At 42.6% G+C, this 274,226-nt stretch overlaps 4 protein-coding genes across 8 annotated transcripts; all 4 read left to right on the forward strand.

The window, feature by feature from the left end:
- Window positions 1-2,425: 2,425 nt before the first annotated feature.
- On the forward strand, window positions 2,426-29,620 carry LOC311594924 (uncharacterized protein). The gene is made up of 4 exons (XM_084777150.1): window positions 2,426-2,455; window positions 2,993-3,039; window positions 3,621-3,718; window positions 29,056-29,620. The coding sequence occupies exons 3-4, from the start codon at window positions 3,637-3,639 to the stop codon at window positions 29,295-29,297; spliced, it is 324 nt and encodes a 107-aa protein (XP_084633276.1). The 5' UTR covers window positions 2,426-2,455; window positions 2,993-3,039; window positions 3,621-3,636; the 3' UTR covers window positions 29,298-29,620.
- A 2,183-nt stretch (window positions 29,621-31,803) lies between these two features.
- HSD17B12 (hydroxysteroid 17-beta dehydrogenase 12) lies at window positions 31,804-157,027 on the forward strand. The gene is made up of 11 exons (XM_084777156.1): window positions 31,804-32,099; window positions 79,415-79,461; window positions 82,003-82,078; window positions 105,006-105,113; window positions 121,417-121,481; window positions 122,299-122,343; window positions 137,020-137,054; window positions 143,792-143,873; window positions 145,301-145,366; window positions 155,421-155,570; window positions 156,067-157,027. The coding sequence occupies exons 1-11, from the start codon at window positions 31,937-31,939 to the stop codon at window positions 156,169-156,171; spliced, it is 942 nt and encodes a 313-aa protein (XP_084633282.1). The 5' UTR covers window positions 31,804-31,936; the 3' UTR covers window positions 156,172-157,027.
- Window positions 157,028-176,053: 19,026 nt separating this feature from the next.
- Window positions 176,054-206,799, forward strand: ALKBH3 (alkB homolog 3, alpha-ketoglutarate dependent dioxygenase). 5 transcript variants are annotated; one of them, XR_014778400.1, is made up of 10 exons: window positions 176,054-176,205; window positions 178,719-178,868; window positions 179,164-179,267; window positions 180,536-180,570; window positions 183,512-183,559; window positions 184,492-184,595; window positions 186,137-186,225; window positions 191,875-192,084; window positions 192,276-192,372; window positions 205,655-205,753. XR_014778400.1 is itself a non-coding variant. In XM_084777906.1 (10 exons), the coding sequence occupies exons 2-10, from the start codon at window positions 178,790-178,792 to the stop codon at window positions 206,435-206,437; spliced, it is 861 nt and encodes a 286-aa protein (XP_084634032.1). In that variant the 5' UTR covers window positions 176,054-176,205; window positions 178,719-178,789; the 3' UTR covers window positions 206,438-206,799. The 5 variants fall into 5 exon arrangements, 4 of the variants coding, with proteins under 4 accessions (XP_084634032.1, XP_084634034.1, XP_084634035.1 ...); XM_084777906.1 differs by lacking the exon at window positions 192,276-192,372 and adding an exon at window positions 206,345-206,799; XM_084777908.1 differs by lacking the exon at window positions 192,276-192,372 and adding an exon at window positions 206,345-206,799 and having other exon boundaries at window positions 183,515-183,559.
- Window positions 206,800-226,290: 19,491 nt separating this feature from the next.
- LOC311594850 (uncharacterized protein C11orf96 homolog) lies at window positions 226,291-227,596 on the forward strand. The gene has a single exon (XM_084776944.1). The coding sequence runs from the start codon at window positions 226,632-226,634 to the stop codon at window positions 227,001-227,003; it is 372 nt and encodes a 123-aa protein (XP_084633070.1). The 5' UTR covers window positions 226,291-226,631; the 3' UTR covers window positions 227,004-227,596.
- Window positions 227,597-274,226: the final 46,630 nt, after the last annotated feature.

Consider the following 274,226-nt stretch of genomic DNA (forward strand, 5'->3'; position numbering starts at 1 on the left):
TTAAAGGTGTATGCCACCATGCCAGCCTATGCCTCTGTTTTCTACAAAAGGGTAAGAGAAATCTTTTATTCAAGTAGCTATACTGATCACTACTTAAACCTTATAGCTCTAATCCTACGTAACTTCTACCCAACTTTGAAATAACCTAATTATTTTATCACCGTGGAGTATAAGAATACCACTTTTTACGAATTAGCTAAATGAGTGAAGGTAATGTGAATTTAAAACAAACCTGAGATTCAATGAATTTGACTCTGTATACCATCCTTATGTGTTCTGTAATTTGATCACATAGACCATTACTGACGTGTTAGGGAAACAGCCCCATGTAAAGCCATGGGACTCTACTTAAGTTCTGTGGTCCTTTTTTCTGCTCTCTTTGCTCCTTGGTGAACACTGGTTATCGAAGGAGACGATCTACCTGAGATAGCAGTTTCTTTTGTTGATTTCTTGTCCGTGTTTGGCTTGAGGGCAGCAGACGTAAGTGCATGACAGGCTGATGTGAGGGGTGGCAGGGCACATACTCAGAGCACAGCCTTGGGGGTGCTGACAGCTAGCGGACTGAACTAGCGCCTACCGTAGAGCTGGTTTCTGGGTACTTCGCTGACAACAGAATGGATGCTGACGAACTGTGTTGAGGAACCCGGGTTCTGAGAGGAGACACTGGAGCATGGCCCAGGGATTAGAGAAGTATTGTTAATTGAGTAGGTATAATGATGGAATTGTGGTTATGTAGGAAAAGATCCTTATTTTTTTACCATATGCAAAATATAATTTGAGAGGAAAATGTGATGTCTGTAATTTCCTTCAGAGTATTTTAGTTTAAAAAAAAAAACCCAATGGGGCAAATATTCACAAGTGGTAATTACTAACTAGAGGTGATGTATGCCTGGGTGCTGATTATCCCATTCCTACTTCATTTGAAAATGTCTGTAATAAACAGTGAGAAATACTAAAAACCTTGGGAAAATACTACATGTACCTATAAAATCTCATTAGGATGAGATGTTATGTGCATTTATATAGATTTAAAGTTTCTCTGGACTCATGAGCAGGGCTTTAGTTCTTAGGAGACTAGTAACTTATAAGTGGGTATATAATGGAAATCCTGTATAAAAAGACTATTCGTTTTATTTTTATTGCATTTAAAAATTATTGATAGATTTAAATATTGGGGAAAAGCATGATAACCCAAAATGAAAAAGAAACAAACCAAAAACAGAAAAATAAGAATCATTTATCTTTACTGAGTTAAATGCTGAAAGACTTTGGAGTTCTGATACCACGCTATGTGAGGATGGTAGATTCACAGATGAGGACTTTAGAGGGAAACGAGAATAGCCAGCCGTGTACGGTGGCATTCCTGAAATCATAGCACCCTGGAGGCTGAGACAGCAGGATCATCGTGCGTTTGAAGGCCGTCTGGGCTAGAGTGAGACCCTGCCTCAAAAGAAAGAAAGAAGGACATAAAAAAAAAGGGAAGGAGGGAGGGAGAAAAGAAGGGAGAGAGGGAAGGAAAATAGCCAATGTCATGGAACAAATTCGATGACAGTCTAAAGTGGTCACATAGCTATGAAAAGAGAGAGTCTATGATGACTTGGCTTCTAACATTGTTTGAATTACCAGAGCAATGTGTTTTAAAAAGTGCTTCTCCTGTGTTTTGAATAGTTACTTTTATGGCAGCTGTGTTCTAAGTCACAGAGTTGTATTGTGTGTGTGTGTGTGTGTGTGTGTGTGTGTGTGTGTGTATTGTGTATAAGTGTGTGTGTGTATGTGTGTGCGTGTGCGTGTGTGACTGCCATGAAGACACAGAAAGAAAAACACTTCCAGAAGGGACAAGTTATTTGGGGTGATATTCAGGTGCACAGTCCTGATCCAGTGGTGCTGATTTCCTTGCTGTATCACGATGCTACCAGTATTTACAAAATTAAAAGTATGAGAAGCGAGTACGTAGCTCAATTGTACAGTCACTAGGAGGTAAGGGGTTACCTGCATAAACCCCAAGGCAGGTGGGGATCCATCCAAGCTTTGCTTCTGTTTACCCAGGGAAGAAGGTGTGTTTTCCTGGACATCTGTTTACTTTTCAGCTAATAAATATAAAATGAACTTACTCTGAAGTAGCTTGTCACAAACTCAGCACCAGTTTTGAAAAGACTTTAAACTTGCCCTCAACATGGGGTGCTAGAAAAGCGAATGATAGAACCGCATCGTTGATTTCTTGAAAATTGCCTTTCAACAAGAGAAGTGTAGTTTTGTGGCTAAAAGCCCTGGACTAAGAAACAGAAGATAGGGGATGTGTTTGTTTGTTTGTTTGTTTGTTTTTTCAAGACGGGGCTTCTTGTAGCCCTGGCTGTTCTGGACTCACTACACAGACCAGGCGGGCCTAGAGCTCATGGAGATCTGCCTGCCTCTGCGGGGATTACAGGCGTGTGCCATCCCCGCCCAGATTGATAGGGTATGTTTAAAAGTTTTAAATCCAAGCCCATCTCAGAACTGCAGCGGAGTTAATAAATGAAAAAGTTTTTCATAGAAGAAGAACCTGTGTTACTTCCAGGTTCCAGGGTAAGGTTTGTCTCTAATTACTGACGTCAGAGTCTTCACAGGCCGATTGATTGATTCCTGTTAACTAACACGTGCTGCCACGTCATCAAACACTTTGGTCTCCAAGAAAAGAGTGAGGCTATCTTCATGGCGATGCCGGCTCATTTCTTGGAGAAAGAAATGAATTAGATTGAAGGGATGAGAGCAAAGCAGGGCTCAGTGCGGAGAAAAGTAGATATTAAATTATGACCCAGCCACATTTTCTCAGAAGCACAATGTTCGTCAACGGTGTGTCTTTTAACATTGTGAAAGTTAGATAACGTGTAAGGGAAGAATTATTATATAAATAGCATCATGGACGGGGCACGGGGTTGTATCTAAAAGGTGAATTTTGGTTGTTAAAAAGTAATTCGGAAAACTGACTCAATGTGCTCTCTCTGTACACTTACAGGATCTGTGGTGGAGCTGCCAGAGCTCTGGGCTCTGTAGACTTCGAAAGTAAATTTTCAGGGAAGCCTTTTGCTAAACCATCACTGTTTGGGAGGGGGAGGAAAGGCTGAATGAAGAGAGACAGCAGGAACACATATAGAACTAAGTCCAAATGTGGGTGCTTACGTGGGAATACTCCAGTTTCTCTGGATCTTCAGGGCCACTTATAGAATGTTAGAGCTAAATGGGACCATGGAGCTGGTCCGGTGCAGCCCCCTCATTTTACATTTTACATTTCTGTGAGGAGAGAAGCTTTGTGAAAATTGGCCAGGATTATTGCAGTACAGTGGAACCAGGGAAGCTGGTGGTGTGCTAACAGAGAGTTTTATAAGAGAAGTGGGAAAGGTGTGTGTGTGTGTGTGTGTGTAGTGACGGATTGAACCCTTCCTTTTCAGAGTGATGTTCAGCTAGGATGCAGAACAGAGAAGGCAGGCAATTTTGCCAAATTAATTAAAAGAAATGGAATTAAAAGAGGGATTTGCGGCAGGCGGCGGGGGGCGGGGGGTTATCCACTTTTATGCTTCAAAATCTTAGGTTGGATTTGTAGTTTATGTTTAAAAGTTAATGAGGGAAACTCTGATTATTTCTAGGAACTTGGTTTCTTACATGGAAAGGAAGTTTGGGAGAGAATTTGGCAGTTCTGGGGATCAAGCCAAGGAAGAATCACTGGCAGCTAGTGCTGGACCCGGTAAGTAATCTGTGCTAATCTCTTGCTGTTTAGGGCGGTACAGCTTGGCTTCTTAAGCAATTGCTTTTAACTAAGTGTATGCTCAGTACTTTGTTTTAAATCTCAGACTGTCTCGATAGAAACTAATGAGTCAGATTGATGTGCCTTGGAGTCTGGAGCAGAGAACGGGACAGGAATCTGTTCCGAAGATTGGGAAAGCTTTGTTGAGTTTCTTTTTACAATCACGCTGGCCAGGGCTGGATTGGAAAGCGGCTTTCTGCAGGTTGAAAGGCTCCCCACTGTGCCTGTCTTTCTCCTCCCACCCCCCACCATTACGATGGCTTTGGGTTCCTGAATGGGGGACCAATGTGCTAGTTTGCCTGCCTAGTTTCCCCTTTTTCCTGGAGAAGAAACTGGTGATGCTGAGCGTGAAGCGAAGAGGTCTTCGTGGCTCTGCACCCACTTATGTCTCTTTCTTTGTAAAAAGTATGTACCTACTTTGTCTGTAAACAAAGTTAAGAGGATTTTACTTTGGCATTTTTAAAATTAAAAATAGCATTATTGCACCAGTGTCTTAATAGTTGATGATTGGCAATTTGTAAAAGTTTGGGAAGACCGGAAGCTCTTCCTGTTGTATCCCTTAGCCTCCACTGCGGGAGGAATGGCTGGGGAAAATGGACAGAGTTGAGGCATAAATGCCACCTTAGCTTAGTCGTTGTCTTGTCTTTGGATTGGCATCCCTGGCTGCTCTTATTTTAGAGTCTGCTTGCTGTGCTGGGTGATGGAATCAAGTTAGAAATGGATAAATGGAGACACAGTGTGGTTAAATGTTTACCTTCAGCCTCTCATGAGCATGTGGCCAGGCAACAGAAGCATCAGTACTTAAATGTGTGTGTTGAGTGGAGAGACTTGGTGGTTCACATGGCTCCTGCCAGAGGGCTGGGTCGGGCCTGAGAGTGATCAACTCACTTACCCCTGAAAGAGACCTTGTCTGTGCATGTGCACAATTATTTCATAAAGATCACATCCTTTAGGGCAGTTAGCTGGGATAATCAAAGGTTGCAAAGAGTGACATATAGGAGCAACATTTCCCCCCATGTCTATCTATCTAGAACTTACATGTTTTAGCTTGCCCTTGAAGCATCCAGGTTAGTGCTAGCAAGATGCCTTCAGTATTGGGCAGTCAAGGCTGTGGCTGGCATTCTACCCACCTGTGCTGTCCAACTTCACGTATTCATCTGTATGAGAACCCTCACATTATCCCTGCCATGCCATGGCTGACAAGGTGAAAGAGAAATTGCCAGGGACTGAAAATTGATTATGTTCAGAGTAAGGAGAAAGGATCTTAGCTGGGCTGTATTTTACGTCCAAACTCCAAAAGAACGTAAGGAAATGCCATCAAGTTTTGGGGGAGAGACTTGTTAGGCAAATTTTGTTGTTGTAATTTTAAAAAGAAAACAGAAAGACCTGAGTGGTGTGTGGTGCAGTCGTACTGAGGGAAGAATGAGAAAACAAGTCTTGGAAACATTATTTGGAGAAAAACAATAACAGAATGATGATTGCTTCCCCTCTCTAGAATCTGAAACAACGGGGGCACTCCAGAAATGAAAGAGACATGCAAGGAATTCCCAAGTTTTCTCAACAGAAAGTTTTTTTTTCTTTCATAGAAGGCAGGTGACATAGTGACTGATCTGGATCAGGGAGAAAATTATGGTCTGAGAGAGGCAGGAGAAACAGTACACGTGTTTGTTAAGATCCAGACTAAGTCATAATATAAGAATATTTAGTTTATCCACCATAGAGTGTACTGTGTTCTGAAGATTTCATTTTGAAGAAATTGATATAGAGCTAGAAAGACCTTTAAAGTTTGACATTTTAGGCTTTGGGGTTTTTAAATTTCATTTTTTATTTGAGGTTATAAATAGTATGTCTTAAACAGACATTATTATATATTAGAAAATGTGTGAAGACAGATAGTGATAGTTAAGGATAGAATATCGTAAGAGGATACCATATGAAGGATAAGAGATTTAAACTGTGGAGTCATAAATAAGACCCTTTTACCCCCCAAACATGTTAACAGCAAGATAAAATATAGAACAACTGTGGCTAGAAGGAACTGAAAAGTTATGATAGCTTTTTTTACAAAATTTAAAACAAGATTTTTAAACCAAGTTTTCAGCATTAATTAAATCATTTGCAGCATTTGATATTTAACACTAAAACACAGAAATTCAAATATCCTTCACCCCATTATGATTTTTCATAGGGCAGGAGTGGCCATAATTATTTACTTAGGTTTATTTTTATTTTTGTTGTTTTGTTTCTATAAGAAAATATCACACATTTTATCTCCTAGAAAACTGTGGACATTTCTTTTCTTCCTTTTTCTTCTTTTCTTTTCTTTCATTCTTTGCCTTTTTTGGAGATTTTTTTTAAAGTTAAAAGTTTTCTTTTTCTTTTCTTTTTTTTTTTTAGGTAAGAAAGTATTTTCTGTCCTTTGTTTATTAGTTGATAAGGGGACATTTTAGTTAGAGCGTAACAAGTAATGAATACTTCCACTCTGCTTTTCCTAATAGAGAGCTCGGAAATGACAGAAAGGATGAGTATTAAGTTAAATAAGAGTAGTTAACTACATGTTTTTATTTAAGAAGTTTAGTTTGTTTGTTAAAGAGAGAGAAAGCATTTTGCTTGCTCTTTGTCATAGACTACCAGTATAGGTCTCTCATGAGGAATCTTGGAAAAGTAGTTAAAACATGACAAAATTAAAGCGAAGGTTATATTTATGATGCAAAGTCAGAAACAAAGGGATTCTTTTAGATAAACTACCTTAAACATAAACGTTGACCAATCCAATAATAAAAAATACTATTTGGGTGATTTTGAAAGACTTGTCTTTGCTTGAAAAGCAGCCCAAGAAATTAAAATTGATTAAGTTTGAGAAATAACAGGAGAGATGCTTAAATGCATAGTAGAAACTACTTGTTTTGAAGGGTCAGAATATAAATATAAACAATTTGTTTAATCTGCCAAAAACCCTGCACTTCATGTGTGGCCTCTTTTTAGGTTTTGTTAATTATGTTACAGCAGTAATGTAAGATAAGAATAGATAGACTACTTTTTGAGCGTATTGTTATATTAGCAACACATTCTACTTTTAATAATACTTTTATCAGCATGGTTTATTTGCATGGATGATAAAACTTCCATGACCAAAAGCAGATGTTTAAAAGCAAATAGCCTAAAAATGCAGTTACAATATTTAAGCATACAGTTTAAAATTCTGTTAAATATTATTTTAAATTAAAACAACAAGGAAGTGGTTACAGAAATTAGATATAGACTGTCTTATAACTGTACAAGGCTGCATGTTTTGGACGCATCACCAGCTGTACATTTGAGAAAAGAAATAGGCTCTCATGTTTATCTTTAGTTGACAGCTATATATTCTCAAAGCACACAGAAGATCTGGTAATTTCAAATATATTAATACAGTTAGATGTAAACAGGCTTAAAATTTTTAGTAGAGAATTTAGGTTTCAAAAAAACACACGTTAAAAATTCATGTAATAAAATAGAATTTAAGAACATTGCTAGAAAATAGTTTGTTTCTTCGTATGAAGTTAAAACTTTCATTTCTACAATAAGATTATTCTCTTCCTATAAAGATACTTTTATTACTATCAAATGTGAGGCTTAAGGCTTACTTTAATCACTTAGACAAGATATGTTCAGATAAAGACTATGTTAAGCAGAAAAAATTAGAAAGGTTCTTCTATTGTAATTCTTATGTAAAGTTCTTTAATACAATAACTTTAAATTTTATTGTAACAGTTAAAATAAAAGAAAATATGATTGACCTAATAGAAAATATAGTTTCATAACCCTGAGAGGAAAGTTAGAAGCATGGATAAATATTTGAGATAAGTTTCATTTTTTTCCTTGTTTCTGATCCTTTCTTATAAATCAAATACTTAACAGCAAGAGAATAATATATAAAATATGCATTAATTGTTTATATTTTGATAGTTATTTAAAAATGTGGGGAAATGAAACTTTTTTTGGCTAGATGTTAACTAAAGTGCTAAGTGAAAATTAGAAAAATCTAAAATGTAGAATAGTATAACAAACTAAAAATTCAAAGACACACATATTTAAATTTCTTATATTTACTATGTAGTGTAGCATTTGTCATAATTGTTTATGAAAGTACAAATTGAAATAAGTTTAAAGTAAAAGATAGATAAGAATTTTTCTCATTGTACTTTATCAGATGTAAAATATATTAATAAACTAACTGTAACGTTAAGTAGAGAATCATTTAAAATACAACTTGAGGAATTTTACTGTTAATATATAAATGTATCTATACAGCACGACTTTCGTGAGTTGTGTGTGTGTGTTAGGATATCTGCATTATGAGATCTGCAATTCCTGATATGTTTTTAATTCCCTTTCAAATTGCAAAATACTTCTGTGGGGGAAAAACAAATATCATGTACATTTGAATTTGTATTTGGGAATAGGAAAAACAATAGATAGTTTAGAAGAATTCTAGTTGTTATTTTAGTACATGCATCAAACCCCAAACAGTTGTTTTGTCTCTCAGTCAGTTACTTATCTGGGCCTGTTAGTTTGTGTATGTACATCATGGACTTTTAAAGTTATATTGATGATAAAATAACCTCTAAAAATTAGTTGTTAATCTTTACTGAAATTATGGCCAAAATATTTGAAAGAAATGCATGTAAAGCTCTTATTTTTAGCTAAATTGAAACAGACTTTGAAAGAGTTCATTCATGAATAAAATATGCAATTGTGTAGTTTCCCAAAAGAATGAATTCTAAGTATATTTTTAAAAATCTTATGAGAATGTTTATTTGTTGTTTTTTTGACATTCTAAAGCCAGGGAAAAATTGGCATTATATGTTGTTGGTGGTAGTAGTCTTTCTGTGGCGAAAGGGAAATGTTGTTAGCACATAAGGGTTTCTTCCTAAAGTCTTAGCTTTAAATTGAAAATGTATACTGTTCACAATTAATTTTTCTTATTAAGACTCACTTGAAGTTTCATGAGGTTTTAAAGTCAATGTATTTGAAGAAAATTTTTTTATTAAATGGAGAGATGCAGGGCATAGTAGCAGTTACAGGATGGTCTTTCTCTTGATTCCCAGCATTTTAGAAAATGCATTTTAAATTAACAGTGTTGAGTACAAGATTCTTTGAGCTATAATAATTTAGGAAAATGCCGAGAAAATTAAAAAGGTTAAAGGGAAAATTAACTGAGTCTAAATGTATCCTTGCAAAGGTGACTATTTGACAGTGTGACATCTCTGGAGATTAACAAAAAGTACTCAGCCAGGGATAATATTTTGAGAAGCTGAGCTTATTTTTCTGATAAGGGAAAGTGTCGAGATAACATAACTTTAGTTGTTTGTCAAAAATTCTGAAGTTTGTTTCGGATTGTGATGGTTGAAAGTAGGTGCAACAGTTTGGTTTCAGGACGAGGCAGAGTGCAGGGCTCGCCAGCCCTGGAGCCAGGACAGGGTTAACATCAGGGCCGCCCGCTGCACTCTGGGAGTTGTAGTCCACGAGCATTGTGGGAGTTGTCGTAAAAAATCCGCTCTTTTTTGCTGTCATGGCCGCCTCCGAGAGGGCGATAAGAGGTTGTCCGCTTTCCGAGGGTCTTGGGGGACTGTCTGGCCCTTTAGAAGGCCACCAGCAGTTCCTGGGGTGGCCGAGGGCCTGACACTCTTGTCCCGGGTGTGGACAAGCGGCCTGAGAGGGTCCATGCTGGGCTTACATTATTTCCATGAACCAGGAAGCCTCTGGGATCTGTGTACTTGCTTGAGGGGTCACAGGCGGGCACACGCTGGTGGTCTGGCCTTTCTGCCTTTGAACTGTCTGTGTGGCCTGTGCTTGGGTGTCTGACGGTGTGCTTTCTGCTCTTAGGGTTTGTGTTCTGCTCTGTCCTCTTGCCCTACACTTAGCACGCTCTGTAATCGTGGTCGCTCAGGACCTTGGTTTTCCTGGACTTTATTCCTCGGGGGGGGGGGGGGGGAGTGGGCTTATGAGAGGGCCAAAATTTTGGCAAGTGTGTTTTTGTGGATGGTGTCTGTCTGTTTTGGGGTGTAAGAATTTGCATGCGTTATCAGCATGAGTGTGGACCTGTATTTGGCTTTCTCTTGCTTGTGCTGAACTTTGCCCTTGTTGGCAAAATGTGCTTGTCAAGCAGTTCCAGCTTGTGAAATTCTCTTCTGTTAACTTGGGTGTGTTCTTAAACCTGTACACAGGTCCCCAGGAGTGTTTTTTAGTTGTTTGTGGAAAAGTATGTGTACAAAAGTGACGTGAAAGTAGATGCCAGGATCACAAATGCTTTTATGTTTAGGGAGCAAACCTCTTTGGCTTTCCTGGCACTGAGAAGTTGTTTGGATTTTTCAGGGGAACCCAGGTTTGCTACTACCTGTGTTGCCACTGGTTCACGGTGTTCCTTTGCACGATGAGTATCTTTGAGACCGGGTCCTACGAACACTTGAGGCAAAATAGACCACTGTACTTTGCCATGAAGTGGCATGGTTTCTTACATACCTTCTATTTCCATAATCTGGAATCGCCTGCTGAGTGAGGTATGACTGGTCATGAAAACCCATTTCTCAGAAGCATTAGGAAGTTTCTTCACTCACATTTGACGAAGGGATTTGTAATGAGGTTTTGGAAACCTGGTATCAATTTTTTGTTTTAAAGGCAGCCGTGTGACAAGACTTACAGAGAAAGTGGGGAAAATATCTTGCATTGTGGTTGATGTTTTATAACATGTAAAACTGTTCCTTTGTTTTTGTGCTAAACCACATTTGTATATTGTTTAAGAACGTCTTGATGTGTGTGGCGAGTGGGATTTTCCTAATTCCTTTCAACTTTGCATTGTCCTTGTACTTGAGCACTTGAAAGTCTTGGGAGAAAACAAAAAAGAAGTGGCTGGAATTCTATATGTGATTCTGTTTAAAATGATTTCAGTTTCATATCCACACACATGGCTGTTCCCCTGCTGGTCAGCAGGAACGGCCTCCCCTTTGTCCTCACTCTGTGCTTATTTAACTTGCCAGTTGAATAAAGCTTGAGAAATGTCTTTTCAAATGATCTACACTGCCCAGTTTGCTTGCCTTGTGGTGGTGTGGCAGGACACACTGGCTTTGTGTCTGGGAAGGCCACATGTCTAGAGTAGGTGGGTTTGTAGAGCCATTCCAGACCAGCACAGGCACAGTGCTAATTTGCTTTGAAAGAAGTTACAGTTCCCTCTGATGTGTTAAATGGTACATTAGGAAGTGCTCCAGAGTGTTCTGGGAAGGGCAAGGTGCTGACTTCGTCAGGGCTAGGGATGAACTTAATTTTCTGTGAGCACAGAGCTTGTCTGGATACTTACATAAATAGATAACATTTCCCCCCTGAAACGGTGAGGTTTGTACATCCTAGAATCCTGGCGTTTAATCCTTAAGGCCTCTGTTTGGTACTGTACTTTCCACTGTTTGTGTTCCAGTTCTGTAACTGCTGTGAAATGTTTTCTGTGTTATATAGTAGTGCCAGAAGTTGTTTCAGAAAAGAAAATATTGTAAGACCCACTTATATTTTCTGTTTATTTATATTAAGGCTGCACACACATGCTTGATAAATGTCCTGCAAACTGTCGCTCGGAACTTAAGTTTTACATGGCTTTATTGACATTCCTTTAAGTGTGGAATAACACCAAAGGCTAATTTATTTATTTATTTATTTATTTATTTATTTATTTATTTATGGTGTGTGTGTGTGTGTGTGTGTGTGTGTGTGTGTGTGTGTGTGTACATACAACTTGTAGATGTTAGTTTTCTCCCCCTATCCTGTGGGTCCCAGAGTTCAAACTCAGGTTATCAGGCTTGGTAGCAAACATCTTCACCCAGGGAATTATCAATACCCACAAAGGATGCTTTTCTTAACCAGTAGCTTATAAATGTAAGCTTTAGGAAATTCCAGTGTTTTTCAAAACAGAGACACAGGATCTGAAGAGATAACTTAGCAGCTAAGAACACTCGCTGCTCTTCCAGAAGACCTGAGTATTTGAGTTTGGCTCCGAGTACCCATGAGTACCTACAGTGGACAGTTTGTCACTTCAGCGCCAAGAGATCTGATGCTTTTGGCCTCTCTGGGCACCATTGCTCATGTGACACTGGCATGTATGCATACACACACATACATTTTTATGCTTTTTAAAAAGTAAAACCTTAAAAACAAATTCAAACTTTTGAAGATGAGAGAAACTTGGTTTTTCTTTTTTTTTTTTTTTTTTTTTTTACTGTAATCAAAATATAAGGAGAGTAGGAGGGATTTGGGTAGAGATATCTGGGGCCTTGAGTCATTTATAATGTCATGTTTTCCTGTGTGCAGTGGTTAGTAGTGTATCTCTGGATCTGTGAACGTGTGTGTACATGGGTGTACTTGTGTAAGGAGGCCAGAAGTTAATGTAAGGTGTCTTACTTTATTGCTTTCTACCTTATGTATTGAGATAGGAGCTCTCCTATGAACCCCAAAACTCCCTGATTTGCATAGTCTGGTTAGTCTGCTTCCCTCAATCCCTCTGCTTTGTCCCTAGAGCACTGGATTTACAGGTAGATTTCCTCATGGGTTCTGAGGAGTCTAAACTTTGGATTTCAACTTGCATAACAAGTACTGAACCATCTCCCCAGCTCATCTGTGACTGATAAGTATCAAAACTCTGTAACAAGATCACACATCATCCATGTAGGATCAAGATCTTTAGTTTTCATTTATATTATTTGGATCAAGATCTTTAGTTTTCATTTATATTATTTGAAAAATAACTGGTTATTGACATTTGTATAGTTAAATGTGGCTGGCTTGCTTGCTTGCTTTTTTTTTTTTTTTTTTTTTGAGACAGGGTTTCTCCATGTAGTCTTGGCTGTCCTAGACTCTTTGTAGATCAGGCTGGCCTTGAACTCATAGCAATCCACCTGTCTCTGCCTCTGAGTGCTGGGATTAAAGGTGAGCGCTACCACTGCCCAGCATACATACAGATTTCTTAAGTTTAGCATATTTGACTTAAAACCTCAGTACTCTTGTGTGTGTGTGTGTGTCTGTCTGTCTGTGTGTGTGTGTGTGTGTGTGTGTGTGTGTGTGAGAGAGAGAGAGAGAGAGAGAGAGAGAGAGAGAGAGAGAGAGAGAGAGAGAGAGAGAGAAGCTGTGGGGACTATTGTCTGGAGTTCTTTCCTTTCACCTTTATGTGGCTTCCACAGACTGAGCTCAGGAACCAGGCTTGTACAGCAGGCATTTTACCCAGTGAGCCATTTTGCTGGCCCCAGATTGCAGTAGTCTGAAAATTGTCTGTATCATCAACCCCCACCCTCTGGGGGATAATAAGGATACTAAGCCAAAGAGATACAAAATTGTCCCTTGTGGCCTGTGAGCTGCAGCTGTGTGCAGCCTTGGATAGCTGTGAACTGGCACAGCAAAAACTGTAATCTTAAAACATTATGAGGTTTTTTGTTTTTTTTTTTAATACAGGTTTTTCTTTTCTTTTTTGTTGACTGAATTGTACAGTTCTTGAGTGTGAACTTTGTAGATGATAGCACTGAATCACGTTAGCATCAAAAGTTTGGTCAAGCCTGAGGTATTTAAATGTTTCCAAGCCTTCTCTGATGCGTTTTATTTGTTAGTTCTCCAATATGCGTTTCCAGGACAAACTTCATTAGTCTTGGTTTGCTGAGCACAGTTGTTGTTGTTACTATTACTATTGGTTTTTCAAGACAGGGTTTTTTTGTGTATAACCCTGGCTGCCCTAGAACTTGCTTTGTAGACCAGGCTGGCCCCAAACTCAGAGCTCTTCCTGCCTCTGCCTGCTAGTGCTGGGATTAAAGGTGCACACTGCCATTCCCAGCTAAGGTTTATTATAATTAAAGGGTAGAGTATTACATAATTTTAGTGGGCAGGATAGAGCAAACCAACAGTTACCATCAAAATACTGAATGTAGAAAAAAAGATACTGATTTGTTCGCATAGGTAAGAAAGGGTGTACATATTTACTACCACTTAAAGGCTTTATCTCTTATAGCTTCAAAAGTCATAAAAGATCATTTTTTGTTTGTTTCTGCCTAATTGATTTTTTTTCCATTTAACTTTCTACCTCAGTGCAGTTGTGTGGTTCCAGAATTTAATGGAGAATTGAATATGGTATCCCACACTTGTGATTCCAACTCTCTAGAGGCTGAGGCATGAGGATTAACATAAGTTTAGGGTCAGCCTGGGTTACAGAGTGCACAATAACCGCATTTAAGTGATATTTAAGTTATAAATATATTTATTATGATTTTATTAAATGGAATTTCCCCCAAAACTTAAGTTCTTTGACGGCTTGAAAACATTCATCATAGGAATGTGACATTAATAAGGAATTCGTGTCCTTTTATATTTTTATACTTAAAAGGCTTAAAGTGTTTTATTCTAGGAAAAAAATGAGTCAGTGACTTTGTTAAGTTTTATCAGAATTTGGTCTATAAAAAGAAAAAAAAAAGAAAAGAAAAGAAAACTCAGTATAGAAAGCTGTAGTTTCCTTTCTGCAATGCAGACATTGTACTGTGAAGACAGATGGATGATTTGCCTTTTTTTCAAAGGAGGTCTGCAGTGGTAGGGTGAGGGGCGTGCTGCCCAGGCAGGACCCACTTATAAAGTTGGTCCAGGCTGCTCCCAGGGCTTCCTTACCAAACAGTCTGTCTCTGCACACATGGGCTCTCACGGGCAGGTGCATCAACACGCAGGTGCACACACATGCCACACACAAAGAATCTGAAAAGACTTCTTGCCTTACACTCATGAAGTAAGTACATTGTAGGAATTTATTAGGATGACATAAGAAATCGTGACTTTAGTCATCGAGGTGGCTCAGTGTATGTAAGGGCACTCTGCCACCAAACCTGATGATCTGATCTTAGTTTCTGGAACCTACATTGTGAAAGGATAGAACTGACTCACAGTATCTGTGCTAAGGTGCGCTTGGACACATGCCAATAAAAGTTTTTAAAGAAAAATTAACCCTGTGAATGGGAATGGAGCCACAGCTTAGTGGTTAGGAGGAGGAACTGCTTTTGTGCAGGACTAGAGCTCGGCTCCTAGTGCCCACATTGGCACCCTCCGAGCCACCTGGAATTCCTTTGGCCTCCTTGGGCACCTGTATTTCCATACACAGAATTTAAAATAAAATTAAAATCCTGAATTCACGGCAGGATAAAGTGGCTCTGTATGCTTGTTAACTGTATTCATAGTTTAGAAGAAACCCATCGGTCCATATTCTCAATTTGATAGTTTCCAGGAAGAGTTTGGTAGAGTTTTTGGTTTACTTTCAATGAGGAAGCCATTTTTTTTTTCAATGAAATTATGTTAACAGTGGCTAGTTTTTTTTTCTGTGTGTTTCATTACTACCCAAAGGTACAGAGTATGTGCAATATATAAGGGAAAAGGGCCCATTAACTAAAGGACTAAAATGAAGACACTGATTTTAAACTATTCAGTACCATTTGTTAGAGTTATTTTCTGGTGTCTGGAGAGATGGCTCACGTTTCTTCAGGAACTGGAGTCTGGTTCCCAGCACTCACGTTGGGCAGTTCACAAGCACAGCTCCAGCAAATCAAATGTCCCACTGTGGCCTCTGCAGACACACAAACACACAGATAATACAACTTTTTAAAAAAAATTCTGGGGGTTGGAGAGATGGATCAGTGGTTAAGAGCACTGTCTGCTCTTCCAGAGGTCCTGAGTTCAATTCCCAGCAACCACATGGTAGCTCACAACCATCTATAATGTGATCTAATGTCCTCTTTTGGCATGCAGGCATACACACAGACAAAACACTGTATACATAATAAATCTTTAAAAAAGAATTTCTGATAAATTTCCTATTTTAATATCCTATAGTGCAGTTAATTTTGAAATATGTAGTGACCTATTCCTAGGTAAGATCCTATATAACTCATATTAATCTTATTTCATTGTGATTTAAACTTTTTATTGTTGTATGTGGCATGTGAGTGAGTGCAGGTACATGTGTGTCATGGTGCACATGTGGAAGTCAGTTTCCAAGAATCAGTTCTTTTTCCAGTATGTTGAGGAAAGAGCTCCTTGTCTCTGCTGTGCTGCGTACTGTGCTGTGTGCTCCAGGAGAGCTGTGCCCTGTGCTCCAGGAGAGTTGTGCCGTGTGCTCCAGGAGAGCTGTGCCCGTGTGCTCCAGGACAGCTGTGCCATGTGCTCCAGGACAGCTGTGCCGTGTGCTCCAGGACAGCTGTGCCGTGTGCTCCAGGACAGCTGTGCCGTGTGCTCCAGGATAGCTGACCTGCAGGCTTCCAACCCTGCAGATTCTCTTGGCCCTACCTCCCCTCTTAGGAATGTTGGGAATTTTTGGTTAATGACACAACTGGCTTTTTTAAAAAATGTGGGTTCTGGTGATTGACTGCAAGTCAATGCTTAGAAAGCAAGTGCTTTTATCCTCCATCTTGCTGACTCCATACTAATTTTTGAGGCATATGTTTGTTTGTTTTTTTTTGGAGGAGGGTATTTGGTTTTTTTGGTTGTTGTTGGTTTTTTTTTTTTTTTTTTTTTGTAATCCTAATATAACACTTTAAAAAGAAAGTAAATCAACATGAATTTAACCTCTGTAATCTATTGAAAGTTCAGGAGCTGGAGAGACAGGTCAGTGGTTAAGAGCACCAGCTACTCTTCCACAGGACCTGGGTTCTAAACACAATACCTACATGCAGCTAACAACTGTCCAGTGCCCTCTTCTGACCTTCTCGGGCCCCACATAAAACATATATGCAGGCAAAACACCTATACACAGAAAATAAAAAAATAAAACAAGCTTGGAAGTTCAGTGTGGTGACTCATTTGGGAGGCCTAGGTAGCTCTCAGGGCCAGCCTGCTCTGCACACTGTGTTCTAGGCCTACCTAGACTACAGAGACTGTCTTAATTTTTAGAGTGTAATACAGCTGGGTGTAGAGGTGCAAGCCTTTAATTCCAGTCCTTGGAGGCAGAGGCAGGTGGATCACTGAGTTTGAGATCAATCTTGTCTAAATAGCGAGCTCTAAGACAGTTGGGGCTACACTGAAAGACCTTGCCTCAAAACACACACACACACACACACACACACACACACACACACACACAAAATAATTTTAAAAACACAGTTTTATACAAAAGGCCTGGCCTGAGGTAATTAATAGTTTTCATAAATCAGTAGGAAAGAATGGAAAGGGACAGCTGTGGTTTGACCATAGTGGAAATAAAATATTTGAGTGACAATGTGGCAGATTTGTGTTTTCTGAAGAGCAGCTACACTGTCTCCCTGCTCAGCTGCCATTCAGCAATATGACATTGACATTTTATCAGGAAAACGCTGGGTGTACTCATTGGTACAGCATGTACTTAACATGTTTGATTACCCAGGATTCAATTTTCCCAGCACTTTAAAAAAAAACAAACAAACAGTCTTTCTGCTTTTTTTAGTCTGGGTGGGCTCTTTAACTGACAGCTGCTTCTTGCTGTTGGAAAGCTAACCACTGTGTAAAAAAATGTCACCCTGAGATCACTGTGTTGAAAAATTAAAGTTGTGTGAAGATGCCTAGGGAAGACCCCAGAGGATGTCATTAAGTAGAGAGGCGAAGGATCACCACAGAAGCAGACAGGAAGCCATTGGATGGCTCTTGGCACCAGCTGCCCTGTGCAGCCATGTGAGTCTGATGAACCACCTGGTGGAGCCCTTCCTAGTTCTGGCCTGTGAAAATCATCAACAAAATTAAAATAGTTGATTGTAACTTTGTATGGTGTAGTGTGGTTTGCTTACAACAGTGGGTAACAGGAACAAATTCTGGGGAAAAGATATTTTATAATAGATAATGATATGAGAGAATATATTTTACCTCTAAATTTGACAAATAGCTAAGTATTTGCAAGAAATAAAAATAGCAAAATAAAGGTCCCTAAAGGACAGTTGTCCAAGATGACAAACAGGCAGTTTTTAGAAGAGTAAGTCTAATGAGCTAATAACATAAAAATACGTGCTCACACTCATGAGTAGTCAAAGGAACCCAAATTAAAATGACAATATTCTTTATACCCAGTAGACTAAAAAAGTTAGAAAGATGAATGAGGGAAAGTCTTGGGGATTGTGTAACGTGGCAAAGTCATTCTCAAGGCATCTTGGCAGAATAGATTCACATTGCTTCTAGGAGTAAATGCATAAAGAAACAAATACAGTGGTGGTGTCTTAAATCCCAGCACTCAGGAGGCAGATGCAAGTGGATCTCTTGAGTTTGAGGCTAGCCTGGTCTACAGAGTGAGTGCCAGGGCTACAGAAGGAAACCCTGCCTAGGGGCAGGCAGGGGGTGGGTGGGTTGGGAGGGGTGGAGGGACAAATTCAATGATAATCAGAGGCTTAGATCAAACATGTCATTCATCACTGGGGTTTTATAGATAGAGTGGATTTGTACATATTTTGCATCTGGTAGAAGCAAAAGAGGACCACATATATCCACAATATGTGGCCATTTAGACATTCTGGGGCTAGAGCCACGGTTCAGTGGTTAAAAGCACTGGCTACTCTCCCAGAGAACCTTGGTTTGGTTCCCAGCACCCACAGCTGCCTATTGCCTGTAACTATGAAGGCCAAACACCACCTGGCCTTTGCAGATTCCTGCACACATGATATACATACATATACTCAGGCACACACTTATAAATAAGGTAAATATGTATTTAAAAATAGTGTTTAGCTGAAATAATAAGAGAACCTAGTTTAACACTATCAGTGTAAATACTGCCAAAAAGTGTTTGGCAAGAGAATGTTCCAGTAGTTATATCAGACATGTTGGAAGAGCTACATAAAGGCCTATAGACAGCCAACGAAGGAAAAGCATAGTCAAAGGTGTTCATTCTGTTGGATGTGAAAATTGCTACAACCTTTACTGAAGGTTGTATCAAGTCCTCTAAAAATGCTCATGTTCTCACAAGAAGCCGAAAACCACTAAAATGGCACCAACGACAATATAACATTCCTCAGATTAAATACAAGAAATTATACCCGTGACTTGTACAGTAAAAGTGCCAACTTCTAATGAGAATGCCTACATAATGAGAGACACAGCCCTGTGAAGACTTCAGCTTTATTCACATGAATCACTAAAAGCCCATAAACAGTCCCAATCAAAATGCCGCAGGAGCTACATATTTTTATGAAGTAAAATATCTGATTCTATAATATGTGTAGACGAGGGGGGCAAGTTGCAGGATTTCACATTACGTGGTTTTAGGACTTCCTTTGAAATTTAGTTTCTGCAGTAGTTAAGACACCTTGACTTTTAAAGGATGGTGGCTGTATAAATCAGTGGGTCATTATAAAATGGAGATAAACACATAATGCCAAGGGATTTTCAACACGAAAATATGAAGGCAAGTTAGTAGGGGAGGGGGATAATCTTATTCAACAAATGCTGCTAGAAAAGCTTGGTCCACATGAAGGGCAACGTCCCTGTCCTGTGCCTCATAATGTATTCATAGATGAATGTGAAATGCTCAACACCTACATTGTTAAGAACTAAAAAGTGTTAGAAATCTGTGAACTTAAATAATGCAAAGTTCTCTTCAATAAAACATAGGAAGCAGGAATTACAGCAAAAATAAATTGGACTCCATCAAAGTCAAAAACAATCAAAATTATGTTTTGAACGGCAAACCACACATTGGAAAATGATATGTTAAAGAGTGTTATCCAAAGCTGGGTGGTGGTGAACACCTTTAATCCCAGTACTTGGGAGGCAGAAGCAGACAGATCTTTGTGAGTCTGAGGCCAGCCTGGTCTACAGAATGAGTTCAAAAACAGCCAGGATTACACAGAGGAACCTTGTCTTGAAAAACAACAACAACAACAACAAATGCTGTCCAGATTATAAGAACCAGAGGTGATTGATGATGCCAAGAAAACCATTTTTGAGACACCACAGGGTAGTTGCAATAGGAGCTCACGGAGATTGTGACAGCGTGGAGAAGACTGGCAGAAGCTGAAGCCAGACAAAAACCCCAGCACAGAGAGGGAGGTGGGCAGGATAGCCCATCACGGCTGAGGAGCTGTTGGTATTTGATAGCTGCTGGATAGGGACAGTCAGAGTCCTTCTCTCTCTCTCTCTCTCTCTCTCTCTCTCTCTCTCTCTCTCTCTCTCTCTCTCTCTCCTCCCTCCCTCCCCCTCCCCCTCCCTTTCCCTCTCCCTTATTTAGTCTGGTTGTCCTAGAATTTGCTCTGTAGACCAGGCTAGCCTCAAACTCACAGGGAACCACTTGCCCAGACTACTAAACAGCAACTAGCTACCAAGACTAAGAGCACCAAGGTGTGTGTGTGTGTGTGTGTGTGTGTGTGTGTGTGTGTGTGTGTGTGTGTAGTGACTAACAAAAGGACATCAATGCTTGGGGGACACTTTGTAGTTTCTTATAAAACTAAACACTATATAACCTGCTTTCCTTCCCCCCTCCCCCCTCCCCCCTCCCTCCTCCCTCCACTCTTTTGTGTTTCTTACCCAAGGGAATTAACCGTTTTTGTTTACCCTTTGAAATAGACTGGCTGGTCAATGAGCTTCAGGGACCTGCCTGTCTGTTCCAGCAGCCTAGGGTACAGATTACAGGTGTGCAGCACCAGGGGCTTTTTCTGTGTCTTCTGGGGTCTGAATTTAGGCTGTCATGCTTGTCAAATGGGCACATCACTAAGCCTTCTTCTCAGACCTAGTTTTTGCTTTTCTATTTATTTTCAAACTGGCAGAGACTAATAAACAATTTATTCTCTCATTAATAAATAAGGATTAAGTGGGATTTTGTGATAATATATAAATATTTAAAGATACAGTACATCAATATATAATTTTCTCCCTGTGGGAAATGGATGAGATTAAAATTTTAGACCCAAATTCTTTAGCAATAAGATCACTTATTTCCTTTATTATAAAACCCACTCTAATGTATTAAAAAGAAAACACTATAGCTGGTACATGCCTTTAATCCCAGCACTCACAAGGCAGAGGCAGGGGTATCTCTGTGAACTCAAGACCAGCCTGGTCTATGTAGTGAGTTTCAGGCCAGTCAGGGCTACTTATACTTAGTAAGACCACCTCAAAAATTTTTTCTCCCCCTATTAGATTAAGACTTGGTTTATATCTTAAAGCAGAGGTGATTTGAACAAGGGCAGAGTTGTGATTAAACATGGAGCCACAGTAGATTTGCTGGGAATATAATGGACAAAGTCAGTGTGCAGGTAAATGTTCCCTTCTGCTGGCTGACCTGCTCCTGAGCAGGCACTAAGGAGGCAAGCAAAGTGTGCATAGGGCTTGGCCATTCATTCCACGGACAACAAAAACCTAGGAAGTTCTTGGATTTGTCTGTACCTTAGTGTCAAGAGATTATGGTCTCAGAATTAACAAAGGATGATGGTGCCTCTCTAACACTGACAGGCCCTAGAACAGCAAGGTGGAATCTAAGTAGCATAGGAAACGTTAAAACAATTGGATATATTTTTGAGTATCAGCTAAATTTTTAAAACTAAATAAGGATTGCTAGTAGATTTCAGATATTTTATTATTTACATTTGTGTTTGTGTGTGTGTGTGTGTGTGTGTGTGTGTGTGTGTGTGTGTGTATGCTTTTTCACATGGTTGCTAGGGATCTGAACTCATTCCTCATGCTTGTGCAGCAGGCATATGTACCCACTGAGCTATGTTTTTTATGCACTTGCAAACTTGTACAAAATTGTGATCTGTCCACTATCTTTGTTTTTTCCACCTCTATAAATTTGCAGTGAATTAGATTTTCATAACATTGCCTTTTCATATGTTAAGACCAGCTTATCTCACCTCTTCTATGAATAAGAAATAGTCTTTGGAAAGCAAGCTCCTTTTTTTTTTTTTTAAACATTACCATTTAAATGATTAAAATATCTCACTCATGAAATGATAAATAAGTAGCTTATTCAGAAGGACTTGGTGAAAACATTGACATTGGGCCTTTTGCTCTTCCTGTAAATCAGACCAAAAATAGATCCATGTTGTGGAACTTTCCCAAAGAGTGTTGTTCATCCACGGCCTTAATAAACACACATGATCTCCGGGGATAAAGAGGTATTGAATTAGTCACCAATAAGATGATCCCAAGCACTATCTGAGACAGGATATAGGTTGGAAATAGAAAACAGTACTCCAGAGTTACTGAAGTATTGATAGAAAGCAGTTTCTCTAGAGGCCAGGAAAATGATGGTGTGTGTGTGTGTGTGTGTGTGTGTGTGGTGTGGGAGGGCTGGGGGGGATGGGGGAGATGGCTCAGCAGTAAAGCATTTGTGCACAAGTAAGTATGAGGACCTGAGTTTGGATCCCCAGCATCCACACAAATACTTAGTGGCTGTGGAGTAAGGCCAGCCTTAAATCCCAGCGTGCAGGGGTGGGGTGGGCAGAGGTCCTCTGGGGCAAGAGGACTGGCTAGACAGGCCAAATCAGGAAGCTCTGGCTTCAAATGAGAGACAGTGTCTTGACATATAGGGTGGAGAGGGGTCAAGAGAGACATGTGCTGTAGACCTCTGGCCTCCACACACCCACACACAAGTATGTGCATATACTAAACACACATAAACATGAGGAAAAGCAAGTTTCTCCATGACTGAAGCTGTGGTTACGAGGCATTATTTCCAGGTGTCTAACAGCTATGTGCTCCTGTGTTTTCTTTGCTTCTGAATTTGGATAACATGGGTGTGCCAAAGCCATGGGTAGGGTTCCCATTGGGGTCAATGCGAAGTCAAGACCCGGCACCAGGCAGTGCCTCACTATTATATGTAAGTCCGGTTCCAGAGGATCCAATGCCTTCTTTTGATCTCCAAGGCACCAGGCACAGGCATGGCTCACATTCTTATGTGTAGGCAAAACACTCACACATAAAAATTGTGTGTGTGTGTGTGTGTGTGTGTGTGTGTGTGTGTGTGTTTAACAAAAAGAAACCTTGTCATAGAATTCAATGTGGGGACCTCTTAGAGAGGGCTCTATTATTTGAATACACACAAACACACATGACATTCAACTTTACTGTTGTTACAGATGGTCATAGACGAGTGTCTTAAACTAAGACAATATCTGCTTATTACAGGTCTAGAGACTGGAAACCCAGAATGGATCTTGCTAGCCTGAAATCAAGGAGTCTGGGCTTCATTTCTTCTGGCAGGTTCTAGGGGAGTTCATTTTTTCCCTCTTAAATCTGGAGGGTTCTCTTATTTGTTGACTCACGGGCTTCTTCTGTATCTTCAAAACCAGCAATAGCGCACCTCTCTGAACATTCTGCCATCACATCTTTTCTGTATCAAACTAGCAGAGGGTCTCTAATCTGAGGACTTGTGGGATTAGATTAGGTTTACCTGGATAATCATGAAAATAAGATCATTGTATGGTCTTAGTTTTATTATCTAAGTACAGTAAGTTGCCTTACATACAGGGGCTAGAGGTTAGGACATGGATATTTGGAGGGCAATTATTCTGCCTGACAAGGAAAACAACTAATAATATAATAAAAATTAAAATAATATAGGAAAATTCTTTGAATTTTAAAAATAAAGCAATATAAACAAAATATCAGTGCATCCTTAATCACACACAGCCGTTTTAAAGAGAATAAAGGTTTTAAAAATATGTGTATTGATAATATATTTCTGGTGAGGTATTTCCCCAGATAATGAGAAAATTAGAGAGGCATAATTATTTTAGTCCATTTTGGTCTCTATCACAAAGTAATTGAGATTGGGTGCTTTATAGAGAAAAGAGGTTTACTTGGCTCACAGTCTGAATGCTAGGTGGGGTAACCAGGTATGATGGGGACCTCAGTCTTCATTTTCATTATGTTAGTGCAAACACACTAGAAGACTGTCACACATAGTGAGAGATGGAGGGAACATAAGCCTGGGCAAAGCAAAGAGATCTTGAATTTTATAACCCACTGTCATGGTAACACTCCTCTCTCTCTCTCTCTCTCTCTCTCTCTCTCTCTCTCTCTCTCTCTCTCCCCTCTCTCTCTCTCTCCCTCTTCCTCTCCCCCTCCCTCCCTCCCTCTCTCTCTCTCTCTCTCTCTCTCTCTCTCTCTCTCTCTCTCTCTCCCTCCCTCTCTCTCTCACACACACATTCTCTTTTTCATTCTCTCTCTCCCTCCCTCCTTTCTTTCTCCCCCCCATTTTTGAGAGAGAGAGAGAGAGAGAGAGAGAGAGAGAGAGAGAGAGAGAGAGAGAGAGATTTTCTCTGTGTATCCCTGGCTGCCCTGGATCTTGCTCTGTAGACCAGGGTAGCCTTCAACTCAGGGATCTGCCTGACTCTGCCTCCCAAGTTGTGAGACTAAAAGTGTGAACCACCAGGCAAGCCTGGGCCAGTCCAGTCTTTTGAGAATTAATCTACTCTCTAGACATGAGCATTGATTTATTCTAAGGGTAGTGACCTCAAATCAATTTCGCCAGCTCTCAGCATCACTACATGTAGATGAAGCTGTCTGCATAGAACACTTTGGGACAAACTATATCCAAACATTGGCAGTAGCTATAGTCAACAACATAATTCTCAGAAGCATCAGGTTAAGTGAAAATACAAGGCTTTGGGGCTGAGTGGATCGCTCACTAGTAAAGTGTTTGCCTAGCATGCTTGAAGGTTTGGACTCAATTTCCAGGACTTCTTTGTTCCCAAAGATGCAGAGGACTACCTAAGTCTGTGTCTAAATCCATGTGTGCGTCCCGGAGGGCTGCTGTAATAAATTGCTAGAAACTAGGTGGCTTTTTGTGGGGCACATGAACTGTAGGACCAGAGAAACTGGCCTGGAGCTAGAGTGAGGTTGAGATGTATCCAAACCCCAAAACCTCAATCTTGAGACCTGCATGACTAGGGATCGCTCCCTCTCTGTCCTGTGCCTGCATGCCCTGATGCATGTAGTCTTACGACCCCCACCTCCACCATTCTTGAAGTATTAATCATGTAGCTTGGTGACCAGGACATATCTAGCCAGTACCTAGAATCCCTCTCTGTGCAAACGAAGCATTCCCAGTACCTTAGCCCCAGCCAATGATGTCCACTTACTTGAAAACCCCTACTCACTTCCCCAAGGCTTATATAGCCCTTATTCCCCTAAATAAAGAGATATGTGCCATTGGAAGTGTTGTGTCACTGAAAGGGCTGCATTGGAGACCCAGGCACTCACTGCAGAATCACGATCCTGGTGACCCACCTGTCCCAGTAAACTTCATTTCTTTGAGCTCAGCACCCATACACATTGGTGCTTGGATGCTCTGAAGGGAAGAAGTGGACCCCAGGTCCCACCAGAATGGCATCTTTTTGTTCTGTGGCTTTTTGGAGGAACTGGAAAAGCCAGCTTCTTTGTACCCCAGATCTGGACTGCAAAGGCAGACTATAAGAAGATTCCAACCAGTCCAGCTTGGAGGAATACACGAGGTTGCTAGGATTACTTTTAGAAACCTGAGTGGCCAGTAGGTAGCTACACCACTGAGAGGTTCTCATCTCTATTTCACCAAGCTACTGTTTCACATGGCTCTAAGTCTGCAGAGAATTAATGAAAACTTGGGTTCAGAGCTTTATTGTTAAAGTAGTAGAAGTGACTACAAGGTCAGACACTGTAAGATGGATGATATCCGGCGCTGGGAGTGTTATCCCTGTGTGTTATGTTATGTGCCCCTTCCTTGTCCCTGTCAGAGATTCTTCCAATCTCTGTGACTTCTCCAACTGTAGGAAGAATTGTTTGCATGCTAGAGCTGGGTACAAGGAACAGCTAAAAATGATGGCTTGCTACAAGATGGAGTTCCTCTGGCTAGGCTTTGAAGGATCAGTCCCACTATATTACCAGAGTGTTCATATTGGAACACCTGGGTCCTGGCATCCACAACAAAGCAAGGATCAGCAACCCATGGTAAATACTTCAATTAAAGAGACAAGTAATCATGAAAAGTAGAGAAGAGATTGATTTGAAGTGGTCTCATTTGGAAGAGGAACAAATGGTCCAGTTGACCCTCCAAGTCCATCTTCAGGGTCTGGAAGGCTAGGTTTAAATAGAAGGCAAAAAGTATGAGTAATTAAGCAGTTCAAGTCAAGGTGTGGTGCTATCAATTGAGACCTATCATTGTCTCTGCTCCAGTCTCTCCTGCAAGGTTATCTGGCAAGTTGTCCCAGGAGACAAATTCCCTTCTGATTGGCATCACACTTCAGCCTGCTCTTTCTAGCTGATATGCCAAGGGTGACCCCTACTTCTTGACGGCCATTGTTTCAATAGTCAATAGTTCCAAAAGACCATCACTTAATAGTCTGTTAGGCAAGAGAGGGGCACATGTGTCTCATTAAAGTATCTTCATTCCTGTCAAGACAGATACAGTCTTAAGAAGTAGACATTTCTCAGGCCAGGGAGATGAGTCAGTTGGTGAACTGCTTGCTGTAGAAGCATGAGAACTCAGTTCCGATTCCTAGTACCCTGGCTGCTGTGGCCAAGCCTGTAACTGCAGCACTGGGGAGTGCAGTCATGCAGAGCTCAGGAGTTTACTAGCTAGCCAATGTATTCAGACTTGTGAGCCCTGGGTTCCATGAGAGACTTCTCAAAAACAAAGCTGAAGAACAACACACACACACACACACACACACACACACACACACACACACACACACAGAGAGAGAGAGAGAGAGAGAGAGAGAGAGAGAGAGAGAGAGAGAGAGAGAGAGAGAGAGCGAGAGAGAGAGCGCTTTGCTTCTTTCTGGCTTTTGCAATTGCCAGCAATCTTTAGCACTGGTTGGCTTGAGGCTGCACCACTATACTCAGCCCTTATCATCACTTGGCAGCTCCCTGTATTGCTCCATATCTGACTTTCACTATGAGGGCTGATGGGATTTAAAGCCATTCTAATCTAGTACGTAACTTGTTTCTATTCACAAGTTCCCTATTGCCAAATAGGAATGTCTACTACTTACTGAGGGTGCCCAGGTCTTCTGATGAGACGCACTGCCACCTATAACAGGTTTTTCAGGAATAGCCTCTGAGTTGAGATTTGCCTGCCGGGGAACTATTATGAAGTACTCTGGACACAGCATGTGTAAGATTAGAGCGAGGGAAGAAGGGTTAAGCTGAAGAAGTTGAACTGAGACCGTTTACAGTAGAGGCTGCAGGCAATCTCACAGGGAACGTTGACAGTGGGAAGGTTCTTCAGAAATGTCCACAAAGTAAGTGGTCCAGGCTTTTGTATGTTTGCACCTACTAGCCTTGGAGTGCAAACTCCCATTGTAGAGGAAGTGAAGTAGCTCCCCTGGCTGAGGATAATGCTTGCAGAGGGACAGAGTTGTGAGCCTTGAGCAACCAGCACTCTGGCTAATGGAAGAATAAATGTCTTAGTTCTATAAGGGAGATTTGGACCAATGCCCCAGCATCCACTATATGATGCGTATGAAGCAGAACTTAAAAATAAGACAAATTAAACAGTATTATGTATCTGTATATCTAGATATTTAAATATATGCATATATTTATATATGTGTATACATACATATATGTGTATAAATATATATGATTTTGTGATAAAAGTGTGTTTAGTACAGTTCTTGGCTGGTTACTTTGCCATTTTTCTATTACAAACAATGGGTCTTTTGTTTTTTGTTTGTTTTTTTTTGTTTTGTTTTGTTTTGGTCTGAGACAGAGTTACACTATTTTTCTCAAGCTCTCCTGGAACTCTGGGTCCTTCTGTCTCAACCTCTTATGTGCTGTGCAAACACTACCATGTACATTTATAACTAATTTGTATTTTTGTAGTCTTTTTGTATGCATCAAATATATTTACCAAGAAAAGAAAGAAAGAAAGGAAAAGAAACTAGGAAAAATCAATAGAAATCAAATTAACAAGATTCTTTGGGAGGAAAAAAGATCAGGAGCAAAAATAGCAAATGCTGAGTCCATTGCAAACATGTGCGCATCCAGGTGAAAAAAAACATATGAAGACATTCCTCTGTGTTCCTTCCTTTGCTTTTGCTTGTTTAACTGTCATAATATTTTCAGGCTTTTGTCTGGCAGCAAGACATGGATAAAACATCACAGTTTGCTTCTTTCCCCTTCACCTACTTGGGGGTAACTTAACCATGGCTCTGTTTTTGCTGTGGTGGTTTCTTTTTGTTTTGTTTTGTTTTTCTGGAGTGATTCCTAAATCTGGTGATACAATAAAGGAAAGCAGATACTGGGACAGGACTGATGTGTCAACATATATCTGTTAGCTACTGACTCGGAAGGATAGTAAATGGCTTGGACACAGGGCTCTGTGAGCCTGTAAATTGAGAAAATAAGGAAGCTTTTTAAGCTGTATTTTTATTACACTTATTTATTTGGTGTGTGTGTATGTGGGGAGAGAGAGGTGGCATGTTTGTGTAGGTCAGAGGACAGCCTGAGGGAATTGGTTCTCTCCCCCGTGTGGATCAAGGGATGTAATCCAGGTCACAGGCTTGGTGCCAAGCACCTTCACCCACTGAGCTATCTCACTTTTCTTTGAGATGTATATTTCAGCTCCTTGTTTCAAATAGTCTGATCTCAGTTTTACTTGAAAACTATGTTTATAGACATGGCCATGAATGTGAGCTCAAGTCAAAAAGAGCCCTGGAGTTTTCAGGTACAGAATGTCTTGTTGGATGGAAGAGTGATCTGGCTGGGACAAGCCACCCAGGGAGTGCAGGGTAGCGTCAGCTGACCTAGCCAGCCAGGACAATGCCCTCTTTTCCTTCCCTCCAGGAGCCGTGGGCTTGGTGGAAGAGGACAAGTTTCTCTGATGCAGGAGATCTAGTTTTTTATTTCTTTTCCTCTCAGAAGTTACATCCCAACTGCACTTTTCTCTCACCCAGACCCTCCCCTGCCACCTTCGCTCTCCTCCAGATATACTCCATTTCTGTTTCCCTTCTGAAAAGGGCAGTCCAAGGAGGGCCGACTTTAATCAGAGATGTGTGAACAGCTGCCCATCCCTGGTCGGCCTTCAAAGGAGCTCCTAAGATGGAGTGTTTCTAGAGCCAGACCACAGCACTTAGGGGGTCTTGCAGAAGGGGGGTTTCCTAAAGAGCTGGTTTCTTTGTGGGAAGAGTAGGGCTGTTGTATTTGAATACAGTGATGCACAGGAAAACACTAGACATGAAAACATTCTTATGGTAGTCATTGCTTAAGAAGTCAAATAGTAACCTCTACTTAAATTCTAATGCTAAAGATTTTTATTTACTTTGAATTAGTTTGTTCATCCCAGAACTTTTTCTTTTTAAACTCAGGACTCCACAAATGGCTGCATCTAGTTGAAGCTGAATGTGTCCAGCTGTTTGGCCGAGTACTTCCCGGTACAGAGGAAACTGGCTCTAATGGTACACACCTGGGACTCAAGCGCTCAGGCGCTGGAGGTGCGAGCACCAGAAGGTCGGGCCATATGAGACCTGCCGAAAACCAAAAAAAAAAAAAAAGCAAGCCTCACGTGTTGACTTATATTCAGCTGGAGAACAGGTGGCACAGCCGATGACAGCGCTGTTAAGACGAGGTAATGCAGGAGTTGCCTCTTATCTCAGTAGTTGAGCTATGATGGTGTTTTCTAAAATCTCCCAACTTCTGTAAAACTCCCCAATTATAAAAAAAAATTCTTTTGTACAATAAACTACTCCTGATTTTCTTGTGAAAAGTAGCTGTGGAATTTGTACTAATTTGTGCCAAAATTTAGAAAACCTGCCAATGAACCTCAGTGGAAATCTTTGTGTAATACTGTATATAATGCCATTAATTCACGTATTTTACATTAAAGATTATTCTCTACTTTAAATCTTTTAAATAAATTATTCTGAAATTTCATGTGTTTGTGTCTGATTTGCTACACGTCTTCTCTTTTCTTTCTCTCTCTCTTCCTTCCTTCCTTTTCTTTTTTCTCAAAGTATGACTATATAGCCTTGTCTGTCCCGGAGCTCAGTAGCTCTGTAGACAAAGCTGGCCTGGAATTCACAGAGACCCACACGATGGGATTAAGGACACTAGCCACTATGTTCAACTTCTTATATATTGTTTAAAAGAAATTCTGCCACAACAATATTTGTTTGCCAAGACAGCTTTCAGAGAGACTAACTTGCACCTGTCATCCAGCACTGGGGAGGCAGAGACAGCACAGTTAAATAGGTAAGTACCAGGTTCTATAAGAGTCCCTGGCTCAAAAAAATTAGGTGGTGCCAGTTGTTGGTGGTGGTGGCGGCCCGGCGGCGGCAGCAGCGATGGCAGCGCACACCTTTGATCCCAACTTTTGGTGGGCAGAGGCAGTCAGATCTCTGAGTTTCAGGCCAGCCTGGTCTACAGAATGAGGTTCAGGGTAGCCAGCGCTACACAGAAAAAAACCCTTCCTTGAAAAAAACAAAACAAAAACAAACAAACAAAAAATAGGGTGGAGATGGATGAAGACACTCCATGTTGGGTAGGCATTGTGGCACTCACCTTTTGTTGTTTTTGATTTTTGGAGACTGGACTTCTCTGTGTGTTCATGGCTGTCCTGAACTCTCTTTGTAGAGCAGGCTGGCCTGGAACTCACAGAGATCTGCCTTCCTCTGCCTCCCGAGCGCTGATTAAAGGCGTGTGAATATCAGCATTTAGGAGGCATGGGCAGGTGAATTTCTGATTTGGAGATGAGCCTGGTCCATTTAGCTAGCTCCGGGACAACTAGGGCTGTCTAGAGAGCCTGTCTCAAACCCAAAACCAACGAAAAATGACACACTATGTCAACCTCGGGCCTCCATGTTTGGCTTTGCACCCTCATATACAAAGGCATATACCACCTGTCAGCAGACTTAGTGCCACAGCTTGTGCATTAACAAGCGAGTTTCTGCCACCTGTCCTTTATAAGCTAATTAAAATATTCAAATTAATAGCGAAGAACAGAAAAAAATATTTATTCAATGTGGCCACATTGGGAAGAGGTATAAAGAGAACCTCCCACCCACCAAAGCAATATTTCAGGTTCTGAACTGCGGTTATGGTTTAAGAAGAGGACCAGAGTAACACATATCTGTATCTAAGCAATTCCAGTAAAAGTGTGGTCCAGGACTCCACCAACCCCTCACTGCCTCTCCTGTAAGGTGTTTGGGGAGAAGAATTTGTGCAGGATTTAGGCTTTCTTTTTACCTTCTGGCCAGCATGATAAATAGGTTCTTGTTTTGAGTCCATTGTTTTAATAGTTTGATAGTCAAATGGCTCTTTAGAATTAGTCCTAAGCCAGCCAGCCAGCCTGCGCCTCTCTCTCTCTCTCTCTCTCTCTCTCTCTCTCTCTCTCTCTCTCTCTCTCTCTCTCTCACACACACACACACACACACACACAAGTAAAGTGATTCTGGTTTTTCAAGGTTCAGTTACAAACTAAGCGTTTTACAGGAGAACTGCCCCATAAACTGTGCTCTTGTAGAATACTTTTCATTCATCTTATAACTGTTAACGCTATCAGGTAGTAGAGTTGCCTGGAATTCCGAATTATTGGGACCGAGCTTAAATTTAAAGCTTATCGTAGAAGCTAAGGCAGGCATTTAAAAAGTGGAGCGGAAGCGTGCAGCGCTGTCACGGGGGACCGCAATCCTTCATCCGAGAAGCTCTTGGAATTAACACCGGTCTGAAAGTGTTTATTACAAAGGCGTAATCCTAAACGCCGCTCCAAGCCGACTTCTACTACAATCTTCCCTTTCCGGTTCTATACCTTCTGAAATCTGAGTGAGGTCCCACTGGCCAATCAGCACGCAATCTTCCGTAGTCGTGAGGGCCGTTTCAGCCAATTAGAGAGCCTTGCACTTCGGTGGTGCGATGTCAGCTTGTGGGCGGAGCCAAATATTGAGTGGCGTGTGAGCAATCCACTGTCTTAATACGAAAATGCGGAGGCGAGCGGCGTGTGGGCGTGGCTACGAACGGAGGCTAGCCAATGGGAGACGCAGTTTACTCATAGGAAAAGGAAGTCACCAATAGCCACATGGATATGACTTTGTGGGCGGGTGTTCGGCCTAACGCGCTCAAAGAGTGGTGTCTGTCAGTGGCGTCTTTGCCGTCACGGCAGGCACCGCCTCCTCGCTCCATTCATTCGTTTTTTTGGTTTTTTTTTTTTTCCCTTCCCCATTCACGGTTGGTAGTGGGGCCTAGTCGTGAGCTATGGAGGATCACGCTCTCCCGGCGGCCGGCTTCCTATACTGGGTGGGCGCGAGCACCGTGGCCTACCTGGCCCTACGCGCCTCGTACTCGCTCTTCAGGGCCTTCCAGGTGTGGTGCGTGGGCAACGAGGCCTGGGTCGGCCCGCGGCGCGGAGAATGGGCAGGTGAGTGGAACGCCGCCGCCACCCCGGCGTGTGGCCCTCGCACCCCGGCCGGCTCCTGCCGCGGGGAAACTTCCATAGATGCTGGGAACATTGGCGGGCTCGGGGCGGGGGCGGGGGTCTGTGACCTGCAGCTTGGTGGGCACCGAGACATCCGTTCTTAACTCTGGGGCTTGTCCTGTTGAAGCCATTCTGTGTCGGCGGCCGGCGCCTTGTTCGCTCTGCCCCCTGGAGTGTTTTATTTTTTTGTGTTTTTAATAAAGTTTTTCCCTTGGCCTGAAAACTGGCCCCGTGCTGTGTTTGAGAAGAACAGGTGAGGATAGTAGGAAGTGTGGCGAGGACAACGAATTTCAGAACTTCTGATCTTGGAAAAACTTGACTTTCCAGTTACTTGGATTGGGCTTGTTTCTTGTTTTACCAAATGCTTTTGGGCGGGTTGGGGCGGTGTCGGGTGAATCCTTGCTATTCTGGAGTTCCAATGAATAAGAAGCGCTGTTCTTGGAAAACGGCAAGTCTCCATATCGTAATCAGCAGTACCTTTCGAAAAAATTCCTTGAGAAAAAGTGTTTTCACAAAAAGTGAGCAAAAACACATGAACCTTGTCCCTTTTAGTTGGCCGATTTTAAAAATGAGAACAAAGGTCGCACCAGAGAAGTTGAGAAAGTCGTCATTCAGCCCCTCTCCCTTTTGTTTCTTTAATTCTTTTTGGCTCCTTAAACAAACAAACAAACAAGCCCAGGTAATTATGGTGTATATTTAGTTTTCTGGTGTTTTGTAACTCACTGTTCACAAACATTTTATACAATTTTGGGGTGTAGTTGCCTATAGACAAAACATAAATCATGTTACTTTTCAGATTTTTTTGTTTTGTTTATTAAAGAACATTTAAACAACTTAGCAGGAAAAACATGACAGTTCATCTTTTGGGACAGCAACTAGTATTTCGAGAAAATATTTAAATGAGGAAGGAGTTTGTATGCTCTTCCCTTGTTGTGGAGCAAATAGTGTTTTTTTTTTTTTAAATAGAACTTTTCAAAGTCACTTGTTATCTTTCTCATAGGCCCTGAGGGAAACGTGCCCAGTGTGATTAAGCACCAAGTTATATAATTTCACAATTGACTTGCTTAGAGCCTTTGTTGTCAGCTTGGAAAAACTTGTTTTGGGTTGTTCATTTTAGTTTTTTAAAAGTCAATATGACAGTAATGCCATAGGGAATCAGTTATCAAATAAAATATAACTTGCAAAGAAAGCCTAGTGTTGCTTTGGTTTTATTATTTTAAGTTGTTTATACAGGCTAAAACTTAGTGAAAGTCAAGTGATTTAAAAAAAAAAGGAAGTCAAGTGATATGACTTTGTCATTTCAAAAGAAACATTTGCATTTAGGTTTGGCTCCAGATGAAGGGAAATTGGTAAATTAGGGAAGAGTTTATATGTAAGATTTAGAAAAGAAATTTGAACTGGACCGTTGGGACAGGAGAGAGAGCCAAGGTGACGTAATGGAAGTAAAATGCTGCTGTGGTCAGTTCACTCCAGTTTTGCATGGATTTATTTACCTAGTTATTTTACCACATTTTAAATGCTTAAGCAAAAGAAATGATCGGGAGTCAGTAAGGTGGCTCAGCTTCCATAAACTTGACAACCTGATATCCACGCTCAAGACTACCGACAGAGAGGAAAGACTGACTCAGGGAAGTTGTCCTCTGACCTCTCTCCATATGAACACTTCTACACAGATGCCACCTTCCCCAAATAAGACAGCGACCCCTTCAAAAAAAAAAAGAAAGTTTTTAAAAATTGGTCAGTTGTTACTTGTAAATAATATTTGCATGTAGCTTAGGTCTTTAAACATTTCTTTACCCTTCAAATTCAGGGATACTTTGAAAACCAGAGTCCACAAGAGCAGTTGGATGAGTGAAATATACTATTTAGTAAACAGACTAACAGGGGCAGCACTTAAGTTACTAGGGATAAGTTGTGATTAGACATCGATTTGGGGAGAGTTGTGATATTTAGGGTTAATTTTAATATGTAGGTATTAGTATGTCTCCATTACAGAATTGCTGTCCTAATCTTGAGTGTTTATTCCTGTGCAATCTTGAAATAAATGCTAGTGGGAGGCATTCTTAGGAGGCTTTGTCTAATTTCTGTTAGTGATATTAATTTATTTTCCTCTCTATAGATAGTTAAATGTTTTATTTGGTAGTAATTAGTGCTGGTTTGGTTTTTGTTAACTTGACCTAAGCTTGGATCATCTGGCAAGAGGGAACCTATGTTGAGAAAATGCATTGATCAGATTGGCCTGTAGAAAAGTCTGTGGGACATTCTGCCCATTAATGATTGATGTAGGAGGCAGCACCACCTCTGGGTAGGTGGCTCTGGATTGTATAAAAAGTAAGGTAGTCAAGAGGAGCAAGCGAGTAAGTAGCATTCCTCTATGGCCTCTGCTTCAGTTTCTGCCTTCAGGGTCCTGTCTTGAGCCCTACCCTGACTTTCCTCCACTATTAACTGTGATGTAGAGTTGAAAGTGAAATAAATCCTTTCCTCCCTATGTTGTTTTTTTGGTCATGGTCTTTATTATAGCAGTTAAAAACAAACTAGGACATAATTGTTGTTGAATTAATAGTATAATAAAATTAGTAAGTTTAGACTATGTAAGTTAAATGAACTTGTATAGATCAGCCCCAGTGCCACTAGATGCTATTTGTAGATATGTATACATTTGGAAAGTTAATATTTTATTTTACTTCTCTTCTTGTTCTTATTATGGTAGAATGGTATAACAGTATTGGGCAGGGCCATGGATCTTATACTAGTAATGTGAATTTTTAGGGCAAAAAGCCTGTGCTCTGGAAGCCTCTGTAGGCTGGGCTCAGCTATCTGTCTCCAAGTAATGGTGAAAATGGAGGAAAGTTATTCCAGTTGGCCACACTGGATAAGGAACAGATAAGGTCTGGTTACCCCAAGTGTGCCTTCAGCCAAAACTTTAGATTAAATAGAGGAAGAATTGGGCAATGGACAAGTTGTATGCATAGTTATGGTGTGCCCTTGACTATTCATCGACCTGTCTGTATCTTAGCTTTGGTTTTATTAGCTAGTCTGAGAAGTCTGTCTGGCCATGTCTGTCATCCTCTCCTAGCTGTCATTCTCTGAAGAGACCATTCTGGTTCCTACTGGGTGATCACTTGTGTTCCACGAAGTATCTCTGCCCTTGTCGATAGTAGGTAACACGTGGGGTGGAGGGGTTGCTTCACTGCTCTTCCTGGAATTGCAGAATGCACATTTGCATGATTGCAGCAGCCAGAGAACGAGAAGGACAGATACAAAGTGAAGGTGAGATGCCTGGCTTTCCTCCTGTATTTAGTTACCTTGTGGGCTCAAGTGGGGAGCTAGCGTTGCTTAGTGAAAGCGGTTTCTAAGTGTAAGGGCCAGTGAGATGGCAAATGGGAATCCAGTGAGTAGATTATGGTGGGAAAGCAGGGTGCTTAGTCCTGAGGGAGCTGTCTCTGGAAGTGATTCCCAAGCTGAGCTCTTAAGGATCTGTGTGAGTCAGCTTGGTGAAAAGTAGCAGAAAGCAGAGAGAAGACAATCTTGCAGACACCGTTTTTCTCTGGGGGAAGGAAGAATCAACCACTGTGGTGTGAGAATTCTGTTAGCAGGATCTGAGTGATAAGGTGGTTGAATGGCCCAGCACTGGGCTTCTATTTTCTCAAGCTGTAATACCATAGTGTGAATTGAAAAGCCTGTCAAAAGGACAGCTTCGTTTTATTTTCTGATTTTTTTTTCCCCTTAGCAAAACAAAACAAGGCAAATTTTGCCTTCTCTCCAACCGGGAATTTGAGACTCTACTTTCTAAAAAGTTATCTGTTCCGCCATTAAGTGATATTTTTATTTCAATAACATAGTCATAGGAGGGATAGATGAAAGACTAGACAGTGTAAGAACTGTAACAACACGGCCTCTCAAGGATGTCACATTGTAGTGTAGGTAACAGACTGGCTTTGGCATCAGCTGGGCAAGGGCAAGTTTTTTGGCTCACTAAATGACCTTGAGCAAAGATAACTAACATCTAAGTATAACTTCATCTTTTAAGTGAGGTAAATGAGTTTCTAGTTTAGTCTGGTGTAGTTCATTTTCGTGGGAAATAAGTAATACTTAACATATTTTGTCCATACAAAGCACATATATTTGATTGGTAGGGATTGTTGGAATGAAGAAAGAATTGTAGTCCCCATAGCCAACTTCATGCTGACAATCTGAAGTTACAGAAAGATGGTTAGGAGGTAATGAGTCTGGCCACAGGAGAATTCTGTACTTGGTAAAAATTTACCAGGCAGTTCTTTGTGTCAGGCTTTCTTTAGTAAGTTGAAGCTAGGATAGACAGACAAATCCAGTTATGTGCAGTTTTTCAAGTACATTTGAAAATCTTTGGAGTCATCTTTGTATAATCTGTTAGGAAATTTCCTTACTCTAATTTCAAAATACTCAGATACTATCATTTCTAAGCCTTAATAATCAGCCTTCTGTGTGCTTTCCCAATGGCTCCCCTACAGAAGTGTGGAAAACTTGTGTCATATTGTCATCACCAGCACATTTCTGGTTCTTTTGTTTTGTTAGATGGAAAGCATAAGTAAGCAAAGTACAACTTCCTTAGTTCCAACTCCAGAGCCTAGGGTGCTGGAACCCTGGGCAGCTCCCAGCCCTTCAGTGTTACTGACTTAGTTCTCAGCAGCTGGTGTAGCCCCTGGTTATGGTGCCAGGACACTCAGTTCTTCATGTGACAGGTCTGGGCTTCAGAGGATTGGGCCTGTCAGCTGCCAGTGTTAATGCTCCTCAACCCCAGAGCAATAGAGCTAGTGATTCTCAATGGTGTCTAGAGCCTGCAGCAACCATAGTGTTGGCTCTTCACAGCTCTTGCTTTCCCACAGCCTCAGCGCTCTGCAGTCTCTGGGTTCTTCAGCTGCCTTCTAACTGCCTCTACTACTGGGTGTGCCTAGGGCTGAGAGCACAGAAGGTGACTGTTTTTGTGTTACTGCTCAGACACATGACAAAGATCTAGAGCCTCTGAGAATGCAGCTCATCCAAGTCTCACCAATCTCATGAATGTACTAGCTGTTATGGGTGTGCCTCCCCAGCCAAAGGACAGTAAGGAGATCAGGGTGGCCATGGGTGGACCAATCATCTAAGGGTCATCTGAAGACTTCTAGAGCAATAGCCACGACAATGAGGGGTTCCGCCAACTGGCTGGATGGCTCTCTGTGGGTCAGTGGCTTGAATTTTCTCTGGATGTCAAAGGCTGGATTAGATTTCCGCTAGGCAGGTGGAAGATTTAATATAGCCAGAGTAGTCATGATGGCAGTTTGTGAATCCCAGAGGGAGTGACTGCTTGATTGACAGCTCTGGGGGTTCCCTGAAATACCTGAAGCTATAGCTGTTACTGGTTCCATGGGCCTTCAGCATATTACCATGCCCTGCAGAGCAGATGTGGCCTGTTGGGTTTGCTCATCATTTACTATCACCCTTCAGCAATGCTCTTCACCAGAAGCTTACCTAAATATCTCTGTGGAAAGTTTACTTTTTAAGGTTCTTGAAAAACTCTCACATTTTTCTGTGGACCAGTAGACAAAATTCAACAAGTGGCTAGTTTGCTTCCTTATCTTCAATTGATAGAATCACACTGTTGCAGCATCTGCACCGGAGATTGCCAGCTCTTACTGAACCTACCATTGCAGTGTGTTGTCATCTGTTGCCTGAGTGCCTCTTCCTTACAGAACACTTGGTACAACTCTTTTGTTGCATAAAACCCCACAGTCCAATTGCTTCTTACACTTGCACAGAATTTAATTTCATGATAACATCAAGTTCTTGGCACATTTTAAACTGCTTTCACCTATATTTCTGATATCTCTTCATGCATTGAGGGTTGGAGAGATGCCTAAGCAAATAAGAACATTGGATGCTTCTCTAGAGGACCTAGGTTCAATGACCTCACCTACATGGTGGCTTACAACCATCACTAACTCCAGTCCCAAGCATCTGATGCCCTCTTCTGGCCTTCTTGGGCACCAGGCACATACATGGTACACAGACACACATACAGACAAAGCACCTATACACATAACACACACATACACACACACACACACACACATGAAATCTAACCTTTATCCTCTAGCAGAGCAGCTGATGCTCTTAACCACTGAGACCACTGAGCTACCTTTCTAGCCCCTATGCATTCTTTCTTGACTGTATCTCTGCATGACTTACTGTGTTCCAAACTTGCTTATGTTTTCTGTCTTCTTCCTCTTTGATGATATTGTTTGTGAAGTGACACCTTTTAGCTTAAGCAGGTGTTGAATATTGTTTTCATTGTCTATGGTGGTCTTTCTTCTGTTTCACATTCATCTTCACACTTGCTGCTTGTAAGTTCTATCCATTGTTTAGAGCATACAATATGATTCTCGCCCCCACCCCACCCCAGACTGCACATACAGAAGTCAGTGCACATTTTGGAGCTGTGACAAAGCTCTGTGTGTGTGTCTGTGTGTGTGTGTGTGTGTGTGTGTGTGTTTGTACATTGGCCACCTTTTTGTGTGTGTACCTGATTGTATATGTAACATGTGTATACCCAGGTGAATGAGTTACTTTATTTGTTTTAAACTGGAAGCTGTTCAAGAATTCATTAGAATTTTATTTCATAAATGTTGTATTTTGTTTGGAAGTGGATGGTTACCTTTATTTTTGCATTTTGTAAGATAATTTGTACACCCCCCTTTTGCTTTAAAACTCCCAAGTATCACATGCTTCTAAAAAGCTAGATTGAAATTAACCAAGGGTGTTCAGACAAAGACTGGTCACAAAGTTATGACAGCAGAAATCTATGGGCATTTTCTTAATTTGTTATTGGAATGGGAGGGCTCAGCTCACCCAGGGTAGGTGGTTTTGGGTTCTTTAAGTAGACTGAGCAAGCCATTGGGAGCAAACCAGTAAGCAGCATTTGTCCATGGCCTCTGTTTTAGTTCCTGCCTTGAGTTCCTATCTTGGTTTCCTCTCATAATGAACTGTGACCTGAAAGCCAAATAAACCCTTTCCCTTCCAACTTGCTTTTGGTCTTGGTGTTTTATCATAGTTGCTACCATTTAGAAGCCTCCCTTTCTCCGAGAAGGAGAGGATAGAAGGGGACAAGAGTGGGATGAGGGCAGGACTGGGATGAGGGGAGGGAGGGGGTTGGGATCAGGTTGTAAAGTGAGTAAATAAAATTAAGAAAGAAAGAAAAAGAAAGAAAGAAAGCAAACAAACTAAGATATGGCTGCCCACTGTAGCATTGACAGTCATCCTGAGGAAAACTGACCCCCTCTTTTCAGCAATCATCAAGTCCCAGTAGTTTCTCAGCCTGTTCTGGGAGTTCATGAGCTAGAATTTTGGCTGGCTTGATTTTGTATAGGTATTATGAGTGCCATTATAACTGCCATGACTTCCTGTGTTCTGTGGCCCTGTTGTGCACCTCTGCCTCTAATAGTTTTGAAAGTGAAATACAGCCAGTCCTTGAGTGGCATGATGACAAGCTAACCTTTCTTCATCTATGATTTAGGAGATGTACACTGCTACATTTAGTAAATATTTAAATATTAATAGCATCTTGGTAACACCTTTACTCATGCTTATATCTTGTAAAAATGTTTGGAATAACTTTTTTCCTAGAACATTTCCCCCTCTTCCAATTAAAGTGAATAAAACCTTTCTAGTTGGTAGAGCTAAGATAAATTCTTAGAAATCGAAATTATAGCATATTTGGCCAAAATCATTTCTTTAAACTTTTGAATTTTTGGTGAAATAAATCCAAGCCTTCTAGAACCTTCAGCTCTTTTTAAAAGAAGTTCCTTTTGTTTGGATCTCATGTAGCCCAGGCTGACTTTGAACTCACTATGTAGCCAAGGATATCCTTGTACTTTGGATCTTTCTGCCTCCACTTCCCAAGTGTTAAGGTTGCAGGTTTGTGTCACCACACCTGGTGTAACATTGGGGCCTTTATTTTAAAATACTGGAAACAGCTCCAAATTTCTTAGAAAACTTCTTTAGTAGTGAAGACAAGACATGTATATATAATAAAGATGGTGTACACAGAAACAGTAACTTCAAGAAAGCTAAACTCTGCTTCGAGTATCAGTTCCCAGGCTAAGTTGGTTCTTATCAGGCCACAAGTTTACAGTCAAGATTATGCATGCATTTAGCAAGCAAGATAGGTAGTTCAGTGTTGAAAGGAAAAGGCAGGCAGTTGGCTAAAGCTGTGGTAGATTGAATAAAGCAGCAACTGGATACTGAGAGCAGGCTCTGATGGCTGAGCAGTGACAAGAGTTCTTGGGGTGAGCTAGAAGAAAAGGTCAGACGTGATTTGTGGAGCCTAGCAAGCATCCTTAAACTGACATATCCCCCAAATTCAATGTCCCTGAGCATGTGGTGACCCCAGAGTTTCAGATTTGGGAGCTTAGGATTTTTAATTTGTGGTTTAGTGCTCAGCTGATAAAGTCTATGCAAATGTTCCAAAATTAAAACCAACAACAGCAAAACCCAAAAGTCCAACAGGTCCTTAAACACTTGGTCCTGTCCATTTTGGGTAGCCAATCTGTAACATCAAGAATGGTGGCAAAACACATTTTATCATACATCCTGCAACTTGTATGAGTTGCAGAAGAAACCATATGGTACCTCTAGCCCTGGAGGGCACCATTGTGCCACTCACTTTGTAGACCCTCTCTATATATTAATAGTACTGGATGCAGGATGGGCTTGTTCATTTTGTGTGGTGTTGCAAACTAAGTTGGTGGATCCAAGATCGCTAGTTTCAGCTGTGCTTATAACCCAGTTTACTGGTATGTTGATGACAATGAATTGCCAAAGAAATATTGCATAGACTTAGTGTATGCTCCTAAAGGAAGCCAGGAAAGGGGACAGTTTCTTTTAATCACCTTTAAAGGTCCCTTAGCATTTATAGCATGTAGAAAACTCATTCTCTAGATTCGTTTTTCTCTAATGACTGGCATTAACTGCTCATAGCTAAGCTAGCTTCCAGTAGAAATACTGCCAGCCAAGCTCTAATGACAGCCGAGACTCCAGTCCTGTCACATAAACAGTGCTGTTGCAGTAAACGAGCTCCCTACTCCTGCACATGCAATCCTAGAAGTTTGCATGGTGCAGGAGCTTATATATATGTTCCATGACCTATTGCTACCTGTCATGTGAAAGGAGGCAGTGATTCCCATAGATAATGTGAAGAGACAGAAGAAAAGCAACAGCTCCACATCAGGCCAGACAGCAACATTCTCACATTCTAGATTAGAGGACACTGACTTTATGAGATGTTATTGTAACAATGACATCTTTATTTGCAGAGTCCATTTTGAGTATTTCCACATAATATACCAGTACTGGGAGCAATAACAGCTGTGGGTTTAAGGGTTATACAGCTAGCAAATGTCAGAAAGAATTGAATCTTAGTGGGGTTTTTTTTGTTGTTGTTATTGTTGTTTTGTTTTTACCTCAAATTTCATGCTCTTTCCAGTTTACTCTCAAAGTTTCTGAGTAAGGGTGATTTTAAGGCAATCTGGAATACATGCACAAGAGCCCACAAGTTGAAGCATTCCTCAAATGTTGCTTAAATGTGAAAGGTCCTTATATGTTATGGCTATATCTAAACTTGTAGGATTTAAGAGAAACAGCTGGACTTGTTCAAAATAGATTCTAGGCCTACTTAGTCCAAAGCTCCAAGAAAAGAATGTGAAGTGTGTGTGTGTGTGTGTGTGTGTGTGTGTAATTCTTTCCTTCTCCACATTATCCTTGTGTAGCCCAGACTGACTTGAAATTCACTAGGTGACTCAGGTGGACCTCAAACTCATGTCTCAGCCTCCTGTTGGGACACTTAGATTACAAATGTGTCACCACACCTGTCCTGAAAATTTTTAACCGATAAAAATTTCTTTTAAAAAGATTGTACATTTATTTATTTGGGCCCATGGTACACACGTGACACAGTGTGCCTTGTGGAAATTAGGGATTTGAGGGAGCCAGTCCTCTTCTTCCACTATGGGAGTCCTGGCTTGTCAAGCTTGACAACAGTTGCATTTACCTGCTTAGATATCTTGTCTACAGCTACAACTTAAGGAATAGAGAGAGGTTACTATCCAAGAGCACTTGCTCTGTAATCAGGAGGACCAGAGTTGAGATCCCAGCACCCATGTAACAAGCTGGATGTTCCTACAGATACCTGCAACCCCAACTCTCGGGGGTAGGGTTGGTGGAGACAAGATTGTACCCAGTGCCCTCTTTCTGGCCTCTACATGTGCACAGGAGTAAGCATCCACACATAGTCATATGCATAGACTCAACACACACACACACACACACACACACACACACACACACACACACACACACAGTTCTTAAGATGCCACTATTTTAGGAAACACTATTATGGCCAGTCTTGTGAATCCATGCAGGCTTTTAAGCCAAGTATCCATTCTTGAGACCAGGGCTTGATTTATAATGGTGTTAAAACTTAAAGTGTTTCTGTATTTAATATGTGCCCATAACTTTGACAGTTACATAGAGATTGTTTTATTGGCCAATTCTGTGTTTGTGTGTTTGAAATAGATGAAAGACAAAGGAAAACATTTGATTCTCGTTATGTTGCTCTGTGCTCAGCTTCAGGAGCACCTCCAGGGTGTCCCAGTTGTCCCTAGTTGGAAGATGGGACTAAGGAGAGAAAGGAGTCAGTAAGACTGATTTGGGGCAAATAGAAGTAGTTAATTTTGTGTTTTAGGCAGATCCATAGAAACATAGCTGAAAGCTTTGAAATTTTAACTGTTAAGAGCTGAGAAAATGTGCTTATTTTTTTTCTATTGGAGATTGTTTTTACTGGCTCAATAATCTTAGCTTATTTTTATTATACTTGGAGAAAAGAAAATTTTACTGTTTTCTTTTCTTATAGGTAAGTTTTATAAAATCACCTTTATTGCAGGGACTAGAAAGATGGTTTAGTGGCTAAGAGTGCTTTCTGCTCTTCCAGAAGGCCTGAGTTTGGTTCCCATGGAGAAGATCATAATTACTTAACAACTGCAGCTTCAGGAGACCCAATTCTTCCAGACTCTGTGGGTACTGCACTTGTGTATACCTCTAACATATAATTAAAAATATAAATTCTTTAAAAGAGTATTTTCATTGTGCAATTAAATTAATATGAGTTACTTCTTGTGAAGATTCTTTTTTTTTTTCTTTATTTTTCTTTCTATTTATTTTTCAAGACAGGGTTTCTGTGTGTAGCCCTGGCTCTCCTGGAACTCACTATGTAGAACTGGCTGGCCTCAAACTCATAGACCCACCTGCCTCTGCTTCTTGAATGCTGGGGTTAATGGTATGCACCACCACCACCTGGTTTATTTTACTTTTTAAAGACATTGTCACTGTTGCCCAAGCTGGCCTTTGAATTTGTGATCTTTCTGCTTCAGCCTTCTGGGTGTGGGGACTCCATGCTGATTCTTCTGTGTTGATTCTCCTATGTGTGCAAGCATGTGAACATGTGTGATTTTGAGATACGGTCACTCATTGGCTGCGACTCACCAAGTGAAATAGGGTGGCTGGCTAGGGAGTAGTAGGTATTTCCTCCTCTGCTTCCCCTGCACTGGGATTACATACAATGCTTATCACCCTGACTGGCTTTTTAACTGTGGGTTTTGTTGATTAAATTCAGGTCCTCATGCTTTCAAGGCCGTCACTCTGCCAACTGAATGAACTATCTCCCCAGATTGTCATAGTGAATCTTTAAAAAAATGTTTTTAGATTTATTTTGTGTGTAGGAGTGTTTGAATAGGAATGTGTACCATGTGCATTCTTGTGCCCCTAGACACCAAAAGAAGGCACCAGATCCCCTGGAACTGGAGTTAAGGAGACCATCTGGGAGGTGCCGGTAACCAAATATGGGTCCTCTGTAAGAGCAGCAATGCTAAACTGCCATTTCTACCCCCTTAAGAATCAGTATGGAACGTAGAAACAGAAGCATCAGTTCAAGGTCATCCTTGTCTACATAATGAATTTAATGCCAGTCTGGGCTGCATGAGACCCTAAATAAAATAATAACAATAACTTTAAAAAGGCTGTAGATTGAATAGGATATCATTGTTGGTGGCATTTAAAAATATTTTTTTCTCTTAGACTTTTGTTTTTAAAAATTTTTATGGGGTTAAGGGTGAAACCCAGGGGACTGTTGGTGGTGGACTAGGCAATGGCAGTTGGTGGTGTGGACTAAAGAAAGAGGGCGGGGACTGAAAAAGGTCAGATGAGGTCCTTTTTTTTTTTTTTTTTTTCCTTCAAGTAAATATGGAGGTAAGGGAGATAGCAAAGTTCAGAGAACTGTGGAGTGTTGGGCTCTGTGCACTGACAAAATGCAAAAAGAAGGTTCATGCTTTGAGAAAATAGCATTGTTCTGCCAGGTTCTGAGTAATGTCTGTGGGCCATAAGTCAACACTAGGCTGAGCCCAGTGTTACAAGTTTTGTGCTTAGATCCTTGGTTCAACATTTGGTGTCCACAACTTGTATGCTGTAGTTTATAGCTGAGAAAAGTTTGGAAGCTCGGCATATAAAATTTTAGGAAAGGGAGAACATTGTTTTTTTTGTTTGTTTTTTGGAGAACATTGTTTTTGATCAGTCTGAGTATATCTCCCAAAGCACTTTGTACTGGAGGCTGATAAATCAGTTTATTGTTTCTCCTGAACAGGAAGTATAGTGGGAAATGCAAGAGCTGAATCAGTATCCCACTGTTATCAGCTGCGGAGATTTTAGTTAACTGTTCAGTTGTGCCATCCCCATCCCCCACCCCACCCCCAGGTTGTCTTAAAACTCTCACCTTGCCCATCTTCAGAGATGCTATGACTCTTTGGCAGCACTGTACAAGTGTAAAGCATTGTGCAGCCTCTGGACTTTGGGCCTTTTCCCCACTTCCATTTTCAATTAGATACCTTGAAATAGAATTGTCCCATGATTCAATCAAACACTTTGAGGTTCAGATCGCTTCAAGGTTTATTTTGGGTTCTGCTGCAGCTTTGTCATGATCAACACCTGATTCTCTTTTTGATGTGATTATCTAATATATGTCAATTTTAGAAGATAACTAAAATAGATTTCCTCTCTACAGTTTTGTTAATGTAAGCTCTATTTCTGAATTAAAAGTTCAGTTAGTTTAATCACAGTGTTAAAGACTTACCTTAAGCTTCGATCTTAATAGGCATAAAAAGTATGGAAATAATTAAGGATAGTGAAATTATTACTGGTGCAGTGACATTTCAACTGCCATATAATTAGAAGATTTTTGTAGCTTGACATGACTCCCATTATTTTATTATAGGCATTAGTGTAAGAGATGGTTGGAAGCTCACGTCATTTCTCCTTCAGTGTCCCACTGTTTCCATCTCAGGCTAAAAGAAAATTTAGTTTGTTTTTTTTCCCGTAAGATTTTTATTCTTGCCAGGTGGTGGTGGCGCACACCTTTAATCCCAGCACCTGGGAGGCAGAGGCAGGTGGAACCCTGTGAGTTCAAGGCCAGCCTGGTCTATAATGCGAGTCCAGGACAGCCAAGGCTACACAGAGAAACAATGAAAAAAAAAAGATCTTTATTCTTATTTTAAAATTAGATTCTTAGAATTATGTTATTGTGACATAACAGCACATATTTATAGCAAAAGTAAACTCTTTGTACCAGAGATTTAACTCAGTGGTAGACTAACATGTACAAGGTCCTTGGTTCAAATCTCAGAACTACAAAAAAGAAAAGAAAAAAAAAAAAAGAAAAAAGTAACATCTTTGAAATATTTTTCAAAATTTGCTTTGAATCTTTTTTTAAAAATCATAAGATTAAGATTGTATATGAAGAATTGTCAAGTCTAGAAATACTTGCTTCACAATATATTTGTTGGAGATTGTGAATTCTTTTTTAAATATTATTGTTAATTTGACTGTGAGTGGAAATATTTTTTTACTTTTTGTGTTCTGGTTCCTCCTAGAAGCAATTTTTGAGACAACTAGTTGACTTGCATGCTAATCCTAGGAAGCACTAGTAGGGTACAAGAGAAGGGAATTTAGCCAATTTAGAGGGCTTTGTTAGATAGCCAGATGAACCTTAATGCCACTGCAGTGTTGACACCAGTGCAAAGCTCACAGTTCTTTTAATCCAAGGGTGAGTCGCCAGTTGAAGCTCTCAGTGGGGAAGAACATCCATTCAGTAGAACTATTGTGCACTTGGGTGGTAGTTTCAGCCACAGACGGAGTCCATGGGTGGAGAAATGCCAACAGAATGTACTGCCCAGTGGTATGGTCAGAGAGCAGGACACCCTCAGCTTAGCTGTAATAACTATCACAGTATTTGCATTTAGTCCTATTTTCTTTAAATAAAGCAATGTGTGAGGATGGGAAAGTTGTTCTTGTAGATAATAAAAAAAAATACAGCTGAATAAAGCATAAATTGATGATGTGTATTACAGGCTTGTGTTGGATGGCACTTACCATATCATGATGGTTGGTGAATTGCCCTTTATTATTAATATTTTCTCTAAATATAAGTGGCCATTAACCAAATAGTCATTGATCTCATAAGTTTGTATTAAACATATGAGCTAACCTTCTTTTCATAATCAATGCTAATTTACAATATGGAAAATGATTTTGACTGGTCCTACATGACAGTTACAACTGTTAGGTAAGTTGTAGCACATAGAGTTGGTTGCTTGTTGATAGAATCTGAAATTTTTATAGGAAGTGAATACCAGAGGCAATTGGCTCTATCCTCTGTCACAGGGGTTAAATTTCAGTTATTTCCACGCTTGCTTTGTTTATCTTGGCCTTGGATCTTGGTTAGAAATGAACAGTGAGATGTTGGAAGAAGGACTTCTGAGACACTTTCCTGAGCCTAGAAGAGAGTCATTAGAAAGAGTGTAATGGGGCCAGGGAGATGACTCAGAGGTTAAGAGCACTCGCTGCTCTTCTAAAGGTCCTGAGTTCGATTCCCAGCAACTACATGGTGGCTTACAACCATATATAATGAGATGTGGAGCCCTCTATTGAAGGGCAGGTGTATATGCACACAAAGCACTATATGTATAATAAATAAATCTTTAAAGGAAAGAGTGTAGTTATTTGAGAATGTGATGTCAGCAGGTATCCATGGGACTAGAGGAAACATTGGGGAAAGACTAGATTGTAGAGTGGAAAGATGGAAAGCACTGGGATCTGAGCCTGGGACCGTGCTGCTGACTTCACTCATGCTGGTGGGTCCTTCCCTCTGTTCTGAAAAGAACTTCTATTGCTTGCCACTGGATACCTCCTAAGATACAGACTGAAGAGAAATGGAAGGAATTTTTTGTTTTGTTTTGTTTTGAGTTGCAGTTTCATGGTTGATCAAAGTCCATATCTAGATAGAAAAATCAGTGACTTTTCTGAATCAGGCATGGTGGTCTATGCCTGCAATCCCAGCTTTTGGGAGTTGGAGAAAGGAAAAAAAGACTCTGGCCAAAGCAATCTTTAGTAGAAAGACCAGTGCTGGAGAAATAAATCACAGTACTTGATCTCAAACTATACTATTGAGCCATAATAACAAAAACTGCATAGTATTGGCAGAATTTTTTTAAAAAAGCAAAAGAACCCCCCAAAACCTCAAACAACAAAAACAAACAAACAAACAAAAAACAGGCACGAAGAACCAACAGTATAGCGTAGAGGATCCAGAAATAAGCCTACACAGCTATAGCCACCTTATTTTTGACAAAGGTGTAAACAACATACATTGGAGAAGATGTTGCTGGGAAAACTGGGTTTCCATGTGTAGAAGAATGAAATTGGATCTATATCTTAAAATGAACTCAAAATGAATAAAAAACCTTAATAAGACCTGAAACTTGGAAACTGCTAGAGAAATTACTAGGCAAAGCAACTGAAAGTTGGGAAGGACTTGAAAAAGTGCTCAAATGCCATAGGAAATAATCCCAAGAATTAACAGAGAAGATTGATGAAATTAAAAAGCTTCTGCACAGTGAAAGAAACAACCACCTTGCTTGGCATGGTAGTGCACTCCTTTAATGCACTGCTTCAGGAAGCAGAAGCAAATGGATCTCTGAGCTTGAGGCCAGCCTTCATAAGTGAGTTCCAAGCACGCCAGAATTGGGTGGTGAGACTCAAAATAAGTAAAATAAGAAACAAAGAACTATCAGAGGAGACAACCTACAAGAGATTAATACCTACGTAGAATAATAACCAAATGCAAAATTCATACAAAAAATAAGTTGATAAGTGTGCTAATGGATTGATTAGACAGTTCTCAAAAGAAATAGGTGGCCAACAAATACTTGAAATTGTTCACCATTCATAGTCAGCAAGGAAATACAAAGTGAAACTGCTTTGAGTTTCCACCCTAATCCATCCAGAATGCTTACCATTAGGAAAGCAAATAACACTGGCTAATATGTGTAGAAAAGAGAGCTCTTATTTACTGCTGGTAGGTAAGTAAATGCATCCAGCCACTACAGAAATCAGTACAAAAGTCTCTCAGAAAAACTAAAGATAGAACTATCATATAACCCTCCAATAAGTCAGTACCACAGAGATACTCCAGCCGGCGTTTGACATTGTGTTACTCACAACAGCTAGGTAGCTAGGAAATGGAACCAGCCTGGATTATGGCCATGCTCATTTATTTATTTACTTATTTTTAAAGTGCTGTTGAATGAATTACATTAGTGATCTTGATCTCTATTCCTGATGTCCATTCTTGTGCTTGCATAAGCAATGTCAGTTGGTGATATTTTCTTTAACGTTTAAAAATTTTTTACATATACATTTCTATTATTACACATATATACAATAAACTACCTATAGCAAGAAGAACCATGATTCAATCAGGAATTATATAAATGTTACATTCTTAGTGTTTTGGCTATTTGTATTTGACAGCCTTAAAGAAAACACCTTTCCTATCTTGGTGTGTCTAAAATTCTGAATGTAAATCAATCTCCATCACATCTTGTCATCATCAACTTAAAACATCTATCTAGACCTAAAAACATCTTAACCCCTAAACATCTAAGCTTCATTGTAAAACTAAGCTATCTGGTCTTCAACTCCATCAGAGACTTGAGAAGGAATAAACTTGATTACCTGAGTATGCCAGGAGTGCAGGTTAGTAGCTTTCCAAATGAGAAGATGACGGAGAGTTTCTACCTGAATAGTCACCCAGAATCCTTTATTATGTTGGAGCATCTTCTTCAGCCTTCTGGCCCAATATATCTGACAGACATATTTGTGAGGCAGGAACTGTTAAGGACTTGCTTACCCTGTCTTGGCAGAGTTTGGCTGTCAACTCTGCCTGCACCCAAGCTTGCCCTTTTTTAGGCAGAATTCTGTCTGTAGTAGAAACTAGGACATTTTGTCCAGTGGCTTATTTGCCACATTTGAAGCCATCTCCATAAGGTTTTTTGATGCTCATCATCCTTATTGAGTTAGGCTGGGTGTTGCCAGGAGTTAACCTGTCTCATTGTCAGTGAATCTTTAAAATAATAAAAACATTTTTAAATGCTAAATTCTGCATGTCTCTGAGGTTTTTATCTAAGTATCCTACCTTATCTTTCTATAGAATCATATCTATCTGCCATACCTAAGATGTATTCTTGTGATAGAAGTAGACCAACAATTGACATGACCATGATTTGATCAGCTAAAAATCAACTTGTATAACTTATTTATCCTAAACAGCCTGCACTAGCACTTTCAAAGTATTGGAAGTAAACCTTGTATTACAGTTGAGTTATGTGGGTATAATACTTTATATTAGAGTAGAAATACATATAATGTGTGTGAAGAATAAACTTACATTTGGATTCTTTACCACTGTATCTAGAATTAAGCTTATTTTGTATCTATATACAAAATTCTATATCAGTGAATTAAAAATAACCTTGTGAAGCATTAAGTTGAGGAGTAGATTCACTAATCTACTTTTGTTCTATCTTCCCTATATATTTCTATGTTCCTCCTTCTTTCTTTTCAACCCCTATCTCCAAACCTAAGACTGTAAGATAAGGGAAAAGAGAGACATCACTGTTTTCTTTCTAAATAAGACCAATAATAACTTGTAACCAACTCCCATTGATAATAACCCTCTATAGCCCAAGAAAGCAACCAAACACCTACCCGATCCCCACTTAAAGCAAATTGGGCATCGTTCTCTTAAGGTTTCTTCCAGCTTATTTGGGATGAATACCACATAGTAGGAACCCAAATAGAATTGGGGAAATGGTTAAACAAGCTAGGGAATATTTTCTACTGTGGCAGTATTTTTATTTGATTCATTGAGTTCTTAATTTCTAATGTATCTAGGTATGTTTTTTTTTTAAAATTTGATTTCCTTGCTGTTTCTCATGTTGTTGACTCATCAGTTTTGCTGATTGTTTTCATGCATTTGATTCATATCCTTGTTTGTATACTCTTAAAGATTTTTTAAATTATGCGTACAAGTGTGTCTGAATGTGGGTTTGTACATGTACATCTGTCCAGTGCCCAGGAGGGCCAAGAGGGTGTTGGATACCCTGAAGCTAGAGTTAGAGGTGGCTGTGAGCCATTTAGTGCGTGTGCGGGGCACTGAACTGTGATCCTCTGGAAGAACAGTGCATATGCTTAACCACTGAGGCATCTCTAGCATTCTATTTCTGTATTTCTTCAGGTTATTGGTCATATTTACCAGATAACTTTTGAGATATTCATCTGGCATTTTACCTATTTTAGTATCTTTGAATTCAATAGCTGAATTCAGAATATGTTTTAAGAGTCCCATTGTCTTTCCTCTTCATGTTTCTTGGGGATCTATGTTGTGGTTTATGTATCCATAGCCTTGACTGTCTCTTCTGGCTTAATTTGAGCAGCTTATTCTTTTTAAAAATTACTATATTTTTTATCTATATGAATGTTTTGCCTGCATGTTTGTCTGAGTACCATATGTGTGACTGGTGCCTAAGGAGGCCAGAAGAGAACATCAGATCCCCTGGGGCTGAAGTTACAGATAGTCATGAGCTTCCATGTGAGTGCTGGGAACTGCACTCAAGTCTTCAGGAAGAGCAGCCAGTTCTCTTCATTGCCCACCCATCTCTCTAGCTCTGAACAGGCTGTTCATGAGGACGTGGTTTCCACTGCCACTCTCCAAGAGAAAGCAAACTGCTTTGGAATTCCGCCAGATCTAGCCTCAGTGCATTGCTCTCTTTTTGTACTTTTCAGGTGCCTTTTCACCTGCTATGTGACTCCTAAAGCTTCTCTTCTTTGCCTTTGGAATAGACCTATTGTGTTTCTTCTTATTCTCACTTTCTCTTTCAGCTGACACGGATGCCACTTCTAGCCCACCAATTCACTTGGGAGCCCTAAACTTTTGTTACAATTTCTTTTCTTTTCTTTCTTTCTTTCTTTTTTGTAAATAGATTCTTTTCTCACATAATATATTCTTATTATGGTTTCCCCTCCCTCTACACTCCCCAGTTCCTTTCCACTTCCCATCCCTTCCAGATCCTCTCCCTTTCTATCTCTCGTTAGAAAAGAACAGGCTTCTAAGAGATAATAATAAAATAAAGGTAAAATATAAATAAATAAAACAAAAACTATCTCATTAGTATTGGACAGGAGAAACAAACAGAAGAACCAAAGAGAAGTCACAAGAATCAGGGATGCACTCGTTCACAGACTCAAGAATCCCATAAAAACACTGAACTGGAAGCCATAATATATACTAGTATTTGATTGCTTTTGGTGTGTCATAGTTTGCAGTTGTTGTGAGTATAACATTGAACAAAATGGACAAAGTATTTGTTCTCATAGAGTTTACATATCAATAGAAAAAGACAGACAATAAGCAAACACTTGGCAAGTCTCGTGAGATACTAAGAAGAAACAGTCGTCAAGGTAGAGATAAGGTAATGAGGAAGGTGGGAAGAAAGTTTGTATCTGTGTCATTTTACATAGTGTGAATGAGGCAGGTGTCACCAAGTGACACCTAAACTGAGATCTAAAGGAGGTTTTGTCATCCCTTTCCATCCATACAGGCCTCATTATTTATTGTTCCTTGTGAATTTGTAGTACAAATGAACTTTTATGCTTGCTTATTCCTTTGCTTGGAATATTCTTAATAGTTAGCCATGGTTTAAATGTGTGTGTGTGTGTGTGTGTGTGTGTGTGTGTGTGTGTGTGTGTGTGTGTGTGTGTAGGACTGTAGTCAGCTGTTATCAGGCAAATGGAATTCTAGAAGTGCATAGGATGAACCTGACTGCTGCTTAATTACGTAGATAACTCTAACCAAGACTTTATGTTTCTTTGATAAATCATTTTCGAGTAATGCATCTAAATTGAGGCCCATCATATGCATACATATGATAATTGGGTCTCTTTGAAGAAATTATGTTGTTTGAGTTGCTTCTTCAGAAAATTAATATGATTAACTATAACAAAAGAACTAAATTGTCTTCTTCAGCTTGGGTTATATTAACAGAACACTTACCCTGGGTGTTTTGACCAGCAGATCTTTGTGTCACAGTTCTGAAGACTTGAAAGCCCAAGATCAAGGCAGATGATGTCGGATGAGGGCTTCCCAGTGTGCAAATGGCCATCTGTTCTCATGTCCTTGCACACTGCATCTCCTGTAAGGACACTAGACCCATCGGGGGCTACTCCCTAATAATCTCACCAACTCCTGTCCCCAGAGGTCATTACATTGCTGATTTAGGTTTCATTATAATATGAACTCTGTGGCTGGGCATGGTGGCGACACATGCCTTTAATCCCAGCAGTCGGGAGGCAAAGGTAGGCGAGTCTCTCCTGATCTACAAATGAGTCCAGTGAAGTGTCCTATCACATTACCTGTATCATAAAGAAAAGTTTGGAGAATTTTGTGGTTAAGTAGAAGTCTAGAAACAGTTTTATTCTACAGCAACTTTTTTTGAGACCGAGTCACTGTGTACTGGGCTGATCTGGAAGTTGCTATGTAGATCAGGCTGGCCTTGAACTCACAGAGATTCACCAGCCTCTAAAGCCCACCCTCTAAAGCAATTTTTAAGAATAATAGAGGGGTATATTATTTCCTAAGCTTCTTTGATAGTTGCATGTTTATTGCATATATATGAGTATAGTATTTATGTGTGTGCTCAGCTGCTGATCTTTTCCTAAGCTATGGAAAATATTTTTACACTGTACGTTTCTTTATAAACTGAATTTATTAGTAGTTCTGAAGTGCTGAGTAGCAAATTGCTATTGTAACTCTAAAATGATTATACAAAAAATAAAAGTAAATTTTATTTTTGCTGAGCACACTACTTGTCTTCATGAGAAAAAGGAGTGTTTCGGGACCTAGTCTGGGCATGTCTTCCTGGCATAGCTGCAGCTGGTGGACCAAGCAGAATTGCTACTGCAGACTTGGTGTTCTTGATGCCTACAGTGGGTCATTTCTACCAGGATGTGTATCTTTCTTTGCTTTCCCCTCATCCTTTATTTATGTTTTGTAGATAATGTGGCTTGGAATGTAATTGGTCTAGCCAGGTCATGTTTTCAAGAACAAAACAAGTCAAATTCTTAAATAACACAGAGACATCTTTCCCAACAACGGCTCTAACCCTTTTTTTTTTTACCCATCCTCTTTCCTGAAATAACAGAACAGAACAGATTAGCTTTGCCAAGTTTTCTTTTAGCTCACTGTGCCCTCCAGTGGAGAAAACACAGGACAGTGAAACAGTTCAGGTAACAAATGATGGGAAGAAAAGGACATAATATATTCCCCATACCAGCCAAGCAGGCAGCTGTTTTCTGCTTCCCAGAATGTGATGGTAGGCCATCTTCTGTTGGTTTGTTAACTCGCAGAGAGGGCCTGATAATCAGTGCTTTGACTTGACACCTTTTACACAGTGCATTGTGGCCTTTTGTCCTGTGTTATGACAGTTTATAAATGTTAGTTAACTCTAATAGGAGAAAGTAGGTTTTTCTCCCTTCTGTAATGAACTCAAATGGTAACTTTAACAACCAAAAACAATACTACTTTATTTAGTAGCTATAAATAAGAAACATTTGCATTTTGCTGCACTTCTGTGTTTTTTCAAAGCACTCAGAATATGGAAAGTTGGCTACTACTCTTTCCTGTTCTAAAGAGAAAGGGCTGTGTTATGTGCAATAATGTGATTGTGCGTGGTCTCTTGGTGACATCAGAGTCAGTGATGGGAGTGGTGACTGCAGGTGATTGAATCCCTGACAGAATCAGGTCTAACACACATACAGCTGTGGTCCAGGGATGCTGAATTCTACAGTTTGGTGGTGTGCACCATTGTGTCCAAGGGTACTACCAGTTTCTCTACCCTTCTAGAAGGGAGGGAGCACCAGCTCACTAAAGGGGCTCAATGTGACTGATTTCAGTTACAAAAAGTTCTTTACTTGTATTTTTATTTACATGATGAATTTTATTTTTTAAGATTGGATGAACTATAATATGCTCTAGAGAATGCTATTGAGCATGGAAGCCTGTTAGAAATTATACTGACAATGACTTCTATTCAGATAAAGCATCTTTTGGATTTTAGCTATTATTTAGAAATAAACACTTTATTTTGCCCTCCCAAAAGGCTCTGAAAAATTCCTTTTTTTATTTTTCATTGAGTAAGTTACTGCTGTTTTAAAATTTTTAAGGCTTCTTTTGGATTTATAGAATTTCCACAAATCATCTTTTTTCCTGGCTAGTTTTATGTCAACTCGACACCAGCTAGAGTCATCTGAAAGGAAGGAACCTCAACTGAGATGCCTCTATAAGACACAGCTGTATGGCATTTTCTTAATTAGTATTGATGAGGGGAGGGCCCAGGCAGTTGTGGGTGGTGCCATCTATCCGTAAGAGCTGTAAAAAAGCAGACTGAGCCAGCATATATGCAAGCCAGTAAGTAGCATCCCTCCATGGCCTTGGCCTCAGCTCCTCGCTCCAGGTTCCCACCCTGTTTGAGTTCCTGTCCCGACTTCCTTCAGTGATAGACTAAAATATGGAAGTGTAAACCAAACAAACCCTTTCCTCTCCAACTTGCCTTTGGTCATGGTGTTTCATTGTAGCAATAGAAACCCTAACATCCTTGAATCTTTCATTTGAAAGCATCTAATATTTCAAAGCAATTTTCTGGTTTTAAAATATAACTCTTAGTAATAGAGTAATATATCTTTTAAATTTAGTTTTGTGGAGATTTTTGTCTTTATAAATAAGCCATTAAAGTTTGTGTTGCAGTTAGATGTTATGAAATTAGAATCTAGCTCTTAGAGTCCAAAGTAATGTATATGTGATATATTTAGCAGGCTAAATACTTTAAAACTAAGGTGTGGTGTATTAATTTGAAGAAAATACTCAGGCTTTTAAAGAAGCGTAAAAAAAAATTGCTCCCTTAACTCAGACTGCTAAAGCTGCCCACAGAGCTCTTAGGCCCAGGTCATGGCTTATATAGAGCATTTCAACCTAGGACAGGAAGCCAAGGTTTCCAGCTGTAGCACTGAGGTGAGTGGGATGAGAAAAGAAAGAAAGAAAGAAAGAAAGAAAGAAAGAAAGAAAGAAAGAAAGAAAGCCAGCCACAAAAAACCTGTTACAGTGGGAAATACAATGAATTGTCTTTAATTGGAGTATTAGTCATTTCAATGAATTTTAATAGAAGCCACATTCAATCAATTTATGAAAAATGATGTATTTCCAGACTATTTATTTCTTGTGAAATATCAGTTTTCCTTATTGCAGACAGAAAGCCATTTTAGAATTCTCTCAGTATTTGATATGAAGACATTCATTGAAGGCACTGTTGGCCAATAGGACTTTTAGTGCTGATGAAAATACTGTCTCTATGTTGTACAGTTTGGTAGTCAGGAGCCAGTGAGCACTTGGAGTGTGGGTAGTGTGATTTTTAAAAATATTTCTAATTTTGATTGAAAATTAAGTTGATAGCCACATATGTTTTATGGCTACCATATTGGACAGTGTAGAGTTTAAGTCTTTCTGTTAAGGTGCTCTGAACATGAGGGATTAGATTAAGACTGATAATGTGTGTGCATATCCCTTCCACCCTCTGTGCATTTATGGTCCTATTTCTAAATAATGAGAGCCATATCCTGGAAACTAAGTTGATAAGTCTGCTTAGCTGTAGAATCCTAAGACTTTAAAAAAAGTCCTAGAAATTATGTTTGCTCTTTGATAACCTAGAACCCAGGAGGTTTGCTTTTGTCGTTTTGAATTAAAATATAGATAGATTATGACAAATGACAGGAGCCAGAATGACCAATGAAAATATAACGAAAACATTAAGGAAACAGTATTTACATGTAGCAAGTAGATCTTCATACCCTGAGAGTAACTTGACTATCAGCATCAACAGGGAACAGTTTGTGCTAATGTCTGGTAAATAGTGGTAAAATAGTGCTTTATGCTTTCTGAGGAAGTTGTAATTCTGTTTTCTTGGGTTACCAGCTCCATTTTGTTGATGAGAGACTCACGCTGTAGTCAAGGTTTTAAGGTTCCTCTAGACAACAAAACATCTGTTGATCACTTAAAATTATATGCAGATTTTTATGTTCTGTTGGAAGAATAGTTCCTTTCCTGGTGGAACTAATAATTAGTGGGGACAACTAAACACTAGAATGCGAAACCAGAATATGGTGTACTCATGATGTGCCGTGTGTCCGTGCTGGTGAACAGGGAGACCTGGTATGACAGCGAGTTCTGAGGGATCAGAAGTTCCCTGTTAGAGAAGGCAGGGTAAGCACACTACATGTCTTAAGACGGGCTGTGGGAAGAGAGGTGAGAAAGTGTTCATGTTCCAGGTAAGCAGAGGCATTACTTAGTACATAGACAATGCCTCAAGATTCAGGTGCACCAAATTTATTAGTGGCCTTATATCATCCTGACCTTGTTTTTCTTCTTGCTCAGTCTGAAGAAAAAGCTGAGCTAAAAATAGCTCCTGGCACAGTGATGAAGCATCCAAGTGACAATTTCAAGGAGAAAGTTAAAACCAGATTTAGTTGCTTAGCAAACACTAACTCTTAGAATAGAATTCAGACATTTCTAGTCTTTAGATAGGTTTTCCTCTCAGTATCTCGGTTTCCTATTGGGGCATAACAAATGATCCCAAAATACAGTGTTCAAAAAAACTTGTAGGATTACTCAGAATTTTATAGATGATGAATTTGAGGCTTAGGAGAAGACAGTTTTTCTCTAGTCTCTTGGCTAGGATAGCCCCACTGGAGCTAGCAAACTCATGATAGCATCATCCCTGTGTACAGGTATTGCAACTAGTTTATCTGGAACTTTCCATTCTTTGCTCATTTACTGCACCAGATAGTGTCCTTTTGTGGTATTGAGATTATTTGGAGAAAGTAAAAACAAAGTTGTAAAGGATCTTAAGGCTTTAGTTTTGGAAGCTGTAGTGTGCCAGTTCTACTACATTCTTTTTTAATTAACTAAAGTTGTTCTTTAACAATCTCACATATGTATTTAATGCATATTGACTACTTGTATCCAACATCCTCCTCTATCTCCCTACTACCCATCCACCCTCGTGCCTCTACAAATATCTTTCTTATATTCATTTCTATTTGTTTTGTTTTGTTGCCCATTAAGCTTAATCAGTGTCATCTGTCTGTTGGAGTCTGGTGAGCTCAGCACTTGAAATACATCTGAAGACAAGACTTCCCCTCTTTGAAGAATGGATTATGTCAATGGCCAAAAGCTCAGTAAGGGTAGGGTTCTGTAAATTCTTCCCTGGCCATGACTGATTAGTGATAGAGCCGTTTTTATGCTGGCTCAGCACAGGTAACCATAGTTGTTTAGAGGTTTTTTTTGTTTTTGTTTTTTTCTTTCCCCAAGATAGGGCTTTTCTGTGTAGCCTTGGCTGTCCTGGACTCACTCTGTAGACCAAGCTGGCCTTATTGAGAATTCGTGATTGCAGTGGTTGTGTTGAATATAGAGGATGATATTTCACAGCCATTCAATATAGCATTTGGTTCTTACATACTTGCTGCCTCCTGCTTGCTTCCACCACACTCTGAACCTTAGAGGGAGTGGTATAAATGTCTTGTTCAGGACTGAGCCCTCAACCATCACTTATTCTCAGCATTTTGAGCAGCCATGAGTCTCTAAATTCGTTGCCATTCAGTGGTACAAATACAGGGTGGAAGCCAGTTCTGCTATGCTATATTCTGTTGGATGGAAACAGAATCAATACAGATTTAAGTGGCTAGAGAAATACCACCTTTTGATGGAACTGATGGGACAATGGCAAAGGTTCATAGCAAAGTGGGGAAAGATGAGTGTTAGTGTTACAGCTACCTTTGGAAATGGTTTTCTACAGTCTGCTCGTGTCGCTTCTATATGTAGAATATACTTCTACTCCCCTAGAAGTCCTAGTACACTGTGATATCCACTTGGAGTCTAGTATGTTAATCATCTAACTAAAATCCAGGTGCACATGAGGTTTCTTAGGTAGTTACATAATACACCTTTTAAGAAGTCATAACTACCTATTAGCAGATGATATGATAGTGTACATAAGTGACCCCCAAAATTCCACCAGAGAACTACTACAGCTGACAAACACCTTCAGCAAATTGGCTGGATACAAAATTAACTCAAAAAAGTCAGTAGCCTTCCTATATACAAATGACAATCATGCAGAGGAAGAAATTAGGAAAACTACACCCTTTATGTTAGCCACAAGCAATATAAAATATTTAGAAGTTACTCTAACCAAGCAAGTGAAGGACTTGTTTGAAAAAAAAAATTTAAAAATCTGAAGAAAGAGATTGAAGATGACATGAGAAGATGGAATGATCTTCCTTGCTCATGATCGGGAGAATTAACATAGTAAAAATGGCTGTCTTACCAAAAGCAATTTGCAGATTCAATGAAATCCCTGTCAAAATACCTACACAATTTTTAAAAGACGTTGAAAGTTCAATTCTCAACTTCATATGGAAAAACAAAAAACCCAGAATAGCTAAAACAATCTTGTACAATAAAAGATCCTCCGGAGGAATCTCCATACCTGATCTCAAGCTGTACTATAAAGCAACAGTAATTAAAACAACATGGTACTGGCACAGCAGTAGGCTGGTTGATCAGTGAAATCGAATCGAAAACTCAGATATGAATCCACAGACATATGGTCACTTGATTTTTGACAAACCAAAGGAAAAAGGATAGCATCTTCACCAAATGGTGCTGGTCTAACGGATGACTGTATGTAGAAAAATCCAATTGGACCCATACTTGTTACCTTCACAAAACTCAAATCCAATTGGATCAAAGACCTCAACATAAAACCAGACACCTTAAATCAGTTAGAAGAAAAAGTGGGGAAGAGCCTAGAACACATTGGCACAGGAGACAACTTCCTGAACAGAATACCAACAGTCCAGGCCTTAAGGTCAACAATTAATAAATGGGACCTCATGAGGCTGAGAAACTTCTGTAAGGCAGGAGACACTGTCAAGAGAACAAAGCGACAGCCTACAGACTGGAAAAAGATCTTCACCAACCCTACATCTGACAAAGGTCTAATATCTAAAATATATAAAGTGCTCAAGAAATTAAACACCACCAAACCAAATAACCCAATTGAGAAATGGGGCTTGGAACTAAACAGAGAATTCTCAACAGGAATATTGAATGGCTGAGAAACACTTAAAGAAATGCTCAACCTCCTTAGTCATCAGGGAAATACAAATCAAAACAACTCTGAGATTCTATCTTACACCTATCACAATGGCTAAGATTAAAAATTCAAGCGACACCACATGCTGGCGAGGATGTGGAGAGAAAGGAACACTCCTTCATTGCTGGTGGGGATGTAAACTGGCACAACCACTTTTGAAATCTATCTGATGCTATCTCAGAAAACTGGGAATAGGTCTTCCTCAAGACCCAGCTATTCCACTCCTTGGAATATACCCAGAAGATGCTCCAGCACACAACAAGAACATTTGCTCAACCATGTTCATAGCAGCCTTATTCATAATAGCCAGAACCTGGAAACAGCCTAAGTGTCCCTCAATAGAAGAATGGATAAAGAAACTGTGGTACATTTACACTATGGAATACTACTCAGCTATTAAAAACAAGGAATTCCCAAAATTTGTGGACAAATGGATTGACTAGAAATGATCATAATGAGTGAGTTAACCCAGAAGCAGAAAGACTCAAATGGTATATTCTCACTTATATCATCAGGACATTAGCCCAAGGGGCATGTCCCATGAAAGTCTTCACTTCCCAGGAAAGTGGGACTGAGGGGAGGTTATCCTATTGGGACTCTAGGTGAGAGAAGCATGGGAGAATGGGGAAATAGAAGGATCCAGAGGGTCCTAGAAACCTACAAGAAGAACATTACGACAGGCAGATCTGGGCCCAGGGGTCCTGCTCAAACTATGGCACTAGCCAAGGACAATACGTGCAGTAAACTTCGAACCCCTACCCATATCTAGCCAATGGACAGGACATTCTCCACAGTTGAGTGGAGAGTGAGGATTGACTTTCACACGAACTCTAGTGCCCCATATTTGACCAAGTCCCCTGGATGGGGAGGCCTGGTGGCACTCAGAGGAAGGATAGCAGGCTACCAATATGAGACTTGATACCCTATGAGCATATACAGAGGGAGGCAGAAATTCTCAGTCACAGTCACAGGATTTTTCTGTGTAGCCTTAGCTGTCCTGGACTACCTTTGTAGACCAGGCTGGCCTTAAACTCACAGAGATCTGCCTGCCTCTGCTTCCCAAGTGCTGGGATTAAAGGCGTGTGCCACCATGCCTGGCCGTGGTCCTTGAGATTCTTAGAAGTCAATTGTGTAGATGATTAAGTTCTGGGCAGCACCTAAAGTTCTTTCAGGTTCTCAGCAAGAAACTTTAGGACAGACTCCTTTAAGTTTTATTGGAAACACATTTCTTGTTAAGAATATTCATGTTGAAGAGACTCTCCATAACACCTTGCACTCCCTCTTAATTCTGCTTAGAAATTAAAGTTTTCTATTTCATTGATTTCTCTCTTCCTGTTTTTATGTATAGGAAAAATAATAAACAAATTGCCATTTTAAGTATTCTATCTGTAATAAGCATGGCCAGGTAAGTAAATATTCCATCTTGGAGTGGTCTTGCCCAACTCCTACTGCCATGTACCATGACCTGTGCTTTCTGTTTTTGGTTTGGTTTGGTTTGGTTTGGTTTTTTTCTGAGACAGGATTTCTCTGTGTAGCCTTGGCTGTCCTGGACTCGCTTTGTAGACCAGGCTGGCCTCAAACTCACATTAGTCCGCCAGCCTCTGCCCCCCTGAGTGCTGGGATTAAAGGTATGTGCCACCACACCTGGCTCTATGCTTTCTGTTTTAGCAGCAGGTTTTTTTGTTTGTTTGTTTGTTTTTTGTTTTAAATGACTTTTCTGGCTTTTTCTAACAACATGTTTACCATTTTTCCAGTCTTTCTTGGTTATTAGGTCTAGAAATTTGATACTTCATGTTTCAAGTGATTTGGATATTTTGTTTGTTTTGTTTCTTTAGGTGTCCGGTCTCATGTAGCCTACAGTGTTCTTGAACTAGGTGTGTCGCTGAAGCTAGCTTCAAACTTATGATCATCCTGATTCCATCTCCCAAGTGCTGGGGTTATAAGGATGGGCTACTATGTAGTGTTTTTTGTACCTCATTTGTAGGTATAATTGTCTTAGTTACTGCTACTGGGAAATCACACTTAAAATGTAACTGCTTAATGTAACAACCATTTCATTGCAGTACAGTGGGTCAAGAAATTAGGCAGGGCTCACAAAGATGTCTCACCTCTATATCATATAGGACCAGCAGGAAAGGACAGTTTAACATTTGACCCTACTTTTGTGGGGCCTACTACCTAAGATGGCCTTATTTTTATGTGAAATCTTCCCTCCACAAGGCTTCTCTTTCAATAGTTGTGGCTTTATGAGACAACATCTTACTATATAGGCAGGTTTGCCAAGAATTCTGCCCCAGCATCCCTCTTGCTGAGATTACAGGTCTGAACCACCATACCTAACTTTATTCCGTTTTGTTGTTGTTGTTGTTGTTGTTTTGTTTTTTAAAGAGAATTTCTTATGTGGCCTCTAAAAGCCTAGACCAGATTAGAGGAACCCAAACATGTTGATCAAAGCAAGTTACACATTCTCCTAACAAGGAGAATAGGTTCTGTCTTTTGATGAGAGGAATAGCAAATTCACATTCTAGGAATGTTTAGAGTAATCTTTTGTACCAAATAAGCATAAACTTTGGTGATTTACTATAGGCGAAAGGTCAGTCAGTGGTGCCTCTCATCTGTCTGGCTCATAGCTGTGGTTTGTTTGGCTTGTACAGGATTCTGTTTAAAAACGAAACCCAGTACATTTTCAACATTAAACAGTTGGAAGATTTTATCCAGAAGGTTGCATGTCTGTCTTTTTTTGAAAAATACTAAAAAACAAAACAAAACAAAAAAACCTAAACTTTTTTGGCCTGCATTATCATCTAAGCTAGAAACTGCCTGGTTTGTATACTTTTATTACCACACAGGTCCCCGTGATATTGTAGTTTCCACTCTTTGCTGCTGTAAGGGATTAGATTGAACGCATTAGCTGTTTTAGATAAGACAAAGCAGGGAGATGGACAACAGTCAACTAGATGAACAGGTGATGTAATTGGAGATGGAACAAAGTGAAGTAACTGGTATATAATGGCCAAGTTGAGGTTCTAAACAGGAAGCAGGGAGACCTTTCTGAAGACAGGACATTGGAGCCCACAGAAGGGAGGAGGAGCCATTCATTGGATACACTCAGATCACAGCATTTCAGAAAGTAGGAAAATCCACAAGTGGGACTGGACTTGTTGTATTTGGGCCAGTGATGCAAATAGATGGAGAGTGATGGCAGAAGATTAAAGGTGGGTATAGACATAATTGTAAAGGAGACTGCAAGATGTATGCAACTTCAGGTTTTTTCTAAGTATTGGAAATCATTGGAAAGCACTCAAGAGGCACAGTGATGTGGTCCTTTATTTATTTGCTGTTATATTGTGAAGAGGTTGTACTGTCCAAGAGTGGAAGCAGGGTAAACATACATATAGGAGCCTTGCAGTCATGTAGGGGAATATGAATAGTGGTGCTTTGAATGTGGTACTGTGAAGGTGAGAAGTGGTTATATATGGTGTGAAGTTGAGGGTGCAGGCAGGTCTTAAGGATGGATGCATGAGTGGTTATGGCATATGGGCACAAGAAGAATCAGTGCCAAGAGTCAGACTCTTGACTAGTGCAGATCAGTGAGTGATCCTATGTCATGCTTTGACAGGAGCTTGAAGTGGGAAGCAAGAACATTATCTTGATCATTATCTACATTGCAAAGACTTCTACAAAAAAGATCAACAGTAAAAACTCACAAAGAAATTGTGTTTATTTTATGACTCTTAATGCATTTTCTCACTTTAGCAAACTTTGTATTGTATACGTGGAGAAAGCATGTGGCTGTGTCATGAAGGATATGTTCATATTTTAATGTGCAGCTGTTTTCTGTGGAACACTATCAGGAATTAGGAAGGGCTTGTTATTCAATTGTGAGAACTTGACTGGGACTGGCATGTTGATTTATTTGTTTGCTTGTTTGTTTTTAATCTATTCCAGTTGGATGTGCTTATAAATGTTAAGTGCAATTCATTATTTGTATTTGTTGTTATGGAGAGTTAATTTTGCTATTAAAAATGGTTGCATGCAGGTGTGTGCCTGTAGTCTCAGCCACTTGGGAAATTGAGGCAGGAAAATGACTTAAACCAGTTTGAGACCAGCCTGGACAAAGTACAAGCCACCATTTAACTAAGGCCAGAATAATAACTCTAAGACAGCATTGACCAAGATAAGTGAAATTAATGAATAAATATTTTGCTTGTGAAATCTTGATCATGTTTGTATTTTAGCCATCAGCTGTTTATTGTAAATTTGAGTACAAAATGAGATATCAGATTTTTGTTTGTTTTGTTTTGCCGCCTTCAGAGTTATTTGGATAAAGACAGCATTTTGATTAGATTGTCTGCTCAAGCCACTTGGATTAGAAGTAACTTACACATATCTTTAAATTCCTATTTTTAAAGGATATTATCATGAGATTGGGATAATACTAGTCTATTTTATTATAATGGGACTGGGAGGAAATAATCTTTTATAAAATATTTTATTCCATTTATTCCTTTCACCATTTATTTTACCTAGTTTAAGAAAATGAAAACCGTTTCAACTTAAATTCGGGACTATGTAGAAAACATAACTGATTTAAAAACATATAAAGTGTCTTATCTTGCTAGCAAAGTGATTGGTTTTTCCTTCTTTGTGAAGCTATGAGTTAAAATGTCCTGGTGAGTGAGGCGTTTGTATTCCAGTGGTGTAGCTGAACCAGACAGGTCTGCAGCACGCTGGTTTATTTTTAGACCTGGGTTGCCATTTTTATCCTGCAGAAATATTCATCAGTATGTTGCTGACAGGCCATCAGTTTTATAAATGTGCCATCCAGTCCAGATTTTGTTCTTCATCTCATTTTCCCTCCAACTCCTCTTTTCTCTGATTTGTTCATACAGCTATTTGGAGGAGGGGAATTTTTTTTTAAATTCATTATAAGATACTTCAATTCAGAGATTTTCAGCATCACACAGTTCATTCATCTAGCTGCTGCTGTTTACTCATTCCTGCTTATTGTTAAATATGGAAAGCTATTGCAGATCATTGTGGAAATTAGGGAAGAGAGAGCTGTGCACATAAGGGGCTCTCTGTGGGTACATGCAGTTTTTGTCTACCTTCTCCAAATGTGTTGCTTTATGTATATTTGTATACATTCATTTATTTCCTTGTCTCACACTTGGGCTTGGCAGTAGCTCAGCTTGCTTTCTAATGGTGCTGGGGGTCAGATCCAGAGCCTTGCACATGCTGGCCAGGCACTGTCCTGTTGAGCAATATCCCCTGCCCTTGGGTTGAGCATAAATCTTTACATCTTTATCCTGTTTGGGTTAGAATTAAACAAAAGACTGTAAGCTGATTGGGTTAGAAACACAAATTTACTTCCCATCATTCTAAAGGCTGTGAGGTCATAATGAAGGCATGATCCCTGACAAGGTCCTGGGTCCTGGTTCATAGCTGTCCCTTCTTGGCCTGCATCCTGACTCACAGAGGATATTTCAGTGTCCTTGCCTGGAAGAAGAAGCAGAAGAGGGATCCCCTTTCTCTCTTCCATTCAGGAGAGCTTTGTCATCAGTTCCTCTTCTTCCAGAGGTCTACCTTACAACACTCTTGCCACAAGGGTGAACATTTTAACATGAACGCAAATTTGAGAAGATACAGTGCATTCAACCCTAGAGACACTGAGTTTTGATTCTAGATACTTGGGTGGTACAATAAATAATAAAACATAAGGACAGTCTCTGTAACAAGAGAAGGCAAGAGGCACATCCTCTTAAATATAGCTGTTTATTATTATTATCATTATTATTTGAGACAAGGTCTCATTTTGTAGCCCAGGCTAGACTGGTGCTTATTATGTAGGCCAGGCTGGCCTTACACTCAGTAGTTCTGCTACCTCAGCCTCCCACCTGTAAGCAATACCCAGCGCAGTATCTCAATTTTATAAACTTTCAGATTTCCAGTATAGACTTGGGGGTCACTTGTCTGCTGAGTAGCAACTTGAGGGCCTTGTGTAGTAGTTGCTTTGGTGGATGCTGTTGCTTGGGAAGCAGGACTCCTGACTTACAGAGTACACAGTGATTTTAAGATGGAAAGACTTACATGTGGATATTTGACATTGGTGACAGTATAGCCGCCGCCTTCTCCTCCTCTTCCTCCTCTTCCTCCTCTTCCTCCTCCTCCTCCTCCTCTTCCTCCTCCTCTTCCTCCTTCTTCTTCTTCTTTATTTTTTTTTTTTTTCAGATTGTGGGCCTTCTAAGTCAGATTGTGGGCACTGAAGTTTGTAACTTGTCCACCCATCTTCTATCTCTGTTACCTTTGGCAAATTCTTTAGTTTTTCTGAGACCCATATGTAAACTGATAGATATCATAGAAGTTATTTAAAAGTTTGAAAAAAGGGTGTTGTTTATTTAGCAATGTGCAGAAAATACCTAGTGTTAGCCAGGTATAGTGCTGTGCAGCTACAATCTCAGAGGCAGGAGAATCACGAGTTCAAGACCAGCCTGGGCTACATATTGAGACACTGACTAAAGAACAAAAGCCTCTAAACAGAAAACAACAACCAGACCCCCCACCCCCGACCATGACATTTAGTACCTGGAACACAGCATGTTAAAATTTGGGACAGTGGCAACAGTGCAGGGATAATAAGTATTCTGAGCCTTCTGTATTTCCTCAGCAGGCAAGAGTTTTCCAGCTTTAGGTTAGGACAACTTATGCATGGCTTGAGCAGACGAAAATATACTTATCATCAAAGAAGCTTGGATAGCCCTGACTGAACACTATTCAGTATTCATTGATAATCCTGCTTGGCAGTTACTATTCAGGGCAGAGGGGAGTCATCTGTCAGTAAATGTAAAAGTAACTTTCATTCTCTTAGCTCAGTTGTCTGGAGGCTTGCTGCCTCCTTCTGCTAACCTGGGCCTACTCCTGGAAGCTTGTTGCCTCCATACAATCTAACCTGGGCCTAGAATGTTTTCAGCCTCTGAATCTTACTGCTGAATAAGCTCACCCTTGCTCTTCTGAGCTCTGGGCTGCTGGTTCAACTCAGCTGTTCTGGCTCAAACTCCTCTCCCAGCTAACTTATTTAATCTCACTTCTCTCTCTTCCCAGAAGCTCTGCTTGGCTTCAAACTAGCTCAGCAATCTGCTCTAATCTTCTGGTTCCTTCTTATTTTCTGGCTCTTTCTATCTTCACTTGAATTCTCTCTCTACAGCCCATCTCTGTTCTGTCCTACTAAAAACTGCCTCTTCTCTCTGTAAAACTGCCTCTTAAGTAGCTTCCCTTTCTTCTCTCTTCCCATAAGAGTTGGGTGAATCCTATTCTCTCAAATCTATGATTCAACACCTTTCCTGCCACCCAGTTAGACAGTAATTTCAAACACGAGTGCTTCCTTTTGCAAACTACCTTTGGGATTAAAGTCATGTATCACCATGCCTGAATTAAGTTTTTCTTTTCCTAATACTTGCTCTATACCAGGCTGGCCTTGAACTCAGATCTGTTTGCCTCTGTCTCCTGGATTAAAGGCATATTTGTATTCCAGCCGGATCACACAGACTTAAAGGTCTTTGGACGTGATCTCTTGCCAGATCAGCCATGTTCTGAATTAACATTTTTCTACAAGTAAAAGCACAACTTTGCCTCTCTTCAAGTCTATGGTCTAGTTAGAGAGAGAGATTGAAAAACAACAAAAACATAAAAATTATTGTTATTTTAGAAAGTGGACTTGTAGAAGGCTCTGTACAAGCTATTTAAGTTAGGCCATAACTGAATAGCATGGTTTTAGAGTATGAGTGAGGTGGGAGGATACTAAAAAGAAATGGTTATAAAAATGGAACTACCATCTCAAAGAGGCTTATAGTGAGTCATTAAGCAGTCAAGAGCCACAAATCTACAATACTTGATAAAATTTGATAAATTAAAATGTTTCATGCTATCTTACTTTATAGCAATTAGTATACTGTAATAATTACTGACAGTAATTTATAGTATGTAATTATTCTAAATGGTTTATAATGATTTAAAAAAAACCAAACCTCAACTGTCCTGTGGGCAATGACCATAGGACCTCTCTAAAGCAGAACACTCAGGGTGATAGTGGTCACAGGACTTTTGCAGAACAGAACACCCAATGTGAGAATAGGCAGTGGTCACAGGGACCATTGTACATAATATACAATTCAGGTAGTCTTTATGCTGTTTGCAAGCTGTGTAGAACTCCAGAAGAACATTGGATCCCCTAGAGCTGGAGTTACAGGTAGTTGTGAGCTTCTTGATGCTGAACTCAGGTCCTCTAAAAGAGCAGCAAGGGTTCTTTACCACTGTGATATATCTTTCTAGCCCCCCTGGACAGCATTTTTGAGGTCTTTTTCCCCCCCTGTTCAAGTGATGGATAGGCCCATGGGAGGGGATAGTGGTATATGTTTGTTCTTTATCAGAAAGCCTTATGCCAGGTAGTAATTCATATAGTTTAGATAGTTGTCAATGACCTTCCTAGCAGTTCAAGATGTCAGTTCTCCAGGGCCAGAGAAAGGACTCAGATTTCATTTTATTCTTCTGGTCATTAGCTAAGAGTCTTAAAACACACTAGGCCTGAGTTACAGTACTGCTAATATTTTACTTGCTGCCCAGCACTACCATTTCTCATTTTATAGACAAATGGACATAGGTTAGAGAAGTAACTTAGACCACAGTTATTTGTCTTTAAGGACAGTAAAAAAGAGAGGCTACTGGTGAGATGGTGTTTCATTCTGGAACACACACCCAGAACCTGCTCTTACTAGAAAGTCAGAACTCCTGACTTTGGTCCACAAAGTAACTGTGAGTATTTAATCCTCAAAGGATTCAGTGGGAGCCTCTGGTTCAGGAAATCTTCCTGTCTCTTTCTCCCCAGCACTGGGGTTACAGACATGTGGCAGCACACCCAGCATTTTACCAAGTGAGCTACATACTTTATCACCTAATTAATGATTAGCGATAAGAACCAGACTAACAAGTTAGAGAGCTTTGTTTCTGTGTGTGTCTATTTTGAATGTGAACACATTATTTAGCCTGGCCTATTAGGAGGTTAGTTGAGGATTGGAATTCTAGAAGCCAGTAATAGCCACATTGGATGATTGTTGTGCTCCATAAAGCTTAGAAATTCAAGTTATTAAAAGTGGGTAAAGTGGGTGGTGTGGATGGAGAATAAAGAATGTTTCTGTCGATTTGAGGAATAACTCAGGCACACGTGGAGCTCACTCCCTGTCGTGTTCCATTTGGGAAACATGAAGTAGTTTGGCTGGAGGGGAGCTGATTAAGGAACAGAGAAAAATAAAGTTGGATTTAGCATCATTAGATTAATGAGAAAGACATTGGAGCATTCATGTAAGTATAGTATACTGTTGCTGGATCCAGCTGTGAGGGTTCATAAGGCAAATTTCCTAGTATAGGAGATTCAGGTTCTAGTGATTAGATTTGACACAGTATGGCTTTTGGCAAGTTGTTTAACTTCTGAGCTGGTTCTTCATCTGTAAAATTAGGACCTATCACAAGCCCCCTCTACCCCTTGTTAAAACTTTTCATGGGGTTGACTGGGCAGCTCATAATTGCAGCTTGTGAGATGCTAAAGAACTTGTTAAGATGGCATCTATAAAGTGTTTGCTGCTTTTTGGCACATGTTAGGTACTCAGGAAACTCCAGCCTATGTAAAAGGCCTGTTCTTGCCATGAGAGCAATCCAAATAACAGACTCCATAGTATGGAGTAGTGTAAAGTGAATGATACATGATTGAAGTTTTACTTCTAACTTAAGGCACTATGAAGCAATATTAATTGCAATTTCCTTTGAGAAAAGGAATATTAATAGTAATTTTCCTTTGTATCTTTCTCCTCTTTTAATACTTCTCATCTCATTGCTAAGTTATTGAGAACTTACTGTATCCAGATACTTTGACAAACACATGATCTACATTGCACTGTTTAATATTTTCCTAGTCTACTATGGTGTTACTCAGTAGTTGTTGAATCTTTACCAGGATTCTGTGAGACAGACAATGTTAACTTTACAAATAAAGAAAAACAGTAGAAATGGGCAGAGTTGGGGTTTGGAACCTGACCTTATTGTTCATGAGCTTAATGATGTATTTTATTGAATTTGTATTAAAATAACAAAAGCCTAAGCCTTTCTGTATGGTGTCTTTATAATCCTGTGACATAAAGGTAGTGACCATTCAGAGCCCTGCTCTCTGCAACCTCCTCTGCACTCCTCTCACATTTTGGGTAAGGAAAGCTATGGTGAGCAGTTTGGCTTTATGAAGTTACATGGCTTCATGAGGATTGATAGCCTTTTAATTCTTGTATGATACTTGCATTTTAAAAGAGCTCATGGCATTAGCTGAAAGGAATCATTGCTTAGAAAGGACTTCATTTAACCACGCCATGACAAAATCAGGCACCTTTGTGTGAGAGCTGGCTAGGGAATTCATCTGTAAGGAGACCCTGCTTTTCAGTTCTCCTTGTTTCTATTCCTAACCCATAGGTTAGTGCTAGGTGCTCGGGTATTTTCTGTTCGCATGTTTGAGTTTGTGTTCTTATAGTGACCTGCGCACTCAGGGAGGCAGAGGCAGGCAGATTGCTATGAATTCAAGGCTAGTCTGCTCTACAAAGTGAGTCCAGGACAGCCAAGGCTACACAGAGAAACCCTGTCTCAAAAAACCAAACCCAAAACAAAACAAAAAGCCCCAACCAAACAAAAAAAGTGACACGCTATAGCTTCCTACATTATCTTATCAGGCAGAGGTTTGTGGGAACCTGAAGGAACTGCCTGAGAGACATGGTCCTATACTGTTATAGGACTGTGATAAAGTGGGCGTCCATACTCTATAGTGAGGAAAAAATGTATATGACCCCAAACTTTATGAGAAATGGTCATGTGTCTAGGTTTATTCATAAATTTAGCTTTTCTAAAAAATAATTTTTAAATAAATTATGACTAGAAGAAAAAGTTTTTCCTGCCTATTCTTATTTTGTGTCACTTTTACTATTCCCTTTAAATAAAAATGGAGGAAGTTACTGGTGTTTTATGAACTTGCACCCTGCATACTTCTCTTCTTTGTTCTTTGTTAAATATGAGCTGGCATATGTTAGACTCTGTTAGCATTTGCTCTGAGGGACTTCAGTGCTTTCTAAATTCAGTTCTGCTAAGCCTGTAGACTGTTTGCTTGAATCAATGGAGACTGCTATTTTTAGCAACAAAAGGGAATTGAAATAGCAATTTTCTTCCCATGCAATAGATCCCCAGGAGGAATACTGATGCAAGCTTTCTGTCATTTTCTGTCCCTCCCACTGCCCCAAGCACCGGGGAAAGGCAGCTGTCATGGTTTGTGGCAGTATTAATCTTTAATCAATCAAGTGTTTTCTGCATTCAGGTGTTGCAAGGGGAGGAGGGAGTCACAAAAGGCGCCTGCTTGGAATAACTAAGCTCATATGCATGGGCTCTGCAGTCAAGAGTTAGTGGGCAGAAGCAGGGAAGAGATGGAAGAGCTAAAAATAGCTTGTTTGCTTCCAGTGCTCCTCTAGTCTATTTTTGATGTTTGATTTTGATAAGGTTGATTGGGCTCTTACTAAAAATATCTGTTCCTAGCAAGTTGAGGACAAAAAGAGTAGAATATTTTTAACCTACACAAACTAAAGTACTTTTTGTTGACTGTATAAAATCTGGAAGTAGAGCCCTGGTCAGTTGCCAGTATTTTATATAATATGTAACAAGCGCAACACTTCTGCATGCCAAGTTGGGATATTCTTTGTAGTTGTCAGTTCTCATCTTCTCAAACGCTTGCAAATATGGATTCTGGTGTTATATTTATTTGTACAGATTCAAGCCTTTAAAAAAAAAATCCCCTTTCCCCATTTCCTTCATTCTTTCTCACCTCATTCTACTCATGGCCATCCTTTGTACTTCCCCAACCCACAAGGTAGCTTTTTGTGTGTATGCTGTAGAAAGCTGTCTAAATGTATCCCCTTCCTCTATAACAAAATGGCATCTAAGGACACCTACTGTTAGCCCAAGAAGCAAATCTTAGGAGTGAGAATTGTGAATTTGGAATCCTTTACTAATCTAAAGTGGCTGCTTTCCTCCTTCTAATCCTGTTTGACTGGGTCACTGCAGATCATCCCTGACACCAAGAGCCAAGTGGTTGTTCCCTGCATTGAAAACCAGCTCTTTTCAAGAAGAATGGTAGATTTCTTTGAAAGCATGTGTCTAACAGGCTCATTATAAAAAAAGTTAAGTGTCTTGCAGTTATATTTTTTAAAGATCTCATTTTAGATGATTGAGTCTTGTGTGATATTGAGAGTAGCTGAAGTGTATGGACTGTGTGTTATTTCCAAATAAGGAATGAATAAAGCAGTAAGTCTTGTGACAAGAGGCCAACTTTCCATTCAGAATCTCATTCATTCATTCATTCATCTATCCATCATCCATTCTTCAACAAAGCCTGTGAATCATCTCATCAAAATAATTTTTAAAAACATTTAGTTATATATGAGTGTTTTGCCTGCATGAATGTGTGTATATATGCCTGGTGCCCATTGAGGTCAGAAAAAGGCATTAGGTTCCCTGGAACTGGAATTATAGATGGTTTATAAATTATCATGTTGGCGCTGAGACCAAATTCAGGATTGTCTGCAAGAGCCACAAATGCTCTTAACTACTGAGCTGTCTTTCCAGCTCAAATTACCATTTTTTTTTTGCTCAATTTTCTTAGCCAATATATTTTATTATAACTTATTAACCAAGCGTACATCACTTATAACCTGACTAACCAAAAAAATAGGAAAAGAGGATTAAGGAACACAATAACAAAACCATAAGGATATCAGTTCCACGGAACTGGTGTGATCAGCAGGATTTCTTCTGCTGGAACCTGGAGTAACCAGAACCCAGAACCTTAGCAGGAGCTGGAGCCCCAAAGCCTTCCCTCGAGCGGTTTTCTCTAGGAGCGTCTCGAAGCGGACCGATGAACAGCCAAAACTACCCGAAGTCTCCAAAAACCCTGCCTCCAGTTCTGGGCTCATTTATATATCTCCTCCCAAAGTCTGTTCATGGGATCTTTTCATCTGGCAACAATCAAGCTCCCGCACGAGGCGGTTGGTCTTCGAGTGGATTAACATCACCCGTTCTCTGACGAGACCATTCCGATCCCGCACTTGGAATCATAAAAAATAAGTGTGCACCATTATTATATCTGAGTAAAGGCAATTTTCCCCCGCAAAAAAGGAAGGGAAGGAAACATGTTTGATAAGGAAGGCAGCTAGCAGGCCCTGACTCGGGGTATACATGAAAGATGGGTCCTCAGTGTAGTTTTTATGTATTGCATCTTTTCATTTCATTTTAGCTTTGAGTGCTTAGTTTTTGGTGTGTGTGTGTGTGTGTGTGTGTGTGTGTGTGTGTGTGTGTGTGTGTGTGTATTTTAAGAAATAAGCAGAAGAAAGAAAGAAAGAAAGAAAGAAAGAAAGAAAGGAAACAAGCAAAGCCAATAAGAAACCAAGAGATGATCTTGAGTGTTTTCAGGTCAGTCTCTATTCTATCTCTGTGTCTATCTGTCACTAATCTGTTAGTAGATACTAATGCACTTTTAAAATAGAAAGCAAATAAATACTGAGCAGATAACATTTATTACATTATATTTAGAAAAGAATGATTCATTTTAAGAAGATCTTAAGTTAGAAAAAGATGTTAAGTAATTTGGGAAGTACTGCCTCCTGGGAAACTGGAGTAGAAGAAAGTGGAACTTGCTGGCCCAGTTTTGCTAACTTTGTATGCATATTAGTAAAGACCTTTGTTTTTTGGAAAGGTAATACCTGCATATGACTGAAAATTTAACAGTAAAAAAGTTTAACAAAAAAAAATCTTGATTTAAGATGATGTTTTGGTTAGCTTCCTAAGTTTAACAGTAGAGTGTAACTGTCCTACAGTAAGTATGGTCAGATGTTTACAGTGAGAATCACAGAGTTATTTTATATAAAAATATGAAACTTGAAACTTATATACAGCTGCAGCCTTAAAGCAAAACAGGACATTTAAAAAGTATTATATTTCTAAGGATTTGTCCTATAAAACAAGCCCCCAATTGTCTGGCCATTATGTATAACGGATTATTATAGAGCTGAGGTACCTAAGAGAGTCTCTCCACTTCCATTTTCTTTGTCACCCCCTCACACCCATACACAACTTTTTTTAATTAATGAAAGAAAAGATAATGCAAACTAAAATCATTTTCATCGTGACATAAAGAACATATAAAGGAAGTATAATTTTATTCTAGACGATATACTAAGACAGAAAAAAAAGACATTCAGTGACAAGTAAGGAAATCTGACTGAAGTACAGAGTATAGATGCTGCTTTATTGGTCTATGAATTGTGACAAGTGTACTGTAGTCATGTGGAGTGTTAACAGGAGTACTGGGATTAAGGATAGATCTTTGTACTAACTTCACTTTTTAAAAATTGTGCATCTAAAGCTATCTGAAAACTTAAAAATGTATTTTAAAAATGTTTATCAAGTATTTTTTGTTCCTGATACTTGAATTTTTCTTTGGGAAGATACTGCCAACTCTACTGTTATACTGAGACAGGAAATCTACTGAGCATCAACACAAGAGGAAGGCAAGAAAGTTCCAAAATGGTGTCCCTTTTTTTTATTTTCTCCATTTTTCTAAAGCCTCTAGAAAGATGGTAGCTGAGCAGGCACTTCATAAATGTCTATTTCTTTGAGTAGTACTAGGAAACGAATGTCTTCATTTAGCTTAATGTTATGTGTTGTGTCACAGTTCATTTTACTGCTATTAATTATACATTCTATGTCTATACCTCAGTTTACTTATTCATTCTTCTATAGATTAATAGTTAGCCTTTACCAGCATATAAGACAAACACTAGTAAAGCTACCATGAACATCTTTTTGTAGACTTCTCTTGTTTTTAATTATCTGTATTATCAGTATGTCTGGCTAGCAATCAATTAAGACACTGACACTTGTTATATTTTAAAATAGCCTTAGTTAACCTGGGGCAGGGCAGATATCAATCCTCTAACAATTCCCCTTTTCAGTTTAAATAGAAGGCCTTTAAAAAATATATACAGTAAGAACAATTATGAAAAATTATAAAAACCAATAGTTAAGACTTACATACATAATGTCTAATGCAACCTTGTAGAAAATATTATCTATTTTATCTTGGTGAGTCTAAACTTTTGAATCTAAATCAACATCTATTAAAGCTTATTTATATCTATCAACTTAAAATATTTATCTAGATCTCAAAGTATTTTCTTAACTCCTGAACAACTAAGCTTAATTTTAAAACTATCTGGTCTTCGACCATATCAGAGACTTGAGAAGGAATACATTTAACTAACTGAGTAAACAGGTAGTGCGGGTTGGCAGCTTCCAAAATGAAAAAAACGACAGAGACAGTTTACTGCCTGACAGGTCACCCAAAACTCTATAATGTTGGAGCATCATCTTTAGCTTTCTGGCCCAGTGTATCTGACAGACATATTTGTGAAGCAGGAACCATTGGGGACTTGCTTACCCTGTCTTGGCAGAGTCTGGCCATCAACTCTGCCTGCATCCAAGTTTGCCCATTTTTAGGCAGAACTCTGTCTTTGGGAGAAATGAAGACATCTTTTGTCCTGTAGCTGTTTTGCCACACTTGAAGCCATCTCCACAAGGAGGTTCTTCAATGCTCATCATTTTCTTTGAGGTAGGCTGGGTGTTGTCAGGAGTTAACCTGTTTTATTGTCAAAGAATCCTTAAAATAATAAAGAACATTTTTAAATGCCATACTCTGTAAGTCTGAGATTTTTGAAGTCCATCTCTGGCTGTTCTACCTTATCTGTCTGTAGGGTCATACCTATCTGCTAAACCTAAGATGTGCATTCTTGTACTTCATGTGACCATGAGTTTGATCAACTAACAGTTGACTTGTATCACTTAATGATTCTAAACAGCCTGCAATAGCACTATCACAGTATTGAAAGTAAACAGGGTAGTAATTGAGTTGTATGTGTACAGTACCTCATATTAGAGTAGAATTATAATGTATAACGAATAATATTAAGTTTTAATTCTATTTCAGTGTATCAAAATTAAACTTATTGTGTATCAGTATACAAAATTTTATATCAATGAATTAAAGTTAACCTTATTTGTGAGTAACAGTTAAAGCCTTAAGTCGAGGAATAGATTCAATAATCTACTTTTTGTTCTATCATCCCTATATATTTCTATACTCCCCTTTCTTTCTTCTCAACCCCTATCTCCATACCCCTCAATGACAATATACATCTATAGCCCAAGAAAACAACCAAACACCTACCTTACCCTCCTTAAGGGAAATGGGGCGTCTTTCTGTTAAAGTTTCCTCAGGCTGATTTGGGGCAAAGAACACCTGTATAGGGGCCCAAATGAATTTGGAAGAGAATGGTTAAACAAGCTAGTAATAGTATTTGTGGTTCAGCCTTTAAATGTTGAGAAATTCTAGGCTTAATATAAGTCCTGTGTAAGACAGTCTGAAATGCTGGACCAATTTGGATCAGGAACCTTTTGTGAAGTTGTCCTTTTCTGATGAGAAACAGCAACCAAAGCATTTGGGGCTGAAACATGATGTATTCAGGATGTCATTGTGTCAGCATGCTGAAGGAATGAATTCTGTCAGGTCTGATGCCGCGTCAGTGTCCAGTTCTTTTATTCTGAAAACATAACTTCTCACAAGCATTATGCAGTCCTAATACTATAAATGTATGAAGTGTGCAGGATGCACAGAACAATTAAGGCTAGTTCTTGGCTCTTTGTCTGAGCAGAGAAAGACATCTGTAAATCTTCATTTATTTTTCAGCCAATCTCAAAGCTATTCCCTTGTAGTGGGATTAGCAATATAAGTTAACTATTTGTTTTGCAGTTTGACTTCATGTAAACATAGACTCATTTAAGTTATCGATCTCTCTTTTATCCAGGTCTGTTTCATTTTGACCTCTTTTAAAGATGAAATATAACATCACCATTAACAATGAATATACAATTATCATCATATTGAAATCAAAACAAGATTGTATAGTTCTAAATGTCCTTCTCTAGGCTCTGTGGTACCTGATGTATAGGTCAGGCCACTGCCTGTTTCCTGAGAAAATGCTTCCCGTTTTAGAAACAAGCTGGTTGCCCTGAGCAGAGGAAAAAGGCATTAAGCTTTAAATAAACTTTATATAAACTCATTTTATTTTAGGGTTTATGTATATTGTAGGTATCTTGTACCTGGCTTTTTGCATTTGTTTGGGGTGTTTTCATCCCACCCCTTCTCGATGGGAGGCATGCAGCTTACGCATCTGTCTCCCCTTTTAACCTTGGTCCTTACTTTGTCCAACAAAATATATTTCTTAAGCCTATTTACCCTTTGGCACCATATCTCCTGTGGAGATATTTACATACTTCTAAGGAGATTGACTGGCCTTTTATAGAGCAGCTACATCACATTTCTTTACATAAACTTCAGATTGATGTGTATCCATCCTTTAGATCAATAAGTACATATAATCCATTGCATTCTCTGCAAGTAACATCATATCAGCAGGGGCTCACACCCTGTGGAGACAAGGTTGGAACTCAAGGGTTCTTTGTCTCCATTCTTTTGGGATTAGGGCTAGTCAAAATCTTTAGAAATCTCAGCAAAAATCAAGCAAGGGAACAAGAAAAGTCTAAGCCTTGGGTCTGTTGGGCCAATTTAGGCTTCAGTTAGTGAAGCCCTATCTACCATTTCTTCGAATTTAGTTATTTCTAGTTCTTTCTTGTGGACCTTTTCCAGAAAGCCCTGATAAACACTTTGCTGCTAAGGAGCTTTGAATTCCAGCTGCTATCAACTTTATGGAGAAGACTTCAGTTCCTTCTCTTTTAGTTGCCAGAAACTCTCGGCTTCCTGCCTTTCTCCCTGAACTTTTTAAGAGAGTGTAAGGAGAAGTGTGACTATGACTAAGCCCATTGCAAACAAATTCATAAACATCAAAACAAAGCCAAAAAAGGTCCAGGAGCCTTCTGTCATGGTGCTTTGGAGAGGGACCATAGTAGTTTTTATTTTATTATTTTAACTCCATTTTTCAGGCCAGTTTAGAAGACTATCAGCCTCCTAGTTCTGCCTCCCCAATCGGCCACGTGTATGTAGCCATCTTTGCTCTGGCTCATGGATGCTTTCTGGGAGCTATTACCCTCTTTCAGACTATGACAAAATATGATTTTTAAGAGTGGATACCTGCGCCACTTGTTGTTTTTAATTATCTGTATTATCAGTATGTCCGGCTGGCAATCAATTAAGACACTGAGACTTGTTATATTTTAGAATAGCCTTAGTTAACCTGGGACATGGCAGATATCAATCCTCTAACAGACTTAAGTTACTCTTCTCTTGAGGATTGCTGGCACGTAAGGCAAATATCTCTTTAGTTCTAAATATATTGACAAATAGTTTTCCCAAACCGTTGTTTCAGTCTGGTACTACTGGTAAGTTATAAGAGTTTCAGTTTCTTTACATCCTTGCCAACACTTGAGATTTTAGGTTTTTCAATTTGACATGTTGTGGTGGGTAGTTTGAATATTGGTGTTGCTTATTTATGTATTTGTTTATTTCACTGGAAATTGAACCTAGGGCCTCGTGCATGGGAAGCCCTGTGTTCTACCACTAAGCTGCATTCCTAGTCCTGGATAATGCTCTTTCACATCAAATACTGTACTAGTGTTCTTGGGTATCACTGATTGTCCCTAGCTGGACCATGTTTTTGTTGTAGTTCTCTTTTTGGTTTTTTTGAGATAGAGTTTCTCCATGCTTGGCTGACCTGGAACTCACTGTGTAGACCAGGCTGGCCACCAACTCAGAGATCTACCTGCCTCTGCCTCCCGAGTGTTGGGACTAAAGATGTGCTTTACCACCACCTGGCGGTGTAGTTGTTACAGTTCTTTTATTTGTTTGTTTGTTCATTTTTTGCTTTTTATTTTTTATTTTAATGTAACATTTTTTATTAAATATTTTTACATATGCATTTATATTATTACACTTATATACAATAAACTACCTACCGCAAGAAGAACCACGAAACAATAAGGAATATATATATATATATATATATATATATATATATATATATATATATAAAACATTCATAGTATTTTGGCTATTTGTATTTGGCATCCTTAAAGAAAACATCTTCTTTGTGAGCCTAAAATTCTGAATGTAAATCAATATCATATCTCATCATTATCAACTTAAAACATCTATTTAGACCTAAAAATATCTTTTTTATATTTAAGTATTTTTTATTCTTTACATATACATTTATATTACACATATATACAATAAACTACCTACAGCAAGAACCATGAAACATTTAGGAATTATATAAATGTTACATTCTTAGTATTTTGGATATTTGTATTTGGCAGCCTTGAAGAAAACATCTTTCCTATCTTGGTAAGTCTAAAATTCTTAATGTAAATCAATATTATCATATAACTATTCCTCTTCTTTCTCAGTTGTTACAGGTGGCACTGATGGAATTGGAAAGTCATATGCAGAAGAGGTAGGTGATTTCCATGATCTTTTTAAAATATAAGACAAATAGTATAATCTCATATAATAGTAGTTTTGATTCAAATTTTATTACATTTATTTTGTTTTGTTTACTTATTTTTACACAGGGTCTCACTATGTAGCCCTGGCTAGCCTGGAACTCTCTATGTAGACCAGGTTGGCATTAAACTCAACAGAGATCCTCTTCCTCCTGGTTACATATTTTTATAGATGTGTGTGTGTGTGTGTGTGTGTGTGTGTGTGTGTGTGTGTGTGTGTGTTTGTACCACACAGGAAGCCAGAAAAAGGGATTGAATCCCCTGGAGCTGGAGTTACAGGGAGTTGTGAGCCTGTTTTGGTGCTGGGAACTGAATTTGGGTCCTCTGCAAGAACAGAACATCCTTAAATTCTGAGCCATTTCTCTAGCCCACATTTACTTATTTGTGTATGTGTGTTTGTAGATGCATGCACACTACAACATACAGGTGAAGGTCAGAGGACAACTTGGGATAGCCAAGTTTTCAATGTAACATGTAGGTCCTAGGGATTAAATTAAAGTAAATAGGCTTGGTGGCAAAAGTACTTTTACCCATTGAGCCATCCTGCTGACCCCAGTCACTATGCTCTGGAGGGGCTCGACTACTGAGAAACATTGTTTCAGCTCCTTATAAAAGTGACACTTTGAGAAATGTATGCCAGTTAGTTGTTTTGCATACAAAATTGAATTTGTCTTATGATTAGATTCAGGGAAAACATTTTTTTTTAACAGAAATGTCAATAAAAATGGTATTAATCTTCCTGGCTTCATCATATCCAGAGGCACAACACACCATGTGTCCTATTGTTTATGATGTAAAGGCAAACAATTAATTAAGATGTTATTTATTATAATTCTTCAGTATGAGAGTAATAGACAATATGTGACATGATACTTTGGGACTATTTTTTATAGGTTTTTAAAGATATTTTTATAGATTTTAGTGTACCCTATTTTCTAGCTAATTTTTAGTTCATTGTTTTTCACACTCATTGACCATTTTGCCTGAATTTGTTTACCATAATAAATAGTTTAATGATTTTCTAATGTATCTCTTCCTCTCTGCCCTAAACTAGTCTGTATCTAAAACTGTGTAGCTCAGACTGACCTCAAGCTCATGGCCGTCCTGCCTCTAGAATTACAGCCATGAGTTACAATGCCTGGTTGGTGTTTTTCTATAAATAGCTTTTCTTGTCACTCCTCCTTTGTTAATGTGGTTTTTTTCCCCTTAAAGTATCAATATGAGCTAATGGATTCTTTAGTGTTTTTATAGCAGATTAATTTAGCAAATTACCAGGCCTTGTTATTTTTATAAAAAATGATCTTCCACAGCCTCGTTTGCAATATTACTTGTTACTTAATAAAAGCTGACTTTAGGATTTATAAGTTGGAATTAGTTGACTGAATCACTTGTACTTCACATCACCCAGAATGTTGCTCATTTGTCAATTGTCTGGTAGTTCAGTACAAAGTTTTAAGCCTATTAGTGTTCTTTCTCTCTGTATTTATGTGTCTCTATAACAGGACCACATTGCTGTGAATGCTTTTTTACTCTGTACAACATTACATAATGTTGTGTACATATGCTTATAGAAGATTCTCTTCAAGAAATTATTTATTAATTTATTCATTAACTGTAGTCAATGTACTTTTCCTTGGCTGCCTCTTAATTTTAAGGCTGATGTTACAAGACAAAAGCAACCCAAAGAAGGTTTAATTTGTCTTATAGTTCAAGGGTAGGGAAGTCATGGCTGCAAGACTTCAAGGTAGCTGATTATTTTATGTCTCTATTCAAGAATTAGCAATACTTGTACTCAGCTCTTTAGTAATGATCCCAGACCCCAGCCCATGGGATGACCTGCCTGTGTTTGGTGTGGGTCTTCCCTCCTTCGTTATTCTTTGCTAGAGTCATTCTAGTAGACACACCAAGAAGTGTGTTTCCATGGTGATTCTAAGTCCAGTTGACAGTGAAGATTAGCCATGAGTCCCCAAAACAAATATAATTGTATTGATTGATATAGGAACTGCTGATGTTTTAACTGTACTTTTCTTTTTTGGCCCACTGCTACTTCTAAGTCCAGTTGACAGTGAAGATTAGCCATGAGTCCCCAAAACAAATGTAATTGTATTGATTGATATAGGAACTGCTGATGTTTTAACTGTACTTTTCTTTTTTGGCCCACTGCTACTTACTTTATGTATCTAGCCTATGACAACTTTCTAAATCCTAAATTTGAAATTGCAGAAGTTGTAGATATGTAACAATGTAAAAAAGCCCACAGCATGTAGATAGGCCTAAAATAAAAAGCCACCATCCTTCCAGAATGGCTTGAGATTTAAATGCTTGCTTAGAGTTCTGCATAATCCCTTTTGGGAAATGTTCATTTTGGATCACTAGCTCAATATATGTATTTGAATTGTCACCTGATGAGTTTTTCTTAAAATGAGAATATAGCTAATTCATGTTTTATAATAAACTTCAGAGATGTGATTCAAATCTCTTACTGTTTTCAGTTAGCAAAGCATGGAATGAAGATTGTTCTGATCAGCAGGTCCCAGGATAAACTGAATCAGGTTTCCAGCGACATCAGTAAGTTTTCTGATCACCAAACTAATATAGCCAATCTAAGCTGTATTTCAAGCAGTGCCTAGTAGCACATTCCTTTAAGGTTAAGTGAATGCTGAAACTGCCTTTCATATTGCTAATAGCACATCTTAAATTTCTCATATACAGTAAAGAAAATATTTTGAGACAGCTTCATTGTTCAGCCTTGGACTTGTTACATAGCATATTGGCATTGAACTTGGGATCCTCCTGTGTCAGGACTGTGAATGCTAAGATTATGTTTTGTTTTGTTTTAATTTAGAAATTTTTATAACTCTTCAAAAAAGTCATGAAAATTTTTTAGAATTATTGTGATATCCTTTCATTACACATTTAATTAAAATAAGAGTTAATTTGACTATTTTATCATGTTCTACTAAAATAATTTGAAATTTCAGTGTTTCTAAATGCCTGATGCCTTTGATTGAGATCCACTAGGAAGGAACCAGCATGTGACAGGAAAGCGGCTACAGTCTTTCATGCTTGTTAGTGGTACTCAGTTCTGTACCTGAACTCTGACATGCAGACTGGCTCTTAGCTGACTTGACTTAACTGAACAGATAGATAATAAGTGCTGGTCATTGCCTTGGTAAAGCAGTGTGCTGTCTAAGGTGAGCACACTTCTTGATGTGATATGTGATGCTTATATGGTTATACTTGGTCCAGTCAGGTGGCTCTCTGGCTAGGAAAGAGTCGTGTTTTCCCCTGAACTTCCACTACTCATATTCTGTAATGATGAGGTAAAAGGGAGGGCTATTTCTTTTAAAATTATGGTGCCTGCTCTGGAATAACTGAGTTCATTCAGAAATTGCTTTTCAGTTGGAATGAATAAGATTAAGTTTAAAATACTCGAAAGCTTGTAAGAAGTAAGAAGAAATTTGGTTTCTGGTTGTGTCATATGTATTGAAATTTTTGTTTACTTGTTTGTTTGGTTTTTGTGTGTGTATGTGTGTGTGTCTTTAAAAGAGCTGAACCTGAAGCTAGAAATGGTATCTGGACAAGGAATCTAAGATCCAGTCTCTCTCTCTCTCTCTCTCTCTCTCTCTCTCTCTCTCTCTCTCTCTCTCTCTCTCTCTCTCCCTCCCTCCCTCCCTCCTCTCTCTCCCTCCTCTCTGTCTCTCTCTCTGTCTCTCTCTCTCTGTCTCTTTCTATCTGTCTCTCTCTGTCTCTGTCTCTCTCTGTCTCTCTCTCTCTCTCTCTCTCTCTCTCTCTCTCTCTCTCTCTCTGTCTCTCCCTCTCTCCCTCCCTCCAGGGTTTCTCCATTTAATAGCCTTGGCGTCCTAAACTTGCTTTGTAGACCAGGCTGGCCTCAAACTCCCCGAGTGCTGGGATTAAAGTCGTGTGCTACCACGCCTGGCTTAAGATCCAGTCTCAAGACACAGCCTGGACCCTACAAAGAGGACTGGTGAATGAATTGTTGTAGGTGGCTTATGTTAAATTGGTTATAATGCCTGTTTGTAACTGCGATTCATGCTTTAGTGACTTCTGAGAAACCAGCTAACAGAGTTCCGTTTAGATGAGAAAGAGTTATTTTCAATGCCCATCTCCCACAGTCAGCATTCCAAGATGTCCTCTCCTCTGATCTAAGATCTCTGGGATTTGTGTGTCTGGTACTTTTTTCCACATTATCTAGCCTTGGTGAACAGATTGTACATTAGACTTTGTTTTCAGGTGCTGAGGGTGGAACACAGGGCCACAAGAAGGCCAAGTTGTGCTCTAACTCTAACTGGTTGTACTCTAACCCCAAAGCCAGTTTTAGTTGGAGGTTCCTTATATTAAGCATATGGAGTTCAAAAAACAAATCATTGTTGAACCTTACTATGAGTACATATATTTACAAACCAAACATTTAATGTGTAGCATTTGGTAGATCTTTTGGCATTTTCATGTTTAAGATTTCAGGTATATAAATGCAGTTCTGAAGGCCAAGACATAGACTGATTTGCAGTTTTTGCTGAAGTGTGAATTTGAATTAATATGTGACATCAATGAGCCTGGGGTAGACACACATGAGTGGAGGAATATAACCTAGTGCTTGGGTCTTGGTCTTGTCTCATTCTGTAGTACTTAGCAGTTAGTTATGTGTTAATAACTCTCAAAGTGGTGGGAATGCTGTATGTATTTGGTATATATACAAATTCATTCTTAACAAAAGCAACTGCTAGTAGCTACAAATAAAGGTTCATAATTAGAAAATGGAGGTTTTGATCAAATGTAATATTGAATCTTGAAAACTTGGTAGGAGTGAATTTACAGTTTCCTTGATAGTAAAGAAAGCTGCTTTAGGGCAGTCTTTGGAAATGTGCCAGTGTGTGTAGAATTTGAGTGAGTCTTGAAATACAAATTGATGATATTTGATAATTTAGTTAACTTACAATTTGAGGTGACATGAATATTGGGCATAGTGTGATTCTGTTCAAATATATTCATGGAAGAAAAGACGTTTATTGAACTGACCTTTCAATAGAATATTTTGGTTTTTTTCTGTGCAAAATATGCATTTAAATAGAAGTTCTAGCAGCATATCTTGTTATAAGCTGATGAAATACATATACATTACAGGGAATCTATAAACATCGTAAGTTTTTGAGATACAGCTTCTTGTATTTCAAGCTGGCCTAGTACTCCATAAATAGTTAAGGATGCCTTGCGGCTGATCCTCCTGTCACTATCTCCTGAGTGGTAGGATTACTGTTCATTCTCACACCCAGTTAAAAGTGGTTCTAGGAGTTGAACCCAGGGCTTAGTACATGCTAGCCAAATAGTCTACCAATTGAGCTGCATTCCTACCCCTGTGATAAGCTTTAAATAACATGTGAATTTTCTTTTTGAGAGGATGATGTTTTCATGAGTGTGTTTTTCCAGGAGAATGCAGGGACCAGGACCACATATTGATAAAGACAAACTGTGCTGTAGACTTTGAGCTTTTACAAATCTACTTTATTTGGGGTTCTTTAATGTCTATACCTCCCTTCTAACCAGTTGGCAAAGACCATGTCCCCACAAGAGGCTGTTCCTCTTCTAGTAGACAAACACCACATACCCTCACACAAGTGGAATGAAAACAAAAACGTGTTTACATACACTACACTGTATTTCTTTGGTTACACTTTAAATATCTTTTATTGAATGCCTGTATACTTGGTTCTGTGGTGAGCATTTGAAATACAGTGATGAACAAATAGGATTCATCCTTGTTCTCCTGTAATCTGTATTCTAGTGAAAGAGGCAGTGAAAACAAATGATTTTTTAAAAAAAACATTCAAACCTTAACAAATAAAACCCTGGCATATAATTAAGTAGCTTCAATGTGCACTAAGTGCTACAAAGAAGACAAAGGGCTAGTAACAGAATAACAGAAAAGTTATTTTGTATGGTAAGTTTTGTGTTGCTCTATACTAAGACTCCAGTATATGATAGTGAAGCCTTAGTGATGGAAGCATCCCCTGGGCCCTCCTGGGGATATAATGGTAGCAGGATTGTATATGCACAAGGGGCAAATGATAAGTCAACTTCATCATTCTAATTTTCTTGAGGCTTCTGGTCTATGCTTCTACCTTATGCCATTAAATGCAGACTGTCATAGCACCCATCTTTCAGTCAGCCCAGGGGGTTAACTAAGCCCCCTCCATGTATATGAGCTAACCATCAAATCCTAGTCCTCTGGTAAGTGAGTCATATAAAAATCATTGGCCCATTCTGATATTCATTCTCTCTCTCTCTCTCTCTCTCTCTCTCTCTCTCTCTCTCTTATTTTTTATGTATACAGTATTCTGCCTGCATGGACACCTACACACCAGAAGAGGGCACCAGATCTCAGTATAGATGGTTGTGAGCCACCATGTGGTTGCTGGGAATTAAACTCAGGACCTTTGGAAGAGCAGCCAGTGCTCTTAACCTCTGAGCCATCTCTCCAGCCCCATTCTGATTTTCTTAGTCTAACATTAAGAATTCATTTCACAGGCTCGAGAGATGGCTAAGCAGTTTAGGGTACTATTCTTCTAGAGAACCCAGGTTCAAATCTCAGCTCCTAATTCTGACATGCAAACTGGCTCTTAGCTGACTTGACTTAACTGAACAGATAGATAATAAATGCTGGTCATTGCCTTGTGACAGAGCAGCCTGAGCTCATAGCAGTTAGAGCTGGTGGCAGTTACAGCTCAGCTGATCCTGTGGCAGTCAACTCTTCTGATGAAACTCAAACAAGGGTGGTTATGTTTTTGTTTTGTAATTTATTTCTTGGTTGAAGCTTTAGGATGGTTCTTATTCCATGATTTTTATCTCTCCACTGTAGACCCTTTGCAAATGAAAAATTTCCTGGTTTCCAGTCAACAGAGGAACAAGATTAAGTTTTTTTTTAAAGTTCATTTCCCTTTTTTAGTAAATCAGTGCAAGTGCAATGTAAATTTCACAAAGTAAGTTTGTTTTAAAACTTTTAAAAAACATTCACTATTTTAGTGTGTGTGTGCACGTGCATGTGTACATGTGTGGTGGGAAGTGTATGGAGCTTCAAGAACAACCTGTAGGGAGTCAGTTCTTACCCACCAGTGTGTGGCCTCCTCTCATCAGGTGTGGTGACAGGCATACCTCTTTCTGCCAAGCTGTCTTGATAATTCTACATTATAGCTATTAAAGCTTTTTTCTCTTATGTCAATTAGTTAATGAATTTGGTGTGTATATGTGAGGAAATCTGAGGACAACTTGTGGGAGTTGGTGCTCTCCTTCCACCATGCACATTTCAGAGTTCAAACTCTGATGACAATGCCCTTGCCTGCCAACTCATCTCCTCAGCATAGTTGCAGAATTCTCTGATACAGTAACAGTATCATTAATTTGCTGTCCTATTACATTTAGCCTCTTTACATAAGGCAGCAATAGGCAGCAGTGACCACATAAAAGCCCTTCATGTTTTATGTTTAGTGTAATTAGAAGCCCATGGTGTTGAGAGGAAATACATATGCCCTTGAATTATATTTCTTAAATCACCTCTGCAATCCAGGAACATACAGTTCAAGGCTAGGAATCAGACCCATCCATTTTGCCTCCACTTGTTTTGTCTGTAGTACCTTTAGCTGTGGCAGTACCTTCTTTCTTAAATCTCTTAGCGTGCCAGTTTTTGGTTTTTCCAGAAAGCATAATTCTGTGCTACCTCCAAAATTCATTCTTTACAAGTCTCTCAGCATTGGATCTGTATAGGGAGTGAAATCCCTTTTTTTCACTGGTGAGCTTGTCACACTGAATTGAGATTTGACACTAAATGAATGCATCAGGCATGATCCTGGTTAACTATGTCCTAGTTAATTATGTCCTGGTAGGAAGGAAGGTAGATTCCTACTTGCCAATGCAAATTTTGCCATGTGAAATAAAATAACTCAATAGAGATATATTATGCCTTATTTGGCTATTGTTCTCGTTGGTCTTACAGACCAAACCAGTGAATATGTTCTTTTCTACAAAACCAATCTCCTTTAAGCCCACACACTGGTTTATGTTTGTCTCCGTATCACTGCATCACAAACCACCGTACATTTAACTGTGGTAAAGCAGCCACTGTTCAGATGCTGGTTAAGTCCTGCTACTTAGAATTTTGCCAGCACAGGGATGGTGATGTGCAGCTGGTGCATCGTATAGTGTGGAAAAGATAGCTTCCTTCACAGGTCTGATGCCATGATAGGATGTTGTTAGAAGGTGGGACTCACTCTTGACTGTCCTCTAGAGTGCATGCGACATGGTCAACTGGGTAGTTAGATTTCTCATATAGGATTTTACTCTATAGTGCATGCTTCAGAAGAACCAGGCAGACACACCTGCCTTTTGAAGACTTAGTCTTGAGATACACATAGTAACCATAATCTGTTCATCAAAGCAGTCAGGAGCCCAGTGTTTTGGAGTTTTTTCTCTCCACCACTCCCCCTTACTGCTGAGGATGGGTCAACTCTAAGGTCTCATTATCAAGTAGAATCTGCTCTACTGTTGAGCTGTGCCACACTTTTTCTCTATAAAATCTTAATTCATTTATTTTTTTAAGTTTTCATATGTGTTGTGTTTAGTGTACAGTACCGTGTCCTGCCTACCCTGCAACTGTACTCCCTACTCTTCTGTTTCTTGCCCCCTCCCTGTCCCATTGGACTCCACTTGATGCTGGGTAACTTCCATATAGCATGGAGACTGTCCGGAAGTACCATCCACACTTGAAAGTAACTGCTGCTGTTTGTAAGCTACACTATAGATGCTGAGAACTGAATGTGGCCCCTGGAAATAATAGTGTTTTATCCACTTAGCCATTTCTCATGTTTCTTCCTTGGAACTCAGATTTTTTAACCTCTGGCATGTGGTTAGGGCTATTAGATGAGCATAGGGAAAGCAGGAACCACTTAACTTTTAAATTTTATTATTGTAATTAGCATGGTCAGGGTGGACTATAATGTAGAACAAATTACTTTGATTTGGTTACTGGCTATCCTGAGGGCACAAGCCTTACTGTGGATGCCAAAGATAGTGAAAACTCTAGAGACTTCTATAAAGTATGTTTTAAATTTGTTGCCATTTAACAAGACTACTCTATATTTAGAGACATAACTTAGGAAATATTTTATTTGCAGTGTCCTGCCATTGCAGAGGATCATGGATATTTTATCCATCTTCAGAAGTGTGGCATATCAAATTGTACTCATTATTAATTACACCTTGATTAGGATGTTGACCATTTCTCATTGTTTTAGAGCAGCTTCCAGCAGTGCAGAGTAAAGAATAGTATGGAGAGTGAACTGCATAAATGGGTATCCTGCCCAGTGGTGCTACCCGATGCCTGTCTAGGAAGGACCACATTTTTTTTGGTGTAAAATGTATTGTAACAAATAATTTTAATTTTTAATTTGAGGCCCAAATATGTAAAGACATTTACAAAACATGAAGAGTTGCTAGGAAATTAGCTTTATGTCAAAATGTAAGTCACACAGGAGAGAGGCCAAGACTAGAAATGGCTCTGGGCTTAGTTCAGAGCGATAGAATTAAAAGAAAACGCAGCTGCGAGAAACAACTGTTGTATGGAGATTTAAATCCTTCAGAAACAAACTTTTAAAAATATTCAACAGCAAGAGGCAGAAATCAACACATCAGCTTAGAAAAGTTAAGACTGTTTTGAAAGGGAGTGTTCTTGGGAAATCAGGAGCCTTTGCTTGCCAGGGTAGAGGATGAAGAGACAGGACAACAATTTATATTGTCAAAGGTCAATTTTCTCCTCAACAACTGTTCCAAGCTATTTAATGTCAATGTCTTACACCCAAATTTAACATAAATGTATGCTAGTTAGTACTTCCAATTTTGCCTTAAAACAATAACTTTATGTTGTGTTGCTATAAGCTGGTATACACATGGTACATTGAGTTTGCCATCCTAATTGGAGTTTTCTTTATGAATCTTAATCTTTAGAATTTGTCCATCATAACCAAAAGAGATGGTTCATTATTGAACTATGATGTGTGCTGTATTTTATAGTCAACATAGAAATTATATTTAAGTTCACATTACGGATGGCATTTGATTTCTCCACAGGTTGCAACTTAAATGCTTTGTGGCACTGAAGTTAGAGTCAGTTGATAGAGTATAATGGTTTATCCTTGTAATCCCAGCAAAGACAGGAGGACCAGGGGTGCAAGGCCTGCCTGGGTTACACAGTAGACTTACGGAAGTCTATAAAGAATGACTTTTCTGACATTGCAAGCCATTTAAAGCGTCAGAATCAATGACTTTGTCTGATAATTCTCATTTTCTTTATTAGCTTTAAGTAACTATATAACTAGTTTCTATAAATTATTCAAATTCTCTTTTATGTTTAAAGGAGCTAGTAATCTGAATTTAAACCCTCTGGGTTAAAAAATTTATTAATTCACTCTTTGTTTATCATGTTCCTTTGCTCTTGGTTTCATTTTTTTTCTGCCTATATTTCTAATTAACTATATGCTTTTTTATTATTTCATCATTTAGTTTAGTTGTAAATATTGGTCCTTTTGAAAAGTTGTACAGATGATTTCAATAAGGAACCCCCGGGAATTGTGCCTCTCACTCCCTTACCTCAATTGCCTTCAGTATTTTTTATAGGTTGTTTTGTAAAAAATCTATATTTTTTTGAAAGGCGGTTTATCTGGGTGTAAAATTCTAGCTTGCTAGGGGTGTGGTTCGGTTTTTCAGTACTTTGTGTTGGCTTCCTTGTTTCTGACAACTTAAACAATATTACCTGTATCTATCATTCTTACCATTTTACCACTGTGGCTGTGTAGAAACTTCCACTCCCTTTGCTTTCTTTAAAGATTCTTTGTAAATAGTTTGCTTTTTTGTAATTTCTTCCTCTTAGTGTGGTTTTCTTTCTGTTTGTCTTGCTTGTAGTTTGTTAAGCTTATGATTTTTGTAATAATTGGGAAAATATGGAACCTTAGTTCTTTAAATATTTTTTATTTCATACTTCAGTTTTCATCGATGCTATATTTAGTGTTTTGCCTGTTTTTTCCCCTGATTTGTTTTTAGCTAGTACTACTGATAGGAATTTACGTTCATGTATTTTCCTACAGTGTCTAGTCTGTTTTTGCAAGTTTTTTATCTAGACAAATTTTTTCTCTGTATATAAATTTTTATTTTATAATTTTAATAAATCATTATCTCTATTTCTTCATTTCTTAAACATAAAATATCTGTAGTGACTTTTAATACTTTGTATACTGGTTCCTCAATTCAGGAGGGATGCTAAGTTCTGAGTTTCTCTTCTTCACCACTGAGGAGAATCTCTCCAGGCTGTAGTGAGGACAGCTGTGAGGCTCAACCACTTGTTTCATTTCTCTAAGGGAGTCCTGCCTTCTGTTTGTTGTCAAATGTCAAAATCATTGCTTATCTATTTTTTTTCAGTTGGAAGAAAAACAGTAATTTTGTCTTACTCTATAGAAGGCAGCAGATAGATCTACCTTTCCCCCTTTCTTTTTTTTTTAACTGTTCATAGATTTTCTGATAAAAGTAATTTTTGTTTTTACAAGGCTATAAATGTTTTAGTTTACATCAGATTCTAAAGCGAAGGCCCCAGTCCTTCTGTACTTTTTACAGCAGTTTGACCTCATTCAGGGGCCAGTGGGCGTTTCTTAGGGTTATGTTGCTGCCTGTGGTGCTCTTGTGGAATGCATTGGCTTCTTAAATTTGCACAAAAAGATGCTTTGCTGTTTAGTTACGTTCTAATTTGGGCGCACATGTCCTAGTTGTCTAAGCTAATGTGAGACCCTGTTGTAAATCTGCCCGAGTGGTCATTCTCACCAAGTGTAGTTTATTTCAGCTTCATTAATTTTTGTTACCAGTCGTTTACTCATATAGAGAGCATCGTCTGTAATATGGGTGGGCATTTTGTTGGAAATGTGCATACCTACCAATTAGTCAGCCCAGCCAAATTAGAATGTGCTGGTTTGCATTTCCAATTAAGTCAGCTGCTTGAATGTTGCTCTTCTACAGCTGGCATGAGGCATGTGGGAGTGCCCTGTACCATGGCCAGACACTAGCCGTACCTCTTAATTAAAATGTTTGCCTGTTTTTGTCAAACAGTGAGTGGTCTTTGCAATTGGATTATTGATGGTTCTGTGACTTGTATAAAAAGGCCTTCTTTTGTGGGGGTTGGGAAATGTGGGACCAAGGTACTCTGAAGTGAGTGGGCACGATTTAAATGGGCAACTGGTGTTTCCACCCACCTGTAGGCTATTGGTTGTTGCCTCAGTGGGTCTTGTTCTAAAAGGATTTTGTAGAAAGGCATATTTGAAATGTTCATAGAATGTAGTAAGTAGTTTTATAAGGGTATTGCTTAATTTTTCATCAGAAAGAGAAAATACTTTGAAACTTTTATGGAAATGGGTCACTATAAAATGAAATTATATATGTTCTTGTCAATTACCAGTTGTCCTGGTAATCTCATTTTTTCCATTACTTTTAAATATAGTTTTTTGTTACGTAATTACCTTAGAATCAGATATTGAGATAATTTAAATAACCTAGTCCGTAAGAAATGAGTCTACTAAAACCATGAAAACCTTTTACACATTTTGATTTTCTTAGTTCCCTCTCATTAAAAAAATAAATAAATAGTTACTACTGAGCAGTACAGACAGGGAGCAAACTCGCACTGTGCTTCCTTCCACTTAAAACCATAGATGTCCAGCTAAGTCCGAATCACTGGAGTGTCTGAAAAGGTATTAAGCCACAATATAACTATATCCCCATTGCAGAATGTCCAGTTACAGATACATGTGGTTTTGGAAACATACTCTTCACATGATTTAAAATGCTTTTTGAAATTGTTATTTGTGTGAGTATGCACACATGTGTGGAGGACCGAGGGCAGCTTGGGGGCATTGGTCTTTTTACCATGTGGGTTCCAGGATAAACCTTAAAATGACAGACCTGGTAGTCAGCCTGTATCCGCTGAACCATTTGACTAGCACCTCCTCACATGATTTTTAAAAATCTCTTTTAGGAACTTCTGATAGGGTTTTTTTGTTTTGTTTTGGGTTTGGCTTTTGGTTTTTGGGTTTTCGAGACATTTCTCTGTGTAGCCTTTGCTATCCTGGACACACTTTGTAGACCAGGCTGGGCTTAAACTCACAGAGATCCACCTGCCTCTGCCTCCCTGAGTGCTAGGATTACAGGCATGCACCACTGTCTGGGCTAGGGTAATTTATTTTATATATCGAGAAACCAAGTGTGAAAGACCAAGGTTAGTGGCAGAAGTAGGCAGAGTTCACCATTTTGTGGTTTTTGTTCCTCAGTGTTATTAAATAAACTGAAAATAGGTAGCTGGATAACTGGTGTAGCTTCTGCATGGTGCAGTCCAACATGCAGCATCAGGAGGAGAAATGCAGCCTGACTTGTCTGTGACAGTGTTGTTGCATCTTTAAGAGACAGACACGTCCTGGTTAGAATGGATCACTTGTCCCTGTCTTATTTTGAATTGGTAAGTTAGACCTAAGACAACTTTTGGTACAAGCAAATGGCCTTGCACTAATATTTACATCATTTCCTAATCTATAGTGAAATGTACATCCACATTTTAATCCTTAGAACAACTATGAATACACATATGAAGACACATGTACAAATTGCCCAGGACCACCCAGCAGGCTGTTCAGCTGAGCTTCAGGCACAGACCATCTAGCTCCAGGTCCAGTTTTCCTGTTTGTGACAGTTCTTACATCTTCCAACCCTTCAGTTTGTGGCGTTAATTTAGGATCCAAATGCTCTCTTAGTACTTACTTTGTTTTCTAACCTTGTCTTTTAAATTAGAGCTTTTGATTCTGGTTTCAGAATTAATGGGGGATGCTGCTCTCATTAAACCTTGCTAGAAAGTCTTCATTGATCTTTGTGTACCATTTAGTAGTGCTTGCATAAGTAGGTGTTGGACCAGCAATGAGGGGGCACTCTTTTGGTTAAGGCTCTGTATCTCTTACTCCGTTACAGTTGGTCACTTTGATCAATTTTTATATAGTCACCTGCCCCTCATGGATACTGAAACTACAATTTGAACTGTCTGTATACTATGCTTTTCCCTGTCTGTCCTGCAGCTCTGACATAGTAACATAGTTATTCTGGCCTTTGGTGCTTAATGACTTTTGCATTACTACTCTTATGTGTTGGGCACTGAGGTCTCTCGTTAAGGATTGCTTACATTAGCACAGTTGGTCAGAGTAACAAAACGAAAGGACTAAGGGTTAAGGAGTATATACATCATGGGTGTGGTGGACAAAGATTTGAGTCATGACCCAGGCAGCATAGAACCTGATGGTATGAGGTTTTGTCAGGCCACTCACATGGTTTAAAACTTGACAGCTATTTATTTCTGAAACTTTGTATAGAATATATTCTGACTGAACTGGATAGTGGGTGAGTGACTCATGCCCAGATATGGCCATCTTGAGTGGGAGGAAAGGGGCTTAAGTGGCTGGCATCTTCAGGTGAGGGGGACTGGGACAGCCATCAGGAAGGCCAGAAATGTTTACCTAGTCCTCAAAGGCTTTCTCAGAGGGGACAGTGTTAGAGAGAATGAAATTCACAGGATCATGTGGGGGAAGGGGAAAACCAGAGATTCCAACTAACAAGTTAGGGGCGACCCCATATCTACTCATCATATCATTGATTACTCTTGGGGAGCTCAGCTAATTAATGTCTCAGTCAGCAACTAATGATTTGAGAGGCTACCAGCATGTTCTGTGTCATAGCAGGAGATGAGAGCTAAATCATAAAAGCTTTCAGATAGAGATGACATCCTAATCCCAGTGAGCAGACGACACCTGCATCTTGAGCTCTAGACACTTATTTTCCAGTTAAGGATTCAGGATTTCTGAGAGAGACTGCCACTTTCCATGCTTGGACAAGAAGAATCCAGAATATTTCATTATGGCAGAAAACAGTAAAGAAAATCCAAAGAATGATGAAGATGTATCAGAAAGACAGAGCTTGACGGGTATCCCACTAGCCAAGTCTGGTTAAATTGAGCATTAAAATGGAAATGATAGAAACAAAGTATAATCCATTAAATAAGCAAGTGAAGTCATCAACTCACATACTTATTGTCTACCTTTCTAAAAGTGGTGGAACCTGGGAAAATGAAGCCTAAAAATTAGGCAGACTAAAGTCTCATGCAATAACCAACTTTATTCAGAGCATCAATTTATACAGACAAATTATACAATTTATAAGAGAACCCCCATGGATAAAGCATACAATCACAAAGGCAAACCACATGTGGTAGACAAGCTGCGTTTGGGGGACAAACCACAGGCAGCAAGGATTTGTTTTCCATAGAGTTGTATAAACATATAACAATAACCAATTTAATGAATAATCTAAAGCAAACTCACTTCTATCTGCTACACCTGGGAGGAACATGAAAACACATCCCAAGAACAACTATTTAGTAAGATTTTTGTTGTTTGTTTGTTTGTTTTTTAAGAAACTGGTTACAAGACTCTTGTTTGCTTTGAGTTTTCTCACAAGCACTAAGAATTCCCCTTGCATGACTCTATTCTTGGGCATGTTCTGATAAATAAGAGATGAAATTTTGAGGCAGAACAGAATTTCATACAGTGGCAAATCCCACAAAATGTCAACATTCTTGTGAATTAAAAAGAGAAAACCAAGTTTGCAGTGGGAAGAAGATGGCAAACTGTCCCTTTATAAGAAGGTAGAGTAATGGGACAAGTCAGAATCCCATGTTACATGGTGGAGTGCAGTGAGAAACACAGCATGGCTTCTGGGCTCCTTCTGCTCAATGTACAGGGCCTGAATCTAACATGGAAATGCACATCCAAATTGACAGCTTGGAGGTACCTGGCCTAAAATCTCTAGAATGTCAGTGCATGAAGATCCAAAGCAGTGGGAAAAACTGTTCCAGAGTACATGAGGCCAACACAGAGGTGGCTATGAGTAGGAGGTGTGCTATTCTCAATGCTTCTGCTATGAAAGCCATTGTTGATTAGAATGCAGGACTGCATTGGGTTTCATTTTTTGATTTGCTTGGTTTTATTAGAGAACTATCTTCAGCAAGTATATACTGAGTAAGCATTATGAAATGCTATAGTCTTTGGATCCCTTTACTGTAACTTCTAAAAATTTAATGAGGATCCAAAGGCTGTGTTTATGTGCAGTGCAACTATTAATTTAGTCAAATGGGAGATTTCAAAACATATATTTAAAAATAACAGTAAATTTTTACATGTTAATGGAAAACATTAGGGGGAGTAACATTTGAGATAAAATTGAGTCAGTAGAATAGTAAGGGTGTTCGTTTTTTGCAAATCTTTTTAGTGTCTTAATAAAAGATGTTTGGATTTGCTTATCTAATTCTACAGTTTGTCATTTTGACTGCAGTATAAGAAGAAAATCAAGCTTTTAAATAGGTAGCAAAGAATTTTAATAGTCTCTCCAATAATTGTGGGTTTTTTTTGTTTGTTTGTTTTGTTTGTTTGTTTTTTACATCGAAAGTAGACAACTAGGGCCTGGATTATAGCCTGAGGTGGAACCCCAGGCCCCACATAGTAGGAAGAAAAAGCTCACTCCACAGTTGTCCTTTGACTTCCATAAGTACTCTGTGACATGTGTGTTCATACATAGATACTAAAAGTCTAAGTGGAGGTTTCTTAGCAAGTTTCCTCTATTATAGGGCTGAGAATAATAATGAAATCTTCATAGTTGGTCACGTTAAAATTCATTGTCTACTTATACTGGAATAGGTCTTGTATTTGCCATGATTTTATCCCTTTATGTTCTAGGAAGTGTTGGTTTGAGAGTTTATGGATTTCTTTACAGTGTTAGCATATTTTGGACTGATTACAAATGTTAATATCAACCCCATTCTCATCAGAAAAAAAAACTTTTTTCCCTTCAAACATGTGGTGGTAGGTATAAATCTTCCAAAACTATGATTTTTTTTTAAACCTAAAATCTAAAATTTTATCATGTACAACAAATAGTGTCGCTTATTTTTCTTGAAGTGGCAGCTCCACCCATTCATTTTTTTGATACAGTATCTCCAGTACATTGAGCACCACTGCTTTGATTTGTCTCGCCCACCATTGCTCACTTTTAACACAGTGAAGACAGCTTTTTGACTTTCATAGATGTGATTGGCTGTGGACCTCAAGGGTTGCCACATTCACAAAGTAGTTATGGATGCTGAGCATCATTGTAGCAGTTTAAAATGACACAGAAATGGGGACTCGCTGTACATTACTTTAATTTGATATTATTTTTTAAATACATAAATAATGTTTTTTTCAAACATTGAAAGTGGGTATTTATGAGAATAATCATTTGTAAACTTGAGAAATATTCCAGTAAGTCTTGTACAGAATGAATGACATAATGTTCTTGGCGCATAGTTAATTTGAGGTAACTGATTGCTGTAATACTTACTGTCAGCCCCATACATTTTACATGGTACTGTATGTTCTTTAGGGCATCCTGTGATCAGAATGATGTGTGTCAATTTCGTCTTCTTGGTTGAAGAATGCGACTGTACATCAACTGCCTTTGCTCTTACTTACTTGACTATATGAAAACTATGCTCTTAATAGTGTAAAGGAGGATGGGCATTGGGTATGTTCTGTGTTGAACAGAAAGGTACATCAGCTCTTGGCAAAATGTTAAGGGGTCAGTGAACTAGCTCTGCAGTTAAGGGTGCTTGCCTCCAAATATCATGACTTCAGTTCAGTCTTCAGAAGTCATACAATGGAAGGAAAAAATTGACTTATGCAAATTGCCCTCTTCTCAAGCTCACAAACATAGTTAACAAATGTAAAAAAGGAATAACTATAGAGTTAATTACATACTTGGGAAATAGCAGCAGGAAGACCAAGTTCAAGTCAGCAAAGGGCTTTAATCCCAGCACTCAAGAGGCAGAAACAGATGGATCTCTTGAGTTCAAGGCCAGCCTGTTCTACATAGAGAATTCCAAGTCGGCCAAAGCTACATAGTGAGAACCGCCTCAAAAAGGCAGGGCTGGTTATCAAGGTCTTTCTTGGCTGCACAGTGAATTCCAAGCCACTCTGAGCTGTTGAATGATTATTAACATTCCGTATTAATAATAATTTTAATAAAAACAGTTACTCCTTAACCAGCTTTATGCCCAAATAACCACACAGAGAGACCAGGATCTATTTAATTAGCCTATAGCATAATACTACACAATTACTCCATCCTAAACCTCCATACTAGTATAGTTTCCTCCCTTTGAGATTTCCCACATTATACTTGCTTTTAAATCATCTCCTAGGCCCAGTTCATTTCTCCTGATGTTTCCCAGTTCTCTCCTCATGGTTCCATCCTGTCCTTCTCCTTCTCACTGGAACAAGAGCCCTACCCTATTCTCTGTTATTGTTCAGCAGTGGCTAGTTGACTTTTATTGGCAATACAAAGAACAAATTGTGACATATTTACACAAACTTGAAACGGGAGGTACTTAGAGTAAACATCACATTGCAGTGTTCTGATTGAAACCAGATAGTGTGGTAGAGAACTCAGCATTAGAATGAACAAGTATAAACTGTATACAGTTCATAAGAACATTATGCCAACACTGAGCTACTTGGTATTCCATGATGTTTAAACGTGTGTGTGTGTGTGTGTGTGTGTGTGTGTGTGTGTGTGTGTGTGTGTATTTGCCTGGTGTAGTGGGACACTCCTTTAATCCCAGCACTTGGGGAGGCAGAGACAAGTTTGAAGCCAGCCCGGTCTACTAAGTACAAGGCTAAACAGGGAAACCCTATCTCGAAAAATCAAAGAAAAACAAAAAACTATATATTTGTGTGTGTGTGTGTAAGAGAGAGAGAGATATTTTGATTAAATTTAATTTTTTCTAAAGTCCCTTTAATAAGAAAAGAACTTATTTACAGAGATCCACCTGCCTCTGCCTCCCAAGCACTGGGATTAAACAGGGATACACAGAGAAACCCTATTTCAAAAACCCAAAATAAATAAATAAATGAATGAATGAATAAAATTAAAAGGAACTGAAAGAAACTAAGGCATTTAGTAAGCATCTTCCTTCTGAATGTCTCAGTGAGACTAGAAAATTAACTTAGGTCTTTGCCAAATCCTGGGTTTTATTCTCCCCACTCCTGCACACACACTATAAAGCAAGTTAGAAGGCAACAAAAGTTACTTTTTGTAATTTACTATAATAGTCCTCCCCTCCTTTTTAAAGCATAAAAACAGATAACATAGAAGTCAGGTACCCATACATCATTCTTCTAAAACTTCTAAAACAGTTATTCTGCATGGCTTATCTCATTTCATTTTTTAGTCAACACAGAGAACAAAAAACTCATTGTATTAAAACATAACAGAAACACTGTATTACGTGATTTAAGGAAACACTGAGGTACAATCCCAGGTCTGTAAGACCAGAAGGACTGTTTTAGCTGGAAAATATAATAACCAGCTTTCTAAAGCTGGTTCTAAACCATTGTGTCCTCTCTCCCTAAAGCTGGACAGCTAATAGTATGAAATCCTTCAGACACTTACTGCAAAGTCTTCCCTGCACTGGCCTTGTCTACTGCTGTCTCTGCTGAGATCCCTCCTCTCTGGGGACTAATATATCAGGTGTGTAGTCTTTTCTCTGTCACCAGTTGCTTTTTAGAATAAGCTGTTGGTCCTCTACTCTGCCACACCACGCCCTTCCTGAAAAACAGGTGTGATCTTGTCACTGCCTAGCTTACTAGTTACAACTTTTAGGATGCTAAGTGCTTACAACACCTGGTTGTTGTATCCCAATACTGTCTTGCCACAGGACCATCTTCTAAGTACATGACTAGTATGTTGGTGCCTGGCCCCATCCTTGGGAGGGCCATTCTTGTTTAATGGTCTGCTATTACTACCTTGAAAGTCTTAGTCATTTTTGAACAAAGGGCCTTGCATTACTTCCCACTCTCTGCAAATTTTGAAGCAGGCTCTGCCTGTTATCCTGATACCTGCAACCTCCACCAGTTTCTTCCTACAGTCTTTTCCCCCTTTCTTCCCACATCTCCCTGTGTACTCCACATGGCATCTCCAGGGCTTCTTATAGCATGTGGTGTTTTTTATCCCCCTCTAATTTATGCCTTTTTCTACTTTTCTGTATGGCTGGTTCTTATTTTTTTCTTTTAAAAAATGTTGTAGTAAATTTAAAAATAACTAATAATGTTTACTATAAAATTGGCCTATAATTATTACGGTGGTATTATCTAACCTGCTATCATAATCAATAAAGACACAGACACCTGTTGTACTTTAAAATAGCCTCATTTTGCCTGGGACTGGTAAAATTAACCCTCTAAACTATCCTTATTACTTCCCAGCCCCCATCCCAGGCCACCTGCTTTAATCATTCCTGTCTGGGCTACTTCCCATCCATAATCCCAATGGGCTGCTTTCCACCATCCCGCCAATCCAGTCCTGTGCTTCTCTCCACATGCTAAGCCATCACAACCTCTTCTTCCTTTCTCCTCATCCTATACTTGTCTCCTCCCTCCCTCCTTCCTGTGGTCCCCTGACTCCAAGCCTGTGAACCTCAAACTCCACCTTCTCCAGCTCCAGACCAACTTCTAACAACAACAACAACAACAACAACAACAAGCCCTTCCATGCAATTGTCATGTCCTATTTAAAACTTACACTCAGTGTGAGCATGTTGCTCTTTGATTATCTCTTTGATAATCTGCTCTCAATTATTAGAGCAGCATACATCCCCTTCACAAGTTGAGGATATTAGTTGTCACGGTGAAGCCTGGCTTGTGGGTGCTATTCAGTGTGTTTTTTGAATTTATTCAATCAGAACTCATATACAGCAGGTACTGTTGCACACTGAGTGACAAAGATGAGAACAAACAACAGCAACAAAACACAGACACAGACTCCTGCCCTCATGCTGCAGTTTGAGAGCAGGTGCTTTGCTGGCTGCAGATACCCCTTGTAGAAGTGTTAGCCTGCCTTTAATTTCAGGTCATGGCTGTGGCAAGCATCTTCTGTTCTTTGGCCAGTGGTGATAGTGACTAGTTACAAGCTCTGAGATACCCAGAATCTTGCATTTGGGATCTGTTCTCTTTAATGCTGTCTTATGGAAGTCAACATTGTCTTGAGCTTCTTTTATCATATCTGAGGCACTGTTGATGACAAAACAGTGATGCCATTTATAAGCATGGTGGCGGTTTGAATAAGACTGGCCCCCGTGGGCTTGTCAGTTTGAATGCTTAGTCATTAGGGAGAGGAACTGTTTGAAAGGATTAGCAGGTGTGGCTTTGTTGGAGGATTTGAGGTTTTAAAAATCAAGCCAGGTCCAGTCTCTCTCTCTCTCTCCTTCTCTCCCTCTCCTTCTCTCCCTCTCCCTCTGTCTCTGTCTCTCTCCTTCTCTCCCTCCCTCCTTCCCTCCCTCCCCCCTCTCTCCTTCTCTCCCTCTCCCTTCCTCCCTCTCTTCCCTTCCTCCTCCCCTGCCCTTCTTCTTCTCCCTGCCTGTGGATCAGAATGTAGCTCTCAGCTACTTCTATCACATCTGTCTGCCACCATGTTTCTCACCACGATGATAATAGCCACAATTTCTGAAACTGTAAGCAAACCCCAGTTAAATGCTTTCTTTTATAAAAGAAAAGTGACTAAGAAAGAAAACTTGCTATCAGATATAAGATGTTCTGATTCTAGAGATCAAAAGTGAATCAAAATGTACCTCTTGGAATATATATATAGTGGTTTAAAAGGTAGTCTAAAGCAACTGAGGAAAGAACTATTTGGATACTAGTTTGGAAAGCTAAAAATAGAATACAGTGACATGGATTCCATGGGTGATAATGTAATAAATAAATCACTTTTAAAAGTAGAGTCAGATGTTCATGGCCAGATCACAGGATTAGGAGAGCTCTTGCACAGTTAACAGCATAAATAATACCATAGCAGCCTGTGTTACTAAGAAGAGACAACTGTACATCAGAGCACTAACTTTGTAGACACTGCAAACATAAGAATGTGCTTGAGCGTCCACTTGATCTCATCCCTTCCCAGTGAATTCTGTTTCTGTGCTCCTTGCAATATCATCTTGTAACCTGAAGAACAGTAATGAGATTTTCTTTTTGTGTTTTTTCCTCCTCTCTAAACAAACAAACAAATAAATAAATCAGATGTTTTCATTGGCAGATAAGTTTTCAGGTGGAAAAAAGAACCATCTTTTAAGAAACTTTCTTCAAGAGAGACTTAAGTAGAGTTTTTCAAAGAACGATGATATCCCTGCCACGAGGGTGGGGCAGGCCCGAGTGTGAAGTCTTTATTGCTAGTGTTTCTTCTCATTATAAGCACCAGAATGAATAAAATATTATAACCTTGGCTTTGAATAAAGAAATGCTTGTTTGGGCATGGAATCCTGATGAGCTGTGATTAATTTTTTTTTTTTTTGAGTTTGACTGAAAGTGGGTCTCTTCACAAGAGATTAAAAGTATCATGAATATTTTTTCAAGGGCATTGAAAAGAACAGACCATTATTTGTGCAATATTCCTGATAGTTTTAACTAAAGGAGCCTTCTAGCATGGAGTCAGATCTGTTCATTCTCTACTGGGTTCAATCACCTTTCCTCCAGAGCCACAAAAGGCAGGCACTCTATGTGGGGAGATGTGGAGATTCTCATGCCAGGAGATAGGGTTGGAGGCTATGATCAGGTGTGAGGGTGAAAAAGAGAAAAAAAGGAGACAGTGAGTTTGAGGCCAGCCTGGTCCTCAAAGCGAACAGGACTCTACACACACACACACACACACACACACACACACACACAGAGAGAGAGAGAGAGAGAGAGAGAGAGAGAGAGAGAGAGAGAGAGAGAGAGAGAGACACAGAGACAGAGACAGAGACAGAGACAGAGACAGAGACACTTTGGTTAGGAAACTTTTTATTGGATTTAGCTAGGCAACTTTTTATTCTTTGTTTTCCTTCTACAAATAGAAATAATATAAAAGACCCATGTTTTTTCACATCTCTGAATATAGAAGATATGTAATTTTGTGTAAAAATGAAGTTTTAAACACAAAATATAATTGTACTTAAACCTCACAAGTTTAGACATAAAATTGGTGATCACTGACTGTTGCACTGTTCACCTAAGAGCCTCTTACTCTCTTTACAAGACTCGGGTAGGGAGACTAACCCAAGACAAATCTTCCCATCCAAGCCCCTGGGTCAAGTCTTGGCTGGTTTCTAAGGGATGTTAAGAGGGAGGATTAAGAGGGAAATAATTGAGTTGTCTAAAGTTTATCTTCTATTTTAAGATGTCTAAAAGCCTATGCTATTATGTCTTAAGTGAACATCTATGCTGTCCTCCATACTCTTTCAGCATCCATAACAGAGAGATCTCTGTTGCATGATAGGTATCCCACTAGGTGCTGGGAAGACAAAGAATAAAAATTATTCCTGTTTGATAGAAAGCAGAGACTCCATGCACATTCACATATGGTGTGTGCCTGATGAGGTTATATAAGTCTCCAGGATATACCCAAGAGTAAGAAGCTTTTCCTTGAAGGAAATGGAAACTGTTTAAAAAAAATATGTCCACACATTGTATGATTTGAGTCTTAGATGTTGTTATAATATAGCAAAATGGGGGAAATTAACAAGAATTTCATAGTGGATTGTATTAGTCAGAGTTCTCTAGAGGAATAGACCTATAAGATTTACAAGTTTGTGTAATTAAATATAATTCCTAGCATTTTCATACTTAATATACTCAGGTACTTTGGAGAGAGATTTGAGAAAATAATCATTCTATAAGAGGAAATTTATTAAAATGACTTATAGGCTATAGTCCAGCTAGTCCAACAATGGCTGTCTACCAATAGAAATCCCCAGAATCCTGTAGTTGTTCATTCCTCAAAGCTGGATGCTTCAGCTGGTCTTCAGTATACACCAGAATCCCAACGAAGGGAGGGCAGGCAGGTTGTAGTGAAGGGGAAGGAAGGCCTAGCATTTGTAAAGTGCCTCCTGAACCAGTGGTCATCATCTGAGCCCAGTGGCTTAGGCTGGCTAGTGGTTACTTCATTGTGACAAGAGGATGCTGAGGCTCTACTACATGATGTCTGTCTTGTTCATAGCCATTATATAAAGATATATGAGAATGATACTGCACCAATGTCGGGGTGATCTCAGAGCCCACATTCTTCAAAGGGTTTGACTCGTGAAGGTGGAAGCAAACATTGTATGCTACCGTTGATAAGTTTGTTTCTTCTGGGCTCACTTCAGAAGCTCTTAATTCTATCAGCAACTCTTTGGACCTTAATAGTCTTGGGGAAAGGAGAGCACCAAGGTCTTTTTCATGTCACTTTGTGTGCTAATTACTGTGCACTTTGTGTGGATCTTTAAATGTAGTGACTTCATTGTTAACTAGTCCAGAAACTACAGCAAGATCACATTCATTTTACTAAGGTGAACTTTTTTTCTTTTAATGATTCACACTTCAAGATACTTTGCAACAGTTATAAGCACTTACTGCTCTTCCAGAGGACCTAGATTCAATTCCCAGTACCCACATGGCAGATCACAACTGTCTGTAACTCTAGATCTGGCATGCTCACAGAGACAAACATGCAGGAAAAACACCAATATACATAATAAATAAATAAATACATACATACATAAATAAATCAAAACCCCAAAAAGGTACTGATGTTTTTGTGGAACTCCTAACAGAGGGATCAGATACTCTTTCTGACACCTTTTCCTGGTGTTGGGACCCTTTTCCTTCTATCTGGTTGCCTCATCTAGCTTTAATATGAGGGGAAGTGTCTAGTCTTATTGCAACTTACTATGCCATGTTTAGTTGATATCCCTGGGAGGCCTGCCATTTTCTGAAGAGAAACGGAGGAGGAGTAGATGGGGATGGGGTAAGGACTGGGAGACTGGGAGGAGAGGAGGGAGGGGAAATGTGATTGGGATGTACTATATGAGAGAATGAGTTAATAATTTAAAAAGCTACTTTATAATATAAAGACATCTTCCTGAGATTAAGAGACATCAATTTGCAATTAAAGTCACAAAGGCAGTGATATTTAAAGAGTATATAGTATTATGATATGAATCATGTTTTTTTATTTGTGTCTGAGTCTGAAAAGGTAGTTATCATTATTGATTTACAAGAGGAGAATTGACAAGGTGCACACAGGCAGCCCAGTGACGATGATGGAACTTTCAATTGCTGAACTATTGTTTTGTTGACTCTCCATCATCTCTTAGAAATAGTCTCATGATTGCTTAAAATTATCCTGCTCTAAATGTCATATCAAATTGGGGGGAGAAAGCTTGAAAGGATAATGTTATCCAGAGATTTAATCATAATTGCCATGTATTAGTTTTCCCTTTTGCTCATCATTTGTCTTTTTTTTCCCCTTCCAGAAGAAAAATTCAAAGTTGAAACAAGAACCATTGCTGTCGACTTTTCATTGGATGATATTTATGACAAAATTAAGACAGGCCTGTCTGGTCTTGAAATTGGCGTCTTAGGTTTGTATTTTTGCCACATTTATGGCTTATCTTGTTCATTCTTTGGCTTTTACTGTATCCTTATTTTCTCTGTGGAGATTAGGTGTTTAGTGGTAAGAGATTGTCACTGATCCAGTTGGTCAGGAGTGGATACTAGCCTATGTGTACCTGAAGCTTTGTCAGTGACTTTATAGTTTGGTTATTTTTCTTGCTTGCTTTACTTCCAGTCCCAGTCTCTCTGTATATGTTATGCATTGAAAGACTGGGCATGGTAGAGATACCTGTCATCCCAGTACTCAGGAGGCAGAGGCATGCTTGTGTGATACTTGTTCTTCAAGGTGCATGATGCTGAACATTGTTGGCCAAGGAGATGAAGCCTGGAAAGCTAACGCATGTTCCTTGTAAAACCTTTGTAGGTACTGGTCACAGGCTCAGCTCCGTGAAATGTTACTACCACAGAAAGGTAGTTTTCATCTATGCTTTATACAAAAAAGAATATCATATACATGTCACCTTTTGTCCCTTTGGGTGGAGATATGTTACTTGAAAATTCATGCTATCGAGCTGGACATCGTGACACACACTTTTAATCCCAGCACTTGGGAGGCAGAGGCAGGTGGATCTCTGTGAGTTCAGGCCAGCCTTGTCTACCAAGTGAGTCCAGGACAGCCAAGGCTACCCAGAGAAACCCTGTCTAGGGGGCAAAATCATGTTATTGAGAGACTTAGGATTTGTCTAAAGTCATAAAGGGACAATATGAGGAGTGTCTATTTGTTTTCTCTAAGTCTATTGCTATGTTTTGTTGTACCTTAGCTGCTTGCTCCTACTGGAGAGCCAAATGTTTTTGCTGAAATCATGGGAACATTGAACTGTGCTATGGAAAAAAGTCATCAGAAGATCCTGACAAGATAATTGGAGGGAAGATAAGATATCATATTTGATATCTGTATGCATATTCATAATAGACATTCACATGTACATACACAGACACATATGGCATTATAGCAGAAGAAGGGAACCAGTGAGATGAGGGAAAAGGGATGGAGGAAGGTAGGGGCAGTAAGTGTGGAAGTATCATGAGATACTCTGTGCGTGCTTGTCTGTGTAAATGCACCTGAAGGTCAGAGGTCAATTTTGTCTCTGATCCCTGTCCACCTTGTGTTTTAAGATGGCCTATCACTGGGTCCTGAGGTTCAGTTGGGCTAGACTCTGCCCCAGGGATACCCCTGTACTAGAATTACAGTTGCGTACTATTGTGCCTGTCTTATTACAGGCTACTGAGAATTGAACTTGCTTGCTCATGCTTGCAAAACAAGCACTTTTAACAGATGACCACTCTTCCCAGTCCCCATAGAATGGCCTTTTTATAATTTGTTTTGTTTTGGTTTTGGTTTTAGTTTTAGAGACAGGGTTTCTCTGTGAAAAAGCCTTGGCTATTCTAGAACTTGCTTCATAAACCAAGATGGCCTCAAATTCACAGGGATCTGCTTGCCTCTGCCTGGGATTAAAGGTGTGTGCCACAATACCCAGCCTCCTTTTTATAACTTCTAAATAAGACAGTTTGTAAAGTCAGTTACCCAAGTATAATTTCAAGTATTCATTGTCGTTTAGCTAACCTGGCCTGTCTAGGTTAGTCTATATCACACATCTGAGACAGGTTCTATTACTGACTTGGTTGAACAATTAAAAGCTTATAAAAATTTTACCATTTAGAGAAAAGTATATCCTTACTTCCTTGACTAAAAAAGCAGTTGATTAACAAAATATGGTTGCTGTAATGCTTATTTGATCTGGGGGAAACTCCCCATTGTGTTCCAAATGAGAACAAACCTCTTCTTTCTGCCTTGCAATACTGGGCCCATAGGCCCGTGTAGCTGGACCTAGGCTTTCATTGTTGTTTTTATTTTGTTTGTTTGTTTAATGTGGTTGCTGGGGATCTAAGCTCAGTCCTCCGGCTTACATGGCTAGCACTTTACCAATTGAGCATCTCCCCAGCCCCCAAGACCTAGTAATTAATATTAGGTTATAGAGAGGGTTTTTCTACTGAATATTAATTATAACTAATAATAATAGAAATAAAAATATCACTAGAATATACTGTTTGAATAGCATTAAGCACAGAACTATAGTTAATGCTTAATACGGCAAATTAATACTTTCAGAATTACAAAGGAAAATGCTAAAGCATTTTGTCATGAAAGTAACATTAAGTTTTCAATGAGGTAAGTGGAAAGAAAACATCTCTGAACTGTGCAAATTTATACTGAAAGGTCACCATAAACTGATGAGACTATAAATGCTGTAGGATGAGAAGTTATCTATAATCTGTTATGTAAAAAATTAAGCAGCTGCTGTTGTCTTCCAGGCAAATGCCAACAAGTACAGATTTCAGCAAATTTATAAAACCTTACCATTTAGAGAAAATTATGTTCTTATTTCCTTGACTAAGAAAGCAGTTGCTTATCAATATATGATTGCTGTAATGTTAGTGTCATCCTGCTAATTGGTGCTCAAAACTGTGTTATTCATGGCACTCATTCACTTTGGTTCCTATTCATACACCTTGCTCCTAATTTAAAATTGGACCCTGGTGATCCTTCAGCCATAATAACAGACACCAAGTCCTTTTAATATTTCAAAGCTTAGGCCTTAGCTTGGCAGACTCCCAACCAACTCATCTAAGTTAATCTAAACACCTAGGCCCATCCAGCCACGTGGCTATCTATATACCTTCTAGGCCGTTGTTATGTCTGTCTCCTCTTACCTCTCCTGGCAAAAGGCCTTTCTCTTTCTTCTTTCCAGGTTCCTCTTTCTCTCCCAGAAAGTCCTGCTTTTCACTTCCTGCCCAGCTGGTTCCCATCAGATTTTTCTTAACGCCAATCAGAGAATGCCTTAGGTAGGAGAGGAAGGACAGACACAACTTCATACAGTATACCCCCCAACAGGTCTCATTTTATGACATGTATAGGTAGTAGAACTGGACTAGAACTTATTTGCTTTTCTTCCAATGCCCTTTATAAGTGAATATTTACGCTGGTAATGTACTTGATGCTTTTTTATACATAGCTTGTATTTTTAATTTTGACAATTTCATACATATAAATGATATATTTTGAACATATTCATATCTAGTTACCTTCTTTTGTTCCCTCCACCTTCTAAGGCCTCTTTCCCAGCTCATCCTCCTTTTAGTGTAATGCTTTTCTGTGTGAGATAGATGGAAACAAACCCGGACCCACTGACTTAATTAGGATTGCTTGCATGAACACAATTGTGTTGTGATTTTTTCCCCCTCCCCATCAACTGAATGCAAACATAAAACAAAACAAAACAAAACAAAAAAACCTTACCTGTGCAGCCATTCCTCCCCCCTACCACATAAAACCTCATGACTTTGAGAAAAAAAATGCATTCTAATTTTATCTCCCAAAGTTCATATTTCTTAGGTTGTTCTGAGATAGTCAAATATAAATGCTCTCTTTACCAAACTAAAAGGCTAATATCAGTCAATTTTGTCTGTATTCTTAACCTGTCCAAGTTTCTGTACTTAAAACCAAAAGTACTTACTTAGTTAACTTCAGAACAGCAACTTGTAGATGAGATGGCTTTCATTCCCCCAAAACATCCAAGGAAGACTAGTCATAGGAAGCATAGGGTTGTGTAGAATTGTGTTGAAGGAAGTGAGATTGAGCCATATAGGAAGTTGACCCATATAGTCGTAGCTGACTAAGGATGTTAGGAAGAGAAGAATCTGTCTTCTTTAGAGGTTTTAGAAATCTATAAAGTTGGCTTACTGGCCTGGCCCATCTGAGACACAGAGAGTGAACAAGCAGAGGTGAGTTTGTTGTGGGCCACAACCCACATTAGCTGCCAAGAGGCCTCTGGAACACCTAAGGAGCTTTGGGATCGGATCTCTCTCTACCGACTCCCCACTGGCCTGGCCCATCTGGGTCACAGACAGCAGGGTCTGGTTAGCAGAGGTGAGTAAGCACGGGTCACAGTCCACATTGTCCACCATACCAAGGAGGCTTGAGGGGCACCCAAGCAACTTTTGGCTTGCAGCTTTCTCAGCCTGCTCCTCTCCTGCCTGACCTAACTGGGACATAGACAGCAAACCCAACAGAACTGAGCTGAGCTCAGGCACTAACATCCATTGTTCGCCATCCTAAAGAGGCTTCAGGAGACCGTAGCAAATAGTCTTTGACTTGGATCTCTCTTTGCCTGCTCCTGACCTGCCTAGCCCACCTGGGATAATGACAGCAACTCCATCAAAGGAATCTCCAGGCCTGCTAACAGCAGAGACAACCGGATGGCTAGAGGCCAGCACAAGAATACAAGCAACAAAACTCACTGGATACCACTGAAAACCAGTGTTCCTACCACACCCTGAAAATACTAACATCCATAAAGAGCAGGAAGAAGACTTTAAATCTGAGGTGATGAAAATGATAGAAGCCTTGGAAGAAAATAAATCTCTCAAAGGAATACAGGAAAATACATTCATGCAGATGAAGGAATTAAATAAATCCTATAAAGAACTACAGGAAAATACAATCAAACAGAAGAAAGAATGAATAAAACTGTTCAAGACCTAAAAAGGGAATTAGAAGCAACAAAGAAAACACAATCTGAGGCAGTCCTGGAGTTGGATAACCTAGGAAAGAGAACAGGAACTGCAGACATAAGTGATACCAAGAGAATGCAAGAGGTGGAAGAGACAATCTCAAGTGTAGAAGATACAGTTGAAGTTATCAATACATCAGTCAAAGAAAATGTTAAAACTAAAAAGTTCCTAACACAAAACATTCTTGAAATCTAAAACACTATAAAAAGACCAAAGCTAAGAGTAATAGAAATAGAAGTAGGAGAAGGCTCCAATCTCCGCAACCTAGAAAACATTTTCAGCAATATCATAGAAGAAAACTTCCCCAACCAAAACCAAGAAATGCCCATAAACAGTCAAGAAGCCTTACAGAACTCCAAATACATTGGACCAGAAAAAAAAAAATCCTCTAGGCACATTATAATCAAAACACTAAGTGTAGAAAACAAAGAAAGAATATTAAAAGCTGTGTGAGAAAAAATCCAAGTCACATATAAAGGCAAACCTATCAGAATTTCACCTCACTTCTAAACAGAGACTATGAAAACCAGAAGGGCCTGGACGGATGTCATGCAATAAGTCCACAGATACCAACTCAGACTACTATACCCAACAAAACTTTCAATCCCCATAGATGAAGAAACCAAGATATTCCATGACAAAACCAAGTTTAAGCAGTACCTAGCCACAAACTCAGCCCTGTAGAAGATAATAGAAGGAAAACTCTAGCCCGTGGAGGCTAACTACACCAAGGAAAACACACGAAATAAATAACTCCACATCTGCATAACCAAATGAAAGGAAACACACACACACACACACACACACACACACACACACACACACTCTACTGCCACCAACATAAAAAAAAAACAGTAACTAACAGCCACTGGTCATAATCTCTCAACATCTATGGCCTCAACCCCAATAAAAAGACACAGGCTGACAGAATGGATGCGAAAATAGGACTCATCATTCTGCTGCATGCAAAAAAACACACCTCAGCAATAAAGATAGACATTACTTCAAGTAAAGGGTATATTCCAAGCAAATGGACCCAAAAAAACAAGCTGGAGTAGTCACTTTGATATCTAATAAGATAGACCTTCAACCAAAACAAATTAAATGAGAAAGAGAAGGACACTTCATAGCAGAAATACACCAAGATGTTGTCTCAATCCTGAACATCTATGCCTCAAACACAGGGGCACCCACATTCATAAAAGGGCCTGGACAGATGTCATGCTGACACTAAGAGACAACAGATGCCAAAGCTTACATTACTAAAGCTTAAATCACACATCGAACCCTACACATTAATAATTGAAGACTTCAATACCCAACTCTCACCAATAGACAGGTCATCAAGACAAAAACTAAATGGAGAAATAAGGAAATTAATAGATGTCATGAATCAAATGGACCTAACAGATACCTACAGAATATACTTTCTTCTCAGCACCTCATGGAACCGTCTCCAAAACTGACCATATACTTTATCACAAAGCAAGCCTCAACAGATAGATTAAAATAACTCCTTGCATCTTATCAGAGCACCATGGATTAAAGCTGGAATTCAACAACCACAGAAACAGCAAAAAGCCTACAAACTCCTGGAAACTGAACAACTCCCTATTTAATCACCTCTGGGCCTGGGATGAAATAAAAAAATTAATTAATTAAAGACTTTCTAGAATTTAATGAAAATGATGGTACGATATACCCAAACTTATGTGACACAATGAAAGCAGTACTAAGAGGAAAGTTTATAAACTAAGTGACTTCATAAAGAAATTGGAGAGATCCCATACTAGCAACTTAACAGCATACCTGAAAGCTTTCGAACAAAAAGAAGCAAGCACACCAAAGAGTAGTAGATGACAGGAAATCATCAAACTCAGGGCTGAAATCAGTAAGTTAGAAACAAAGAAAACCACTAACAAGAAGCAACAAAACAAAGAACTGGATTTGAGAAAAATCAACAAGACAGACGAACTATTAGTCAAACTAACTAAAAGGCAGAGGGAGAGTATTCAAATCAATAAACTCAGAAATGAAAAGGGAGATATAATGACAGACACCAAGGAAATCCAAAGACTCATTAGATCCTCATAGCACCTATTTGCTACAAAATTTGAAAATCTCAATGAAATGGACAGTTTTCTTGATAGATACCACTACCAAAATTGAATCAAATCAGGTAAACAAATTAAATAGTCCTATATCTCCTAAGGAAATAGAGGCAGTCATCAAAAGTCTACAAACCAAAAAAATCCCAAGGCCAGGTGGATTCAGCCCAGAATTCTACGAGAACTCCAAAGAAGAGCTAATACCAGTTCTCTTTAAACGATTCCACAAAATAGAAACAGAAGGAGCATCAAACTAAGCAGAAAGAAACTTAATTCCACTGAAATGAGGGGCACAACAAGGCTGTCCACTCTCTTTGTATCTCTTCAATATAGTGCAATATAGTGCAGTAAGACAACTAAAGGAGATCAAAAGTATATAATTTGGAAAGGAACAGAAACAGGAGCCTACCACAGTGGTCCTATGAGAGACAACCAGTGGGAGATTGAAGCAGATGATGAGATTCACAGCCAAACTTCATGGTGGAGCACAGGGAGTCTTATGAAAGAGTTAGAGCATAAAAGGACTTGGAGGGGACAGGAGCTCCACAAGGACACCAGTGGAGGCAACAAGTCCAGGCAGGGGGGGGGGGCTGCTGCAGAGACTGATTCGCCAACCAAGGACCATGCATGGTTAGGACCTAGACCCTTTGTCAGATGTAGTCCATAGGCAGCACAGTTTCTTTGTGAGTCTCCTAATATGGGGAGTAGGGGCTACTCTGACATGGACTCTGCCACTCATTGCTCACTCACCCCTGGCAGGGAATCTTGCCAGATCATAGAGGAAGAGGATACAGGCAGTCCTGTATCCTTGATAGGGGAAGAGGGTTCTACAGTCAGGATGCAAAATGAACAAATTAAAAATAAAGTAAAATAAAAATCTATAAAGTTATAGCCTATCTTCCTGCACTTCTTTGGAACTTTAAAATTGTTTTAAATTGTCTTTTGAAATGTAAATACCTCTAAAGGGCCAGTGGTGCTTGTCTTTTCGTCTTGTGGGGATTAGTTATTCATTTTATTACTTTTGTACTTTTAGCTAGATCTGTCACTGTTTCACTGCTGTGAAGAAACACCATAACCAAGGCAACTCTTATAATAAAGAACATTTCATTGGGGACTTTCTTACAGTTTCATAGATTTAATCTATTATTTTCATGGTGGGGGGCATGGTGGCATACAGGCAAGTGCTGAAGCAGTAGTTGAGAGCTACATCTTGACAGAGATTCTAGCTTGGTATTGACTTTTTGAAACCTCAAAGCCCAGCCTCTGTGACATCTTGCCTCCAACAGGGTCATACCTTTCAAGTAGTGTCACTTCCTGGTGACTACGCATTCAAATATCAGGGGTGGAAGGGGATTCTTATTAAAACTGTCACAGTCACTTGGAAAAAAATGGTTTTAGTTAGTAAAAGGAAGGGAAAAGTCATTCTGAAATGGGGAGAAGGGTAGACTGAAAAGAAACTGTAGTGCTAGGAGATTGGTATGATGCCGGAATTGGGGGGAAAGCAAGAGCGCATGATTGAGGAGCTGAGCACTGGTAACAGAGAAGCTCCTTTTCATGAAGCCCAAGTTTAAATGGCTGAGGGTTAAAAAGGTGCAAAGAACTATTAACTAAAGTGGTAACAGGAAGACTGTGTAAGGAAGGAGCAGTTTTTCTGTCACTGCCAGAAAGGATTCTAAAGATTTAGGACATGTGAAACTTCCCTTTTGTAGTGCTGCGGTCTCACTCTGTCAGTATCCACGCAGTGTCAGCGTAGTTGCTATCAGGTACAAAGACAGTTCTCAATATGCCTTTTTTTCAGATGCTAGCTACAAGTTGGGTGTCTTTAGGCAACTTGTTACTAGATGGCTATAAATTCTAGGTTTCTATGGCTGACTCAGGTCTCAACTGTCAAATTATCTCACAACCATCCATACGTGTAGCTTCAGGGCATCCACTACCCTCATCTAACTTCTATAGGTACCAGGCACATACATGATACACATACATACATCTTGGCCAAGCACTCATACTCATAAAATAAAGTAAAATAATCTAAAATTAAAACTAAAACCAAACTAAAACTAAAACTAAAAATTATTAAAAAATGTATAAAGCCAAGCAATATCTATATTATATATTACCTTTTCTTTTATAGTTAACATATTTCTATTCATTATTCTAAAATACACTACTGTTGGTTGTAAACCATAGTTACTCTGTAGTCCACCATGCTGTAGACCATTAAAAGTTATCCCTCCTATTCAGTTGCACTCCTATATTCTCCATCCTCCTTTCTTCCATTGTTTCTTACTTTTGGCTAACCATCATTTGGTTCTCTATGTCTGTTTGTTAATTGACTCATTCAATGAGTTATATGGTAATTTGTTGCGCTATTAACATTCTAGAGCTATAGCAGTGGACATAACAGTAAAACACACCAACACTTTTATTTCTGTTTTCATGAAAGATAGCCATTGAGCAAGTGGTTGAGAGTGTGTAGCTTATAATGAAAGAGGGAGCTGTTGAGACAGTTAATATGTATCACACGGGATCTCCCTGAGAATTTTGTGTTTTAGTTTAAACCAAAGGGTAAGATAAGAGGTATGGTGAGGTTTCCAGGTAGAAGGAACATCATGTGCGAATACTTGATGTCTTGGCATTTGAGAGATGACCTTTAAACCTAGAACAAGCATTTTAGAGGGCATTCTCGTGAAAGAGTGGTAATTAGGCAGAGCCACATCTTGAAGTCTTAGAAAGCCAGCTTCATAAATACAGAGCTGTAAAGGAAAACCTTTAGATCAACTAAACTTAACTACATTTGGGCAAAGACGTGTTCACATCTCAGGCCATCTTGAGAGCAAGAGGCTCACAACTCTGCCCTGAGATGTGGCAGGTAGAACTTGGGGGCCACTAAATAGAGGTGAGGTAGAGAGATGGCTTGCTTACTCTGCCAAGTTTGCTTTGCTGGCGCATGGTCAGAGCTGCTTCCTGCCTGGAACTGAGTTGGCTGCTGTATTAACACTCACCCTGTCTATCTCAGACATATGTTCCTAAGTTATACAAAACAAGGACATGCTTGCTCCAAGGTATGATTGAGGAGAGGGTTTTTATTGTGGATATGAGGGGGAGTACAGCCAGCTAGAGGCATCTGGAAGAGTCCAGAGCAGGGAGAGGAGGTAATAGACTTAACGTGCCTGGTGGACTGTACTGGGCTATGAGAGGGTAGAGCAAGAGAGGAGGACCAAGAGAGATGGGGCTGGCGTTGGACCAAGAGGGCGCATGGCTGAAGTAGCAGGGTTATGTAGGAATTAGATTGTGGGGGAAGGGAAGCACATGAGCTAGAGAAGTTTAGGGTGTGGGGCAGGGTGAGAAGAGCTGAGAGAAGCCAGGATGCCAGCATGTGCTTCATACTAATAGACACAACAGTTAGCCATTCATCCCCAGTTTCTTTAGAGCCTGGCATAAGTTAGGTCTTCTGTTAGTTTACCTGTTAAGTAAAATTGTAGCGTGTTAAGTAGCAGTTAAAGTATGGAAGTATCCTCGGGCCAAATTTAGTTTAACAGACTTGAGAGAAGCCACAGTAGAATTTTAAGCACAAATTGATAACATTTTAGGAAGTTCTTCTGAGTTGCAAGTGGAAGAAGACAAGGAGTATGAGGAAGCCAGTAAGGTTTTTTCCAAGATGATAAGAACATAGATTAAAATGGTAGCATCAGAGGGTGGAAGTGACTAAGAAGATGAATCTGAACACTCCTGTGCCCCAGGCTGGGCAGAATGGTGCATGTCTTTAATCCTAATACTTGGGAAGTAGAGACATGAATTTCCATGAGTATAATGCCAACCTGGTCTACATAGAGACTTGTAGGACAGCCAGGGCAACATAGACAAACTCTTGCTGAATGAATGAATGAATGAATGAATACACTACTCTGCCCATTTGAAAGACAAACAACGTAGAGTGGTTAAGTAAATTATTCAGAATTAGATAACCAATCAATAGCAACTTTCAAGTTTTATCATGAACAACAGGGAGACATTATTCTACAAAATTCTGTAGAGCAAATGATGTAAGGCAAAAATTCTGTAAAACAAAATGATGTCTTCACTCAGAGCTATACTGGCTTGAGAAGTTGAGAGAAATTCAGTGCAGATCCATGTACCCAGTGCCAGCAGAGTCCCTTTGCACTAAATGATGCAGAGCCCTGGTAAAAGGCTCTTATGGTAACAGGGTAGACATGGAGGCTCATTTATGTAGAGACACTCCTTGGGCACATCATCCAGGAGAGTGCCTTTTCATCGCACTAAATATGTTGACTGAGGTTAGATTTCTAAAGTGAACATAAGATTGCCAGAATTCAGGTTTATTTCACTTAGACACTGCTAATGGCATTAATTAAAGCAGACCTTTTACTTAAATCTGGATAATTAGTTGTGTGATTTCAGAAATGTAAATAGAAATTGATAAATAACTCCCTATTAGCTAACATTGAACCCCTAACCTTGTGTCATTCTTATTGCATTTTCACTTTCAATTTTACATGTCCAAATCTTACCTAATTTTGTAATGAGGATCAGTCATGTAGCAGTCTGTAATTAAAGAGTGAAACAGAGGTGTGTGCTGTTGCTTCTGACTCAGTCTTAATTTCTCAATTTCTGATTAAAGGCACTGCAAATCTAGAGCCTTGTAAACTCTCTTTTATTTGGAAATTGCTACTTAGAAGTGTGTGAAAACTGTAAAGTTTGCAAAATGTTTTACATCGTGTTCCAAATATCATCTGTCAGTGTATGAACATGTGCTAGCTCCAGCAATATGTTAAGAAGGCAAAAAAGGAAATTTCTTTGCATCTCTGTCACTATCTCCCTATAACTGTGAGACTAGGTCTTTTGAATGCAGTGAAGAGGGCAGAGGAGGTAGTGGGATAAATGTAGCCATATAAACAGCTACTTTGTTTAGAGCTGCCCTGAACTCAGCCTTCAAGAAGGATCTATTTGCATTGATACTGGTCATATATAATAAAAGCAAGATTCTTGGTACTGAGCACAAAGTAGGACAGTAAATGTTCTTTGGATAAATGGCCACATGACAGCAGCTTCTCTGTTTATTGACATTTTAACATGCTCCAAACAATGGAGTTATGACCGTGTACATTATTTCCTTTGCTAAAATGATTGTGCTAATTTCATGTATGAAGGATAGTGAGGAAACAGGCTTACTTTATGTCTCATTTGTAGAAGCAGCGGTGGGGGAGCAGGACTCAATCCTGGCTCTGTTGGATGTGGATTCCCTACCCCTTTACAGTTCTTTTACAGTGCTGGAGATGGAACTCTGTCTCCCGCATGCTAGGCAAGCTCTCTACCACCGAGGCCAAACCCCAGATCATTTCACAAAAATTTAAGACAGAAATGCCCCTCCTCCGCACCACGCACACACCCCTCATACACACTCATTGAACCTTTGGTATGTTCACTATTCCTGAAGTCCACATTAAAAAACAAAAGAAACAGCAAAGTTTATTTCAAAATACAGTGAAATGGCATCATTGTATGAAGCGGGTTTTACTAGTGAGCTCTTGGTGCTGTGTCTGGGTTCATATATCTGTGAATGTGACTGAAGTGTTTCTGCCTTGGTATCATAAGAAGGCAACAGAGACTACTTCATGTTATGTGATTTATATTTGGAAGCCCAGCCATTAGCAAAGTATTTTTAAACCACATTAATTTCTTATGTTTCTTGTTAATGTAAAAAATGAAGCCAATTGAAAGTGGTCTGTGTGGAGTTAGTGCATGAATGGATTTTCATTTTTTAGTAATTTATTGTTTGCTCCACCCTCATGCCCAACCCAGATACCAGAAATCTAATTTTCTAATGACATCATTCTGCCTCTGGCAACTGGTTGTGCTAGAGGATTCTAGACCCATGAAGATCAGCAGCACAGAAACTTTGAAGGAAAAAATGTTGTCTTGTATTAGAGAATGATATATGGAAATGATTTTAACCAGTATGATATAAATTAAAATATTGATAGAACACCCAGAATTACTCTGGACTTTCCAAGTCTTTCTAAATGTAGCACTTACTGTGCCAGTTGTATTCTTTGGGGTTCAAAATGAGTTCTCAGAGTGTAGCTGAGTACAGCTCCCTGCCAGGACTATGACCTCAAACAGTGAACGGAAATGGATCTTTTCCCCTTAAGGTTTTTTGGGGTTTTTTTGTTTGTTTGTTTGTTTGTTTGTTTGTTTTTGGCCAGGGTGTTTTATCACAGCAACAGGACAGAAAAATAAAGACAGGCTTCTTCCAGTCTTAGATCCTCATAAGGAGCTTTGGGAAGGTTTTCAGTGTTCAAGGCCTTGCTCTGATTACTAGCACAGTGAGAATTCTGAACTTACATAGCTGTGTTTTGCTTTCTGAATGAGATGATGTGTTCACTACTGAAAGGGTTTTGTAGGCCCTGGGGGTGGGAGCAGCAACACAGAACTGTGGTTCCTGGTTGAAGAAGCTACAAAACTCACTGAAGGTGCAGGTTTAATGCTAATTTCAGCTACCACCCAGTTGGAGAGATTGTCAACTTTCTGAATAAGGTTAGAACAACTTATGAGATTGTTTCTGTGAATCCTGTAAGGCATGTTGTAATAAGTACATAAAGCGATAGAACTGTTCGCACCCCTCCTTAATGAGATTAAGCTGTAATGGGAGTATTTCCATCCTTCACTCCTACTCACAGCACTCCCTCTTCCTACAGCCATTCCCTGGGAGCTTCCTCGCTGCTGTTTGGCTATTGCTGTCACCTGCTGTCTCAAAATAAAACTGCAGTGGGTTTGCCTTCCTCCGAGAGATTGCCAGTGTTTTGCATTTACTGGAAACAGATATTGAAGAGTGTAGTGGCACTCAAATTTTCCCTTAGAAGATTTGATAGTACAGCCTGCTGAAATGATCTGACACTAAAAGTAGCAGGAGAAACTGTAGACAGATTTGTTAACTTACACATGTCCACTGAGACCCACAAATGGGCAACTAAAGTCGGATAGTGAAAGCTTAGGACCCTCCCATGGGACAAGAGTGCAGGTAGTTGTTGAGGGTTAGGAAATAACTGAGGAGAGATGACCTCCAGTTCTAGGCATGATGCCTGATTTTTAGTTTCATCTGTGATTCAAGCTTTTAGTAAGACAGTGGGAGGTGACCTTGTCCATCTTTAGTGGGTTAAGTCTTTAAGTAGAGCAAGGCTTCATCCAGAATCTATTGCCTCCAAACTACCTTGAATGTAAAATTTCAGCATCCCAAGATACTGTGGTTGGAGCTACTCTTTGCTCAGAATTGATAGGAGCAACAGCGCAGAACTGATTATTCCATGAAAGATGATAGTTAGCCTGGATTCCACAGCAGAGGATGCATAGAGAAAAGCAGAGTAGACTCAAGAGTCCTGCGGCCTGCTGTGATCTACCATAGTGAGGTTGACATCTGTTTTTACTCATCCAGAGCATAAGCCTAGACTTGATGCTCTGAAGTCCTGTTCTGGCCTTCACAGTTTTTGTTGGGCCGTTGGGGCACTCAGCACCATCCTCCTACATAATAGTTTGTTACTTTGGGCTAAAGAGTTGTTTTGTTGTTGTTGTTTTGTGTTTCTTTTCTTGTATGGCGCTGTTGGATAGGTTTCCTCATTTTCATTATATGCACAGAGAACATTGCTAGCTTCATTTACTCAGCAGAGGCAGATTAGAAAACTGTCTGTTGTTAATACTCTAGCCAGAATAACCTCCTCAGTTTGCTGAGTGGTTTCTGTGCTTCCTCAGTTCAGCTTTGTGCTTATAGCACATGCTAAGATGGCAAGTCAACTGTTCCGCTTACAAAGGTCCAGATTTCAGAACAACAAAAGTAACCCACCAATTTTGCATCTTAAAAGATTTACAATTATATTACTTAATAATTACGAACTATTTATTCTTTATAACTTCGCAGTGCTTGAACTAAAGTCAACTGAACTTAAGGCCTTACCTTTGGTTATTTGGTTTAATTTTTAACATCTTTTGTAAATGTGATTGCTGAGACACTTGGTAGGGGAAGAATAGGATAGAAGTGAATCTAGACCTGCTGTTACTAGGTCCTTCAGGTGGGCATGACTCCTACCTACTGGCTTCCTTGTTTTCAGATGGCTTTTAGTGAGCTGTTCAAGCCATTCTCACAGATTCTTTTAAAGGAAAATCTGAAGGCTCAGGTTAAAGTAACAGACTTCCTTCCACCTAGTAATTTAGTTAGTCTATTGAGAAATGTATTCCTACCAAGTTTATCTGGCTGTAGCAAACTGACTAGAATTTTATTATCTTCTTGAAACTGAAACTTTTTCCTAGTGCTTTGGTTTTCTTAAACATTGCTATCAGTGTTTTGTTTAGTATCCATTTCTTCCTAAGGGAATCCCAGGTGAAAGTGTATAGCATCTTTAGTGACTAGAATTCAGACTCAGCAGACTGCTGAGTTTGAGTTCTGGCATAGTTTGCCTTGTGATTTTGGGCACGTTCTTTTTAAGTGCTATGGATTTCAGCTTCTAGGGTATAATTTAGAAATTAGGGAAGGGGAATAGGGTGAAAACAGGAGGGAGGGAGGAATGGGTGGATAGAAGTAGGGGAAAGTAATCTGAATAAATTAATTAAATAATAAAAAAGAAGATAAACATTTTCTAAATTAAAAAAGAAAAGAAATTACCTAATGGGCAGTTAAATATAGATAATAGATAATCTAATTTGTGAGTTAGTTTATGTAAAGTCAGGAATATTTTATATTTGTCTTTCTGGGCCTAGCAAAACTGCCTATAACTAAGTATTCAAATATGAGACCTAATATGTATAAATGTATCAGCGCCAAGCTGAGGTTAGATGATTATGCATGGAAGGTTCAAGAAAGTTTAGATATGGCCTCAGCCTTCCAGGGACCATTTATCAGAGATACATGGTCTCACCTGCCCTCCTGGCTACCACAAGAAAGAAAGCCTTGAAGTCAGGCTCTCTAGGAATGGACTGTCATGACACTGGAACTTTGTTGTGGAATAAATGATTCTTTGAGTTGGGAACTTTTCTCTTCCTACCAGGTAGTGAGTCCCATGGTAGGAGAGGTCTGCCCTTTCTTTCTGCCCTTTCTACTTTCTAGGAACACATACTTTGCCTACAAACATGTGGCAAATATTTGTCACATGACTAAGTAAACACTTAGATTAACAGTAACTAGGCTGAGATGTGACCTGGGCGTGACTTATTCAGGTCACACATTTTGTGAGGTGGCTGTAACTAAGACCCATGTTTCCAGTCTCCTGCACTGTGCTCTTTCTATAACATGAAGGGGTAAGGAGCAGGGGAATGGTTGGCGCTGTCTGTAAAGGAAGAGCATGCGTTCTGGAGAGGTCGCATGGGTGGGGAGGTATGTAGATGGCAAGTACAGAAAGGCTCCCAGAAGGAAAGAACACTTAACCAGAGTAATGAGGGTTTTAGAAAGCTCTTGAGAGGGTCACACCAGTCAGGCACTATATTTTATTCAGTTATATGTATCATTTTAGTCTCGATAGGTTAAACTCAATATTTCAGTGCGTTATTCAAATAAATGTGCTAACTAATACTTGTCTTATTTCAGTGAACAATGTGGGGATGTCATACGAGTATCCGGAGTACTTTTTGGAAGTTCCTGACTTGGACAATGTAAGTCTTTCTTTGTTTATTCTGGAAACATAAAGATGTATGAAAGCATCAGTGAGACAGTGTGGAAGAATGATTTGGATTGAGCATCAGGGTCCAGCTGTCCAGCTGTCTACATTCACAGCTTGGCTTTTGTGGGGATGAACCTAACCATAAGAAGTTTGTTTATTCATCCATAAATGTAAAATAGGCAGCTTCATAGGAATGCTAGAAGAATTGAATGAAAAATATTTATACTGTCATTTATACAGTGCCAGGGTCAATAATAACTCTAATTTTATTTTTATTGTTTTTATTAGATTAAGATTGCTCTATTTTAAGTATTGGGATATCAAAAATTGGTTTAAAAACTCATAAATATGTTAATAAATAGCAGCATAATTGATTCAACTAAACTAGCTTTACCAAAGGAACGCTACAGCCTTGTTGCATGCATAATCCTTTAATGAAAACCAGGAAGTTACATCTCTGAAGGATCATCTCAGGTTTTCAAATCAATTGAAATGAAACTCTTAACTTCAATCATCTCTGATTTCCCTATTAGTTGAAAGGAAATAACTGTTTTATTTTTAATTTAATGTGTCTCTTCACTCTCAAATTTGATTTGCTCATTTATTTTACATTTTTGATATTAGTATGAGTTACTGCTTTTGTTACAGATACTGAGATAAAGCAAAATTTTATGTCTTGACCCCAGCTCCTGTTGTATTTTCATTTCTTTGTAATATCTGAAGAAGCTTCAGATGTATCACCCCAAAATGTATTTGTAATTTCATTACTTTCCTAGTAAAATTATATTAAATTATCCTATTTTTTGCAGACCATCAAGAAACTGATAAATATTAATGTACTTTCTGTTTGCAAGGTAAGCAGCTTTGTTAAAAATCTGATATCCTTTTTGGCGCTTTCTATCTGAGAACACTGATATAGATTCTGTTGGCTCACTTCTGTCAGCTGTGTTTACCATGTGTATTCCAGGTGAATTCCAGGTGAATGTGGTTCCTTATGTCTAGGAGTAGAACACTAAGCACCAAACATGCTTGTCTTAGTTAAGTTTCTAACAATCTAATAATTCACATGTGTCTTCTATACACATTCACCATGGTGAGTACCAGGACTTCAAACCCTCAGATTAAAGGTTGATAGACCTGAGCTGCTTGCTGCTGATCATGATTTGTTTTCATTTTGATGTACATAACAGTTCACTTTTAAATGGGAAGGTGAGAGTCTAGAAACCAATGAGACTAGTTTTTATTAACCATACATAATACCAGCCAGAATATCCTGGCGTGCTGGCAAACATCTTTCATCTCAGCACTCAGGAAGCAGAGGCAGGCAGAGCTCTGTGAATTCAAGTCTAGCCTGGTCTAGCCAATCAGGGCTGCATAGTGAGACACCTGCCTCAAACAACAACAACAAAACCAAAAGAAACCAAGAATAATGAAGATATCTGTTCTGTTCACTATTTGCTGAACATGTGTTATAGTCATGTTACACGTATATGACACAGATTACACTGTGACTCTGCTGAAAGGAGTAATAGCTAGAGAGTATAAAGCATCTAAGCTGTGCTTGAACAAGAGCCATGGAAGTACTACTGAGTTACACATAACAAACGGGGGTGGGGGGTGGGGAACTGCTCAGAGGCTGGATTCCCATGAGTGTTGTCACACACTTGAAATCTCAACATTGTTCTAGAAAGCCAGCACACTTTTGTAATCCATATGTATGCTAGCTTGTTTAAGGAAATGAGAAATAGTCTAACTCAGAACTATTTAAAATGATAAAATAAATATAAATAAATGTTTCACTTTGTGGTGGGGCTTTGGTGTTTTTCTCTATTGTGAATTTTCAAGAGAAACTATCCTACTGTCATCATGTCTGAGAAAAATAAACAATGACTCTCACATGGCTGGTTCAAGTCCAAGAACCTAGTACTACTACATCTGGCCTGACTTCATGTATGGTTTCTCCTTTCCCTGAGTAATGTAAATGTTTAGATATGTTAATTCAGTGCTTACAGATAAAGAACATTGGTTAGCTTGTAAAAGGCACCTCAAATGTATTGTGTGATAAAGTGGGAAATACTTTCTTCAAATAATTACTACACTCTATCTTCTTCCTTGTTACAAATCAAGGGGATCTATCCTGTGGTGTCCACCCCCCTCGTGTGTGTGCATGTTTTTTTTTAACTGAAGTTTAAGTGAACAGATAAGTCACCAGTAGAGATGTGAGCACATAAAGAGCAAGATCCACATTTGTGAAACTGATGCTTTTAATGTAGCTAAACTTTAATATCTAATATATTACATAGTTTTAAGGGTGTTTTCTTTACAGATTTATATTAATATTCATCCTTTAACAATCTGTAGGATTTCAGGATAGTTAAGGAACTATCATTTTTCTAGCCATTTTTGTCTTGGGGTAAATTACTTTTTTCTTTAGTTTTCATATGCACATTCAAGACAACATTTCTCTTTAGCTCAATGATTTGTTTGAATGAAACAAGGTAATGTCTCTAAACTCAGTTGGGGACATAGCTCAGTAGGTCCAGTGCTTGCTTATTTAGTAGGGAGAGTTCTTGCTTAGTAGATATGAAGTTCAAGATCATGTTTGGCCAGCTTGAACTACATGAGACCCTGAAGAGAAGGCCAAAGAGAAAGATAGACAGACAGATTGGGGCAGTGGGGAGTGGAAGGAAAAAGGCTCTAAGAGTGTTATTATTGCTATTAAACTGAAAGGTGATAAAGATTTGTTTGTTTTTTAACTAAATACATGCAATAATTATTTATTTACTTAATTTTAGAAAACAAAGGTTTTAAATAAAAATTGAATTCTGTTCTATTCAATATCTTGTGGGATTTCCTTTTAAAATGAATGGTTTTACTGTTACTCTGATTTTTTTTTCTGGTGTATTTTTGCCAAATGCTTGAAAGTAATGAGTGTTAAAAAAGTGTGAGGTGTTTTACAATATATTGTTCTAAGTTAATGAGAAAACTTTCTTCAAGTGCCTAAAGTTTATGTTGCAGAATTCTTACTACTAGCTGTGAGTTTGTCTGCTGATAACTCCCATTCTCCATCAGCTCAGCTGTGTAGAGTTTCACTCTAGATCCTCGTGTTTTCTCCTACTGCTGACACTTAATTGTTGGCCCTGCTTTAAATGCTGGCCTCCTGTTTCCCACTACATGAATTTTGGCCTGGTCATCTGTAGAATACTAATGATAAAAGGTCAAGGTCCTGCCCTTGATCCTGGAGTGTTTCCTGCTCCATGGCCACAGACTGTGTCCTTCACACAGCATCTTAGCACAGATCAGCATGTGATCCATCTCATCCTTGCTTAAAGACTAAATAGTGCTCGTGTATGTCATGGATAAAATATCACAAATCCAACAGCCCTGCAAAGTAGCCAGCCCATTTTCAAAAGTGATGATAAACACCACCGTTCATGATGCATACTTGTTAATCCCAGGACTGAATCCCAGGCGACTGAATCTGGAGAATGAGGAGTTTGAGGCCATCTTAGACTACATAGTGAGCCCCTGTCTCAAGAGAAGGGGGCAGAGGAGAAGAGGGAAGGCAGTCTTAAACATGGATCTAAATTTTCTTGTATCATTGTGATATAAAGTTATAATGAAAAAACAATTCAGAATTCCTGGTTCATAATGTCATTGGCCCATGGAGCATTTTGCGGTGTTGGTTTGGGTTGTTGTACTGTGGATAGGATCAGTAACATCACCTCCAAAGCACCATGAAGATGTGAAAATTATTTGATTGGAGCAGTGGTCGGTGTACTGTGGTAATCCAGTAGGCAGAATATGACGTGAGGTCAGAATTGTACAGGAGCTTGAGATCATAGAGAACCTGTAAACGCTAGTGTATTTGTGAGACAGTGCTAGTGGTACAATGACAAGGCACTCTGTATTCTGTTGCATATGTGTGTGTCTTATTTATACTGAGAAAGGGCATTTGCCTTGCTGAAGCTTTATGTGTGATGCTCCTGAGTTTAGGCTCTTACGATGCTGTGATTTGCCCCAGAAAGTATTTTGATGACTTACACCTTCTTTAGCAAATTGCATTTTGTTGCCAAGTCCAGAACCACATTTTCAGTATCAATGATTGCTGTGAGCCCTGGAGTAACTGAAAAGGAGATGAAAACTGGTCTGGCTACAGGATCTTAAGTTTTAAGGTGGTTGGGCATCAGGGAAACTGAGGCACAGATGTCTAGCCTGGAGCTCCAGTAAATATATTGAGTTAGGTTATATAAGAAAGAGAGAAGGCTTTCTTTACCATCAGGTTCAACTGTTTTATGTCTCCGCCAAATAATATGGTGGAGAATAAGGAGTGCACCAGGGGATGCTGGTGAGATTCGCTTGCCTTGGATTTGAGGTTCACGCTCAAAATTAGAGGTAGAGCCCCAGCATCTTGTTGGAAGCTCCATGCTCTCCTGCCCTGTGTGAATAGGTCAGGTGATTATAAAAGTCATATAAGCACCACACTATAGTAGTAAAATAATCCTGAACTAAAAGGAATTTATGTCATCACTAGATAAAAAGATCATGCATATTGGGAAAGAAATATTAACCAGAGCAGCTGTGGCTGCAGACCCCTAGTGTTTAATTGTAAACAGGTTTCCTAAGGCATTCAGCAATCTGGTTCTAGCTGATTACTTTGTTTTTTTGTGAGAGAAAGGGTGGGGGTGGGGGGAGAGAGGGAGAGAGAGAGACTGTGTGTGCTCGTGTGGCCCTGTCCATCTGCCCCATGATTGCAAGAACCCACAGAGGCCAGAAAAGGGTTTAGATCCCCTGGCACTGGAATTACAGATGGTTATAAGCCATCATGTGGATGTTAGGAACCAAACCTAGGTCTTCTGCAAGAACAGTAAGTGATCTTAACCACTGAGCCCTCTCTCCAGCCCTGGTTGTTTCACTTTTGAATCTTGTCCTGTGGCTTAGGATTTTTCTATGTGTCACACTTCATTAGTCTTTTCCTTCACAAGGGATTCTTTAAAGCCCTGTTGCTTGATTCTCTAGTGGTGCTCTCAGATCCTTTAGGGATTAAATTGAGCTTTCTTTGTTCCCCATACTAATGATAAGTAGTCCAAGTCCTATAGAGGTAGCCGGTATGGCAAATAGATCAAATTTGAAGAGGAATCTTACCAGGTTGTATTTCCCCCAGATTTAGATGTTCTGTGACTCAAAAATCTAAAATAAACCTAATGAAGAACAATGACCTTCACTCCAGAAATAGTGTAACTTAGAGACAAACTTGAGGCTATTGAACCACCCAGTTCTCAAATATTTTCTGTTTTGTTCCTGGTGGATTTCCACCCTAGAATACTGAGAGTTTACAAATACAATTATTAAACTGCTATTGATTACTGTTTGGAAAATGGGAGTGGAGGCGCTGCTCCAGAGGCAGGCAGATAGAAGGCTAATTCCAAACAAGCTGCTTGGAATTCTACAGCAACCCAAAGACAAAGCAGATCTTAATGTGTACAGATTGTTTCTGATTCGATAGCTTGTTTCACAAGTCTTCCAGAGTTGGAGTTTTCTTCCTACTCCAAGCTACAGTTGTCCTTTGATTTTTGTAATCATTGTTTTAGGACCCTCAAGAAAAGATAAATACTTCCTCCTTTTCAGGTGAGCACTATACAGATGCTATAGCTTTGCCTGCCGATAGACCCTGCCTAAAGGAGACAAAGGCTTTCCTTCCAGTGGGCCTCACCCCTGAAGCTGCTACTGTGCTTGGAAAAGAAAGTGAAAGCTGGAAAACCAAAGTTTCCATCCTAACAAAGGGAATATTCCAGCCTTCTTAGTTACCTTTCTTACACCAGAGAAGAAAATGTATGCTAGTATAGCCCAGGTAAAATTTATGAACACCTCCACTTGGGTAAATACTGTTGCATTTTGGTATTTGCTTTGTTGAGGAATGGAAAGGAGCAATCTCAAGCAGAGAGTAAAAATTTGGCTTTCTTTGTCAAAACTCAACCAATGTATGACAGGAAATTGTCTGCATAGGACTGAGATGGCAGGGACCTCTGTCCTTTCTAGACTAGATTGGGCTTGGATCCATGGTTTCCCTTCCCTTTGCATTTCTTAGGGCTGAGCTGTCTACACAGTGGCACCATGAGCATTGGCACCATGTCCACTTATTCCCTGCTTTAATCCTAAGTAGTGTACAGCTGATGTATTTTCTACAAACAGATGAGTGCATTTTAAAAATTAAAACTTCTAATTCTTCAGAATTACACTGACTCTAAATATGGTCCTGCAGTGGTCAATGTGGTTCAGTTGAAGTAAATTGTGAGAATTTCTTTGGTCAGAGGTTACAGACCAATGGTCTGTGGCTGGATATGGCTGACCACCACGTTTTTGGTTGATTCAGTTTTCCAAAGCAGAAAGTTTCACTTTAAGATTTATAGCTTCTCTTGGGAAAAATATGGAAATCACATGACACAAACCTCAGGAGCTGAGTAGAGGCTGAGTATGTGAGTGGTTAGGCCCAGCCTCTCGAGATCACAGCATCCCTGCTGCTCTCTGTTGTGTGAACAGCGCTTCTAGAGTCTTGAGTGTGAGTTCTCCAGGTCCGGGTCTTAGTCTACTCAAACTGAGCAGTTGCTCGCTTAGTAGACTTGAAGGATTGGAGTGGCTTGGACCAAGTCAACCTCCTGGGTTTTAGCTGTAACAACAAAAACAACCTCAGATATAAAGATCCGACATGTATTTGGGGGGTTGAAAATTCAGGATCGAGGTGCTAGTAGAGTCAGTGTCTGAAGAAGAACCTGGTTTTTTTTGTTGTTGTTGTTGTTGTTGTTTTTGTTTTTGTTTTTGTTTTGTTTTTCCGAGACAGGGTCTCTCTGTGTTAGCCTTGGCCGTCCTGGACTCGCTTTGTAGACCAGGCTGGCCTCGAACTCACAGCGATCTGTCTGCCTCTGCCTCTCGAGTGCTGGGATTAAAGGCGTGCGCCACCACGCCCGGCTCAGGAAGAACCTGTTTGTTCCTCATAGCTGGTGCCTTCTTGCAGTGTCTTTACATGGTGAAGGGGAAGTAAACAGGTTTCATCAGATATCTGTCTTCATGATGTAATTAATAATCTACCCCAAAGTCCCTTTCTGTAGTATACTGTTGAGGTTTCCACCTATGAACTTTGTGTGAACATAAGCACTCAGACCATCTCCTATTCCTGGTATTCTCAGAATTCCAAATAGAACCTTCAGAGACGGCTGTCTCACTTTTTCAGGTGAGTGCTATCAAAACATTATTGCCTAAACTGCCTGCTACCATCAAAGCCCTTGTTACACACTTTGAAAAGCTAAGTTTTCTCCTTCTGTATTGCCATGTCTTCATTGTAGGCTGGTTCCCAAAAGTGTATAATGCTGTGCCTTACCCATGATTTAAATGTTTGGATGAAGTAAAGGGTGGAAAGCACCGGAGCATTCATTTTCTCTCTTACTTGGATATGCCTCTGGCAGGTGACACAGTACCAGCAGGGGGAGCTTCATATTAGTTTGAAAATCAAGGAGAGTTTTGTTCCTCAGTCAAATTGTATTTAATTTAGGAATTTTCTAGAAATGTATCCTGATATTCTGCTCCCATAACTTAAGTTAACTTTAGGAAACTAATTTAAAAATCCTAAGTAGGATATGTCCTTCAATACTGATTCCCTCATCCAAGGCTTTTCTGAGTGAAGATATTCCAAGTTAATATTTAGAGTCTTAATTCATTTTGAAACTAGCAGTCCCTCTTCAAGTTGCTTGTACATTCAGCCCTTGGAGATGGCAATAACAGGCTGCCTCAGATGTAGCGGAGGCAGAGTTTTTCCAGATTATGGGGCATCACTTCTTCCATAGCTTTTTTTCTTCTGAAAATGAAGACACCCTTGTAGATTAGTTTTGATGTTCTCTTTAGCTCATAGTTCATACCTTTCACAATGGTAAAAATGTGACAGTGGCTTGGACTTTAGGACTTGTCATCTCCTTTCAATCTGTCACTTTTAAGAAATTGTCACCTTGTTTTAGGGGGGAAAAGATAATAGAAACACAATACTCAAGTATCGTACCTTGGGAAACACCAGGTGATACTCTGTTCGTTCCTTTTATAATCTTTGTTAAGAGTGTATGAATTAGGGGCTTAGGGTTAGCATTGTCAACAAGCAACTCTTGTTAGTTAAAGTAAAAAAGGAAAGCTTTTTCTTTTTATTATATTATTTTAATGTAGATTAAAGTAGAATTACTGGACAAGGAAAAGCTCTCTATTCACGACCTGTGCCCGCATTCCAGACTGAGGGAACCCTGAGCTTCCTCAAAGACTTGAACATCAAGAAAAGGCAAAATCAAATAATACTTTGAGATCTTGGAGGGCTCTAAAAACTGTGTCTAATTAAGCTTTCCACCCCCTGTGCAGTAAATACTCTGTTAGCTATACAGGTGAGATTCTAAGAATTTCTAATTAAGCGATATTCTCACTTCCTCACCTCCATGGAGCTCAAATTACACAGTTTGCCAAAGGACATGTGTGCTATGTCATCTGGTGTGGCTTCCAGCTGAGTTCCAAATCTCATTTCCCAAAGGTGGGGGACACTGTACAACATTGTTAATTCTTCTCACAACTGTACTATGATTTTTTTTAGTTGCCTTTTATTTCAGTTGAATACTTGTTTCAAATTTTTCTATGTAAGAATCTGTCTGCTTCTAAATTTAATGGTTTTATTTCTCAGTTGCTTAAATCCAGACTAAATTGACCTAAGCATGTTTCTTTGGAGGTAGAGTTAGGGCAGAGGTTAACAAAGTAACCGTGGGATAGGTCCTAATTTTGCTCAAGAAAAGCCTGGATTCATGAAGCTGAGCCTAGATTCTGGGTGACTTGTTTGTCTTTATTCACTAGTCACATGTAGTAGTGAGATTGATCTTATTAAATCAAGTGTTTTGCATTGGATTGATTGACCTTTTTCATGAGATAGGGCCCTGTTATGTTGCTTGGGCTGGCCTGGAAATTGGTGTGCGCCTGGCTAATTTCAAACTCATAACCTCTTACCTCAGCATTTTGAGGCTGTGATTAAAGGCATGCACAGCCTTACTTGGCTCTTTAGATATTGTTAATCTTTTCACTAGAGCCTTAGAATATTGTAGGAGTGTTGGAACAAATGACCAAGTCCCAGAAGTTACATGATAAAGAAATGTGTATTATATCAATTTTCATACAAAAGAGTGGGAATACCTAGACAGTCACCTGGGTATGTAGGTTCCTTCTGACAGCAGCAACTGCTGTTGGAGAAATAAAAGAAAAAATACTCAGATTAGGCTTTGGCAGTTTTGTTTCTGATTTATTTTTATTTATTTATTTTTATTTTTTAAGAAATAAGATTGTAAAGGCTTTACTAATTATAAAAGCAATGCATGATTGTTGCCAAAAATATTTGAAAGCTATATGAGCACTAAGAAGAAAATAAATCCTGTATAATCCTGGCCACAGATGGCTACAGTTTAATACAACAGATTTTCTAGGCCAGTCAGTCTATTTTTGAGTTATATATCTCAACTAAATGATTTAGTAATACTGATTGAAATTTTATATGAGGTAAATGGACTTCCTATTTCTTTCCTAACCAGATATACATATCTGTACCAGTAAGTATTTCACTCTTGAAAATGAACATGTGGCTTCCTTACAGGAATTCTCATTTAAGCCATTAGGAAATCATTCATGTAACTATGTACGTTTGTGGACTGTAGGCTAGCTTGTTTATGAAGCAACACCAGAGCTACATGTGAGACAGTATAGATTAACTTTTTAGATTTTAAAGTGCCTTTATCTTAATTTTGTGGTATGGATTAATGAAAACATTACTAAAATTGTGTGTGTGTGTGTGTGTGTGTGTGTGTGTGTGTGTGTGTGTGTGTATGTAAAATTAGGAAACTTTTTTTTTTTTTTTTTTTTTTGCTATAAACTTTGAAGTTCTCATTATGGTAAAAGTTCTGTTGTGGTGGCTTCCACCTACTTTGGGGAAAACTGTCTTAGTTTCTTTTCTGTTGTTGTAATAAGACACCATGACCAAGGCAGCATATAAAATACTTTATTTGGGCTTAGGGTTCTAGAGGAATAAAAATCCATCATGGTGGGAAAGCATGGCATCTAGCTGCAGGCATAGAGCTGGAGTAGCAAACTCTTAGCCTAAGAGTTCATATCTTGACCTACATCCAGAGCAAACTGGAAAGGACACAAGTATTTACACCTCAGAGCTGCTTCTAGGGGCATAGGTACTCCAGCAACACCGTACCTTCTAAACCTCCTCAAACAACAGCACCAGCGAGGGGCAAGTGCTCAGATACTTGAGCCTATGGGGGAGATTCTCATTCAAACTCCACATAAAGGAATTAAATTGACTTGCTGTACACTTGTAGAGGCCATCTCAGGTAAGAAGAAATTCTAGAAGCCCTGTTTATTATTACTACTTACTAATATTCTTAACCACAAAACACACAAGTTGTTATAACATCATTTTAGAAATATGTAAAGAGAACCAACAAACACAGTAATTATCACCTGCAGATTGAATTAGCTCCAGAAACACATGTGAACTGTGAAATACAGTACAGATGCACAGTGAGATTTCATAGCAATACTGGGTATATAGGTATAAATAATTGGATATTAAGATACTAGTCAATAAATTCAAAGTAAAATGAGACTTAACAATGTAGTTTAAATAAATATCCTATGTAAATGTGATGTTAAAGAGTATTTAATTTAATGTGAACACAATGAAGTTTGACTGTTTATATTTTGGATACTTGAAAAGGATATGTATATACATACCCAAATAAAGATGGCATGGAGTTGGATTTATGGCTTAGAATCTGATTGACAGGGAAGGTAATGTCAGTATAATGAAAATTTCAGTTTTATAAAACCATGAAGAATTCAAGTTAATTCCTGTGGATTTTCAGTTTTGTTTTTTAGGTGTTTTTTGTTTGGTTGGTTTGTTTTGTTTTGAATGAGCTTCCATTTTATGGCACACAGAAGTAAACAGTAGAACCTGATGAGCTCTGAGAAGACCTCACTTTAGCCTGTGAGGACTCGTGTCATTGCTGCTGATTTGTCTGGTCGTTGAGTAGTCAGGATATATTTTTGGCTCTTTAGCAACCAGCCACCCAGAGCACTGTTATTCTTTTGCCTTGAGTTACTCAAACCTCTCATTTTAGTTTACATTTATACAGAATATATTTGCTCATGTTAGTACATACAAGGTCATCAAAAGACATTTAATTCTTAACATGCTATTAATACAATTTCCTGAATATTTTTTCATTCAAAGCAGAAATAAGGTATAGAGTAAAAGAAGAATTAAAGCTTCTGATTTGTGTTTCCCTAGTATTTTAACCACAAGTTATACTGGTTGAGCTTGCCTGGTAATTCTCCAGGTTAATTGGAACCTGCAAATCTCATTCATTCTCCTCCCCCTTTGTGTGTGACACTACTATGAAGGGAGGGAGGGAGGGAGGGGGGAGAGAGAGGGAGGGAGAGAGAGACAGAATACTTTAAAACTACTCTTTATCATCTTCCGTACTCCTGTTTCTGGTGGACTGAGGACCTTTGGGGAACTGAGTAATAACTTGTATGAAAATGCTTGGGGACCTCTTCCTAATGTATTATTGTCCCATGATGAAATGTGCCAAATAAAACCCCTTTCAGATACTGTTGCTTGCTGGTTACTTCAGTTGGTTAGAATGTGGTGCTTATAAGTAGAAACCAGTTTCAGATACTGTTAAGGTTGCATACAATTCATCCTTTACAATGAAATATTGCACAGTATGCCTGCTTTACTTTTGCGTATTTGACCTTGATGACTTCTACAGATGCAAGCTACAAAACACATCTAACCAGTTGTACATATTTTTACATTTTTATTTTTTTAATCCATTAAACAAAGTCTAATAATTTAATAGAATACATTTATGTTCTCACAAGTTTGCTTTTTTGCATTCAGTTCCTTCTAGTATTATTTTCTGCACGTGAACTCTTATTTATGCTTAACCAAAATATAATCTATGAAGCTCTGCCTGGCTCCTAGCTGTAACTACTCCTTTTCCTAAGCACCAGTGCCCCCTGTCTGTGGATAGGAACATCTTGTTATGGGTCCTGAGTTCTTTCCACCCTGCCTCTTAGTGGCAGATAAAAGAGAAGGATGATTCTTGACTCTAAGGTGTTGCTCCTGGTTCTCAGGTGATATGCAGGGAGTATTCTGAGTACCTTTTATCTTCTGAGTTTGGTAAAGTCACATCAAGAGTGCTTTGTGATTTCAGTTCCTTGATTCTTACCCACATATTACAGAGGTCTCCTAAAACTTTATGAAGTTATAAAATTCTTCTGCTTTGAATGTTCAGGGTTTGATTGTTTGTTTGTAAATATAAAGAGTTTTAATCATTACAGCCTAATCTTAGAATTATTCTATTATGCCAATGAGATCCCAAATGAAATATTTTAAAATATTGAAAGGATTATCCAAAAACTTCTGTATGGTCAGTTGAAATGGATGACCTTAAAATGTGTTACTGTTCTTGGTTCTAAATTGTGGGACATACAATGCTTTAGTAGCATTGAATGCTCAGTGGTGCTACATCCTGAAATAGTGCAGTGTGAGTGTGGGGAACACCAGTATCCCTTTACAAGTCTCTCTCTGATATGCCATTTGTGAGATATCTCTCTCTCTCTCTCTCTCTCTCTCTCTCTCTCTCTCTCTCTCTCTCTCTCTCACACACACACACACACACACACACACACACACACATCTTAATTCCAAGAATGTAACAACAAACTGGGGACTGTGGTGCATGCTTATAATCCCAGCACTCAAGGAGGCAGAGGCAGAGGCAGATGGATCTCTTGAGTTTAACGCCAGCCTAGTCTACAATGTGAGTCCAGGGCAGCCAAGGCTACACCAGGAAACCCCATCTCGAAAAACCAAACAAATATAACAACATGTAATGTAGATACCTTCTTCATTTAGCATATTAGGACTTCAGAGAAGAACTTAGCTCAGATTCACACCATCATAAGAAGGGCTAGAGTTAGAGCTATGGTGTGAGTATGCACGATAGTGCCCTTAGCATTTACTAGTTAAGTATTAAACAGATGTTGTTTGCCTCTGGAAAGACAAGTCGTGGGAAATACTGAGCAAAGTTGAAATTACTATTTAACCTGAAAAGGAGAGATAGGTGACTCTGTTGGAAAGACAAACTCTGACACTACCCTTTACTTTGACTTGTTTCTGTCACATCTAGTTTGAAGCCACAGTAGGGACATTTTGAATTGGCAAAGCAAATCAAGAAAGTTGAAAAGAGAGGACTGTCTTTTCAAAACTGTAAAATATTTAATATATTTCTTGGGGGTGGCCATAAAATATTAAAATTGATCAGTCTTTATCAACATGAATGGTCAGTATTACTAGTTAGAAGTTTTGGTTAAAAGGCTGGGTTAGGGTAGTGGCGTATACCTGCTTAGTATGGACAAACACTGCAAAACAAACCAAGAGAGTATTGATTAGGTCCAGTAACAACTTAACAAAATCAAAGTGGGTCAGTTGTCAGATTCAAAGCAAGGTCATACCCAGGATGTTTAGTGGAGCTGGTGCTGAGTGTGCTGCACAGTAGCTCTTCTATCACTAAAGATCCTTCTTCTTACCCTGACACCCTACCACATACAGCATTCACTCTGTGTCACAATGGCTTCTTCCTTGAAGCCTCATTCTACCTACATAGAAGTGGAAAAGATGGCAGAGAAAACAGGCTGTTTCACTCTTCTGAGTCCGTGGCCAAGACAGTATGTATTCTACTTCTTACGAAATACTTCTAGGCCATGCACAGTTGTGAGAGAAATTGTAAAAACCTTTTCTTATGGGATACACCAAGAGTGGGAAAGCAGGTATGTGCTCTGAAGCTTCATCTGCATCTCATAAGGAAAGAACAAAGCTGGCGGACAGCTGATAGTCTCTGCCTCCTCACCCTATGAGGATGAGTTATGTGAAAATAGCCCTATGTGAAAAGGCTTACACTTGCTCTTACAGCTTTCCTTTTTTTCCTCTGGGTCAGAAGATTTGGTCAGATCTTCATTTCTGTAGTTTATTCCCTAAACTCTGAAGATAGACTTTTACTTTGAAATTGTGATTGTGTCAGTCCCTCTTTTTTTTTTTATTAATTTATTCATATTACATCTCAATGGTTATCCCCTCCCTTGTATCCTCCCATTCCTCCCTCCCTCCCATTTTCCCCTTACTCCCCTTCCTTATGACTGTTCCTGAGGGGGATTTCCTCCCCCTGTATATGCTCATAGGGTATCAAGTCTCTTCTTGGTAACCTGCTGTCCTTCCTCTGAGTACCACCAGGTCTCCCCCTCCAGGGGACTTGGTCAAATATGAGGCACCAGAGTTCGTGTGAAAGTCAAACCCCACTCTCCACTCAACTGTGGAGAATGTCCTGTCCATTGGCTAGATCTGGGTGGGGGTTTGAAGTTTACGGTCTGTATTGTTTTTGGCTGGTGCCATAGTTTGAGCGGGACCCCTGGGCCCAAATCTACCTATCACAATGTTCTAGAACTCAAGAAGTCAGTCCCACTTTTTAACAACATGGTGACAGTTTGAGCTCACTCACTGGTAAGTGCATCCTGCACCTCTGGAGTTGATCTTTGACTTCCACATAGCACACTTGGCTGCAGAAAGGCTTTACAACCTTTTTCTTCAGAATATTTCTGTGAAAAACACTTATCAAAATACTATCATTTTATTGGTGTTATTATTCAAGACAAAAGGCTTAGAATGTCTATACTTACCAAGCAAGCATTTCAGCTTATGTTGCTTAGAGAACCAATACAAGCTGAGTCAAGACTTAACTGTGAGGTCATCTTGACAAAGATTTCACTTCTAACTTTTCTTGAAAAATAATATGCTCAAACAGAGCTTGGTGGTAGCCTGTATCATCACTGTGTGTATTTAGCCATTAATTATGAAGTTGCTGAACTGCACGTCACCTTTTCATTGTTGGTCACTAGAAACCACAGATGGGTAAGTTAAGAAAGTGTTTTACTCACAAGTAGCTGGACTACAGAAGAAATGAATGCACTTAATATTTGCCAATATATCACTTTATAACCTTCTCCTCCCCAAGCCTTCAGAAAAGATTATTTGAGCCCTTAAGATGAGAAAGCTGAAGTCATCTTTGTAGCTGGGATGTTGTGACATTCATTCTTTTCTGGGAAGGAGTTAAGAGATGTCCACTATCCATAGAGCCTTTGTTATTTGAAAGTGCCCATGCCAGCCTTACTTTTTAGACAAGGCTAATTTTAGCCTCATTCACTGAAAACTTTCCCAGTGCGCTCGCTTTATGTACTCCTAGCACGGTAAAATTATACAGAGTGTATAAAATAAGCTGCTCTCTGTAGAATGATGAGAGGCTTCATGATTCCCTTCTCTCTGGTGTGGGTGGGTGTCCTTCACTCTATTGTTTCCTATGTCCTCAGCCATCATGAATGTTTTGCTTTCTCTTCTGCAGGTGACACACTTGGTGCTGCCTGGCATGGTGGAAAGGTGAGTCACACGCTCACACACAAACACTGTGGTTGCGGAGCTCATTATTATTTATAGGGAGAATCCTTTCTTTGAGAATTTCATTAAAGTGACTAATGAACCTAACTCTGTGTTAACACCAGGCGACGCACGCAGTAGAGCATGAGTCATTGGTGGAGGAGGCCTTTTCCACTAGACTTTTTTATTCCCTCCCTAGGGTTGTGGTGGTTCCTTTAGATGAGGATTAAAAAGCCAGCCTGAGTCACCTTCACTAACTCAATTGCCTGCTATTCTGAGGGGGTGGATAGAGTTCCTGGGATATTCCTGGGAATACCTCCTTAAAGCTGTAGCCACTTAGCGCCTAAATCAGTTGACTGTCCTGAAGTAAGATGCCTTCCTCTGGTATTTTCATTCTTGCTGAGGGAATGGATGCAGAAGGGACTAAGGCATGGTGTGAAGTGGCCAAATGTCAGACTAACTCTTGGAGGAAAAGGCAATGCCTGCTAGTCTTATCAATGTCCCAGTTGGAATTGGGTGGCAATAGAATACCCTAAATGTCTTAATTTTGGTTGAGAAATATGTGGTTGCACTTCCACATGTGAGATAGCACCAAGTGTGAAATATAATTAACCTCTTGCCCTTTTTGTCCTTGTCACAAGAATCTAAATGTTGGTTAGGCCTTCAAAGAAAACCTGCTGAAGAGAGTTGGTTTTGAATGTTGGACTGCTTTGTCATTTTAATTTAGAGTTCCATCAAAGGTTTGACAGGAGGAATCAAGGATCCATATCTGTTAAAAGACCATCAAGGAGTGTAGTTTATCCATATCAAATCTATTTATTTGTTGTATCTCATTCTACCTTGTGGGTGAGGAAATGGGGCTTAGAAATCCAGTTTTTGATCATGCACAGTGATTGAGAAACTGTCTTTCAGCAAAGTTTGTTGTAACTCTATTTTACATGTACTGATGTGTATATTCTAATTGCCTTATTTTAGTAAAGTTTTCCTTTAAAGACTTTAAACTGATTATTGACTGATGAGGTGGAGGGGCATGCTCTAATGGTCGGACATAGGACTAGAGACAGAGTAGACTTCAATAAAGATGATATTGGGCCACTGTCCTAATTTGAGTCTTGACATCTGCAAATAGTGTTATAAAGAAACCTTTGGGCGGGGCATGGTGGCACAGGCCTTCAATCCCAGCACTTGGGAGGCAGAGGCAGGCCAATCGCTGTGAGTTTGAGGCCAGCCTGGTCTGCAAAGCAAGTCCAGGACAGCCAAGGCTAACACAGAGAGACCTTGTCTTGAAAACAACAGAAAGAAAGAAAGAAAGAAAGAAAGAAAGAAAGAAAGAAAGAAAGAAAGAAAGAAAGAAAGAAAGAAAGAAAGAAACCTTTGGACTTGGGGTAGGTGCTCAGTATTGCAGCATTTGCCTAACATGCCTTGATTTCCATCCTCAACACTGAAGAAACAAAACAAGGAAGTCAAGCTTGTAAGCCATTGAAGTATTGTGAAAGAAAATTTTTAAATGTGTTGTTGGACATTATGTAGAAGGAAATGAGCAGAAAGTATTGGATCCATAGAATGACGAGCCCAGTGCTTTGAGTTAGTTGAAAGTAACTCTACCCCCCTTAGCTCAGGGAGATGGGGTGCTGTGAAGCATGTGTTGCAGAGGCAGAGCTAGAGACTCAGGCTCATCTCTAGATCCAGCAGCACTACCACAGTTAGAGCTGACACTGGATATGAAGGGACAGTGTGAGGAGAGGAAATCATGCTCATCCAGCAGAGCCTAGCATGGAGAATCCAGATGAGTTCAACCCTTGCTTTTCAAGAAATGAAGCTGATTTTTAACTGAGGTTGATAAACAGCCTGGTAGAAGGCTATCAGAAGCTATAGAAAGCTAGCGTCATAGGAAAGTGGCGGAGGTTGGGGGCGGGTTGTGATGCTTGCTAAGTACTGGTTGGACATGTTTGTAGAGTTTATTAATCAGTATTTTGTATTAGAAGGAGAGACATCTATGACCAGTGGAGCTTTAGGAGTTACTAGGTATATTAGTCAAGGTGTGGTAACTGCAGTAACAAATGAGTCCTCCTACCTTCATAGCTTATCAAGGTAAAGACTTATTTTCCTCTTATTTCTCTACCTAGTCCTTCAGAAATCTTAGGCTCCTTCCATCTAGGGGCTCTGCCATCAGTCTTTAAGGTCTTAATAGTTCTTCGCTCAGCTAACAGGTAGAGGAAGAGAATCTGGGTGGTTTAGGGGAGGTTTCATGCGTCAGCTGTGGAAGGAGTGTATAGCACGTTCTGTTGTCTAGCACTCCATCCGTCACAAGCTGCAACTTACTGCAAGGGGGTGGGGGGAGGGCAGAAATGTCAGTTGTTTGCCAAAAGAAGGAAAAGCGTTAGGTGAGCAGGTGTCTGAGAGTGGTCTTACTTAGACCTTATAAGTGACTTCATTCCAGCTGCTCTTTACACCTCCCCAAAGTGACCTGTTTCTATGGTAGTTTCCATAGGATTGGTATTCTCATTGAGTAGCAGCAGTGTCCTTTAGAAAGAGCCTTTGTTATTGGTTTCGTTTCCCTCCTCCCTTTCACTGATGTATGTGAATTTTCTAAACCTTCTAGAGCTATAGCCAACTATCACTAAATAAGTATCAATAATCAGGCTAAGGTATTATCACCATACATATAGAAAGTGCATAATTACATTATTGGGAAACTTGCTCTCTTTACTTCCCTGGAATTATAAACATTGTGTACAGCTGGTGCCAGGAGGTGGTTGCCATAACAACCATGGGACGGCTAAAAATAGCCTCTTTCATATTGTACTGCTTAAGGTGGAATTATGACATGTTATGGCGTTCTAGGGCAGGTAATTCTCTTTCATGTGCTAAATGTTTGCAAACTTTCTTTAGAAAGCAATATTTGTATAGTGTGAGAATTTGATTGCTGGTTCTAATTGTATGTCTGACCCTGTGGTCCATGATTCTTCTCTGACATTGAGCACTGTTTTGATAGTTTCTCTGTGTTCTTAGGAGTCAATTAGAGAACTGTCTACACCAATTTCCGCTTTCCATCTAAGCCTAGAAAACTCTCTAATGACCCTATAACAGTGCACTTCTGTCTTCTCTCATGTGTAGTGGAAATGTAAAGGATTGAGATGGAGTCTGTAGCCATCACTCTCTGTCTGGGTAACAATCTACACTGACTGACCTGGCTCCCCTCCCTTCTCTGCTGCAGGGTGGGGCAATGCTGAGGTTTCCTGAATCAGACCAGAATTAGTGACTTCTTTCAAAAGAGACTGTTACTTCTCCATGACAATAGTGTTTCTACAGAGGTGAGCACAGAGTGCTGCAAGAACCGGAGAGAATAGTGAGGCATTTGTAGAACAAAAGCTTGGCAGTTTTTAAAAATCCAGGTGACAATTTAAGGGAGTCTCATGAGGAGTTGCTCAAGTGTAAGGGAATCCTAGAGTGCATAGCTGTAAGGAAGCTGCAAATGAAAGCTGCTGAGTTGTACAGGACTGGACAAGCCTATTGACTGGCTTCTGGTGGATTAATAAAGAAGGGGACTATGGAGATGAAGAGGCGTGTCCTGAAATGGAGTTAATCATTCTGCTTTGTTTCTGCAGCATTTTAGTTCTGGTAGATTCACTGTGAGCTCTTCCTCCAAGTCACCATCATACGATGGCTAGCAAGCAGGCAGTGAGATCAATCACGAATATCACATCACAGAAAATGTTACCTTATTTGTTTATCTGATGTCACAACAAACTAAGGTGTTCTGAAGTATGAACAACACAGGTCTTCAATAACAGAACTTCAGCAGAAATCCTCAATGTGCTTCCATTGTTCCCAAGCCTCCAAAAATGAGAGATTAACCAGCTTGGCTCATGTTCATCTCTGTGTGCAATTAAGTATAGCCTATTTTGCCCTTCTGCTTGATGTAACAGAGTTGTCGTGAACCCGGCTGTGCCATGGAAACTAGTTTGACGTCACTAATTCTGCTTAGATGGAGGATTAGTGCTACACAAAGTAGTTGATTGTAAAGAGGAGGCTTTTGTGCCACCCAGGTCCAAATGTTCACCCCCATTCCTACATAAGGAGATACATTATAGAGATTGTTGCAGGGCATACTAGTGTTCGATTCAGATGCAGGCAGAATTATTTTTGCCCTTAGAAAAGAAAGATTTGAATACTATTATGGGAGCAATCATCGGAAGGTGTTTGGTAGACAGATGCGTGTGTTCTCATCAGTGGGATAGATTGGTAGGTGGGATGCTTTCTCTGCTGTCAGTTGATACAATTAAAAGTGTGGGCTGTGTATCTATTTACTCACATCTAATGTAGTCTCCTCTTATATAGAACTCTGACAGTCTTAAATATGTTTTGATGTACTTTGAAATTCTTTGTTTTTCATAAAGTACTTTTTTTACTTAGTAGCTCTTCTACTAGTACTTTTCTTCTTTCTTCTCTCCCTCTCTCTTATTCTTTTTTTCTTTCTTCTTCTTCTTTTGGATTTTTATTTATTTTAAATTTATATGTAAGGATATGTTTCCTGCATATAAGCCTATACCACATGTAGCCAGAAAGGGCACTGATTCTCTAGCACTGGGGTTGCAGGTAGCTGTGAGCTGCCATGTGGGTTCTGGGAACTGAATCTAGGTCTTTGCAAGAACATCCAGTGTGCGTGCAATTTCTCCAGCTCCTAGAAGTTTTTAATCAGAGTAGAGTATTTGAGAAACAAAGATCTTAGTTACTTCAAGAAATATATCAATAAAAGAATGACTGCATCATTGTTACATGTCAGATTATTGATATTATTTTGTAAAATGGGAAAGGAGCTTTTATTATCTTTAAATGACTTTTCCTCTGTTGAATTCATAGCATTAAACTTTAACCTTTTTACCTTCAACTTTATATTTCATTTGCGAGTAGCAGAAAAAAATGTGACTTTTGCTCAAGGGCATATGCAGCCACTCCAGCCAGCATGATTATAACGGGTCAGCGCCTGGCTTTACGCAGTGGTGGCAGGCTGAGGCTTCAGGGACAGCATCACCTGGGTCTACTTTAGACAAGCTTTCTCTGTCCTTACACTATATGGTTGAAGACAGAGCAGCAGTTCTTGGCTAAAGATTAATATGAAGTGATTGTGAATTTGGCGTTGCCCCTCAGGAAGTGCGGTTTGCCAGAATAGCCACAGCTCTGTGATCCCACCTCATTGGAATCCCACCTAGCTTAAAGACTATGTGTTCTAATATAAACAGCTTTTTTTTCTTGTGTTTTACAGATTTGTTGGCTTGTTTTACATGCTATAAACTACACATCTGTCTAAATTGTGCAGTTCGGTTGTTTTTAGCATATTCAGAGCTGGACAGCTGTCAAGTACAGTCTAATTGAGGAATATTTTCAACACCCTAAAATGATAATTTTGAAGACGTGGTTCTTATTCCATTTTTATCTAAGAACAATCTTTGATTGTAATAAAAGATTGTTTTGTTCCACTTTCATCAAAGGAATTTTTTACAGGTGCAGAAAATGAAATAACTGGGTATTTATTGCTAACTTACTTTTTTTTTTTAAATCTAAAAGGCCTGGGGTCTAACTCTTGATTTTTTTTTTTTAAATCTTTTTAACCTTAAAAAAAGGAGATGCCAATATAAGGATGACGTAACTAATATTTTAGCCACCTTTAACTTTAAAAAGTCTTAATTTCATTCTTAAATTTGAAATTTTATTTTGGTCACCAAGATGTTAGTGGGTTCCACTGCTTAGGAAAGTGTGTATTATTGATAAGGATTTAAACAATGGATAGATTCTGGTGACACCCATGAAACAGGGCCCAGATTTCCCTTTGATGGCTACAGTGGCACCTTGTCTAAAGGCTGGCAGATGGAATGGTGACCTTTGAGGATTATTTCTTTTCAGATTTATATCCAAATTAACTCACATATGCCATTTAATCATGTTTCCTGTGCTGTTTTATGTTTTACAGCTTTGCTTTATGAAATGAAATGAAAAGAAGTGAAAACTGATTTTCATTTCTTTGTGGAAACAGAAATTCCTGGGAGTTGCCCAACTTATCTTTCAGTACTCTCCAAAAGTCATAGGAAAAAGTTGAGCTTTGTCTTTTGGCAACGTAATAGTTAATGAAGTACAGACTCATGTAATTTTCAAGTCCAAAATTACCCAGGGAAGTTATAAGGATGTCACCCATTGCTATATAAAGCTTTACAAAATACTTGATTGTGTGTGAGCAAAGATGGGCTTTGGTGTCTAGAAGCCCAGGCCTTTGTTGAGAGGGAAGTGTTTACACGCACTGATGCAGTGGGCAGTGAGAGGATATGCCAGAGCAGAGCTGCCTGTGTGGGTGTTGGTTTGCTTTTGCTCTGCTGGTATTGACTGCAGTGCCTTGCATAGGCTAGGCAAGCATTCTACCATCCCTCAACCATGTGAGTAAGAATTTCTGATACTGTGGCCACAAAGAACCCCAGAATGTATAGAGAGAACTAAAGGAGACTATCTAGCTGATCCAGTCATGCTTCGGATTACTAAGACTGGGAAATGAGCTCATCGTAAAGAAGAGCTATTTTTAGTTCATTGAATTATGCTTCATTCACTGGCCAGACATAGCAAATGCTCATGAGAGGCAGGGAGGTGTGTGTTAGAGCAGCAACCTCGTTGCTCCGTTCTATCTTGCCTGTAATTCAAAAGCAAATGTGCATATGATTTTCCCACTTTACATGGTATGTTTTCATTTCTAGATCTAAAGGGGTGATTCTCAACATCTCCTCTGCCAGTGGCATGCTCCCCGTTCCACTGTTGACAGTCTACTCTGCAACCAAGGTGAGGAACATTACAGTAAATTATGTCAATATAAGACTGACGAGTGATTTTTAGTCTGGGAAGTTAACATAGCTTAAACTTTGTTGAAATGCTGTGCTTCATAGTTTTTCAATGGACCAAGGACAGGAAGATGCCCACATGGGCAGTGTGTCATAGCAACTGATGCTTTGATCTTGTTCTCTAGTAGTTTACCAATTTTAACAGGGACAGGTATGCTTACCATAGAGACTTAGCCTAAACCAGTACACCCAGATGATTAGAACCTAATACTAATGAGTTTAAAGTGGGAATGCAGCTAACAGGAGCAAGTCAACTTCACACGGCAAGGAAGTACATCCTGCCAGCACCATAGATACAGTCAACAGAAAGAAGGAAATAGACCAGTGGCAAAGTGAATAGTCTACCATGTCATCCAGAATTGCAGATACTGTCACTTCTTGAGTGTGATAGGAATTTTCCAGAACTCTGTGTCAGCATACAATACTAACGTTCACTTCCTCATATTACTGCAAGGATAGTTTAGACTGCATCTTCTCCTGTCTACAGGTCAATAGCCCCAACTTCTCTTACTTCACTGAGACATGGAAAACATTTCTGACGGGAAAAGAATGAGCATTTTAGTTGTTGAAATTAAGCAAGACTTTAGGGGGGAATAAGTAAACCATAATACATAACAAGAACTTGTAGTATGCCCGAATAGGAAAAGCATAAAACGCACTTTTTCATTGAGAAGACTGAGTCATTACTGTCTTCTGAGTCCTGCGCAGTTCCACAGTCCCCTAATCTACCTGCTTTCTCTGTGGCTGGAACATATTGTCAACATGTTAATTGACATCTTGTGTTAGAATGCCCCTATCTGGAAATCTCCGTGGAGGTCGACTATTGCCAATGGAGACCTTCATTGGGTTGTCATTGAACTTGGCATGTTAAGCCTGATACAGAGTCCACATTTGAAAAATGGCCCACACAGTTTACAGATGGGTTTACAGTTACACTATCAGATGGTCTCTTCCCCTTCACTTCTCAGATCATGCTCTGTCACAGGACACAGCAGCAACACAGAGCTGAACAGGATTCACTCTGGGTTTCTGCTGGAGCAGCAAGTAGAAAGTGGAATTAAATCCTTTGTTATATAATGAAAAAAAATTTTCCCCCATTCTTTGGGAAATAATTTTTTGGGGGGGAACCTTTTCTCATTAGGTCAGAAATTGGGCTAAATGTTACTTTTGGTAAGATAATGTCATTTATGTCATAAAAACCTCCTGAGGTTTTAAGGCCTTTTTATCTCTTCTGCATTGAAGTGAAAGGAATGACTAGAAACAGTAGTGTTAAATGGTTAATTTATTATTTTGTTGTTTCCATGGCTACACTCCAGGCAGACTGATGTAATATATGTGTTTTCTTTCTCACTCTCACCTCCCTCCTAGGCTTTTGTAGATTTCTTCTCTCAGTGCCTCCATGAGGAGTATAAGAGCAAGGGCATCTTTGTGCAAGTAAGTGGAGTTTGTTTCAGTTAAGTATCCCTGTTTTTGTGTGGTTTCCACAGCAACAGTTGCTGTCTTGGCAACAAAAGAAAATCACATTCCTCGGTAAGCAATTGTGACGTGAGCATTCCCTTAGAAACATGGTTTCTTTTCCCTTGTGCTCTTAGGTCTAGATTTTTTTAAATTAGCTCCTCAATTTTTTAATTAAGATACCTAAACTAGAACTAAATGTAAACAGTTGCAGTATCATTATTGTGAATTTTTATAGTTTATTTTGAGGCAGTCTGACTCCTTACAATTGTGGTAGAAAATATCTATCATAGAACTTGGTGTTTCAACATCTATAAGCCTGCAGGTTAGTGGCATGAGCATATTCACCATTAAGCAGTCACTGCCACCATTCTTCTGGAACTTTTCTTCAAGTCTCCAAACTGAAATTGTATACCATTAAACACTAACTTCCCCTTCACTATGCCCCGGCCCCTGGCAGACCACCCTTCTATTTTCTACCTCCCTGATGTTATCTGTTCTTAGTCCATCCTCTGAATAGAATCATTCACTGTTTGGTCTTCTGTGATCAGATCATGTAGGTTAGTATCTTAGGCTCTTTTCATACAGCACAGTGTGGGGGGTGGGTTAAGACAACCTCTTTTCCCATGTTGCTCCAGGACTCAAATCCAGGTCTGTTTGCTATTAGAGCATTTGTTCCTACCACTAGGCTACTGGACCCATCTGTGCTCAGGAAATGATGAAACCAGGAAGGTACTAGGCTGCTTGTTGCCACTTCCTGTTTTATATATGTAGATAGGCAAGATGGGGCTAAGGGTTATCTATCTATACTTTCTAAGCCTTTTTATTTTCAGTAATCTTGTAGCTAAGTTACCCATCATGAGGAAAGGAGAGGTAAATATCTCCTCATCTTTAAGGTCCACTAAAGCCTGCTTCCTCAAAGCCTTTCCTTAGCTTACTTTCTGGGGCTATCTACTGACCACTTGCTTGCTGTTGTTTAATTCTCAGCTCCCTATATTTGTAGGCTGCATCAGGGAGGACAGGGTTTTGTAGAATCCTGAATTTTATGCTATCCATGGTGAGGCCATTTGTGATGCTGGTAACTGGAATCACCCTGATTGTATTTTGGTAACAGGGAAGCCAGTAACATTGGTAGGAGTTGAGGCTCCTGTACCTCTCAGTGTTATACTGTTATCTTTCTGGTAAATCTGTTATTTTAGCCACTTTTAAGCCCCAGTGAGACTCAGCAAGAACTCTAAAAATCTTCTGGCAGGTCCCCTTGAAGCTGTGGCTAGAAATTGCCTGTGTTTCAGTGACATGAAGTAGCTTGCATTGCATGTGAACACAGGAAGTGGTCTTGATAGTAGCCAAGGCTGCCCCCTCTCTCATTTTCACAGCCTGCTTTCCTTGTATTCTCTGCCGGATACTAATCTGATATGACTAGAAACCACCCAAAGCACATTAGTATTTACCATCTGAAATATTTTAGTTTGAAGACCTTGTATTATTACCATTAATACATTTTAAATCATTTAATTTCATCCATCATTGTCTTTCTTACTAACATTCACTTGTCTAAGTTTAGAATGAATTGTTAAGAAAAGGAAAATTCATGTTTATGAAGAAAGGCTGTCTTAGTGTGGAAATAAATCCCAGGGTGCTGAGGAGAGCCCATGTTGAGCCATAACTTAACCTGCTTTTCTCTGGGTGTTGTTTCTGTCTTCCAAATTAGGAACTGGGGGGATCAAATGGTTTGTTCCACCTTCTGTTTCATCTCGTGTTTCATGGATCAAGTAACCTCATTAACACAGAGATCAGATACCAGTGGCTTCTCTCATGGGCCTCATGTGACTGTACCTGAAGCTTAGTATTGAATTCAGACCCCTCAAAGCCTCAGTGTGGTTGCCTACCTATGTTGAGGCTAGAGCAGACCTTGTGCTGTCCTCTGCATCCTCTGCCCTTTGAGGTACCATGACTAACTCTTCTTCAGGTCTGTCCCACATTCCCTCTAGGGACCCTTTGTCCCTGAGCCCTGGTAGACAGTCTTTAAAGCTCGGGTCACAGTTCATCTTCCCTCGGTCCTTATCTCAAGCCTAGTCACTCGATTGTGATTTCCCTTCTGCTTCCCTGTGCCTCACATGTCTGTCTGCTGCTGCTTGACCTGCCCGGCAAAGTGGCTTTTTGTTCATTTGTTTTGATGAGATAGTGTCTTACAGAATAGACTAGGATGGCCTTGAACTCACAAAGATGCACCTGCCTCTGCCTCCTGAGCTGGGATTTTAAAGCCATGTACCACCACTCCCAGGTTGCAGTGTGTTCCTGAACAAAGCTACTTATTTACTGCCTCAGCATTGCTAATGTTCTCTCTCTTTTAACAATTAAAGACTTGTGAAGAAGGGGCAAGGGGAACTTATGCTTATACCCTCATGCACTTGACCAGATTTCTTTTTTGTTATTGTTTGACTCCATCTATCTATCATTAGAAAGTTGTATGTATTCTTTCACTTTGCCTCAAACTCATGAGTGTACATCTGAAAAATAAAGCTGTTCCTATATAACTACAATAGAGTTAACAACTTGAAATTGTCTGTTGATATGTTATTGAATAGGTCATCTGTGTTCAATGTTTTACCTGTTCTTTTATTTATTCATTCATTTTTTACTTTTTGAGACAAGTTCACACTATGTAGTCCAGACTGGACTTGAACTCAATCCTCCTGCCTTTGCCTTTGCCTTTAGAGTGCTGGGATTGTAAGCATGCATCACACCCAGGTTTCTAATTATTTTTACAGTTTCCTTTTGTTTTGCTGGTGCTGGAGAGCGAATATAGAACCTCTAGACAAGTGCTCTGCTACTGAGCTATTCTTTATAGCAATGCTTTATTCTCTAGCAAAGCATTCAGTCTAGAATCAGTATTCTAGTCTACTATTTCTTTCATTTCTTTCAGTCTGGACTCTTGTCCCTCTTTTGTGCCACTGACATTTTGGAAGAGCACAGCTCTCCTTTTCTGTCTTTTGTCTAGAGCATCTCTCACTTAGGGCTTACCTGACACATCCTTGTAGTTAGCTTCAGGTTATGTTTTTCCATCCACAACAGGAAGGATACAGTGCTATGTCCTTAGGATGTCACACGGGAAGGTAGGGGTCTCTATCTGTTGTACTAATAAGCCATCAGTGAGGAGACTCTTTAAAATATGCAAATGTCCTACTTCCTTAGACAGTTTGCCTTAAATTTAGTACTCTATACTCTTTCTTCACAAGCTTGCCTTATGAAGAGATAGGACATCTGGATTTTAGTCATTCCAAAGCCATAGTCAAAATGAAAGCATGGAGACTTCAATGCTCCCCAAGTCCAGTCTAGTCTTATGTAAACCTCATATATTGCCTGTGTATTTAGAGACAGTGAGGAAAGACACTGAGCTTAGAGTCAGCAGACCAAGATTATGAGTTCTGCTGTCACCACTCAGTGGTCATCTGACCTATGCAAAATTTCTGTATTGCCTTGAGCCTTAATTTCTGATTTCTGAAAGCAAGTGGGATGGATGGTGTAACATAGATAAAGACTTCAAAAACTGGAAAGTGACAGTAAGTATAGAAAAGAGAGACAAGAAACAAAAATAACATGCATTTACGAAGCACCTACAGTATGCCCTGTGGATCACTCATTATTACCTCATTTGAGCTTGATATTAACCTGACCCCATGTTGTAGATTGGAAAATAACAATTAATAGTTGTATGACTTACTTGCCTAAAGTCAGTGAGTGCTGTTTGTCAGAAGTGAAGTAACAAAAGATAAATAAGACTAAAAAAATCCTGCCTCAGGGCACACAAGAGAGAGTAGACAGAAAAAGCACATAACCAATCAGTGGGCCCAAAACAAGAGGTCTATGTATTATGTTTCACATTTCTTCAGTCAGAAAAGTATGTAGAGTGTAATTTTTGGTGCGGCATTGGGGATATAGTAGCAAGAAAGACAGACAGTGAACAAGAAAACGGAGGAGTACGATGGTTCCCTATAGTGACAGTGCCGTACTGATGGAGGCCGTGCGTCTCAGCAGGGGGAGAAAGTATAGGGAATTCACTGATCCAGGCTTATGGACGCCAAGGCTGAGGGGCTGGCAGTCTTTGCTTCTCAATAGTGGTGTTTTCTACACTGTGCAGCTTTTCCTGAACCTGGGGAAATGGTCCTGAAATGTTATCAACTGAGAAATCAGCTGTCAGCTGAAATTTGACCCCTAGGTTCTACTTCTCCTCACCCTGTGTGGGAGCAGAGTGGGAAGCATGAGCATGGAGAGCCGAGCTGCAGCTTTCAGCTGCCCTGAAGCTCACGTGGGTTTCCCACCCTAGTGAGACAGAAGAATTTACTGAACACCATGAAGAAACCAATCAAGCTGCTGCCTTACAGTCTTTATGATGAGAGCTGATAGTTAATGCTCTGTAAAGTGTGTTTTTAATCAGAAAGGATTTGGCTTCTGTGAGATTTAGAAAACAAGTGGGACAAATTAAGATAAAAAAGTATAAACTTCAAGATTTGTTAAAAAATGTTGTTGCTTATAGTAATCATATAAATCTACTGAGCTTCAAAGAGCCAGAAAACTTTAGTGTTGAGAAATGGCTATCAAAATTAAAAAAAGAAAGACCCATCCATTTTTCTTGTTAATTACTACCAACAGTAAAAGAGGCAATGAAATATCTTTAGTGCATATGGAGTCCAAATAGAAATATAAAGTGATACAGGAATCTCACTGGAAAAACAACTATACCAGATTTGAGAAAATGGACTCCAACCAGGTGAAACACTATTGTTGCCAGTGATGATATAGGGGCTTTGTTGTCATTGTTTTGTTTTGTCTTTTCCCCTTGGCCCTTTAGCTATAATCCTTTGCCAGAAGACCTACCTAACTAAGGTCTGGAAGGAGCACTATGTGTCCAGAGGACAGAAATCCCCACATGGCTTTCTCCACAGGCAAATTTTCTGTGAAACTTGCTGTTAATATACCTCTCACAGGGTATAGAGATTGAGGTGGGTTCTTTCACATTGCTTGTGACCATACAAGCATTAGAAAACTTAGAAGAGAATTGCTAGTATGTGCTAGCGCTCAACTCTCACACTGAGCCTGTTTATTTGATCCTCTTCCTAATATACTAAAGAACTGCAGTTGCCCCCACTTGCACTGGGATTGAGGTTTGGACCAGGGTTCTGTACTGTAGGTTCTGTACTGTAGGTAGTACACAGCAAGCCTGATTTGGGTTCAGGTAGGTCTGATTTCAACCAGAGCTGGTCATCTTCTTCCTCTATTATCCTACTGCCTCAATTCTTTCTCATCTGAAATGTAGTCCATCAGATCATTGAATACTGAATCAAGTTTATTCCAGAGATATGTCCAGTTGGGCTATCTCTCATGACATCACGCCACTCTTTAATCTCAGCTGCCATTGTATGTTATCCGGGACCATCTCCCTATCTGGCCTCCCTGTGCTAGGTAATCAATGTGATATTTGACTCAGCTATAGTCATTTGGGAAGAGGGAACCTCAGTTGAGAAAATGATTGGCCCACCAGAGTGGCCTGTAAGTCATTTTCTTGATTGATGATTGATGGGGGAAGGGGGAGCACCTCACCGTGGGCAGTACTACCTCTGGGTTGATGATCCTTGGTGCTGTAAGAAAGCAGGCTGAGCAAACTATGAGAAGTAAGTAAGTAAATAAGCAGTGTTCCTCTATGGCTTCTGCTTTTGTTCCTGCCCTGCCTGGGTTCCTTCCCTGATTCCCCCAATGAAGGACTGACTATACCTATAAGCTGAAAAGACCTTTTCCTCTCCAAGTTGCTTATGGCTGTGGTGTTTATCACAATAGTATCACTAACTAGAAAACATACACACACACACACACATACACACTCTCTCTCTCTCTCTCTCTCTCTCTCTCTCTCTCTCTCTCTCTCTCTCTCTCTCTCTCTCTCTCTCTCTCTCTCTCCTGCCCTTGCTGATAGGCCCTATTGTCTGCTCACTGTAGCCAGAATTGATAAAGCAAAATCCAGTCATTTCACTTCCTTGATTAATTCCACCAAAGCTTCTCATATGCTTCAGAGTAAAACTCCTTTTGGGGTTTATGACCCACAGTGCTTTGATTTGCACCCTTGGCTGCTCACCTCAGTTTAAAAGGCTCTGCAATCAGGTATCTCTGGGCCAGTTTCCATCTCTTCTCTTAGAACAGTACTTATATATGACCTTATCTGAGAGGTCTTTCTTGATAACCTAATTACAGCAATAGCCTCCACCATCAATGCTCTTTGCTCACATCCCTCTGTAAAATCGGGGGCTCTGTTTTTGTACGTGATTGTGTATCCTAAGTGCCTAAATGTTTTTTAGGCTACATTCAAATAAATTGTTAGATGGGGTTGTGTAATTTCAGTTTTCCCCTTTTTCTATGAGTAATTCCATGTGTTTGAAGGCAGATTCTCTGTAGGATGGGTACACCAGAGTGTATCTTAAGATTTTCTTTGTGCACATAGTATTGGTCTGAAATGCTAAAATTCATTCCTTGTTCAGATGCATTGATTATCAGAAAGATTCCTTTACCTCACATCTTCTAGAATGTCTTAAGTTCTTTGCAGCCACTGAGTTAATCAAGAGAGCTTTTATGGGAAAGCTCATAGTCTGCAAGTAGAGAAATGCAAGTAGCAAAACTATAATGTATATGTTTCATGTCTTCTGGAGAACTTCAGGTCCTGAGATTTCAATAAATGGAAAAGAAGTGAAGTTTCCCTAAACTCATAGCCACAGCCTCTGCCTTAAGAGTGTGTATGGACTGGAGAGATAGCTCAATTGACATGAAATAAATCTGGGCACCGTGGCATGTGCCTCTAACTCCAGCTCTAGGGAAAGAAGGAAAGATGTTGGCCATCTTCAGGCTCCACAAGAGACAAATGACTGTGTGCTGACTAATGCTAAAATAGCCCTGGGGTTGGCTTGCTATGCTGTTTACTTTGCTGCACCAGAAGAAAGGTGAGGAAGCAGGAAGGGACCACATGAATCTAGAGAAGGCACATTAACACAGATTAAATGCTCCAGGATGTCCACAAGAGCAAAGCCTGCTACCCTATGATCCATGTCTCCTCTAAGCATCATCATGGAAAGTTCTGATCATTTTTAGGTTTGAGAAGGTTTTAGTTCACAGTTGGCTCTGCTGTGTGGCTTCGGGGATCCATCTTCCCCCTCGCCATGGCGTCTGGTTGTAGTGCCTTTCCTGCCCTGAGCCAAGACTCATGGTACATGCTCTGTGCAGACCATAGTCAAAGTAATCTACTCCAGCAAATAGGAAGGGAACAACATACCACATGGTGGTCTCCAGGGGCTTTTTTATTTTAATAGGCTGAGCAGAGTGACACAGCATCATCAGCTTTTGCCTTATGGCCTAACTAATTATTTCCAGTTTGAGATTTTAAATTTGGAAACCAGAATACTTGCCCACAGCTGTGGTTGTCAGGGTCAGGTTGTTTCTGAGGGGGCAGTAATGTTGACTTGTTGAGCCTAAGTGTCTTTCAAGTTGTATTCTATTGAAAAACTTTATGTAAAAGTATATGTATATTTCTGATTTTTCCCACAATGCTTTCCTGCATAGGTAAAGGATGGATTATTGTTTCTTGAGCATTTATTTACTTTGATGGCTTTTGATATAAAAGACTTCTATACTTTTCCATAAACTTCACATATTCTTTTCAATACCCTTCACAGCTACATCAGTAGATTTGCTTTGTTGAGGCAGATGATTTTCTTTACACTTCAGAATAGTTAAAACGCTGGCTCAGTGAAAGGGTCTTGGTACTGTTTAGTGCTCTGCACCTGCAGTACTGTCCCATACTGCCTTCAGTCTGCACTGCCTTCAGTGCACACTGCCTTCAGTAGAGCCTCACTGCCCAGCTGTGTTTCATATGCTGTTCTCAGCACTGACAATGGAAATTGATACAACTGTCTTCTTGAACTCATGTTCTAGAACTTGCCTAGCACTTGGATTTGTTTTCTTTTGAACTGTGCCGGACTCCTTGCAGTCTCCTGAAAACGCCTTGCTCTTCACAGCTCTTGTTCTCTGCTCTTGTTGTTCTCTTATCTCTTTACCTAGATGACTCCTACTTCCTTTAGGGCCTAGTCTCAAAGCTGTTTGATTTCTGAACCTTTCATATCTCAGTAGACCACTAATAGCCACCTTGATTTTAAATCCAAGGTACTCATGTCTTTTCACATGCCCCCTCCCCCATAGCTGGAGGTTCCTTCAGAAGCCCACCATAGGCTAGCTGAACCCTGAAGCCATGTGTTATCTTGTGGTGCCACCACATGGTTCAGTCAGACAATGCAACTGAATTCTGCAATATCAAAATAGCCCAATCTATGCTGCTTACATCTTCTGAGGGAGCAAAAGGATGGGTGAAAGAGAAATACAAAGCATTCTGCACTGGTGAAAGGCAGTTACAGACTAGCTTTATCCCTGCAACCTTTGTAGACTGTTCTCTTGAAAGGTCTTCTCAGGCATAAGATGAGGAAAGCGGTGCACATGCATGTTGTTACCTGCCATGAGAGTTTACACACGAGATAGTGAGCAAACTAGATAACCATTGGACCCCACAGTTCACACTCTGTCAGCCTGAGATTCCCCAACCTGCCTTCATACTGATGGAACAAAATGGACTAAAGACTTGACAAAACATTTTGCTCATTAAAAAGAGATGTATATGAATAATTCCAATAAACAAATCCTCAGAGGTCAAATTACACAGCTGTTGATGTGCTGTAATGACTGGTCACTTAGTGTGGGGTTTGCCTTCTCCTGCAAGGGTGAGGAAGATGGAGAATGGCACCAGCTAGACGTTTGGAGTTTGGTCTCTTAATAGATAGGTTGAAGATTGAGCTTACACAGTAAGGATGGTGCGCTGTATTCTTTAACTTATACTTGGAAGTAAGAAGAGTACAAAAATATTCAAAACAAAACTTTTGTATATACAAAACCCCAAAGAGATGTGGGGCTGTTCCTTCTGGTCTCAGCAAGAAAAAAACAAAAACAAAACAAAACAAAACAAAAAAAACCCAACAACCCAAGTGTGGAGAAGCTCAGCCTATTCTGTAACATGAGATTTTTTTTTTTTCCATTTCATTTCAACCACGTGTTGAACTGTTCCTTTTAAATGGCAGTGCCAACAGACCTCATCCTTTTCACACTTGTGAGAGGAACAAGTATTTGGTTACCTACTGTATACCTGAGGTCTTTTGGATCACAGAAGGAACCTCTCATAATGACTCCCAGAACTCATTATAATTGAGGTTCCTTGTGTTTTGTGTGGTGCACCAAAACACAGGGTGCATAGACAGTGGAGAATCTAGCATTCATAAAATGCCTGGAAAAGCTCATGTCTAGATTCATCACCCCACATCTGTGCTGTCAAGTGACTTAGAGTCACCCAGGCTGTTTTCTTATTATTACACCATCTCTTCCCAAAACAACATGGAACAAAAAGGATGTGGTTCTGTGTTAACAGTTTGTAAAACTTTAGGATCAGGGCATTAAGACACCAGGGAAGAGAAGTGCTAACCGAAGGCTAGGAGAGTGCATTGTTTTCCTCGTGAAGAACTAAAGCTCATAGAACAAGTAATTCACCAAGCGTGATGGAGCAAAGTTGTCCTTAATACTGCTTGACCGGGACAGGAAAGACATCCTGAGCCTCAGCTCCCCAAGTCTCTGCCCACTGCTTTCCTTTTAAAGTTGCTTCTGCTTATTTCTCATGTTTCCCAGCCTCCAGTTCCCTCTCACCCATAGGTCATCATTGTGTTACAGCTCATGTTTTTGCTGTTATGTTTCCTGTGAAGTTGGCTTTAGATAGAAGCATGTTTCTCCCCTGTTTCTAAAGATACAAACTCTAGATTTCATAATGATGCTTCTACTACCACCAACAGTCAGGCAGGCATCATGCTCAGTTCTGAGTTAGTAGCCTTCCTAATCAACGGCGTAATTTCTTCTTTCTCTCTCTCTCTCTCTTGTGTGTGTGTGTGTGTGTCCTTTCTAGAGTGTCCTCCCATTCTTTGTAGCAACAAAAATGTCAAAAATACGTAAGCCAACTTTGGATAAGCCCTCTGCCGAGACATTCGTGAAGTCTGCATTTAAAACAGTAGGCTTGGAGTCCCGAACCAATGGATATCTGATCCACTCTCTCATGGTATGTACATTTCTAAATCTTAACCATACTTACCAGTTTGGGCCTTTATTTCTATATGACAAGATGTTGGATGTCTTTAATCCTAAAAAGGACATTTATATTTTATCTCAAACATATATTCTTAACTTTAAAATCTTGGGGCTGGAGAGATGGCTCACAGGTTAAGAGCAGTGGCTGCTGTTCCAGAGGACCCTGGTTGAATTCCCAGCACCCACATGGCAGCTCACAACTGTCTGTAATTCCAGTTCCAGGGGATCCAAGACCTTCACACAGACATACATACAGGCAAAACAATTATGCACATAGAATAAATAAATAAATATTTTTCAAAAAACTTTAAGATCTATAATAACATATATATATATATATATATATATATATATATATATATATATATATATATATATATATATATGGAAGGGAATAGCAGATAGATTTCATTTCAGTTGAGCTCAGCTGTGGCCTATGCTTATATATCCCCCATTTCTTTCCCTAGGGCTCAATACATTCAATCTTGCCTCGTTGGATTTATTTTAAAATAGTCATAGGTTTAAACAAGTCTCTGCGGAATCGCTGCCTGAAGAAAACCAAGAAGAACTAAATGCTGATGAGTCATTGAGCCCCTTGGCCAGTACACGCACACTCACCTGGAGTACCTGCCTGTCCCCAGAGGCTCCACTGTTGTTTCAGTGATTACTAACAGTGATTACTAACATGGCATAATTGTAGGGAAATAAGCTCCTTTTAGAGGCTCCTAACACATATCTGCATACAACTAGGAGTAATTTGAAGTTTGATGTAAATCTTACCAACTGTATGTAGAATACTTCGACAGAAGACAGAGACAGACACAGAACCCGTCTGGCCCAGAGTGCCAATGATCACTTTATATTTTGTCTGAAACCTACTATCAAGTGTAATGGCCAGCTACTTTTTTATTTGTTTAACGTTAGAGACAATGGGGCTTAGTTGATTAATTGTGTATGGGTGGACACAATGCAGCTTACATGGATTTCTGTAAGGTTTCTAAATGTATGTTCCAGCTTATGTATTTATATGGAACTGTTCTTCTCAAAAGTAACTAAGACATAAAGAGAATTGAAATACGGAGTTTTTTCTAACACATTAGTGCACAACATGTTATTCTTATAACACATTTTATGTCTGCTCTGTTTAAATGTATATGAATACTGAGTGCTATTGTGACTGAAATGTAAAGATAAGTGGGCCAAAGTGAACATCAAGACCAACAGTATCCTGTGGTGCCACTTGGTCCCAGGAAAGCAGCCTTTGTGGACCCCCATCCTCTTTATGTCTGCACTGTACCTGTACTGCTCGCTCGGGACAACAGACTCTTTTTTGGTAGTAATGAATCAAGGAAACTTGTTCTAAGTTGGTGTTCCATTAGAATTCATTTATCTGCTTTTAATAAAAGATGATGTGACTGTGGTGTTCAATGGAAGTGTATTTTTGATGGTGGAAACTAAAGCCCCAGTTACACTGCCTTAAAGCAAGTTAAGGCTGACTTTAGGTGTCAGAGCGTGCACGCGGAGGAGTTAGTGCTGCGGAGTGTGCAATACAGACAGTCTGTGTGTGGATAGGCTTCGAGTCCTACTTTGAAAGACCACCAAATCTACTTAAAAATTTAATTGATTGAAGTGTTTAAAGATTTCAAACTGCTGATTTTACCAGGCAGGAAAATAGCACCCTCCCCCCCAAAAAATGCCATCTGCTCCTAAAATTATTATGTAAAATATTCTATCAGTTCTCAATTAGAAGCGCAGAATCTTACTATAGGTTGCCATTTAAATAGGATACATTTAGCATTCTGAAAAGCACCCCTTTGTCCCTTTTCCCATCATTTTGCTCTAAGACTGGTAGCCTGAGTGATATCTTCTATGTGTTTCCACTCTGGTTGGTCTGATTTTTTGGAGAGAGAGGAATTGGTCTACAAGATAAATACACTGCAGGGTGCAAAATCTGGTTCCTATACCAGCTAGAAGGTAGCTGTAATCCTAGCTGGGAGACCCTTTGGCAGCTTCAAAACTTCCCTGTTCTGGCTTTAGCTGCTTCAGTGTATCAAAAGTTCTCTTGTGTTTAACACTCAAAGATGTTGGTGATGACAAGAAAACATAAATTTCAAATAAGTTGAAAAGAAAAGTTTTATTAAAACTATGTGCTTGAAGTCATCAAATAGTGAAGTGTATTTTCTACGGTCATAAAGTTCACCTTCCTGTTAACAACTTTTACTTGTTTATTAGTTGATTGGTTGATAAATTTTTTTGTAAAATAAGAAATTGATACATAAAAAGGGAGAAGCGGTAGGGGGAAATAAATAAATGTAGACAGCGCTTGCAGAGTTGGAAGAAACTGACCCTCTGCACAGGGTAGAAAGAAAATGGGTCTTGGTGGATATGGACCCTATGAGAGCCCAGAACAGAATTTTACAGGGTATGGGGTGGGGTGAGAGTTCTTTTTAGGAGCCAACAAGTATTTGTAAATTGTACTGGTTGTGAATTTCCTATAATTCTGGGATTTCAAAATGGCTAAATAGCTTCTGTTAACAGCCCAATTAGCTACAAGCTGATATGAGAAGCTCAGGCAGACTGTTGATGCCTCTGCCTCAACCACCTGGGAGATGGAACCAGCGCCTCTCTCCTGTGTTACAAGCTTCAAGCAACACCTTTGAAGTGCTGGGAACCCAATCTGGTACAGAGTGTCGATACTGTTGTGTACTGAATAACAGCTCTCAGGCACCGCCCTATGATCTGTCACCTTACAGGGAAAGAGGTCTTTGCAGATGTGGTTAAGAAGCTTGAGATGGAGAGAAGGGGCAGGGTGCTAAGGGAGATGATCTAAATGGGTCCTGAGTGCCAGCACAGAGTATTTGTAGTAAGAGACACTGGTGGTGACAGATGGGGTGGGGGGCGAGGCCATGGAAGTAGTGGTTAAAGTGACAGCTACAAGCCACACAAAGCCAGCAGCCAGCCAGACACAGAACAAGGCTCTTCCCCAGAATTCTGGAGGATCGAGGCCTGCCAGCCACGTAACTTCTGAACAGTGACACTAGTTTGGGGCATGTGGCCAATTTTGATTACATCCACATCCCGTTATCCTTTTTTGCCCTTCAAGTTCCTTTTTCCCAAGTCCCCCTCCTAATTTCATGTCTTTGTGTATGTGTGTCTCATTGAGTATGTATGTGGGGTGTGTGTGTGTGTGTGTGTGTGTGTGTGTGTGTGTGTACACACATGTGTAATTGTCCACTTGGTGAACTATAAATTTCTGCTGCTTGTTTTAAGTGGCTCGCTTTGTGATCCCATGTTACAGTAGTCCTAGAAAACTGATATGAATGCCTGCTTATGCAGGTAACCCTAATTAAGCCCAGTGAGACACACACACACACACACACACACACACACACACACACACACACACACCATGGGGGGGGGGAATGGGGGGATGACTTGGGAAGAAGGGTTCAGTGGGAGTGGAAGGGCATAAAAGGATAATGGGATATGATCAAAATACATTATATAGGGGCTTTAATTAGGGAGAGGAGTTTAAATAGCAGTAAGGATTAATGAAAAATTTTCAAGGAAATCATACTACTAACTACTTAAAAATACCTATAGTGCATTTCAGTCTGTATACATATGCATACATAGATAAAATGGAATTTCCCCATCTGGGACGACAACACTCTCCCGAGAAACCCCAACACCAGGTAGAAGGAGCTATCCTTTGAATTGTTGCTCAGGGTTGCCCATGGTGCTCCCAAAACACCATAGGGTATTGTTATTGCCCTTACTGACCCTTAGAGGTGAAAGATAAGTCTCTGCTGTTGAAGACACTGTACACCTGAGACATATGACCCAGAGGATCTGAGCTGGAACAACCAAAGTCTCCTGCCTGAGGACTAGCTCTCATGGCTAGTGAAGATGCTGAGCAAGCTTGCAAAGGCACCAACAGCTCTCTTGAATTTAAGACCCTCTCAATAAGAGGTAAGTGTAGTAATCACTCCTCCTCAAGGAAACTTCTCTTTGCAACAAAAGGAGACCATTGCAGAATACCACAACCAATCAAAATACAGAGTTGTGGAGCCCAGATCAACTCCTGAGTCCAAGGCTCTGGGATTGTTGCAGAAGAGGGGTTGTAAATATTGTAAGAGCTAGTGGAACAAGGAAGTGCTCTGTGAGATTGTCTCCTAGAAATGTCCGAGAACGTCACTTACGAAGTTTCACCAACATGGCTACCTAACCAAGACTTGAAGAAGAATGCCTTTGCTGGTCTGATTCAAATTCACAGCAGACCTGTCTCCACCTGCAAAGTTACAGACATGTGTGCCAGGCTTTAATTCTTCAGAGTTTAAATACAGCGTTTGTATTTCTCTTGGTTTATTTTCCTTTTTTGTAATCTATTTCTTTTTAAATATTTTTATATACCAGAGGTGTGTGGCTGTGCATACTAGGGCATGTGTGGCAGTCAGAAGACAATTTTGTAGAGTTGTTTGTCCACTTCCACATTTATATGGGTCCCAGAGATTGAACTCTGATCTTTGGTCATCAGATTTGCTTAGCAAGTGACTTTACCTGCTGAGTCACCTTTTTGTTTGTTTGTTTGTTTGTTTGTTTGTTTGTTTTTCGAGACAGGGTTTCCCTGTGTAGCCCTGGCTGTCCTGGACTCACTCTGTAGACCAGACTGGCCTCGAACTCACAGAGATCCACCTGCTGCTGCCTCCCAGAGTGCTGGGATTATAGGTGTGTGCCACCATGCCTGGCTACTGAGACATCTTGATAGTCTTGTTTGGTCTTTCAGTGTGTGGAGATGGTGGTGTGTGCATGCATGCACAAGTACATACACCACATATGTAGTAGTGCCCTGAGGCCAGAAGAGAAGTCATATGTGACTGTGAGCCTCTTGACATCAGTGTGGGAATGGAACTTGGGTCCTGTGCAAGAGCAGTGGACACCTTTACCGGCTGAGTAATCTTCCCAGCCCTGTCACTTCATGTTTCTGTTCTGACATCCTGCTGCTGGGCTTGCAGTGTTCCAGGGGAGCACTGGGAGGGCTCTGCAGGGGTGCTTTTTTGCAGAGCTAAGCTTTCTTTCTCCTTTTCTGAGCCTGGGGACTCTGACAACCTGGCACCACTCCGTTCCCATGTAAGGCATCTGTCCCAGCTGAGCTGTTACACTTTCTGAAGATTTCAGTAATTAGTCTCCTGTCCCCACACTGGGTTTCAGCATGATCCTCAAGGAGAAACCATTGGGTTCCTCTTCTCACTGCGCACCAATTTCAGCTCTTTAGTATGTTTTTCCTCTTTTGGCTTTGTGAGTTTTCCGCCCCGAGCGATCTGACAGGCTTCTTGTGACTCTAACCTTGCATTAAAAGAGGGTTAAAAATTCGGTTCGCAGGAGTTTGGGTCTGGACTAATTATTTGTTTGTGTTTTAATAGGTGGGGATTTAGTCTGAAAAAAGCTATCAAATATAATAGAAACAGCATTGGGGAAACTAGACATCTGCAGAGGACAGAGGGAAATAGAAATAGCCTCCGGGTGGCACTCACGGAGCCTGGAGCCCCTCCCTAAGTCTCACCTAACTTTACTAAAGCTGTGCCTTCCTCCTCTCCCCATGCCCCTCCCCCTCCTCTCCCCTCCCTTCTCTTCCTCCCTCCTTCCCATCCCTTCTTATTTTCTTACAGTTTTGATGCTTTGCTAGCCTCTTGTTATTGTAAAAATGTTTAAGTACCTGAGGTAAATAACTTACAAGGAAGAAAGATTTATTTGCATTCACAATTTTAATTTTTAATAAGATTGTTTTTCTTTTATGCATATGGCTGTTTTACCTGCATGTAGAACTGTACACCTGTGCCTGAGGAGGCTAGAAGGCCATCAGATCACCTGGAGCTGGAGTTTACAGATGGTTGTGAGCCATGTGGGTGTAGGATATCGAACCTGGATCCTCTGCTTGAGCAGCAAGTGCTCGTAATTGTGAAGCTATCTGTCTAGCCCTTTTTTGCTATCTTTGGAATTTTGCCTTCTCTGAAGTGTTGTTTCATAGGCAGGACCCTACAGTGTGCAGCCTTTCAACATGGCTTCATTCACTTTATCAACATTCATTGACACTTCATCCGTGTCTTTTGAGGCCATGCTTTGTATCACAGAATAATACTGTACTTTTTGGATGTCCCACCATTTGTTAGCGATTCACCTACTGAAGGACATCGTGATTGCTTCTGCCCTGGATGCTATCAACTGGGTTGTTTGCCCTTGGAATCACATAGCTGTGGATCCTGTCCCCTGAGCAATCTCATGACATCCTGCAGCACATTAACTAGTCCTGAAAAGAATAAAAATTAAGAATCCAAAGTACCATTTGTTCTGTGTGTGTACCACTTTTGCACCATTCTCAAGCTGAAAAAAAATTTAAGTTGAATGATTGAAAGTCAGAGACTAATTTGTAAATAAAGATTATTTAAGACTTTATTAAGTATATTCAGTCATAGGGATAGCAATATTGATCTGTCTTCAATTAAAATTCCTAGTATAGTTGTTGGGTTACAGTGGGGAGGGAGTGGTCATGCTCACAGCCAGTGGGAGCCCTTCCTAGACTAGCCCTTCAGGCTGGGAATTGCAAAATCTCAGGCTCTGAGACTCCAGCTGGGGTGCCTCCATGCAGAACTGTCCCTGGCAGCTATGAGCATACCGTGCCAGTATTTTCCTTGGTTTAGATTTCCTCGGGAATACAGCAGCAAGCACTCTGCATGCTACATGTGATTGGAACAAGGTTTGGCAAGACTCTGGTGTGAAAATCAGCATCTGAGAATAGGCCTATATGCAGCTCACTCAGCACCATATATAAGGGCCAGCAGCCCTTAAAGCATCTATGTGCTTTGCCAGCCAGGGCCTAGGATAATGATTGAATGAAGACTGCTCCCCTGCAGAAACCAAGCAGCTGCAAAAGGTACAGCACACTCTGCAGGTGCTTGCCAATTGGCACAAGGTATTATGAATGCAGATTACTGGGTGCTCCCAGAACTACTAATGGGGCCAGGAATATGTAATTTTTCTGAAGTTTAAAAGTGTATTACTTGAAAAATATTTCATACATGTATACAATGTGTCTTGATTACGTCCACCCTTCATTCCCACCCAGGACCATCATATCTACTTCCCAACTTCATGTCTGCCTTTCTCAGTGTTTCTCAATGTATCCCTGGCTGGCCCGGAACTTGCTGTGTAGACCAGGTTAGCCTTGAACTTAAAGAGATACACCTGCCTCTCTCCTTTTCTATTTTGTTTTTGTTTTATTTTGTTTTTCAAGACAGTTTCTCATTGTAACAGCCCTGGCTGTCCTGGACTCACGTTGTAGACCAGGCTGGCCTTGAACTCACAGAGATCCACCTGAAATGCATGGCTAGACTTGGGGTGGTAACCATGGGCCACTGGTCCCCATGTACCAGTTCAGGAAAGGTACTGTTGTGCTTGAGTTGCCAAACAAATTGCCACAGAAGGGGTAGTTGACACAAGAAAAATAAGTTTTCCAGCCGGGCGTAGTGGCACATGCCTTTAATCCCAGCACTTGGGAGGCAGAGGCAGAGGCAGGCAAATCGTTGGAGTTCAAGGCCAGCCTGGTCTACAAAGCGAATCCAGGACAGCAAGGCTACACAGAGAGACCCTGTCTTGAAAAACCAAAAAGGACAAAAAGAAAGAAAGAAAAGAAAAGAAAAATATGTTTTCCAGAGACTTGACCAGGGACATGCTTCCTCCCTGCCCTTTCCAGCTTCTGGTAGTTTTAGGTTGTGGCAGTGTCACGACAGCCTCTGCCTCTGTCTCCCCATGGTGTGCTGGTGAGGTCTTTCTTATGTCAACCTGACCCAGACTAGAGTCATTTGAGAAGAGGGAAACTAAGTTGAGAAAATGCTTCCGTTAAGATTGGCCTATGGGTAAGTTTGTGGGAATATTGTCTTCATTAGTGATTGACTTGGGTGGTACCATACCTGGGCAGATGGTCCTGGGGTATATAAGGAAGCAGGCTGAGCAAGCCATGAGGAGCAAGCCAGTAAGCAGCATCTTCTGCCTCCAGCTTCCTCCTTGAGTCCCTGCCATAACTTCTTTGATGATGGATGGTGATGGGGAAATATAATCAAAATAAAATAAACACTTTCCTCTCCAAGTTGTTTTTGGTCGTTGTGTTTTCTCACAGCCATGGTAACCCTAAGAAATACTGATTTCTCTTGTGCCTCTGTCTGCTTATGAAAATGTCAGTCAGTAGAGTTGGACCCACCCTGATCCCATAGGCAATCATCTTAAATCCCTCGGCAGAGATCTTATTCTGAGATAAGGTCACCTTCACAAGTTAGACTGAGTGTGAATTTAGGGGGTACACAATTCAACTAAGGACAGAGGCACATCCAGGAACCTGGGAGGAGAGCCCTATATTGGCTGTTTTTCTCACTTTGACCAAATACCTGACAGAGAAATGACTTAAGGGAGATTTATTCCAGTTTGTGGTTTTCTGGTTCATAGGGTTTCAGTCCACCACTGCAGGTGAGGCATGGCCCTGAACCACTCCATCCACATTGGTAGGAGCATGTGTGGAGGCTAGCTCACACCTCCGAAGCCAAGAGTAGAGAGCTAGAACAGAGTTGGAGATGGGAATAACCTTCAAAGGCCCACTCCTAGTGGCCTATATCTTTCAATCAAGCGTCACTTCCCGAAGGATCCACAACTTCTCCAGCAGCGCCTCCAACTCGGGACCATGTTTTCAAACACTTGAACCTCTGGTCAGTCGGGACATTTCATTTTCAAACCATAAGAAGCCTCTTCTCCCTGCAGGCCCTTCTACTAATGAAGCTCAGTCCTGGGTCAGGCAGCAGGAAGAACTGTGTGCACACAGGATGGTGAATAGGAAGATCTGTTGAAGTGTCCACACAGGATGGTGGAAAGGGAGGATTGTTGAAGTGCACACACAGGGCAGTGGATAGGGAGGACTCTTGAAGTGTGCGCTCAGGATGGTGGAAAGGGAGGACTGTTGAAGTGCACACACAGGGCAGTGGATAGGGAGGACTCTTGAAGTGTGCCCTCAGGACGGTGGAAAGGGAGGACTGTTGAAGTGTGTACACAGGACGGTGGATAGGGAGGACTGTTGAAGTGTGCACACAGAACAGTGGATAGGGAGGACTGTTGAAGTGTGCACACAGAACAGTGGATAGGGAGGACTGTTGAAGTGTGCACACAGGACAGTGGATAGGGAGGACTGTTGAAGTGTGCACACAGGACGGTGGATAGGGAGGACTGTTGAAGTGTGCACACAGGACAGTGGATAGGGAGGACTGTTGAAGTGTGCACACAGGATGGTGGATAGGGAGGACTATTGAAGTGTGCACACACGACAGTGAACAGTGGTTCTAGAGCTGAGAGGCAAAATGTTCTACAACTGGCAAAGCCCAGCCCCTTACTCAGTTGACATCACACCCTCTGCACACATGTGTATTGATGCAGAGCGGTACAACTCCATTTCCACTTAGCAAGACCCAGGTGTCTTTCCTGTACCTGGTGGAGTTGTCATCGTTTCTCCATGAGTAAACTGAAATGAAATTTCAAAACTCAGTCTACTGCTTTGTTATGACTTCCTAGCTCAATCATAGTCCTCCCCCCCAACCTCCACTTATGTTAACTAAAACCAAAATTGCAGAACCTTCAGAAAACACACACCACACAGTAGCTGTCATACACATATAGACACACATATATAATAAACAAAACACTGGTGAGGCTGGAGCATTCATTCCGGCCATTAGCTGTGAAACCAGAGCCTACACTTATGGCTGCTCAACGTCTGTCCCATCCACATTTCCCTTGCCTTTAGCCAAGAGCCTTGGTTTCCTTGCTTCTTTTATTAGCAGAGTGGCCCAGATCCTCATTCCTAAAGATGCAAATTGTAAATTACTCTGTTGTCACTGTTGCTGGTGCTGTTGTTTTCTGGTACCATTTACTATGGACAAGAAGGACAAAGAGGCATCCAGGCAATGCCCTTGTTTCCAGACATAGCTATTGCCTTCATTATATAGCAGCAACTCAAATATCACCCACCCCATCCCCCAGGTAATTGGGATCAATCACCCCAAATGAAAGGACAAGTATTTTCCTTGCATTTTGCCTCAGTGATATAAAGAATTCCCTGAGGTTCTTTGCATCACTAGGTCTGGGTGGCAGTCTTATATCCTAACTCAGTGGGAATATTGTTTTACTCCCTGACACCCGCAACTTTTTTTTTAGATAACCCCACTGTTTTCAGGTGGTGGGGATTTTATCCCATGTGCTTGAGCTCCCTGGTGTTATTTTCTTTGCTGTTGAACTTGAGTTCCTTGACCAGGAGCTGTTAATACCCTTGGGGCTGCCACTGGTGAATGAGACAGTCGGGGGTCCACAGATGGTGTTGCTGGCCAAGGCAGTGTGGTCCAGGACGGCATCCAGAGTGTGCTTACTCCAGTGAGAATGAGTCTCTACCTTCTCCAGGATGGAAAGGGGCCATCATTCTGTCACCAAGTGACTTGGCAGCTGCCTGAGGCATGGTGACATGTGGAGGACTCCGTAATGGGTCACAGCATTTGCAGATCAGGGTTGGAACGGTAGCAGTTCAGGTTTGGCTGGCAGAACCCATACATGTCCTTCCCCCACCACCACAGCGGCTGTGTTTTGACAACCAATTGGGCAGGCCCCAAGAAGGGGCCACCATGGATGGAGCATGTTGCTGCGTCTAGTGATTATAAACTTCCTCTGCAAGGGTTGGAAATGTCTTGACTGAACATTCGTACTGCACATAAACATCTTCAGTATTTGTCTACCAGTTTCATGTTCCCCCAGACTTCCTTGTCACAAGCCTTCCTGTTTCTGATGAAGTGCCTTGAGTATCCTGAAACCCTATACCCACCTTTCGTGACTCACTACATCAGTCTCCTGCCACACTGGGCAGTCAATACTGGTTTAAATGGGAATGAGATAGGCATCATAATCTGATTATTCCAAGTCATTGGTGGTCACTGGAGTGGGTTATGGACCTTTCTGAGCCTACTGTGGGTCACACTTGACCTAGGGTTCCAGTTCTCACAAGAACACCACAACCTCTCACTTTTTTTTTCCTTTAAATTCAGGATTTTTTTTTAAAGTTTTAATTTGTTCACTTTATGTCCTGATTGTAGCCCCCTCCCTCATTGACTCCCGGCCCCACCCTCCATCCCATATTACCCCCTCCTTCTCTTCCCTAGTCCTCAGAAAGGGGAGCCCTCCTCCCCTAACATCTGACCTCAGCCTATCAAGTCTCATCCGGACTGCCTGTATCTTCTTCCTCTGCTGCCTGGCAAGGCCGCCCCACCAGGGGGAAGTGATCAATATGTGGGGGCCAGAGTCCATATAAGAAGTAGTCCCCACTCCCCATATTCTGAGACCCAAAAGGGGACTGTGGTGCCTATCTACTACATCTGAGCAGAGGGTCTAGGTCCTCACCATGCGTGGTCCTTGGTTGGTGCATCAGTCTCTGCAGCATCCCTCTCCTCTGCCTGGATTTGTTGGCTCTATTGGTCTCTTTGTGGAGCTATTGACCTCTCCAGGTCCTTCTGTCCCCCAACTCTTCCATAAGACTCACTGCACTCCATCCCAAGTTTGGCTGTGTGTCTCTGCATCTGCTTGGATTGGCTGCTTGGTGGTAGTGTCTATTCTATTTGTCCTTCTGAATTAGAAGTAAGCATTCTCCCTAGGGTTCTCCTTGTTATTTACAACCTTTTGCTTTTACTAACTTCTATTAATGGATCACAGTAGAGTCTTTTCTTCTGAGGAAATAGCTTTAGTTCTTTGTTTTTAAAATTGTGTGTGTGTGTGTGTGTGTGTGTGTGTGTGTGTGTGTGTGTGTGTGTGTATAGGTGTCCATGCGGAAGTCAGAAGACAATTGCTGTGGAGATTGTTGTGTCCTTCCACCTTTATGTTGGTTCTGGGGATCGAACTCAGTCATCACTTTGCACAGCAGGTGCTTTACCCACTGAGCTATCTTGACGGCCCTAGCTTCAGTTCTGAGCCTGTGTCTAGTAACCCCTAAAATGTGTTGGAATTTTACTTTTCAAAAATACAGTTTTCAAAATAAAAAATGACTATAGTTATTTAGATAAACTTAAATTCTATATTTGTGTTGACAGTGCAGGATTCTTCCCCAAGCAGATCTAGCCCCCTCCATCAAGAAGTTGGGACATGTAATGACTTAAGTCTAGAAATTATTTGACAGACCACGTTTCTTCACCGTAACAACTGAGGCTAAGCTTTTGGCTGCTAGTCCTAGAAGTTTGTTTCAACTAACGTCATAACTGGTCAAACACTGCTGGCTACTGAGCATGGAAGTGACTGGCTGAATTCACACTGGAACAACGAACAAGGGCCTTGGCCTACCCCCTTTAAAGTTCCTATAGCATTCTGCCTGCTGGATGAGATGACATGGCAGAAATGCTCTAGTATTCCAAACTGGGAAATAAAGGGTGGGATTTGGAGCTGGGAGTCAGGCTGGCAATGAGTCTCGTCTTCATTTCCTCTCCCATAGCCTCTAGCTCCTTCCCTCTCAGGTGAAACACAAGCAGCCCAGTTAGAAATGAGGAAACCAAAATCCAAATGAGAATGCCCAGCCCATGAAGAATATCTTTCCAATATTATATACTTACATATCCTAGGTCCTATGAGAATGGAAAGCCCTCAGTTTTAGGCAAGCTAGAATTGGTTCCTTGTCTTACTAGTGTCCCAGATGTTTTCATACTTTATATGTATCATTCTTTGGACCCTGATACAAATGTAAGCAATCATTTGGCTTTGTTTTTTGTTTGTTTGTTTTTTGTTTCTGTTTGTTTGGGGTTTGTTTTGAAGCAGTCCTTCAGGTAGCCCAGGCTGACCTCAAACTATCTATGTAGTGAAGGCTGGCTCCACAATGATCCTTCTACCTCTACCTCTCAAACGCTATGACTGCAGGAATATACCGTCATATACAGATGGGATTCTGTTTTTAAGAAGTGCTGTGGCATAGCCCTCAGCCCCAGCAGGCACTCCCTGGGAAACCCCAGACTACTCTGACCTTCACCTCTCTTTTAATTCCTCCAAGTACAGTCCCCCAGTCTCATCCTTAGCAGACCTTCTACTATGGCCTCCTCTCACTTTCTGCCCCTATTCCCAGAAATTCCTCATTTCTATTTGGGCTATTTGTGTTTCATCTGACATGGAAGGTGATAGAGACTAACTAAGCAGCTCCTGGTGGAACGCCCTTCTCTCCTCCCTCTTATGAAGCTCCTGCACCACCCCAGCCCATCCCCGCACATTTTACTGGAACCCCTGTGCCCATACCTATCAGGATTCCAGAAGATTTTTCTACAGCCACCACACAGTCACCTCATCCTCTTAAGAACCAGAGAGGAGACAGAAACCAAGGACAAAACCCCCACCTAACAAAGACAAGAGCAGCATGTATCAGCTGCCTCGGCACCAGTGTGAAAACACAATAACAAACAGGACAGTACATCTCCACTAGAGCCCAGCAGCCCTACCACAGCAAGCCCTGAATATCCCACTATAGTTAAAACACAAGTAAAAGACCTTAGAACAGCCTTTATGCATAAGATAGAGGTCCTGAAAGAGGAAATGAAGAAACCTCATAAGGAAACTTATGAAAAAGAAACAAACAGTGGAAGGAAATAAAGGCCTGAAAATGGAACTAGAGTCAATAAAGAAACCCCAACTGAGGGAAATCTGGAAATTAATGATTAGAGAAATAAAAAATGAAAAATTTAGCAACTCAAACAAGAACGACAGAAGAGATAGGGAAGGACACTACATGCTCATCAAAGGAAAAACTCATCAAGAGGACATTTCAATTCTTAACATCTATGCTCCAAACACAAGGGCACCAAAGATTGTAAAAAGAAACACCACTGCAGCTTAAATCACATATTGACCCTCACACACTGATACTGGGAGACTTTACTATCCCACTCTTGCCAATAGACAGGTCATCCAGACAAAAACTAAACACAGAAATGTAGAGCTAACTGAAATTATAGACCAAATGTGCCTGTCAGATATTTATGGAGCATTCTATCCAAATACAAAATAATATATCTTCTTCTCAGCAAATCATGGAACTGTCTCTAAAACTGACTACACACTTGGACACAAATCAATTCTCAACAGATTCAAGAAAAGAGAAATAACACCCTGCACCCTATATGACCACCACAGATTAAAGCTGGATATCAACAACAACAGAAACAGAAAGCTTACAAACTCATGCACTGAAGAACTCTCTACTCAATGAAAAATGAGTCAAGAAAGGAATTAAGAAATTACAGATTTCTAGAATTGAACAAAAACAAATGTGCACAACATAGCCAAACTTATGAAACACAATGAAAGCCGTTCTAACAGGCGAGTTCATTGCACTAATTGCCTACATAAAATAATTGGCAAGGTCTCATACTAGGAACTTAACAGCACACCTGAAGCTCTAGAACAAACAGAAGAAAGCACACTCAAAAGGAGTAGAACATCAATAAACAATCAAACTCAGAGCTAAAGTAATATGGAAACAACACAAAAAATTTTTAAAAAATCAATGAAACAAAGAGTTGGTTCATGGAGAAAATCAGATCAACAGACCCTTCTCCAAATTAGCTAAAAGCAGAGAAAGAAGACCTGCACTCCACCAATTGGAAAGTTTTAAAGAAATGGGTCGTCATTAATAAATTTTAAAAAAGAAAAGAAATGGGTCATTTTCTTGATATATAACATTTCTCAGCATTAAATCAAGATCAGATAAGCAATTTGAACAGACCTATAACCCCTAGTAAAATATAGACGCCATCATTAAAAGTCTGCCCCCCTACCCTGCCAAAACAAACAAACAAACAAACAAACAAAGCCCAGGGCCAGATTTAGCACAGAATTCTACCTGACTTTCAATAAAGAGTTAATGTCAGTACTTTTCAAATTACTACAAAAAACAGAAACAGAAAGGACATTGACCAATTTCTTTTATGAGGCCACAGATACCCCAATATCTAAACCACATAAAGACTCAAAAGAAATTTACAGACCAATTTCCTTTATGAGCATAGATGCAAAAAGCTTGCAAACAGAATCCGAGAATACATCAAGAAAATCATCCACCATTATCAAGTAAGCTTTATTGCAAAGATTTGGGTATGGTTCAACATACATAAACTGATAAATATAATCCACCATATAAGCAAACTGAAAAACAAAAACCACATGATCATCTCATTAGATGCAGAAAGGGACTTTGACAAAAATCCAACACTTGTTCATGATAAAAGTACTGAAGAGATTAGGCATAGAAGGGATAGACCTCAAAACAATAAAAGCAATCTCCATCAAAATCCTAACATGATTCTCACAGATCTTGAAATGACAATTTTCAGCTTCATATTGAAACACACACACACACACACAAAACACAACAAACAAACAAACCCAAGATAGCTAAAACAACCCTGAACAATAAAAGAACTGTTTGATCTCAGTGGTACTAAAAGCTATAGTAACAAAACCAGCATAGCACTGGCATGAAAACAGACATGGGAACAATGGGATCAAATTGAAGACCTAGACAGAAACCCACAAACCCATAGACACCTGATTTTTTTTTTATAAAGATGCCAGAAATACACACTGGAAAAAAAGAGAGCATCTTCAACAAATGGTGTCTGTCAAACTTGATGGATAGAAGAATCCAAATATTTATCACTCTGCACAAAATTCCAACTCTAAATGTATCAACGACATCAACATAAAACTAAATACATTGAATCTGGTAGGAGAGAAAGTGATGAATAGCCATGAACTCATTGACACAGGAAAAGACTTTATGAACGGAACACCGCTAGCACAGACACTAAGATCAACAATCATAAGTGGGACCTCATGGAACTGAGACGCTTCTACATGCCAAAGGACGCCAGCATTCAGACAAAGCAGCAGCCTACAGAATGGGAAAAGAATTTTTACCAAATCTACATCCAATAGAAGGCTGATATCCAAAATATATAAACTAAATATCAGGAAGACAAATAACAAATTTTTAAAAAATGAGGCACAGATCTAAACAGAATTCTCAATAGAGGAAATTCAACTGGCTGAAAAGCACTTGAAATGTTCAACACCCTCGTCTATCAAGGAAATGCAAATCAAACTAAGATCAACAAAACAAGTGACAGGACGTGCTGGCAAGGATTTGAAGTAAAAGGGACACTCATACACTGCTAGTGGGAGTGCACTCATATAGCCACCATGGAAATCAGTGTGGCAACTTCTTAGGAAGATGGAATCAATCTACCTCAAGACTCAGCTATACAATTCCTGGGCATATACCCAAATGACACTTCATTCTACCACAAAGACATTTGCTCAACTAGGTTTATTGCTGCTCTATTTATAATAGTTAGAAACTGGAAACAACCTATATGTTCCTTAACAAAATAATGGATTAAAAAAAAGTGGTACATTTACACAATGGAGTGTTACTCAGTGTTTTAAAAAAAAATGACATCATGAAATTTGCAGCAAATGGATGGAACTAGGAAAAAAATCTTCCTGAGTGAAGTATCCTAGACCCAGAAAGACAAATGTAGTATGCATTCACTTATATGTGGATATTAGCTATTAAGTCAATGATAAATAAGCTACAATCTATAGAACCACAGAGGGAGGTAGAGAGTAAGGGACTAGGGGAAACAGATCTCTTTAGGAAAGCAAAATAGGATGATTATAGACGGATAGAGGCCTGGAATGTGAGGACAAAGTTAGAAGAGAGATTAGTTGTGAGAAGGAATACAGGGAAAGACAGGGGGGAAGTACGAGTCAAGAAAAATTGAGGGGTAGTATGAAAATCTAATGCAGTAAATAAAAATCCCCAAACTTCATAAAATATACACATACATGAAAGTGATCTAAGTGATATCTACAAATAATGGGGGAGACAGAGTCCCAAGTGGCCATCTCTTGTCACCCAATGAAGTTTCCAGTACCAAGAGTAGGTCATAGCTAATTAAGTTGTTGGCCAGCATGGACCCATGGGAATAACTTCAAAATCCAGTTTGTTACCTAGACTATATGTTGTTCTCCACAAACTGACAACAAGACCCCCATTGCTGAAGACAACACTTACACAACTCCTTGAACATGGAGATGTCGACCTGGTGCCTGCATAGCCTTCACTCCTGTGTTCCAGTATCTTTGGTACAAAAAAAGTACTCTACAGGCTATCAAAAGAGAAACATAAACACCAGCCAGCTACAACCCCTTTTTCTACAATAGTGTACTTCCTGCAAGATATACTAGGGCAATTGTGACACAAAGCTTATGGAAGTAAGCTGCCAATAACTGATTTGACTTAAGGCTCTCTCAGGAGACGGAACCCGTACGTGGGCCCACCATGTAGGTGAACAACAACTTGACACTAGATAGCACAGGGACCTAGGGTAAAACCAAATAATACTGGTCTAAAAAGGAAATAAATGTAGTGATGAAATGACTCCTAATGATATTCTGCTACACTCAGATCAGTGCCCCTTGTTCAGTCATCTTCTGCAGCAGATGGGAACAGAGACCCACAGGCAGACACTATGAAGACAGGGAGGGACTTCGGAACACTCAGCCTTAAACTGGGTGCCTCCATCAAATTCTTCCCCCACAGGGAACCCTGTGGAAGAGGAGGTGAAAGGAGGTTACAAGCCAGAAGGGATAGAGGACACCAAGAAAACAAGCCCCTCTGAGTCAACTTGAGCAAAGCTCATAAGAACTCATAGAGACAGAAGCAGCATGTGCAGGGCCTGTGTGGGTCTGCACCAGGTCCTCTGCAAATATATTATGGGTTCCAGTTTAATATTAGTATGGGATTCCTTAGTGTGTGAATGAACGAGTCACTGAGTCTCATGCCTTCTCTTGGGCTCTTTTCCTTCTGGTGGTTTTTCTCCTCCAACTTTGATGTGATTATATATATATATATATATATATATATATATATATATATATATATATCTCCTGCTGGGAGATGGAAAGTCTGTTTTCCCCAATGGAATGACACTGAGTATACCAAACTACTCCAGGGTTCAGGAAGAGTAGAGCAACGTATAATCAACCCCATGGGTTGTTGTTGTTCTTGTTTACTTTTATTTGGTTACAGTTGGGTGATTGTGTTTTTTGTTTGTATTTGTGTGTGTATTGTATTATTTTGTTTGCTTGCTTTGAGTCTTTTTTGTATTGGGCTTTTGGTTTTTGAGAAAGAACTTAAAGTTGAGTGGGGAGGATGAGGGAAGGATCTGGAAGGACTTGGGAGAGGGGAAAATATAATCAAACTATATTTTTAAATAGTCTTAAATAATAAAAATATTTTTAAAAAAGAAGAAAAAGTGCTGTGATTTAGATGCCAACAGGTCATGCACTAACTTTTGAAGCATTCTGTTGGAGGCTGACTAGATGTCAATCACTACCTTTAGGAACTCTTCATTCCAGGCTTCTCTATTGCTGTTCCAAGCTATAATCATCAACATGAAAGAAATAACACCCTTTAGGAGATGTGTCTAATGTTCGTGAGCCCAAAGCAGACAGCGAAAGATTACTAGGTGATGGAGAAAACAAGTAAAAATTACAGTCCAGATGTCTCTCCTTTCAGTTCTGGGATAAGTCATTTTTCTTTCAATATCACAAGGTATAACAAAAATTGGACTTGACAACGGCAGCAATATTGGTAAATTGGTTGGGAACATTGAGCTTTCCTCAGCCAAATACTATTTAGTGTCCAATACCAGGGGAATCAGGTTGCCTCGTGGAGTTCTTAGTCTCCTTAAGAAAAGAACCTAAGGTATCAAGTTAGAGGCTTGATACCCTATGAGCATTTACAGGGGGAAGAGGCCCCCCTCAGTCACAGTCATAGGGGAAGGGAGTAAGGGGAAAATGGGAGGGAGGGAGGAATGGGAGAATATAAGGGATGGGATAACAATTGAGATGTAATATAAATAAATTAATAAAATATTTTTTTTAAAAAAAGAAAAGAACCTAAGAATGGAATCAAAAGGAAGGATGGGGGTAATTTTATTAGTTTAAAAGAAAAACATACCAAACATCTGAGGGCAGACAAGTGGGAGGAGAAGAGCGGGGAAGCCATGCTGTTTAAATGGGCCTGGGAGGTCAGACCCAGGGTGGACAGGCAGCCACATAGAAAAGAGGGGAGCATTAGGAAAAGAGTAAAGAAACAGAATGTTAGGGGAAGCCTGAAGTGTTAAGGGAAGCATGCTTAGAGGGGAGATTAAAAAGAAAGGAAAGCTATGGGGTTTTTTGGTTTTGTTTTGTTTTTGTTTTTTCTGGATCAAGCAGAAAAGCAGGAAGACTTGGGAGCCAGTATGACCATGCTTTGTAAGAGACTGTGCTAAAGGGTGGGAATTCAGAGAAGCAAAGTACAGTATCTCATTAAAGGACTAATTAGTCTGCTCATCTCTTTAGTGTTCCTTAAGGTAAGTCTGCCTTCCTAGGGCTAGTCCTTTGACCAGGTGACTGACCCAAAGCAAGAGCAACGCTAGATCTCTACCCTAAACAGAGATTCTATTCTCTTGACCAGAAGGGGGTTTTTCTTAAAGGGCCTTTATTGCTACTCTGACATTATTGGGCTTATTTGAAAGACTTCCACAATGAGCATGTTTTGGTAAACTTTAGAAAGTAACTTGCAAAAAAATAGTTGATTCAATGCTACAGTTAGAACTGATGCATTTAAGACACATGGCTTAACCTGACCTCTTTAAAGATGCTTGTCAAGAGGTCTGATGGGTGAGAAGACGCTTAGAGCTATCTTGAATTATTAAATTTATATAGTGTTCCAGACACCGTGATCTTATTTAATCCCACTAACAGGAGCTAAGGCTATTTTACAAAAGGAAGCGGAGCACTTGCCCTAAATGGTGGCACTGGGATGAAGTTTAGTCAGATCTGTGGACTCAAGTAAAGTTTACTCAGCACTGAGGAGCCCAGACAATTAAGTAGTGGTCTCATGCCCTGCCTTCAATGCTATGAAGGAAAAATGAGCAGGCTACAGTAGGAACGAAGCACATTTTGGGCTCTTCATGGTTTTCAAGAGAACAAGTGAATTCTATGGCTGAACACACCATGACCCAAGTTGTCCCAAATCGCGGGTTAGTACACCAAGTTCAGGGAGACTGCGGTTGTCTTTTCCACACAGACCAAAGATGCTAGCACTAGTTTCCGGGAGCTTATGCCCTTGGGCTCTAGACCTAGGAGGCTCATCTTCATTCCCACCTTTGCCTCACCAGGGCCGCATTAGCCACGCCTGAACCCTGTCCCCGGTTCTGATCCTGTTCCCTTCGGCATCTCGGCCCGGTCCTTTAGGCGCCAAGGATGTGGGGCAACCCGGACACCGGACTACACACAGGAAGCCGGGGCAGTGTGTGACGTAAGAGGAAGTACGCAAAACGGAAGCCTGTGGTTGGGCGGTGCAGGAGTTGGTGCTTCACTCTGAAAGTCCTCCAGCGGCGTCCAGACAGCTGAACGGCTTCGGAGCGTCGGGAACTTTCCTCACGCCCAGCCAGGTTGGTCCGGAGCGCCCAGCTCCTGGCTTGCCGCCGAGGGCCCGGGGCCGGCATGTGAGGAGCCCCATGGGCCCTTTCCTAGGCCACCGACCGGAAGGGAATCGGTCTATATTAGGGAAAGCAACCCAGGCTGTTTTCTAGTTCACTTTACCTCAACCATACTGAGGCTGGAGCTCAGTGGGTGACGTCAGCTGCCATAGAGTTTGCAGGTGGGACAGGGACAGGTCTGCATTCGTTCAAAGCAAGTTCCCGCCTCCTGCAGAGCCCTTGTTCTTTTTAAGGTTTTCAAGCTTTGAATCCCAGGGTGGTAGGGACCTTGCTTAGTACGTAAATTCTGGGACTCCACAAACTAAGTTTCAGAACGCACTCTGGGCATTTTCTTTTCATCAGATACCTTAGACAAGTGGCATAGCTCCCGCGTGAATAGAGAGCATCAAGGTGAGCGGGTCGGAGGCCTTCGGGGATCACTGCTAGTTCCCTCTTCTTATGCCCCTAAGGCCTCAGAGAAGATGACACACGGGGGCTTCACATATCTCGTGAGTTGGGTTTGATTATGTCCTTAATTCTTTGGGGCAGATGACAGCCTCTGCATGTTCCTACCTGATAAATGCTCAGCACATGGTGTATTGTTGTTGATGAGACGGATCTCAATATTTTACTCAGGCCTCCTGTGCTGGGGTTACTCGTGTGTGCTGGGAAAAGCGTAATTCCTAACACCTAAGGACATGTAAACATAGAATCCTAAGCCCAGGTCTGCTCTGATGAGGCCTGGAGAATCTGGGCTGAGCAATAAATGGGTTGTTTTTGTGAACCTGAAGCTTTCCTAGACCCCCCCCCCCCCCCAAAAAAAAGTGGCTTGTAGATTCAGGACATGTGGCCTGACTCCTGGATTCTGTATTTGTTACAGGGTAAAACTTATGGGCAAAAATGTAGGGAGTTTGATTAGCTCAAGGATAGAACTTGATGAAAGGTGAACTTTCAGTCAATATTGAGTGACTTTGTAAGTCACTAAGCCGCTGCTCCCTGTACATATTAGCATATCTTACCTTCACTGTTTCTTATAAACACAGAAATGGAATCTTTGCTAAATGATAGTTTTGAAAGTGGTTCAGGGATATTTTAGACTTTAAACTTACTATTATTAGTTTTGGGATTTTGTTTTTTTGTCTGTTTCTTTGTTTTTTGTTTTTAATCAAGAAAGGATTTCTCTGTGTAGTCTTGGCTGTCTTGGACTCTAGACCAGGCTGGCCTCGACCTCACAGAGATCCACCTGCCTCTGCCTCCTTGAGTGCTGGGATTAAAGTTGTGTGCCACCACACCAAGCTGTCTAATTTGAAACATGACAAGTGTACATATTTATGGGATACTGTGACATTTTGACTGCTTGTGATAGAGAATGAGTGCAGCAAGTTGATACATTTGTTACCTCACATACCTTCCTGTGGTGGGAATATTTAAAATCTACTCCAGTAACTTTGAAATCTCCGGTGGTTTGGTATTGATGGTCGTTGTTCTGTGCAGTAGATCAGTAAAGCATATTCTTGTCCGAGGGAGGCTCTGTGCTTTGGATCCACAGTGTCCTTTTCTCCATCTATCCCCCTCCCTGGTCACAGCCACTCCATTCTACTTTCTTAACTCTTTATGTGTGAGGTCATGTAGCGTTGGTCTCTGTGCTTCCCTTACCTCATGTGGTCGAAGTCCTTCAGCTTTCTCTGTCACAGATGGCCTTAGAGCTTCTAGGAAAATTCGTTAGAGGAAGTGGGGCACTAAGTAGCAACGCACTAGGAAACTGTGTCTTGGCCTATTTTTCAATATTCATGTTGTGGACAATGGGAATGTTGCAGCTGTACTGTTCTGCTCCTAAACTAATCTGAGGAACACAGTTTGTGATGACCGCCTATTGTTAAAGTGCTGGGATAGCCAGCAGTCCACGTGAGGTCAGTGTAGGCTCTGTTTTTTAACAATTAAACTTTATTATACAACCCAACTAGTTTACACAAGAGGGAAAAAAGAGTGAAGCTTTCGGTATCCGTTCCATGGGACGGATCCTTAGGTGTCTCTGGCCTGTGTGTTGGTCTAGTCTGTTCGCTGATCCATGTGTGTTCAAGCCCGGTCTGAACCTGTTGTCTTCTTTTTCTCCGCTTGTCTGTGTTACGTGTGAAGGCTTCTCCTTCTCTCATTGAGGGTCAATTAGAAAAACAATAGTTCAGGTGGAGTCCCCAGGTCTGTTTCCTAAATTTCAGGCCCAGGATGGCTCCACTCAGTCTATCACAAAGGTTTATCCATGGGGTGCCCCAAGGGTAGAGCCCGTCAAGACTACTTTTACCTGTGACAAAGCTTACAGTCTTTCCCACAGGTCAGCCCTCAACAGAGACATTGTAAGGAGAGCTGACTTTCTGTGAAGGCTCTGGTTGCTGTTGAGCCATCTCCTCTGCCTGAAAGGGCTATAATTACTCTTTATTAGCCAGGCCCTCACAGCCTCTAATAAAGCACTCGTTTCTTTTTGAAAACAGGTAACCATCCCATGGTTTGAATCAGGAATGAAATCTTCTGAAATCTCAGAACAGAACACTTTTTGTTCAACATGGAGGACAAAAGACGGCGAGCCCGAGTGCAGGGAGCCTGGGCTACTCCTCCCAAGAGCCAGGCGACTGCTCAGCCAGGTAAGAACCTGCAGGAACTCTGTGAGGATGTGGACAGCTGCCATCATCTGTTTGCATCCATTGGTTTATAATAAGCTCCCTCCGAAGCTGTTAATAGTGTTTCTGTAAATGTGACTGGCATTTTGTCTGGTCTTGTGGATGGTGTGCTAAAGGTATGAACTCCATTTCTCATGTTTAGTGCCTCAGTCAGAGTGTGCTGAGGCTGTTTGTTGTCTTTGTCAGTTACATTCAGAGGTCAGAGGTCATCTTCAAGGAGGTTTTATTGGCTCTTGTTTAGACTGTTCTCTAATTTCAGCTACTACTGCCGGGAGCCATCTTTCCCAAACACTGAGGCAGACTTGGAGGAGCAAGGAGCAGCAGCTGTCTGGCAGAAACTTTGTGTTCAAAGAACCTCAGCTGGTAAATTGTTGTTTCTCCTTCAATAGTAACGAAGGCTTGCTTATAAAAGCTATGTTTCTGTAGCAAGTACTCCAACTGTGGCTGGATAAATTTACTTGTGAGTAGTAGAACAAAAGGCTTCTAGAAATAATGAAGTGTGGAATATTTCAGTTTTCTTGTATGCCTGAAGATTCTTTGTATTCTGTCCCTATTTATCCCCATTTATTACATGGCCATATTGCCCTCCAAACCCTCCACCTATTGTTGGCAGGGAACCGCTACCATAACCACCAGCTCTTCCGTGTCTAGAGCTGGCATGGGCTAGCTAAAGTCTTAACAGTTCTATAGTGATGCTTCTCCCTTCAGAGCTGTTACAGAAATCCTTCTGAAATTTTAGTTATTGTAGTAAAAATGCCTGATTTTTTTAGCCACGCCCAGGATGGGGAATAAAAAAAAAATAGAAGATGTAGTTTTGGGGGTACAAGAGTATTGCAGGGCTGGGGATCAAGCCTGGGGTCTTCTGTATGCCAGGCATGTGCTCTCCCTCGGGCTCGACTCCCAGTTCTTATTTTCATGTATGTGTTATGCAAATACATGTTCACATATATGGGTGCATACGTGTATGTGCCTATAGAAGTGTTTGCATGTGTGTACGGAGGCCAGAGGGTGACATCAGGTATGTTCTTCAATAGTCCTAACCTTATAATGAATCAGAGTCTCTCAGTTGAATCCAGGACTTTCCAGTTCAGCTAGTCTATTCAGCCAGTTCGTCCTGAGAGGTCCCTGTTTCCACCTCCTTAGCTCCACCATTGCAGACAAGCCTCTGTGCCCACTCAGCCTTTATGTGGGTTTAGAGGATTTGAATCTAGCCCTTCATGGTTTTATAGCAAGTGCTTTACCAACTGAGCCCCTCACTTAAAAAAATAATATGAAAAAGGGTGTTGAAAAAGTAAGTAGCTTGATAGAATAACAGTCATATAAATATCAGAGCTCTTGTTAGAGTATATCTTCTATTTTTAAAGAAATCTCCTTTATTAATAAAAAGGGTTTTGCAGAGTTTCTGGCCAAGAGGAAAGTTGATTAGTTTTAATTGGATCACCTTTTCTGTCAGCTTGCCAGTGTGACATAGTTCTGGGAATTGCAGAGGCCAAGCAGTGTTGGGGTAGCGGGAGGGGGATGGAAAAAGGTTAGCTGTAAACCTGGCTTGTTATGGCTAGAAATGAGAGGTAAAGAGTCTTGTTGGCCCCTGGAGGCCATTACGGAATTCAGATCTACCTGTTTCCTTGCAGGTTATACGTACAGCCCCAGAACCCAGAGTGATTGAGTAAGTAAGCATTATTCACAGTGAAGTGGATGACTGGCGTTTTCCCTCCATGATTTTCCCACTTGAAGGAGAACAGCCCAATAACTAAATTCTTAGCTGGTAGGAACAGCCCTACCTCAGACTTTGAACATGATCTTTTGAGGAGTCTTTCTGGGGTTGCTGATGGCATAGCAAACACAGCAAGATCTTTTCACACTAAAGTTTGCCTCATGTCGCTCTCCTAGCCCTGTTTTAACTGCTGTCTGTAAGAGTAAGCTGAACACAGAAAAGCTTTTTCCTGAGTCACTGGAGCTTGGCTTGCTGAGAAGCCTGTAAGGACCATTTCACTAGCAGTCCTTCTGTGAACTGCTGTAACCTAGGTGACCCGCCAGCCCACTTATTAAAACCGCAGGGTTGTTCCTGAGCAATTTAAGCAATGCTAAATGTTCCTCTTATATTGATCTGTGTCTGAAATGTTCTCCAAAGCTGATGAGAGATACTTGGCTTCTTTTCTTCTGCCTCTCACCTTCTACCTGATGTAAATCAATTATCAGTAAGAACTATCCTTTTTGCTAGCCATGATATCAGGTGGATGGTCTTGCCTATGAGCAGTCTCCTATGCTATGTAGATGTTTGTAGATTGACTTGTACAAGTACTGAGGCTAACAAAAATATCAGCATAATCTCAAAACATTTCTAGTCTTATCTTTGTGACTAGTTAGCTATATAACCAGTCGAGAGTTCTTTCCATCTCCCTAGAGTTTGATTTCCTTTACTGTATGCTAAAGATTTGTATCCTAACTAGTTAAGCCCTATCTAGGTCTGCTAGTCTTTGGCTGTTTGAATAGTAGCTGTGCAGTATTGCTTCCATCACTGATAGAATGGACAAGACCATGAAACCATTACAGTTAGGCTGCAATAGTAAGTTTGCAAGTTGAGAAAAGTCATAGCATCCACCCCTGTTTGTACAGCCTTGCTGAATATAAAGTTAACTCTCCTAGACTTTTTTTTGCCAGTTCTCAGAAATGTGATTCATCTTTAGAGTCAAACAGTCTAGATTAAAGGCAGTATATCTCATTAAAACACAGTATTCGAACCTCAGGACTTACATAGATGACTTCTATAGAAATGTGGTCATTATGAAGTATATGCTAGCTATGCTCATCAGCTGCCTAAGAGGTTGTGAACCACTGACTAGAACCCTCAAAAGAGGTGGTAGGAAAACCTTTAAAGTATAAGTGATCTGTCTTCTCCATTGCTTTTCTGCCCTGAACCTTACACCTGCATATCTGTAAGTTTCATACCTTTTCACATTTGATTAAATTCACCCATCCACTGTATGCAGGCTGTGAGAATAAGCCACGCTTTGCCTCTTCAGGGACCCACAAACTAGGGGATAAAATAGCCATGTAAGGAAGTTGTAATTTTGTATGTAAGATCTAATATTGACTCAAGGTGAGATGGGTGAAGTTTCTTGTAATTGGGCTTTTTAGCTACTTACTGGGTTCCTATACCTACCACCCTTCTCCACCCCAACACTAGGTAGTCAAGAAAGGTTGGAAGGGAAATGGGGCATAGATCTGTTTAGACTATTTCCTGCTGATTAGAGGCATTGAGTGCCTTTGGGAAAGCCCAGTCTCTGTCATCAGAATGCCAGCAACCAGACATCCAGCAAAAGCAGCAGCAGTGGAGAAGGAGCAGCAGGAAGTGGAGAAACAGGAGGAGGAGCAGGAAGAAGAGGAGGAGGGACAACAGGAAGAGCAGCAGCAGGAGGAGGAAGAGCAGACACAGCAGCACGAGGAACATGAGGAGGAGCAGCAGCAGGAGGAGGAACAGGAGGAGGAGGAGCACCAGGAGGAGTAGTAAGAGCAGAAGGATCAGATGCAGGAGGAGGAGGAGGAAGAGCACGAGCAGGAGGAGCAGCAGGAGGAGGAGGAACAGCAGGGACAGGAGGGACAACAGGAGCAGCAGGAGGAGGAACTGCGGGAGCTGGAGGAGCAGGAGGAAGAGGAAGAGCAGAAGAACAACAGAAGTAGGAGGAGCAGGAGGAAAAGCAGCAGTAGCAGATGGAGGAGCAGCAACCACCACAGGCCCTCTTAGGGCTCTTGCATTATTACCCTCGTAAACGTTCCCAGAATTCCAAATGTAAACTATGTGCAGATGGCATCCTAGAGTACAAGACCAACCATTGTTAGCAGCTGTGAACAATCTGAAGGACCCCATATTTTACACCTGGGATTAAAACAAAACTATAGTCACATAACATTACTGGGTTTTTAAAGAAGCCAAAATTCTCACTATAGTTAGTGGTCAGGGAAAGCGTGGCAGTGGGGCTAAGTGAGATTTGTGTAGAGGAGTCAGAAGTTTGCAATGGGCCAAACTGGCAGTGGTTGAATAGGGGCTGCTGCCTGGTAGGCAAGTTTTCTGCATAAAGAAGCATGGGCTAGAAACACCCATGGTGCTGTGTCAATGGGGTGTAAACAAGCAATTGATGCTGAGGACGGACGGTGACTGGGAGTTGTCAGCAGAGGCTCTAGGTCTCAAGGACCGTGAGCGCAGTTATGGGGACACTGAAGGCTTTTACTCAGAGGAAGAGCTCACTAAATATGTGTCTTTGAAGGTAACAGAAGTTCAAGGATTTGAGATGCTCTTGCCGCCTGGGGTGTACTCCTCATCCCAAACTCTGCTTTGGGGATAGGTTCTGGAACCATATTAGCCTTAATTATGGGTGAGACCTAGAGGGGTAGAATCAGGCTGCTTTCTCCTGCTTTTGTCTCCATGGCCGGATCCTATCGGTTCCGTTCCCACTGTTGCCCTTTGTCTAGCTGTTAGAGAGGGTGGAGCTTATGTCTCTGTCACAGTGTTGTCTATAGCTAACCCATTCATTCTAGTGTGCCAGGACCTTGGGGAGGCAGGTCTATTCATCCTCACACTAACATGTGCTTTTCCTCTGCCTCTTCAGCAGGGAAGGTGTGTATGAAATCAGCCTGTCGCCCACAGGTGTGTCTAGGTAGGTGACGACTGATTGGAATGTGACTGCGGCTGTCATTTGAGTTATCATCTCTTAAACCTGTCTTCTTATTAAGGAACAAGACTTGGGTAATACCTCCTTTTTACAAAATATTTCCACAGCTTCTGCCAGTTACAATAACTATTGTGATTGCAGTGTCTCTCTCACGAGGAAGCAAGGCCCAAAGAGAGAGTCCTTTTTCCACACCCCCACCACTCACAGTAACTTGGTGCAGAGCTGGCTTATCCTGTGTCTAGATAAGAATGTATTTAGGCCAGGCATGCTGGTACACGCCTTTAATCCCAGCACTTGGGAGGCAGAGGCAGGTGGATGGCTGTGAGTTTGAGGCCAGCCTGGTTTACAAAGCAAGTCTAGGACAGCCAAGGCTACACAGAGAAACCTTGCCTCAAAAAAACAAAACAAACAAACAAACAAAAACCCCAAAAACAAACAAAAAAAAGAATGTATTTAGTAAGACAAGGAGACCTCTTTTGAGTATGTTTGTTTTGAAAGCCACAATGGTCTCTGTCTTCTAGTTGGTGTAATTTTAAAAGCCATCTTTTGGTCCCTGTGTTTTACTAGTTACTCTTCATAATGACCTTATGTCATCTTTGGGTTACACTTTTAGAAACTGAGGGGCATTAAGTGCCTGCCCAAGGTTTCAAAGATAAGCTATGCTAGTAATTTCTGCCTCTCATCTCCTTGGAAGCATCTTTAATACTGTTTAAAGCAGAAATCTATAAAAGCTGCATGTATCCCTTGTATTTCCTTGTGTCTTTAGTGGTACCATGAAAGAGTTTATCTTCATGAAGATCTGATGGGAGAGAGGTGGTGAGATGGTTCTGTGTTCCCTTTAGAGAGAAGGTCTAATTAACCAACTCTAGTCCACCTTTTCTGTGTAGTTAGCTAATGATGGTTCTTTCTGTGTTAAGGGTGTGTTTATATCCTGGCTTTGTTGACGTGAAGGAAGCTGACTGGATATTGGAACAGCTTTGTCAGGATGTCCCCTGGAAACAGAGGATGGGTATCAGAGAGGGTAAGTAGGCCACTGGGCCACAGTTGTTGCTGCCTAGTCCCCATTCAAATGTTTTTGATTTCCTGCATCTGAGATACAGCTAGTTTCAAACAGGTTAAAACCCAAAACTCCCTAAGAGACAGATAGGAGGGAGTGTGTCAGGCAGAAGCCATAGCCTGCAGAGGCCCAGAGGTCAGGGAGAGCAGACAAGAGAGAGGCAAGAGCTCAGAGAGCTAAGGAAGCCTCTATGGTTGGCCTGTGGCCTAGCATGCCTCTCTCTTTCACTTTAACTGCCTCCTCTGTTGAGGTGGTGCCAAGTGCCTTCTTCACAGAAGTTTCCAGAGCTTTCTTTTTGCTAATCCATTTGGCACTCATTTTTCTGAAGTCCTTCTCACTAACTTTTTGTTCTCCCTTTCCTTTCACTGGATTCAGCCAGGCTCCTTCAGTTTCAGTGTCTGCTCTCCTGAGCTTGCAAAGGTGCAGCTGAATTGATTTTGCTTCCTGTAATCTGTTGCTCTCCATGCACCAGCAATGCCTGTGATACCACACATGCCCACTAGGAGGAGCCTGTGCTCTGTCAAAGACTCTTTCTGTAGGACAAGGAGCTTGAATTGCTTGTGAAGAGAGACAAAGTGTATGTAATTGGCTCTTTTTCTTTTTCTTCTACTTTTTGTTTAATGCACATGCCAGAATAGGAGCCAGCCTTTTTAGGGAAGCCTTCTCCCTACCCAGAGGAGTTTTCACAGTGTGGCTTTTGGTTGCTTGCTTCAACATTCCATGTAATTGTTAATTTTGAACAAATTATACTTCAGTGACTCTGTAATTCTGGGTTTTCTTATCTTTAAAATTTAGTAATAGTACATAAATTATAAGAATCCTGTGTTAATTAAGTAAATTAAAATAATGCATGATATCTGCTGGCCAGTGTATGTGTGTGCGTGTGTGCTTGTCCTTTATGAACACTGGCTCTCCGGCCTCTGTTTCGGCTGTTCTGGGAACATACCCAGGGTTGTGTGCAGGCTTGGAAAGCTCTACCACTGAGCTGCATGTACCCACCCTGCACTTAATCATGTTGTGACTGGCATCTGTTGGGAAGAGACAGTAACCCCTGAACTCTCTAAAATAGTTTAGATACCGCACACTTGTAACGGAAGCAAGTATGTGGTATGTTTGCCTGCACTCTTTATATCAAGAGGACATGTAGTATTGCTAGGGCATATAGGTCACCAGGTTCTCTTGTTTTCAGATGGATTATTGGCACCACAGATTCCTTTTCATGAGGTCCAGGCTCCATATTCTGCCTTTGAGGCTCCTCTTTTGCCATGACAGATGGTGCATATTCCCTCTGCAGAGCCTTTGCTCAGGCTCTCCCTGCCAGCACGCCATTTTTCCTTCAGGTTCCACTAGCCACCTCCCATATCCTGTCAGAGGAAAGGACTGGGGTCATTCCTCTTCCTTTGTGTTTCTCGCACTTCTCGCAGAGGACAAGCACAGATTGGCTGGCAGCAGGCACACCTCAACCTGCATCAACTGTCTCAAGAGCCCTTTATTTTCTTTCTTAGATATAACTTATCCGCAACCAAGACTTACAGCATGGTATGGAGAGCTTCCTTACACTTACTCAAGAATCACTATGGAACCAAATCCTCACGTATGTTGAAACAATGTCACTGGTGTGGTTTTCTCATCTACGTATCGAGTATTGGAAATAATTCCTCATAGAGGCACATGACAGTTCCCACTTTCCTCTGGGTTTAAAAACCTGCTTCTCAAGCCAGGTGTGGTGGTGCACCCCTTTAATCCCAGCACTCAGGAGGCAGAGGCAGGTAGATCACTGTGAGTTTGAGTCCAGCCTGGTCTGCAAAGCAAGTCCAGGACAGTCAAGGCTACACAGAGAAACCCTGTCTCGAAAAACCAAAGCAAAACCAAAACAAAACAAAACAACAACAACAAAAAAACCCCTGCTTCTCATCCTCTCTGTGCTCATGATTTGTAGATGAGCTCAGAGGAGGGGCAGAAATGAACAGTGAACTGGGACTGGAGTCTAGGGTCCCAAGGGAATGAGCTGTCTCCTCCTGCCCCTCCTCCATGAACACTGCTGTGTTCTGCAGTACAGCACATCCCTGATGCTGGCAGTGAGGGTAGAGTACCCTTCTGTGTCTCAGCTCTGTTGTTACTAGTGGGAAAACTGAGTGTTAACTTTATCTTCATCCTGTGGGTACAGTTCCCAGACATCCAGCTGATTGCCACTTGGGCTTGTTTTTACTGCTTCTTTTGTTTTGGAAGACTTCTGTGATAGCTGAACATAGTAGTATATGCCTGTAACCCTACCACTCAAGAAGCTAAGGCAAGGAGGATCAGTCATAGGTTCAAGGCCAGACTGAACAGCACAGTAAAACCCTATCTCCTAAAAAAATTCCATGACAGTAGACAAAGATATTTTAGTATATAAATAAACTTGTCCAAAGGCTAGAGTTAAGGTCCAAGAAATAGCTCCCTGTTTAGCTCCTGGACTCTTGCCTTTGACAAAAATGTTATGCTTTAAGAAAGAGACTTTTAAAGAAGTGGCGTTTTGCTTATTCATTGGAACACACAGAATGTGGCATGTTTTAAAGTCCTAGCAACATGTAAGCACAAACCAACTGTGTGCTGAAATACCTAGAGACAACATGGACACAGGAGTACAGGACAGACTGTCACAGGAGGAGTCTGCCGCTTTGAAGGTTTCTGTTCTAGAGTTCGGTGAAGCTATGGTGTCAGAAGTGGAGATTCCTTTTTCTGAAGTAGATTTGGAGATGCTGAAGGAACAGAGCTGCCTCTATTCTGCTACACCCATTTACCTGCTGGTCGATGGCCCCAGCAGTGAAGCTGGGACCCTAGCATGCTGTGGGGAGGTCCTTTTTCATTAGTTAAAGCTTATCAGTCAGCTTTCTCAGCAGACATTGCTATGTGTCTGTTGGGGGCAGCTCCTGGGCTTAAAACTGCCATGTTTATAATGTACAGAAGCTATACAACCTTGCTGGATAATGTTTTTCACTTTGGAGGCATTTTTTAAAAATGAAAACAAATGTCAGGCGTGGTGGCTCACACCTTTAATCCCAGCACTCGGGAGGCAGAGGCAGGTGGATTGCTGTGAGTTTGAGGCCAGCCTGGTCTACAAAGTGAGTCCAGGACAGCCAAGGCTAACACAGAGAGACCCTGTCTCAAAAAAAACAAAAACAAAAACCTCAAACAAAAAAATTTTTTTTCAAAAGATTTTTTTTTCAATGACAAGCCTTTTTGACTTTTATTGAAATTATAGGCTCCGTGCTTAGGAAAAGGTAGGTTTGAAATAGTTAAACCTTTCCCTGGAAAAACAAAAGTGACTTGGAGGTGTGGCTTAGTTGAACAGTGCTTACCTAGAGAGCAAAGATCCTGAGTTTTGTTCTTGGCACTACAAAACATCAGTCAACCAAATAAAACAAAAGAATAAAACTTTAAAAAATTATCTGTGTATTTCTCTTAACTGTATATCATTAGCGAATTTTAATATCAGAAATAGTCTATATTGATTTAAAACCTGTATTATATTCCATAGACTTGGAGTACATTACTTTATTCAAGCAAGCCTCTCCTTAGATATTAAGATTGTCACAATAGCCACTAAGTACTTGGTACACAAGCACGAGGCCCTGAGCTGAGACCCCTACCCCACAAACCCAGGAGAAATGGCACAGTGGGCCACACTTGGAATCCCACTGTTGATAGGTTTGCTGGCCAGGTAGTCTAGCTTCTTTGATGAATTCCAGGCAAGTGAATAGTCCTGTGTCAAAAAAATAATAAAGCAAGGCCAGGTGGTGCCTGTAATCCTAGCACTCTGTGAGGCAGAGGCAGGTAGATCTCTGTGAGTCCAGGACAGCCAAGGCTACACAGAGAACCCCTGTCTTGAAAAAGAAAAACAAATGAAAGAACCATACCGCACCTTTGGGATGACACAAGAAATTGTCTTCTGGTCTCTAAGCACATACATGTGCAAACACATATCCACACATAAAAGATGCTCAAACTATAATTCCTATTGCAGAATTTTGTGTTTGTTGCTAATGTATTTAGCGTGCGTGTGTGTGTGTGTGTGTGTGTGTGTGTCTGTGTGTGTGTGTGTGTGTGTTTGTGTATGTGTGTGTGTTAGAGAGATTTATTTTGAGGTGGCCTCGTTAGATAGACTAGGCTGGCTCCAAATCTCTATAGCTGAAGATGGCTTCGAATTCAAAATCCTGCTTCCCTAGCCTCCCACAGTGGGGTTACAGATATGGGCCCAATGCCCAGCTTTAGCTGTAGGTCCCCCTACAGTTGTAGGTTTTAAAGCCTGTTTGTCTTTGTACAAACTGAATGATAATGAACCTGCTGTATAAATAGATTAAAACATCAGCTGCAAGTGCCGCCATCATGAGCTCTTTCTTCTGTAGCCCCAGACTCACCGCTGTGGCACTGAGGCCACCCAACTCTGTTTGAAGTCTGTTCTCTGCCTTCTGTGTTCTCACGCTTCCCCTCAGATGTCTTTTAAGGATAGAATGCCTTCCTGAGCAGCAAGATGACGTGGAATTTTAATTTAGATGTTGGGTTCTAAAGGATCTCTATTTAGAGAATTGGTTGAAGAGTCTAAATTAATCCTCCATTACCCACCCATATCTCCCTTTCTCTATACTTCACTACCAGAATAGCCAAGAAAAAAACATATCCCCACGTAGAAACATAATGCAGACGATGTTGTCACAGTGCTGGGTCCCAAGCAAGTCAGGCAAATGCTAATGAGATCCTTAGCCCATTCTAGAAAAGCCATCTTCTTTATATTCTTGTTTCTTCCTTCCTTCCTTCCTTTCTTTCTTTTTTTCTTTCTTTCACATTTATTGTTTATACAGTATTCTGCTTGCATGTGAGCCAGTGGACCAGAGGAGAGCATCAGATCCCAATATAGGTGGTTGTAAGCCACCATGTAGGTGCTGAGAATTGACCTGAGGACCTCTGAAAGAATAGCCAGTGCTCTTAGCCGCTGAGCCATCTGTCCAGCACCTCTTGTTTTCTTGTTAAAGTGTGTAATTCTAGCATCTGCTGTCTCTCAGTGCAGGTAGATTACAGCTGGGAGGTGGGCAGGAAGCACAGCTGTCCCATGCAGTGCCTGGGATTTCACGTTGGAATTTGTTCTCTTGAGTGGGTGCCAGCTTAAAAACATTTTTTGTTTTGTTGACCTGTTTTGTTTGTTCTTACTGTTTCTTTTCTTTTCTAAAATCTCTGCATAGTAATAAATGTGATGCTGATAGCCACAGAGAGGCCCACCTTTCATTCTGGCTTGACATTGCAGTAAAGCTGTGCTGGTCCAGTGCTTCTGTGGCGGGAAAGGGGCTAGACTCAGCACTGCGCTGTCTTTTCTGAGCATCCATCCTGCCACTACTAGGTGGAACACGGCTGTTCCCAAAGCTCCTGGAAGCAACAGTTCTTGAAGGACAACCCATGGGTCCAGGAAGCCTTTGTAGGAAATGCATGTATGTTTTCGCAGCAATGCCAAGAGTGTGTGCATATAACTGTGTAGCATCTGCTCTGATGCTGCAGAACTGCAAATGGATGAACAGGGAGCACGTAAGCACCACCAAACTGCCAGCGATCCCTATGCCCCTCACTGCTGCATATACCTACTTAGAGCATGCAAAATGCAGAGTTTTGTGCCCATGAGATGGCTCCGTGGGTACAGGCGCTTGCCCCCAAGCATGATGACCTGAGTTCAGTCCCGAGAGCCTACATGGTGAAAGGGGAGACTCCTGCAAATTGTCCTCTGATCTTGACATGTGTGCTGTGTGCACACGCATGTGAGCTCACACACACAACCAAATTGTAATTTTAACAGTTAAAAATAAGGGGCCTGTAAAGGTAGCTCAGAGGTTAAGGAACACTTGTTGATCTTGTAGAGGAGTTGGGTTCAGGTCCCCACACTTACATGCCTGTGCACAACTGTAACTCTAGTTCCAAGTGATAGGGTGCCCTGTTCTGACCTCTGTGAGCACCAGGCACGTACATAGTATAAATACATACATGCAGGCAAAACACTTGTGCTCATAAAATAAAAATACATATACATAAAGTAAATTAAAAATAAAGTGCTGAGACAGACAAAAGTGGTGAACACTTTTAATCCCAATAGAAGCAGGCAGATCTCTGCATCCAAGGCCGGCCAGCCTGGTCTACAAAGTGAGTTCCAGGACAACCAGGGCTATGTAGAGAGATTCTGTCTCAAAAAAGAAAAGGTAAAGCTAACTTTTTGAAGATTGGCCTTATGAAACAGTAACCTTAGTTTTATTAAATATTAGCATTCAAGTACATCTTAATAGTTCATTTGATAAAATTAAAAGAATAAATAAAGCATGTCTCCTAAAAACTGATTGTGATGGACTCAGTTGTTCTTTTTTTCCTCATAGATTACGTTTATAAAACAACTGGCAGACTTGTTCAGATCTGAGAATCTGACTAATATTTCCTCATCAACGAATAAAATTAGTTTCACTTCAGTGAAAACAGTGGACAGGGTTTTTTTTTCAATGATAAAAGGTGAATTTTCAAGCAAAAACTAGACTTTGGGTAAACTAGTATCCATCACTTTGAGCCTGGCTTCTTCCCATAACTAGACTTCTCTGATGAGATCAGTGACGTTATTTACAGATGTTTTGTTACACTCTGTGACTGGTGTTTCCCAGGTGACAAAGGGTAGATCTTAGAAAAATCATACAAGGGTAAAGATCGATTCAATTGGTATAAACCATTGCATTTAAATGTAAAAAATCACGAAATATTTGAGATAGCATCCTATTCCAAAGTGAGGCTAACTCAAGAAACCAGCACGGGCTGAGCTTTGGATGCAGTCACAAAACCCACTATCTGACAGGGCTGTGCTTGGGTCTTAGCAGAGTAAATACAGAAGAGGGAGAGCACACTGCCTCCTGAGAAAGCAGGCATTGTGGAATTTGCAAAGCGGGGTCACTCTTGTCACATTTTTTGTATTGAAATTACAGACATTTTTCCCTACAAAATTACACAAATTGGTTGTTACATTTTTTGAATGAATTACCAATGGTGTTTATTTATCTTGACACAGGGCCTTGCTATAGCCCAGGCTAGTCTGAATGCTCTGTCCTCCTGCCATAGCCTCGCTGAACTGAGAGTTCAGCTCTGATTTTACATTGTCCTCAGAACGCTGATCTTGCCTTTCTGTTTTTCCATGGCTGCCCACTGTGTCTTGTGTGTCTGTCCTGCACTTGCCTCGGCCTGCTGACAGTGGCATCCCGTGCTGTGCACTCTGAAGAGCCGCATTGAGGAGAACACTGGCCACACCTTCAACTCTTTGCTCTGTAATCTTTACCGGGATGAGAAGGACAGTGTGGACTGGCACAGTGACGATGAACCATCTCTGGGGAGCTGCCCTGTCATTGCTTCACTTAGTTTTGGTGCCACTCGGACTTTTGAGATGAGGAAGAAACCCCCACCTGTAAGTATTCTCTGCCTTAGACACGTGCTTTCCCTTCCCTCCTCAGCAGTGAAGAGCTCCTCAAAGCCTCTGCTTCCAGGGTTAGCGGGTGGGGGTGTGAGATACGGGGGAACCATTCTCAACTGATTGCTTCCTGCCTAGGAAACATGTGGCTTCCAAAGGGTCCGCTCATGCATTCGCCTCTCCAACAGGAATCGTCTGCCCTTTGGGTCCTGTGGGCCCATTACCACTGATGGAAAGGACAAATAGAGTCCTTCTCCTAGGCAAGGCATCTGTTAGACCAAGCATGTAAGTGACTGCAACCGTGGTGAGTGCTGTGATTGAAGAGTTATAGAAGGGTGACTCAGAGCAGTGGGAGCAAGAAGGGAGATTCCGGAAACACAAGAAAGATGCCCCTGAAGAAACTGTGGCCTTGCCACTATTCTGTGAGGGAGCATCTTGCAGCCTCTTTCCATTCTTAGTCTTCCTCTGAAAGACTTGTGACCCTGTGACTTCTTGAGGGAGAGGAAATTCAAACCAGATTATAAGTAACAGTGAGCCTAAGTTAAGGTTGAATTTGAATTTCAGTTTTTCACTCTGGCTCTTACATAGATTACATGGCGTTTGACCCCCCAAGTCCAGCTCTAATGTTTAAATCAAAAGTAAACCTTAGAACAAAGATAGAAAGAAAGCTGGAAGAAACTGCAGGAGAGGAAACTCACTAAGTCGTCCTGGTTTCAGAGTTCCTGGTTATTCGGCTCGCATAGCTAAGCCAGCCCCGGCAGTGTGGAAGGCCAGCAGGCTGGGTTTTGATTATGACCTAATTCATGCCTCCTGACTATTACTCAGAGCTCCTGCTGCTTCTCCCTCAAATACTTCCATAAGAATGCAGTTAGCAGGCCTATGTAAGATTGCCTTCCTGCAGTGCCATTGGGTTTCCACACATGCCATTGTATAGCACGTTGAGTTATTTGGCATATATGACCTTAAGCTCCATTTGTTGGTATAATTTCCATTAGTCAAGTTTTCTTTGCTTTTGTTTCCACCTAAACTTCGGTTGTTGTTGGTAGAGCATTCTCAGTCACCAATGTAAGAACTAGGCCCACATTTTCTGGGAGGCTTCTTGGGACTAGGGAGTCAGAGTTGAGTGCCAGACTGCCTGCCCTTCGCTGGTGTCTTTCAGTGTAGTTACTCTTCTACACATGGGCCTGCACTTGGATCCCACACTGCATGTATGAGGAATTATTCTTTTTAAGATTCCTATATTACTAATAGCGGAGGAACACTGTATGCCTGATGGCTTTACAAACCCTCTTCTCAAGCAGATAGGTGGAACATCAGCTGTTTTCCAGGCAGCTCCTGGGGCTGCAGTAGCTGTGAGTAAGCAGCATGCCGCTCCTCCAGCTCCAGTACTGTAAGGTTTGGTGTCACCTTCTCTTGGTTCTTCACAGTTACTTGCTTTGTTGCCAAGTGTTTAAGTCTTCAGCAACTATTTTACCCACATGCATTCAGCACCACCCCTTATGAAAAAAATCAGGGGCCTATTTATAGATGGGAACTTAAGAATTCCCAAAGAATGCTCTTGGGGTAGTTAGTCTCAATGTACATGCAGTTCCCAACTGCTAAACATTAGCAGTGTGTTAGTGCCAGAAACACCCGCTTCCTGTCTCCCCTCCCAGCATAGAAGCTCTTCATCCCCTCTTAGACCTGTCTCAGGGCCTGGGGCTACAGCTCAGTGGTCGAGTGCATGAGCAAGGCCCTGGGTTCTGATAGCCATCAAACAAAGCAAAACAAAGCCCAGCACGTGGTGAGCAAGAATGATTTCTTGGTACTAACTTACGCTGTAGGCTAGTGTGTGGTCAGCAAACGTAACAAACACATACAGCATTGTTGGTGAGTAACTGTTTAAGAGAGAGACTGTCCACACTGAGGCTGACTCTTCCCAGGCTTCCTGAAGTCTGTTTTCAGGAACCTGGGGAAAGGCTAGGTCATGGAGTAATGAAAGAGGTCAAGCCCCTCAGTGTCCTTGGTCTGCAACTGTGCCAGCTGAGTTAATGGAACATAATACATCTCATAAGTGAGAAAATGTACCTGAGGTCTTGAAATAAAGTTGGCTATGGAAATGAGTTCGGGAAGAAACAGTCAGTACCCCAGGTTACTGGCTCTAGTAAGCTTTGGCTCCTGGCTTCGTTCTCACTGATTGACTTTGGCACAGTTCTTTTGCATGCTCTCAGTTTTGACTTTTGTTTAAGATGGAGAAACTGAGTGTTATTGTGTTTGAGATTATAATCACACATTGGTGATTACAACTTAGAAGTTCCACTCTTGAGTAAACACAGCACATGTCTAAACTTCTGAGGCCTCGCTCAGGCTTCATTAATGGATTCCAAAGCTTTGGAGCCCCATAAATGTAACGAAACGCAGAAGCCTTTCTTTGAGTTGACAACCATGGATTTCTCAGGGCATACATCTTATTGCAAATGGGCCCTTTCCTGAAGCATTCAAAGGAATAGGCTCTGCTGGTCTTTGCTTTTCCATCTAGATCCAGGTGGTAGCTCAGAGCATAAGTCTTGTGACTCATAACCTAAAGTGAAAGTGTACACTAAACATGCTAAGTCACTCTTGTGTGGGACTAAAGAACTGACTCTCCGTACTCCTAGGACCTGGCTCTGAATGTCACTACTGGCTGTAATTTTCCTGTCTGCCAACAAGACATTTGAGTTAGTGACTGCAGGAGGGAGTGTCCCACACTCCTATCAGCTTTGACCTATTTGCTCAGGTCTATCAGACGAGAGGCTGTCACCTGTCTGGCTGAGTTGCTTCCTCATCCGCAGCAGATGAGGGCCAGGAAATCTCATGAGTCCCACATATTATGGAGTTTTGAGACAGAAGACTTTGGTGCTACTTTCAAAGATCCTTTGTTGTTTTCTGAGGTGAGATCTCCTGTAGCAGAGATTGGCCTTGAACTTTTTTATTTATTTATTTATTTTTATTTTGTTTTTTTGAGACAAGGTTTCTCTGTATAGCCTTGGCTGTCCTGGACTCACTTTGTAGACCAGGCTGGCCTCGAACTCACAGTGATCCGCCTGTCTCTGCCTCCCAAGTGCTGGGATTAAAGGCATGCACCACCACCGCCCGGCAAGGCCTTGAACTTTTGATCCTCCTGCCTCTATCTCCCCAGTGCTGGAAAAGCATTCACTACCGTGACCAGCAAGAGAAGTAGTCTTGCTTCTTTTTTTTTTTTTTACACAAATTCAGACTCTTCCACCCCAGTAGCAGCTGCTTGCTTTGCAGCCTGGCGCCTTGTCGGTCTGGCTGCTGATCTTATGAAAGCTGCCCGGTGTTCTACACTATTTCAAACAGTTACCCCTTGCCAAGATTGTAGGAAAGCTCCAGCCTCTACACCCCCTCTGAATGGTCGAGCCTGTGTTGTCAGCATTAAACACAGAATGTTAAGGTGCCCATCCTTCTTCCTTCACTGTTCTCTGCTGGAAGAGTCAGAGCAAGAGTTGAGTCTTGCTTGTTTATTTTGACTTTAGAGTAAACTATTATTTCCTCTAGTGACAGCAAGGTACTAAGGCCACAGTAGACTTCTTTGCTCTTGCTGTGTACCTGATTCCTTCTTTTGCATGGGTCAAATCAGAGACGTGCCAGTGCCAGCCTGTCTGTCGTCCTAAGACAAGGAAAAGCTTACCAAATACTCATCAACAGGTCTTCGTACCCTATCAGAGTGGGTTCATGAAAGCTTTTCTGCACTACTTATCCCAAGCCCAGTTGTATTCTCCAAACTACATCATGTCCCTGTTTGCAAAGATTATCCTGGTTCTTTCCCCCATCCAACTCTAATTCTATACAGAAGAGCAAACTAGAAAAGGAATTACAAAAGCCACTTGGCAGGCTGCTATTTCTCTGTCGGTTACCGTGGAAACAGTGATGGCTGGGGGGGGTTATTAGATAATAGCAGGAAGTTTGTGATGCACTGGAGGGTTAGATGCCAAAAGCCTTGTTTTTGTAGCAAATTATCTTTTCCTGATCAGCTGAATCGTGCCTGCGGGAGGGGCTCCTTTCCACCCCAAGATGATTGAGTTGAGGCAAAAAGGGCTTCTCTCTGGCCGGTCCTCTCCGCAGCACCTTATGAAGGGAGTGGCTGTAAAAACAAGACTAGTGGTAGAATCTCTGAGAACACACCGCTAAATGATTTGTTATACTCTGCTGGGAACACTGGAGTATTAAAAAAACCAGCCTGACATAAATATTGATCCCCCCCCCCACCCCCGGCCAGGACTTTAAAAAGAAGGAAGATATTGAGATTTAAAATACCATTCCACTGAGTGGCTTAACCTTGGAAACTAGAAAGGCTAGGGCTGTAGTGTCAATTAGTGATGAGCTTCCACCTCAGGCAGTGGCCCCTGCAGCGGGTTTCAGCTATCCTCACCCTCCTTTTAATTGTTTGGAGACAGAGTCTTGCTTGTCTGACCCACCCTGGCCTCAGGCTCACAGTTAGCCACCCAATGGCTGGGATTGCAATAGACCACATGGGGCTCCCTCCTTTTCCTTTGTCCATCTGATCTCAGCATCTGCCCTGAGAGCTTATAAGAAACACTTGAAAGAAGTTCTTGATGACTGTGGTCTTCTCAAACACCCTCCAGTGAAAGTCGGAAGATCTACCTTGCTTCCTGTTTCTGCACCTAGGCTGGGAAGCAGCACACAACCTGTATGCTTACTCTTTTCTCATAAAGGCTGCCATCATTGGTAGTGACTCCGAGGGAATCATTGGAACACTTTGCCAAGAATGTTATTGAGTGGTCAGGTGGATTTGAGCTGTTCCAAAAGGTGTGATTGGTGGCTTAATCAAGAGCTGAAAAAGGAATCGAATAGTGATGAGAGTGTAGTGGAATCTTGGGAACAGGGGCAGCCACTGGGCAAGAAATAGTGAGGGAGTTTTGAACTCCTTGGAGAGTCAGCATGAATGAGAATATAAACATCCAGGAGATCTGTGGGAGCTGGACAAAGGGTGTTTCTGGTGCTGCACTCTTGGGGGAAGCTCTATCATGACAGCACTTCCTTCAGCCTGTATTTCTAGCAGGTCTGTGTTACTGATCACACACTTCACTGGGCACCAACTTCAGATTCCAAGGCCACACCCAGGGTAGCTGGAATGGCCACAGCTGTGAGTGTAAAGCCAGGCTTGCTGGTGCTTCAGTTCAGTGCCTGCCCCATCCAGCCCCCAGGGCTGCCCCAACCAGAAATCTGAATATAGTAAACCCTGTCAGCAGGGGCTGCCCTATGGACTCCATTCCCTTCTAGCATGTATAGTTGAGGAGGAAGGAAGGACAGAAATATGCCTGCTGTATGGGCTGCAGCGCCTGCGGAGAACTGTGCTGCAGCAAGGACCAGCCTGACCTCCAGAGCTCTGTGTGAGCCAGAGAGGCACTGGTGTGCTCCCGAAGGATCAGTGAGTTTGCCTGGTGTGGGTGACTATTGTACCCACCTGCCCTTTCTGTTTACTTTTCTCATTTCCTTACCAGAACCTTTCAAACCTAATGGATGCCAAAAACCAAAGATAAATGGTGTTTTAGAAAGAAAGGAAAAGAAAAAAAAGTTGCATGTGGCAGGTGAATTTCAAACTGTTGGTCTTGAACTACAAAGCTCTGCGGTTCAAAGCTCTGCTTTTCCTGATCTCATTTCAGAGGCAGCTGCTTCTGTTTTTAACGTAATGTGTTTCAGATCAATGCCCAGGATGCTGTCACTTCATTGTGGCTTGAGTCAGCAGAATAACTCCAGAGATGACTTCGTGGGGTCCCATCCCTCTGTCACGTAGTTCCCTTTCCACCACTGTGCACAAGAGCCTCAACTACATTCAGTGCTGGAGTACCACCTAAAGCTGGAGGATTCCTGCAGGTGTGCCTGACCCTGAAGCAGGGTCAGTCCCAGCCAGGTGCTCACAGGCAACACAAATACCACTGAGCGAAACCAGCTGCAACGAAGTGATATTGTTGACAAAGGGGACGTATAGCAAAGAGGGTATAAGCTTCTGGGTTGTAAATACCACATGAGAAGGCCCCTTTTTGTCTTGTACCTGTGTCCCCAATTCATAGCACTGTGTGTGCTTTGGTTAAGCAGCAGTAAGCAAATAGAGTGCCTGCACTGTGGTGGATGACTTCCCAATTTCTTTTTTCTTTTTTGGGGTGTGTGTGTTTATTTGTTTGGTGTTTTGTTTTGTTTTGTTTTTGAGATGGGAGTTTCTCTGTGTGACCTTGCCTGTCCTGGACTCACTTTGTAGACCAGGCTGGCCTCAAACTCACAGCCTCTGCCTCCTGAGTGCTAGGATTAAAGGTGTATGCTCCAAGCCCGGCTTGGCTTCCCAATTTCTTATCCCAGATTCTTCCACCATTTCTCCATATTCAAGAGATGTTTTGACTTCATAATTGCACATGGAAGTTCCAAAGTCAGATTTAAAGTTAGCCATTATTTTCTCAAAAAAAAATCACCACCCCACCGCATATGAATCCATTTCTTGGTTGCATCACTGTTTTCTTGGTCAGGTTAATGCTATTTTCAGTTCTTCTCTCATTCTCATCAAATCAGTATGTAAATGATCTTAATTATTCTTTTTCTTTTTCTGATATATTATTGGCCAGCCTTGTGCTCTCAGTCCCCCTTCTTCAGCTTCTTGGACTTTAAGAGTATATGCTATATGACTATTCTGGATCTCTCCTTCCTTTCCCTCTTTCCCTCTCTCTCCCTTCCTTTTTCTTTCATAAAACATGGTCTTGCTATGTAGCCCAAGAGAGCCTTGAACTCCTGATCCTCTTGCCTCAAGAACGCTGGCGTGCACCTTCCCCTGCCCTGTCTTGCTGCTAGTTCTTCACTGAGATGTCTGAAGATTCTACCCATCTGTCAGGGACGTCTCCATCCCAGGCTCCTTTACCACCTATCCAAATGCCAAAGCTGCCTATTCCCTAGGTGCCCCTAGCGGTAGTCTGTGCCACCCTCTGTCCAGTGCCCAAATGGTAGGTAATACTTGAGGAGCGGCACTTCCACCCTTCCTTCTCCCCACCAAGCAGATAGTGCCTAGTACCTACTGCGTGTCAGGTACTGTGCTTAACTCTGGGGGTGGTGGCATTGAGTGAGGGAAAGATACAAGTTCTAGGAGCTATACAATAGAAGGAGTGTGGGTTTACTTTGTTCACAGTGGGAATCAGTGGAGGCTGGGACATGATCCATTTCCATATTTAAGGAAACTATGGCCCTGTGGGGATAGCAGTGGGGATAGCAGTTCTCCCTGTGGGAAGAGCAGGTGGCTACCTGGGAGAAGCAGCCCCAGTGGGAGGCTGCTACCTTGAACCAAATGCTGTGGGAGAAGGAGAAGTGAGTGGATTTGAGGTATGTTTTGGGGGCATGGAACCGTAGAACTTGCCAGTGTTTTAGATGTGGGGCAAGAATCAAGAATGACTCCCCCGTTTCTGGTTTGAGTGGTTGGTGGGTGGAGGTGCTGTTAACTCAGATGTCCTTTTGTAAAGAGATTTATTTTAATGTGTTGTCTACATGTATATGCGTATACCATTTGCATGCCAGGGGATCATAGGATCCCCTGAAACTTGAGTTACAGTTGGGAGCCACCATGTGGGTGTGGGGAATGCAACCCAGGTTCTCTACAAGAGTATCAAATGCTCTTAACCCCGAAGCCATCCATCCCCCTAGCCCCAGGAATTGTTTTCTGCATGTTAGGTTTGAGATGCCTGGAACTTACACATGTAAATTCAAATACAAGCCACTGGCCGTGAAAGCCTTGGCTTCAGTTGTCAGAGGCACCATTCAGATTGTGAGAACACCACCAGGTAAAACACTGTTAACAAACAGCAATCATAGAGTTGCTTGTTTTCTGGGCTGCATTCTTAAAGCTTTACCCTTTATCTGTCCTGAATCTTGAGTTAATGTTGTTACTGTCCTCATTGTACAGATAGGGTAGCAAGAGACACAGCACCAGGTCATTGCATAAGATGGCTTAGAAACCATTTGCTGAACTTAAAGTAATAACTTATTAATGAATACTATGTAAAGCCGTGTGGCGTTTGCATTCCTATCCAGGACAAGAGAACAGGGGGAAAGGAGCATAGACCCAGCCTTGAGTCTGTTCCTGTCATTTGGCTTGATAGCTCAGAAAACGTCATCGCTGCCGCTGAAACAATGGGCAGGATTGTCCAGTGTGTACAGTATCTATACCTGGCCTGCACAGGGTCCCACTTTTCTTTGTATGGTTGCTCTGTTCTCCTGAATTATCTCTTTGCCTGGTAGGCATGCTCACCACTTCCTGTTCAACTCAAGCACTGTCTGGATTTCCAGGGCTGTGGTAGCCAGTGAGTCTCCCTTGATGCCTCCAGCACAGAGTCTAGCAAGTGCCATTGCACCCAGTGCTTCCTGTGGACTTGAGAAATGAGAAGCAGGTAGCAGGCGCTTGCTTTGTTTCCTTTGCCCTTTCTGCTCATTGATAGTTTGTTTTTCTTAGGATCTTAGTAACAAGATGGGAGTTTTCTTAAATAGCTCTTGTGAGTCTTGGAGAGATGCAGGAGACCAAACACTGCTGTTAACCCAGCACACACTGGGAAGCTTATTTAATTGAACAGACTTTTCTGTTGTAGAGGAGACTAAGACTGATATCTGGCGACAGCGTAGTAGCACGTGCAGTGGTGGAGGGAGGCAAGGAAGAACAGCAGTGACAGGCCGGCTGGGGTGGCTGGTGCACGAGCTGAAGGAGCAGCCGCACTGCTGGGAGGACCTTGAGCTTGGTGTGGCCTTAGCTGCCCACACTTAAAACTGAATATTTCCTATAAAACTCCACTTAGCTTTTCCCCCAGAAAAGCCAGAAGATGATACAACACTTGGGAGCAGCAAGAGGGCCTGCTTCTCAACAACACTCATCCCTATATGCAGACCCTTGGCTCTTCAAGACGCCCACTACCCACTGTGGAACTCCTGGCCACATCTCCCTTTTATGCTCCTTGCTGGTGGCTGGTTCCCTTCAGTAAGGTGAACATGCCATGTCATGAAGAGAATGTACGGCAGGACTTGAGGAGTGGAGCTCACCTCACGGTGGAAACAGTATGAGGAAGGGAATGTGGATGTGAGCACTCATGGGTCTGTGCAGGAAAAGTGAATAGCATCTCCCTGTGGGTTTTCAGGGAGAGTTAGGGATGGCTGTGCGTGATGTTTGTAGTGCCCAGCATGCCCGCCTCCACCATGGTACCAGCACAGTAAGCATGTCCACACAGCTAGCAGGAAGCATTCCATTAAATACTTGGATATTGCTATGAGAGAAACATTGGGTCTAGGGCAGCGGTTCTCAACCTATGGCTCTCAACCCCTTGGGAGTCAAACAACCCTTTCACAAGGATCACATAACAGATATCCTACATATAAGATATTTACATTGCAATTCATAACAGTAGCAAATTACAGTTATGAAGTAGCAATGAAAATAATTTTCTGGTTGGGAGTCAGCACAACATGAGGAACTGTAGTAGGAAGGTGGAGAACACTGGTCTAGGGGTTAGCTCAGTGTAGAGTGCTTACCTGCCATGCGTGAAACCTAGCCCCTCTTTCCCCACCCCCAAAGTATGGAAAACAAACCAGAACTCCCCAAACCAAAAAAAAGTTGTGTAGATTAAAGAGTTAAATCTGAAAAATGCCAACTCTTTTGTTTTTAACTAAAGGAAATGCAGTTGTATATTTAACTTTCCTCAGGATGGGAAACGCCATTCTAAGCATAAAACTCATGAAAGAGGTCAAATAAAGGTTAGCACAGTCAAGTCCAGAAATTCTTCATTCAACATCAAATAACAGTTAAAGGGCAAACAGAAAACAAGAACAGCAGAACAGCAACTGCACGACTTATGTCAAGGGGAATGGCTTGTTAGCTTAATGAGTTAGGGAAGTGCTAACTCCCACAGCACAGTGGACAGAGACCACAGCAGAAGCCATATTTTCCTCATGGAATTACAAAGTGCTGGAAGCTTTGCAAGGAAGCAGTTTGGCACTGTAAATCAAGCACCTTAAAGGTCAGACCCTTGCCCAGAATTCCAGCTTTAATACTCTATCCAAGATACTTATGTTTAGTGATGCTTCACCTCAAGTCAACTTGCTGTAACCTTTCTTATTCCTTTAAAAACGACTGCAGCAACACATCAGTAACATTGGTGTGTTAAAACCTCAGTCTCACAATGTGCTCTTCACTGCTATACCCCAGCACTGTGTCAGGTACAATGCCTGACACCCCAGTAGTCAGACATACCTGTGAGCTTAAAGAAAAAAGAATTTTCTCATGCAAAGGAACATTACATGACAATATTTTTGAACTATTATATATTTAAAGACAGCCATTAAAAGTGAGAATGATCATATAGATGGAATGCTGCCTGTGGACTCTGGAAGAGAGGAGCAGAGGGGCTTTCTGTGTATCACTGGCACTTTCTCCAGTCATTTAGCATCTGTCCTAGTTACAGAGTCTTCCCCTGATTTCAAGAGCACAAAAGCTGATGCTGAGAAGTTAGACCTGCACCCCTTACATGAGTTATGACATATTCTAGAATGAAAATGTGAAGGTTGAAGTAATAATGGATGAGACTTCTAATGCCATTATAGGACAGGAAAGGGATTACCTGAAAAATCCTTTTACTGAGAAGGAAATTGCCTAGTTTCCCATCTGTGATGCAATAATGACATAGCAGTAAACAGCTAGGATTTTCTCCTAAATACTGTCTTCCTGAGGACACGGAATGCAGTAGCATCTTGGTGGGATGAGGGCAGGAGTGTGCAAAGCCCCAGTATTCTTTAGGAAAGAGTACCTGAGTACCCGGATGACTGCGGCACTTGGGAGTGAGGGCACTCTTTAGCACTGGTAGGAAAGATGTGCCCTTTGTGATTTTCCTCCTTTTTATAAGGTTTCAATGTGTAGAAAACTCCAGAACATCTATAGTCACCACTTGCTCCTCCATTGTGTGTGTGTGTGTGTGTGTGTGTGTGTGTGTGTGTGGTGTTTCCTTGCTTGGGTACAGCAGAGGGTCATAGAGGTGTGCTTTAGTAATGTAGCCATTGGTAGCCATGAATGGGCTTCTCTGACAATGTGGCCCCTGCTCCCCACTTCACCAGCCTTTGTACACAGCATGAGTTCCCTTGGCATTAATCTGCTTCCTAGGTGGAGGTTAGCATGTCACTGCCTGCAGTTGCTGCTCTGTCTAAAGAGATGGGTCCATTAGTGAGCTTTGCCATGGTGGAAGCTCTGTTGCCTTCTTTACTGTCCATCTCCTGCAATTAGGAACGTGTTTTCTAAGTCACTGTTGTTAGGAGGAACAAATACAAGCAGGGAAGAAACACTAGCACGTCTCACACCACAGGCTAAGGTGAGCAATACTGTCTGTCCCACTCCATACAGACCACCTGAGTGCTCACCCCTGACGATCTGCCTTTTGGTGTGGCTAGTGGCTATGCTGAATATTGTGTTCAAAATACACCTGAAATTTTCTCTCAGTTGAAAAATTCAGATCTTAAGAATTATCAGGTGAGCCGGGCGTGGTGGTGCATGCCTTTAATCCCAGCACTTGGGAGGCAGAGGCAGGCGGATCGCTGTGAGTTCTGGTCTACAAAGCAAGTCTAGGACAGCCAAGGCTACACAGAGAAACCCTGTCTCGAAAAACCAGGGAGGGCAGGGGTGGGGGGACCGACTTATCAGGTGGGGAGTGCACGTGTTAAGCTTCCTTCCCATCGACACTGATGCTAGCCTTTTGCATGTGGAATTCTCCTTGGCCTCTCAGGTGCATTCCTGCTTTGTGGTTCCAGATGGAATTACAGTGTTCACCTCTCCACCCAGTGCTTTCAGCACCTCTTCCTCCCCACACTGTTGTGGGTGTTCTAGAAGATCTCAGAATTGCTGTTGTGTGGTTGTGAAGTCTTTCTGAGTGTCATTCAACTGTTTCATCCTACAGTCTGTACAATTTACAGAGTCATGCCATGTTGCCCTTCCTGATTCTATAGCATGTAGGAGAGATCCTTCTGCCTCCAGCCAAGTTTTAACTTGAGCTGACCTGTCTTTCAGCCTGTGTTAAGCCTTGATAGCCCTCTGATGTCATGGAGAATGGACCTCTTTGATGTCTTTTCTTTAGCAAAGCATTCATCTCCACCCTCTGGCATACTTTTTCCAAGCACCGACTTTTGCTTTCAGAAGTGGAGGTGATTGTGGAGGCAGGTGTGAGCCTCCATGGGCAGGGTCACTTCCCAGTGTGCTCTGGGAGGCTGAGCTGAAATCAGTGTTTTGGTACTTACATTTCTGGAAGAGAAAAGGTGGCAGACATAAAACAAAATCAGCCAACCAATCAAAAGTTGTTTCAAACATTGCTTATGTCTTCTGTCTGTAAAAATTCTGGCTGTCCTTGAAAAAGTCACTGCCAAGGGTTGGGCCCTGGAATGTAGACTGTTTATACAAGTTCAGTATTGTTTTGATTTTAGATTTTCCTGGGGGAAATCATTGTAAACAGTTAAGTTCTCAGAAAGACCCCTGCAATAAATATAAACAGATTTGCACTATAGTAAATCCTGCAGTAACTCAAATGTAACCATTGCATGGGAAGGGAGGCGGATTAACCAGATAGGCCCATTGTCTCTGCCCACAGCGGAAGTGGAGAAATCAGGAAACTCAGGCCTATCTCAGTCTCACCCAAGGAGTTCTTCATGGCTGAGCTAGGAAGCCAAGAAGCTGTTCCCTGCAGCCAGCACCTCTGAGGAGGAGCAAATGGCCCATTGACTTCATTGCAGGCATGCTGTGGTGCCAGTGTCAGGCTCTGAGCAGAGCTGTCCAGTGTGCCCCTAGTGTCCAAAGCACAAACATCAGACAACCAGGTCTCACTGACAGCAAGAATCTAGTCTTCTCTGAGAAACCCGCATGACTGCTAGGATTCCTGTTTAGAAAGAGACAGAGATCCATCTCTCAAACACTTAGAGTAGCCAAGGGAAGGCTGGGGTTAGCTCTAAAGCACTGGGCTGCACCCCTTTCACAGGTCCCCTAAGGCCATCAGGAAGCACAGATTCTCACATTAGGATTCATGACAGTAGCAAAACTACAGTTATGAAGTAGCAGTGACAATAATGTTATGGTTGGGGTCACCAAAACACGAGGGACTGTACGGTTGCAGCATTAGGAAGGTTGAGAACCACTGGTGTAAAGGAATTACCAACTGGTGAATTAGCATATCATTGCCAGGGGAAGCCTACCTTGGTCAATGGTTGTTTTCCTCCCTCCTAGGTGAGGGCAGGCTTCTCTGGGGGACAGTAACCATAGCTAACTCTTACACAGTTCTTCTGTTGCTGGTCCCCAAGTCATTTATACACATCGTTGGAGACACAGGTCAGCTTGGGTAGTAGGTACTGTCTTTATCCCCACATCACAAATAAGTCTATTAAGGATTAGAGGGATAGAATACCTGGCTGAAGGCCAATGAGCTGCCAAGGGACAGAGCACTATGCAAGCTCCCACAGTCTGGTTCTCTTGCCTCTTGACCATACAATCAAAAACTTCAGTGGGATGGCTGCTGTCTTCTAGGAAGAGAACGGAGACTACACATATGTGGAAAGAGTGAAGATACCATTGGATCATGGGACCTTGCTGATCATGGAAGGAGCCACACAGGCTGACTGGCAGGTGAGGACTTGCAAGAACCACCAGTCACTCTCTGGAGGCAGCTTCTCCTTGGCTGAGGACTAGTCATCTCATCTCAAAGTGCACATAATGAGGGAAGCAAGTACTTAGACCAGTCATGTCCAAAGAGTTGGTCAAACAGACCTCTCAGCAGAGGTTTCTGGCTGAAATTCTTGTAGTGTTGGAGGTGTCCACGTCTGTGCTGCCATTGCAGCCACAAGCCACTGTACTTGCTAAAAAATGACGGGCGCTAATTTACCTGTAAATAACCTCAAGGGCTGCCATCTTGGACCTCATAACGCCACAACTATTCTAGGTCAGTGTGGGCAAGATAACGTTAAATACCTACATTTAGAGTAGAAGCAACAGTAAGAAAAGGCAGACATGCCTTGCTGCCAGGGCACTGGCACAGCCTGCTGGGATCAGCTGGAATTTGTTTCAGAGGAAAACACCTTTTCCCAGACTGTAGAACACCTAGACATTTAGTCAGGGATAAAATGGGACTATTTCCATATCTTCATACATCAGTTGTAAATCATGTTGAACTAAACGCATGTATATTTATGCCAGACAACTGTTTATGTTTCCATTTAGCACCGAGTGCCCAAGGAATACCACTCCAGAGAACCAAGAGTGAACCTAACCTTCCGGACCATTTATCCAGACACTGGAGGAGGCCCCTGGTGACTGGACATGTCTACATGCCACATGCTAGGTGAGGGCTGTGCACCAGCAGCCCCTCCCCCTCTCCTGGAAGCACTTCAGAAGCTGCTCCATGCACTCTCGTGATTGTTTGGAACTTGTGGTGTTTGCTTCTCAGATCCTGCTCTTCCTGAATGAAAAGCACCAGCGCTTCACGTTACCAACGTGTCTACTGTGGGAACGGTTACTTTGAGATGATTCTCTAGATCAAGGGTTATCATTAGGCAAATTTAAAACTGCTATGGCTGTGCTCACAAATGATTTGGTCCATAAGCTCTTTTCCTCCTCCCTCCCCCACTTAATTTGAAGAAATAAAAATGGCCTTGTGCCTCTGGGGAAGATCTGAACATGTTTGTGCCTTATGACGTTAGCAAAATGGAGATATAAATATGTGTCAGTGACTCTGGAGCCTTCCACCGAGCTCTCCAGCTGCTGAAACCCAAACAGAGGTGGCTGCTCTGGGCTTTGTTGAAGTCTTCCTTGACTCCTTAACATCTTGGCTTATGTGTTACTGTAATGGAAAGCTGAGTGTTCAGGGACAGTGTTTATTTAGCTGAGCCTCCCAGCTGTCAGTCTTCCTGGGGCACACTTAGACAAGCTACAGGCCTCGGAACAAAGAGAAGGCAGCATGCTTCTGTCCACACCCCAGGCAGTCCTACCTAGACCCCTAGTAAGGAAAGAATGCTGTCTTCTGGAAGCAAGGAATAACTGAGAATGTCAGAACCAGGCTGAAATGTTCGTTAAGAGCAGCAAATGGCCTGTTAGTAACAGCTGTTCCAGCAGATTAGTTTCCCCTAGAGAATTCTTTGAGTCATTTAAACCCACGCCAGATAGAATCCGAGCTGCCCTGAAGGGAATAGCCTGGCTGACCTCATGGCTCTTGTACTTTAGATTTCAGAAGCCTGTGACTAAGGCTCTTCTGACTCAGTGTTCCTTTTACTGGGTGCCTGAGTTCAGGGGTTAGCCTGTGATGTCATCAAGGTTTCCAAAACAGAATGGGGTAGCTGCCCTTTGTTGCATCATAAAAACACATGACTCCTTGACCTTGACTCAGGAGCAGTATACCAGATTACCTCAAACCCAGAGGAAGATGAGTGTAGTGGATGAAACTGGGACACAGGGGTTAGAGTTTCTCCTCATCCTAAGAGGAAAATTTACTCTCTTGGTTTTGTCCTGTTTCCATTCCACACTGTAAGATGGATGATCCCCATGACGTGAAAAGGTACCAGCGGCTGGACAAGCTTACTCAGGGATCAAATGGAAGCAGCCTGGCCAGACTTTGTGCTCTCACAAGCTCTGTGGTTCCCTGTATCAGAGTCTGGTTTCTAAAACCTGTAGCGTTCCTCTTCTAAGAAACTGTAAGTGCTGTGTCCAACTTGAGCATCATATAAGCCTTCCTAGGAAGAAGGTGTGAATCACCCTGAACATAAGCCCTCTGTTTAATTCCCAGTTGTGCTCCAGCTAAAGCCAAGAAAAGCTGGCAAGGGTGGTACGGCCAGCTCGGATTAAGAGCTGGATGACATGCTGGAAATGCCTCCTCCCTCCTTCCCTTATAGGAAGCCTGGCAGGTGACTCCGGGTCTTTCAGTACCTTGTCCACTGTCAGGGCGCTCCTCTTGCTGCTTTAGACGGTCCATCTCTGCACTCAGCACACCCCTGTCTGCCAGACCATGGAGAGGCTGGGCCTCCACCTGGGTCACATGGGCAAAGGGCAGTCATATCTTCTCTTTCTTGCCCTCACTCCCATGTGCGACCGGTGCCAGATACTTCCACCACTAGGACCCCACACCCTCTGACGTGTCAAGCAGGTTCTTGCCATAAATTAAAACTAGACAGGTGTAAATAGGCAGGGTGACATTCGGTTCCCACACCAGCCTGCTGCACACTACTCAGGAAGTGAAACGAAGCTGTTTGCTGATAAAGTGCACACAATACAAAGTGCAAAACAGCGGGTATGCAGCTGAGCATGAGACGCAGGTTTTGTTTCAGTCGTGCTCTGTGAGCTTCGGTTGCCTGCGGGCCCTGTGCTGTGAGCTTCAATTCACCTCATCTTCCCCACACTGAGGCCACTGTGGAGCTGAGAAGCGGTTTAGCAGGACTTGCGGTGGCAGAGACACATTTCAAAGGCGAATCCCAAAACCTCTATGCCCTTTCTCATCCATGCTGAAATGTGCAATCCGCTGAGCAGAGCTGGCCGTAGCCATCTGCAGGCCACTGGTGTGTCCCCCGGTTTCTTGTGCATCGGGGCAGGTGCCTTCATCTTATTTCTCCTTAGCCAACATGAGCATCTTGTCAGAAGCTGTGTGGCCCACTGAACTAGCACTGGGAAACTCATTTTGGTGGGGGCCCCACTGAACAAGCACTGGGGGCTTGGAGGGAGAATTCAGTTTACGGTGAATTTAGAAACAGTCTTGGGCAACCTCCTTAGCAAGTGGTTGTTGCTAGCCACATTCAAGCAGATGTGCCTCAAAACTTTTGACAGGTGGATCAATTTTTCCCTATGATTTCTTCTGTCATTTCTGACTACATGTGGGAATGTACTGGTGACATCCTGGTGATGTCCAAACTAAGTATGAGGCATCTTAACAGCATCACCCCTCTGCTCAGCAGAGCTGGGCTTTACCCTAGAAATGCAACTAGCCCCCAGACACATGAGGGTCCAGGTTCACTGGCTCAGCTGATGATCTCTAACACAGGAGAGTCACAGCTCCTACGTGAATGCCCTCTGGACTCCTTTCTGCCACCTCCGTTGCCTCAACTCTGCTCTGGTGCATGGCAGGTCTGTGTGGGTCCCATTAGTAAAGAGCTGGGGCTGCTGAGCTGTGTCACAGCAACCCTGGAAGCTCTGCAGTGAGGTGAGCAGAATGCTCCCCTTTGAGAGTTTCAGAGGAAGGCCTGACAGGATGGGCTCCTGTTCCACTCAGAATATTTCTTCCTTGAGTTCTGGCAGCTTTTTCTTGGCTGCAGAGTATCTAAGACCCACTTTGCCTTTTCTGGTCATAAACACTTGGAGTGTTGAATCTGTAGTCTTGATTACTTTCTTTTTTAACGGTCCCTTTGAAAAACTGGTTGTTTCCATAGTGATGCATTCTGTTTGTTTAAATCCTATACATGATTCCACCCACAAGCTCCCACCAAGGGACTAGTTCACAACTGCCCTTTCCCCTGGCTTACACACACACACACACACACACACACACACACACACACACACACACACACACACACACACGGGACTGGGTGCTGGCAGATTTGAGCTGCTGGAGTACATGCTCAGATAAAAACCCCTGGATCTGATAGGCAAATGGCTTTGATGTTTATCAGGGTGGAACGCTAATGGCGCTTCCCCCAGCTGGGTTAGTAGTCACATGCCTGGGCTGTTTAAAAAAAAAAAGAAGCCTTTCCCAGCCTGTGATCAGAACCTGGTGTTGCGCTAGGCTGTTTGTGTATAGTTGGGGGGCTGTGTAGTTTCAGAGAACCCAGCCAGGAAGCAGGTAAGGCGACACTGTAGTCAGCACAGCATAAACCAGACTTCATTCAGGCCCCTTTGAACTGGCAGGAGAGAGAGAGAGAGAGAGAGAGAGAGAGAGAGAGAGAGAGAGAGAGAGAGAGAGAGAGAGAGAGAGAGAGAGAGAGAGAGAGAGAGGGGAAGGAGAGAGAGAAAGAACATCAAAAGGATGACTTTTGTGCTGTCACTACCCCTCAGGGGAATGATGATGTCACTCAGCATAGGGACAGTCCCTTTCTCACGTGGCCTCCAGGAGTATGTATGTGTCACTGTTCAAGCAGGGCCTTGGTCCCCATTCCGATCTATTGATCTAGCTCTGTAGACAAACGCCATAGTCTGAAAAGGGATGGGAGCCCAGGGAATGAATATGCTGGATACATCCTTCGGACCTGAGTAAAAGCAATTCCATGAGTTCATTTGTTGTAAATGCTCTGGGGAGTGTAGCTTGTAGGATTTAGGGGATCCCGCCTCCCCTATCAGAACGAACGTGCTGGCAGAGCTGGGTGACAGCGGGAGCTGCTTGGGCCATTTGTCCTTGCCTTAGGCATGCTGCGGAGACTGGCACAGGCAGGAGGAAGCAGGAGGAAGCGGTGGGCTGCGCGAGCGCTGGAGGGCCGCGTGACCGGGACTGCAATTAGCCTCCCACCGCAGGAAGGCTGTGGGCGTGCGGTGACGAGCGCGCCGCCTGCCAGGGTCCCCTACCGGAGCACGCAATACCTAGCCCTTCCCAAAGGCTACAGCAGCAGGGAGGCGCCCCGCCTTTCCCAGGCCAAATGGGACGCCAGCCTCATCACCAGCTAGCGCCACTGTGCTAAAAGAAAAGCCCCTGCCGGAAATTCTGAAGCGGGAGGCTGTATCCTCCCTGTAATGATTGAAACTAAGAAAATAAGATAAGATGCCAGGCAACAGATATTATAGAGAGAGAAGTTTATTAAATGAGCATGGGGAGAGAAGGAAAGGAGGGTGTCCGAGGCGGGGGGGGGAGGGAGGGGGGAGAAACAGAGACAGAGGAAGAGAGAAAGAAGCAGAGGGAAAGGGAGTAAGGGGGTAAGAGAGAGAGCCTGAGAGGGCCTGTCCTTTTATACAGCCCTGGGCAGGGCCACGCCCCCATGGCAGGTAGGCAATGACATCACAGGTAGGCAGCCTGAAGCAGAATTCCAACACTCCTTCCCTGCCTGAGGAGCCTGGATGGTTTGTGAAGAGTAGACTAGGGTTCTGCAAACAGGACCCAGGGACATTGCCACCACAGGGCCACCCAGGCAGGACGGGAGAAGAGCCTAGAATTACAGAAACCAGGGGCTCCCTGAGCAGCCTCCGGAGCGTGCCTCTTGGCCTGCAGTTTGTTTTTCCAGAACCTCAGCCTTGAGCTTCTTCCCGTCAGGGAAAAGGGGAGACTACAACGCCACAGAGGCTGCTGGGAGGTGAGCAAAAGACGAAGCGATGAATCCTTGCATATGCCTTCCCTTCATGGTCCCCATCTTGTGGGTATAGGTTAGAGGCTACAGTCCCCACTGAACAGGCTAGAAGACTGATGCATGAAGTGCACTGTGTCCAGTGTCACCCAGGGAATGAGGCAGCACTGGATGCGGCAGGGTTCAACCACCACTCTCAGTAACCTAGTAAATGAACATGCACAGCAGCAGCCCCATTGGGACATTGTGCCTATGGGGCAGCACCAGCCCTGCAAGGATTGGTGTGGATGGTCTGCACACTGCACCAACCATGGGGCTCCATTTCACCTACAGTGTAAGAGGCCTCCCTTTCAGCCTCAGTATTACCTGCAAGGGCAGAATTAGGGAGCAACTTGACACCTCCAGCCCCACTGCAGCCTTCACGCCTTGGAGCCTCAATCTCCTCAGCCATGAGATGGACACACAAGCAGTCTCCTCTCAGGGGGTCTTGAAAAAGTTGACATCTGGCATGTTATGTGCCTGACAGTAGCATGTTTAGTCACACGGTTCCTTCAAATACATTGACCCGTGTGTTGGGTAGGCAGTCCTTTTCTGATACGTGGCCCTCTGACCCTGCCCATCCCCCAGGTGTCCCCTGACCCTGCACATGCTGCTGTTGCAGTCATCAAGGTTGGGGGTGGGGAGGCTTTCCAGAGAATGGCCAGAATTAAAACTGTGGGGCTAATCATATTAAAATCTAATTACACTTACACCACCACCACCCCCAGACATTCAAGCTGAAGAAAGCACTCAGGTGCCTGAGTGGCCTAGTGCCGATGCTCAGCTGGCCCTTGGCTGCCCTACCACATGCGCCCCAGGCAATTGGCCTACTATGCACCTGTGGCTGGAACCCAGGATCCCACTTCCTTTCCCCTTGAGGTCACTCTTTGACATCTGCCAGCCCCGCAAACGGGTCACCCACTGACTAACTACAGAACAAATGCACCCTCAGCCCTGCCCTGTTTTCTCTTGTTGGCTGACCTTTTCTACACCCTATACTGAATGACTTGGCCTACAAGATGAAATAAGACGGCCAGACTTAGAGCTCTGGTCACGATTGGGCTTTTATGTCCAGAGACTGTGTAGATGCCATAGTGGACAGATAAAAGGGAGGCACAATCTCTTTCACGACAAATGGTAGCAATCTAAGGCAGCTTGTGTTTTCTTTTGCGAAGTTAGTTCCGCCCCCCCCCAATCCTTACCTCAAAAGGAGTGTGTGTGTTCTTTGTAAGAAATTAAAAAGATTAAAAAAGAAAATTACTTTGTAACTTCATTAGCTGGAGAAGGCAAGCCCACACTTTACAGTGGTTTTTTGTTTTGTTTTGTTTTTGTTTTTTTCTGCACCTCTGTGGACTTTACAGTGAATTTAGTCTTGTATCTTGGTGTGAGACATTAATTCTTGCCTCCAGCATTGCCGAGAGGTCACACAGTGTAGAGGGATGGCAGTGTGTAAGATATGTAATTCTCCTGCAGCAGCAATGTATAGGGTATGTAGATCCTGGGAGATATTGGTGCAGTCTTTACAACTGGTTGCCTCTGATTTGGAAACTGTGAGGACGGTCATTGGGAGGCAGGATGGTGGCACAGCTAACAGACCTCAGTTCAAACAGGACAACACAGGTAACAGTTCCACCAGGCACCTTATAAAGGACTTTACATGTGTTAATGCATCACTACCATAAATGAGATGCTAGTGTATATGTGTTCATGTGGGTCACACTTTACATGTGTTAACCCCTGACTTGCTCATCCTCACAGCAGGCAGAAGGTGCTATTGTGTGTATTTGTGTTCGTGTTGGTGCACATGCATACACATGCATATGAAGGCCAGAGGTCAACATCTGGTTCCATTCTTCATGAGTCCTTGTTTGTTTGTTTGTTTGTTTAAAAAACAAGGTCTCTCATTGGTTGGCCTGAAGCTAGGCTAGGCTGGGTGGCCTTTGCCTAATGAATACCTATGCTGCTTTCTTCCCAGCACTGAGGTTCTTTACCAACCGAGCCATCTTTACCAACCGAGCCATCGCCCAGAATCCCAGGTGCTTTTTTTTTTTTAATCACCAATTTACAACAGGAAAAACCTAGCACAGCCCTTATGCTTAGTATCATGGTTGTGTGCAGTGTCCCCACAACCAAACCTTTGACCATAGCTGCAATCACTTCCTTAGAATAAAATTTGAAAAGTAGGCTTGCCACGTAGACATGGAAGGCTGTGACTATTTCTAAGGCTCAGAATACGTAATGCAAGTAGTTTCCAGAATGGCTGGCCCACATGCTTGTCCTTCTACTGCAGGATTTGAGCCTGTCTGAGGAAAGTAAGCTCCAGTTGTATGCCAGACCCCACACACAGTATTCTCCCACATTTCCCTCTTGAAAGAGAAGCAGCCTTGCCCCTGGCCCTGGCCTTGGGGAATTGGCACATCATAGCTGGTGTTGGGATGGTCACTGTCATATTTTGTGTCATTTGTGGAGAAAACAAGACCCACTGTTGAAGAACCACAGAAGTAGGGTAAACGTGAGGCCATGGGCTCTGAGGAGCGCTGCAGCAGTGGGCAGAACAGGCAGCATGATGAGGAGCGGTGGTCAGGGAGGTCTTTCTGGTGGAGGAGGCGTTTGGAGAACAGGGAGGCAGACTCTGCTAAGTCTGCAGGGAAGACCCCTAGGCAGACGGTGTTTAGAAGACCCATGTGTGTCAAGCTGGGTGAAGTGAGAGATCAAGATGGGCAGGGATCAGGTAGAGTGCTTACTTGGGCAGGGGCTCAGTGATGGGGAGCCTCTGAAGACTTGGGAGTACTTTATGAGGGCACCCCTATCAGTATGGTGCGATTTGACTCAGTCCCCACATGCTGTTTTGAATGTTTGTTTCCTTGCTGGTGGCACTGTCTTGGGAGGCTGTGACACATCTAGAAGGTGGGTTAATCTGCTAAAGTTGTACCTGCCCTGTTTTCCTGGCTTTGTGCTTCCTGGCCATACTGTCCAGCCACCATGAGCTCCACCATGCCTTCCTCATAGTGATGGACTTAAGTCCCTTTGAAATCAGGACTCCAAATAAATCTTTCTTCTCCTGAGTTGTCAGGTATTTGATGGCAGGCTAGACAAAGTCATCAATGCAAAGATGCAGTAGGGCGGGAAATAAGACAACTTGCAGGAAGATCTGTGGAGATTGGCAGGCAGAACTGGGTCTCTGTGTGGCCCCTGGGGATGGATGGAGAGGTGCCAGGCATCCTTTCTATGGAGCAAGAGAAAAGGCAGACATGGGACTCCCACTGTGAGAGAAGAACATCAGGGTTGTTCCTTAAAGTATCTGGGTGGGACCTCAGAGTCTGCACATGGCCAGTCAGACTTCATCTTCCCTCATTGAGGCCACGCTGCAAGCAAGCCCTGTCTGCCAGCCACAAGAACGATCACCAACTGCCCCACCAAGTCCTTGGATGGGAGGTGCCATAAGGCCTGCTTCTAAGAAGGTGGATGACAGCTCTTTCTAGGCAACCATCCCTCAGAGGACTTCTGGGAGCTGGGTGGTTCATACTCTCTGTGGTAGCAAGTACAGAGATGAAGAGTCCCTATAAAGTCAGGCCCAGAGAGGGGTGTGTGGTGCTTTTCAAACCTCCTCCTCTCTTAGAGATGAGTGGTCCTTCGTTACAGTGTAACATTGTATGCCTGGGAGGAAAGGCTGCCAGCAGCCAGCAGGCTGAGCATCCCTGTGGTGAAGCAGTCAGTACCCAACAGCCAAAGATCTAGTCTCAGCTTCTCCCCCTTAAGATTTCATGGCTTCTCTACCTGTGAACCAGGCTTGTTGCAAGAACTGAGAGAAACTATGTCTGTCGAGCGAGCGCGCCAGCAGCTCTTCTATGGACCTGTGAGTGAGGTGGAGGAAAGGATTCCCCGCCTCCATACCTAGGGGCAGGGTGGGTGGAGCTTGTGGGAAGGGCTGTCTTGTGGGACAGCTGCTATACAGGAAAGCTTAGGCCAGGCCCCGGGAGCAAGGACCCAGTCTGTTGAAAAGAGATTGGGGTGACCACAGCAGGGGGAAGGTACATCATGGACATCGGTAGATGGAATGTAGAGAGAGGATTAAACCCCATGTTCTCACAGGAGGAGAAAACGCGGGGGCAGAGGCTGGGAAGGAACAGTCCTGATAGGAAGACGCTAGAGAACATTCTGTCCCAGCAGGCAGAATTCTCTCCCACCTTGTCCTTAACTCCAGCATAAGACTGGATTCTTCCCCATTCAGGCCGAGACCAACACAGTACCATAGTTAATAGGTATGTAGAAACAGATAGTTCTACAGAACAGACTGTGAGATCAGGCCGTGACCCAACTGCAGGAGCTGGCTGCCTGATCTGTCTTCCTGGCTCTGGCTCTTGGGCAGAGCTTTTTCTTATCTCAGGCCTCAGTTTCTCCAGATGGAGTAGCTGCAGGTACACTGTCCCAAGAACCTACTCTCCCACCTTAACTCACTGTCTGCTGTCCCCAGCACTCCTCAGCTGTTTACCAGGTGGCTGCTGGCCAGTGTTGAGTCTGAGTCAATCCTGTTTTCTTTCCTGTTTACCATAGGAAACCAGGAGCAGGCATGGATCTCGTCTGTACAAGCCTTCTCCCCGACTCTTAAGACTCTATAGACTTAAAGCCCGTGAACATGCATTCTTGCTATGAGGAAATCACTGTCAGGTGATTGACAGTTGAGATTCTAGAACCTTTCCTAAGCCCAGTGAGCTCCCTTTTTACCTCACCTTCCACAGACTCATTCCTGGGCAGGCTGAGCTATGTGGATAAAACCTTTGGAACTTACAGACCTGGGGTTCAAAGCCCAGCCCCACCTCTGCCTAGCTATGTGGCCTCTGGGGAGTTTCCTCCATCTCTCTTTCAACAAAAACTTGGGAGTAATTTTCTTCACCTGGGAGGGTAGATTTCCAGGGACACGACAGGCACACGCTGCTCTGCACTGGCACCAGGGCCTGAGATCAACACTCAGGAAAACCGCATTCTGCATCCCTCTGAAGGCCTGGCTAGAGCAATGGCAGCTGTTCTTGCTTGAAGAATGAGAGAGGACCATGCCTTCTGCTTCAGGAGAGGCCATCTCCAGCTGGGCGTTCTGAGAGCAGCCCCATCCCCCAACACATCTTGAAAATTCAGAGACCTGGCCCCAATAAACTCTTCTGGTGCCCACAGTCTGGGCAGAACACATACAGGCCTGAAGGGGAGGGCCTCTTGGGCCCCCAAGGTGTGCCAGCAGCAGAGTACAAGGCTGGCCAAGCATCTCATCGCAGGGTCAGCCTGGCACGTCACACAGCTGGGCATCTTTTCAACCCCAATTTGTGGGCTCCATTTAGATGTGCACCCTTGATAAGGGCCCAGTTTCACCACAGCGTGCTCTTATAAATCACCTAGTTTGATTTCAGCAAATGCCGCCGACAAGGATAAAACAGGCTAGCGGCTTCGCAATCTCAAGAACCTTCTAGCAAGCACTAGAATCAGGACATGCAGGGAGGTGTCCTTGAGCTGCTGGTGTTTATCCCCATGCTGTGACCCAGTACCAAGGCCATGCGATTCACAGGTGTCTACGAGGCCTTCCATGCTTCCTTCTTCATGTTGGAGACAGCAGTGCGCCAAGGACACCTCTGTCACCAAGAGACTACTGGTCCGGGCCTGCCCTCTCCAGACCTTGGAAGGTGCTTCCTTCCTGGGCTCCTGGATTAAGAGCTCTACTCACCCTATATCCCCTTTTGACAGCTGCAGGCCTGGGGCTGGGGAGCCCAGGTAACTTGGCAAGGCCTCACAGTGGGCACAGTGGAAGCCCTTTTCAAGGCTGTTGTGGACAACAGGCACTTGATTCTGCCTGGGAGAGCCTCTGACAGTGGGCCTTTGTGGTCCTGGCTCCAGCTGCCCTCTGCTTAAGCTTGCCACAAGCCAAGGGACTTTCAAAACAAGGCCCGCCTTCTTCCCTTAGCCCCACCCCACCCCCCACCTCCTCTCCTTTCAGATGGATCTCCGTATTTCCCAGCTTGTGGCTGGAGTGATCCTTCTGCCTCAGCCTCCTGAGTAGAGAGAGACTTGTATTTTCTTTCATCTGGAGACATAAAAATGCCACTAGGGCTTGTGTTATGGAATGCAGATTTTGGGCTGATGGCCCAACAGTGGAAGAAAAATGCCCTAGCAGGCTGGGACATGTGCCAGGGCTTGAGTTTCCTAGTCTGTATGATGCGGTGGGACTGCATGGATCTGATCCAGGGAGCCCATGCTCCCAGAAAGCAGCTTTGGGGTAAAGCCCAGGGCTGGGCTTTATCCTCACTCTGCCCTGCCTATTGTGTGCTGTGTGGCCTTGGTCTACTCCCCTCTCCCCTCTGGCCTTCTCTGGCTTCTTTTCAGAAGATAGCAAAGATATCCTTGCCTTGCTGGGGTGGCAGATGAGAAACCATGTTGCAAAGTTCAGGAATGTGTAGCAGTTCATCCCTCACACCGTGATTCTCAGGCCTGTGGGAAGGACCGGAGTCCCGGACCTGGGCTGGGGAGTTGTGCTAAGGGACATGAACTCCCATTTCTTCCTCAAGCATTGCTGGGCCACTGGCTGGACAGGATTTTCAGGAGGGTCTCCTGGGCTCCACTTCCAGGATTCCCGAGAATGTCCAACCCTCAAGCCCAGTCTGAGGTTCCTTGGGGACTGCAGTCTTTCAGCCACTGGTGTCCCATTGTCCAAGGGACAGGGTAGCCCAGATTGGAGAGAGAGCTCATCACTACCTGAGGAGGACCATCTGCTGGAGACCGAGGGTCTGACTTGAGGCCTCCCAGGCTCCTCCCTGCCTCTCTGCCCTCTCCCTTCGCCTGTTCCCTGCTCGGTGCACACTGACACCCCTCTTGGAGCTCGCTGAGGATTGTCATGGCAACCCTCCAGCCAAACTATCGAAGCACTTTTTATGCTCCCAATTGTTCCAGACAAGTGCTAATTCTGAGTGAAGAGAAACAGTTGGTCGGATGCTGAAGTCAGGGGCCTTGTGCCAAGGGCCTGCTGCAGGGTGAACACCAGTGAGAGAGAAAAGGGTGTGACCAGCACAGAGCCAGCTATCCAAAACAGCCCATCTGTTGCTTGTCTGCTTCCATTCCATCCTCTTATGTTCCACTCGCACTTACATAGAAACACAAACACATGCATGTACACAAATACAAGCACATATGCACATATACATACACACCTACAGATACACACACACACACACACACACACACACACACACACACAAGTGGCTGGGTTAGAAACACCCAAAGTACAAACTGACCCAGACACCCCGTATGAAATAACCACCTCTCATGGAGTACCTAGATCTCTGAGACCCACTCTGGGGATCCATCAGAGTACATCAGGTGGGGTGAGCTATAGCAGCTGAACAAAGCTATGGACCATAGTAGGTCTGTGCCGTTGTACTCCAGAAGCCACTAGGAGGGACCTGACACTCTTACCCAAACTCAGAGAAACCAGAGGAGGGATCCAGGAGTTGTCACCCTGTCCCTCTTCCTACTGTGATGTGTCCTCCAGGGCCTGGCTTTGGCTTCCCGCGTTACCCTCACAGCCGTGCTAAGGGAAGAAGCACCCTGGGGCAGCCTGCTAGGGCCTCCTTGGAAGCAGAGCCATGGACATAGATGGAGAATCGATGACAGCTTTTTAAAAGCTTGGCTCTGCCCCAAAGCTAAAGTGTGGGTGGGGACAGTGGAGGAGGTGGTGGCAGAAACCTTTCCCTATGTGCTGCCATCTCCTTACTCCATCTGCTCTCTGTGGACTGGGCCTTCTCCCACAGCCATAGCCTGGCCGGCTGGCCACTCTTTCCTGAGAGGAAACACCTGCTTCTTGCAAGTGAGTCTCCTTATCCCCACATCCTCCTGCAAAGCTTATAGACCTGGAAGGGTCCGGAGAATCCAGGAGTGGCCCCTCACCTTATAGATGGGACACTGCTGTTCAGAGACGTGTCCTGAGAAGTAGGACAGATTCAAGGCCACAGGACTGAACAGATTCAGCAGTCCAGGCTTCTAACTTCTGGTCTGGTTCTGGTTCTTCCAGAAGAGAGATTGCAGGATAGGGTGGGCTGGGGCAAAGAGTGAGCATGCGCCTGAGTCAGGCCGACTTGGCTCCGAGTTCCAGCTTCAGGACTTGAGTGGCCCTGGCAAAATACCAAGCTCCTCCAGTCCCGTCTGTAAAGCAGGACCCCTCAGAGGGGTCCAGAGGGTGGTTTAGTGAGGTGACATACTGGATACAGCTGGTCACAGGGTCTGCGCATGGCAAATGCTGAGCACATTGCTGTGACCCTCTGTATACCCTAGGCTGCAGCCCTGACAAGATAACCATCCAGCATCCTCTTTAGTGGTCACCCCCTTCCCAGACATCCAGGCAAGGCCGTGTATAAAATTGGACAGTGGCCCCTGCCCGAGCTTCCAGCCTCCAGAACTCAGCCCAGAGTGCAGCAGGAATCCACCTGGAGGGCAGCAGAAATCCAGGGTCCAGTATGCAACCCTCCACTCTCAGATTTGCCCATTCTTCCTTGTTCATGACAGAACAGAAGGCTTTGCCAGGTATGGTGGTACATGCCTATAATCCTAGTGCTCTCACACTCACGCACACATACAAATACACAGCACTAAAGCACAATTTTTGAAAATTAAAAAAAAAAACTTGAACAGAAGGCACTGACCATTTTATCTGTGGACAATGGCTATAGATGGAGATATAGTACATAATGGGTTAATGTCCGCAGAAGCCTCCTGGGCCTTCCTTTGTGCATGGGCAGTAGCACCCAACATGCAGTCTAACACCCAGGCTTCTGCCTAGAAACCTGACTTCAACTCACTGTGGCTTAATTTGACTTCTTTCAAGCTGTGGGTCAAGTAAGGAGATAGAGACACTGAGCCCCTAGATGTCCTGAGCATGGGGTTTTCCCAGATCCTGAGATATCTTCCACTAAGTGTGAGGGTGTGGGAGGGGGGTGGGACTGGGAAAGCTCAGGCATGAGATCATAAGGGCAAAGGGGGCTTTGACTTCATCTAACGCATGTCTGGCTATTTGAGGAGCTGACCACACTTAGACCAGACCTTCACACAGGCTTTTCAGGTGTGAACCCAAAAATCAGTGTGACAAGCCCATGGCAGAGCCAGGCCTAGAATATAGCCATGTGACCTCCAAACCTGACAGTAACCCTTGGCTGCCTCTTGTGGTTGGGGTAGAGGTGCAAAAAGGCCACCTCTGGTGGGGCTGCTTCTTGAGTCATCCTGAGGTGGAGGTGCTTGTGTACTCCAGGCAGCTCAGATGGATGGTTACTTTGTTGTCTTTTTGTTTGCTTAGGGTGGTAGTGCAGTGAAACCCTGTAACTCAAGCACACTAGAGAAAAACTGCCACAGAGCCACAAGAGGCAAAGCCTCTCTCTCTCTCTCTCTCTCTCTCTCTCTCTCTCTCTCTCTCTCTCTCTCTCTCTCTTTTTAAGGGCAAATTCCATCTCTCCATCTTCTCTGTTATTCCTAGAGGCTCATTTGAGCAGTCCCCAGGCAAGGAGGATGACCTCGTGGCTAATTTGGTCTGCTTACTATGAAGCACAAACCTTTCTTCCTGTTCTCGCTGCCCTGTGCCAGGGTCAGGAAATCCCCATCTGAGAGTGGAGAGAGACAGTCCAGGGTAGCTGCCATTGCCTGGGAATTTGGAGCCAAGAGAGCTTTCTGTTAGGAAGGAAGGCTTGGCAGAGACAGCATGGCCTACAGGGAGCCACAGGAAATGGTGAGCATGGTGGTTGTCCATTCCGAAAGGACCTATGGGCCTTTCTGTGTGCCAGCCCCATCCTGGGTGCTGGAGAAAAGCAGTGACCAGTTCTGAAAGTCCAGTGAAAAAGGCAATGCAGACAACAAATATGAAGCACTCTAAAATGAAACTGGGCACATTGCAAAGTAAAGGGGTATAAATGATTTTATTTCCTCAGATGAGGGGGATGAGGTGAAAGCTGTACCCAAGTTGTGCAAATACACAACTTGGGCTGAAGCCAGAGCATTTCTACCTAATTATCCCTAGGCTTAGGCCTGGAAGTTTCTGGCATCGATATACTCTAATCTTCTGCAAGCTCAGACCTTGAAGGCTTTAGCTTACAGCCTCCATCTGCTAACCTAGGCCTAAAATGTTTTCAGCCTCTGGGTCTTACTGATGAATAAGCTCATCCTTTCTAGTTCTTTCTGAACTCTGGCTGGCTGGTTCAACTCAGCTGTTCTGGCTCAAAACTCCTCTCCAGGCTGATTGATTCAAAATGGCATCTCTCAGCCTCTGACTAAATTGCTCTGCTTGGAAAAACTGCCTCTGAATTCCATGAACTGAACTGCATGAACTGTATAAACAGAGCTGAATTTAACTGCACAAACTCAGCTGCACTCAACTGAACTGCACCAAACAGAACCAAACTGTACTGTACTCCCAAACTCTACTATACTGTACTGTCTCCATGAACTCCCTCCCGCCTCTCTCCGCTGCTCTTATGTAGCTTTTCTTTCCTTCCTGTTCTCATGAGAGTTGGGCATATCCTATCTCTGACTCATTCTGCCAAATCTTGTCATTTTGTCTGCCCCTCAGTCAGATGTCATTGTTTGGGATTAAAGGGCTGTGCTAAAGGCATGTTTGTATTCCAAGTAGATCACACAGGTCTTTGGATGTGATCTCTTGTCAGAATAGCCATGTTGCTAGATTAAACTTAGGGTGTCTGACCTTGAAGAAAGTGAGTAGGAAGGGCTTCATGATGTAGAAGTGGCCATTGGAGCTGTGGGTAGACCAACAAGTGGCTTATCCAAGGCCATACAGTGGGTTCTGGTAGAGCCAGACAAGGATGGGCCTGTGGACTCCTTTCCTGTGAGAACCCTTCTCTCGGTCTCTCTCATTGGCCTCTAGCTCCTTCACTAGCCTAGGCTGGTTACCAAGGAGCCATCCCCAATGTTTTGTTTTACTTTTTCAGACAATATCTCTTAATGACCTAGGGCTGACTGGCCAGTGAGCCCCAAGGGATCTGCCTCTCTTCACTCCCCTAGACCTGAGATTGCAAGCGCATGTTACCATGCTGCATGTTACCATGTTACATGTTGCCCTTCTCACATGAGTTCTGTGGACCAATTCAGGGCTTCATGCTTGCGCAGCAAGCCATCTATTGACTGACCTATGTCCCCAGCCCTCCTCCTAGTATAGGTAGGCCTGTTCCAGTGCCTCCATTGTTGATGGCACTGATGAACCCCTGACCTCCACTCCAACCCCATAGGCCTCCTCTAAGCTCTATCCCTGCCTGGCATCTCCACTTGGATAGCCCACGACATGCAGTTGCTTCCTTGTAGCTTCGAAGAAGGTTCAAGCCGGTAGGCAAGTCAGCTCCACTCAGCTTTTGAGGGACCCAGATTAATGGTGATATTTCTGTCTTGAACATAAAGTTCCCATGATCTCTTTGTTGTTGTTCCCACCGGAGGGAAAGAAAAGTCACAGAAGGCATTTCCTCTCGGGCAGATGAGGTAGAAGTGACATGTGGTTGCTGTATACATCCCACAGATGGCAGTTCAGCTTAGTGACCCCCTGCTCTGGGGGACATTGAGGAATATGACCTAGCTGTGTTAGTAGCTAGAGGCCTCTGCCCACACTGACCCTCAGAAACCTCTGGAGGAAGCTGTGTGGGGATGACCCTGTTACCCTCTGTCGCCCTGACCTCTGGCCAAGCTGGCAGTTGGTTGTCTGTCCACCCTCCATGCAGAACCATCCACCTTGGGCTCCTACAGATCAGCCTTACAACTCTGCTGGTGATAACCAACTCCTCCAGAACCTTAGTAGGCTTCAGGCTTATCTGGTTCTAGACAGTTCCATGGGGTCATTAGCCATGCCCAGAATGGCTCTCCTAACAGTTACCGTGTCTCTGGTCAGCCCATCACTTTTCACTATTTTACAATGAGAGTCACCCAGGGACATCTGAATTGATAGGCTTGGGTGACACCTTTAATACAATACTTGGCCCCAGCAGTGATTTTGAGGCCTTAATCTTTGGCATAGCAGGCAGACTCTAAGAGGCTCTGGGCTTCTGACCCACCTGCCCTTTGGATGTCTTAAGTGGCTTTTCCAACCCCAAGGACATCAGTTTTCTGGACTCTATTTTTGACTGCCTCTTCTTGCAAGCCAGCCAATCTCTTTCTTGTAATATCTTGCTAAAAGTAGCACCAAGCAGCCAACACATACAAATGGCTGCTTTTTTTTTTTTTTTTTTTTTTTTTTTTTTTTTTTTTTTGGCTCTTCCCAGCCATTTTTCTAGAATTACATAGGATCAGTAGTCATGTGGTCTGACTTCCAAACAGCCACACACGATAAGCATTTCACTCCCTTGTAACCAAGGTCCCCAGCTTTCTACTCCTTAGTAGCTGTCTAAGCCAGCACTATGGGTTTGAGGAGAGTCATTAGGGCCAGCTGTCCCTTCCTGGTACCCATTGACATTTGAGGATTGCTAAACTGCTGTCAAAGGCAATGCAAAAAGCAGTGGCCTCAAATTTTAGGATTATGCAAATTTGCTTTGTTCTTTCACCTGGTATAATTCTGTCAGGAGCCTTTCAGGTCTCACCCAGGCAGAAAGCAAGCTCTGATGGACAACCAGCAGATTCTACCCTGATAGGGAACAGTACCCTTGAATGTTTGCTGGAGCCAAATGCAAAGAAGTTAGCCTTGGCCCCTGTGACCGACCCTGCACCTCATCTCAAGACAAATCACAAATCAAACCATTTCCCTGCATCTCTGTGAGCCAAGGCCCAATGCAAGGCTTTAGTGGCCCAAGTTTGAAGTCATTTCACAACTACCTAAGTAGGTTGCCTGCTCCTTGCCAGCCTTCTCGCCTTCTCAGAATTTTAAGGAGGTTGTTTTGAAAAACACCAATGGGAGGAAACCACTTCAATACCTTATGGTGCCTTCATGGTGAAATTCTATTTCTATGGCATTACCTCAAAGCCTTAAGAAACCATTCCTATGTCTCGCCTTCTTCCCCTACTCAATCAGAGGTTGCCCTGTGGTCACTACTCTCACCAGTCTTGCTGCCTTAGCGACCTGTACCAGGGGCCCTGATATCCAAACACTGTCTTCCTGCCTTGATGCCCATGTTCATTCCTTCAACATCCCCCACCAGTTGTTTAATTTTCCATTTCAGTGTGGCGGGTAAGAGTGAGCACCTGGGAGCCACGATGCCTGGATCTCAGTTCTGCTGCTGACTGGCTGTGGGCAAGCTGCTTAGCTCTCCTGTGCCTTTGCTTCCTCAAGAGTGCACAGCAGTGATAGTGGCTCTGGCCACCCAGGGTTGCTGAGAAGATAGCAGGGACACACTTGCATTGAACAAGTCGATGTATATCCAGACTTGCCCCAGTGCCTTTGGGGTGCTTAGCAGTGCTCCCACTATCTATCGGGTGCCAGCTCAGTGCCACCCACTCTGAGAAGTCTCTCCTGGTAACTGGCTCTGCACACCTCCCTCTGCATTTCTGTCAAGGTACCTGTTCTTGTTGATGTTTTTATGGCCCCTCCCACTAGAATGCAACTTTTACGAGAGAGGCTACTGACTTCGGGCTTCTTTGTCTCTCCTCCAGTCTTGGCAAGCTCTTATGTAGCCTAGGCTGGTTTGGAATTCTCTGTACAGCAGGGCTGGCTTTGAACTCCTGATCTTCCGGGCCTCCATCTCCCAAGGGCTGGCATTATAGGTGTATACCATCACTCTGTATTCAAGGACTCCTTTACTGTTGCTCCCATTTACTCCTGAGCTCCCACACGCATTCTTAATAGGCCTCTGGTGAGTGGGTATAGAGGGAGGCCACACCCCACTGATGCCCTCCATTGCCAGAGGCCATCCCCATCCTGGTCAAGGCAGCACTCACCCAGTTACCTTCCGGGGGCCCTGAAGCCAGCAGGGGCTGCCCTGTGAATCTTCTCTCCAAGGTCACTCACTGGTGGGATTTGGCTTGGGAACGCTACCCTTATCGTTGTGCTTTGGAGTCCACCCCATCCATCGGGTTCTAGTGGACTAGTTAATTATCCCTTCTGAGGCTCCCTTTTCTCAAGTGAAATTGAAGGAATACTAATTATCCCACCCGGCTGCTAGGAAGATGAACAAGATAATGTATGTACAGAGAGCGCGCTAGCTGGCTCAGATAAAGTGCTCCAGATGGGAGCTATTATTATTGTTGTTAGTGTCCTCCTATCCAAGTGCCACTCTGCGGTTCATGAATGGGGGTGCCTGAGGGACTCAGGGTGGGGAGAGTGAGGAGATAAGCACGAAGGGGAGGGTAGAAATGGAATGGAGTAAAGGTATTCGTGTGTGCGTGCGTGCATGTGTGTGTGTGTGTGTGTGTGTGTGTGTGTGTGTGTGTGTGTGTGTGTGTGTGTGTAGGGTGCCTGGAGAGGGGGTGGGAGGGCTTCAGAAGCTCTCCCGTTTCTCGCAGCTCTAGCTCCGGGGAGCTGGGCGCTTTGGCTGCGGCGTCCCTTCCCGAGTCCCGTCCCGCAGGAGAGCCAGCAGCTGCCGGGTGGCCAGTGCGCTTGGCGAGTAATCCACCATAGAAGGGCCTGCTCCTCAGAAGTGACTAGAGCCTGAGGCAGGGGAAGCGACCTGAAACCTCGCGGCCACTCGGGTCGGTACAGACTTGGGGCTGGGAGTATCCCAGGACCTATAATGGCACCTCGGTTCTGTGGGTACTGGTTAGCAGGGTCCGGGAGCGGGTGCTCTTGCTAGATGGACCTTGGCGGGCCGGGCGCGCCTTCCGGTGCGTGGCGGGCGGGTGGTGCCGGGGAAGGGGCCGTTACTTTCCCAGAGTAGCGGGTAGGGCGACGTCAGGCGGAAGGGCGCGGGGCGCGCACGCTTTAAACGGCATTCGCTGTCATCCGAGCTTGCAGCCGTGTGGGCAGAGGCGGGCTATATAAGCAGCGAGGCGGGCCGCCCCGGGGCACACGGAAACAGCGACAGCGGCGGCAAGGAGTCTCTTGGAGAGTCGGCGAGCAGCGCAGCGCAGCCTCGCGACCCCCGACGGGCCCGCCCGCCCGCCATCCCTCCCCAGCAGCGCCGGCTCGGGCCAGCGAGGCCCGCCGCCACCCCGCAGCAGATTTGGATCCCCCGCCCGGAGAGCCCCAGGCTGCCGCCTCCCAGGGGACCCCGGAGCCGCGGCCGCCCCCGGAGAGCCCGGGCGCCCCGCCGCCCCCCGGTTCCGCAGCCGCCGACGGCGCCATGGCAGTCGCAAAGCCCGGAGAGCTCATGGGCATTTGCTCCAGCTACCAGGCGGTGATGCCGCACTTCGTGTGTCTGGCGGACGAGTTCCCGCAGCCTGTGCGGCCGGCCAAGCTGCCCAAGGGTAAGGGCCGGCTGCGACGGCCGCGCCAGTCCCGCTTCAAGACGCAGCCGGTGACCTTCGACGAGATCCAGGAGGTGGAGGAGGAAGGGGTGTCCCCGATGGAGGAGGAGAAGGCAAAGAAGTCGTTCCTGCAGAGCTTGGAGTGCCTGCGCCGCAGCACGCAGAGCCTGTCCCTGCAGAGGGAGCCGCTCGGCAGCTGCAAACTGAGGAACAGCCTGGACTCCAGCGACTCCGACTCAGCCCTGTGAGGCGGCAGCTCGTTCGGGGACTCGTTCCGCCGCCACGCGCCGGGGACCAGCGGGAGCACCCGGAGGGGGATAGTACCTCCAGGCGGCCCGGATCACCCGGGATCAGCACGCCTCGCTCGCTCGGACTCTAGCCCAGCTGCGGACCCGCCGGGGCCCCGGAGCGCCTTCGGGGACGCCAGGGAGGGTTGCCGCTTTCTTTGCCCCTGTAAATGTTTATTTTTAAACTCTTTCCTAGTACGAACTCTGCAGTGAGAGTGCGCGGGGAAGCAGCCCGCGCTGAGTCGGGTCGCCGGGGTTGCCGCGGCAAGGCCTTTGGTTTGCAACTCCGATTTTGCACACCGCTCCACTGTGCCCTACCCCCAAGCGCACACCCGTTCACACTCACGCCGATACTCTCGCTGGACACTTTTATAATTGTTAGGTTGACGGAGGGGACTTGGGGCTCAGCTCGGCTGCTGCTGCAGCCGGAGGATTGATATTTATTTTTGCATTGCAATAGTTGAAGGCGTTTTATTTAACGGTCTTTTTACCTGGATGTTGTCAGTGAGGCGTCCGAATGGACACAAATAAAGCCAATATATTTACACAGTGCACTTCTTCGGGCTTGGGACTTCTTGAACCTTAAGGGTCCAGTCTGGAGGAGGGAATGTGAATGAGGAAAAGGGCCGGGAGGACCAGGTGGGGGGGTAGTCCACAAAACTTCCGTTTCCAGACTGAAGTGACGCCTCTGAGGTACCTACCTCCCCAAGTGGATCCCCACCCAGCCCAGGGTGCTCTTGCGTCCCTGGTCTGCTCTCCACAAGGTCTGAGAGGCGAGGGTGGTGCTCTGAGGATACAGAGCGCCCTCCTCTGTGCAGCTGACCTCCCAGGGAGATCCAGGTCACCTCACAGGCTAGACACGGCTCTGCTCTTTCCCTGCGCTGACTTCTTTGGGGGGGGGGGGAGTGCGGGGATATCGCAGGGGATCGAATCCGAACAAACAATGGGAAACTCTGGTTGAGATGTTTCAGTCGTGGTATTCGAGGGAGGGCGACCGCGTGGGTGCGCATTCGCTGTCCCATCAGGTGAGCAACTCTTTCTGCCCTTCCCCGCCCTCCCAACCCGCGCTGACTCAGCTCAGTGCCTGGCGCACCGGTGCTTCGGGTGATCACAGGTCTCTTCCTCCCTCGCTTCTCTTAGGCTCCTTCTGGCTTCCGCGAAGGAAGGGTCGGAGTCTTTAGGGTCCTAGGGTCCCACCGCTTCCCCACCCTTTCTCAGCATGAGTCTTTGTTTACGGAGGAGAAAACAAGCCTGGCAGTCACGAAGAAACCACACTGAGAGCTGCGGCTTATTCTGACTCTGGGTCTACTTTCCCTTTCCAGGGCTCTTCAGCAGCCGACCCACATTCCACGTCTACACTCTACACTCGAAATCTCCACTACCCCCCACCTCCCAGCTGGCTATGTCGCAGTGTTGCCTGGCGGCAGGTGGCGACAGGGGTAACAACATTTGGCTCATACTGGGTCCCTGACCAACCCTATAGAATCAGTACAGGACTTACCTGGGCCAGACAGCTCAAACTCTGCTCAGTGGTAGCCCCGTTTTTGTGCTCAGACGCCCCACCCCCCACCCAGTAGTGGGGCTAGAAGGGTGTGTGTGTGTGTGTGTGTGTGTGTGTGTGTGTGTGTGTGTGTCTGTGTGTGTCTGTGTGTGTGTGTGATCCTGACCATGACCCACTTAGGATCTGGGTCTTACACTCCACCTCTCTAAGCCCTCCTCTCTGCAAGTCAGAAAAGCAGAGGAAATGAAACAAAATATACACATAAGTTACGAAAATGATGCCTCTCTGACTGTCTCAGAGATGGGAGGACAGACACAGGGTCCTGGTGATTAGGGTCTTTAGCCCCATCCCAGCTCCTGAAAACACTATGATACTCAAAATGCCTCCGTTGTGAAAGGAAGTCTGCCAGGATGGCCTTAGCTGCTAGGTCCTCTCTCTCTTGAGGCAACTCTGGTTGGTGTTAATCTTTGCAGCTGCCAGGCTGGGCTGGCCTGAGCGCCAGAGTTGGTGGCAGGAGGCTATAGCTCCCCTAAGACTTTCCAGCCTCCTTATTCTTGTCTCAGCTCTTCAACTCCAGCCCCATTTCCTCCTGAAAGCCAGCAATCCCAGCCGTCTGGATGATAGCCTCGACCTCACCGAAGGCCTTCCTGGAGAGTCTTCATCGGCCTTCCCAGCCAATGGAGGCTTATGCATTGTGGGAACCATGTGCATCCCCCTGACTCTCTGCTCAGCCACTAGTGGGAACCAGTGCTGACTACCCACTTCTGAGATGTTTGCTAGATTAAAGTGAACCAGGAGGCAACAGGGAAGCCTGCTTCCTGAGGTTGGCCATATGTTTGGATGTTTGGTGGTGGTGGTGGTGGTGGTGGTGGTGGTGGCGGCGGCGGCAACGGTGATGACACACACACACACACACACACACACAGAGAGAGAGAGAGAGGGGGGGGGAGAGACTTATTTACTCCAGCTGCCCTCCAGATCTCAATGTAGCTGAAGAACTCCTGGTTTTTCTGCTCCCGCTTCCCAAGTGCTGGCATCATAGGCATGCTTTGCTGCTTCCCGTTTTAGATTACTCTACTAGTTATTGTTCAGGAAATATTTGTTCACTATAGTGAAAAACTCATCCTACACACTCCCACTGCCCAGGGTGAATGGGTGGGCATGTTGGAAGTTGTGCTTAGGGATACATGTTTGGGGGTTTGATAAAATGGGTTTGTACTCTACACACTGCATTTTCAACCTGCATTTTGGCTTGAATAGATCTGCAGTTAGTGTCAATATTTATGGATCTGCATCATAGTTTTATAAAATCCAATTGGGTAGCTAACCTACCTTCATTTAAGCTAAGGCCCCCACTTACAGGTACAGAAGTGCCATTTTGTTTGTCCCAGATTCTTAGTTTGGCCTCTGAGTGGCAGTTCTGAAAGATGATGGAAAAAGATGTGCAATAGAGTCAGTGACCCAGAGAGGGGCTGAAGAGGGACACAGAGGTTTAGTGTGGCCATGCCTGAGGGAGCAGACCAGGCCTGGAGCAGCCCTACCTGGCACAGAGGAATAGGGAGGTCCGTCTTGGGGGCAGGGCTCCTTCAAAGTGCCTGGGAAGAGCTCAAGGTTGTCCTCAGTTACATAAGGAGTTTGAGGCTAGCCTGAGCTACATGAGAGCTTGCTGTTAACACACAGACACGACACACTATTATTTAGTGTATTATAAGCTGGTATTATATGTTTTTAATTCAATCAGTGCTATTTCTAGAATACAGACACCCTAGTTTTTTTTGCTCTAAACCTCTGTAACAGCCCTGAGCATGGGCCTATCTGAATTCTTCCTATGGGGCATGTAATTGACCAAAGGATGTTCAGCCTTTGAATCCTATCACCTCTGTCCATCACACTTACACCACTGTATATGGCTAGTGATCTAAGAAGGTGTGAAGAGTTTGTAGCTGGGAATCTTGGCCCAGGCACTTGCTAATGGCTCTGCTGTAGCTGCAGCGCCTCTGTGGGAGCCTTCCCCATGCTGTTGTCCCTTAGGATCTGTCACAGATCACAGCTTGCAGCTGCACCACTCTTTCCCAGGTCCGTCCCTGTTTCACTCCACACAGGCACGGCTTCTCTTGACACTTAATAATAAGTGTGTGTGTGTGTGTGTGTGTGTGTGTGTGTGTGTGTGTGTGTACATGTATACATGTGTACCAAGGAGTACAAGTGTAGGTCAGAGAACAATTTGCAGGAGCTGGTTCTCTCCTTCCACTGTGCTGTTCCTGAGGATTGAATTCAGGTTGTCTGGGTTGGTGGGAAGTGCTTTGTGGCTGAGCCACCGCACTAGCTCACTCTTGAAATAATCTCTTGTTGATACCTGCTTCTTGGATAGCCTGGGCCAGCACATCCTGTCATTCACAATGCCCATTGTGTTCCTGGTGCTTATAAGCATTTCCCTTGGGCTCCCACTTGCACAGGGAAGGTTACGGACACTGTTTTAGGAAGAACTTGGGGGAAATAGCAATGCTCACGACACTAAAATGTATCATGATAATCCATTGGGGCTTGCTTGGGCTTCTGGGTAGGAATGAGCAAGCTGTGGCCTGGGTGTACGAAGGGGAGTGGGAGGGGCTCTGTACAGTGGGTCCGTGACCTATCTATAACAAGAACTACTGGGGCTCCTAATGACTCCTTGCCCATTCACCCCCTCCCTAGGCCACATAGTCAGTTTTCTTGTGTGGCCCTAAGATTGTGAGTGAGCTTCCTCTCACACTGTAATCACACTTGTTTCCTTTCCACAAATGGAGACACATACATACTTACAAATGTGTGGCAATGAAGCCAACAGTGGCCTTGGAGATAACAGAGAAACAAAGAAGGGGGAACCCCAGGTCTGCTACTGACTGGTGGAGCCAGACAACTGTCACCACATCTGGAGTGGTCACATGAGTCTTACAGATGATAACATGAGCTATTGTCTTCTTTGAGTCATTGAATCATCGAATACATGCGGTATCAGCTTTCTCTAAATGGATGCGTGGCGCATTGGGTGCCACCAGCCTGGCTGCTTTTCCTGCATTTAGGGATGCTACACATTTGCCAGCTGGGAAGTTGGTGACTTGTTGGCAAAGTGTTTAAAAAATTTACTTCCATGACATTTGGAAGGCTGTTCATTTGTTAACAAAGGCACCGGCTCTAGAAGTGGTAGGAAAGCTCAACGGTTAGTGTGCATTGTTTCTTCTTCCTGCCCTGTAGCAAGAAAGACAGGCAGTGTCTAGAAACATGAGTACTTTTTAACCCACACACTAAAATTCAGACTCTGTTGCTTGGAGCCTTTCTCAGAGGCCACCCAAGATGTCGAACAAAGACCCAGGCCTGAGACAAGGTTTATATTAAAGCTGTTACCTTCAAATATACTGGTTTGGCACAACCAAGGTAGCTCAAATTACAAGAAGGCTGGATGAGGGCAGGAAGCCAAGTAAGATAGCCGACTTCAGAGCTCTACTAAAAGGCATTGCTGGGTGTGGTTAGTTCAAAACCCTTGCAAACATCTGAGGACTGTTCCTTTAAGATGTAAAAAATCTTAAAAATGTGTGTCCATGTATGTATACAGGCACATACATACTCAAGGGGCACACATGCACACATAGCCACATGCATGGAGATGAGAGGACAGTTTTTGGGAGTCAGTTCTTTCTTTCCACCATTTCATTGGCCCAAACCAGTTTTCATTGGCTGAATTTAATTATCCAAGAAAAAAAACAAAGGAATAAAAATCCTGATTGTCTAGTCCCACCCAACTCCCAAAGAGACCAGGCTTTCTACATTCTCTTTGCTGATGTTATGGCCTCAGAAGATGATGGAAAAGGAGAGATTCCCAGGGAGTTGGCCAAACAGGCAACAGTTTCTTTCTTAGAGCAGAAAGCAGGTCAGGTTGGGCTGTGGCTATGCCAGTGGCTTCTCCATTTTCCTGTTATTCCCTTTTTCAAGTGGAAATGTTGCCATGGTTTTCTTAATCCAGTTCATGGCTGTAACTGGGACTGGGGGTGGCTGGTGGCTTCTTTTGCAGTTGATCTGTAATGAACTAGGAAGGATCATGTATGACTCCCCTGTTCCTGCTTCCAGGCTCACCTTGAATGTGTGATCCCCTGTCTCTTCAGTGTATTCTTCTCCCCGACGTGTGTCACCACAACCAGAACCCAGGCAGAAGCCATGGAAGAAGTCTGCTTGCTGGCTTGCTCTTCATGCCTTACTCAGCCTGATTTCTTATACTACTCAGGACCCTGTAGGGGTGTTGGGATGACACTGCCCACAGTGGCCTAGGCTCCCTGTCATCAGTCACTAATCAATAAAATGTCTCGCAGACTTGCCTATGGATGTCAACATTTTTTCAATTGAAATTCTTTCTTCCTAGATGACTCTGGACTACGCCAAACTGACAAAAAAAAAAAAAATTTAACCATAACATGACAGCTATTAATTTCTTTTTTCTTCAATTTTGTTGAAACTTTAGATAATATTTTCTATAACAATTATCTTCTTGTAAAGCTGTTGAGATTATTCTCTGTGACCTGGTAAGAGTCCTATCATTTATTATTTTTGTACATTAAACTTGTTTAGTAAATGACATTATTAAATATCATATATATATCACCACCTTTTGCATTTGAGAGATGAAGACTTAAAGCAAGGGCTAGTTAAGGGGTGTTTGTTCATACAAATGAGCCTATTATTCCAGCACTCTGAAAATAGCTGTCAGAAGAGGGGAAAGGGCGTGACTAACCAAGGATGAGCAGAAATGAAGTCAGCGTAAACATTCTGTGATAAAGAGGCATAGACGTGGCTCCTGGCTCTCAGAATGATGGGAAGACAATGCACAGGAATTCTCATACAATGTCCAGGCAATTGTTTTTCCCAAATATGCTACAAAAATCTCTTAACTGTTTAGGTCCCCAAACAGCTTTTAAGGAAGACATATGTTTCCTTCTTGTCTTACTGTTCTATTGATGTGAAGAGACAGTATGACCAGGGCAACTTATTTTTAAAAAGGCCTTTAATCTGGGAGCTCATGGTGGCAAGTGTGGCCCAGGCAGGAAGGCATGGAGATGGAGCAGTAACTGAGAGCATAGGCCTGATCCACTGGGGAGGTGGGGAAGGGGGAGGGAGGAGGGAGGGAAGGAGGGAGGGAGGGTGAGTGAGAGAGAGACACACACAGAGACACAGAGACAGAGACACAGAGAGAGACATAGATAGACAGACAGACAGAACTGGAAATGGCGTGGGCTTTTAAACCTCAAAGCTCAACCCAGTGACACATCTCCTCCAACAAGGCCATACATACTTCCTGATCCGTCCCGAACAGCTCCCCCAACTGGTGACCAAACCTTCAAATATATGAACCTATAGGGCCCATTCTTATTCAAACCACAACTCTTCCCTACTCTTTCTCCTCTTCTTTCCTTATAGGCATGCACCACCATGCCCAGCTGGTCTTAATAATAATAATAATAATAATAATAATAATAATAATAATAATAATAACAACAACAGCAATAACAATAACAATAACAATAATAATAATAACTTCATTGTGTATTCTGGGCTGGCCTGGAATTCATGTCACACTTGCCTCATATCCTGAGTGCTAGGATTACAGGCATGCACCCCCAAGTCCGGCCAGAGGTAACTTGGCTTCACCAAACCACAACTTGGGAGGAATGTGGGTCCCTAAACCACTGAGCAGAATAAGCTGCCTGCTATTATGGGTTAGTTTAGGATAAAAATGAAGATTTTTTTTCACTGTGATAGAGGTCTCTTACTCTGCAGAATCGCCCCAGATACATGCTAATTTTGCTTTTATCTCCCTGTGACCCATCAGGAGAAAGATGGACACTAGTGTGCAGCTGACCTCCAGGCATTGCTGAGATTAATGTTGAGCCGAGTAACCTTGTTATCTATTGCACAACTATTAATTATCGCTATATTTTTGCATTTAGTTTGGGAGGCACTCTGAAATGTTACATAGCTTCCTGTCATCATGCTTAATGCTCATTAGCCTGGATTGCATTTGTTTACTAATCAAATCCTAGCATCCTAATTATTCTTATCTGTCTAGTATGACTTTCTTTGTTTCCAGCCTCTTACATACATTGACGTAACTCAGGAGCCAGCATGGGTTACCTTCATTGGAGGCTGGGGTTGAGAGTGACACCCTGAGTCACAAAACTAAAACAAAACAAATTGGGCTTTAAGCTGAAAATCTTTAAAAAAAAAAAAAACAACAACAACAACAAGCTGGTTGCATACTTATAACAAGTAAAGGCATTGAATGAACAATTGAAATACCCCCAGCAAAGCCAAGCCAAGGGCTAGCCTGCTTCACTGGTAAATTCCACCGAACACTTGAAGAAGAAATAGCACCATTTTCCTCAAACTCATCCAAAATACAGAACACCAGGGCACACTTCTCAACGCATGTCAGGAGGCCAGCAAGGTCCTGACAGCAAAGTCAGACCACCATGAAAAAGCTGTAGGTCAAGATCTACATACAAAAACCCTCAACAAACACATGCAAACAAGTTCGATGGCACACCAAAAGGATTACATGGCACGACCAGTCAGAATGCAAAGGTGATTTCATATAAAACAAAGCAGCCTATGTGTTACACTCCAGCAATAGAGCAAAGTGGTGAAAAAAAAAATCAGCTGGCCCTCTCAGTTCATCCAGCAAGATCACTTAAAGGAATCATCACCCAGTATAAGCAAAAACAAAACATTTGGCAAAGAAAGAAAGAAAAGAAATTTCCTTAAGGACCTTTATCAAAACCTCACATCTAAAATCAAAGTCAGGAGCCACCAAAACCTTCCTGGTGTGAGCAGGAAGAGCCACACACTCGGTGTTCTAGCTGGAGCCATTAAACAGATACATAAATAAAAAGATAAATAAAAGTCATCCAGCTTGGAAAGGCAGTGATGAAGCTTTGTCCACTCAGAGATGACGGGTTCCCTGTGTAGAAAACACTAGAGGAACAATGATGAAACTGCGTGCTAACTATTCTTTCAGGAAACCTGGAAGATACATGAAACCCATTCCAACTTAACATTAGCATCAAAAGCATAAAATAGGGTGTTCTTTCTCCCTCTGCTCTCTGTGTACAGATACAATGTGATCTCGGTTTCCAGCTGTAACCACCGCCCCACCCCATCAATGATGGACTCTATCTCTCTGGAGCTTTATGCCCAAATAAGCCTTTCTTCCTTAAGTTGCTGTTAGTTAACATTTAAAAGGAATAAAATGCATCTCTGACCTACACACACACACACACACACACACAATGTAAAAAGCACCTTAAAAAGAAGATGGACAATCCACAGGATTGAGATGATGCATTTCTGAGTCATATCCAAAAAGTATTGTGTCCAGAATATTTAGGAAACAATTATAACTCTCCAGCAAAAGGCAGTCCTATAACAGTGGGCCAATGGGGCCAAAGAGATGACTCAGTGGTAGAAAGAACATTGGCTGCTCAATTCCCAGCACCCACAGCGGGGCTCACAACCATCTAGTCCCAGGGGACCCAAGTCCTCTTCTGGCCTCGGTGGGTACCATACCCACCTGGTGCATCACCATGTAAGCAAAACACCCATACACACTTTTTTCCTTGTTTAATGTTTAAGGGGAAAAATGGCAAAGGACTTAGTCATCATCAAAAGAAGACGCACAATAGTTACAACACCCTGAGAGTCTGGTGCCACTTTTCTTCACTGACTGCTGTGGAGACCAGCCTGATTTTATCCCTTTATGAGTTACTTTTTTTTTTCTTGGCTAGTCAAAGGAATCTTTTGTTTGTTTCCCCTTTAAGTCTGGTGATTTTATTAGAAGAGTCTTGAGATCAGCTGTCCTAAGCTGAGATCCCTGGCACACAGAGCTCCTTTCAGGTAGATTTATATCTTTGGTTTCAAGAACACCTCTTTCCACTCTATTTTAAGCATTGTGTTTCATTGTTTGGCTTTTATTCTTTAGGAATTCTAATTATGTATATGTTGGCTCTCTTGTGTCCTTTTTTTCTGCATCTGTAATTTTCACTGGCATTAAAAACAACCACTGTCTTCATTCTGCCCCATTGTATTTCCTTTTCTATTTCTAGCCTGTTACCATTACTTTGCGATGGAGAAGTGCTTCCAACTGCATCCTGTTGCTGCTGTTCTTCTGTCAGCATCTCTTCCATCAGTCACTTCCATGCTTTCTTTTGCTTTCCTCAACTGTGCTTCTATTTCTGCTTTGTGGCCCTCCATCATAAAAACATTTGCCTTCTTCAGACTGATTTTTTTTTTCACTGAACACTATTTGATTGGAATTTTTATCTAATCCATGGTAACAATTTCTTTTCTGGTGAATGTGTTCCATCTGGTAGGCTGCTTGGCCCTTCCCACCCATTTTCTTTAGTGTCTTTGTCTTTATGCTAGTTCACTTTAGAAATTTACATGCCTGTGAACTGAGCATCTATGGCTCTATTTGTAGGAAGCTCTTTAAGGTGTGTGTACCAGGTGTGTGCAGTACTCATGGAGGCCAGAAGAAGGCGCTGGATCACCTGAGACTAGAGTTATAGATGGTTATGAGCCCCAATGTGGGTGCTTTAAATCGAACCCAGGTCCTCTGCAAGAGCAGCCAGTGTGTTCTGGGATCTGTTTCCAAGAGGTATTGTGCTATTTTTTTTTCTGTACCCTTCTGTCTCACCCTACCTTCCAAAGTGAGATTTCTCCATCCATTACTGGTGCTCACAGTGTATGTGTCATAACCAAATCTGGGTTATTATTTTATTGCAGTGATTATCAATCTTGAGAAACTTTGTCCTCAAAGATCTCTGGCAATGTCTAGTCATTCTTTGTGTGCTACAGTTTGGGGTAGGGGCCCACACTGATGGACTCTAGTGGATGGAACACAGCCTTATCAGTTACTTTTGTCATTGTTATAACAAAACACTGGGAAAGAGAGGGCTTGTTGGGGCTCGTGGATTGAGGATATATAGTCTATCATTGCGGAGATGGCGTGGTGGGGGGAGTATGAGACAGCTGGCCACACGTCACCTGCAGTCAGGAAACAGGGATGGATTCTGGGACTCAGCTCACTTTCTTCTTGGTCCCTCTTTATCCAACCCAAGGCCCCAGCCCATGGGATGGTGCTGCTCACACTCAGGGTGGATCTTCCTCTGCAAATGCCCTCATAGACACTTTTAGAGGTGTGTCTCCTAAGCGACTCCAAGTCCAGCCAAACAGACAGTGGAGATGCACTTTATACATCTAGCTTGATAAACCACCCACAATGCATAGACTGCCCCCCCTCCTTCCTCCCACCCTTTGGAACTATAGAGATCAAAATGCCAGTAGTGCCAAAGCCAAAGCTGCTGGTGAGGAAGGTCCCAGGCACAGACCAGGATTATTTGCTGGAGGGTTTTTGTCTGTTTGGTTTTGTTTTAATCAGACCCTCCTGGCCTAGCTTGCTATAATCCCCGCCCTTCACTCTCTGCCTCATATAATTACCTGTCTGCATAATAATTTCATCATGTGAGTGAGGTCTTGTTAGCTCTAGTCTTTCTGTGTTTCGCTCTCTGGCTTATAGGCTGGAACTCAAGTTTGCTGTTCTGTGCATTTTGATCTTCCAGGAAATGAGGGAATTAGCACGTAGCTGCTTCCACATTCTTACCAAACCTCTGGGGGGCTGTTCAAACCTAAGACTTTAGCTTCAGATGTTTCCATTTAACCAAGAAATGTGACAGGGAGATTTCAAAATCACTCTGCACTACCAATTCTCAGGGAATGGCTTTGCCATCAGATCTGTATTGAGATGCAGAGCTCAGCAGGCCTGGTCACGGTGGTAGGTTGCCTCTGAGTTTATCCCTAGGCTGTCAGTGGCAATCACTAGGGACCCAGCTTTGTATAGGGCCAGGGGATTTCTGTTATCGCTCAAGGGCTCTGGCTGTTGTCTGCAGTGTTCCTATCTCAGTCCGCGAGAAGCAAAGCTAAGGTCCCATTCCGTGGCAGCCTTCCTCAGGGCGGTAGGTATATAAACTGAGGGTCCTGCTGGCACCAGATGTATAAAGTAGGGACCGTAACTGTAACCGCAGAGGAGAAGGTTGTAGATGTTAGGGGGAGTACAGCTGGGGGAGGGGGCAGGGGAAGGCATCTGGAGGGGTCCAGAGCAGGGAGAGAACGTAGTACACGGCAAATGGCCAGCAGACTGGATGGGCCGTGAGACGAGAGAAAGAAGGGAGAGTGAGAGAGGAAGACAGAGAGAGTGTGAGCAAAGGTTACCAAGAGGGTGCCAAGAGAGGAGGCCAAAACAAGAGAGGGACCAAGGGAGCAGGAGGCTGAGATGTCAGGGTTATAAAGGCATGGGAAGCTGTGGGGAGGGAGGGAGGCCCATGAACTAGCGAAGTTTAGGGTAGAGGTGGGGCGAGGAGAGCTGAGAGGAGCCTCTGGTAGTTGTGAGACTGGTGGAGCCTGGGGGACAGCATGGGCTCTGGTATTCTAACAGACACGACAGACAGCCAGACAGCCATTTGTCCCAGGTTTCTTTTGGACCTGGCAGTAGATGCCCGCGGGCAACCCCCCTTCCCCCCCCTCCCCCAACACTTGGGTTTCTGCTTTCATTTAGCGTTTGGCTTTTGTTTTTGAGTGTTCCACAGTCACTGGTTAATTTTGTAAATTCTTAGTTCAGCCATCATTTTGAGTGGCCTTCAGCATTCTCCTGTTCTGTACAGCCCTCCCCACCCCCACCCCCCGTCCTCCCTTTCTAAGCCTGTGACCGCATCTCTAAGGTGAGTGTTGTGTGGGTTACTTTGGTGACATGGGCAAATTACCCAGAGCAGTGCTTGCTTAATAGAAACCCGAAGCTGATTTTTGAGTCATTTCCTGCTACTTTTCCCTGTGGTGGGAGAGAGCGAGCCCTGATCCTTGGGGCTCAGCCAAGCGCACCCCCAGCAGCTTTCCAAGCTCCACTATTGCTCAAGCCAGCTTTCCACTTCCCTGTCACAGGTCCTGCAGCAGGCCCCCGGGCTGTACAGGCTTTCACTGTTTCCGCCTCTTGCTTCCTCCCTCCCTGGAACAGTGCCAGAAGTAATGTGAAACTTCTCTGTCAGCACCCAGCGGGGGTCACTGAAACACAATTGTCCGCATAGAAGCTGAGAAGCTGGGCCCGCCAGTTCTCTCTCTGTCCCTCTCTTTTCCCCTCTCTCCCTGCCCCCTCTCCAGACAAGGATGAAAAAGAAGTTGCTTTGATTGGGCATATGAATAGCTTTTAATTTTTAAATAACTCCAGATTTGTTTGTAAAGGGTATAAAACTGCTATAGAGAACACTTAGGCACCCTTACAGCAGGTCTCCAAATGTCCGCTCCTCAGTTTACTTGCCATGTGCCACCTGTCTACTCACCTTAACCTGCACACATCACTATTCCTGGTTCCTGGGTCACTGGAGAGGGTCCTTGACCCCTCAGTGTGTTTTCCTAAGGACAAGGGCATTCCCACTCATATTCACACAAGCATCAGGGGATCAGCCTCAGTAGAACACACAGGCTAGCTGCTCCGCTCACGATCTTGTACAGCAAAAACCATTTATGTGTCCTGGCCCAGGATCGCATGATCACCTAGCTGCCAGGTGTCTAATCTGGAGCACCGCTAGGCAGCCTCTGTGATCTTTGAGGGGTAGCGCACTGGGTGTGTCTCATGTTCTAGTCACACTTAGATTTTTGGTAAAAAAAACAAAAAACAAAAAATAAAACAAAACAAAAAACCAACAACAAACAAACAAAACCAAAAAAACCCGGAAGGGAAGAAGCCCTGTCCTTCCTGAAGCAAGGAGTGCAGGATGCTGCTTCATCTACTGCTGATGCAGGCAGTTCTAATCCCTCAGCTAAGGCCTCTTTTGGGTTTTGCTACTCTAAGGTCAACATTTTATATCCCTCATAATTATTAAGCATTTTGGGGGCATATATAAAGATCCTAGTCCCCTCAAATTCAACCTGTGGTTTTAGCATGCATCAAAAAATTTCCACTCAAGCCAGTGATTACCATAACGTTTACTAATCATAGGCTTAAAGTGTGTATGTGTGGGTGCCTGCCTGAGTTTAGAGTGCACGATACGTATGCAAGTTCCACTGACGATCAGAAGAAGGTGCCAGGCTCTCTAGAGCTGGGGTTTCAGACAGCTATGAAGTACCAGACGTGAGTGCTGGGAACCGAACCCAGGTTCTCTGCAAGAGAAACAAGTGCTCCTAACCACTGAGCCATCTCTCAAGCTCCGTGTCACTTCCTCTATGTATCAGTGAAGACACAACCCATTTCCTCATATTTATATCACTATGGACTCGTGGTTTATGGCTTAATATGTTATTGTTCTTACCGTTGATGTGTGTGTGTGTGTGTGTGTGTGTGTGTGCGCGTGCTCATATGATGTGCATATGTGTGTGCTGTGTGATATGTGTGTGTGTGTATGTGTGTGTGTGTATGTGTGATGTGTATGGGTGCACACACCACTATGTGTGTATGGAGATCAGAGGACACCTTGATGGAGCTGATTTTCTCTTTCTTCCTTTCCAGGCATTGAAGTCAGATCATTGGGTTTGCAGGGCAAGAGCCTTTACCTACACGGTGGCCCTTCCACCATAGTTTCTGAGACAGGATCTCTCACTAAGACTGGAGCTCACTGATTCTGCTAGACTGGCTGCAAGCCTCTACCTCCCCGGTGCTAGGACTGACCTGCCATGCTCAGATCTTTACACGGGTCCTAGGGATCGGAAAGCAGCTCCTCGCAATTGTGTGGCAAACACTTTACCAACAGAGACATCTCTCCAGCTCTTTATAGTTTATCTTAAGGCTTGAGTTGTTCTGGACTTGGTCCGTGGGAGCCACTAGCATTTTACTCCTTCCTGTGCTGTGAGTAGAGTCTGTGTCTCCCTGACGGCAAGTCCCTGCTCCTAGCAAAGCACTTGACACTCTTTAAATGGTTGAGCACTTGCCTATAAAGTGGCGGTAATAACAGCAACCAGCACGGTGTTCTGCAGGAAATAACAGAGCTCATGCATATGGAGTCCTTGGGGCGCCAGGAATGTTTACTACCCATTTATCATGTAGGTGCTGGGCTCTGTTTTAGAATGTTTACATCTATCAATCCATTAAACTGATCCTGTGCAGTAACTAGCATCATTTCCACATCAAAGAATAAATAGACTTGGAGGCTGGAGACATTGACTCAGCAGTTAAGAGTGCACATTGGTCTTACAGGGGACCCGAATTTGGTTCCCAGCACCCATATCAGGTAGTTCCCCTATAAGTCACCAGCATACCTGTGCGTGTGTCTGTGAGTGCATGCATGCGCGCACACACACAAACATATGCATAAAATATCTTATTCTTATTTTATGTGCATTGCTGTTTTGCCTGCGTGTATGTCTCTGTGAGAGTGTTGGATCCCTGGGACAGGAGTTACAGACTCCTGCCATGTGGTTGCTGGGAATTGAACCCAGGTCCTCTGGAAGAACAGCCAGTGCTCTTAACCACTGAGCCATCTCTCCAACCACCCCCCCTCCAAATAATCTTTAAAGAAATAGTCTAAGAGGTGAGGAAATATCTTGTACAAGGTCTCAACGATCAATGGATCCAGGTTTTAACCCAGGTCTGTTTGCTCCAGAGACTGAGCTCTGACCAGAACATGACAGCAATGTCCACAGTGATTAAGGGTGAGACTGATGGAATGAGCACATACCTAACACAGGAAGCTGGAGGATATATTGGGAATGTAAAGACAGCCAGATGGACCAGCATGAATGATGTAATCCAGAAAGCAGAGTATGAGGTATGACAGTCCAGACCCCTGAGCAGCTCCTTGGATGTCATCTCAGCTGATGACATTGTCACGATCTGATCCAACATCTTACTAGCCAGAACTTTATAATCTGTCTCCGAGTTGCCTTCTGCCCATCCCTCTACCATGCCTCCCTTGACTAGGCATACACACTGGCTTTCCCAAGAGTCACATCTGAGACGTATTCAACTATAAAGGATATTGTAGTGGTGGCTCAGAGAAGGGAAGGGCCTTGTCCCAAACCCCACCCCAGCCAAGTGTAACAGTGGAGTCCAACAGGGCTCTCAGTTCAGCTTCATGCAACTGTGTCCCACTCTGTCTTTTGCTCAAGTGTTCACATCCCCGGCTCCACCACAAAGCCCTGGGATTTTGGAAATCCGCAGGAAACCCAGCCACTTATGTCCTATCTTCGCTTTTGGGGTCTGTGAGATTCAGTTATGGCTGGTGGTTCATTCTGATGGAGGGGCTGCCTCAGCAGCAGCTCCAACTGACAGCCATGCTTGGCTGCCTAGCCCTGCGGCCAGCTGGAGGAGACGCCGTCCACCTCCAGGGAACGCCAAAGCCACCTGTGAAGATAGATGTCTGGGGTAAGCCCAGTAGATTAGGAGACAGAGCCTAGGAATCAGGTCAACTGCTGTGATTGGCCAGATCGGCCAATGGAGGATAAGGTGTTTCCATATCAGGTTCACCACATGGACAAGGAGTGACTAAACATTAACAGTTAAAGGCTGCTTACACCCTGAGCAGAGAGTTGGAACCAGGCGAGGACAAGCTGGGGCCATTTCTCCGTATCAGAATCATTGAATGAGCTGGTGAGATGCAGCGTCTTGGATCTGATGTGTCTTAGATACTTTTCTGTTGCAGTGATGAAATATACAATCAATGTAAGGGAGGAAAGGTTTATTTCAGCTCCCGGTCAAGAAGGATGTGGTTTATCATGAGGAAGAATTGGCAGTGGGACCAGGAGCCCGGCTGGTCACATTGCATCCACACTCAGGAAGCAGAAAGTGGGACCAGGCTACAGCCTCAAGGCCACCTTAGTGACTCACTTTCTTTAATGAGGCTCCACCCCTTAAAGGTTCCACAACCTCTCCACACTGGGACACCAGCTGGAAGCCAAGCATTCAAACACATGAGATGTGGGGACACTTCACATTTAGAATACAGCCAGACTCCAGATACACTAAATCTTGACCTCTATGATGCATTCTTTTATTCCTTATAAGCTCTAATCCGCAGTCCTCATTTGTATGATACTAGGCCTCGACGTCCAGCCTCTGGGAGGGAAAGGCTACATAGCACAACATGGGATGAACCAAGCAGCTGAGGACTTGTGTAATGCTTTGTGCACAGGATGACTCCTGGGTAGTAGTTTCAACACGTGTGTGTGCCATTTATTTTTCCACATGCATCTGCCAGATGCTTTTAGACACAGATCCCCCGATCTTCAGCTAGATTAGATGTGTAGACTAGAAAAGAAACCTCAGTGTGTGCAATAGTAATTTCCAAGTGATAATTTTAATGAATTCTATACTCTTAACAGTCTAAAAAATTGCTTTCATCTTCCCTTGACCCCTGTGTGGGCTAAAGTAGGACATTTTGATTGCATTTGATATTAAAGGGAACTCCCAGACTAAGAAAAAAAAGAGAAACTTAATGAAATTGAAAAAGAGGCAGAGCCCAAGGTATCCCTGGGGGGGGAGGAGGATGTTGTTTCATCTTCTCTTAAAGAATGAGGCCTTGGGGCAGTGGCGATGGCTCCATGGGCAGGAGAACTTACTATGAGAGGTGAGGCTTGGGGTTCAAGTCCTCAGCACCCACACACAAACCAACCACATTGTGTGTGTGAGTGTGTGTATGTAAGTGTGAGTGAGTGTGAGTGTGTGAGTGTGTATGTAAGTGAGTGTGTGTGTGTGTGCGCGCACGCGCGAGCGCCTGCATGCACATCTGTAACTCCAGCAGTGGTGAGTGGAGACAGGACAATCCTGAGTGCTTGCTGGCATCAGTCTAGCTGGAACAGAGAGCCTCTGGTTCGGTGTCTCAAGAAAATCAGGTGGATGGCATCAAAGGAAGACACCTGACATATTCCTCTGGCCTTCATATGTGTGTGCAGAGATGCTCGTACCCATTTATTTAGGCACATGCAGCATACACATACAACACAAACACATGCACACATAGGCACACACACACACACACACACACACACACACACACACACACACAGTGCACATGCACGCACGCATGTGTGTCTCTGGAAACTTGTGGACAAGTCACCCAGGATAATTCTCCCCTGCCTCCATCTTCCTCGGTTCTGAAAATTGAAAGCTGGGCCTCCTGCATTTCAGACAAGCACTTAGCAGTGTCCTGCAGTCTGTAGTCGATGGCTGTGTTCTTTATCCACTAAATGAACCTCCTCCCATCCCAGAACTGACTTTCATTTTTTTTCTGCAGTGGACATACCAAGTCCTTGTAACAGAGGCAAATCCAAAAAGCCCAAGTTCTAGGATACAGAACTGACATTCACGGGCATGAGGGATCCTGGGAGGCACAGCTCTGTTTCTCCTGTTCACCGAGGTCCCCAGGATCGAGAAACCCTGCCTGGCAAATGGGGGAGGGTCAATGTGGCATGGCTATCCTAAGATTCCTCAAGGTCAAGCTATGTAGACACTTCCCTTCATCTCAAGATGAGTCTCTGTGAACTCAGAGAGACTCACACAGATGCTGACTTCTTGGGCAGACAGCACACTGGGTGTTGCCAGTCTAGTGTTGGCAGAGGTAGTGCCTTCTGGAGGCACCAAGGGGGCGGGAAATCTATCTTGTGCCTCTTTCCTAGGATCTGGTGGCTGCCAGGAATCTATGGCACTGCTTGGCAGATAAGCAACCACTCCCAGCTTTACCTCTATCTCCACACGGTCTTCTTTTTATCTGTATCTTCTGTTTTTCCCTTCTCCCGCTCTCCTCCTCCTCTTCCTCCTCCTCCTCCTCTTCCTCTTCCTTCTCCTCCTTTTCTTCCTGCTGGTATGGAGGTTTGAAACCAGAGCTTCTGCATTCTAGGCAAGCACTTTACCAGTGCGTATCCCCTTCTCATATGCACTGGGGGGGGGGGGGGGTGACTTAGAGGATAAAGTGCTTGCTGTGTGAGCATGAAACCTTGGGCTCAGACTCTCAGCATCCATGTAAAAAGCTGGGCATGGCATCAAGGACCTACAGTGCTGAGGGACAGAGAGGTGGACCCTGGCAGTTCTCTGGCCAGCAACTGTAGCCAAAATGGTAAGCCCCAGGATTGGTGGAAGGCCCTATCTCAAACTATAAGATGATGGCTCAGCAGATAAGCTTGCCAGCAAGTTTAACAACCTGTGACTGAGTCACAGACCCAGAAGGTAAAAGTAGAGAACCAATCCTTACAAATTGTCCTCTGACCTACACACACACACACACACACACACACACACACACACACACACACACAAGACCTTAAAAAGAGACCATTGTCATTGGTTTTAGCACAAGCTAATTTTTTGTTTTGTATCCTGATTACATTTTGGAAGACCCACATTCCCAAAAATTCGTATTCAGTTACAGGTGAGCATACCTATTTTGGGGGTACAATTCAACCTCAGGGCTACCTCCCAAGATGTTCCCAAGGATCCCTACCACGGCTCTCTTGCTCAAATGCTGGTCTGTGTGATCTATATGCCATCTACTGCAGTGGTTCTCAACCTGTGGGTCGAGACACTTTGGGGTTGCCTAAGACCATTGGAAAACACAAATATTTACATTATGAATTCTAACAATAGCAAAATTATATTTATGAAATAGCAACAAAAATAACTTAATGGTTGGAGTCACCACAGCATGAGAAACTGTATTCAAGGATGGCATCGTTATGCTGAGAACCTACGCTGACCTACCCTGTCCTGAGCAGCCTAGCAAACAGGCCTGTGTGGTGGACACCAAAGCCTGTGGCCTGACATTGTACAAACACACCAGAGGCAGCTTCTACAGCTCCAGCGACACCCAGCAGACTGCTGCCAGTATCTCAATTGCAACCTCAGGTGAGGATCTAAGCCAGGCTTCCCGGCTAAGCAGCCCCTAAACCTTGGCACTGAGAGACTGAGGTGATAAATGTTTGTTGTTTTGGGTTTTTGTTTTGTTTTGTTTTGTTTTGTTTTTGGCTAAATAGTTTTTGTTTTTATTGCATTTCTTTAAAAAAATTTTTTTAAAATTTTATTAGTTTATTCATATTACAACTCAATTGTTATCCCATCACTTGTATCCTCCCATTCCTCCCTCCCTCCTGCTTTCACCCTACTCCCTTCCCCTAGGTCTATGACCAAGGGGAACCTCCTCCCCCATTATATGGTCATAGGCTATCAAATCTCATCTTGGTAGCCTGCTTATTCTTTCTTTGAGTGCCACCAGACCTCCCCATCAAAGGGAGGTGGTCAAATATGGAGCACCAGAGTTCATGTCAAAGTCAGTCCCTGTTCTCCACATAACTGTGGAGAATGTCCTGTCCATTGGGTAGATCAGAGTAGGGGTTCGATGTTTACTATTGTATTGTCCTTGGTTAGTGCAATAGTTTGAGCAGAGCCCCCTTGGGCCCCAATCCACCCTTCATGATGTTCTTCTGTAGGTTTCTAGAACCCTCTGGGTATTTCTATTTCCCCATCTCTTATATTTCTCTTACCTAGAGTCTCAGTAGGATGTCCTCACATCTATCCCAATCTCCTGGTAAGTGAAGACTTTCATGGGACATACCTTTTGGGCTAGTGCCCAATTTAAGTGAGTATATACCATGTGAGTCTTTCTGCTTCTGGGTTAATTCACTCAGTATGATCATTTCTAGTCCCATCCATTTGTACACAAACTTCGGGATTTCCTTGTTTTTAATAGCTGAGTAGTATTCCATAGTGTAAATGTATTATACTTTCAGAGATCATTTCTATAGTTCGTGTTTGTTGTTTTGAACAGTTACAGTTGTTATGATACACTAGATTATGAACCAAGATTTTTGTACCCGGCGGTAAAGACACCTACGCATGTAGGGGTGATTTTTGCAATTGCACAGTGGGAAGAAGACTCAGACTCAGGGCAGCGTGTGGAGAGCTGACTGTCTCAGAGAAGCTTCTTGGGAAGGAATGGAGTCCATGTGGAGGCTTGTGTGTGTCAAGAAGGGCGGGAGAGAGGACAGAAGAAATAAAGGGATGGGAAAGAAGGGAGGAGGAAGAGAGGGGAGGAGGGAAGAATGGAGGAAAGGAAAGGGGGAAGGAAGGGAGTGATGGCGGAGAAAGGCAGGAGGGAGGAATGAAGGGAGGAAGAGGGGGATGGGAGAGAGGGAGGAGGTTGCATGGAAACTGAGAATCTGTGTAACGCGTTGGCAGGCAATTTAGCTATTACCCATGAAGAAGTGAGAATTTGATGCATTTGGAAATTCTAAGTGTCTCCCAGATGCAAACAACACTGAAAATAAGAAACACATCTGAGGAAGATCAAACCCAGGCTGCCGAGTCTCACCCCCTGCCCATGCCTTCCAGAGAAACAGTTTAGGGTATGATGGTCAGACAGTTTATTAAGACTTCAGACAAAACGTCCAAGGAGGGACCTTCGAAAAGTGCTTCCTACTGACAGAAGACTCCCTGAAGCTTCAAAGTATGACTCGCAAATTCACTCCATCAAACGACAGGGCATCCAGAAGGCTAAGTGTGCCTGTGCATACTTGGAATTCTAACATTTTAGACACTGAGGCGTGACGACCATGAGCTTGAGGCCAACCTGCGTGACATAGTGAATTTAAAGGCATCTTGGTCTACAGCGTGAGAGCCTGTCTAGAAACCAAGTGAACAAGATGATGATGATGATGATGATTACTACTTAATTTTGGATTTTTTTTTTGAGACAGGGTTTCTCTGTGTAACAGAGCTGCTCTGGAGCTCAGTCTGTTTATCAGGCTGGTCTTGAACTCAAAGAGATCCGCCTGTCTCTGCCTTCTAAGTGCTGAGATTAAAGGTGTGTGCCACCACCTTTAATGACAAGGCTTCTTAGACGCTCTAGGCTGTTGTCTCCTATCAGAAGCTCAAAATGGAGGTCTATCTCCATGAGACTTCTGTATGGTGACGAAAATCCCAGGACTCAAAAGACATTGAGGACGTATCAAAGGACTTCAGCCGAAGAGGCAGTACTCAATCTTAGCAGGACAGACAAGGGAAAAAATGAAAATGAATGATTCTGGTCCCCAAACTTTGGTGGGGGGGGGAGGCAGTGATTTAAAAAAAAAACCCCTACTGATTGGTGCCCATGTATGGCTCTCACAGAAACTGAACAGTGACTCTGCTGTGGGAAACTACTTCTTTAGAGGAATAGGACTGGCTTGTAAGGAGCCTACCTTTGCCCTCTAGGCTGTGCCGTCACCATTCAGGGATTTCCATCTTCCATTAGTCTCTTTTGAATGGTAGTTTCTGCAGGTCGTTTTCTATGCCAGTCTTACAGTTTGTTGTATGTGTAGAGGACAAAATAACTCATTTCAGCAGTTCTTCAGTCTAAGATGGAGAAGAAATGTACTCAAGCCAAACTTGGGTACCACAGGAGCATCATCTGTAGCTGGCTCTGACTTAAGTGATGAGATTCTAGCCTTCAAGCTGGTGTTGTAGGAGGACAAGACTTTAGGGGTGGAGGGATGGAGTAAGTGTTTGATACCTGTAGGAGCCATGTAGATAATCAGAAATAGGGGCAGACTGTAATAGCCAGCCCTTGATTTATCATCTTCCAGCATTGATATCTTTGCGTAGTTCCCTTTATTTATTTATTATTATTATTATTATTATTATTATTATTATTATTGTAATAATAAATATGTCCAAATAAGTCAGAAGGAAACTTCTAGAACTCATCGATGGAACATGAAAAACTCATTGTAAAAACAACATAAAGAGATATGCAGGGAGCAGAGGAAGATCCACATTTGTTTTTGTCAGAGTGCTACTAGCATGGGGAAGAGAGAGAGTGGGAAGTGATATTTGAAGAGTTAATGGCTGAGATATTTCCAGAATTGATGGAAAATAGCAATCCAAAGGCCTCCAAAGCCTGAATAATTCTAAACAAAACAAATAAAAACCAAATATATACCTAGGCATTTCAAAAACAAAAACAAATGAAAATGAAAAACAAACAAACCATTGGAATCAGCCAATGAGGAAAGGCAAGTGACCTGACCCCCGGAGGTGTGACAGGCCACAGCCACACCACAGCTGGAGATTGCTTTTCTAAAGTATGCAGCGAAACACAGATATCAGCCCATAATTGCATCTTCTCTGAAGAGATCGTCAAAGCAAAACCCTCCAAGCAAAATTTTGGAAAAGGACAAACAGACTAAGTTGTTTATTGTGTAATAGAAAATGCTGGGGAGAATACAAGGCCACCAACAGTAAGAGGAGTGGTAAGGCCTCACGTCATAGAGGATTGCACAGCAATAAGAAAGGCTGGGAACACCTCTGCACAGTCCTCTACAAGGGACTCCGGGGTCTATTAACTTTAAAAGGCACCTACAGTATGTTACCTTTCATCTGAGATCATGAACATAATATGTTTATTTATAATACAAAAAAGTAGTGAGAAGAGAGAGATCTGAATAGGTTTGTTTTGTGCATTTGGCTCTGGAAGTATATAATGTCTTATGTAATTATAAAACTGAATACATTTAAATTTTATTTTATTTTGTGTGTGTGTGCGTGTGTGTGTGTGTGCGTGTGCGCTACGTGCATGTAATAACTGGGGTATGAAGAGGGCATTGGATACCCTGAAAGTGGAATTACAGGTGGTTGTGAGCTGCCCTGTGACCTAACCTGGTCCTCACCAAGAGCAACATATGCTCTTAACTGCTGAGCCATCTTTCTAGCCCCCAAAACTAAATTAAAGCTGAAAGTGAACCCTTAGGATTAATAGTGAAATAAATATTAAAGTTAAGAATGAATCCTTAGAATTAAAAGTAAAATAAAGAGATCCAATTATATACCAAGTCAGTGCCATATCAACACAGCAAGGAATTATTTCACGTGCATATCACACAGTGGTTATCTCACACCTTAAAAGGTTTCCAGAGAGGAGTAAAGGACACCCAAAGCGATGGTATCAAACACAGGATCACACCCTCGCGCTGTGATTAGTAATCATGTCACCAGTGCTGGCATCCTGAGATAGTGTATGCGTTGTGTGTGAAGGCGTGGGTCAAGGTGAGCTCAGATGAGGCAGAGGGAGCTAGGGCACAGAGTTCAAAGAGCTTCTCAGTCACCTGTTCTTGGGGGAAGTGATCCTATCTTACGGTCTGTGCCTGTGTGCCTCGCCTGCTCTATTCAGGATAAAGCAACATACAAACACAGCAAAACCACTGAGGACCGTATTGTTTGGTGTGGGAGAGTGAGTGACAGGGTTTAGTAAGAAGCTTGGACTCCTGGGCTGGTTTGAATAGGTTTGGTCTCCATAGAAACGCTTGTGTTTGAACGCTAGGCCCATGGGGACTGGCACTATTAGGAGGTGTGGCCTTGTTGGAGGAAGCATGTCACTGTAAGGGTGGACTTTGAAGTCTCCTAGACTCAGGCTCCTCGCAGTGTGGAACTGCCTTCTCCTGGCTGCTTTTGGAAGAAGGTGCAGGATTCTTGGCTCCTGGAGTATCATGTCTGCCTCCCGCCATGATGGTAACGGGCTAAATTGTAAGCCAGCCCCAGTGAAATGTTCTTTTTTACAAGAGCTGCCTCGGTCGTGGTGTCACCTCACAGCAATGGAAGCCCTAACTAAGACAACTCCCAAACTTGAGTCTGAAGTAACAGCATGGAAGTGTAATGCTTGTCTTCTCGTGGTGAGTATATTTGTAGAAAGAAGAATACGTTTCTAATTCTGAGCCCTGGAAAGTCCAGGGACAGTGACTAACTCAGTGATAAGAAACAACCCCGGCTCCCAGACTGTGGTCTTTAAATACTATTTACCACTACCAGTTACCATGGGAATTTGTGGAAGTGTGTGGGTGAGCCTAGGACCATAGCTCTCTCCAGAAAGTGTTGAAGCACTATGAAAATCAGTCAGAGGACATAAGGGCAGCTTGCATAAGACTCTCTGGTCAAGGGAGGGGCAGTTAGAGCACCGGTGAGGACATTGTGGACCAAAACACACCAGATGTGCTCAATTCTACAAGCTCATAAAGATACTAGGAAACTACCCACAGAAGGCAGCGCGGAACTGCCTGTGCTTGAGAATGCGACATAGAGGGAAGCAATCAATTCTCCTGTCTGTGTAAACCACACTTCAGGGTCAGCAAATGACTTGGGGTGGGGGGGGGGGGGAGTTTCCCTTCGTAGAAGTTTTGTTCTTTTTTGTTTGTCTGTTTGTGCTTGTTTTTGTGTTTGTTTTTATTGAGACAGAGTCTCACTATGTAGGCCAGGCTGAGCTCAAACCCATGATCCACCTTCATCAGCCTCTCAAGGGTTGGGACCACAACAGTGTGCTGTTAATTCCCAGCTCTTGATAGAACTTTTCCAGTTAACTAATGAAAAAGGACTATTAGGGCATCACCATTCCCAGCCTCTAATGAGTGCAGGGGTCTCGACAGTGGCCTTCATCTGTGCTTGTATTAGCCAGAGAACAGGGAGCTTGCTTCCCGAGGGAAAAACACATCACCTTTGCAATAGTCTTGCCTAAGAATCAGTCTTGAATTTGAGCAGGTCTCTGAGCCCATCAACAGGCTTATAGGAAACACAGAGAACCAGAGAGTGCAGGAAGCCACATGTAGGATACAGTCAGCAAAACCCAGACTGTCGCTTTAATAATGCCAGCGACAAATGCGAAAGGGGGAAAAAGCAAGAGAAAATCTACAGAAACGTAAGCAATAAATTAGCCAGCAACAGTATAGAGAACATTCCCAATTCAATCAAGTGATCCTAAGCAAAGCGATGGCAGCTGGGGAAACGAGGACGCTGGTGAGATTCAAGACGATATAATGAGCCATTGCTCTTGTCTCTTTTTTCCTGGTAGACGCTGCAGTCTCGTTTAAAGACAGCGTCCTGGTCTTTAAGGAAGACATACTAAAATGTTTGCAGATTAAATGGAATTGGGCAGTTCATCATGAGGGAACAGGGACAGCGGGTGCCGAGAACAGCCCTGGCTGGCCCTGGGTTTGGGTTATTGCTGGAACTTGTAGTATATGTAGCTGTTCTTTCAGTTTGTTTTCTTCTGTTTATGAGGACATTTTTCATAATAAAAAGCCTGGATATAAAGAGTCAAGTAGAAGTTTTCAAACACACACACACTCTCTCTCTTTTTTAAATTAATTCATTTATTTATTCACTTTACATCCAGACCATAGCCCACTCCCTCCTCTCCTCCAGGTCCCTCCCTCTTCTCCCCTCCTCCTCACTTATTCCTCAGAAAAGGAGGACCTCCCCTCCCCTCCCCCCCCCAGCTCATCAAGTCACATCAGGACCGAGCACATCCTCTTCCCCTGTGGCCTGGTGAGGCAGCCCCATGTGGGGGGGGGGGGGGGGAGTGATCCCAAAGCAGGTAGAGGAGTCCATGACCGAGACAGCGCTGGATCCCTTACTAGGGGACCCACATGAAGCCTGAGCCGCCCATCTGCTACATCTGTGTATGGGGCCGAGGTCCAGTCCATGCCTGGTCCTTGGTTGGTGCTTCAGTCTCCACCAGCCCCTCTAGGCCCTGGTTAGTTGGCTCTGTTGGTTTTCTTGTGGAACTCCTGTCATTTCATTATAAAACTACCTCTGAACTCTTAGGGTTTTAACACAAACAGGTGTATGCCATGTAACCAGGAAATTAACAAAAGGGAGTTTAAATAGCTCCAGTCCTTGCGTGACCTAACCTAGGGTTAGGTATTGAATAGCACAGGCTCTGGCAAGTTTGGGATTCATAGCACAGCTTTCAGGCTAACAATTTCAGGAATCCACAAAGTACACGTGAGTCCAATGCTGACTATGGGGAAGAACGTGGAAGGTGTGACTGGAGAGACGAGTCAGCAGTCAAGAGCACTGGCTGCTCTTGCAGAGGACCCAGGAAGGTTCTCAGCACCCACAGGGCAGTGCACAACTGTCTGTTACTCCAGCTCCTGGGAACCTGATGCTCTTTTCTGGTTTCTGTGTGCACCAGACATACATATGGCATACATAAACACCCATGCAGGCAGGCAGGCATGCACGCATAAAGTAAAAGAAATTGGGAGGAATAGAAAGGTACTCCTGCCCCTGCCATCAAAGGTAACCAATCAATCAATGAATAAGTAAATAAAATAAACGCACAATGGCTAAACTAAGGAGAAAATACAACATAAGGTGGTAGGTTTGAACCCAATTATTTGGGTAAATTAAATAATTTAAATAAATTGATAGAGTAATTAATTAGAAAGTAAATAAAGGCAAACTAGATTTCAAATATCAAACTGTCTTATGCTATTTATAAAAGATGACTCTACGACACTAGTTCTCAACCTTCCTAATGCTGCGACCCCTTAATATAATTCCTCATGTTGTGGTGACCCCCAGCCATAAAATTACTTCTGTTGCTACTTCGTAACTATAATTTTGCTACTGTTATGAATCATAATATATGTATCTGTGTTTTCCAATGGTTTTTGGTGCCCCCTGTGGAAGAGTTGTTCGACCCCCAAGGGGTTGAGAACTGGAGATCTAAAATGTAAAGTCATTTTGAGAAGAATGAAAAGCTTAGTATATGTAAATACTAAACAATAAAATAACAGTACAATGACATTACTAATAAACAAATCAGATTCAAGACAGAAATATGGAGAGAAATAAGAAAGATATGAGAATATACTAAACATTTAAAAATTTAGATTACACTTATTTATATGTGGCGGGGGTGGGGGGTGGGGGGTGGGGGAGAGGGTTGTGGATGTGCATGTACCACAGAGCATGTGTGGGGCAATTTCTGGAAGACAGTCCTCTTCTTCTACAACGTGGGTCCCAGATATGGGACTCAGGTCACCATGTAACTGTTGGATTACAAAAGTCTGTTTGTAATTCCAGTCCCAGAAAGTGGCTACTCACATGGACGAGCTCTAGGTTTGACTAAGAGGCTCTGCCTCAATGAGTGAGTTGCAAGAGCAATAGGAGATGAATTCTGACATCTAAGTTGGGCCTCCACATGCACAGCACACACATCTGCACCCATAAACACTCAAAGCCTGTACACATGCACATACACATACACACACATACGAGCATTCGTATAGGCACATGAACACCATGCACATGCAAATTGAAAAAGGAAATAATCTTCTGCAGATGATATCAAGGTATCTTTATATCTTGACTTTTGCATTACACTGGAATACAATCAGCTGAAAAGCCTTTCTTTTGACAGAGACATCACATACCAGATAGCAAGATGTACCTACCACAGCTGCAGAGACATACTGGGAACCTGCAAATCATGTCCAGAATGGCAAAGGCCATCTCTCAGCCAGTAACAAAAACAGATAGGGGATTTGAACAGTTTACAGAAAATCCAATGCAGGGCATGCAAACGGAAGTTCCATTTGTAGCATAAGGAGACCCTGCCAGTCCAGCCTTCCTGCAGACAGGCCCCAGACTCCCTGCATTTTATTGGTCTGCCTTGCTGATAAGATGCCTAAGCTCACGAGTACGGCGACGCCTCTACAACAATGCTTCACATCCTTCCATTTAGCAACACTGACCAAGTCTAGTCAGACTTGCTGGGGGCTGTGGCAATGATCACATGGTGTGATTCAGGGTTTCTACCTCTGCAATCCATGGGGGGAAATTTCTCTGTGTGTGTGTGTGTGTGTGTGTGTGTGTGTGTGTGTGTGTGTGTGTGTGTGTGTACACACAAAGAAATGTGAAGAAGAACTTTATATATGGTAGCAGTAACAAAGAAAACAAAAACAAAGCAAAGCAGAGGGGTAAAGCCAGGCAGCGTCCTGCCCCTTCGGCAGATCCCACCTCTGTGATATCCTTGGTAACAGCATGTTGTGATAACTGTGTAACAAAAGCTGACCAGTCCTTAAAATGAATAAAGCCACAGTGCAGGCCAACATGGTCAAGGCTGGTATGGTTAAAGACAGGCATCAAATGGAGGCTTAGAGTAAGATCTAGGCGCTCAAGACCACAGAACAATTTGCTACATGATGTGAGTGTGTCTGGGACTGGCTACATGATGTGAGTGTGTCTGGGACTGGCTACATGATGTGAGTGTGTCTGGGACTGGCTACATGATGTGAGTGTGTCTGGGACTGGCTACATGATGTGAGTGTGTCTGGGGAGTTACCTGGGAAGAAGGAACATGATGTTAAAAGTCAACTCCAACTGTGTTTCTCTAACACGGGGCCAATGGCTCAGTTAGCAAAGGGCTTGCCCTGCAAGCATAAGGAGCTAAGATCCACCCCCAGCACCCATGTTAAAAAGCTGGACATGAGCCGGGCGGTGGTGGCGCACTCCTTTAATCCCAGCACTTGGGAGGCAGAGGCAGGTGGATCACTGTGAGTTCGAGGCCAGCCTGGTCTACAAAGCGAGTCCAGGATAGTCAAGGCTACACAGAGAAGCCTTGTCTCTAAAAACCAAAACCAAAACCAGAAAAAGAAAAAAGAAAAAGGAAAAGAAAAGCTAGACATGGCAGCATCATGCCCTTTTAATCCCAGTACCAAGGACGCAGAGACAGGAAGGTCCCTTGAGCTCAATGGCCAGTCAGCCTAGGCTACTTGGGTAGCTCCAGACAGGTGAGAGACCCTGTCTCAAAATATAAAGTTGAATGGTGTCTGAGGACCTATACACAAGCTTGACCTCTGGCCCCCACACAGACACATACATACATGTGCACCTGCAGTACATGTGTATCACAAACATGCACATACATACAACAAAAAACAAAAGAAAGAAGTGAAACTGAAATAAATATGATGAGGTATTAAATTCTTATAATCTGGGTGGTGGGTACAGACAGAGGCGACTGTTTTCTAATTGCTCTAAATTTGAATTAATTCAGAATCAAGAGTAAGAAGCAACTGCGTGACTTGTAGGACAACCTTATCTGAGGGAAATGTGATGCCATTTGAAGCCTGGGTAGATCTACAAGGACTCAGAAGTTGCTAGTCTCCTGCTAAGGAAAGAGCAAATTGCAAAATAGCTTTTGTTCTTAATGCTTTGTAAAAACTTCACTTATGTGCATGCACGCATATGGTGTGTGTGTGTGTGTGTGTGTGTGTGTGTGTGTGTGTGTCTGTCTGTCTGTCTGTCTGTCTCTCTCTCTCTCTTGCTATGTGTGTGTGTGTGTGTGTGTGTGTGTGTGTGTGTGTATGTGTCTGTCTGTCTGTCTGTCTGTCTGTCTGTCTGTCTCTCTCTCTCTCTCTCTCTCTCTCTCTCTCTCTCGCTGTGTGTGTGTGTGTGTGTGTGTGTGTGTGTGTCTGTCTGTCTGTCTGTCTGTCTGTCTGTCTGTCTGTCTCTCTCTCTCTCTCTCTCTCTCTCTCTCTCTCTCTGTGTGTGTGTGTGTGTGTGTGTGTGTAGGCTCCCCATGAGGTATCAGATCCTCTGGAGCTGGAGTTATAGGTGGTTATGAGCATTCAAGAGAAGCAAACTTGGGTCCTGTGTAACAGCAGCAAGTGCTCTTAACCGCTGTATCATCTCTCCAACTCCCACAAAATAACTTCCATATGAAGATGAAATTTCTACTGTTTTTCAGTTTTAATTAATCTGATGTCTGTGTGTGTGTGTGTGTGTGTGTGTGTGTGTGTGTGTGTGTTTACCTGCTGCTCCCACAGACCAGCTCCCGAAACAGTGAAGAGGAGAGAAGAGAAAGTCTCGGTGGATCTGAGGGAGGAATACTGAGCAGGTGTTGAACAGCTCATTAAGGGAAACCAACAGTTGGGGAACAACTAGTTATAGTAACTAGCTGTTGAAGAGAGGTTGCGGAACAGAGGAAAAAGAAATACTGGGATATGCAGGCATATGCGGTACAAAAGTGAAGGTTTTAAAGCCCAGGAGGACTTTTCTGTCTCTCTCACATGCTTACTGTCTATGAGTCTCTGTCTCTGTCTTGCTTGCTGTCTGTCTGACTCCTTGCTTGTTCTTACCCTTACTTTCCTATCTCTCTTTTTGTTTTTGTCACCCATTTTTCTATCTCTCTTCTTGCTTGCTGTTACCTATCTATATATCTCTCTTGCTTGCTGTTCCCCAGCTTTCTATCTCTCTTGCCATCTGTCTGACTCTCTTTGGGCCAACCCCAGTATTTTGTCAAAATAAAGTTTAATTTTTTCATTATAAAATACATCATGATTTTTCTCATCTTTTATAATCAATAGGGCATTCAAAAATCAACAAAGCAAGAGAACAATCTAACAAGGAAATACAAAATGTTCTATGTAACCTACAATAAATCAAACAACAAAAATAATCAATTTCCAAGCAATGGTCAGCATAACCTTATTATTATTTTTTAAACAATACTCAGGAACGTTTAATCGTAAATTTCCCTGGGCTAAAGCCATTGTGTTCACAAGATTGTCATAGCAACATAGCTTGAACTAAATGTTCTATAATAAAGAAAAAACTTGACTTATTCCCAGTCCCAAACCAATAGGTTAGGCTAACTGCCCAGGGGTCCTTATTGTAAAATACCTGTAAAGCATAGCATTTCAAGCCCAGCTTCTATTGCTCTCAAAGAAGACTCTAAAGACACATTTCTACAGGTAACAGTATCTAGCCCGGTACTGTTATGTCAAGCTCTAAACTTTCTCTCGTGAAGTTTCTGCTTGGGTGTTCATAGTTAGAGCAAAAAACTCATTGTTCCAGCCTTTGGCCAGATGCCTTCTTTCAACATTCTCTGTGGGAAAAAGTCTTTCATATATGAATTTCCTCAGGGATGAGAAATAAAGAGAAAAAAACACTTTGAGGAGAAAAGACAGATTTTTAGACAAAATTACACCTGAACCATGCATAATATTTAAGGGCAGTGGTGATCAGCCGGAGATCTTTAGAACTTTGTCAAGCAAGTCTCAACAGCTGCTCTGGATGTCTAGAGATCACGCTAGACAGTCAGAAGTCTCTGGAGCTTTGTCAAGCAAAGTCTCTATGACTTATCCTCATGTCTGTGACATGTACCCTGCCCTTGCAGAGAGTAGAAAATGACCTCAGGTATCCCAGGTGCCATCTATTTGTTTTTGAGACAGGATCTCACTTACCTGGAGCTGGTCAAGTAGACTAGTCTGACTGGCCAGTGACCCTGATGTTATGGTTTGGGAGAGCTATCAGGAGCTAGAATGTGTGTGTGTGTGTGTGTGTGTGTGTGTGTGTGTGTGTGTGTAGAGCTTGGTTGCCAGTGTGATGGTGCTAAGGTGTTAGGAGGTGATGGGATCTTTAAGAGGTGAACTCTAGTGGGAAAGTACTAAGACATTAGGGTAGCTCTTGTTGGACCTGAGTTGTCCTCTCATGAGGCAGGGGTTAGAAACAGAGAAAGCCTGGCCTTTCCCCTGTCCTGCTTTCCTGTCCCACCATTATGGTCCTCACTAGAATATGCATAGAGCAGCGTCCTGCTTTCAGATACCCAGAACTGTAAGCTGAGTAGGCCTCTTTCTTTCAAAGTCACTGAGCCTCAATTATTTCATTACAGAGATAGAAAATAGACTAATCTCCATGGCCATCCCAGAAGACAGGCAAGGTAGGGCAGAGAGGCTAGAATGTGCCTGGCAAGTGTGTTCTGATGCACAGGCTGTGTTACTTCTGTAATGTTTGAGTACCTTGCATGAGGACCTACCATCTGTTTGAGTGCTCAAGGACAAGCAATCCCCATGCTGGGTCCTTCTGATACCAGCAGCAATGGGACATGGCTGCTTCGAATTGAAGATGCTCATCTACCTCCATGACAAGCCACATGTCTCCTGTGATCCAGTCTCTTGGACATTCTTGTCAGGATGTCAGTCTCTCTATTATGACTCCAAAATAAAAGCCAGACCCTGTGCTTGAGCCTCACTATTTTTCCTAATATGGCAGGCAGAAAAATGGTCCCAAATACTCTGGTCCTGGTGGTCAGATGTGAGTGAAATGTCATATTACAACAAAGGGAAGTAAAGTTGCCGGGGCAATTAAGTTACTAACCTTAAAATGAGATTGTCTGGAGTTATCTGTGTCATCTAGGTGGACTGTGTAACTACAATGACCCTTACATGGGCTTGAGCAGGGAGAAGGGCATGGAACAAAGAGTCCAAACAGCAAGTAAGTTGTCACTTGCCATTATAGGCTCTGAGGATGGCAGAAGGGACCCTGTGCTGAGACAGAGGCAGCTCTTGAGGTAGAAGAGGTCAGGAATTGGCCTTCTCCTTGTGTTTCCAGAAGGTCATGCAGGGCAGCCACACAGTGCCTTTAGCATAGTGAGGACACCCTCTGAGCTCTGAAATAGGAAATCTTACTATTACAGGATATTGTCAACTACTAAAAACATACCCCAAAAGCCCAGTGGTGTGGCAGAGGCACACTCCTTTAATCCAAGCACTTGGGAGGCAGAGGCAGGTGGGTCTCTGAGTTTACAACCAGCCTTATCTACAAAGCAAGTTCCATGACAGCCAGAACCACAAAGAGAAACCTTGTCTTGGAAAAACAATTCCCCACAGAGAGATGTATACTGCAAGTTCTCGTTTGCATGTGGAAACTAAAAAGTTGACTTCACAGAAGCAGAGAAAACAATGGTCACCACTGCCTGGAAGAATGTGAGGAGAAAAGAGAGAGAAGGTGGTCGAAGTTACACAGGTGGGCCAGGGAGGTGGCTCAGTGGGTAAAAGAGCTCACTGTGCAAGAATGAGGATCAAAGTTCAAATCCCAAGAACCTACATGAAAGCATCAGTGTGCGTCTGTAACTTAGTGCTCTTAGGTGGAGCTGGGAGACAGAGATAGGAAGCTCATGGCTATTGTGAGGAAAAAAAAAACAACCAAGAAAGCCTGTCTCAAGACAAGGTAGAAGGCAGGGACTGACTCCGGAAGTTGGCATCTGACCTTCACACATCTGTCCTAACACTCTTATACCCACAACCCCACATACACACACATATTATACACATAGACACCAATGGGGTGGTCTATGGCTTATACAAGAGTGTGGTTGGTAATCAATCACTGGTGATTTCCCATGTGCTTGTAGAGAAGATTGGCCATTGTAGCCGGGTTTGCTACTTTGTGGGTTCTTTTTCCTTCCACCCTTTCCCACCTCCTTTCTTCCCCTTAACACTAGATAGGAGAGAAAAAAGGATAGAAGTGATTGGTAGACTGCTTCCTGCTGATTAGGGGTGTTGAGTTCCCGGGGGCAAGTTTGATCTTCGCTGTCAGGATACCTAATTTCTTCTCGTTGCTGTTTCTTTGCACAGGACTGCCTAACAAATCTCGACCAATAGCAACCAACAGCATCCAACTGGTAACCCACCCCCACCTGTCAGGGCCCTACAGTTTATATATTCTCTGAAAAGCACCCAGAATTCCAAACATCATACCCTCACAGAAACTATCTGCAGCTGGCAAAACTGTGCCTCTGCTAGAGCACGAGGAAAATCACAGTCAGCTGCTTCGAAGTGCCCCCCTCTCCTCACACCTGGGATTAAAATGAAAACATATTCTTTTCTTTTTTCTTTTTCTTTTTTTCTGAGACAGGGTTTCTCTGTGTAGCCTTGGCTGTCCTAGACTCACGTTGGAGACCAGGCTGGCCTCAAACTCATAGTGATCTGCCTGCCTCTGCATCCCAAGTACTGGGATTAAAGGTGTGCACCACAACGCTCAGCGAAAACATATTCTTATAATATTTTATGTGCTTTTTAAAAAAAGAAACCAAGACAGAAAAAAGAAAGAAAGAAAAAAAAGAAACCAAGATTCCAACATTCTCAGTACAGGCCATGGTCCCCAAGCAAAGACATGATTAGTGCTCAGGTGACATTTATTCAAGTTTAATCACTTTCATCAGCCACTACCTGTTGCTTGTAGGTACTGAAATGCCACACAGTGAGTACCCAATTAAAGAGAATCATGTATATTTAAAATAATGAGAAGGTAGAAATATTGCCAGTTGGACGCGTCCCTGTTTGAAGTGCAGTTTTCGCAGCATTTCATTTGAGATTGCTGCTGTCCAGGCAAACATCTTTGAGTGTCTCTTGGATACTTTATTCTTTGAGAATCACCTGTTCACATCCTTTTCTGAACTTCCTCTGAAAGGATCAAACTCCATTTTGAAAAAAAAACTCCATTTTGTTTTAAACCTAAACAAGGGCTGAAAAACCACAAACTAGTCTAAACAGAAAAATATTCCCTAGCAACACAGTCAGCTCACCTGGGAAAGTCCAAATATACTCTCTGCTGGTCAAGCTGACCAGTAGGTGGTCTGGCACATAGCAACAACCAATTAGGAGAAGCCAGGCCAAAGTTTCTAACGTCCTATGACTGCTTCAACCAATCTTTTCTATAGGCCAATTGACCCTACACCTATTACCCAACCATGAAATGCCAAGGCTTGTATCTCCCTGCTTGCAGTTTTTCTGTCCAAATGCCAACCAATCATATACTGTAAGACCCATTTCTTTGTCTAAAACCTATACAAACCCCTCTCAATTGAGACTCGAGGCCGCTTCCCTGCATCTGCTGTGTCAGTGCATTGGAGGGTGGCCCGGGTTCGAACCCGCATTAAAGACTTCCTTCTCATTGCATTTGGACTTGGCTCTTGGGTGCTCTGTCCGGGGAGTCTCTCGAAATTTTGGGCATAACACCTCACGGTAGTTTTGTCTTGCCTTTGATAATTTATGAGTCCACTATTTGTTAGGGAGAATTACCTTTGCTTGTCATTTCTCCTCTAAATCATCCCTAAGTTTTTTTTTGTCACTTGGTTCTGTTTTCTGTCCAACTATTAACTGTAGCTAGTCAGTTTTGAGTGTGTGTCAGCTACCAGATCCTGTAAAACTTTGGTCTGAATCGTCTCATCCAGTCCTTGCAAGACACTTTGAGGAAAATGTATTATTATGGCCTGTGTTTAACAGATGGAGAAAATGAGGCTCAAATGTTTAAGCCACCTGGCTTGTAGAAGGTGGACACCAGGATTCCAAGAGACCAGGTCTTACCATAGCCATCACCGAAAGCACCTCACATTTCAGATGTGCTAACAGTAATCCAGAAATGGAATCTGAGGATGATGTCAGAGGGTGTCAAGCAGGTGGAGAATGGAGATAGGAAAGAAGCCAGCTTTGCATTGATGAACAGGTTACCAGTGTGGTCTGCCTAGGGGCAGGGGGTAGGGAGGAGCAAGGATAGCTCTGCTTCCCTTGAGTTCCCCCTGAAGGGAGATTTGGCCAATGGGTGCCTGGCCACTGATGGGACCAGGTCTAGAAACAACACAAACTCAAAGGTCTTCTGACGTGACCCATGTACTGCAGATGCCCTCCTGATGGCTGGGGGAAAGCCTAAGGCAGAGACCCTCAGATTCGGTGGCAGAAACCTGGAAGTCATGGATAGGACCCTCTGCCATGGCCAAGTTCTTGCTGACAATGGGCCCGTGAATACCCAGCCACTGGCACCATTTGTCAGTGCTTACTTTTTCCCAGTGTGCCATTGTACAGGCTCTTCCCCACAGTGGGTTTGAGGTAGGGAGGAAGCCAGTTCTTTGCTTTCTGGGAAATGTGCCTGGGAGGGTCCAGGAGGCTTGCCTGAGCTAAGCTCCAGGGCCCTTTGTTCACTGCCTGCTTAGGTGACTTTGCTCGGCAGGCTGCCCAGGCTGGAATGGACCTGGCCTTGCTGTCTGTCCTCAGATGGGTTAGGGACACAGTTATAAGATAGGCTGACTGACATACCTATGGGCAGCATCTTCCTCTCCCCCTCTCCCTGTCCTGAATGCCCTCATCTTTTCAATTTCTGCTTCAGTCTAGAACATTCTCTCTGCTAAGAAGCAGAGTGAGGATAGGATCTCCACTGATGGGTTTTGATGGTTTGTGACTCGGAACATGTTCAGTGGCTAAAGTCTACCTGCTGAAGTAGCCCAGATGAAGCTTCACCTTAGTGACATGTTCTGCTTCCCTGTGTGGGCCTCAGAAACCCTCTCTCTAATGAACTAACTCACACCTAGTATCTGACAGGACCCGGGCTGGCCTCTCCTTCCTCTTTATTTCTCAGGGGCACTTGTCAGGGTAACCAACCCCCAAGCCTTCTACCCTGGTCCTCTGGACAACATCTTTGGTTTTAATACCTCTATAAATAGAATGTATGACCACTGTGCTTTTCTCACTGGGGTGTGTGTGTGTGTGTGTGTGTGTGTGTGTGTGTGTGTGTGTGTGTGTGTTTAAGAGAGAGAGAGAGAGAGAGAGAGAGAGAGAGAGAGAGAAAGAGAGAAAGGGAGAGAGAGAGACTCTGGCCATCTTCTGGACACCTTTCAGGGTCCCTATGACAGGCATACAGACTCCTACCCTCTAACCGAAGCCTGAGAGTCAGAGTACAGGGCTCTGGCTTTATTGGGGCCATGGATGGGATGGCTGGAGGATGCAGGAAATACTCACAGGGGAGGGGCTGGGCATGGAATCAGTTGGTAGAATAATTGCTTAGTGTATATGAAGCTCTGGCTTTGATTACCTAACATAGCTTGGTGGCACACACCTGTACTCCTAGCACTTGAGATATGGGAGGAGGAGGAGGAGGCACAGGAGTCATCCATCCTTGGCTACATAGAAAGTTCAAGGTCAGCCTGAGGGAGGGGAGGATTTCATTACACCCATATGGAATACTTGCTTAGCCTCCTTGGCACAGAGATTCAGCCTTTGACCATCAGGGAGGTCCAGTGTGATCTGGGAGACAGACAGCCCTGAAGAGTAGAGCTACAAGATGCCTTTGGGTGATGGCCAGTGCTGTGTGGACAGAGAGAGAGAGAGGATGGCATAGAGAAGGTGACAGGCACTGGGGACAGGGCGGGGCACTGTGTTGAATGGAGAAAGGCAAAAAGGGCACTCTAGGAGCCTGGGGCAGTGGAGGGCCAGGATGGCCACGAGGAGAGTAGGAAGGGAACCACAGCGTGCTATTGGATTGAGATCACAAGGACATGTTACTCTTTAAGGGACACTGAGCAGGTGGAGGTGTCACGCTTGGGTCAGTTCTGAAAATGTCCACACTCAGCATATCACGTGGACCTTGTGGGGGACAGGAAAGGAGTCACCAGGTCCTGGCTGGGATTCCAGTTCCTAACCTTTCTTGGAGTCTTCACCTTCTTGTTTATGAAACTCTTAAGAAAACATAATACTCCAGTCCCATCTCTTTCTGGCTGGTACTCAGTGGGTGCATATCACATATGGCTATTACTGTGCACTCACTCTAGACAGGGATGATATTTAGTATTGCTTTAGGGCACCTTGGGTTACAAGGAAGCATGGCTTTGTGTGGCTTTGCTTTTGGAATCTCCCCTCCATCTCCCTGCTGTGCTGTCTGCTTTACTTAGACTTGGTTCAAAACATCTTTCAGTGGTTCCTGAAAGCACATGGCTTGCTGATATTAGGAGAGAAAACACAGTGGTGGGTCACAATTCAGTCCCCCTCTTGGTCCAAACAAAAGTTTTATGGGTAGGCAAGTATGCCCCAGAGTTCTGTGTCCACTTGACAATGACCCCATGAGGCTTGGTCTCCTGGGATACTAGACCAGGAGCCTGTCACCAGCTCTGAGTAAATTAGCAGTGACCTAGAGTTAGGGACGTTCAAAAGGACACCTCTTGGTGGGCCTTGCCAAGATATTCATTTCAAAGAAAGTCCTGGCTCCTTCACAGTGCCCTTCCCGGTGGCCACATGCCTTCCCTGGAAGGGCAAAGTTACACAATGGGTTTTCCAAGCAGATTTAGATCCTGTTACAGCCTTGCCCAACTGAGGAAAACTGTTCTAGGCATGGGGCCATAGGGCTGTGTGGAGAGAGCAGGTGGCATGTGTCTGCTGGGAAATGACTGGGTGCTCTGAAGTGGTCTCCTGGCTCAGTGCCACTAACTCCTGTGGAGGCCCTGGAGAGCTGTGATATGACAGAAACATGGGAAACCTCTCTCTCCCCCCCCCCTCTCCCTCCCTCCCTCTCTCTCTCTCTCTTCCTCTCTCTCTCTCTCTCTCTCTCTCTCTCTCTCTCTCTCTCTCTCTCCCTCCCTCCCTCCCTCTCTCTTCCTCTCTCTCTCTTCTTCCCTCCCCCCCCCTCTCTGTGTGTGTGTGTAGGTCAGAGGCCAACACTGCGTGTCTTCCTCAATCATTTTCCACCTTGCTTTTGAAGCGGGGTCTCTCACTGAGCTTAGTGTTCATTCATTTATCTACTTGGCCAGCCACCTTCAGGGATCTACCTGTCTCTGCCTCCCCAGTGCTGGGATTGCAGGCACGTGCCAGCGGGCCAGGATCCTCTTAGGGAGAGTTCAGAACTTGGCTCTTAATTTTTTTGTAGAGCTTCAAGGGTGAACTCATTCTGTTAGGCGCAGCAGTTCTCAACCTGTGGATTATGACCCTTTCCCTGGGTTTGTGTATCAGATACCCTGCATATCAGAGATTTATGTTACAGTTCATAATAGTTCATTACAGTTATGAAGTAGCAACAAAAATAATTTTTCATGGTTGGGGTCACCACAACATGAGGAATTATATTAAAGGGCCACACCATTAGGAAGGTTGAGAACCACTGCATTAGGGCCTCTGGCAGTTTTGGAAATAATCAGGGAGAAAGGGTGTCTGTAGCAGTGAGTATGCTTGAACCTGGAAGGCTGAGGCAAGAGGGGGGCTAGACCCCTAGGGACTCCCACTCAAAGGTTGAAAGGGTAGGCTGTTCAAGTTCACTTCTTATGTGAGTCACCCATGTGCCCTGGACTTCCCAGCCTATCCCTGAAGTCTCCTTGGGCCAAAGGTTACAATATTTGTAAGTCACCACTGCCTCTTAGCTCCAGGCTGGTCCCTGTTCCTTTCTCAATTCATCCATCAAGACCTTACCTTATGACACAAGGTGGTGGGATTTGGAAAGGCGGGGGCTTTAAAACCTAATTAGGTTAAGTGTTCAGATCACAGCTGGCTCTGCTGGCTCCGGGATCTTAGGCTTGCAGCCTCCAGGAGTGTGAGGAATACCTTTCTCTTGCTTACAGCACCAGCCCATGGTGTTTTGTTTAGCAGCTGGAAGGATGAAGGCAGAGTTCTTCTTAGATGCCTTACTGTGGTTTGTTTTAAATGCAGTGTTTTCGGGAGCAGGAAGTGATTAGACCCCTGTGTGTCCTTGGGAAGCAAGTGACAGGAGGCCTGAGCTCCCTCCTGCTGTACCAGCCAGCACCTCTCTAACACTTTTCTGCCTCAGTCTGTGTGCCACCCAGGGCGAACTTAAGCATCCTTCAAGATAATAGAGGCAAAGCGATGCTGCAAACAGGAGCTGGCTAGGAGAGTTGGTTCCAGTTAGTGATTTATGCCTGGGGGCTGTGCTTCCTGGCAGGAAGCTGGGAAGCCAGAGCAGCAGAGAGGTAGGAAAGTACAGTCCCAGGGCGGAGTCTCCCAGGAGACCAGCAGGCACGCTCTGCGCTCTGCGCTCTGCGGCTGGCTGTGGACATCACTCTGTTTCTGGCTTCCGAGCAAATTGCTTGTTCATAAATACTTAGAAGTCCTTGCCGCAGGCCCAGCCGACCTAGCAGTGAATGTTCATGCTGAGAACAGAGCTGAGGGCCAAGTCAGGTCGGGGGGCCTGCCCTCCAGCGGCACCTCGGCGTGCTCGGAAGGCCCACAACAACCAGGAGAGGTATCAGTAACACTGTGGCCTCAGGCAGCCCAGGGCAACCCAGACTCAGCTTGTCTGAGGCTGGCTGCTGCCTTTATTTTACTTTCCACAGTCTTGGGAAAGGCATCCGCACCGCTATTAATGTGGGACAACCGGAGCCGTTCTTCATTCCTCTCTCGCGCTCACGGACTCCTCCAGCAAGCCAGGTCACCCCGACTAGCCCATGTTCTCTTCAGGTGCTCTGCTCCTAGTCGCCGTTGACACTGCCGCCAGCATCTCTCATGCATTCCTTCACCTGTTCATCCAGTACAATCTTAAGAAAACCACCAGACCCAGAAATCCTTACACAACCTTTCTCTCTGGCTTCCTGGTACTTCGAGTCAGGAGGAGACCAGTTCTGGCTGGCCTGACAGGTGCTCAAGCCACCCACTGGGCCTCTCTCGGAGGACTGTATTGAACTCTTGGCTTACTTCTACTGCTGTCTGGAAATGCCCTTTCCCTAGGCGTCACTCATCCTTTGTCAGTTTCTTGACGCAGCCTAAATGTTACCTGCTCACAGCCAGGCAAGATTCCAGCCACCCACCTTCCTTTCCACCAGGTGCACCTCAGCATGGCTTGCCTTTGTCATGTTAGGTGTCTCCACTGCTACCCTATATTCCCTCGCTTGCTTGTTGGCTGTATCTCTCAAGTGTGGGAACCCTGTCTAGGTCTGCTCTGTGGCTGAATGACACGGTGTGTTTCCTCACTTTACTGTCCTAGAGGACAAGAGCGTGGGAGCTCTTTAGGACAATCCAGAGAACGTGTAACTGCAGACATGCTCACACCTCATCTATGGCCTCCCTGTGGGCAGATGCCGGGACAGTGGACTTCATATTCTTCTGTGTGTATAGGGCCACACCCAGCAGGAGGAGTTCCTCTCCTTTACCACCCACGCAGGAACTGATTTCTCACCCGATGGGACTTCCTGAAAATCTGGGAACGGAAGGCGCTGGACCAGGTGAATATGGGAGCCAGCCTCCTATTATTTAGCGTCACTCTGGGCCTCTGTCTGTCTTTCTGTGAAATGGGAGTAGGGAAGGCAAGGACCATGGTGCTGGCTCTGTGCTGTGGCCCAGCCTGGACCTGTGGCTGTGGGGAAAGACTGCAGGTACCCAGCTCACAGGCCGCATGCAGCTGGTACCACTGCTTCCAGCAAAGCTCTGTGTAAGGTTTCCCCCTGGCCTGCTGTCAGTTCCAGCTGCAGCTGGTGTCTGGGAATGCAGGGAAGCAAGGCAGGAAGTGGTATCTGGGTCACCGGCTCTGTTCCCTGACTGGTTCTGCCTCTTCTAAGTCTGTAAGGTCACTCAGGGCCAGGACCAGGGACTGTTCTGATTTGTGGGAAGAGCAATCAGGGAAAAGCCCAGAGACTGACCCAATGTCCCCAAGCCAGCCTGAATTGTCCCCAAGTGAACAAGATCAAGAAAGTCCATCTACCAGGTTAAAGGTTGGGGCCCGGTGTAGGCCCAGCAGAGGGCTGAAACTTGGGCATGGTGGGAAGAGTGTGCTTTGGATAAGTGAGGCTTTCCCTTACTGGCACTTTAAAAGGATGCTTCTTCCTCTTACTCCTGAGGGGATTTCCAGAATCTGGAAGAGTCTCTGTGGAAACTCAGGGGTCAGATCTGTAACCCTTCCTCTATCCCCTTCCAATGGGAGAAAAACCAAACCAACCAAACAAACAAAAAACAAAACAAAACAAACCAGGATGGATGAATTCCCTAACATTGTGGTCTCACTAGCAGGAGCTTTCTATGGTGTAAGGCCCGTTCTCATATGGATTTGTCTTTTTTACAAGGAAGTCTCTTCCCTTTTTTTAAGGACAATAGGATATAATAGTAATTTATACTAAAGTGCAAACAGCATTTGGCTTCTGGCTTGCTCTGAGCAGTTGGCTATGAAGTCTTAGAGAGCTGGGCTGTAGTTTTATTTCTATTTTTAGTTCCAGTGACAGGCACCAGGTCTAGTCTTGTGTCAATAACATCAACATCAACAAAGATGGCAGCTAAAACAACAATTAATGATATCAAGCCTTTTTTTAATTTTGGGTTTGGTTTTGGGTTGTTGTTGTTTGGTTGGTTTTTGAGACAGGGTCTCTCTACATATTTCTGTTCTCCCTACATACCCTCACTATGTAGACCAGGCTGGCCTCAAACTCACAGAGATCCTCCTGCCTCTGCCTTCTGAATGTCCTGCTTGGCCAACAATTTATAGAGTGTCGTCTGATGATCCCTTTCCACATCTGGCCTCATCTAACCCTCACCCTGCAGGGTGAGCACTGTTCTTACACCCAGTTATAGAGGAGAAACCCAGATCTCATGGAAGCCATGGAAGGCAGCCTTACTCCACAACGCATAGCTCCTACAGCAAGCTAGCTGTTCCACACACTCTCTCGGAAACAGCAGACTCCAGCCTGCTTTGGTTCAGTGCTGGGGCCCTGCTTTTTCAAGCCTGCTCCCACTCTTGCTTTGTTCCCTTTGGATGAAGTGTAGACCAGTCTTGCAGTTCCCGGGATGTTCCCTTCCAGCCTGTGTCCACAGCCCCGCTGTCCTTCCTAGCCTCCTGTGTAACCCGGAAGGGAAGCTGCTCTGGCCAGACACACAGAAGCAGAGCCGCAGCCTCCAGACTCATCCCTAACACCATGATCTCATTCTCCCTTCCAAAGCTCTCCCGGGTTGGCCCAGCCTTGGGGTACCACTTCTGCTTGGGGCCCTGCAGGCTCTAAGCACCTCTTCTTGCGTCACTGGCTGCAAGGGTAGAGAAGACTGGCCACCAAGACTGGCTCTCGGCTGGGGCTGGCACTGGGCAGAGATCAGGAGCTCACTGTTCCCCTCTGTCCCCACCTTTCTTTCTCGTGCATCTTTCCTTTGCCTCTCTTCGTCTTCTTTTTCTCCTCTTGCCTCATCTTTCTCTTCTCTTTTCTCCTCCCCTTTGTTTCCATCCTTGCCTCCGATCTGGGTCCATGGGGTGTGGGGCGCATGGGCCGCACCACCAGAGGAGCTGGCATGGAGCTGGTGAGGCGGAGCATGTTTAAATCCTGGAAATTTCAAACTTGAGGTTTAAAACCTCATCCTGAGACTAGCAGGAGTGGGACGACTCCTGCCCTTTTCTGTGCTTGCATGGAATCTGGTGACGACCAACCAGGTGGTTGCAGGTGGTCAGCCACATAGTCCAGCACCTGGAATTCCTCCCCATGCAAATGGAGCATCGCCAGCATCTTGGTCTCAGCCAATGGGATGCATTCACTCCCAAGTACCCTTCCCAGTGACCAAGGCTTATATAGTTCTTGCCCAAGCTATTTCACTGAAGATGGTTTAGAGTGGACCTTTTCACTGAGCTGTAACAGGTTTGAGAGGTTCTCTCTCTCTCTCTCTCTCTCTCTCTCTCTCTCTCTCTCTCTCTCTCTCTCTCTCTCTCTGAAGCATTTGTTGTTGAAGCTGTGGACTCGTCTGCCTGGTCAGATTCCCATCACTGCAGCTACCACCGAAGCTGCTCTGTGGCCCAGCCTCAGCCTCATAGCAGCTTCCCCTAACGAAGCCCAAGTTCCCGCTGTTGCCTGACCTGTCTCTGGCCACCAAGCTGCTCTCGCCCACGCTGCTCCAATCACCCGTCCAGCAAACAAGCTGTAACACTTAATCCTTCAGAGAAGATCTTCCTTTCCCGCACTCACAGCCGGACTGGATATAGAACCCATCGGTCCCAGACTCTGTTTCACCCTTCTGAGCTCGGTGTCCAGTGGCATCCGGACACCCCAGGGAGAAGTGAAACGAGGAACCACAGTGAGGGGCTTGAGGCCACTGTGCCCTCCAAGAAGCCCAGACAGTTCTGCCATCAGGATATCCTGGGGACACTGGCCTGTCCTGGCCACTGGTACCGTTCTGGAGTGGGAATGGAGTCACCATAATAGTGATGGCATGAAGGAAACTTGAGGCCGCGGACTGAGCACAGACAGGGTTTGGAGTACAGAGACAACTCCTATGTGGCTGGCCTAGCTCTGGTTCCAGAAATAGCAATAGCCAATAACCCTGTAAATGATTGTTGAGTGACTGCATGAAGGACAGACTAGAGTCCTAGCTGGCTGTCTTGCTGTATGTGCAGTCTTGGGGTAAATGGCAAATACTGTCCTGGCCACCATCCCTTCAGGCCCTAGTATGCCTAGGTGATTATAGTGGGTGTCTGGGTGGTGCCAGTGGTATGTGGTTGAGGATGGTAGTGGGGGTCTGGCTGGGACAAGCTTTGGGGGTAGAAGATGGGTCTATGGCGTCTGCGGGGTTTGTAGCAGGACTCTAGCACACAGAGGGGTACCTTGGCATTCCTGTCTGGAGTTGACCCATTCTTCTTGTTGCCGCTCTCCAAACTCTCTGCTGCTCTGGCTATTACAGGCAGCCCTAAGGCAGGTGTGACGGGACCAAAGGCCAGTCTCCATGATCAATCACAGGCTCTGGTTTCTCCATGGATCCGGTCTAAGGTCAGAGGCAGCCCAAAGGCATCAGCTCAACAGTGGCAGGTAGCCCTGGACTCATGCCAACCCGGTTCTGTAATCTCCAAACTGGGTAGCTTTGGACAAGTCTCTTGACTTCTCTGAGCCTCCGTTAACTTGTCTGTGGATGATACTGCCTCTCACTGATGCTAGAATTAAAGGAGATGAAAAGCCTAGCAGGAGAAGGTGCTGGGGGAGTGGTGTGCGGCCTGTTCGGCTCTGCTCCATAGGCGTTGGGAGCCTATCCACACTGCGGGCTGTCCCCTCCCCTCCCCTGCCTCTCTTCCGGCCCAGGCTTGGCCAGATGGTAGGAGCTGGGAAATGCAGCCTGAGCCCGTACACGCTGGTTTATTTTGAGAGGCCTCCTGTTTCCTTTCCTGCTTGGGGGCCATGTGGTGGCCACGGGGTTTCTGCCGACAGGACTCAGCAAGCCTGCGCTTGCCCTCCCCTTCCTTGTGGTCTGCACCCAGTGACCTCTCACATCCTAGCTCCCAGCCCAGGCACCTCAGTCCCACTCAGCCCAGCTGAGAGTCAGATACCCAAAGGAGGTGGCAGGAGGGACTGGTGGCTTAGGTCAGTTTGCAGAAGTGGCAGGTAGCAGTGGCCTTTGTCCTGGCTCAGCGGCACCCTGCACTCCCAGGGGCACAGTACCTCATCACCAGGCAGTAGTTAGCCATATGGAAGTAAAGGCGGCAGGTTCCTGGACAGGAGCCATCTGCATTCCAGACACACTTTGTTTCACGTTTCAAAGCCACCTAGACTCCCGCAGAGAAACAAGACCACTCAGAATGCTGGCCTGGCCAGGAGGTCAGGGTCAGGCTGTCTCCTGGCTTGCAGACTGGCTTGTCTGGATTCCAGGCCAAAAGGAGAAACAGGAGCCCCACAAGTTGCCTGTTACCCATCCAGAAACCCAGTGGCTTCCTTGGCTGTCTGCCTCTCTTCTCCCTCTCTGCAAGAGCTCGGACCCCAGCATGCCTGCCTTGGAGCTCCGCCTCTGTCTGTGCTAGCCTGTGACCTTTCCTCTCTGTGACTCAACTTACCTACCTGTAAAAGAGTGATAAGGGCCCTTCCTTTTGGCTCTCTGGAGTGAAGATGCTGAGTTGACATGGTGAAGGCTGAGGTGGGACCTCCCTGTCTCAGTTTGTTACCACCAGATGACCTCAGAGTGAGCCATTTAGTTCCTGGAGTCTACTGATTTGATGTCTGGGTTTGCTTTCTGCTTCCAATATGGTACCCGGTTGCTGTGTCCTCTGAAAGGGATGAGCACTATGTCTTTTTATGGCCGAAGGCACGGGATGGAAAAAAGCCTGTATTATGTATCAGTGCCCCCAGCTGGGGTCTGAATATTCAAACACAAGGGCTCTTGGGGGCCACTTCCTACTATTCAAACAGCAGTAGAGCCCTTCAGCATCTTAAGCTGATCTAGAAGGCAGAGTCTTCATGCCTTTGTCTCCTGAAGACCCTGTCTTATAACAGTGTGACACTGGTGACTAAATTTCACTGCCTGTGCTGAGATACAGGTGATGATCGATCTCCGTTTACCCAGGTGAAATGTGTGACTAAGGTTAAGACATTCATACTCTATTGGAAGAGAGGCCTTGGCCAGCTGTCCCGCAGCCATCTCATCAGGTATGAGTGTCACTACTTGTTAGTATTATAGAATGTGTTCGTTAGCCTCAGTAATGAGTAGATCATCGAATGGGGAGTGTCTAACACAACAGAAGTTCCGTAGAACCCAGGGCAGAGGCTCTCATCTTCTGGGGCTTCCTGGACCGTTGGGCAGGTATCTCCTTCACACAGAGACTTCAAGAGCCTCCTTCTCTCCATCGTGCATCATGTGTCTGCCCTGCCCCCCCCCCCATGACTGAGGCCCTTGTCATCTGCATGGAGAGGGCAGAAGGAGCAGGTGGGATTGTGGAGGATGGGCAGCAGCTCCTCCAGCCTGAGCACAGATGCCCCACTGGCTGCCTCACACCACCTGGGAAATGGTGCCTGTCGGGAGACCAGGCCCTGGGGTTTGTGGAGGTCATGACCAAAATACCCCAAAGAACAGATCAAAGGAGGAGAGATTTACTTTGACATCCTGGTCCACACGCCTGCTGCCACTGTTTCTGGGACAATGTGAGGCAGAGCATAGTGGCGGAGGAAGTGCAGAGGTGCCAGGCTTGGTCCTTCATGGCAGTCAGAGAACTTAGAGGACAAGACCGAGGCCAAGTGCACCATTGAATCCAAGCTCCTAGTGACACACTTCCTCCAGTTACACCCCCACCTCTTAAAGTTTTGGGTGGCTTTCTGTGTTTTCTGTTACTGTGATTGAAAATTACCAGGGTAGAAAGTAACTCTTCAACTTCCGATTTGTCGGACACAGTCTCTGGTTAGCACCACTATGTAGTCCAGGCTAGTTGGCCTGCTACCATCTAGGGATTCTCCCGCGTGCCTCTCTTCTCACAGTAAGAATGCTAAAGTTAGAGGCATGTGCTACTAAATCCAGGCTTATGGGGCTTCTGGGGACCAGAACTCGGGTCCTTAGGCTTGTGCAGCACTCTACTCACTGAACCATCTCCCCCGTCCTTCTTTTTCTATTATTGTCCATCA

The sequence above is a fragment of the Acomys minous genome (assembly GCF_964271855.1).
Source record: "Acomys minous genome assembly, chromosome: 3".
Classification (NCBI taxonomy): Eukaryota; Metazoa; Chordata; class Mammalia; order Rodentia; family Muridae; genus Acomys; species Acomys minous.

Bases quoted from the DNA above. Each gene is read 5' to 3' on its own strand.
- ALKBH3 (XM_084777906.1), top strand. From the start codon at position 178,790: ATGGAGGACAAAAGACGGCGAGCCCGAGTGCAGGGAGCCTGGGCTACT. The intron at 178,869-179,163 runs GTAAGAACCTGC...CTCTAATTTCAG, and splicing joins CCAGGCGACTGCTCAGCCAG to CTACTACTGCCGGGAGCCAT. The intron at 180,571-183,511 runs GTAAGTAAGCAT...CTGCCTCTTCAG, and splicing joins CCAGAACCCAGAGTGATTGA to CAGGGAAGGTGTGTATGAAA.
- LOC311594850 (XM_084776944.1), top strand. From the start codon at position 226,632: ATGGCAGTCGCAAAGCCCGGAGAGCTCATGGGCATTTGCTCCAGCTAC.
- LOC311594924 (XM_084777150.1), top strand. From the start codon at position 3,637: ATGGAAAGGAAGTTTGGGAGAGAATTTGGCAGTTCTGGGGATCAAGCC. The intron at 3,719-29,055 runs GTAAGTAATCTG...TTTTAAACTCAG, and splicing joins GGCAGCTAGTGCTGGACCCG to GACTCCACAAATGGCTGCAT.
- HSD17B12 (XM_084777156.1), top strand. From the start codon at position 31,937: ATGGAGGATCACGCTCTCCCGGCGGCCGGCTTCCTATACTGGGTGGGC. The intron at 79,462-82,002 runs GTAGGTGATTTC...TACTGTTTTCAG, and splicing joins GAAAGTCATATGCAGAAGAG to TTAGCAAAGCATGGAATGAA. The intron at 82,079-105,005 runs GTAAGTTTTCTG...TTCCCCTTCCAG, and splicing joins TCAGGTTTCCAGCGACATCA to AAGAAAAATTCAAAGTTGAA.